Genomic DNA, 288,358 nt, shown 5'->3' with positions numbered 1-288,358 from the left:
GTAATCTGTAGTGGAATACATTTTAAAAGTAACCTACCCAACACTGCACATAAAGAAGAAGCACAGAACTCCACCTAAATGTACAGATCTTAGTAGCTGTCATTTCATTTGATGACTCTAGTGAATTCCATAAGTGGATGAGTGATAAAAAAAAATGAACATTGTGTTTTACTTTATATAGTGTATGTCACTGCAAAATGAAAATTGCTTGATTGCGTACCCAGTTTCTCAGTAGCTACTGATAGCGTCCCATTAGGTCAAACAGCTGTCAAGCAGTTATTCTTTAAACCAACTCACTTTAAATATAAATCAAACAATTTCATTTCTTGCTTAAATGTATGAAATTTGGGTCAGCTATGTGGTAGATTGAACTCAGAACTAAAGAGGTAGTTCATAGAATGAAAATATATGAAACAAAAAAAATATATATTTATGTACGTGTAGTACATATCAGGCAAATGGGGATTAAAAATACTCAAAAACTGCTCAATTAATGTCTCTACTTTTTTTGGTCTTAAGATAAAAGTGATGGAATGAAAACTAAATGTATACAACATTGATTAATGTGTTGGTCTTTACGTCTCAAGTTTTTCTTCTTTAGCTACTGTTCTGGGCCTGTGTAGGGCAGAATTCATGAGACATTCAACTCAGGATCACATTTTTGAGGAATGCAGAACATGTTATGTCACACTCTCCAAGGGTTTCAGCTTGGACCATGGTGGTAAACCAAAAACATCGTCTCACTTCCTTTTAACTTACCAAAAGAAACATTGTATTTACGATTTATGCATGAGTGACATTCATTTGTTTAAACTGAAACGCGCTGGGCATGCAAATCACGTCTGTGAAACAGTTCCAAAATAATCAAAAAAGGAAATTCAGAAACCCTTAAGATGGAATGACTAGAAAGTATAAAACCCTGATGGCAATATCCTAAATTTAGAGGGAATGATGAAGGCAATATGAGGCCATCTAACAGAGTTCCTTTACCTTCTTATTGATACATTTGGGTTATTTAAATAATCATCCAATAGTAATTATGTTAACAACTCCCCTCAAGTCCTGACTTTGAGCTTAACAAAGTTATTCATAGAGGTTTTAGTATGAAACATACATATACAAATGCATTTGTGCCATTGAGCTGTTTTCCAAGAAGAGCATCTGAGACATTCTGATGTTGAAAGGTGTTGCGTGGCCGAGTGTCTGCACTTGACACGCAGATGCACATATGGGAGCAACATTTCCTCTGCTAGCTGATAACCATCAGAACACTGAAGGTAGAAAATTCAAGCTGAAATTGGAATGCCCAAGCTTGTGTAAATGTAATCTACAAGACTTTCCCCACTGAATCCTTCCCCAACACTATGCTTGTCTTCTCTCCTCCTCCACCACCACCACCATCTTTTCACTCACTCCTCCTCATCCTCCACTGTCATGTTTTCTGGCACATACATTGTGTAGATTATCTGCCATTGCGTCTGTCAAGTTCTTTTTTTTATGGATACCTCCCTATCACAGTGAGGGGGGCCATCTGTGTAATCCTAGAACAAGTTTAGGTACTGGCAGTGTAACGCGGCTGATTAATAAATTGTACAAGATGCATGGCCACTTATTTGTTTGAAAACTTAATTGGCTACAGAAAAAACTATGTATATGTGTAATGCAATGTAATGTAAGTTGACCACTAAAAACAAGAATGTGTGGAATAAAAGTTCTATTACAATGACTATTTTTTCTGGTATTAATCATAAGTAGAGCTTGCTAAACTGAACAGATAGAGCGGTTGGTTATTTGACAATATTGATTATTACTAACAGCAGGCACTAGAAAATATTTTGCCAATTTTCTCTAAATTTCTCCTAAAGATCCATTGCTAAAGATCCATTGAGACTAAGTAGCAAGCTAATTTTGGGACTGAATAATAAAGTCAGTCCAGAAGTGCCGGAAAAAATTCAGTTCTTAGTTATGTTTATATCTTTACCCACCATTTTAGCAAGGGATCGAAAAGGAGCTTTTTGCCGTCGATACATGGTTGCAATACCCTCAGCATAGTGCGTGCATTCTCTGGATTAAGTAGCTTAGACCATTACTTTTTCAAATAAATAGCTATGGTGTTCTTGCGCACATTGTGAATGTTGACTCATTGGCTCATTCACAATGTTTCGATCTCCCTCTGACTCTTGTACCTTATATATCTTGTTAGCTAGAGAGAACTACGAGGAGCTTGCACTTGTAATTGTTTCTGCTACTGTCTCCAACAATGTTGTTGGATCTAACTTCAGTATTGGCACTGACATTGTCCTTAACACTGTAACTAGTTTAGTTAGGACAAGTTTGTCTTTGACTGAAGAAAATATAAGAGCATCCTTGAACATGTGCAGCATGGTGGAAAATCCAGACAGGAATTTTGCCACAAAGATTGGGATAAAATCTGCTGACAAGCTGAAGGAATGCTACAGACATGGTCACATGTTTGCCAACTCTCATCTCAAGATGAGGCCTGTGACATGAGAAAGATGGCTTTGGTTTTCCAGCCTCTGGCAGAATTGGTAGAACAGACTGACATTGAACATCATATTCCAAAGGCCCATCTTGAAAATCATGGACAAGTACAAAGTCAGCCTGGATACCTCTAAAAAGGGCCACGATGGAATATGTTATCAAAATGAGAGATTTAGTTCATCAGTAATTTATATATGTCATTATTTATTGATCAGGCATGGTCTGATGACCTGACTGTCTTCTTTGAAAACACTTTGTAAACAGGGTGTCTTTGGTTCATGAGGTAGAGCAGGTCATCTATTAATTGGAAGCCAGCGAAAAAGAAGTTGTTGATTTCTTCAGTCTACATGCCAAAGCCAAAGTATCCCTGGACAAGATGCTTTCATTGCATGTTAGACACGGCATCAACGCGTTAGCGCAGTTAGATCGTTAACGTGTTAGTGCCATCCAGCCCCACGGACGGGGCAATTCACTATTACTCGCTAACGGAGATTTGCCGCGTTAATACGGTTATGCCGTTAACGTAATTTTAACGAGATTAACGCTGACAGCACTAATAAAAATTAGTCAGCTACTAGATTACCAGCTCTCTGTTTGTGTCATTGAGCATGTTTAGGTCAGCTAGTGTGATGACAGAGAAGATGGCCTTGTGCAAGTATTTGCATATTTATTCTGTGTCTACAGGTGATAATGAAGTGTATGTCAGCAAGACTTTAGGGTCATAAATTCAAACTGATAGTAAACATGGTTTCTTTTAGCCATGGTCATTAACAACTCCAATCACATGTATAACTAAGCTCCTAAAGGTCATGTCGGAATGTAGAGGCAGCCTTTATCATTTTTAAAGTCAAGGACTTGCTGTCCTATTATTTACTATCCATCCATCCATCCATCTTCATCCGCTTTGTCCGGGTCCGGGTCGCGGGGGCAGCAGCCTAAGCAAAGAGGCCCAGACCTCCCTCTCCCCAGCCACCTCCTCCAGCTTATCCGGGGGAATACCAAGGCGTTCCCAGGCCAGCCGAGAGATATAATCTCTCCAGATTAATATCCTCACGTTATTTTTTCTCCTCCTTTGTTGAAAATCAGCCTCCTTCTGAAAATTATTTACTAATTACTAATATATGTTCTATCAGTATAAAAGTTTCTCCTGTGAAAACACATGGATATGTATGTTTAAATGTGACTTGTAGCATTTCTCAATATTTTTCCAAGCAGCCAGACTTTCTTTTAATTTTTATATTGGCTTCATCGGGTGAAGGCCTCCAGCTCGCACTGGAACAGTTCGCAGCCGAGTGTGAAGCAGCGAGAATGAGGATCAGCACCTCCAAATCTGAGGCCATGGTTCTCAGCCGGAAAAGGGTGGAGCGCCCACTCCGGGTCGGGGATGACTTCCTGCCCCAAGTGGAGGAGTTCAAGTATCTCGGGGTCTTGTTCACGAGTGATGGGAGAAGGGAGCCGGAGATCGACAGACGGATTGGTGCTGCGGCCGCAGTGATGCAGACGCTGCACCGGTCTGTTGTGGTGAAGAGGGAGCTGAGTGTAAAAGCGAAGCTCTCAATTTACCGTTCGATCTACGTCCCTACCCTCACCTATGGCCACGAGCTGTGGGTAGTGACCGAAAGAACGAGATCGCAGATACAAGCGGCAGAAATGAGCTTCCTCCGAAGGGTGACTGGTCTCTCCCTTAGAGATAGGGTGAGAAGTTCAGCCATCCGGGAGGGGCTCAGAGTAGAGCCGCTGCTCCTCCACATTGAAAGGAGCCAGCTGAGGTGGTTCGGGCATCTGACAAGGATGCCTCCTGGGGTTGGTGTTTCGGGCATGTCCCACCAGGAGGAGGCCCCGGGGCAGACCCAGGACACACTGGAGAGATTATATCTCTTGGCTGGCCTGGGAACGTCTTGGTGTTCCCCCGGATAAGCTGGAGGAGGTAGCTGGGGAGAGGGAGGTCTGGGCTTCTCTGCTTAGGCTGCTGCCCCCGCGACCAGGTCCCGGATAAAGCGGAAGAAGATGGATGGATGGCACTACACAAATGTAAATTTTTATTATTAGTACAGTTTTCGAGGCTTAATGAAGGCCATTCAAAGTTGTCTTTGGGACACAGGCTGCTTCTTCACTCATTTTCAGTCCCTGTACTTTTTTTTTAAACATTTTCAGGAGACAGTTTTTTTCTTTGTTATGCACCCTAACACCGAACTATTAATCGACGGATGAGCTACGGTTGTGCCCACAAATAATAACAACTTACCAAAGATTTTTAACACTTTGTTTCTAACAGCTGGTCACAAAAACACTAATGATTTGTTCTTATTTCTGTAGTTAGGTATAAAGTAGTATTTTTGCACCAATAAGGTGATTCCTAAAGCGCTATAAGCTCAAAACCAATCAGAATGGTGTGCAGTGTGTGGACAACTAGAGGACCAAAGAGGAAGTGACATCTCAGATAACCTGTATCTGACCTAAGAAATCATAAAAAACAAAATGAACAAAGACTTGACACGGGACCTGAGAGATGGATCTGGCTCTTCATTTGAGTGTTTACCGAAGCCTCATTAGAAACAAAAGCACTCAGAGAGTGCAACTCCCTGTCAAAAGGGCAAGGGCTGTACTAAAACTATGATATTCGATTCTGTATTCGGTATTTTTTTTTCTTTATTTTATCAGCATTGGTAATATGGAAACCTCAATAATGATATCTGCATTGTTTTTGTAGATCACTTGTGTTGATGTCAGCATTTTTAATATGAAAAGGTAGTGTAGCATATTAATGTTTTTGTTTCATTGTGAGGTCAATTATTTCTTGTATTGAAAAAAGAATATTTTAAAGGGATATATTGGATTAAAGTACGATTCAATGGAAACTAAATTGTTTCCTAAGTCATGTGAGCCTGACCTTTGACGTATGACCTTGAAGCATTACATACTAAGATGGTGAATTTTATCATCCGTATCCATATGATTGGAGCAGCACTGGATGAAATCTTTGGCGTCTATAAACTGTAAATGATATATTCATGCAGTGTATACTTGGTGGCCTCATTGTGATGTCATTGTGATGTCAAGTACAGCTCTCTCATTCCCCTTATGATACATTACTTTATTTTTTTTTTTTTTCAAAGTTAATTTTGAACTTGGGATCTAACAGTGAAGGTCAACATCAAATACTCATGTCCCCCAAGGCCTAGTATATTGTTGTGAAGTTTGAAGACAAGCCATACAAAACTGTGCAGAGTAGGATCATTTTAACAGACACCAAAATAAAAGGCAGTCAACACTGTAAAAAGAATGTTTTGCTTCTAGAAACCTGGACTACTCAAAGAAATTACAAGAACGGTTGTCTAAATTTGCGTACACACACATACACATTCGCTTGTCACACATTGCTATGAAGCTGCCAGCTGGTTGCTTGTAGACATTCCAGGCTCTGGTTGCTTGGTGGTCACTACATTGCTGCAAACTGTTTGCAGTGTGTACAGAGCTTACGACAGTTCAGGCGGTGTTGAAGAATAATGGTTTATGACAAAAGCAGTATTTAAAATCATGTATATTTACACGTTTTAATAAATTATTCCACTGTTCCTAGTAAAATATAAGGAAATGAGGGATATCTCACAGCTTTTGCACAATGCTCTTTTTGTGCAATAGTGCAAAGATTATTTAGTTATTTTCTCCCACATGTCATCATTTAATTTTGAGTTCTGCAATCGAATACTTGTGATACCAGCTGTGGGCAAATGAGCAATGAGCACGTTTGACTAATTATAATGTAATGTGTTTGTAATCTACAAAAACTGACGTTACTATGAAAACTGTGAAGTCAATTTTACTTGAAGATTTAAAAAATTTAGTTGAGGTTAATCATTTTTTTCTAGCTTCCACCTCCATAGATGCTGTAAAACCTTCAAAAAAAAAAGTTCAAGTTTCCATGAACTAGCACTGATATCTTTATTTTGTTAAGGAAATGTGTGGACTCAACCATACAGAAAACAATGGAAAATAAAATAGGTAGCTGACTATTACTGGTCAGAGTCTTCTGAGAGGCTAGCTAATGTTTGAAAGTGAAATTTAATGAATGGAGCCACCTGCAGAAGGCCCTGTTGCACAACCACCCCCACAATATACACACACAAACGCCCTAACAATGAGATCAACAGAAGGGAATATTTGAGGAGACTAGTGGGGGATTAATGAGAAGGGGATTAGAAGGTGGGTGGCTCTCTCTCTATGTATTTGTGTGTGTGTGTCTGTAGTGTTAGCCACTTGAGTGTCAGCATAGCTCTGGTTAGGGACAGGATTGTTTTGAGTTTGTCTTAGCGGGACAAGGCTAGCAAGCAGTCAGAGACAGGAGTAGGTTTAAAGAGAGCTGTTGGTGGCCAGACTGAACTAGAGACTGAGATGAGTGAGCAGACTGGTATGTGTGACAGCTCTGCACTGAGAAGCCTGGCCAGAGTAATGACAGGTCATACTCTCTGAGCATGCAAAGCAGAGAGTGAAGCGAAGGCAACTGGGATCTTGGTTTGGTAAACCTGTTTCTATTTTATTTTTTTCAACAGTAAGCCAGTTCTGTATTTCATGTAGTAGTAGATTGTAGCAGATAAGAGCTTTGATTTCAATGTGAATTTACTTTGACTCATGTAGACAAAAAGGAAGTGATAAAAAGTCTTGATGCATTCTCAATCATCCAGGAAAATAAATCTCCAAAAGTTGATTCTGTTCATCTGGACGTAGCATTTTCTGGGAGAAACGTTTCGTCACTCATCTAAGTGACTTCTTCAGTCTCAGCTGACTGCAGGTTTCCCCAACCTTATAAACAGTTTATAAACTGACTGCAGGTTTCAGTCAGCTGGAAACCTGCAGTCAGCTGAGACTGAAGAAGTCACTTAGATGAGTGACGAAACGTTTCTCCCAGAAAACGCTACGTCCAGATGAACAGAATCAACTTTTGGAGAAGTGATAAAAAGTATTTATCACTTCTTCACTTCCAGTATTTAACATTGGATTTTTGTTTGAAAATGAAAACATTGGGGAAAAAAACTTTTAAAGTACAAAAAAACAATACAACAAGAATTGGAAGAGTTAATTATCTCCTATGTGAAGGTCTGATGACACAGAATATATTTTAACTGAAGCAGAAGTGAGAATAAAGCTTAGTTATGGGAAATCATTTTTAAACTCGATACTTAAATCGAAACCTAAATCCACTAAATTCTAAACAAATGTGGATTCCAAGAAATTCAGCTGAATTAATTTTAATTGATTTTAATTCATTTCCAACAAAAGTCACAGAAGAAAATGCTCATTAATACTTAGTGGTAAGTAAACCACTGTTTTTCTCTAGCTGAGCACCCAAAGCACTTTCCCACACAGTGGATGTATGAATGGGTGAATGAGGTAAGTTGTCTAATGTCATACCAGCACAAACAGTCTGTCCAGCCAAACATTCGTCCACATTCATACTCTGATGGATGCATCGGGGAGCGACTTGGGTTTAGCATCTTGCCCAAGGATATTTGGCATGCAGACTGGAGCAGACAGGGATCAAACCACCAACCTTCCAATTAGTAGATGACCTGCTCTAGCTCCTGAGCTACAGCCGCCCCACAACACCCCACTGTTAAATGTCAAAATAAACAAGAGAAGGTAGAGATAATATCACTGAAATAATTTCAATCAGACTTCCATGCTTTGATGTGAGGAAGGTTACTTTGCTCAACACTTCACAAATCTAATTTTTTCATTGTCTTTTTAACATTTCTCTCTCTCCAGAGTGCAAGCTTCAGTGCATCACACATTTATCTTAGATCATTTAAGTGTATTTCCATTGGACGTGAGTAAAAAGCAAAAGAAAGAAACATACATTTTGCGTTTCAAACTTTTCATCAGGTTTCATTACTTCCAATTGGGAGCTTTTAAGTGCAAAGTGAAGAAGGGAACAGTGGGGTGATCAAAACTTCATAGTTTTATTTTTCTTAAACACTGGATTAAGAATATAGTGAGAACATTTAAAAGAAAACTGCAAGGCGCTCATGTTTTGCACTTTTGGGGCAGTCATTTTGTATTTAAGTTTGTACATTTCCAACTGAATAACAGGGTATCAGGGTACCACAAGCGTATCAGAGCTTCAAGTAAAAATAACAGCTGCACATCATCAGTGAAGCATTACTACTCACTGCGCAACAACTCTGATAAAAACTAATGGAAAGCAGAGGATGAACATCCTGTTTACATCCTAAGACGGTAACATATGAAGCTGTTTTTAATGTGCAGCAAAACTGTCTTACATGCACTTTATAAACTGTAAATACCATATGGATGTCATCTAATTCCTTTCACAGACCAGCTCACATAAGACATGCAGGTGCAAGTAGATCTAAAACTGAAGCTATGCTCATAAGAAGGGAACAAACAGAAAATGAAGTGCTGTTGGATTCATCTGAAATGTGAAGACCAAATAATGAAGCCAACACCAGCAGTGTTTGCTGCTCTTGGCTGGACAGGCTCTGTTTGTCTTAGTGTCGGGGGGCAAAGAGAGCTGGCAGCTGAATGGAATTCTTCGAAACACCAAATAAACCCATATTAAATTTCCTCTGCAATGCTTTAGGGAGAGGGCTGAATATGACAGGGAGGACGGACAGAAAGGAGGACAGCAGGAGCTCATTGTGTAGAGGCGAAGGTACACTGCAAAGTAGGTAGGTAAAGAGCTCAAAATATAGAGATGGGAAGGTGAGAAGAGACTGAGAAAGATGTTTGCAGGCTGTGAAGGGAGGATAGGGAAAAGGTCCAGAGGGAAATGGAGAGCGCAAGGTCGCAAAGGATGTAGAGGAGAAGCTGTGAAAAAGGTGAAAAAGAAAAGAATAAGAACGGTCATAGTAGAAAGACACGCCGAACAAATGAAAGTCACTATGTAGGCCCCAAACTGGATTCCTACCAGAAGAGAGGCACTCTGGGCATTTACCAGTCATAGTCATAGCCCTGCTTTTGTAATGGTTAACGTTACTGTGCACAGGTCTGAAATGAAGTTGAGTATCACACAGCTTTTTGTGGCCACTGCTGCAAAAAGTGAATATCTCATTCATGCAGAACAGATGGTGTGAAGTCTACGCACATCACAGTTTTGGCAAAGTGCAGTGCTGTGAAAAAACAATTGCCCTGTTTCTGGGTTATAGCTGTCACATGTGCATGTTTCAGATGATCGAACAAATGTTAGATTTAATATCAGACAAAGATCATCTGAGGTTATGATGATTACATTACATAGGGCCAATCTACTTGGCCCTATGTGAAAAAGTAATTGAATTAACTACAATTAACAACATTTGCTAGAAACCTTAGTTCAGTCTTACCGGCCACACCCAGTCCTAATTACTGCCAGACCCACTGAATCAAGATATAAAAGTAGACTAAAAAGCAACAAGTCACGTCACGATCTAAAGACACTCAAGAACAGATGAGAAACAATATAACAATAACACATCCAGGAGGTGAAGAACCCAAAACATCATCTAAAGTAGTTAAAGATACGTGTGGATGTCTGACAATCTGGAGCTGCTTTGCTACTTAAGGACCGGGACAACTTGCTGTAATTGATGAAACCATGAATTCAGCTCTATACTGGAAAATCCTGAGAGAGAATGTCTGGCCATCAGTTTGTTCCCTGGAGCTCAAGAAAACTAGGGTTGTGCAGCAGGATAATAATTGGAACACATCAGCAAATCCACCTCTGAACAGCTCAAAAAAAAGAAGGTTTTGGATGGACAGGCCACAGCTGAGGCTTAAGTCAGATTGGGATGCTTTGGCATGACCTTAAACATCTTGTTCATACTTAAAAAAACAAACAAACAAAAAACTTTAATGTAGTTAAATTAAAACAATTCTGCAAAGAAAAGTGGGACAAAATTTCTTCAGAGTACTGTGAAATTCGCATTGCCAGTTATCGCAGGTACTTCATAGTCCCCTCAAAGCATGCATGGGGTTAGGTTTGTTTGGTGATTCTAAACTGACTGTTGATGTGACTGGTTGTCTCTATGTGTTAACCCTGTCCCAGACTTGCTGACACGTCCATGGTGTATCGTGCCTGTGGCCTTTATTGGATAGACAGAAGAAAATTGATATCTGGATCTGAAACATGTAGCTGTGACTAACATGTAAAGAAATCAGAAAATACTTTTCACAGCATTATAAAAGTGAAACCTAATACATAGATGTTGGAAAAGACTTGTTACAGTTGAATTCTCCAGGTGTGATATTTAAAAATGAGAGCAGATTAACTCTCACAGTTAGTGAGTTGTAAAATAAGGTTTCCATGGAACAGTTCGTCCAGTGGACCCCGGGGGACTTTTGGATGCAGAGAGTGTGATAGAGTAGACTGAGGAACCTGGTCATTCAAGAGGGCCCAGAGTATAGCTGCCGCTCCTCTGCACTGAAAAGAGCCAGTTGAGGTGGTTCAGACGTCTAATTAGGATGTCTGCTGGATACCTCTTAGGTGAGGTGTTTCCAACATTGACTGGAGTCTCCAAAGCAGACCCAGGACACTCTGAAGGGATTTTTGGCTGACAGGCAATGCCTCAGTTTCACCACAGAAGAGCACGAGGAGGTGGTTGGGAAAAGTCTGAGCTTAGAATGTGTCGCCCACAACCCTGCCCCAGATAAGATATCAAATACAAGGATGGATGGAAAACTCAGAAACTTCTCCGAAAACTGCACTCATTAAAATTAGCAACCAGAACAAGAGTACCATATGAGTACTGTGTTAAATAACTGTCACAGTTCCACAACGCCCCCCCCACCCCCACCCCCTTAGCAACTATATACTTAGCTGTTTGTCTGCCGATGACATGGGAAGGAAACAAAGCTAAAGACAAAAAATGATATATGTAATCACTATTATTTTGAAATGAAACTCAACAGCACAAAGCCCCAGGTGCACCGGCAAGAATCCCCCAAACCAGAGCTATAGGCTGAGACAGCTAGAGGTCTGCTTTGAGGATTATAGCCTCCAATTCTCTCTCTGCCCCCCTCTCACTTCTCTCTCTCTGTCTCTCTTTCTTTCAGCTGAAGGGACATCTGGAGTGCATTAAAGCGTTGAGGACATTGGATCTCCCCAGAGCGCTCAACTGGATGGGTGGCCCACTGTAGCCCCTTTTCAGCAGCAGGACCCAACCCTTCCTGATTGATAGAGGGAGCCCCACATGCACACTTAACACTCACACACATCCTACATGGCTGACATACACCATAGACCACTGAAACACCGGTAGTGCTGCTAACGTGGATTAATTTGAACACATGTTTTTGCTCCTTTCAGTGTGTGCAATTTGGCCTATCAATCATCCATTGATACATTTTATGTGCTGTACATTCCTGCAGATTTAGGCCATATATTAGTGAAGTGACTTTGAAGCAAGCATGTCGACACTAAACACAAACCAGCTTGGTTTAATGGAAGCTCCTGACATGTGGAAGTAATATAGGAACACGGATACTCTGATCCTCACTGACAACATGCAGTGACTAAGGCTTTTTACAGCAATCCTCGACACCTCATTCACAGACATAATGAAGCAAATCAAAACCCAGAATTGTACTTTCTCATTAAAGTACAGGATGGACAATTCTATAAGAGTCTTTCCTACACACGATTAGAAAACACAAACTTTCTCAAAGAGGGAAAGTTCAAAGAAGCTCCTCATTTCCAGTAAATTGCTTTGCCTGATTTGCCATTTCAAATAAATTGCAGCGTTGGCCAAAATTTGCAATTCACTGGAAGTCGTCCCCTCAGCCACACAGAAGAGGTTAATCCATATTTCGCGTTTGAATATAAGACGGAAAAAGAGAAAAAGGGAAGATAGGTAACTCTTTGCCAGGAGATGGGGAGCTGAGGGGAGGGGAGTAGTGAGAGAAACTGTGGGAGTGGAGGAAAAGGCGAGAGAATGGGAAGAAACAGGCGTCATTTAGAGTAAATGGCATCCAAAAACCCTCTCCAATTATCTTTGCCTACCATGCCAGTGAGACTGACTTAATTAAAATGACTTGAGAGGGAGGGGAGAGAAGAAGAATCTGCCAGTGATTGAGGGGGCAGGCAGGCGACATATCTGCACTGAAACACAAAGCTCAGGCATCGTGCAGGCTGTCGACCACTCTCCCTTTTCAATTCTCGACTTCAAAAGTGAATAAAGAAATACTAATAAAAAGAGAGGGGCTCTCACCATTTGCAGCCATGTAATTGCGCTATTTAAATCCTACATTTTTTATCATTGTTGGAATATTGGTCGGGAGGGGGGTTGAGTGTATAAAAATGGATAGTGAAACAGCCCCATACCCTCACCACCTATAATCTCCGTGCCTTCTTTCTCAGAAAATCCTCTGACAGTGACCTTTTCGCATGAGGTCTGTTTCTATGGAAACAACGTCCAGCCCATCTACGTTTGGTGTTTTCCTGTCACCGGTCTGCCAGAACTGGCCCACTTGTGACTAAGAAGAAGAATGTGGCACATTTCAAGATCCGTCTCCTGTTTGTTGTTTCCACTGGTGTGCAGCCACAGGCCTGGGAAGCAGCATGGAGCATCTGCTATGGTAAACACACGTGTGTGATGTCTGAAGCCTAAAATATTGCAGTCCTGTGGATGTGAAATCATACAAATTTCATGTTTTATGATGATTTCATGTTTGTTTTTTGTGCATCACACTGCAGCAAAAATTTTGAGTTATTATAAAAGTATTTTCCAAAACAACAATTACCAAAAAATGGATACTAAAGATATCCAGGTTGACAAAGATATAGTGACATAGTTACTCTAGCAGTTTTACAAATAGATCCCTCAGTTTATTATTTCAACTCTACGTCTTCATCAAATAAGATTTACTGTGGGTTACCCACTTTTCCTTTCTTGTCTTTATTTTTGCAGCCAGCTGGGGATGTATATGTGATTTATTTGAAGTGGCAGTTCATCTTATCAGTGTAAATCTAAAATAAAGCCAACGTTTTGCAGTTGTTACCACAGATATAACATACAGAAGAACAAGACGTCATTGTAAGAAGCCATTTGAAATCTGATATAGGTATCACCAACAAGGTGCACTGCAGAAATACTACTTAGCTTATTCCAGTATTATTAAAACTATTATGACATTTACTAACTAAATGTCCGTTTTTACACACGTTCACACTTAGCATTAACATGTGCCATGGATAATTGGTAGATAAATCTATTGTGTCTGTTTAGGAAGTGCAGTCACGAGCATTTTCGATAGCTCTGTGTAAATGGGTCTCATCTTTCTCTTTTGGTTTGCAAAGACTAACTATTCTCTTTTCAACTGTCAGAAGGCAACAATTCAACTTCTGTTACCATTTTGTCAAAAGAAAACGAAGAAGCATACATCCATCTTCTTCCCTTTATCCGTGGCCGGGTCGCGAGGGCAGCAGCCTAAGCAGAGAAGCCCAGACCTCCCTCTTCCCAGCCACCTCCTCCAGCTTGTCCAGGGGAACACCAAAGCGTTCCCAGGCCAGCAGAGAGATATAATCTCTCCAGTGTGTCCTGGGTCTGCCCCGGGGCCTCCTCCTGATAGGACATGCCCGGAACACATTAGCCAGGAGGCGCCCAGAAAGCATCCTTGTCAGATGCCCGAACCACCTCAACTGGCTCCTTTCGCTGTGGAGGAGCAGCGAAAGGAGCTCTGAGCCCCTCCCAGATGTCTGAACTTCTCACCATATCTATAAGGGAGAGGCCAGCCACCCTTCGAAGGAAGCTAATTTCCGCCACTTGTATCCACGGTCTCATTCTTTCAGTCACTACCGACAGCTTGTGACAATAGGTGAAGGTAGGTCGACTGGTAAATTGAGAGCTCTGCTTTTACACTCAGCTCTCTAGAAGAAGAAGCAATCCATTGATTGATTTGAACACGCAATCAAAACAATATAATTCATTATAAAATTGTTGGCATATCACTGAGTACTTCAACTAATACACTGTACATCAAAGGGTTAGGCAGAACATTAACACAGCCCATGATACATTAATATACACTCTAAATAGCAACCTGCAGGCTTCAAAAATTAATAGCAAAACTGCACTTTCCATAATGGCCATTGCTTAAAAAATGCTAAGAGTACAGTGGGTGTTTTTTTCTCCTTATAGCCTGTGCACTGGAATGTTGGTGTCTGCTAGGCCTCAGCTCTCCATGTCAACGCGGTTTATTATAAGAGATTAATGAGCATATCAGCTTTGGGCATTGCCAAATAATAAAAGATTTGCTCTTTTAGATTTCATGAAGTATCTTTTGTCCATCCTATAGACATTCTAGACTTTGCATCTTTATCAAGAAAATACAGCTAGTGCGCTGTGGCAGCTGCTCTTTTGGAATTTAAGGCTCAGTTTGCTTGCCAGCAGATTCAGACACACTCTGGCTGATGAAAGAAGGTCGTTTTGTGGTGTAGTGTACACTGGGGACACGTAGCAATGTTAAAAACAATGTAAACGCTGATTTGAACAATATGTTCTCTTTAAGTGTTGTCTTGTTCAAATGACAAATGCTTTAAACACATTTGTCACAGCCACTGCAGAAATTTCCATTTAAACATGCGCATTGTGCCATTTCAGTCTAAAATGTGCTTCTCTTCATAAGTTGCTGGCTTAAAAAAAGGAAGCAAAGAAAGAAAAAGTGAAGTAAATTGAAATTCATTTTGCACCAAAGTACAGTATGTGCTGCCAGTGTCAATAAAAAAAGCACTTCTCTGTCGCAAATACACACACATTCACAGACACACACACACACACTCCTCTCACACCTTGATCAGCCAATACACAATACTGCTCATGTGTCACAGCTAACACCTGTTACTGTGCTTTTGCCTTGTGAGCTTATTGTAACGGACTGTACAGAATCTTCCACTGAACACAATACAAACTCGCACCTGTCTCAACAAATGTGTTTGCACAGAAGGTTGGTGGGCGCTATAATTTCAAGTTAAAGTGCCAGGATGCACTGTATAGGATAATTGCCAAGACTCAGCAACCACTGTATCAATATACATTGACTGGAGTGGGCACAGACAGCTTGGATATAAATCAAAGCTTAGAGGAAAAAGACACAAACACACACACACACACAGCAGTGACTAAAACTTTGAAATCACCTCTTGGAGCATTTGTGTAAAAGTTAGTGCATTTTCAAGTCAATGCAAAACATGACATTTTAGCAAACAGAAAAAGAAGAAAGAACTCTTGACAACAAACTAATCTAAGGCAATATACTTGTTTCCACTTATAGTAAAAGATTCATTCTTAAAGGTATAGTAAGTGATTAGACAATGTCTGAGAGCTCTGAGGCCCGGAGATGAAGGAGCACCTCAGTTTATGTGAAACAGAAAGGGAGGAAAGGGGGTGGAGTTAGCATGACAACTGCTATTTTGATGGGGCCAAAGCCAAGTACCATCATTGTCCATCCCCCTGCTTTTCCATCTCCAGAGCCCTCTCGTCTCCTCTCCTCTGCATCCCCTTGTTTTCTTTCTCATTCTCGTCAATATTCTCTCTTCATTCTTCTCTAAATTCACATCTTCCTCTTTCCACTGCTTTTCTCCTCCCCCATTTTCTCTATTCCTCCCGTTCTCAGTATCTTGGTCTTAGAGAGCTTCACATTCCCTTATGTTGAGAAACAGAGGGAGAGACCGAATATTAACCATCCCTGTGTGGTTTCAGCGGGCTTGTTTGTTGTTTTTTTAGGGAAGGAAATTTTACACTTCATGAACTCTGTTGACCTCATTCCATATCATCTTAGGGAAACATTTGATGATCGTTATATTGAAGGTGGTACTGAAAAAAGTAAGGAACAGCTCGGCACCTTTACCTCCCTAAAACTCACATGTACCGCATGCACAAACACACAGACACACACACGAGACCGCAGTCAGTCTCAGCTCTGGTTGCCAGGGAGACCGCCATACCAGGGCTCTGACCCAGGAGGTTTGGGACTGTTTTTCAGCCTCCCCACTGGCACCTCCCCCTCTGAAGCAGAAGAGATGGCAGCTGTAGGACAGCTGTTCCTACCAGGATCGAGCCTGAAACCACAACCACCATCCCACCATGAGCGCAGCCAGGACAACATATCAGGGGACAAAAAACACTGAAAAGGCCCAAACGATTACACACATCTGTTTGTTTCACGATAAGTCTGTGGAAAAGATTCACACTGAATTTATTCTATATTTCAGTATGACTCAGTATGACTTTTTTCTATCTGGAAAATGATCCTTTTAGCTTTTGTTTACATTGTTAGTCACTATATTATTATATAAATAATGTAACCTGGTAGCTCAGCTGACTGTGAAACTTTAGGACATAGTTATATTTCTGCAATTACTGCATTATCCTAAACTGGCATCAGTTCACATGTCGCTTTAGATTTGGTACCGGTAAGTACTTTAACCCTTACCATGGGCCTTTTGCTGGGCCCATTTTACAAGCTTTATTTAACTGGCTGTAACTCCATTAGTGTTTGTTGTAGAGACAAAATTCACATGGTTTTGCAAGAAGAAGATGAGTTTCATGGGGATATTTAATGCATCATAGTCACACAAGGCATTCACGAGGTACTGCTGTCTGAACACAGACAGAGTTTACCATCTGTGCTTCACATTACCTTACTCCTGAACCATTTTGACCTAGAGAGAAACTTCTACTTGCTACTGGAAGATGATAATTTTTTTATTTTAAAGCAAAAGTAAAAGTAAAGTAAGTCCATTAGCTTGTGTGAATCTTGGTTAATAAAGAGATAAGAATAAAAAGTATAACAGAATAGTATAATTTTCACCTTTGGCAGGTTCTGTTCTCAACTGTTTTCTTAGTATTATTATTGTTGTTAATTATTGTTTACCTTACAATATACAGAAAAGTGCCTTGAGACAGCTGTTAGGTAAAACTGAGTGAGAAAAGAAGAATTTAGGCAGTTTGACTGAGGCAGATCATGATTTTCCTTATATTGTGGCTGTTCAGACTAATACAGGATGGATTCCTACACTGTTCCAAAAAATACTAATGTCAAATTATTTTACTGTGTATTTTACAGTTGTGTACTGTTTTTCTAGAACATCATTACATTTACATAAGTAGACTGATCTGACACGTCAAATGTAAAATAACATAACATCACTGTAAATGTAATAAAACACAATTTACTTGTTTGTTAAATATATTTTGTTGTACATATGCATATTTAGATCGTAAAAATACATCCAGGAATGTCTCCCATCATGCCTTGGGACATGTGCTGCTGTTTAGATGTTCTTGTTTTATTGTTTATGGTTACGTTACTTTAAACTGTTATCTTGAATGTTGTGTTTACGCCGTGGTGCAGCGTCACTGATAGTTGTTGTTTTGTAGAGAGAGTGCTGTACCATGAGTGACTTCTGTTGTGCTGTTGTTGAACCTTGAGGCACATTGTAGCACCGCAAATGTTTTAATAAGGAGCTCCCCCTACCAGCTTGGGGTTAAATAACAAGCTCAATCTCTCTCTGTGAGCTTCTTTGTTAAGATTTCTCTGCATGCCACAATGTAAAACATTGCACGGACACGCTGTGCTAATTATATATTTTGAAAAAGAAATGTAGAGGTAGGAATTGCAATAATATAAATAACATGACGCTAAGCATCGGCCAATGAATGTGAACTAACAACAAGGTCGCGGGTATGGCTGCGACCGTAGGAAAAAAAACCCTAATATGAAGGTATTTTACTGTGCATTTTACAGTAATGTTCTGTTCTTCTAGAATATCATTAAAGTTACGTAAATAGACTTTGACTTCACATTTTGAATGTAAATTAACGTTAAATCACTGTAATGTAATACAATCAGAATCAGAATCAGAATCAGAATACTTTATTGATTCTGATTCTGATTCTGATTGTATTACATTACAGTAACATAACGTTAATTTACAACATAATTGTCATGATTATTAAATGTATCTGTCTGTGCATATGCATATTTAGATTGTTAAAATACATTCACAAATGTATCATGATTTCACAAATATCTGTCCGTTATTTGAAAGATTGAACTGTTGAATTCAAATGTAATGCTATGGAAAAGTATATAACATGATCCCTATAAGCGTGTGTTACATCACATAAGTATTATTATCGTTGCTAGTTAGGGCGATCGTGGCTCAAGAGTTGGCAGTTCGCCTTGTGATCAGAAGATTGCTGGTTCGCACCCCGGCTCGGACACTCTCCGTCGTTGTGTCCGTGGTCAAGACTCTTCACCTACCGCCTACTAGTGATGGCCAGAGGGGCCGATGGTGCAATATGGCAGCCTCGCCTCTGTCAGTCTGTCCCAGGGCATGCAATCAATTATTATTTAAACCAAATGTTAACTGTATATTTCTGTACATTTACGTATTATGATTCATATTTCCACATTCAGTGACCTTGTTTATAGGTAATTTCATTGTTTGATCGCATAAAAATGTTCCTAATTTAATGTCTAAAAGCACTTGGAAAAGGCAGAATCCCATGTAAAATTAGCGCAACAAACTGTATTTTCATTACTGAAAATGACCGTATTTTTATGGGACAGTTATTTTCTGTTATTTTGGTGATTTTTTTGTCCATGGCACAATAATAAAACCAACCAATTCAGTTTACTATGAGCAGACTTCTTTGCAGTGTATTAACACAGGTTTAGTTCATCATTACTTGATTATGCTTGCTCTGACTTAAAAACACCTTGGGTATATGTCACACCTGTATGTATATATAGGCAGTACACCTGTAGAACTTAAAAACGCATGATTCATTATTTAATATGTCAGTTTTAAACTAAACATTATGTTCTTAAAATGAAATAAAGTCAACATTGTATTGTTAAAAAATGAAATAAAAACTCAGTTTTACCTTTCTGGAATCCACAGCAGATCTAGCTTCTGGATAATTGGCCTTATTTCCACTGTGTCCACATACACTTTGCAATTCTTCACCACTATTTATATCACTGAATTTCCCTGGATAGCGGTTCTGGGATTCATATTTGCATGTTGTCGAAAGAACAGATACATTTGCATTGTCTCTGATCTAAAACAAGATGACTAAAATTAATTTAAAAAAAGAAACAGTCGACCAGTTGGCAGCAGATCTTTCAAGAATTGCTTGTATGTCTCAGTGCAGCACTCACAACCCCACTATAAAGTTTATGCTGCATAATGTTTGATTTGTTTTGTAATTGTCGTTTTTCAGAAATTCATAATAATTACCCCTGCCTGACCCACACACACAAACACACACACACAAAAGAACCTCAGAAAATAAAAATAAAAAATGTTTCTATTGTGTAAAACTAAGTAATCAATTGAACCAATAAATTAATCAGGATAATGTTTAACAAGGTTACAGATAACATTAGCTGAAGAGATGTTTTTATATGGATTTCCACACAACTGGACTTTTTTCCAACCAGAGGAGAGGTGAATTATTGGTTAATTCTCATAAACCTGGAATTTATCAACTAAAAATACATAGGAGGGGGGCACTGGTTTTTGAAAGCTGCCATGTTGCTCGACCATCTTGAATACAGTGACTCAGATGGATATTGCAATTCTACCTAATCAGGTTCTATGTAGGTGATGGTTCAAATATGTATTACGTTAAAGGCAGAGAAGAGAACTTGTAGGCGATCACGTGCCGTGGAGGCACATTTGAATTTGTTTCTGCACTTTCCAAGACAACATATCAAGGATCATATCTACGATTAGTCATTTGTAATTGAGGTCCTTTTTACCAAAGCAAACATGTGAAGGAAAGAAACAGCATGACCAGTATCATCTTCTTCCATACATAGGTGCATTCTTCAGGAGGAAGATGCAGGAGACACATCTATTCTGATATTTAGAAAGCGTATCTATGCACTTCTATATGTGAAAATGATAAAGAATGACTGAGAGCCTTACTGTATTTTATTATATGTTGAACTGTTACCTGTTTCCTTCTCCCAAATGTAGAGATTTTAACCACTACATTGATGCAGAAAAAGGAGTTGCAGTAAAAATCCTCAGAATGTAGGAAATAGTGTTTGATCTTTAACGTTTCTTGGAAAAGGACTTCTAAGACCAACTTAATGTACATTCCCCAATGATGAAGTGAAACCTGCACCCAAGTACATATGTTTACAACAATACATCATAAGATAATCACAATACCAGCTCTGAAATATTACGCGTGCCCTCTCTAGTTTCTGGTTTCGGGATTTAACTTGTATGCAGTTTTACAGTATTGCTTTGGTCTCATAACATGGTTTTGTGTGCATGCTATGCATTCGCATCTTTCTCTGTGAGAATAACGTGTGAAAAATGTGGGAGGACTTGACCTCGACGTTCTAGTCTATCCACAAATATATCATTTATATATACGATGTTACTTTGCCAATAAAGAAACAGTTGCCTTGAGACTGTTTCCAACAGCCTGAGATACATAAAATTGCTGCTTTTTATGATCAACTGGACAACCAGAGAAATGATGCGCACTTATCTCTTTAGCAGCGTCTGTTTTTTCATTGTAAGGCACTGTGCAGTTTTCAGTAGCACTGTATTTCTCTATAATTAGGTAGTATTCGTGTGCAAGAAGAGTAACCTGTTCTTTTTTGTCATCGGAGTGCCATGGAAAGGAGCAAGCTAAGTTAGTGTGGTGGTGATTTGGTTCTCCCCCTCCATCTGTTTTGTTTTCCTTCCATCTCCCTCTTTTTGATGAGCTGGGTCTTCAGTCCCCCTTATAAAATCCCATTAGATCTTAATGAAGTCAGGCTCCTAGCCTCTCGGCCTCACCTCATTTAGCACGATTGTCTGGCGGCCATTAGCATGGAGGCAATTACAGCCGCACGACAAGAGTAATTGGAAATGCCGACAGGGACCCTGAGAAATTGGAATAAATAAATATAAAAAAAAATATTCAAACTAATAAGCTTCCATTCAGATGGCAGGGAGGGAGCCGCATGTGTCTAAGTTAAATCAACGTAATTACAATTAGGGTTGGTAGGGTAAAGAGCCCGGGTGAGAGAGAAATGGATATGGATGGATTGGAGGATGTTGGTTAAGCACAGAGGTAGCAAATGTGATGGAGGGGAAAGCATAGTGAGGATATTAATGAAGAACTTAAGTGTCAAACACATTCAAGTCACAGAAGTTTGGAAGAAAATATCTATCTGAAGGTGAATTTTGTATTTTGTTGCCCAACTAGTACCTAAAATCATTTCATTACTTCTTAAAATATCAGCATTATTATTTGTAGTCTGTTGTGAAAGCTATAGTGCACATATACAGCTTCAGATCTGTCAAAAGCAACCAGCTAAACGACATGAGGTATACCTGTAATAGATACAGTGTTAACATTTTTGTCCTTTTTTTCCCCAGTTACAGTAACTGTAGTTATAAAGTAGATATGTATAATATGCACTGTCTATTAGCATCTCCATGCTAGTTTAACTAAACCAGCAACAATCTATAAGGACCTAATTCATAATAAATATGTTGGGCTACTGAGAATGACTTACACCAAGGGATAATTATTAATAGTATAATATTTTTTTGGAAAAGGATGGCCAAAAGAAAAACCCCATCTAGATTTGCTAGGCTGCAATAAAAAGCCTCTGGCCATCATAGCAAATACAACGTTGGCAATAACCAACATGGATTTTTCTTTGAGTCCACTGAACTGCACTGATTGTGTTCTTTCAATCATAGAGAAGATATGTACCTTATTGTGCAGGAACTTTAAGAAAAAAATAAACTGACCAAAAAGGACCGCTTGAGTCTGAGAGGCTCTGAGACTACTGAAACAGCAGTGGGCTGCAGGACCTGAGCCAGATTGCCATGGCATCTCTCCTGTGCTGCCACCCCCCAAGTCCATCCCCAACCCTCTCACTCCACACCACCCACTAGCAATCTTGCCCCCTTTCCTGCCTCCTAAACTGAATGACAGGTGGCAGAAATCCGATCAGCATGGGCCTTCATCAAGGAAGCACTCACATCTGAAACGGGCACATTGCCCACTCGCCCACCCGAGGGCCACAGCACACATGTGAGGCTGTTTGGTGTGTATGTGCATGTGCATAAATCAGACAGAGGATGGGGGAGCAGGGCTACAATGGACACAGAGGCTTCAGAGGGAGAAGATGGGGGAGTGTTAGGGGTATAATGGACTTCTTGGCCAGGGAGCCAAGCGGCGAAGCTGGCACTAGGTGTCCGGGACTCAAACGGGAAACAGGAGGTTGGCTCCCACTATAGTCATTGCAAGAGTCCCATTGGGTCATCCACAATAGCAGGGCAACCGGCTGCTGTCAACAATGACCTCCAAGGCCTCACTGCTTGAACTGAGAGAGTCCCACCCTTCAGCACTTCCCTTTTAGCACTCCAATGCAGCTAAGCAGGGATTATTATTAGGGACATGTATTTGGAACATGTGTGCATGGTTGTGATGACCTGTCACTTGGAGTTGCTTTAAAGCTTTGGCTACTGTGCTTCAAAATATGGCTGAAGAACAGCAGTACTGAAGTTAATACACATAAACTGCCACTTCTATTGTATTGCAGCTCATCTTTTCCTGCCCTTACAAACCCAATCAAATTTGAAAAACTCCCACTGTCCTGTTTCTCATAAAAAAAGTTTATTTGTCTAAAACGAGCACAATCTCCATGGGCAGCAGTGGTAGTAAGTGGAAGGGGGGTAATGTAAAGGGAGGTAGGGGGTCTCCTCCAACCAGGAGGAGATTTAATTAGTGAAATCTCATTAAGTCTAACAAAATTAAGCGTAAAACAATCCTTGGTGGGGAATCGTGGTGGAGGTTCTGGGTGTAGAGGGTAGGAGGTGGGGGACACTTAGGGGCTGAGAGGACATGAAGACTGGCTGTGCGATTAGTCTTGCCTGTGTGTACGAGGAGACAAATGGCTTAGTATAACCAGACACCGCTTGGCAAAAAACTAGATTGCCATGTGTGTACAGCTCCTCCATTGTTTTAGTTCTTAACTCTTAACTTCTTAACTAAGCTCTTCCTAGGGAAGGTACATTTATAGAAATTGATACATAGAGTAGCTACAATATAGAATCAGACATTTCAAACTGGAGGCTTGATGAACGATATCAAGAGTGACTCTGAAACCTTCCTTTGGTGGAATACAGGTGGCTGGAGAGGATATCATCTGGACAGCCTGCCAATCTGACATACAACTAACACTTAGAGACAGGCATTCATTCACATTCACATTCACAGCTGTAGCCAATTCCCAGTACATGTGACAGAGAATATGCCGACTCCATAGAGAAGGGCCCCTGGGTCAATCTCTTCTTGACTTGAGCATATAGTTCTACCCACCATAACAACATGCAACCCTCAGATACTACAATCCTATCCTTATATGGACTATGACTATATAGGACTATGACTTTCACCATTTGCTTCACAAACATTTTAGAGTTGATCCTGCGTGAAATAGCACTAAACTACTGCTGTACTGGGTAGCAGTAGTACAGCTGTAATGTAATGCTGTAGCATGCTGTGGTGCTATGTGATCATTTCCATTCTTCCAACGTACGAAACTGACAAACAAAAACACCAGTTAGTGTATTTTTTACATCAAAGAGAGAGATAGAATCTGAAATTATTCCAAGGGCAAAGTAACTTAAGCCACTGGTAAATGTAGCCTACTAGCCAAAGAAATAATGTTACAGCTTAAAGCGTTGTTACCCACTATGGCAACATTGTTGATTGTTGGCTTTTTTTTTCCCAAGAAGTACATGTCTGCTCTGTTTTAAAACCATGAAAGTTCGACTTCTTCGTTATAGGAAGTACCTTCACAGCACAAATAGGCAAAACATAGTCTTTACCTGCCTTAGAGTAAAAGCTGTCCAGTACAGAATGTACTATACTGGCTTTGGTGTTATGCTACTGAGTTTTTCCATTTTCCTCAAATAATTCTAAAATAGCTAATTAGAAAATAACCTAACCTGTTTTTTTCTCCCAACAACCCCTTTGATATCAATGTCCCCAGTGAAAAACTAGATAAATGAACTGTACACTAATGAGTGCCTATAATTTACTAAAAGTGGAACGCTACAATTTTACTTTGCTGTCTCAATGACTCGGCAGCAAACTAAGTGTTTTGTGGGAAGAAGTTCCAGTCATGAGGATCTAAAAAACAATTTGAGGGCATTAATGGGTTGTTTTGTCATGTAAATGTAATATAGAACCACTATCCAGCCCAAAGTAACATTCAAAAGCCAGACAATTGTTTCTTAGAAACCAATGAAGTGCCCTATTCTTGGTCTCCGGGAGGTCCAGGTATCATTAGAAAGTAATGGTCTTTTTAAAGATGGTGGTTTCCATCGCCACATAATTTCTGCTCAACATTATAAACAACATACAGAAAATATATGTTTTTCCCATCACCTGATTTTTCTAGTTTATCATTCATGACTAGGACACTTTAACACACTCTATATTTAACTAGTATAACTTTAAAGAAAATGAAGTCACATTTTTACATGAGATTGCTAATATAAGCCTGACCTCACCAGTAAAATAACAAGAGCAATAACTAATTGTGGTAAATGGCTACTCCTCAGGTGACCTCTTGCTGTCTTCTTAGTGCACATGCACCTAGGGTGGTATGTCTCAAAAGCCTGACAGAGGAGGCTCATAATGGGTAATTTAAGTAAAACTATCTGTTCCTAAACTTCCTAGTTTTGTTGACTAACACTAACTAAACAGTAGCTAAAGACAACAGTAATAAACAAAAAAGGAAAGAACATGGAATAAGTGAGTTACCTAAAACCCAGGTCTTCTTTTGTGTGGATGTGTCATTGGTAACTGACTCTATTGTTTACTTGTAACATGTGCACAAACAGTTCATTTACTAAAGGGTTAATCATAATAATCAACAACTTCAAAAAACAGAACCACAGACAAACTACAGCAAGAAGCGAGTAAACATAACAATTCAGGGGTTGAAGAAATAGGGATAAAGTTTGCTCAGGTGATTGAAATTCAACTGGTTAAACTGAACTTCAGCAGGGTAATCAGTCACAGTGTACCCAACAACAATATGCCACCATGTGTAAAGTATGAATTACATGTGACTCTGTGCTCCTAAATTATTACAAGAACTGATCTTGATGCCGCTTTCTCAACATTTCTCTACAAAACAAAACCGCACATAGATTTGCTTCTGATACTTATAATAATATCCAACATCACACAACAGGAAAATGGCACCTTACAATTAGCTTTCCCACAACAACGCAGCACCTTGTTGTATTATCTTCTGTCTGTCTGTCCTCCACTCCCAGCCTATTGAGACATTATAGAATTATTAAACATTTAGCAAAAGTTATTATTAATACTGAAACACTATTAAATAATAGGAGCAGGAATGCAACTGGTCAATCGTTTGTTTAAGAAGGATATAAAGTTGTCATTCAAACCAGATTTAACCTCTTAAAACCAGTCTGCATCATAAACTGTCACATTAAAATAATAAAGCCAGACTGTTCCAGATTCTAGATCGACTTCTACGAAAACTGGTCTAAAACAAGTTGTCCTTTTAAAAACTAGTGAAACTATATTGTATCCAAGATGGCCAACTTCTAAATGGCCACCATGGTCACCACCCATCTTGAGGAGTTTGCCCCCTCACATATACTAATGTGCCACAAACAGGACTTTAATATCACCAACCATTCCCATTTTATGACGGTGTATCCATATAAATGGCCCACCCTGTACAAATGTGATTATAATTTTGAAGAGGTGAAAACAGGGAGGTCAGTAAATGGCTGTGGTTAAAATTCCATTGAATAGTTGACTGGCTGGCTGTGACTGATCCACACGGAGCATTTTTGGTGCACATGTAAAAGATTTAAGTTCAATCAGGCATTCAGGCCTGGACACCTGATCTTTCACTTAAAGCTCCCCCAGAACAGTGGGAGTGTGGTTCGGCCTCACAGCAGGCCACCTACCTCCAGCAATCTGTGAACACAGAGCTTCTTAAGGGATGGTATTTATCCAGTTCTACACAGCTCAGTCGGGAGTACTCTGTGTGGTATGCAGGTACCACCCTATGAGTAGGGAGGACTGGTATGAAATCTGCTGATGTCTGAGCCCAGATACTTTTCTCACTTTAAAGTTTATCAGTCTCACTAAGAAAATGGAAAGAGATTTTTTATTTATTTATTTATTTATTTTGAGGATGCAAACAAAGTGGTTAATTTAATTTAACATTTAATTTTACTGGGCAAATTGCCATGTCATCCAAAACCCATTTCATTTCCATAATCCATCTAGTTTATCGCTACCTATGACAATTCAAAAAGGAAGAAAATCCTGATTATTATTGTTGTTGTTGTTTTAAATTGTATAGAACTTGTTATTTCTATTAGCTCTTTCTCAACTTGAAAATGTCAAGCCTGTTAATGTAAAAAGGACAATGTGGGGATGGGCTGTGATATAGATATAGGCATAGGGCCACTCCAGTGATAAAATACATCAAAATAAGTTGAACACATTTACTTTTTATACAGGAAAATGAAGCAGCAAGACTTTAATAATGCTGCGGCCTTCGTTTTTCAGCTGCTCCCATTGGGGGAACATGTGCCTCCATCTCACAATCTCTCTACTATCCTCTTCTTTCCCTGTCCTCCTTCACTGCATCCTTGAATATTTTCTGTGGTGTTTTTCTTTTCCTTCTGCTTGGCACCTCAAGCTACATAAAACCTTTGTCAGCCATGTCACTATCCCTCCTCTGCACGGCCATACCATTTTAGCCTTGCATCTCTCATTTTTTCTGATATACACTCAACCTTAGCGGCCCCTCTGTTAGACTCATTTCTAGTCTTGTCCAGTTTTGTCACTCCAAATGAAAACTTTAACATCTTCAACACTACCACTTCCAGCTCCGCCTCCTTTCTTTTGGTTAATGCTCCTGTAGGTCTCGCTGCCATCTTATAAACCTTTGCTTTTGCTCTTCCTGCTGTCCTTTTGTCACATAACACTCCTGATGCTTCACTGCATTTTCTTCTACACCTTTGACAATGTTACTGTTGTTACTGCGCCAAATGTTATTTTCAACAAAAGTCAACTTGGATCATTTATAAATTTCAAAACTGTGTGTAATTGAGTATCAAGTTTTTGGGGTTTTTTGCTTCTGAAAGGGGGCGTATCAGAAAACAGAGATAGTAAAGAAAAACTTAAATCTGGGGGGAAACAAATATGTTGAGGATGTACAGTGCCAAGAAAAAGTAATTTCCCCTCCCCCTGATTTCTTTGGTTTTTGCATATTTGTAACATTTAAATATGTCGTATCATCAAACAAATTTTATTATTTTGCAAAAATAACTTGTGTAAATACAAAATGTAGTTTTTCAATGACGCTCTCATTCATTAGGACAAAATATTTTAAAAAGTAATTGCTGCCATATTAAAACTGCATTTTATATTTACATGGTGGCAGATATTTTTCACTAATATTAAAATTTGTTTGCTGAAACATATAAATGTGACAAATACTGAAAATTTGAAGAACTCAAGGGAGGAGCAAATATTTATTCCCAGTACTATCGGTTGAGTTTCGCTGTCAAGCAGCCACTTCAGACCAGAGATTTGGGTAAGAGCATTTCTTAGATTTCCTTCAGCCACAAAGAAAACATTTTAGCCTTACGGTAATCCTTCCCAGAGCCCTCCCTAAGCTCAATGGCTCTTCCTCCCTAGGTGATCCCTCTGGCCCCTGTGTGTGATCCTAGAGGGGAATCTCTTTATACCAAAACCCACCGTGCACACCATTCCCCTCCTCTCGCTCCATGGCCCTTCTGAGACCCAGCTGATCTTCCTGTCGACGTCAAAGAAAAATCAGAGTGGAAGCTAGAGCAGTGAGGGTCTCCACCCAGGAGAGTGGAGGTCTAATCACCCTGTTCCTCACGAAATCCACAAGAGAAACATTAGCATTCCTTAATCTGCCCAGTATCAGGTACAATCGCTGGATCTGTACTTGCGCTTTTCTACTTCCATTTTCCTCTACGGAAAATAACATTTTACTTCAGTATAGATTTATATTTCCCAAGAAAATTATTTTTGCAACCAGACATTATAAAACAGAAAAGTTTGCTCTCAGTCTTGGAGTCTTGGCTGTCCAGGCATGTAAACCAAGCAGCAAAGTGAAAACGAAGCAACACCGAACAGCCAAAAATTGTTGTTCCTCTTCCTCTCAGGGCAATTTAAGCTTGGGTCCAAAGGCCAGTTAATCCCAACAGACTCCTATGTTAAAATTCCAAAATTTACACCAGTAAAAATCATTATATACAGCTGAAGCTTAAAGTTGGTTTGACATGTGGAGCAGCGGCAGCCAATAGCTAGGCCCCACCTCTGCTAATTCATGTTACTGAATTTCACCTGAATGTGTTTGCGCTGTATATACTTTTCGGAGCACTTTTAGTACTTTTAGTACCTTTAGTACTAATCAGCAGTTTTGTTTTGTTTTTGTTGTTGTCTCTTTTTTTGGGGGGGGGGGTCATTTGTTTCAAGGTGTTTTTTTTAGGATTAAGGATAGCTACTAATACTACTACTACTACTTAGCTACTCCATAATGTGTGTCTGTGGATTAGTCATTAATCATATAGTAGGGGACAAATTGTTAATGCTGAGGTTTTGTCCAGAAACCAGTTGGTTACATCATGTTGGCTATGTTCATTTTTTGATGTTTTTTTCAATGAGTGAGAAGTGATAGCTCTCATTTTAAGAATTTCCAACAGGCTTGTCGCAATTTTGCAAGGAAAGTGCAGCAACACATCCTATTTTTTAATAGGATGTGTTTTAAATGTATATTTAAAAGGAACGTATAAAATATTAAATATCCAAAGCACTAGAATTCTCACCATTCCCCTTTATCCATTATAACTGATATTCCCAATAACCAACTCAAAGCCAGAATGAAATTTAGATTGCACCTGTTTACAATTTCTGTTTGTAAGGGGCAACCAAAAAGAACTTAAAGGGCCCTTTTCGCAAATTTAATCAGATGAAATAAGGATTATTTTGAACTGGGAATCATGCAAAGCTAGTCTAGCAGAGTCCAAAAAGATAAATATGGAGTACAATTACTGTAAATATGTAAAGATTCTGCCTTGCTTTCAAAAGAGTCTATGTGCAAAAGCATTGTAATGCTGAACGAGTTACAAAAAGGTAGTATTCGATGTAGTGATAGGTTCACACCACCCCAGTCAGCTCTGCATTAAATCAAATAGTGGGAGGATGAGTCTTTGCTGTTGGTTCACGTTTCAGGGTTTATTATGACGGAAGGAGTGGGGCTCACAGAGTGCTACTCCCTGGACAAGTTGTGCTCCTTGTAAAATGATTGCTTTATTGTTGCACTGTGTACAACATTTGCTCATATCAATAATGGGATATGCTCCAATGCATCAGGCAAACCCTGGGAGAGAATGTAGCCTCATTTGGTTCATTCAATTTTCACTGTTCGCTTTCATGGCAAAGCAGGTTTTGGGTAGCCACAGGAATGAGTGAATATTCACAACTTCTTGACTAAACTTTATCTCTAATCATATGGAATCTCTGTACAGGGAGCAAAAAAATTCCAGATGGGCATCTTTAAGATATCTAAATCCCCCTCCGTTTGCTAGTAGGTTCTGGGGTCAAGGTGTGAAGGGAGGACCAAAAGACCTGTTTCCCACAATCCCTCCACAGCTATAGCCCCCCAGCTGTTCGAGGGCTTTCATAACAACAGCTGCGCAGAGGTTTAGTGGTTCATGTTGCTATGACAACAGCAGGATCAATTGGCATGCACAGACTCTCGGTGCTAATAGCAAAAGTGACATTATGGCATAATTTCATTTCAATAAAACACAGACAGCATTTTTGGTGCACAGAGATTCAGGGGCACATAAAAGGATAAAAGGAAATAATTAATTTTGCACGACAATTCTAGCAGCTCATATGTACAAAACTTACAAGAATCTCCCACACATATTGACAAGCCAGCAACATCTCATTTCAAAAACATTCCTCTGCGTTAAAGATAAGCTCAGTACAGAGCATGACTGTGTCCAAACTCATACAATAGAGGCTAAATATGTCTTCATGCCCGGCAGCTGTATTTGCCACAGATCGCTAACCGGCAGGATGTGCAACAATCAGAAATATTTCTGTTCTCCTGACAAACAGGATATCAGGTCACTTGGCCTCCTCAACAGTGAGGAATCTGATTGTATGGGGAGATTAAAGTATTGCGCAGAGTCAAGAACCAGCCCCAGTTCTACTTGAGGTTTACCAATGGAGGACATCTTTATTACTTAAATACACTCATTGTTCCTTCACATATATTCAACAGTTAGTTAGAGTTTAGTTTTATAGCTTTAATCTGGCCAGTGAATGACAATAGTAGGTATTCCCGAGGGAGTAACCGGAGCTGGCATGGCGTCACCACGGATTTAAGCCCAGCATTTAATGAGCATGCAGCAGATACAGGCAGCTGTGCCAGACAAAACACAGCACAGGCAGCCCATTCGCACACTGATGTGAGCATGTTATCCAGCTGCTACACTGTGAAACACAAGGTTTTTTAACTTTGTATGTACACCACTAATCGTCATTCGGCTGATATTTGACATTGATTATTCCTCTCTGTCTCAAAGAATATGATAGGCCTTGTGAACGGTGTGGGGAAAGCCAAACCGGAATTTACAGCTAAAAATACCCACAGTGATGAGTCAGGATGGACTGAGCAAACAAAAAGAGACCCGTCTAATTTCCTACAGTCTGGCCTTTCAGTGAAAAAACTTCCAGAGTCCTTTCTAGTTAATGAGAGCAGCATCGAGAAGAGAGAAAAGATAATCTATAGACTAGTGGAATAAAAAGAGATTGTCCAATTTCAGTTCAATTCAATGCAATTTGATTTATCGAGCACCAAATCGCAACAACTGTTGCCTCACAGCACTTTACACTGTAAGGTAAAGACCTTAAAATATTTGAGAGAAAACTCCAACAATGAAATAATCCCCTATGACCATGCAGTTGGCGACAGTGGAAAGGAAAATCTCATAACAAGAAAAAAAAAAAAGAAAAAAAAAAGCAGAGTTTAAGTCAAAGTTTAAAAATAATTACCCAGTTTGTTATCATATTGTATCTAGAATTTTCAGGTGAAAATGAATTTAATTAATTTTTGGAATAAAGCTGTAACATAGTAAAAATGTGGAACAATTTGACCTGTGAATACTTTCCAGAAGCACTGTAAAGCAGGGTATCATCTGCATAGCAATGAAAGGTGATCAGGTATAATGTAAATAGCAGTGGTCCCAGCACAGAACCTTGTGGAACTCTGTGACGAACTTCTGTGTGCGAAGAAGCCTTCACATTTACACGAACAAATCCGTTATTCTTTTACATAGATATGATTCAAACCATAATTCCTTTAATATGGTGTTCTGCTTTGTAATTAAATATTATGGTTAACAATATCAAATCACTGCACTTAGGTGAGGTTTAACATGAAATGCACAGAGATCCACTGTCAGAAACCATAAGACTGTCATTAGCAGCTGTCTGTTTTGATAATGAGCTCTGAAACTTGACTGAAATTATTCAAATAAGCTATTCCTCTGCAGATGGTCAGTTAGCTCTTTTACAACTAGTCTTTTAAGAATTTCTGAAATAACAGGAAGGTTGGAGATTAGTCTATAAATCGCTAAGACAGGAGGGTAAAGTAAAGGCTTTTTAAGTAATAGTTTAATACCACCATCTTAAAAGCATGTAATCTGTTGTGGCAGGGCATGGGCTGTGGCACCGCTGCGGGGGAGGCGGACTCACCTGAGAGGCATCAGCGATCACGTCTCACCGGCTTAGAATGATTAACTGGGTCCTGACTGGGTTGTTGTTGTGTTGTGTGTGGATGGCAGCTGAAAAAGAGCCAACAACCGGGAAATAAAAGTGTGTAAAGTGAACTATGTGGTTGGGTCCATCGCAATTTCCATTCCACCCGTTAACAGAGATAGATTGACTACTAATGGTATGACTTCTTTCAGCAGTCTAGAAGGAACTGAGTGTAATAGACACATTGATGGTTTGAAGGAAGTAATTACTGAACAGAACAATCAGAGAGAGTTTAAATAAATATCAGCTGTTTTAAAAGTTTTGGATTAGCTGTTGGATTAGCAGTTGGATTAACAACTTCATTTTAAAAATCCTGCGACTATTCAAATTAGCCACACTGTGGGCTGTAAGGAGCTCTCTGATTGGTTGGACAGACACAGGCTGTCTGTCTGGATTTTTCTAGCTCATAGCTTCGCCCTGCTAAGTAGCGTGTGTGCTTTTACAAAGGCCGTTCAGCCTCAGGATTTACACTCGACTTGACACGGATATGTGAAGACCCTGCAGCAAAACAAACAGCGCAACCTCTGACTGAGTGCCTGTTTATTCAGTCTGACCACCTGTTGAAGGTAACGTGCTAACATGGCTAACGATAGCATCACCGCACGTCGCCACGTTATTTTAAGGTCATCTTAGCTTATGAAAATTTTACGTCACATCTGTACGAGCTGGCTACATGTTTTGTAAACTGCTGTGCTCTTCACAAATAAAGCTGGAAGCAGCTCAGACTATTAGAACCAGCACTGAGCCCTGTTACATTTACACAGTGTTAGAGCAACGGCTGCAGCCTACAGCCTTTAAACTAGCGTGTGCAGTTCCTGCTTTAACCTCCTAGGACCTGGCGTCCACATATGTCGACATCACATTTTCACTCATTACATCCCACGGTGTGGCTAATTTGAATAGCCGCAGGATTTTTAAAATGAAGTTGTTAATCCAACAGCTAATCCAAAAGTTAATCCCTGAGCGAACAGGAAAGGGAAATGGATTTTGAAATGAGGAGTGGAATCGCCATTTTAAAAAGCATTGTGAAAATCACTTTATTAAAGTGCAATTCGAAAAAGGGTTTTGAAATGAAGTTTTTAAAAAGCATTTTAAAAATCAGTTTACTAAATTGGAATTCAAAAATGAATTTACAAATGCAGAATTTATTCTACAACTCATTATTTAAGCACAGAATTCTTTATTTCCATGCGCATGGCTCTTGTGGTCCTCCATATTTGTTAACCTGGCTACAGTACTGAAAAGAAACCTGGGATTATTCTTTTTTCTTCTATCAGTGATGAATTGGAAGATGTCCCAGCTTTACAGAAGGCTTTTTTTATAGAGCACAAAACTATTTTTGCAAGCCAGACAAAGGTTTTCTAAATTAGTGAAACACTATCTCCTCCTCTTCAGCTAAAGGTTATCTGCTTTAAGGTGTCCATTTGTGAGTTATACCAAGGACTTTGATCTGGAGCTTTCTTTTTTAGAAGACTCATAGTATATATGTGTGTAGCTCTGCTTTGTGTGCCCAACTCTGAATAATCACACTTTGGGGGCTCAATAATTTGATGAGATTACTAGAAAAGAGAGCTGCTCCATGTAAAGTGGAATTGATGCCATTTCTCCTAAAAAAGACCACATAAATTTTTTGAACATGACACAGCCAGTGGTTTAAGAAAAACATGCAGCTAAGCATGTCACTACTGTTCTGAATGGAGAGGATGAGTCTGGTATTTTTTAAATCAAAATTACATACTTTGTCAGTTTCAGTATTAATCAGTAATAATTTGAGTGACTTAAGTAATTTCAAAATTAATGCAAACAGGTGCTTTACTGCTAAAGTGAATTCCAGTCTTGCAAAATCTAATTTATTCTTAGTTGGCAGTTTTATATTTCCTTCAAGGGGGGCTACTATGACCCCAGGAACAGAATCAACTATGGCTGCTCAAGTCTCTAGTGTTATGTTTCACAGACTAGAGTTTTTAGCTTGGCAGGTGTCTCATGAGAGGGTAAATTCAATTTGAAACATGAACAGGTTAGTGGAGTAGCAGGGGTACAGCTAACTGGGGTTAGCTATCTGGGAGTCCAAAGCTACAAGTTTTATTAAAGTACCACTGATGCTAAAGGAAGCTGAGAAGTAATTAAACATTTGAAAAACTGCACAGCAGCACGAGGGTGTGCTGCTGGTGCTTCATTTAAAGGTGTTTCTATAAAAGGGGCATCATTTTTAATTCTTCTTATCACCAAACTATTCACTGAGCTGTCGTGCCCTATGGATTGGTGCCAGTCATCTCTGAAGAGACCAGACAACTTCAGAATAAAACTGCTTCATCACAAGATGAATATGATAAAAGTGACTGCCCTGAAAAACATAATATTAATTTCTGTATTGAATTTGAGAAACTTGCCTTTAAGAAACGATACTAGTAAAATGCCTCTTATCAACTGTCATTATAGGTATCAAAAGTTAATACCACTGTTCTCTCGACCTACGTCACACATCTGCTTGTCTAGTTGAGAATATAATGAAACTGACTATATCTTTACTCTTTGCTTATGTACGAGACGTCAAAAGGAAGGCAAAAATGTTTTTTTTTTTTAATACCATGATATTACTTGGCCTTGCCTCCATGTACTGGGATAAATATTTTTACTTGAGAATACATTTATGTCCGATTCAAAACTTGCCCAAAAAAGTTTATATCCCAAGGCACCAAAGTGCATCTGTTATGCAAAATGTATATCAAGATTTACATGCATTATCTTTTGAGGCAAACACACAGGTAAAAACACACTGAAAACATAAAGGATGTGTTTTCACTTCATTCCAGCTGTCAGACTGTCAGATCTAACACACAGAGAGGAGACACAAGAGGCATTTCCCAGGTGGAATCCTGCCTTGATTCTCACAAAAATGAATCAAACAATCCAGACAGACAGCAGGCCAGTTAAAAGAAGTTGTCTTGGCTCATATTATGCAATATCCTGCAGAGGTATCTCTATAATGTGACTGCACAAGTTTAGATATATTTTGAAAAATATATATTTTGAAAACTCCTAACTGATGTACATGTAAGTCAGTGAAATGAATCACATCTTTAAGATGTGGCCTCTGTGATAAATCAATGGAACTGCTGTGTTCTGTGGTAAGTACAAAGCACTGAATGGGAAGACTGAATGGATTAAACAGCCAGTGACCACAATTTACATTATTTTATATGGGTACATTCATTGTCAGATGAAGTGATGAACTGCAGTACGAACATCACTGATTTCTGATTATCTTTTTATGAAACTACAATCAGTGTTCTGCTTGAAAACCTTTGGCTGCTGTTACTCATATCCTTTCCCAAACATATAAAGGTAGGTTTTACTGCTTAAACCTATGTTAGGGACTAGAAAGGTGCTCGTGTAGTACCTTTCTAGTCAGTTGAGCATTCAAAGCACTTTCTTACTATAATCTCAACCAGTGACACACACATTCATACAACACTTATTTACGCGTAAGCACTTTCTAACATTCACACTCCATTGGATGCATCCGGGGCAACTTGGATACTGCCCAATGGCAGTTGCCCTTACACAGCATCAAAATGCATGTTATTGGGTGTATTGGACCAATACAAGTGCTCAATACTTTCACCCAGCTTCTCAACAAGCACATTTGATCAAGAGGTTTGCTGGAATATGCCCAATCCACAGCGCTCACAGGATCCACTGCCAGCATCACAGTTCCAGACACTACAGGGCACGCACAGAGGTCCCAGGCCCATGCCTTAGGGCTGTTTTGGTGGCACAAAATAGAACTAAAATATTAAAAGGTACTTTTAAATTTGTTGCTAATAATACATCATAAAATGACTTACAGATTACAGATTTTCACATCTTGAACATAAATGATATAAAGCATGAAGACATGATCTGTTATTTTAATGTCCATCTTGTATAAAATGTCAGAGTCATGTGGTAGAATGAAATTTATACACTACAGTACACGCTGATGACAAAGTCATAAATGTAGTGAAGAATGTTGATAATCTCCTCAGCCTGGTGCTGTATAGCAGTAGTAAATTTTGCACATAATCTTTCAATGTCTCTCAGACAGAAAAAAGTGCTTCCCATATGTACATTAAAGAAGATGGATGAAGGAAGCACAAAGAAAGCTTCGGTTACAGCAGACTCATTCTCTCTGAATTTAAACAGCCAGTGTCTGCCCATTATATAAATAATGAGGCCATAGTAGGAATAAAGGTAACACTTTTTTTTGCTGCAAATTTAAACACTCTTTCATTGTCTGAGCATGAAACAGCTCGGGAAGGCAGAAGCACAATGGACTTGGCAGAGGCGGCAAAGGCAGAACAGACAGAGAGGAATTCCCCATCAGTGTCTGAAGCAAACTAACCTTTCTTTTTTCTTTCTGACTCTTCCCTCCTGGTGAGAGTCCAAAGGAAGAAAGTTAACTCTTTCACTGGCACACTGAATGTCTGCTTCAGTTGTTTGTTCAGAGTGCACAGCTCCTAATAATAATTCATGACATTCCTGTGGACTGAGGCTGCAGAATTTACTGACACCCTGGTTCTCTCTTTAGCCTCCACAATGTTTTTCCACACATTAGAGATGCACCACTTAACCCCCCCCCCCCCCCTTCGCCACCACCACAATCCAGCTCCATATCCAGGTAGTTAAATACAAAGTACTTTCTGTCCTTTTCCCAGTACAGAAAATAGTGTCTTGAAGGTGCTTCTCTGTCTGTAAATGTCGGCTGGTGATGGTTTATAAATACCACTGACCACGGGGGAGAAGAAGAACAGTAGCATGCCATTCACTGAGATTGAGAGATTCACACAAAAGACTTATAAGAAAACCTCAAAACAGTAAACCGCTTTCTCAATTTCCCAGCCCTAGCTTGTACAAACACACTCTCATATCCTGGAAAGATAAGCAGGCCTGTTTTGAAGAGGGCATCAAGAAGGCAGGTGTAAGTCATCCCTCATCTCCTGTCATGGTGGGTCTCACCTTCACAGTCCAACTGACACTACGCTGCAGCCAATCCTTTCTGAGAAGCTTAACCACGCGTCTCTTTTTGAGAGTGGCCCATTGGTCAACTTTGCTCTGAACAAATGGGGAAAAAAAACAAGAACGAAAGCAACCACAGGTAAAATCACGTGTTCCACGTCCACATTTCCAGCAATAAGTCAGATTCATTCCCAGTAGATGCCGGACTTCACCAGGGCTGCCCTCTGTCACTGATTCTATTTACAATTTTTATTAATGCCAAGTGGTTTAAGGCTTCCACCTTGGTGGCTGCAGGATCACGTCTTTGCTTTTTGTGGATGATGTGGTTCTGCTGAATTTATTAGACTGTGGCCTCACACTGAAGTGGTTTACAGCTGAGAGTGAAGTAACAGAAATGAAAATTAGCACCTTCAAGTCTGAGTCCATGGTTCTCAGCAGAAAAAGGGTGGAGTGCCAAATATAGGTAAGGATGGATGGATGGACGTGTTACAAATGTTCTAACAGAAAAGTTTGATATTTTTCATATTCAAGCTAGATAAGAAGACTTATCTAGGTTACCACTAGATCTATAAGAGACTGGCAGCCAGGCACTGAACTTAGTTTGGCAAAATCTGTAAAAAGCAACTCACAACAAGTTTTTGTGTTGTTTGTGAACAAAGACTGCAGTCTTGTCGTCATCAGCTAGCAGGAGATCCAGGATCCAGGAGACCCACATGATTTTATTCTGTTTGTATGCAAGCCCAGTGTCCCAGGTGTCACATGCCAGTTTTGATGTCACATCATGTCACCTTGCCCAGTTGTGTAGCTCTTGATTTTTGTAACCTGGCGTGTTGCGCCACAAGACTTTGCAACAACAACAACAAAAAAACACTTGGCAAAGTCTTTGCTTACAGTTTTGAGTTTTTCTCTTCCTATAACATCACTTACATGGCAGTATTGTCTAAGTGGCGACACCTATCGTTCTGCAGAGGCTTCCTGTGCCTTAACAGTGGGCATAAATAGACTTCAAGATGATATTGCAAAGCAACCTTAGCTGTCAATTTCCAAATGGGAATGAGGAGTGAGTAAACCTGAAGATGAATTTTGCAGCATGAAAGAATTTTAAATATTCCAAATTCTATCCTTTGGTGAATATATCATTTCCAACATGAGTTCTCTGACGGAAAACCTTCAGTTGATCCAAATGCTTTAAGAGGGAGCATTTTTCTCTAATACTGGGTTCTCTTCCCTGTTCATTTCAGAATCAAATTTCAGCTCCTACTCCTCCCATACAAGGTATTGGATAATCAGCCACCGTCTTATCTTAAGGACCTTACAGTACCATATCACTCCAATAAAGCACTTCACGCTTAGACTGCTGGCTTGTCTACAGCTCCTAGGATATTTATTTACAAAGGTAGAATAGGAGGCAGAGCTTTCAGTTTTTAGGCCCCTATTCTGTCAAAACAGCTCCCAGTTTGGATTTGGGAGACAGACACCCTTGCTACTTTTAAGATTAGCCTTAAAACCTTTCTTGTTGAAAAAGCCTAGGGCTGGATCAGGTAACCCTAGGCTGCCAGAGGCTTCCCATGAGTGTTTCTTCTTCACTTGTTTGTTTTCACTGCGTTTTTATACTTTATTTAATCATTCATTATTAGTAATCTCTGTCTCTAGTATGTCTTTTGTCGTGTCCCCTGTCCTAATTCCCAACCAGTTGCAGCAGATGGCTGCCCCTCTCTGAGCCTGGTGCTGTTGAAGGTTTCTTCCTGTTTAAAAAAGGGAAGTTTTTTTTCCTTTCCACTGTCACTAAGTTCTTGCTCATAAGGGCTTGTCTAAATTTTGGTAGTTTTCTCTGTATCACTGTAGGGTCTGTCCCTTACAACATAAGGAACATCTTGGTAAGACTGTTTTTGTTGTTACTATATAACAGGTAATAACATGGAACAGAAATGATTGACCTATTGCAGAAAAACCTATCTAAAAGGCTTTTTCCTAACAAGAAGTTTTTTTCAGAGGAAACATTGCAATCTAGAAAAAAAGTCTTCCATAATGAGGCCAATTGGATTAGCAGTGGTGTGGTCTGAATCTGTGCAATTATTGTTTTAGACATAATGGCGAGTTGAAAGAGGCATACTGCAGGCTTCAGTTATTAGAGCTAAAGGCTCATTATTGGAGGCATTAACTCAGTTATTGCTACCAACCAGAATGGTTGGGTTTTCATACATCTTGGATAAACTACAGGACTTGCTCTGGCTACTTAATGCTTCCCCAACCAGGCCAGAGAGACATTTTTAAAAACTTCTGTGCCACCAAATCCAAATGATAAATCACTTAACAGGAGCCTTATGAGTCTATGAGACTGTTGTTGCTGAACTTGTTCTAAAAAGATAAAGACTGAGACACGGTCTCCATTTGAACCATTTGGAGAATCCCCTTACAGTCCTGGTACAAGACTAGTGTTAAAGTTCAGATGTGTGGTACTAATCACATTTAAAAACAATGTCACATACAGCAATCTTTAGGTGTGAGCACAGAGCACTAATGAAACACTGATGATTTCAGTGAGGCTGTCGAAATTACTTATCCCCTCTGAAAAGCTCTTTAAACTAAAAAAACAAATTTCATCCACAATCAGCACTATCAGATTTCAAATTCCCATTTACACCACACTAACATTACAGCAATGCCAAGGCAGTGCCAGCAGGGATCCAGGCATAGATACAGCAGAGCGGTATGGAGACCTTGACCAGATGAGAGCAGCCAGGGGGAGGGGGATCTGGATAGCTGTCTTTCTTCTCCCAGACTCGAGCCCAGACATACAGAAACACACTTGACTCTGTACCGTCTCCAGACGACGCCAGTTCCACAGCTGTTTATAACTCACTTTTAGCACAAAACCATCATCACTCTTTGGAGATGAACCTTTATGAAGTCACATAGTGCGTGGGAGAGCTGTGTGGGTGCGTGACTATGTGTCATTTTTCATTCTTTTACTCAATTTTTTTTTAGTCGCTGGTAATTAAAGTGCTCTTTCCTATGAACTCCTCTGAGGTGCTTTTTCACCTCTTAGGCTGAAAACTTCTCTGTCTGGATTGATCTCAGTGGAGTTTGTCAGATTCTAATGTTATTTTCATTTAGAAATATAATAATGTATAATAGTGTGGGTTTTATGAATGTCTACGTGGAAAATAGGTGGGAAATTTTTTCTCAGCTAGGTATTGGAAACATTGCATGTTGCACCACCCACACCCACAGCCCGACACATGCACACAAAACATTTTATTACAGAGTTAATTATATCTGATAGCAGAAGACACGCTGATTTTAATTGTACAAACTCTGAAACTTTCAGGATTTTGTTTGTTTGCCTTTCTTCTTTTTTTTGGGATTTTTGTTATCGGGGGAGGGGAGGGGTCAAATAAAGCCACTGGGCACAATATGGATATGGCTTTTTATTTTTGCTATGGCAAAATATAACTCCTTATTACGGTGTATTGCAGGTTTTAGGCACTTATCAGTGACAGGTGTTAGTGCCAAAAATATTGCAGGACAAAGTATGTACCTGAAAGTATCCACAATGTCACTTTCAGCCTTGAAATACTGATTTATGAGCACATACTGACACATTAAACTTTTTTAATTAATGTAGCTGCATGTTTCCTGCATTTAAATACATAAAACTATTTTAATACCGTAAACGAAACAGTCTAAATTTAGGCTCGATGATGGTTTCTCTGCAGAGTAGTGACATCACCTGTATTTTAAGTTCACGTTTTTTTCTCTGTTTATTTACATGACAGACACTGCATTTTAATAACACTTTTTGAAAATTGGACTTTAATTGAGTAGTAAAATTTGTAGCTATTGCATTTTCACAAATCCCAGTGTCTTTATAGGCAATTCAAACTGCCGTCCTGATTGGCTCCCCTTATTAAATAATAGCTGAACTGTTTCCAAGCAGGCAGCATTAAACTAGGATGCATCCAGCAGCAGGTTTACTTATTTCAATTGAAAGAGTTGCTGTTGTTCATGACTAACAGCTGTATCACAATGTTATTTTTTAGTTAGCCTTTAACTGACTTTCATTTATTTGTAAAAGGCAGGATAAGTAATGTTGTATTATAATGGAAGCTTGTTTGAAGACAACCTACAAATATTCTGAAAATGTCAAGAAGTTTAAGAAATATTAAATGCCTATTATATTAACAGCACACTATAACCTACTTACTGAAAGCTTGACTGAAGTGCTGCACATCTGTCCTTTGGACTGAACAAGATCTATACAGCAGACTGCTGCCAAAGTCAAGCATTTACAGTAGTCTCCATTTTCCTGCCATGTCTTTTTGCATCTTACGCATATTAACTACTCTGTGTGAAACCTGGAGTCCAAGATAACATTACTTCTTATGAGAAATGTACCCGAGATGTGAGTGCAAACACACACAGAGAAAATAAATAGACACTTTATAGAGTGATCATCCAATAGTTCAGTTCTTTCTGCATTTCTCACTTTTCAGGAATGTCTTGAACAATAGCCTCTTTGAGAGAGCGAACCTCTTATCGTGGCACATATCCTAACATGCTAATTACCCACACAGTTTGAGTTCATTTATTATGCATGAAATAATCTAATATGATGACTGTGATAATTATGCGCACATAGATAAGATAAAAGAGTAGTAACCAATTATGGCACGGGAGTTGGGAAAAGTAATTATTCTTTGTAGTGGAAAGAAGTCTCGGTAGAGAAAAAGGGGGTTCGGTCTGTTTTTCTTTTTTTCTACTTAGTACTGGATTTAACATGTGAAATCATGTCTACACTCCCAGATAATGTTTAAGGGATATTTTCGTGATTTAAAGTCTTATTTTTTAGCAGGCATTTCATTGACCAAAATGAAAAAGTAAAACTGCAGTAGACCAGAATTTGCTTCAGCTGCTGATATATCCACTTACAGTGATGTTTCTGTTATAATTGCACACGCTCACCCCCCCCAGCAAACTCCATGTTTACATTAAGACTTGAAAGGCAATGCAACTAAATGTCTTGGTTTTCATCGGCAGTAGCAAATCAGAAAGGACACCAAAAGGAAGGAGTGGTGCTCAGAGTCAAGTACTCACAAATCAGACGGGTGTTGTAGAGTCATTAAATATTACCACTTCTAAAATCAGAGCTGGCATGCGGTTAGCCCGCACCACTGTACAAACACACTTAACACAGCACAGCTTTCTTTGACAAATTATGTGCCTGCCACCACAAATCACAGGAAACAGAGACTCAGCAGTAATTTTGTTTCTCTGTGACTGTTTTGGCTCAAATCTTCTTATGAATTAAACTTTTATGTAACGGAATGTGGCAGCCTGGAAACGGTGCTGAATGTGGATTAATGTGTCGGCATGCTCACACAGAGAAAGAAATGTTTTACGGTTGCTCGTAATGTCTTTAAATGAGAACCAAACTTGACTGAGTCACTGCTGCAGGCCAAAATAATGAGATACGGGAACGATAATTAAATGGGGGAAAAAGAGAAATTTTAAAACAGGTGCTAATTGCAAAATTTGTGCTATGTAAAGGAGGACTATTGTCTCTGACCTCAAACTAAAACCCAACTGAAAGTGACTCAGAAGTGCACACGTCATGGTCACACTCATCAACCGTCAACCGTGTCCCGGACCAAGTCTCCTGTGGACTCCTGTAGCTGACTCATAATTATTTGCAGAGTCCAAGCTTCAGGCCAAACACGAGTCCAGAACCATCCAGAAGACAGCTTTTAAAAACAATACTGCATCAATTTCGACAGGTTTTTCAAATCAGCTCAATTTCCATTTCCATCAGTGTCGATCCCGCCCTGTTTCAACTACACACAGGTCTGAACAAAGGGACTGGCTCTCTGTGTGCTCTGTCACTTTAAACTGGAGGTTAATGTCAGTGGTGCTCATGTTTCCTTACACACTCAGCAAAGTCATAATGTTCTAAATGCAATGAAGTGAGGAAAGGAGAGAGCAAGGACGATGGATACGGCTAAGACGGAAGCTACTGCATATCATGCATTTCATATGAACAGCTGATGTTTGGAAAACATTTTCATGGATTTTTTGATGGATATTTTTTAGGGGCATTAATCCATGTTATTACAAGCTTGCAGTGAAAAAGAAGATTACTTCAGCTCTCTAAAAACAGGTCATTCTCTGGTCCAAATAAAACAAGAAAGACGTATGGACCATAAAGCCAGTTTTAACTGCTGCCTTAAGTTAAAGTTCAACAGGAGTATGAATAGACTGTTCTTGGTTGACTTCACTAAATCATTGATCATCTCTTAGACATCATTTTCAATATACTGCCAGGAATAAGTTCACCAACATGTTTTCAATATGTAATTTTAGAATAAGGCTGTTGTAAATGCTTGGGGTGTGTAAAGGACAATTTGACTCTAGATCTATCATATTGGTTCCCAAGTGTGGTGGGGTTTAGGTCCCAAAAGCTCTGGTTCAGATTAGGAAAGATGCAGGTTTCCACATTAATAAATAGACTTGTCCTTTCCAAGTTATTCTTGGACTCTTTGATAAGTTCGCAAAAACCCGATCTTTCTAATCTGCATGTTTTTCTCCAAAACATAACCACCAAAATGAATATTTTATCATGGAAAGGAGATTACTCTTATGAGCTGAAAACTCATGTTTTGTCATTGTCACTGGACAGTGGTAATCAAGGAAGTGCTTAATGCAGTAATGTGTGTTTAGCATTGTAAAACTATGTACTTTTATTCAAACTGTGGTTTTTCCTTCTATAACCGAAAAAGCTATTTTGGTGCCTAAACCCAACCAAACAGAAAAAGAAAGAATGTGGAGTTAAAAACAAAAGTGCAAAACCAGGAGAACAGAAGAGTTTCCCAGGAGAACTCCTGTCTGGCTGTTTTCTTCTCTTTAGAGGGTGTGTAATTATGTCATCCATCGCCCCACCTAACACAGATTTTTGTAGGTTTTTATTGTTTTCCATGTTGAAAGCTGAACGCTAAAGAGTTGTCCCAATGCATCAGAATTGAGGCTAAGTGAGGGTGAGTTAAAAAACAAATACTTGGTCTTTTTTTAAAGTGAGACAGGTTTTTACATCTACACATTTCCCCCATATCTAACACTCTGACTAATAAGACTCGGTTAATTATTTCCACACCCAACTTGTTTAGTCCCGACTTTGAGAATTTCCACGTTGATATCAACCAAAAATGAAGTGTGAGACCTCAGTGGACTGAGAAGTGGATCATGGTCAAATGTTGGTGGCTCCCAAATCAAACTCATCCATGATTTATTATTTTTCTTTTGATGTTTCAGCCTTTCACCAATTACAGGACGTTACAGCCGGCTATTGTTAGACTTGGAAAAAAGAAGCACAAGAGCAGAGGATGGAAACAAGTTTTATTTGAAATATGGTCTGATGCTGGTGGGGGGAAATGGTGAATTGACCGATGAGATGGACACTTGGTTTTGTGGGGTTTTTGTTTTTTTGTTTTTTGCTTGTTGAAGACGGATAACAGTTGGGCTGCAGCTTATTATTATCTTATTATTATTATTTTAACAACTGGATATTCTGTTGATTATTCCATAGATGAATCGAGTAATCGGATATGTTCTCAGTGGTTTCCATTTTAAAAATTTTAAGGTTTTTAATAGTTTATCTGCATACAACATCTGTCAAAAAACTAAAGCCTTTCATTGTCTTTATGTAAGCTGTTAACTTTCTTAAATGCAAAAATAAATAAATGATCGTAAGTGCGGTAATGTCAAAGAAAATAAGGTCTACATGAAATCTAAACTAAGGCATAAAATAAAACTGCCTTTGCTCTTTCTCCTTGGAGAGCTTTCTTACATTAGTACGAGGCAAACAGAGTTCTATGTTGCATCTTTTTGATGTTCGTTCGTGTGTGTGTGTGTGTGTGTGTGTGTGTGTGTGTGTGTGTGTGTGTGTGTGTGTGTGTTACTGAAAACAGAGGCTCTGATGATTAATCTTAATAACAATTCTGTGTCCACCCTAACAATAATAGGTCACAGGCTCAGAGTATTACTGGCACAGGTACATTTTTATCAGCCTGTGAAGAACCACTTTTAATTCTATATTTTAAGATATTTTTGTTTACTTTAAATATGAAAAAATGATGTAAAAGCCTTAAATATGGTTTAGTACACCCCTGCTTGCTGCTGGTATCACTACAATAGAAAGCATGACGCCTGTAGTCGGCCTTCAGCAAGCTCATTTAAATATCGTATAGATATTGGAGCTTGCTAAAGATGTGGTTTGATCACGGACTCCTGCTGACTGTTTCTAGTAAAGTTTTTAATAAGAAACAACTATTTCCGTGGTGACAACTAAATGCTACAGAGCCTTGGATTAAACAAAGCATGAAGCAAAGAATTTTCATAGAGGATTTTTTTTAATAGTCGAATTATTCAAGTTACTGGATGAATCACTGCAATCCTGGAATAGAAAAAAAAATATGAATGACAGAACACCTATATCAGACATGTCTGTCTACAAAACCAGTCAATATTAGCATGTATAGTGTTGATGACAGAATGCAGTATTTCACTCATATGTATATAGTTAATAGTTAATAATTTAACATAATGCATTTTATGAATGTAGTTGCTAGGGGACTGGCCATTTTGTTAGGTTACCGTGTAGTTATATATATAAAATGTTATTTCTACTTTACCATTAGCATCCCTTTGGATGAAAAAGCTGCTGAAATTTAGCAGCAGTTCGACATCCAAGATGGCTGATGTTTAGTGAAATATAATACAGGAATGAAAGAGTGTAGTGCTCCTTTCACATTTTAGGAGTGACAAGTCTTGTGAAACACTGTGACAGATATAGCCTTCCTGTGGAAAATGAAATGCGCCTCGACTCAAGCCTGTACTGTCATAAAATCATGGCACTTTTATAGCAGGGTACTGGACTATGTAAAGGAAGTCATTTGCAGCTAATAAGAACGATTACTAAAAAGCACTGGGACAAATCATTGTGTCCTTGCCACTGCATAATGTCTTTACTAGTCTTACTAGTCTGCTGATAAGTCACAGTTTTAACTAACGACTTGTGCATTAACAAGAATTTCCCCGGGTGCCTTCAAAGACCTCTTAGAGATTAACAGCAAAGTATACAAATGGATTTGAAGAGACGACTGCTTTTGTTCAACTCTAATGCCAAGAATAAAGGAACAGCTATAGACTGAGTGAAAATATTGTCCTTCAGATCAATGGTGTCCTAGAGTGCAGTAGGCTGAAACATTCAGATGAGTGGCAGAAAGAGCAACACACTTGAATAATATCTTTGGAGAGGACTGTGGAAAATGGAAGTGTACTCCAGTAAATAGCCATTTGGAGGTCACAGCTTTAGCGTTGGTGTATTTCTATTCACAGCGCAGCAGACTTCAATGAGCTGCTGTGCCAACAATCAAAGGAAGCTGATATCTAAAGATCATCAACCACCATTTCAAAAAGGCTAATTTCCTCATCTTCTTGCCTATTGCCTTGTATCTCAATGTGTTGGGTTTTTTTTCATCTGTATATTAATTTAGCTGTAAAACAAACAAACAAACAACAACAGTGATCTGAGATAGCTTAGTGCTCACAGAAACAGCCTGAATTCTTGTGTACCTGGTTGTAAAACTAATAAAAGCAGATCTGCATCACATAGAGGAGACAACGCTTTTCTTAATGGCAACTGCACTGCAGTGCCGAAAACCAGCTGGAGCTGTACCTGCAGTAAAAAGACGCTGGAGTTTCAATAAAAACAGCAATTTTTGAAGCGACATCAATATAGTTGCATTAGGCTAATTGAAGCTCCTGCCTCTGTATCAGTGCATGGTGTGAAGATGGCTTCATCAAAATAAGTAACAGTTCTGAGGAAACTTAAATATGTTTTATAGAATATTGCAGTGTGTGAAATTCCCAAAAGTGGCAACAGCATTTTGGCCAATGCATTTATTCATGTATTCATTCTCAATATGCAGCCACATAGTACTTGGTCGGATTTACTCTGCTGTGATCTACTGTTGAATTCAAATCAAATATTTTGAACCTCACCCAGCTCAGCTGTTACCAGGACTCTGAAATATAATAAATTCAGGATTTGCTGGCAGGATTCATATTTCTCTGTGAGAAGCTCTACTCATTTATTCGGATTATCTACATTCCACCAGAGATAAGAAGCAAAGGCACAATGAGGTTCAGAGTCTTGCTAAAGGTCTTCAAATGCAGAATATATAATGTGCTGTAGCTAATTTGATTGCACGCTTGATCTTTGAATAGTAAGCACCAATGTCTAAAAATATTATGTTTTAATTGTTTTCACTGCAAAAATAATGACATCAAAAGCAGCTGATATTAACACTACTGAATACTGACGACGTGAGAGAGAGGCCGCAGCCTGTTTCTGAAGAATCTTTGAAATACTTTTCACCCCCAGTAAACAATGCACATGCATCCTGCTGCTGGTGGAAAAACTAAGCTGTATTGGACTTTCCATTCTAAGCCACAACTTTGACTCATTTTAGGGAATGTGTCCCTGCTGGGCTTTCATTTCCTCTGTCTGAAAAAAGGAATGCAATCAGAGAACTGATGCTAAAATCATTATCTAATGACTAAAGCCCTTATTTGACTCCTTCCATGCCGTCGTGTTCACTGTTCAAGCACACATCTGTGATTGTTATGTGAAGAAGAGTATTTCTAAAAGTTTAAGAACGATCTGCAGGGTAAACTGAATGTGCTACACACTATCATTCAGTGAATAGCAGTCTGGAGGCAGACATGGATTTTTCTTACTTTTTTCCAGCTGGAGATGAGCAGTGCTATACTGAGAGAACATTGTAATAACATTTTGTGGAGTAAAACAACACAAGAAAAAAAAGAGTAGCCTGTGTCGTGTAGACAAGTATGTAATCCTCCACATGCTCATGTGCAATGGAATCACTTTTAGTTCATATTTTAAAAAAAATAAACGAAGCAAAACAATCTATGCATTTAAATAGTCATTAGGAATACTGTTTTACATCAAGACTTGTAAGTAATGTAATGACTGCCTTAAAAAAGTGACTATGAAGTGTAAATGGTATCAAATATATATTAATTCACATTTTCTCACTAACTTTATCTTAAAAATGCTTCCTTAATGTTTGCTTTTGCATTGCAGTTATTTGTAAATTCTACAAGACATACATCTGGAAACACTCATTGCTAAGGCACTAAGAGGATGTCTGTTGTTATACCGATCACCAACTGGCACTGGGGAGGAACCAGCTAAATGTACTGCTGTTTGCTATTTTAATAAAAATGAAAATAACTACAATTGTGCTCAGATGCAATTATGGGGCAAAAATGTTAAATTACATATAAATGTCAAAATGTTATTGATTACTATGGGGTTATATACCACTATTCAGACTACATCATTTATTTATTGTTATTAAAGTAAAATGTTTTAATCGCTTTTTCTGCCTCACACTCTTTTCATTGTTGAGCGTTTAGATTAAAATACATTTCAGCAGTACTGTATGCCGTTACTGCCTGATTCCCTTTTTAAATTAAATTACAGTTCTAATCAACATGCCTATTCATTATAGTTTGTTTATGTCTTTCCAGAAACAAAGTCTGTAATGTTGACACTATATGGAGAATCGCTAAATTTGCCTGCTGTTCCTCTTGAAGCATAAATCAAGCCAATCCATCTCTCTCCGAAGCCCACTCCCCGGTGGCTTACTTAGAGCCGTGCCAGCACAGCACTGGCTGCGGAATGAGCATGGGTAAGCATGCAAGGGCTGTCCTTAACCTGTGCTATCTGACGATATAAAAAGGTCTCTGCCTCCTCCTGAGAGCAATAGGGATCAAGCAGGCTTAGTGGGCATGACCTACGAGGGCCCAGACAGGACCAAAACATGCAGCGCAACACAATTGTCTAAAGAACTGCCGCGCTATCGAACATGAGAAAACTAGACTACATCACTTTGCTCATGGGCCAGAACAGGAGCTATATTCACTTCGCTGAGGATACCCAGCAGACTAAAACCCTATGAATAATTCAAAACAGCCGCTGTTTTTCCAGCCTGATTTTAAAAAGCCGGGCCCTCAAAAAAAACAACAAATTAGATATTTCACAATTTGATTGCTAGAAAAAAGACTCCTGCAAAGTAAGCCCTATTAGTCTTACAAGAAACCCTGTGAAAAAAAGAGAAAGAAAGGAAAAAGACTGTCTCCAAAAATGATTCCACTGGCACCATGCAGGGAGGAATTAGCAGCAAAGGCGAAGAAAATGACAAGACATTCGCTCATGGTTTAATTTCCTCAATTGCTTTATGGCCATACATAAATGCTTAAATTGGTTTGTAACATATGCTCTCCTCGCTCTGTTTACTTCCTTCATTTAGTGTGACTGACTCACTTTATTAGTGATTATCCCCCAAAAAGCTGTAGGAATGCACAGCATCACATCTCATCATGTAATTTACCCATATAGTAAGAATGGGAATATGCAAATGGTGCCGGAGTATTGTGCAGCCCTAAATGTGCCCCTGGGCTGCTTGTCCAATGACACAAATCATCAATTAAGATCTCAGCAGGGTTTGGTGGATAAACTAAATTGGCATTATCGCCTTTTGACAATATGTAGAGCTGCGTGGGGTACATAACAACAAAGAACAAACATCTCTGAGGGTGACTAGTGATGCGTATCAACTCGTGTGCTTGCGTATTTGTGTACGCCGTCTCGATCCATTCGCAGGTAAATCATCTACTGACAAAGGGTGATTTGAACGGTGTAAAAGGTAAAAGGGCTTCTCTTGCTCTTTTAACAGCAATTCACAGAACAACAGCAGTATCTTACAAAGTGTTTACTTTCACAGTGGGTGCAAATTTAGCCCCTCGTGGGATTTCATGCTCAGCATTTTGCACCTGGTGAATGTGTCTGACAAAGGGACCTAAAGTGGTCCAAATCGCCATCGTGATTTCTCAGGGAAGCAGATGATTAGTAAACAAATGGTTCAGGCATATTTAATTAAGCTAATGTACTCTTGATGTTCACACTATGGCCTTAGTTATTAGGCCCTCAGTTAGCTTTGTATAGCCAGAGCATTTTACCACTGAGAGAAAACAACTGTGTCAGTTGTCAGTTTAAATTTTATATCAAGAAAAGCGTTTCTGTTTTTAAGTCACATGTGTTTATCAAATCTGCGCCTGCCTATATGAAATACTGCCCAAAGGAACACAGGAGTTGGCTGAATTTGACTCAAAAAAACTACTAAGACAGAGCAAAAGACCAGCAAATCTGGGCCTCTCTAACTCAAGGATGTAAGTCAAATCATACAGGCTAGCAGTGCTGAAAACTAGCTGTCTCGCAGACAGTGTTTTGTGCCAGTCAAACAAGCTCTACGGTGAGCAAAACCGTCATTCAAGCAATTGTGGAATAAACAAGTCATCTGAAATAGAAAGTGGTGAGCGGCACACAAAGAGGGCCAGTGTTCAGACTAGGGAGGTTTGTGCAGGGCTGGGTAGGCTGAGTGTAAACTTTAGAGCTCACTTCAGTCAAACATTGATTGAGAAAATAAGAAGTCAAACATGCCCCTATATGAGGACAACTTAAATTACTACATGTAATATTTTAGCTTTATATATTGTTTGTTTTACTTTAAAATACTGCTGCTACACTAATTTCACTGAAAAGCTTGGGTACTTTTGTAAGTCATCAGCAAAAAAATGTAATTTTAAAGGTAACTATAGTTCACTTTTTTCAGTTTGAGATTGAAAAACATGCAACCATCTATTTTTCCTGCAAACCAAAATAATTACACACGCAAAACTCACAAGCATTAATAAAAATAATAATAAAATTCAGTGAATTACATCAAATTGCAAGTGTGCTACATGACACCCCCCATTTACACCTCACCTAACTCGGTCAGTCAAAATAAAAGCCTTTTTAACAGCGCAACAACGAAACTTCAACATCAAGAAAATTGCATTACATTACAACACAACACGCCTTTTGCACGTTACAGACACGCCGTAAAATGAAGTGTTAATTTGCGATTAATTAGAATGGGATGAGGCGTTCCGAAGCTTTTTGACAAAGAAATCAAAGCAAACAGAACGCCAGCTTCCTGCACGCTTTACTGCTTTTATTCTCTTTAAACTATTACATTTGCACTAAAACATCCGCTTTATACATTTAAAAAAAATCTGAGATAACCGCATCACAAACATTACCGCGACAATTTCAAAAATCCAAATGCCGCATCAAGCAAAGGAAAAAAAAATCCACTGGTCTTTGAGTCCAGCACAAAAATGCTTCTCCTCTCCTTTCCCTCTCTCTTTTTTCACCCCCTCCTCTAGGCCCCCTCCCTTCCCTCAGTCTCTCGCTCTCTCTTTTTTTTTCTTTCTCCCTCCCTCACTCTCTCTCTGTCTCTCTTTCCCTCCCTATCTCTCTCTCCCTCACTCTGGCCTGGCTGGCTGTCTGACTGTATGAATAATGTCCTGCCTTTTGTAATGAAGGGGGGGAAAGGGGGAAAAAGGACGCTGGAGTGCTGAAGCCCTGCTCCCATGCACTGACATTGAAAATGAATGACAGCTTACCTGCATGCCAATCTTCATCAGACTGACACTGGGCTGACAGCACAGCCTATACTCCTCCACACAGTCGCTGACGTCAGTCATGTCAGGCCCCTCCCACCTCCATCTTCATCTCCGCTCCCCGTTTTCCCAACACCGGGCTGCTGATGCCTTCCAGTGTCCATGGGAAATACCGCAATCAGGTGTAGGGCTCCAAACACACGAAACCTCCAAGAAGAGCGCATTGACATTTGCGGTCGAGTTACGGTGGTGCAACTCGTTTAGAACAATCACAGTAACCACAACAGCAAACAACAGTTCATTTCAATAAAAAAATCTAAAGAATTTAGTTGATTTTGAATCAAGAGAATCAGTCTGGACCAGCTTAAAACGCAAAAATGTGAACATTTAAATGACATTTTCAAATGATTTAATATATGACCACATTCATTGAGCTCGGGCGGACTCTGTTATAAACCTGAAAAGTAAAGTGACTTACATCTGTTCGGTCATCCTCTGTGCTTTCGGTCTTTATACAAACATAATATGACAGCCTTTGTCAGGAAAGTGTGTCCAGTTACAGGCAAGCTTGAACCTTTTTAGTATAAGAAACCTAATTCACTGCGTGTTGATTTCCTGCTGTTCTAATCCCTACAGGAATCCCCAGTTTTATATTCACTTCATTGGCTGCCCGTACATTTTAGGATCCATTTTAAGCTGCTTTTATTTGTCTTTAAGTGTTTGTCAAATGCTGCCCCTCTGTATCTCTCTGAGCGTCTTCATCCATACATAACTTCCCGGTCCCTCAGGTCGGCAGACCAGCTCCTCCTGAGCGTGCCCAGGACAAATCGTAAGCTCAGAGGGGATCGGGCGTTTGCTGTGGCAGCACCAAAATTGTGGAATGAGTTGCCTTTACATGTTAGACAGGCACCTTCATTATCTGTTTTTAAATCACGTCTTAAAACTTATCTATTTACCTCGGCTTTCAGCACAGCAGGACTTGTTGATGTCTCTTAATATGTTTCTAATTAATTATATTATTTTTAATTTTAAGATATTCTATATGTAATTTAAACTGTTTTCTCTTTGTTTTATATTTGTAGCACTTTGGCCAACATTGTTGGATGTAAAGTGCGTTATAAATAAAGATGCTATGCTATGCTACAGCTGTGGGTAGCTGCTTCAATGTTAAATGTCTCAGTTGTAGTCACCACAGCTCCACTTATCCTCGTTCTTTTTGTTATATCCTCACTTGTTCAGGTTTACCACTGATTACAGTTCTTCGTTCAAACAGAAAAGACCTGAGTTTAGACCTTCTTTATCGGGAATGTTCAAGCACCCCTGAATTTGGACATAGAACCCCTAAAAAATGTTCTGTTATCATTGTCTAATTTTGCATTTATATTCCCACCTGGTCTGCTGGAGACAGTGCAGGTTATAACAAGCACAGATTTAGATATCCAGTGTTCTTAATGTCATGATGTTACAGTGCACTCATACATGCTTCAACATCAACAGTGTGGATTTTTATTAATAGATTTGTGTTATTTTGACAGAAAGAAGATGAAGAGGTCATTCCACGACACCACTCACTTGTGAAGATTGAAAACACACATTACCTAAATATGTAAACATGCAAGGAAAAGTGTAAATTGTCCTGATAAAACAGGGTCATTACCATCAAAAATGTTAATGTAGGCTAGATTGTTAGAGTCTATTAGCTAATTTTAGCTTTCTGAGCCTTAGGTCTGCTGGTATATATGCATGTGCTTTATCAATTTCCTATTTCTGTTCTGGTGAAATCGGGGTGCAGTGTTTGTTTACAGCAAAGCAGACCTCTAGACAGAGAGAAAACAGCTAAGAGTGAATATGTAGTGAAAGCCAACAAAAGTTACAAAGCCATGGTAGCTTCTGCTTTGCTCACACTCATTAATAATGATTTCACATTCTAAATAGAACATATTAATTGATACGAACTGAATAGGGTTCCCATCGCTAAACATGGCTTGAACAGGATGGATGCCATTACAAATCTATTCTCCACTCTTGGATCAGGGGACCTGATATCATGTTTCCTGCAGAATAAATGAAGGGTTTGCATGAATTTGGAAACTTTAGTGTAAAATAAACTCTACCAACTCCAGGTGTATGGGGTGGCAGAGTGATGTTTTTTTTTTAAATGTTTTAATTTTAATTGCAATTTAATTGAAGTAAACTGAACTGCCTGTACGTGGTTAAGAGACTAAAAAAAGAGAGTGACAAAAGGCTGTGCATGTTTCTTCTCATATCTGCTTTGTATAGTTCTTTAATGTACCGTGGTCATTTCTGGTCAACAATTGAACACAATTGAGTCTTTGCCTTCAGTTTGCCCGCTATAAGACTGGTGTTTCATATGGAAAACTGTGATTATTCATTCCAACTAATTGGGTTGCTTTGAAGGTAATATTGTAATGTGCATTCCTTTGAACTGAGGGTTGTAAAGGGGAAAAGGACAGCAGCGCATGTTTACAAACAGAATATTCCGCTAATATTAATTGCAAGGAAGTCTGTGCATGTCATTATGATAGGGGGCTGAGCCCCCTTCAAGGTCTAATCCCAGAATCGCCCCTTCCTGGACACTTTGATACAATCAGGAGTTGCTTTAATCTGTTTGATTGCAGTGAAAGTGTAGAAAAGATCAAATCGCCCGATGGAAAGTCAGGCAGGCACAGGCAAAACACAAAGAGCGGTTTAAACTGCTCTAAAAAAAATGTAAATATCTAATAAGGCGACATATTCATAATTTCTCTCACACACGCGCGCTAGAATGCACATGCCTTTGAATTGCGGACCTGGCTAGCCCCCTGTTGGTCACCATGAATATTACCCATGATAAATCTTAGCTCGGAGTGCACGTGAGACATTCAGTCACTACTATTAATACACTTTGTAGATCAAGGAGCAGAATATTGTTACGAATAAAAACAGGAGTTTAAAATACGGCGGGATACTTTATGGACACGTGTGATAATCCCTTGAATTAAATGTGTTTTGTGCAAGACTGAATAATACTAATACTCCTTTGGGCTTACTCTGGGGATACCTTCAGATAAGTATTCATACAAGACTTTATGAGTGTTTCAAACACCGCCGGTTCATAAACTTTAAGGAAATCTACCTCAGTGAGCCGAACCTAACATAAGGCGCTGAAACGTGGCCTGGCTATAATGCAAGGACCTGGCTGTAAAATGGGACCCTTCCTCGGAATAAATGGGGTAAAGTTCGACATTCGCATAAGAAGGCTCTACTTCTTCTCTGGTGTTGTGTGGCAGCTTCACAGTGGGGCTTAACGCTTAAGTAACGACGCATTTGATTGGTTAGTCGTCTGGCTCATTTACCCAATTACCTTACAGTTTGTTGTTACCAGGAAGCAGATGAAGCCATAGAGAAGGCTTAACCGATGCTAAGAAAAAAAATAAAAGGCTTAACCGATGCTCGGCTCGTTTTTATGTGAGAAATGGCGAGTTAGCTGGCAACATTAGTTCGCAACTGTGTCGGCCTGATATTTTAAAGCCTTCTGTCTCAGCGCTAGTAGAGACAGCGAACTTACTTGTAAGGCAGTGTCTCGACTACCTTTAGCTGCTGCAGCTGTCGGTAGTTCGATACCGCACAGCGTTGTTAAGTGTACAATTAGCATTTTTCATAAATACAAAGGATTGGGCGTTCGGTGTGATGAGTTAGCTCCCTTAAAAACGTTGCTTTAAAATGGCAAATACTGTCCTTGAAGTCGGTACCGGCGTTTTCGTTATTGTGGCGGTCTGGATTGTTGCTCTTGTGTTTGGGATTTTGCTGCTGAGAGCGCCAGGGTCCGCAAAGTGAGTGGCATAACAGCACACACACAGGCTTAACTCTGATGGAATATAGGAATATTTATAACGAAAAGCCGGGATAACATTTATCTCAATGGGCGCCGCATTTCCTTGAAATGCGCGCCACTTGTCTCATAGCTGGGCTCCAGTGCACCTAGGAGATAACACGTTGTAACCACTAATGAGGCTTCCTTGTAAATTCGGCATACTTTTGCATCACACAGTAACCACAGTGTAATCCCAAAAAATGTCTTCTGCTTTCCGCTGCTCCCTTTAGGGACCTGCAGCGGGTTATCTGGCTCCATTTCAGCCTTTCCCTACCATCCTCCTCTGTCTTTCAGTCCTCTTTCACTACATGCATGAAGCCGAAGATCTTTTTTTTTGTCCTGCCTGACAGCTCCATCTGAAACATCCTTCGTCCAGTTTATCCACTGTCCCTCCACTGTACATGTCCCAACATTGTCAGGCGTGCCTTTCTAACTTTGTCCGTCCTGGTCACTCCTAAAAAAAAAACCCTCAGCATCTTCAACTCTTTCACCATCTGTTCTGCCTCCTGTCATTTTGTTAGCACTGGCGTCTCTACAGCCAGATGTATGTGATGTATAGCAGGTCTACACCTACACCCCTCCAGGCTCTTTTCCACCTGTTCTCTACTCTCACTTTAGATTACAATGTCTTCTGTAAACATCATAGTCCATAGAAACCCCTGCCTGACCTCGTCTGTCGGCTTGTCGTACACCAATGCAGACAAGAAGGGGCTCAGACCCATCTGTAATCCCTATAATACCTGTAATACATGTCCTGCACCACCCTCACATACCTCTCTGTCACTCTTGACGTCCTCATGCAGTACCACAGTTCCTCTCTTGGAACCCTATTATATCATTTCTATAGATCTAAAAAAAAAAAAAAAACACGGTGCAACTCCTGATTGTCTCTATACATTTACTCCCCCCCCCCCTTCAATGAAGCAGCTCATCCTTCATGACTACTCCTACTTCAATATACTCTCGGCCTTGCATTCCTTTCACCTGGTCTCTTGCACACACAATATATCTACCTTATGTCTCTCTATTCTGTTAGCCACTTTACCAGTCATTGTCCCCAAATTTATAGTTCGTAGAGTCATTTCCAGATTTCAGTCTTTCCTTTTTCTGCCTCCTAAGTGCCCTATTATACCTGCTTTTTGGTCCCTGGAGAAAAGCACCGTATGATAATGTTGACTTAATGCTTTAATGCCATTATTAGTTCACTGACTTGCGGCCACGTCCCACCCCCGTCAGCTGGGTTAAAATTACAAAAATTATAATGTCTCAAATATCATTAAGGGCTGGAGCTGGGTGTTTGAGAGGAGGCGAGGGACAGAGGAGGTGTTAAGTGCTCAAAAACAATCTAATTAACACCAAGGGAAGGGATTTTTGCACAGTCACCATGAGACATGCTGAGACATTGTTTTGCTTTATAGGCTACTCAGTGAGACCAGCAAAAATCAACTTTTCCATCAAAACACACGCTGCGTCACTGGTTGAGTGCTGCAGCGATACACCTTGCACTCCCTGCTGATTAACATTTGTGAAATTACTCAACATTGGACCATTATACCACTAAAGTCAGTAAAATTTGAACTCCTGTAACACCAAACACTGTGCAATTACAGTAAAGTTTAAATGTGTGAAACATGGTGCTATTTACTTGATTGGAAAGTTAACAACTTTTGAAAACCACAATAAAGGCTGCCATTGTTTAGATTGCTATTGGCTATGATGACATTAGCCCCAGGTAACCCTGCATGCCTTACAGATCATTAACTCAGTAGTGGAGACCTCATCCTCAATCCTCTGTCTTTGAATCCCATGTGTCTTCTCAGGTTAGGAGTTCTTCCTGTTTTCCTCTTGGCTCTCACGATCACTTTGGTGTTGGTGTTTTTCCCCCGCAGCCCAGAGACACCTCTGCCTTTCAAAGATATAGAGGTGAGCTTAATTCACTAATCACAGACACATTAACATAATATTAAAGAGTGTGTCAGTGTCTGTATCTTTGTTTATTGGGTAACTCAACTCGACTCCAAGTCTCATGTGCCACCTGGAATAATAATTAGTATGATTTTGCTCATCATTTTGTTCACTAGTTTTTACTGTAAATCTGCTGCAAAATCGATGTCAGGAAAACACAGAACACGATACCATTTATTGAAAATGTATTCATTAAAACAAAAACACATTTGCTATTATTATAAAACCTAGCTAGGGATGCATTGATTGATCAGTCACAGATCAGTACTGCAGTTATCCACCATACTGAACAATATTCATCTCAGTGGCTTCCGGTGACGTAAATATTGCTGATTTTCACTAATAATATTTCACCAGTAGCTGAATTTGAGGCTATGAGTTGAGGGCATCTTTAAAGAGTTTAAGCAGAATTGAATCCTGCAACATGACACTGACCTAAAACATACCAGTAAATCCACCAAGAACTGGTTGAAAACTAAGAAATTGAGAGTCCTGGGGTGGCATTGTAAAGACCTATTAATTGTTGAGATGACTATTGAGAGTCTGCCACCACTGATGGTATTCTGCTATATTGCAGACTGATGTCAGAGACTGCTGGATGACTACAAAAAGCGTCTCTGAAGTTATTTTAGCCCAAGTCAAAGGGGGAAAACTGGTTATTAAGTGGTGGGGTAACCCTTTCCTCAGTTAGAACATAAAACAAGGTTCATTTTTGTTGTTTAGCTGTGATTAAAGCACTTTTCCCCCAGAGATAAATAAAAACAAGATTAGATATTAACATGTAAACCTTTTTAAATAAAGCGCTGAATGTTCACTGAGGTATCCAAATGTTTTCACATTGATGTATTTCAGCTGGCCAGTGTAATGTCGTATAAAAACTTGCATGTCTTCTCACACAGAGATTGCAGTTTTTGAAAACACATGGTATGGAAAGAGTGACACACATGTAAGAATATTTTGCAGACAAGTAAACTGGTAACAAAGATGGTGAAGAGGTGAATCACATTGCCCTAGAGCAAATAAGAAAGAGCCAGTCATTGGTGGCCATGACAAATGGTTTAAATGAACAGCTTATGTTGTTATAACCCACACTTATGCACTATAAATTTATAGTTTGGCAATAAAGCCACTGACAGCACTCTTTACACTACACCATATATATTTGAGTGCTTATGATATTGTGGGCTAGGCTAGACATTCAATAGTTCTGTATTTTTTAAATTTATTTTAGTATCCCTCAACTGTAAAAGGCTGATACTGCTGTCACCCTGCTAGGTGGGCAGTGTGGACAAGCAAATTTGTAAATGTGATAACTTGAGAACAAAGTGACGTAGGATTTTCAAACTAATAACAGAGGTAGATCTACTAGGAGGCTGCTCAGTTTCAGTTAGCCTGCCAGAGTATGGTTTGCTTGTTTTTGTTTAGTTTTTGTTATTAAAAAATGTTTGCTTCTGGTTTGGTTTTAATAGTTCAGTACAATTCAGTTCAGAAAATCAGTACAGTTATTACAAAAAACTCTGTATAATGGCTTTTTTCGAGCAGTTGACTCACAGTCTTATAGACATCAGCAGTCGCAATAAACACATCCATCAATTCCTTTTTTAATTTTAAATTTTATTTTACTTCCTTTTCCAAGTTCACAGAATTTTTTGTTTTAATTTTTTTAAGAATCTAGTTTTTTATTTTAGTTATTTAAAATCCTTTGTTTCAACATCTAGTTTTAGTTTTATTTTAGTTTTAGTTAATCATAATAGAAAGTTGTGGCTCAGAGAGTCTGATTGCTGTAAGCATGGAAGTAGTGAGGTGACACTCATACGTAATACTGCATAATGCCTGCACTGTCACAGACAGAAGGCAACGTGACTAAAAGAGCCCCTGATCAGTAGGTTCATCCACACCTGGTTCAGTCGGAGTCAGATTTATTAAGAGAACAATGCATGCAGGTATGTGTACATGTGTTGTAGAAATCAGATGTACTTTTTTTTTTAAATAAATAAGGTCCCAGAACTTTACAGTTGGTGTGTCCCTACTTGTGTTTCCTGCTTAATGACAACATAATGTAGTTCATTTAGAAATGATGGGGGTCTGCGATGTCATCAGTCTTGATGTAAGGCCATGTGGCATTCATTTCCAGCCAATATATTGGGTGCAGAGGGAAAAATGAGGATTTAGAGCCCACAAATTAACAGCAAGCTTTAGCTGAATGTTTATCTCATGTTCAATACATTATGTTATTTATTCAGTTAATTATAGTGCCTGCAATCCTAATTCTCAAAGACAATTTTATCATAGACGGTGTTATTATGTAGAAAGGTGAGTTATATTTAGTTCTAAATGGCAAAACTCTGATCATGCAGGGTTGTAAAGTAAAGCATTCGCTACATTCATTTGTACTAATTAAAGATCTACGTTCTACTTAGCTTAAGATGCAGTGAGTGTATATAAACAGCCGATGCAGAATGAAAGCTTAATTTTACTGTAATGTAAGGCAGTATCTGCACAACACTGTATGCCTGTAAATAGTGTCAGTGTGTGCACTTCTGTGCATGTGCTTGTCGTAAAAGGCCTGGTCTGCTTTATCTTAGACCAGCAGCAACACAGAACAAACACTCCCCCATGCTGCCTCGGGGTCGTGCCAATAAGCCGGCTAGATCTGCCAAGCAAGCTGCCACCCCATAGAAATAGCAGAGCGGAGCAGCATTCTGGCCAGCTCATGTTTTATATCCTTTGTGCAAAGGCAGATACCAGACCAACAACAGAGAGAGGGGGAGGCAGCAAAATCAGACTTCCTGGATTTCTGTACAAGGTTTCCAAATAAAATGAACCTATGCTGACTAATTATCACACACAGGTTTTCTTACTTCTCAAGTCATTATTGAGACGCACATTATTTCCCATGATTTGAGATAAAGATTTTTAAAAAATCAAGTCCTAAAAAGGGTTCTCTCATCATCATTTTTACAAAAACCTCAAAACAGAAAGATGCCACCAGAATTCAAATATTATAATAGCAAGACGCAAATTGCTTAAAGAAAAGAAAAGAAGAAAAAGAGGCGTGAAGAACGTCTTCATCTCCGTTCTTTGGAGTATGTAGTAACACCTGTAGAAAACAGATCATCTACCCTCCCCCGTAGGATCCAAAACGGTATTTAAATGAAGGCAGATATGCATGTTAAGGTAATAAATTGATCTACTGGGCACAGTTAGTGACTTTTTGTGTTTGTATCATGTTGTGATGTACACTCATTTTTAGCTAATACACACAAAGACACACAAAACTTTGTAACCTATCTGCAAGCAGAAAGATAAGTGAGAGAAAAGAATGTCTAGCCTCCTGTTAAAGAAAAGTAAAATATCATAGTGCCAATTAGGCCAGTCTTAGAGCAGGAGTGGGGGTGGTTTGTACCACACCCCATAGTTCTCCCACCTCCCCCACCGCCTGCATGCTCACACTGTGCGTCCTGTGGCACATTAATAAAACATGGGCCGCTTTTTGGGCTCCTGCTTGCTGCGTAATTGGCAAATTAAAAAGTGAGATGTGTTAAATGCACCTATAAGAAACAGCATACATCAACCCCACCTCATGCACACCAGTGGGTTTACACGCGTGCACACACACACACGCACACACTTTCTCTCATTTCACAGCAGACTCTGTGAAATCCTGTTTAAGACTGCAGTAGAATTGCAGCTCTCCTCCCATTATTTAGCTTAAGGGCGTTTTCTCCGTTTGTCTTCTTGTATTCATGATCCAAATTATAACATGCAGCCATTAATGACGTGCTGATGAATCTTTTTGATGGCAAATTTTAAAAATCCAAACTTCCCCTTATCCACGAAACAGCATCATCAGTGTGGCAGATGTGTTGTTTTTCTGAGCCCTGCATCTTGCTCGCTTCACATCTCTTAATTGACATGTTGCTTGGGTGAGCTGCAGTGCTGTGTTGTTGGTGTCCCTGCTGATCATCTGTCTAGATAGGGAACAGCAGGATTCCAAAATAAAGAGAAGCCCGAATCAGCATTAAGTTGTGTGAGAGCGAAACAACAAACATGTTTTCAATCACAGCTTATTCCGTGAACAAACATAGCATCAGAGGTTTGATGACCAATTCTCGGCCAGTGGTTTAAAGTGACATGACCCTTCCAGCATGTTCAACCTATTCCACCTATTGAACTGATTTTCTTGTTATGCTATCTGGGATCATTTTTCTATGTGTAAGATAATAACGGGCTGTGTGGCTGGATAAGTTCTAAATGTGCACAGGACTTCTTTTAATGAGAGTCTCTAAGCTTATATAATGGCAGCTTTGTAACAGCAGGGACTCAGAGACAGCATTTAATATGAAAAAGTGCAGCTGGTTGTTGTGCAGTCTGTTAAAGGAGGTCAATTTACCACAGACACCCGTGCATTACATCAAATTAATTATTGCACTAAAAGTGTCAGATAGTGAACTATTAGTATGGGGGAAATGATCGTTTCCAAATGCAAAGAGAAACAAGAGTACAGCAGGGATTTTTTGTCTACTGTTTGAACCCAAAAGTGGCTGAACCCATAGAAGGTCACACTATATCACACTTTATACTGAATACTGTACTACCTGCTGCCTTTAATAGCCAGCCAGTGGTGAACACTGTGAACACACAAAGTGTTCACCACTGTGAGTGAGCGTAGGCCAGAGCCAGCAAGAAATAGATCTGTCTCTATGCCTGCGAGTCACAGCCTGCATCATGGTTTTCTCCCATCTGCCATATAACGAACTAAACTGAATGTTCACCAACACCAAATTAACTAGAAAGAGATCTTTGAATACTATATGTATTTATAGCATCACAGTTAACCAAATGTTTCAGGCTTGTCTGAGTTATGGAGTGATGTAGTTGTCAGAAAAGGCTTTACTGTTCAAGGATCTCATTGTTGTTTCCATGGATGCTTTTAACAAATAGGGCTTGACAGATACTAATAAACTTCAAGTCATTTTTTCAGCACTTCTTCATAAAGAGAGACTAAAAGCTATTGTGGAGCCATATTTGCTCTGTATATGAAGGGAAAATGTATAGCATATGGAGCAGTGGTTTGTGCTTAGTAAGACTAGAAAGCACCATACAAATGCTAGTCCATCCCACTCCTTTGATACAGGTGCTCTTGATTATTGCTCATCGTTCTTCATGTCACTGCTTACAACACTCATCAAACTTGTCTGAAGTAGGTGAAAGCACAGATTGTGCCAGAATATGCAATGCAATCTGAATTTGGGGGGAAAAATGTGAAAATTGCAAAAAATAAATAAATCCAGCACCGATTTGGGGAATTCAGCGATTTCCGGCCACCTGAAGCCAAATCAAACTGTGTTTCCTGTCAAATGCTCAATTTTGCTCTGCCTCCATAGTTGACAGCAGTCATGAGGTTGTTGGTAAAGAAAGCCAGGTTAAGCTTAACTCGACAAAAAGAAATCCAGATAATGTTTTACTATCCATAGAACAATTTAAGAAATGTTAAATGAGTGACCTTCTAAAGTTGATTTCTCACTGAGAAATTTGCACTTGAGCCTTTATGAAAGCCCTGCCATGACATCTAGTGGCTAATAGAGGAACTTTATGTATAACCCTGTGTTTTCCATACACTAGAAACTACAAACTTCTAATGGATTTACTTTATTTTGCTCTGTAGATAGTGGACACCTTGTTCATCGGCCGCTACGTGCTTCTGGCTGTGGTGAGCACCATCTTTCTGGTGGCATTCTTTGTGCTGCTTCCCTTTCATTTCCTGGAACCCGTGTATGCCAAGCCCTTAAAAACACACTAGAGTTGGCGCCTGAATCACAGGCTGATTTACCCAGTCTGACAAGTCCTGAAGACCCCAGCCTGCCTTCACAATAGATTGTGGAACACATGTGAATGGAAGATCCAGTTTTGTCTTAGCACTGCTGTTTGTGTCTTCATGATTTTGTATACAACAATATAAATTGATATATTTGGGTCAAGTTTTCATATTTTGTATCACTTAGCACAAGTAATGACCACATCCTTTAAATTTTGATGCATGTATGGAACAAGCCAGTAATTCTTTGTCATTCAACTTTTTCATCCAACAATAAATAAATAATTAAGTATGTGATTATGACTCTCAAGTTTTTGCTTCTGATTAATTTCTGCAGTACTCTCAAAGTACGGTAACTGATAATTGTGATGGTACATGATGCACATTTAGCCCAGAGTGAAAATTGCTCAATTTTCCACGATCTGCCATTTACAGCTGCCTGAAGCTGGAAGTTCTTCAAACAGACCGACTGTTGATATACCACATTATTTAGCTTGTTTTTACAGGATCTGATTCATGTGGTGCCAGTAAAAAAAAGTCTATAATTTGACTGATAACCAGAAAAGAAGTCATGGATTATATATTTGGCAATCAAAAAAGTACTGTGTGGATTATTTTTGCCTTTTGTTCTTTTGCTTTAAAGCTCAAATGTATGCTGGCGTAATATGACTTGTGTTTTCCAGAGAAGCGTTCCTAAATTGGACAGTTGAAAAAGCTTAAATAGGACAAGGCAAACTATAATTAGACTTCGCAATGCAAAACATAACCTTGTAACTATATTAGGCAGAGCTTTTTTTGCCTGTAAAACAGGCCAGTTGGGTTTACTTTAACCTAGCACCAGTTGCTGAACATAAGCATGCCCAGCTATCAGGGAACACCAAGAACTGATCGTGATGCAGGCTGGTTGTTGGAGGATTTTGCTGCTGCAGTGTCTAGTGACCACAGACGTGGACTGAGTGCTCTGATGTTGAACAGACATTAAAGAAAGTTGGGTTAGGAAAAAAAGACTCCAGACACGCTCTTGGAGATTAGCTGTTGAGGATAGCAATGATACTCTTCTAAACTAAGATTTTCTAAATACACATTTAAATGTAAGTGTTGGATAAGTCAATCATGTCATATCGTGTAAAGTGTTGTCAGTACATTGAAGAACAGGGGGATGCATTCACACAATTCCACAGGGTCGCAATAAGCGGATGATTCCATAGAGTAATGAGCTTTTGCAGTCCAGAGGCTCAATTATAAACACTTACCCCCCTCCCGCCTCCATTTTAAAAGTGTGAAGCCTGAGGAGACATGGAGTGGAATTCCAACCAGGCCGATGAAAGAGAATCTAATGAATCAAAACCAATCCTATTAGTTCCAGCCCACATCTCCATACTATGGTCCTTTTTCTGCATAACAATCCACTGCATGATTTCGCACAACCTGGGGAACTGGGGGGATTTCATCACGGTGGGGTAAGGGATCCGAAATCTTTTCAACCTGGAGGGACTTGTTGGCTGTAATTGACCGCATGAATACCGCAAAACATGATCTTAGCCCCAGTAGAAAGTGCCACCGAGTGTCTTTAAAAGCAGTGAAATTGAAGAAGAGGCTTAGCTGGCTGACTTTAACTTGATTGAAAACTTTTTGGATCTGTTCCTTTTACTTATCAACAGAATGGTCTTTTTGAGAATATTCCGCTGCAGTTTCTGTTTCAAGGTCATAATGCAAAAGGTATTTACACCAACTCCTCACTGCCTTTGCAGCCTCCACGCTCAAGGTTTTACATTCCCTGAAGTCTGGGCCTTGAAGAAGCCAGTATTCCCTGGCTCTCATTTTCACACACCCTCTCACTCTACCTCACCTTTTTAATCTTTCTCTATCCTCTATCCTTTCCTCATTTTAATTTTTGCTGTTAAACTCCATCTCTGGGGAGTGGGAAAATGAGCAGAACAAAGGATGTGGGGGTTTAAGGATCATTTGGAGCTGGGAGATGCAGTCTTTGTGGCGCAGCCAGCTGGACATATAAAGAGATGGGGGGTGGGAGAGATACAGAAAGAGAAAGCTATGCAAGGGCAAAGAGGTGTGAGCATGGTTTTGAAACTGCAGAGGGGCTGGTTGCTCTCCTTGGGGTAGATCCTGCATTTAGATGCACTCAAGCAGAACTTCTGGCTTGCCCTTCACATCCTTAGCCATCTTTGTTTGTGATATGGACACTGTCACCACCCCACCTAGCTCCCACAACATTCACAATCCATTAAAGATTTCAGGCAAAGTTGATGCACTTATCCCAAAAGAATGACATTCAGTTCGTGTTAAATCAAGCAGATGGCAATGTTTGCTATCCTTTCAGCAAGTTTGGTAAATAAAACCTGATGAGACTTTCGAAGGGAAACACAAGCAGGGTCATTTTAAGTCCTTATAAAGTCTTGAATTAGATAAGGACTGATTTGCCAACATGGGTGTCTGGCAGTGTCTGTTGAAGACACTAGAGTTCACTGTCTGCGGCTTTCACTGAGGTATGAGAGAGTTTGTGATAGAATGTGAAAATGAACCAAAGCCTTGTCGCCCAAGCAACAAACTATGCCGTTTTGGGGCCAAGAAGAGGGCTTTTTTTTCTCAGCACTGCCTGGTTGTGCTCTATTGTGCACTTTTGTATATCGCTAGGGGATGCTATAATTGCAATACACACTAGGGGGGCAAAATCCTCAAACTGAGATCCTAGTGTGGACTTAGCCTTTTACCTCTTGCTCAGGAATGAATTAATGCATAGCTCTTTCCTTTGGTAAGAGGATGGTGGCCCAAATTGGGGGTCAGGTTGCCCACGAACAGCCCTTTGCTGTTTGGACATGACATCTCCTTGAGGGCCAAAGCTTGGCCTATTTTCCATTCTGACAGTGCTGAAGACCTTATTGAATATTAGCTGGGTGTAGAAAGGCAATGGCTGCAGAGATCAAAGGCCACACGGGTGGCCTTGGTATTGCACAGAACATGCTTAGTTGTTACCAAAGTCACCTATGTTTGAATTTATCTAGATCTTTAGAAGCTATTCCAAAAAGTTGATTGTGTTCATCTGGACTTGGTGTTTTCAGTGGGAGAAATGTTTCATCACTCATCTGAGTGACTTCTTCAGTCTCCATTCTGTTGGCTATATATAGCCAGCTTTAAGTTTTTAACTGCCTTGTGGCACACATATTCTGATATTCCAGGGTTTGTGGGATTTTAAAAAATGTATTTTTGTAATATAGGAACAATTTTTAGTCACAAAACAACCTTTGATCCTTCATGTTGACTTTTTGGGATGTTTTTTAAAGCCAGAAATGAACACATTTGTCAGGATAGAGGTGGTGATTGATGTGAAGGCCAACAAAACGCACATCAGAAAGATGTTGCAATTCCCAGTAATTCTGGTGTTTCTATACAATGTATGATTGGTCGTAACAGAAAGTATAAAGATAACTTTTTTCTGTAGGAAACACAAGTGACAGGTGCACTTGTACAGTGCAGTCCGGGTCTGACGGAGAGCAGAGTTTCCAGTCAACTTGAAAATATTTATAACCAGCCTTCTGGCAAAGCTCTTTATTTTTATTCACGCAGTATTTTTAGACTTGTGCATAGGCAATGAAAGGCCCATCACAGGCATTAGATAAATGCACTGAATATGTCTGAGATTGGTCACAATTTGAGATTTGTTTGTCACAAATTACAGACATACTGAAAGGAACTGGTACAGAGCAGAAAAAAATGGCCCAAACTGCTACCTATCTGTGCTTCTCTGTTTGGAAGCCCATTTGTTTTTGTTGATAGGTTGATGTAATGCAAATCAAATCAGGAGTGTATTCTTTGTGCACTCTGGGAGGCCACTCAAAGCAGGCGAACTGACTGCGTTTGAATTGCAAGCAGAACATTCTGACAAGGTTGACTTGGTACTTTTGTTTGCCTCTTGTGGGCGAGCCAAGATGATGTATGAGACTCATACTGTGCAGACAGGCAACTACAAATTTGCTTGGCTACTTGGCTGGTGGGAGGTTGGGTAGGGAGTGTACGGTGGTGTTGATGGTGGTATGGGATGTGTGTGTGTGTGTGTGTTTGGGAGGGGGGGAGTGTCACTTTAAAGCAAAGCAGTGAGAGAAAAAGGAGCCTTTGTACCCATTTTGTCCTTTTTTAAGCTATTGTTTGTCAAGCGACGCAGCATTCCTCTGGTGTTATAATTCACAATTGAGCATGTGAACTTAAAATAATATTTCAGATGTGCCTTTGAGCAGTCCAAATAAAGGTTCCTCTGAAATCTGACGAAATGAAATAACTTTCTGTCTGTTCTTGTGCATTTTCTGAAAGTTATAAGCCTCAGCTTCAGAATGATCAAAATAGGTCCAGTTATTCTGTTTATGAGATGATCTCCATATTTAGACACTGTTACGCTGCATTTCATCAGTCAGTAGGTAGACATTTGATTGATGAAAGTGACCTGACTTAGTGAACACAGGCCTCACTCTCTTACCTCCCACTTATTTCATCTTTCTCTCCCCTCCTTCCTGCCCTACACTGAGCCCTGTTTTCTGTTCCCTCTTTATCCCAAGACAGTACCCCCTGGTCCCCTTCTCCTCACTATGTGCTCAGCATGAGGTCTGAAACTTGTTTTTTTTTTTTTTATCATTGTTTGCCCCCAACCCAACCCCACATCTCCCAATTTCTTACTACTCAGAGGGGGGGTGGAGACCAAAGAGGAGGGAGAGAGTGAGAGCAACCAGAGTAAGAAGGGAGGGAAGAGGAGCTGAGGAATATGGAGAAACATAAATCTCCAAATAAGAAGTGGGGCGTAAGATAGGTCACATGTTGAATGTCTGTGGAGTGCCACGGTAGAGAGTAGACTGAGGGGATGGTTGATACAGCCGAACCACAGTAAGGAGTTGGGGAATTGCATCCTGGACCCGTAGCATGAAGATGCGTGTCTGTGTGTGGCTCCTCTGGGTGTCCTGGTTCTGCACCTGTGCAGAGTACTCCAAGTGGTGCAAGTGTCATGGCATCGTGCCGGCAGAGCCAGGTTTAGACAAGAGGTCAAAGACCCTGTTCAAGGAGCGTGCTCATCACAGTGGGGGACACCAGCACACACCTCACAGGAACAGGGCACACCGGAGAAAAGGTGAGTGCTAAACTCACAGAGCTGACAGACAGCACTCTGCTGCAGAAGAGCTGAAACTTTTCGTGCAAGACCTTTAAGTGAGAAGGTAGATGACAGCACCTTATAGGCTGGCATGTAGCGCATCTGACAGGCTTAGAGCTGCAACTAAATTTGTGATTTTAAAACAGATAAATATCTTCTATGTTACTAACATTGCCTTTTGCATCCTTGTTACATAAAGTGTAAGTATTGAAAATCAAAAGCCATCATAACTTTTCTTCAAAATGTTTACTTTTTTTACTCTTTTTTACATTTCAAACTCTAGATCTATAAATGCATTAAGTTAATGACCAGATAAAGTAATGTAACTGTAAATGTAATCCAATGTTTATTTAAATCTAACTGTTTTACTAAACAAAACATATTTAAAATTTGTGATGTGTACTATATATGTCACAGCAAAAAAGTCAGTTCACAATTATGTTTCAAAGTAAGTCTCATCAAAGAGAAAACACATTGGCTGTATGTAATAAAGTCTCATCTATATTTTTTCTTCATAGTAGTTACATCAGCTCAGATTTATTAAGTGTATTAAGATCGGCATTTCGTTGTTGTCTTCAGTCTTTAATTATTATCTTAAGCCGCCAAAAAAGACAACCTATTTTGGGTTAAATTAAGTTAATTCAGCCTTTTGTGTTGACAGTGATTGTTAATTCCTTTACAAGCGAATTTACTCTGAAGTCACATTTTGTCACATTCCTCACTACAGCTGACACATTCTTTCTTTTTTCTAATGCCTTCCCACCCTCTTTTCCTCATTTCCAACACCTTTGCTGACCTTTTGGTCTACAGCCTGAAAGAGGTCCCTTCCCTCCGCACATCTTGGTCCCAGCACCATTCCCATGGGCTGTGTTTTTGCAGGGGCGACTCATCCTTCATCCTCTCTAAAGCCTTTGTTGTAGGCTGAAAGCTTGCCGATGCCGAGGCCATCCAGCCTAAGTTGTTGGATCAATATAAACATCCATCACTTAGCCCCGGGCCTTTCTGACCTTCACAATGCACAGTTCACTACACAATGCTTTATTTATGTGCGCCATTAGAAAGAATGAACTAGTGGTAGTCCATTTATTTGGGAGTTGTCCTCACTGTGGAAACTTGGAAGTAACTCAGCATCAGGACTGTTTTCTGTCTTTAGGAGATGTAGTAGAACTTATTCTTATATGGCATGGTTTTTTTTATAATCAAAAACTCAATTTATTGTATATTTGTACAAAATCTCTAACCTGTTTTTAGTTCAGTAATTTAAGATATCTACAAAAAGCTATAGTAAAACCTACTGTGACAAAGCCTTCAAGCTGAATTGCTGGACACAATGAATGAGGAGCAGATGTACAGTTTCCTTCTATTGTTAAATAAAAACATGGAGAGATTCAAAACTTCCTGCCACATAGGAGTGCTAGCACAAAAGCTGAAAATGGACAACAGCTCATGATTAAATGGAAAATGTAATACTTCCTCCTCCGTTCCTTTGATTAAACCTAAAATACAATATTTAAAGGCAAAACCAAACTCTACTGTTGAAATTGATATTAATATTAGTGTGAAGTTTTGCTTGTTTGTTTATAGCAGTGTTTACAGTGGTCATCAGAAATGTATTTTCTTTTATTCTATTTATTTTATAACTGACTCCACAGAATATATATTAGTGCTGTGAGAATCACTGGCAAATATATTTTAATTCGACAAGGTTTTCATTTATTCATTACTTTTCTTTGTTCAATAGCTGGTTATATTCTGTAATATTGTGGCATGTAAAAATCCAAAGAGCGTTGCTGGTCTCAGGTATTTCTGATAGTGTTATGCGATTTACATTTGGTTGTAAGGCAAGGCAAGTTTATTTGTATAGCACAATTCAACAACAAGGTGATTCAAAGTGCTTTACAGAGACATTAGAAACAAAAACAAATAAAAAGCATGATTTAAAATTGATTAAAACAAGCAAACAAACTAACTAATTAACAAACAAACAAAACAGTATATAAAATCAAAACAGATAAAATCAGAACAGTAGATAAAATCAGTAGTTAAAATGTAAGTTTTGAAATTTAAGCTTAAGTGCGGATTTGGTGCTTTATTCAAATGCAGCTGAGAACAGGTGAGTCTTCAGTAGTAATGTAGTAATTAAACGTTTCTTCCACGATGACATGTGACTTCTTTTTACCCTGAATTTCTTGCAAAGTATCTGCAATAGATACAACGAGAGAAAAGAACTTACTAAAACATAAACACAGGGGACACAGATTCATTAATCTAGATAGTAGTTTGCTTCATATAATGTAGCGGTTAACTTTCTGTGGTCAGAAAAGCGGAAACAAACCTTGCCATTTTGAATACAAATTAAAATCACATCAATTAAAATCACAGAATGCAGTTTTATGGACTAAAGCAAATAAATTTATTATTTATTTCCAAATAATAATAATAACAATAATAATATTTATTTCTACACTAATAATAATTTCTATACTAACATTGCGGGTTTTTTTCGTGGTCTTCCCAGGAAGTTGATTCTGTTCACCGAAAACGGAATGTCCCGGTGAACAGAATCAACTTTCAGGGACGATTGAGCCTTGTGCCTCGAGACCTTTCGTGGTTTTATTTTGAAAACCATTCCATCAGGAAGCTAAATTTCACTGCACCTCCCAGCTGTGTGGAGTTGGGACTGCGAGGGAGTAATCGTTATAGAGCAGTAATTAAGTTTAAGATATATATATATATATATAGTTGCGGTAACTTTAAAACAAACAACAAAAAAAACAAAAAAAACCCTCAAATGGCAATTTTGTGAAAATGAGGCGTAAATGCTACGTAACAGGTTAGCTTTAAATTTAATATCAGAGGAAAGTATCCTGGTTGTTGACTTGGCTGCTCAGAATGATGAGCAGAAGTTATTTGGAGAACATATTTCTACCCGTGTTTGGAGTTCTCCTCCTCGGTAAGTACTGTTGGAACTCTTCCTGTCAACTAAACAACCTGTGTTAGAAAAGATGAGCATGCCTTTTAACTGTAATGTGTTACTTTGAATCCTTGACATGAAATGAAAAATCTAAAAAGACCTAACGTAGAGTTTTGAGGGGGATGTTTGTAATACTGCTGCAGGGTCTGTGTTCAGGGTTCCACTTGCTTTAATTCTAGCAGCTTCACCAATGCACAGATAAACTGTAAAAAACTGTAAGACAATTAATGTGTCAAAGTCACTAACGAGACCTCACAGACCAGTTCCACAAAGAAGTGTAAAATGATCTTTCGGCCGATTTGTTGTGTGACCTCTCCTGATGAGTTTATGGTCTCAAGTTACTCACCAGTTTGAAGTGTACATATATGCATGGATGTTGTGTAATTTCCACATCCTGTCTGCATTGTGCTTCTGCTGCATGAGCTGAATGGATTTGTTTTTTTAAATATAGTTACAATTATAATGAATCTGTTGCCAGCTGATCTTTGGGTAAACCTCTAACAGTTTATGAATTCATAATTTGTTACCCAGCTTGTGCAGCTTGTTTGAATGGAAATGTTGGTGACGTTCAGGAGCGTCCTGATTACCACCTACCTCCCAAGAATAAAGCATTTTAGAAATGTCCTGAGAGTGTTTTGACCACGACATGCTGGTATTTTGACTGCATCCTGCCTTTGCTCTGAATGTGAAAGGACACAGTGACAATGAGGTTGGACAGCTTATTGTTAGCTGTAATGGGAAGGCATTTCCGCCTATAGTAAATGAAAGAGAACAGCTCAAGAGGGACAAGAGCTGTTTTGTTGATTGTCCTTTCCCATTTCAGACTCCCAAAATGTTGGGTCAGATTAAGATAATATTCAGTTTAGATGTGAATTCAGTTTCCTGTTTTCCTGATTATTTTCTTTAAACACAGCTGGTATAAATTACATTGAAAGCATGTGTTTTTCATAGTATAAATTAAATAAGAAGCAGCGTCTGTGCTGTAACTTGCCTTCCCAAACCTTGCTAACCTAAGATGATTTAATGATGTAATTTAACACACTTGTAGGACTTTGTTTCTTCCCACATTTTAAGTTTTCAAAAGTGAGTGTTAAGTGTCTCTTGAAGATGGTCTTTTGTTCTGTGGCGGATGTCCCGTTGATGAGGAAGTTCCCGTCAGCTTTTGTTGGCCTGGATGTTCCTGAGAACCTCTGACTTCCGCTCCTGTCAGGAAGCTGATCACCATCTGTGCACCGTCTTTGGGTATCCAGTCCCATGGGAAGCTCAAACAATGGCATTCCATTGCAACTGGCTGCAAATACACATTGTTTGTTGGTAGCAGAGCATACGTTTGTTTGTTGTGGGTTTTGCTAGTGGCTGGAACTCAGGGGTGGCGATGTGTAGGGCTGAGGTTTGCTTCTTACAGAGAAAAGTGCTGTAATTTACACCAAATCTCCTGTTGTGAAACACACAGAAACAAACTCAGGAAATCAAAGCTAACATGAGCAGCATTGCTTAACCAATTCTCTCTTTATCCTCCTCAGGTTCCAAGGTTCGAGCAGAAGAGAGACCTCCCCGCATTGTCCACCACCCCTCTGATGTGGTGGTGAAAGTTGGCAATCCTGCCACCCTCTCCTGTCGCGCTGACGGAAGCCCGAAGCCAACTATTGAGTGGCTACGCAACAATCAGCTGCTAGAGACTGCAAAGAGAGATGGCCAGCTGCAGCCGATGATCCTTTCAGACGGGAGCCTCTTCTTTCTGAGCGTGGAAGGGGGAAGACAGGGGCAGTCGCATGAGGGTGTCTATACCTGTGTGGCTAGGAACAGTGCGGGGAAGGACACCAGCCGTAATGCATCGCTGTTTATCGCAGGTGAGACTGGGACATGTGTGGCTACTCATAGGACCTGCTGTACCACAGAAAATATTTCCCTACAGGCATAAAAAGAACTGTCTGTCTAACTGACAACTAAAACACTTTGATTAGATTAGTCTTTTCATATACAAGGCTCCACAGAAACATGATGTGCACGAGGTAACCAATCAGAAGAAAGTTGGCTTAAAGGGTGGTTGGCCTTATAGATAAATGAGGGTCTGCAAGAACATCTGGTGTCTGCGTGTATGTATGAATCATGCAAAGATGTAGTCCTTAAATAATCATATCGTAGTGCAACTACACTGTAGTCATATTTCGTATTTATTTTATATTTTTACAACGTATCAATAGTTGTTTGCCTTAAACATGAGTAGTAACAACCTTAATAATTTATATAATACATTTAAAATACAAGACCTATGAAGTGCATTACAAGACACCACACAACATAGAAACACTGAATTAAAAGCAACATAAAGTTAAATGAAAACCAAAATGACACTGAATGTTCAAATATACAAATACTGCAAAAAAACTGAGAGTAATAATAAAAAATAACCACTCAAAGTATAAAAACTGGTGTCAAATTTTTTGCACACTCAGAAACAAACTTGTTCTTTATAAGCAGTCTGTTTTAAGGTCCAATCATGTTTTCTTCTGTGGGAACATCGGCCTCCCAGAGGCACAGAGTTCAAATGTTCATGACCAGTGTTGGTCAAGTTACTTGAAAAAAGTAAACTGATTACTTCTCCAAAAAAGTAATCCAGTTGATACTGATTACTAATTTTCAAAAGTAATTAGTTACTTAGTTACTTTTAAAAAACATGATACACAACTTCAATAGGTAATAAAACAATACACCTTTCATTTTCCATCATATAAAATGTAATCAAATGAAAAAGTCTGTTTTTAAAACTTGTGTTATTAGTTTTAATCCTTTAACTTTATGCACATTGCATCAAGCAAAAATGTAATTATATGCAACAGTCTTTGACTTGAAGAAATTCATTTAACATTTGAACCTATTTTCTGCACAGTCCAGCATATTAAAAAAAATGTTTTGTGTTTACACTCACTCTTTCAAATAGATGCAAGTAAAACACAGCAGAAAATAAATAAAATCAAAGACTTGGCACTGAGTCCTGTCGTTCATAAATCTATTTTCACCTGTTTAGCAGGAGTGGAGCAGGTGGAGGTTTGCCCAGTGCCGCAGCGGTCATGTCAGTGGGGGGATCCGGGGGTTTCTCTTCTATTTTCTATTTCACATTCCCGTGGCAGCGTGCTTGGTACTTGCTCAGAAGTTTAAGGGTTTTTTTGCTGTAAAAATAAGTTTTCTTCCCCCGCACTGTACAGCAGACGCTAATGTTTTTGTCACTTTTTTCAAAATCAAACTCAAAGTAAGGTCAGTACTTCCACGCTTTAAACGCTGTGTGCTGGTCATACTCTCCCCCACTCTATATATTATCCATTGTTGATCTGCAAATGTCTGTTACCATGAACGTCGCACGCGCCTACATCATTGCTATGAGACACTCTCACAAGCAAAATCACGGTTTAGTAACGCATTAACACAGCATGCTTACGGGAAAGTAACTGTAATCTAATTACTTTTTTTGCAATAGTAATCCCTTACTTTACTCGTAATTTCAGGATTTTACTACTGATAAGCACCTCGCACACAGTCATTCACATTAGAGTAATGAAGTAACAGATAAGCAATTAGTTCCTTTTGTTTCAGTCTCTACTTTATCAGTGTCTGTTTTTTACAATGTATCCAGTTAAAGACATAAATAAATAAATAAAATAGGAAATGTTCTTTGAATTAAGGAAATTAACTAAACTTCTCTAATGTTACGCATTTATTTCATACAATTCAAGCCCAACAGTCATGCTGACAGAGTTTACTTCATTACTTCATTTACTACAGCATCATTTCTTTATCACGTAGAAAAACGGCATAGTAAGAGACGCTGTTGAAATTGCACTTTTGTTTCCTTCTTATATTGAGATATGTCAGGGACTAAATGTGCAGACAAACTGCTTCACACTGCAAGAAATGAGATTTTCACAGGTCTGGCCCACTTTTGGGCAGTATGTGTAAAATTAATTTGATCTAGGGGGTTTATGTCTATATTTTTCACATAGTTTCATTACTGAACCAATCAAAACACATTTCCTGTCTCCTGTTCTGGTTTGTCTCTAGACTTATTTCCAACTCCAGTTTTAGCAAAAATAGTAATCAGTAATGAAGTGCTTTAGCAGCTGAGTCATTTTATATTCTCAGTTGCTAAAGCACTTAATTGACAGTAGAATTTCTTCCAAGCACATCAGCCTTATTTCCACAGGAGAATTCTGGGTCTTTGAACATCGGAATGCTTTTTAAGCATCCATTCTCAAGTCTCGCCCGAGTACAGACAAGTGTTTGGCTGGATGCATGCATCTTAAAAATAATTTCTAGATGCGCTTATAATTTGTTTTTCTCTAAAAAAGACAATAGATGAAACCCTAATCAGAAAACAGAGGTGGGGCAATAAAGACATCACACAGACACTCGTACAGAGAGGTGATGAAGACGTGCGTGGTTACAGTCACAGAGAGACAGTGTCAGTGTTTGCTGGAGTCAAACAGTGTCCCAGTGAGCTGTTGATTTAATTCAGTTCACTTCAGGTAAATTCAGCTCAGCTGGATTTATACAGCACTACTTCACAACAACAGTCCCTACAGTATGAGGACCAGAACTCCCAACATTTCAAACCACCTGGCTCAATATCACTCCCTAAGCCACCCTGTTACCTATTCATCTTACTCCAGTCTCACATGGTAGGTCTGACTCATCAGCCTTTATATCACAGTCAGATTGATGGTTGTTCATGAATGTTCATTAATGCATTATTTGTAGTTAAAATAATGTATTCCTTTTTGGAGTTTATTTTATAAAACCTTCTATGTTTGTATAGCTTTTCACTATGTTCATAGAATAGATATAATATATAATGATATGATTAATATAATAGATAATATCCTTCATATTCTGGCGTCTAAAATTGCAAAATGTCATGTGGGTCAACTGTCTGATTAAATAAACAGACTAATATGATTTCTGTTTAAATAAAAATTTATTCAAAATAAATTAAAAAATAAAATGTGTTAATGAGAAAATGTTAAAAATGTTGAGATCAAACAAATTTTCTTAAAAAGTAAAAAGCAATAAGAATGAAGAGGATATTTCCCCATTCAGAGGATGGCCATTTATGGTAGATGTCTGGTTATTTTACTTGGGAAAAAAGGTTCAGTAATGATGAGTAAAGCCCACAGAAAATATGAATTGGAGTTGATGGGAGCAGTGAGACACATGAATTTGTCTTGCTGGAAAAGTTGCAGTACAGAGAGGAATGCCTCTCATAAAGGTTTCCGACACATTCACAAGCTCAAACTGAGAGAAAATACACTGCATGCTTGTTGCATATCTTTCTTACATGCGAGTGAGTCAAGGCTGTTCTGTGGTTGAATATGAGGAAATGTCACTTGTCCAACCCTCTGGGCTGAGGGTTGGACAAGTGCAGAAATAGACATTTTATCTCATGCAGACAGTTTATCTCTCAGTGTATTCAAAGATATAGGTCTCAGGTAAGCTTAACCTGAACTCTCTGATTTTGCAGTGTTGAAGGAGGAGTTCAGTATGCAGCCTACTGATGTGGAAGTGGCAGAGGGGGAAATGGCTGTTTTAACCTGCAGCCCCCCAGTGGGACATCCGGAACCTAATGTTGTCTGGAAGAAGGATGGGCTGCCCATCAGCAGTGCTGATCATCATTACACTGTGAGCTGTCTGCCCCTAATAAATCTATTACAGCTATATAACCTGTGTAAAATAGATTCTTACAACTGTTTGAAATGGAACTTCTCAACTATTAACAAAGGGCACCGTCACATGATGTTTCCTCTTAAGAACTTGCACTCTGACCTTTAGCATCCACACCTTTGTGCATGTTCCAACCCTTTTAATGACCCTGCAGGACCTCTTTCAGGGCAGTTTCTATGGTAGGAAAAAGCTGGATCCAAATAGGTGAATGTCAAAACAATCCAGTATCAGTGTGAAATTTGTCATGTCGGCTAAACCAACAAACAGCAACACAGCAGCCAGCTCTTGGAGGAATTCTCATCAAATTGACAACAATATTACATTCGTTTGACAGTAACGCTCTAGAGGGTAGAAACGGATCAGATGAGGAATACTGGCACTGAAATCAGCCTTGTAGATGCAGGTGCAGACATCGCTGTCAGATTAACATAACAGCAGCAGCAGGAGGTAAATGCATAGTTCTTAAGGTAACACTGTTTGCATTGATAAGAGCATAGTACTGGATTGAATTCATTCACTAAAAATCACCATTGTATTAAAAAAACTGGAAAAAAGTCAGATTATAAATTCTCGATAAATGCATTTGCAGAGGTTTGCCTGTGAAAGAAGGTCAGTACAAATCAATTTAGCTTTGAGGTCTAAAAAGTGCATGCTTTTACATTTCCAGCAGGGAGTTACTTCTGGTTCCACAAAGAAGTCTGATGGAAAATCTTCTGGCTGTTTTGTTGTGTGACCTCTACTAATGAGTTTATGGTCTCAAGTCACCAGTTTGAAGTGTACATATATGTACAGATCCTGTGCGATTTCCACATCCTGTCTGCATTGTGCTTCCGCTGCAGAAGCTGAATGGGAAGCTTATCATCGGTCCTGCAGAGAAAAGTCACTCTGGTGCTTACGTGTGTGCGGCCATCAACACTGTGGGGGAGAGGGAGAGCAGGGCAGCTCGGCTCTCTGTGCTGGGTGAGACAGGAACTGAAAACAACTCATCACTGTGTTAGCATCGCTAGTTTCCAATGCAATGTCAGGATTCCAAAGCAATATTACCCTATGCAAGTTTTCCTTCTGCAAACAAAACACTTTGATACATGCAAAGCATAGTTTTGAGTTTCTCTTCTGTTGTACTGCAGCCAAGCCCGTACTGGTGCTGAAGCCAGAAAACGTATCAGTAAGAGCGGGAGAGTCTGCCCAGTTTTACTGCCAAGCTAAAGGTGACCCTCCACCTGCTGTGGTCTGGAGCAGAGAGCAGGGACCACTGCCCAATGGCAGGTAATATAGAACCCTTTCACATGGTCACTGGCTAATATTCATTTATGCTTTATGGGTGTGGAAATATTGCAGACTGTGGCGATTTTAAGTGTTAACATTTTATGTAAAACAGACACAAAACACCAAAAAGCACTGCGCTTCAGAGCAGTCTTTGTTTTTCAAATTCAAAAGTCCAAATTATTCTTAATCTTTGTCTACATCAAGCTTTTAAGTTATATGGAGGCTTGTAAATGAAATCAGTTGAATCTATGCTATGTCTAAATGTTGATTCTTTTAGACGAGATGAGGGGGATGTGAAATTTCAAATCCATGTGTGCACATGGATTTGGCAGGGATAGCTCAGTAGGTAGAGTGGTGGCCCCATGATCGGAAGGTCGGTGGTTCGACTCCACTGAACGGCTACCCTGAGGTACCCCTGAGCAAGGTACCGTTCCTACACACTGCTCCCCGGGCGCTGCATTGGTGGCTGCCCACTGCTTCACTGGGTGAATGGGTTAAATGCAGAGGAACTATTTCCCTACGGGGACTAACATGCACACTTTACACTTTACTTTACTTTACACAGGTACATCGTAAACCCAGACCAGACTCTCCAGATCCATTATGTGACAGCCCTGGATGCCGGGAAGTACACCTGCACTGCTCTCAATGATGTGGGTGTGGTCACTGCCAGTGCACAGCTACTAGTTGAAGGTGAGGTTACATGATAATGCTGTTAAAATATATCTGGTGTCATGTGTTTTACAATCACTCGATGAATGTTAAAAACACTCTGCTTCAGTGTGGGCCATCAGAATGTTTTCCTACGATTACTCTAAGTGTAGGAAATGAGTGCTTCCTTCACACAGTGACATTTCTGTTTTACAGCAGTCAGAGCCACAGTTTAGAAATGATTGTTATGATTTGATATGCTGAAACTAATTCATTTCATCATGTGGTGTCTACGACTTTAGTTGTAGTCTTCTGAATTCTGTAATTTAGACGCGATTGTAGTAAGTCCACACTTGGGAAGTAGGTTTGTGATTAGATTATTGTTCGTCTTTGTGCAAAGGTCTGCACATGAAGGAGAGAACAGTAATTTCCCAGAACGTGCTGTAGGTTTTTTATTAAAACAAAGTGACATTATATACAGGATGCAAAGGCAGAGGTGTTTTTCATAAATTAGCTGATTTGGTCAGTAAAAAGCTGAAGAATAGCAGAAATGTTAAGCACAGCTGCTCATTCTGGAGTAAGATCTTATAAGCTGTGGGCGTGCTTTGCTGCATGCATTTGCATTTGAATGAGTTGAAGCAGTTTTTGAAACTCGTGTTGGAGTTGTCCATGACAATCAACTGTGTTTTCTGTCATCGAGTATCTGTTGTCTAACTGAAAAATAACTTACCACAATTGTATATGCAAAAATATGATGCAAAAAATACCTTAGTTCAGCTTCAGACATTATAATATGCTCACTTGCAGATACTAAAGTGCTTATGCATGCCACAGTTGAAGATATTTATTCATCTCATACACCTTTCTTAAACACCTCTCCATAAAAAAATCCTTATCTTTGCACTGTCCAATGCACATGATGTTAAAATGTTTACTCATAGATTTGAGCAGTTAATGAAAAATAACAGAGAGGGAACCATGTGAATCATATGTTATGGTCTTCATAACTGCAAAATCTCCGTCCATCTGAACAGCTGTGAGGGTTTAGCAATCTCCCTACCATCATCATTGCACCAAATGAGGGTGAAGAATGATGTTTATCCTTTGGTTAGCAATTGAGGGATTTGAAGTATCAGTGGAAAGACTTTATGAATCTGTAATGTAAGTTTAGAGTCTTTAGGAACATGTTTGTGTTCAAAGAAACCTTGCAGTTCTATGTCAGCGGTAGATTCTTGCTGTGTGAATGAATTCATGAAACAAGTATGCTCTAGGTTAACGTTGGCTAGTGAATTTTCACTGCACAATCTGGCCAGCAACAGAGAGGTCCTCACACACTGCTGCAATCATCTGTGGTTAATGCAATGGGTTTGAATAAACCACTTGTGTTTCCAGAGGCTGCCAACACTGAGCAGAAAGACCTCCACAAAGAGCTGTCATCCCTGCGTGTGATTCTGGAGAACGTCACCGTCATGGCCCCTGATTCTAACATGTCCTTCTTACAGTGGAAGGTAAGGGAAAGCTGTTGCACCACGTGTCAGAAAGAATGCAGGAGTATGACACGTACACGATCCACATTGTATTTTCTCCCTGACCAGCTCCAGTCACTCCCAGCGCAGCCGCATTACCTTGATGGCTTTGAGGTTCTGTATCGCTCTCTGCTCACTGCCAGCTCAGACTGGGCAGCAGAGAAGGTGACATTCCCCAGCTTCCAGGCTCAGGTGGGCCCCCTAAAGAGAGGCTACAAGTATGATTTCAAAGTTCGGCCTTATGGCAGCGGCTTATATGGGAGGGAGAGCAACACCCGGCACCTGAGAGTTTCTGAGACAGGTGACAAAGGTTTTTACTTTATCTTTGTGATGTGAGAATATTCATTGTGTTTTGCTGGTAATAATAAGTGCTCTGTTTACAGTGCCCAGTGCCTCTCCTCGGGCTGTGTCAGTAACAGTCAATCATGAGCAGAATAACACCATCCATCTGAGCTGGGAGCCTCCTCCTCCTGTAACCCACAATGGGATCTTACAGGGATACCAGGTAATTACAGTAGGACTGCACGACACAGTTATCTGCTCAGCAGACTGTTGAAACCCTCAGGGAAACATAAATCCTTACAGATTGTAATGAATCATGCTGGAGTCATTTTAAGAGGGAAACATGGGATACAAACAGTCCTGCATACAAATATATGGAAGAATTAATCAGCAAGTGGAACAAGAAACAGATTAACCAATCACTGTGCACTAAGATTCTGAGGCAAACTTTGTGATGGAAGAAATGTGTTGTATTGTAGACATATTAAATATTTAATAAAGAAGAGCACATGGTTCTTAGTAGGAATGTTTTATTCTGTTATAACTGGAGTCTCAGTTACTGGTATGTCCATGTGGAGCAGCTGATGAATTGTTTAGTGATTAAAGCTTTATCCACACAAATGATTTTGATCATGTTTGGGGTGGATACAAGCTTCAATCTCACTCTTAAAGATGCAAACTTTCTTCAGGTGTGGTGTGTGGAGCCCGAAGAGCAGCAGTACCAAAACTGGACTGTGGATAGTAGCCAACTGAGCCTTCATATCTCTAGCCTCAAACAAGGGAAGCAGTACTGGGTCACCATAGCAGCAGTCAATGGGGCTGGAGTAGGAATGCTGAGTGACCCTCATGGATTTGTCATCAGTGAGCAATACAGCTGTCAACTTTTTATTTCTGTATCAGGACAGATAAAGACCAGCGTGTGTTCTCAGACTGGGTTGTATTCATTCATAATGTGCTTCCATTCTGCTGCTCAGACTCACAGTTAGGTGGACTACCCGAGGCAGATAGCCAGAGGCGGCGTTTGTCCCCGGTCCTGGCCTTTCTTCAGGACCCTGTGTTGCTCGGCAGCATCGGCGCCGTCTTGTGGTGTGTTCTGATGGGTGCAGCGATCTGTCTCTTCAGACACCACAGCAGGACCGGTCAGCTGATACCAAGACCTGGCAAGGCTAAAGGTATGAGTTTAAGGCTTTAATGTTCACCATAGTAAAAAGAAAAAGCTGAACCTCCAATACACCCACAAAGGCTTTGTGATAAACAATAATATGCATATTTTGTTGATACTATATCTTCCTTTATTTTTAGGTTTGCGAAGACTAGCCGGTGAAGATCTCATTATAAAACACAGGTAAAATGAAAAGAAGACGCATATTCGATTCTGTTGCGACAATAAAGTGACAGGAATACATTCAAACCACTAAAACCAAGTGTGGATGAATCAGCTTTACATTCATTCAAGTAGTGTCTTGAATGTATACAAACCACTTTGAATTATAGTCAGCAAGTCAGCTTTTAAAGTGTTGGTAAGACAGCTGGTTAAATGTATTACATTCATTCTCTTAGATGTTTGTTTACAGACAAAAAAACACCTGCTTTTAGTTGATGGCGCGTTGAAGAAGCACAGGAAGTAAGCAGTAGGCGGAACAGAAGCAAAATCTGTTTTCACCACCTAAAAGTATTCACCTGGAAAAGAAATGTTGGGGGGGGGGGTAGTGTAGGTACAAGGTAGAGCAGGTCTTCTGCCTATTGGAAGGTTGATGGTCAGATCCTTAACTTAATGACTAAGCATTTTTGGACAGGATACTGAACTCTCTGTAATGCGTTCATCTGTGAATGTTAGTGAAAAGCACTACGTAAGAACCAGTCCTCTTTGCTTTTCCTCCATCCAGTACTTTCCTAAATCTATCTGTGTGAGCTTTAAAGGGAACGACTCCTTTTACTGACTCAATACTTTACACAGGAATTACTGAGTGACCTAACCCTTCGAAACACGAGCATCACAAAATATTGAACAGAAACCACCAAATGGTGTTACAACTTTTAGTAGAAAATAAACTCACCAACCCCTCAATTCAATTCAATTCAATTTTATTTATATAGCGCCAAATCACAACAAAAGTCGCCTCAAGGCGCTTCGTAGATGGCTGCATTCACTCTAAAAAAAGTTCAAAATTGTTCCAAGTTACCTTCATTTTTTTCTCTTGCTTCCATCATTGCATGGTTTGCAGTACTGGTGCCTTCTTATTCAAACTCGGGATGTGCCAGCCTCTGACATGACTATGGTTAGGTAAATACTAGAGCACCACTGCTTCTTATATAACGCTTTTCTACTCTGAGCACTTACGGCGCTTTACATAACTCGCACAAGCACTTCTCCTACCAAACATTCACACGTATTCATATGAAGCAGCTCGGGGTTAGTAGCTTGCATGCAGACTGGAGCAGACGGGGATCGAACATGCTTCATCTTCCCCTCTACTGTCAGAGTGTTTTGTACTATTCAAAAGCAAAAAGCCATTTGTTAACAAGAATTCCACGGTATCCATGGTAGAGAACACAAAGTGAGATTCTTATAAATATTATATGGAGATAATGAATCTATGCTACAGCATAAAAACGTCTCTAATATTTGACGTTTGGTTCCAGCGAGTTCATTTTGGTTTGATTTGGTTTCTCTCCAGGATGGCAGCTCCAGATTCACCGTGGATCCCTGGAGGCTGGAGACCTTCTTTGAGTCAAAAGTACCATGACCTATGGGCCCAAGGTCAGCATCACCCAGGAATCCGAAGCACCAGTGAGTATGGACTGCAAAACAGTAGACTGATGATGACTTCTTTCTCCCAAACTGCTGTCCTACAGCAGACCTGACTAGATTTACTTGTTTGGGTTCGTGGTGACCTCTTAAAATCCACCAAAGATTTTTTGCTTACAGTTGAGGAAACGAAAAAAATCAACCAATGATTCTGATGATGCTACATAAGCTGTTTTCAGACGTCATGTAAAACAATCTGGAGAATTAGGTTAGGACATTGTCTGAAATTGTGCTGCTGGATTGAACTTACTGGACTACAACATGTGCTATTCTCACATAGACATTACACTGTGTGTAACATTGTATGTACACGAGAGGCGTGTGGTGACTGTGGTACAGAAAGGCAGTTTAGAATCAGAATACTTTATGAATCCCTGAGGAAATTATTTGGCTACATTTGCTTCAAGACAATAACAGTAACAGACTGAACTAATTAAATAATACAATATATATTACACAGTTTACAAAATATAAGAAATGGCTTTAATATATACAAATTGCTCAAACAAAAATGAAATATATATGATTGATATTCTATTTTCACTGTAAACACTCCATCGGTGTTAAAAGAATTACTATTAATCCTGGATATGTTTAATATTGAGCTCATTTTAAGTACTTTATATTCTGTTTAATGTTCAGCATCACCTTTTTTTAATGCATATGTTTGTATTATGGCTGTCCTTTGAGGACCAGATGTATTAATAACAACAGATCAGATGAATAAAAAAGGTTTGAGGCGTGTGTGACATGGTAAACTGTCAATATCTATGCGGGGAATCCAAATATTAATGAAAATGACTGTGGAGTGTTGGCACAGCAGGTGGGCAGACATTTAATTGGATGTTAATTTGAAACTGTTCTGATGCTGAATCACCAAAGCATGTTTACTGGCTAATGCAAACTGCGTTTTCATACAAAGTGGAGATCCTAGCTGATTCCAGAGCAGTGATAGCTGAGCCGGTATACTTTGTGCTCAGTTTCCAGTGAGCATAAGCACAGCTTTCAGTGACAATACCTAAATGTAGCCACAAGATGGCAGTAATGTAAAGACTGGATCCAAACATGGGAGGAGCTTTATGACAGCACTGTTTGAGATGAACAGACACATTTATGCAGAGCTTCTTTTATTGACCATCTTTAGCTTCCTCACATCCACAGTCATTTTAGAATATCCAGTTAACCCAGTATGCATGCCTTTTCACTATAGGAGGAAGCCAGGATACCTAGAGGCACAGGGAGACCATGCAAACTCCACAGAGTTGCAAACTCCAGTTGAGGTTCAAACCAGGAAGTGACACTGCTAACCACCTTATGGCTGTGCCACATGAAGCTGCAAGAAGGGAAAGCAGCAGCAAGACCCAGAGTAGAACAGAACAGGCCTTAATGGCCACAGCTACTACAGTGATTAGAAAGACAAAGCCTGAAAAGAAGTGATGGTTGTAGAACAGCTTGAAGGAGCTACATCTGTAAGATTCTTAGGCATCTGTGTGCAGGCTAAAGCCGCTCAGATAGTTCGTCGTATATAAGATTTGACAGCTGTGGTTGTTCAACTCATTTCTGGGATTACTGCCGAGCTTGACTTTGTGGCCCAATGCGTGAAACATAGAAACCTTTTAAACCCATGCAGTATTTTGCAATTTGGGATGCAGCCTTTTGTTCTACTTGTGTTCTTATAAATCTCTCTGTTTTCTTAGGCCTCCCAGTCTCATCCAAGAAGGACAGCAGCTGCCTGGAGTCGACCGTTCCCATTGTGACCGATAGCTGCGGTGTCTACGGCACCTTTTACGTGGACCTCATGGGCAGTGGTCTTAAGACCTTCAACAGTCCGGGACGTGTCACTAAAATGTCTCATGGTTTGCCCCACAAAGAAGGAGCCGAAACTATCCAGATATTTACTCATCCTGCCAGCAAGCCCTCACCCATCATCAGCAGGGAGGCTCTGCCATGGAAACAGGCCATACGACCCCAGCCCAAGATGGGTGTGCTAAGGGAATCATGGGAAAAGAACCACAGCAAGCAAGGTAGATATGGAGCAGTGGATATCTGGAAATGCAGTGTTAATTTCTTTCTTTCTTGAGTAACGTGAATTGGCCAATTGGTTTTCTCCACAGAGCTGCATGCAGTGAGCAGTGTCCCTATACTTTCAACAAGAACCCAGGGACATAGTCACATACCAGCTCTCCAGCACGGTACTTTCAATCTGTGTAATTAAATCATTATTGTCCACAAACCTCGTGGAAGTGTAAAAAACATTTTGTACACAGATCAAACTTTTTTGTAGTCCCGAAATTTAAAAATATGCTTATAGAATCTGGAATAAAAGGAATTATTGGATAATTATACTTTGCTATGGTTTGCTATGGTGTATCCAGGTGGACATCCAGACAGTGGTAAACCTGTGGGTTGTCCTCGTCTGCTGCATTACTCAGCATCACTACATCTTATGAACATGTTGCTGCCCCCTCCCCCAGTACCCACCGAGGACGCCACTGACACGCAAAGCCTCACCTCAGATGGAGGGTGAGATAAACACTCAGACTGGGTGTTAGAGGGTTGAATGGAGATGTTGTTCTGGGAAATGCAGGTGTTGTGTAGAAGGGGAATAATGAAAAAAAACAGATTTAGTTGTTTCTGACTCCTCATCAGCAACTGAAAAATTAGACTTGACAATGCAGGTTTTCAGATAACCCTATAAAAACCAGTGTATACGTCAGTCTTTAGGATAGTTTAGTTGGCATAAAGGTAGTACATTATCTATATAATACAGGATATTTCCTTCCTATAGTGCAGCTAGAATGCAGACTACCTTTAACTCTAAGGCTGTGAGTTTGTTTGTTCAGGTACTTTTGAAGAGTAACAGTAAACTCTTCAACAGTAAAACCTCTGTTTTTGTAACCTCTCCAATTCCACTGATAAAAACAGAATGTATTTACTAATCTGTAGCAGACACTAGCTGTCACTGTGACAGCGATGTGAGATTAACCTTAATATGACCCTCAAGTCAGTTTGGGACACACTGTTCAAACTCTGAAATTGTTAAATAGATGTGATTGTGGTTCACTCAGTTGGACAGTAGTATGCTTTAGTTTTGTCACAGTGGGAACTTTGAGCCCTCTGAAAATGTTAGCTAGCTAGTCCAGAATGAAAGACTGAAATTCAGTTCAGTTTTATTTACATAGCACCAGACGACAACAACAATGTCCTCAATTCACTTTATATTGTAAATATCCTACAACAGTACAAATCCTCCCACCTTCTCTCATACCTCCTGGATATGTCCTGCCCCTCTGGTTGCAAAGCATTACAGTAGTGTGTATTTTAATATTTCTTTCTATGCAATGTTTCAGTTGTTTTATGCAAATAACCAGAAGAAATGTTAAAAAATCTAGCAAAGTTTTCCTGCTTCCTGCCATGTATCTTCTATTTTTTTAGCCATCCATTAATGGCCAGCGATGACTTAGACTTCGGTGCTTTGAGTATGTTTCTGTCCCAGAAAGTGCCCACTTTAGTGGAAACACTTAAGGAGAACAATGATAAGGATCCTATTTGCAGATATGTGTAACACTGAGTTTAAAACACAGGACACAAGAAGACTGCTAGTTTGGAAGTGTAACCAGTAAAGTTGTCATTAATTTATGACACCTTGTATATTTATAATTGTGGTTGTTACTGATCCCAGTACTTCCAGTAATTAAGCTGCCTGATGCAGAACATTTTGATCAGTTCAACTACTTGTTTATTTTTGTAGTAGTCTATTCTGTATTAGTCTAGTATTGAAGGACCTCAGGGAGTTGTTTCAGATATTGGTTTGCATGGACATAAATGAGGATGAACTGATTTATTTTGTTAGTTAAAGGCTTCTTTGACATCGTGTCACATATTAAAGGATTAACTCAATATTTCATAATTAGGAAGAAATTCACTAAATTGTTGAATAGAGTCAAATATTTGTTTTGTTTTTTTAATTTGCAGAAGTCAAACGCACAGATCAATGTTCAGCTGCATGTTAAACAAATCTTTTATATTCTCTGTACTTGCTTACAAAGCATTACACTATATCACAGACATACCAGGTTGTTTTTGCCCTTGTACTAGGTACTCGCTTTGAAACATGGAATAGTTTAACGTGGTGGTCTTTTCTTGTCACTGACTTCTTGTGCTCTCTGTTTAGCACTCTGTTACAAGTCACTTCCTACAAGTCACTGTGTGAATGTGTGTGTGAATGTGTGTGTGAATGGGTGAATGACTGAATGTAGTGTAAAGCGCTTTGGGGTCCTTAGGGACTAAGTAGAGGGCTATACAAATACAGGCCATTTACCATTTACCATTCCTGTGTAGAACCTAATTACTATACAGAGCAGAAAAGTCAAAGCTCTGAAGTTTTTTTTCTTTTATCATATTTGAATGGTTATTCTTTTCTTTATGTAGTTGGTAGACTTTTATGTATAGAAAGGTACAAAGATAAAGACAGCTAAGAATAAGCTTATTGGCATGAATAGTGTTTGTGTCTGACCTCAGCAGGACAACTGAACTCTTATATACTGTAGTTCTGTTATGTAGCAAACCTCACTTTATATATATGTTTGCGAATTGATTAAATAAAGGAGATAAAGACAGCAACAACAATTTTTATGAACAAGTGGTGGTTCACTTTATTAACTTAGCTATCTAATTTCACATTTTCATAAATATATTTTATGTAAAAAAAAAACTTCCTGTGACAATGAATTGCAGCTACGAGCACTTCTAACCTCAATAAAATCATACATTAAGTCTTACATGATATATTTTGTTAAGCTTGTGTTACGTTATGTTTAACAAAATGTGAGAAGAAAGCATAAAAATCAGTGATACCATTTATACAGTGTGATGTATACAGTGGTTTCCTGTATTTCTAAAGGTTGTTTGACAGAAAAAAAAAAGACACAAGTCTTACAGTCTGTTTGCGTCTCCCTCAGCTCTAGTCGTTCCACAAAGCTAACAATGGACATGGGCTCTCTTCAGTCAGTGTGTCCTGCATCAGGCCCCCATGGACAACTGGGACCCAGCAACAAGAACATCTGCCCATCCTACAGCCACCTGTGCACTGCATTATCTTCTGTGTCACAGAGTGATGAACAGGGCAGCATGCTGACAGCACAGGAAGCTGCTGAGTACCTGGAGCTCACTCCTAAACCAGAGAGATGCAGGTAAAGCCATAATGAATCCATTTACAGTCAGCACTGAGCAAAGGTGAACACTATAATGACTATTCCATGATATTATTCTGCGTATCGGCTTAGTTTCTCCTGTATGTAGCCTACATACAGATGCATGCACAGTTACTGTAGCTGACCATTCTGCTCCTTTGTGTCAGCAGTGCCCTGCCAGAGCAGCGTCCTTCCCTGTCCCGTCATTTTGCCTCGACGCTGAATTACATCTGCGGGCCGACTCGCTCTGCTCAGGTGCACGACGCCTTCACTGAGCCCGAACCTCCATTAAATAGTCTCCGTCATGCCTGCCGTCAGAGCTCGCCTTCCTCCTGCTACAGCGAATGGGACAGCTCTCTGTGGAACACGATCAGCTCAGTCATGGACAGCAACCTGTCCAGTGCCCGAACCAGCCTCATCAGCTCCGTGGACAGCTGCTACACTAATGACAGTGCTAACTTTGCTCATCTCCTGGCCATGGCAGCGGAGAGCATGAGCGGAGCCTCTTTGTCAGGTAAACAGCAGAAATGTCACTTTTGAAATAGGAAAATCAGTTGTGGCAAAAAAAATATATAAAAACATCCGTTTTCATGAGATGATGGTGGAAATGAATGAGATTTAACTACGCACAGTTATGTGAGCTTTTTTGAATGACCAGCTAACCTAACCCCACGGCACTTAGTGGGTGGGGTTAAGTTATAAAATACTAGTAAAAATACTATTTAAAAAACTACAGAACTCCCACAAGTGATCCTGTGGAGTTGTTTTTTAATCTGCTACTTTCAACAACTTGTAGTCCTGAACCATCAGTGTGTTCAGTGTTGTCACCCATCTATATTTTGTCTGTGTTTTAAACTCATTTACTCACAAAAACATTTGTTTTTAAAAAGTTTATATTTTAAGAAAACAATTTGGAGGCTGCTTTCCGAAGGATTCGTTTAAGTTTTTATAGTATCAGGACAAAAGATACGTAAGAAGGAGAAATACCTAAGTCAGCATAAACTGTGGCTTATAGTTTTTACTAAAGGATAAACAGACTCATGTTTATGTCGTACTTTTTAGTTCATTCATTCATTTAGCACTTTAGTCTATGCCATAAACTTTTGCTAATTATTAGACGCACACACTCTAACAAGTGTGTGTCTCATTTTAGCATGTGGACTCGAGAAAACAGGGGATCAAACTACAGACCTTCAAAATAATAGAAGGTCAAGTGTACCTCCTGAGGCACAATGGAGCCCTGTAGCACACAGAACTTATACAGAGCAGTGTCTCAATACACTGACAAGTTGGTTTGGTTTAGTTCATTCCTACCAGTGGCTCCTCATGAACTGCTCTATCCTTTGGAGCATTATTATTTATTTATGAATGATAAATAAACAAAGATCAAATGATTCAGTTACTAAAAAAACAATTTGAACTTTGAAATGATAAAGTGTAGTTGCCAGCCGATGTGCTGTTGTCTCATAGCGCAAAAGTTCAGGTTCCATGTGCAGAATCACTGATTTTTCATGTGACATAAACAAAGCTGTGAGCTGCTGCTTTTAGTCTCTATTGGAATGGATGAAAACAAACAAGTGCAAAACCACTAACGCTGTTGTACTTACCACTTTCCCCCACTAGATGGGGCCTTTCATCTATGAAAGATGCTCAATGGTAAGGAAGAGCAGCCCTAAGTTGGTATGGAGGGTTACAATGTTGTGAAAATGCTTTGTGGAAGTAGCTTGGCCTCTCTGGCCTTCTTCGTATATTTCTGATGTCTCACTGTGTGCAGAAACGTGTCTGAGCAGACTTTCTGCTTTGGTCCACGGGCCCCCTGTGCAAAGACAAAAACTCATTCAGTCTAATATCTAGTGGCACCAGGCAATTACTTAGGGACCTTTCAACAGATTGAACCTCCAGATGAGTCATCTACTTCCCTCTTTGTCAACTCATCAGTCACCCTGCCCTCCCTCGGGGTCCGTGCAGCTTTATTCCACTCACTACACTCACTTTTGGCAACGTTCTGCCTTGCATGATTTTCACTCTATCACACAGTATGAAAACTCTTGAAGTGGCTTCTCTGCAGCTGATTATGTTCCCTCGCAGTTACTCTGAGTTACTTTGAGTACAAAGCTGTGGATCACATGCAGCCAAACCGTACCCGTTTTTAACATTTGTGCAATGATGGAATCAGGTCATGGGTTCATTTTATTGTATGTCAAGTGAAATTTTCTGGGTGTTCAGGACATCCTATCAGTTGTGTTTTCAGTAACATTTAAAATGTTTTGCTTTACAGTTACCAATAAAAAAAAAGTCTGTGCAGTTAAGTGCACACACAGGTTCAGTGTACTTATCTGAGACCTAGCTTGAAGGGTACAGTGTGGATTAATCCTAAGAAAACAGCAGGAAGAGGCTTGTCACAGATTGGTGCACTTTCACACTCTCACATTAATTGGCAGAGCCTGTATAGCTTCAAGGCTTCAGCGTCGTTTTTGTGTTTTGTTTCTGGACGTGAGCTCGGAGCTCTTTGAAATTTGTTGCTACCACTGGACTGCACAAAGCGGTTGGTGTGAATTGGCTCGGTTTGCTTCAGAGCCTCAAACAAATTAGAAAAGTTTTATTTTCAGGGACAAACTGCTGCTTCAAAGAAGCTTCGAAATGTTCATTTCACCCCTGAGAATCATCATGAAAGGTGCTCCTCAGAGGGCTCGAAATGTTTACTCTTGCTTCTCCAAAGGCAAATAAAGTTTCACACGCGCACACACAGACACATGCTTGATATTGAAATGTCAACATGTTGTCCTCTCCTGTGTTTAGATTTCTCTCCGCCTGCCTCCCCCCTCAGCGCCTTGTACCCATCTTTCCATGCAGAAGGCGACTCATTCGGCGAACTGGAGCCTGTTTCTGCTTGGGACTGGAGCATGGCCTGGATGGAGGAAATGGAGGCCCAGTACTCAGAACACTATCCTGACAGAAACACCAGACCCTTCAACAGTTAGGGACTCTGCTACAATGGTGACTGAACTACCACAGCTGAAGTTTAAGAGCTGCAGATACACCTCCCAAGACCAAGGGACAGACATTGATCCATTCACGTTCTCAGAAATGTTGGTAACAGTTACGCGGTTGCGTTTATTCAGGTTTTTATTTTTGTTTCTGTCTGATCTGGTTTCATATAGCTCATACTGTATATGTTTGGGACACCTTCGCAGGCAGATGCATGCCTCTCTTTTTTTAAATACTTCTCCCCACTTATCTCAGGGTAGCATCCTTGAAATGACTTCCACAGAGTCGAAGAAGTTCTCTTTTTTCCTTCTCTACATCCTTTCCGCTCATTAGAGAAACAATAATGAGATACTTCCCTCAGGATATTCTCACCCAGCAAAAGGCCAGAGAGATGCAAAGGCAGGATGCTAGATGGTCAGAAAACAGTCATTAGGCAGAGATCCTGTGCTGGAGGTTCCCTCTCAGCACATGTCTGTATTTTTTGCAGGACATTTTATTTGGTGCTGAAGTCGTATGACACAGAGGATTTCACTCACTGATCAAACATGTGTATATATATCTATATATATAAATGCAGCATATTAAGCAAATATTATTTAAAGAAATCCAAGACACTGCATGTCCTGAGTTTATTGTTGTTTTTATAAACCCTGTTTGCAATAAGCTGTAGGTACAGAACTAGGAAAAAAAGTTAAAGTAATTAATCGAGTTAACCTTTTATCACCAAATACCTGGAACTGTAGTAAGATTTGAAGTATTTGAAATGAAAATGCTGCGTGCATAGTTTATCCTTTTATATATGCAGGTATTTCACTAATTCTAGCAGAAATGTACTTGTATTTTGAATTTTATTTTGTTCACATTACATTGCAGATGGTTTTATAGTTTGGAATAAAGTAATTTTATTGATTGAAAGCCACAAGAATAAGTTGTGAAATAAAATCATTTTTCTACTCAACAATATTTCACTGAAGCTGCTTTTCCTTTGACACTAGTAGTAACAAATCAAGCTAAAATGATCTTCATATGCTCTTTAAATAGTATATTGATGAAATTGTATTAATACCAGTACCATTATTGATTCTGTTTATGGCTTCCCTCATTGATTCCTGTTCACAGACACATTACAAACACTAAAAGTCTTGCTGTGTGCATGTTCTCAGTCATATGACGACTCCGTGTATTGGTTCTTAGTCATCAGAAATTTGAGCAGCCTGAGTGTGAGTTGGCTAACTTCAGACTGCCCCTCTTTGGCCTGTGGGCTGGATTTTTAATTGACCTCCTGCTGTTCTTCATAGCTGTGCAGAGCAGGAAGGGTGATGTATAGAACTCATCTGTTTGGCTTGAGTAACCAATAATGCTGCTCTACCTGATATTGGCTTCTAATTACAAAGCCACTGGAGAGAATAATTAAAGCTTAATATGTCTGTGTTTAGACGGGAACAGGAAGAGTGTAATTTTTAACTCTCCCACACTCTTCCTGTGGTGTCTCCCTGGAGATTGTGGAGATTATGTTGCAGCATTTTGACTTGATGTTTCAGTCAAAGTTCAGCTTAGTTGACGAGGAATCGGATTTCCTCAACGACTTTTGAGTTCTGGATGAGCCAATAGAGCCACAAATCACAGCGTGCTCCTTTTATTTGCTTTTTCAAATGTAACCCGCGCCTGTATCTGTGTTGACCCGGTCAAATCAAACTGGGACCGCAGAACGCTAAGAGCCGTTTTGTTGTCTGTTCCATTTCTAAGCTGCACAGTAGCAAGTGCGTCGGGAACAGAATTAATGTGTGGAGTATGAAGAAAAACGTGTGGGGCATGAGGCACAGGGGTCATTTATAGTGTTTCCTTTATGCAAAGAATGGGGAAGGCTCTTTAGTTCCATCCTAAAATCTAAAAGGAAGAAGCTGGAGCTCTTCTCATGTCAGCCTGCTTGATTTACTGTCAGATAAAGTGCAGCAGAGCAGCAAGCTAAAGCAGGCTGAAAAAACAAGTAATTAAGACAAAAAGCAGACCTTCGAGGACCAAGCTTTAAACGGTGTTAAACTCACAAAGCACACATATGCAGGACTAGATTATATGTGTGTGTGTGTGTGTGTGTGTGTGTGTGTGTGTGTGTGTGTGTGTGTGTGTGTGTGCGTGTGTGTGTGTGTGTGTGTGTGTGTGTGCTAGACTGCCAAAGGGATTATCCTTCATCTGTCTCCCTCTCTAAAGACCATATGTTTTCTACATGAAGCCCCCAGCTCCACTGAGCGGTGCAGGCACACATTTCCTGGTAGAACAGACCACACAGTACTTACATAGTAATGAATCAAAGCCTACTGTATGTTTTCTTGTCTTATTAGCTCACATTCACACACACACAGGCACACCGCCTTTGGGATTTGTGCATCACAGATTTTGGCCCATGTCAAAATACCAGCTTTATATAGCATGTCAGCAAACCAATGACCCATATTACACATGGCCTGTAACCACACACACACACACACACACACACACACACACACACACACACACACACACACACACACATGTAGATTTACAGTATCCCTTCCCTGTAGTCTGTTATTTTATTTTAACAAATGGATAATTACCATTCTAAGACCAGACGTGTAGACACAGGCAGAGTATTATTTGCTGGATTTCTAATTGTTTTACTTCAGCTGCCTATCAAGCATCGTGGGATATGACACTACCATTTGTGTCACACGTATTTGTATTACCAGATTATGTCTAAATCCTCAGTTTGAATCCATAGCCACATTTGGATCCAGTTACAGGACCGAGAGCTTAAACAATACAGTGAAGCTTTATTGATTCATTTACAGTCATAAAAAACAGCACAGTAAAAGAGAATGTACACACAACACAAATGGAACCTAACGTAAGGAGAAAATAGGCATAGCGATAATACTAGCACAGTAATCCCCCAAAAGTACATTTTCGAATCATACAGCACACTCACCGCATATTGATTTGATAAGTTGCTTTCATAAGAAGCATGTGCCTGGGGCAACACACACCAGCTACAGCGTTTGCACGTGTGAGATGTAAACCTGCTCTCGCTGTTGCACAGACAGCAGCTCAGGTGGCAGCGACGCATTCGTGCTGATTGACAGCAGAGGTTGGCTGTGGTGGTGCATGCTAAAGTGGTAATCATTCAATTAACTGGAAATCAATGGCAGCCATATGGGTGGTGTGTTTCAAGATTGCTCTGTCAGTCACACCGCTACACTCGTGCACACACGCACACGTTTCTATCTTTGTGAGTACCCTCGCTGACACCTCATATGGAAAAGATATATATAAATCGTATAAAGTTTGTATCTGTCTTGTGTGAAACTTGTATGAAAAGCATACAAGAGTGAAAACAGATATAAGTAAACTTGTATGTTTTGGATACTTACTAAAACAATATATGAAAGTGGCCACTTTCATGAGTAAATCATATAAGCCTTATATGATTCACTATATGATGTAGGCCACATCTGATGCAAGTCTTTTATAAGTTTTTTCTATTTCTTTTCCATATAGGACATGTCCTCACTTTCAAAGCTGCTGTACAGTACAACAACAACACATGCATCCACGTTTTCATATTTACTTGCTGCGTCCTCTAAAACCCTCATATTTCCATAATGTCATGTGAAAAATAGCTCACAGCTTTCATTCTTTTTCTTTCTTTTGTGCCATTTCCCATTTCTTGGTGTTTTGTCTGTCGTTTGCTTTTGTCTGGTACAGTAGGACTGTGAATATTAGGCTTCTAAACAGTTATACAATTAAAAAATACATGGGGGTGAAATATTGATCATTTTGCAACTTCCCCTAAATGTTGAATATTCCCTCACATATACAAACAACACACATGTCCTACTTTCAGTGAACTAGCAGCCTCCTTAATAGCTTCATTTGAACTCTTCTATTGCTGCATCCCATCAACCAGCCAGTCACTAACATCCATCTCTGCTGTCACAAAGCAAATTAACATGGAAATTGGTGTGTTGTATTGTGGAAGATGGGAATGTGGCTTTTAACGACGCCATCCCCTTTCTTTTAATCCTTCCTCTTTCGGTCGGTGGTTCTGTGCTCTCGGGCAGCCGGCCCCTCTTCCTTCAGGCTCAGTGGGCGTTACAGCGCTGACACTGACCTAATGAATGAGTGAGGTGATTTATAGTAGAGGAGGAGAGAAAGAAGGGAAGGATGGGAGGATAGAGGGGAGTCTGGGGGTGTGGTAGAAGGTCAGTACATACTAGAAGGTCAGTAGCGTAAATCTTCTTCTTATCTGCGGCTGTCCTTTGCTCTCTGTTGTTTCTACAAGCTTGCTTGTGTAAGAACTAATGAAAGCTAACAAACTGCAAACAAAAGCATCCTGTGTGCTTGGAGGACAAATTTAGACAACCAAGTTTATAACTGAGGCAGCAAGTTTCCAATCATTTAAAAAATCCACTGTGTATGTGTATGTGTGTATACACTGTACTTTAGCAGGAACCACCATATAGATACTTTGATATACTTATTACTCATTTTGGAATTTATTCAGGTATTTATATGGGCATGAATCTGCCTCATAGAGTTAGCGGTGGATCAGGTGACGTTGAATCCTCCCTTAGTTATGCTGCAATCGGTGTAGGTTGCTGGGGAATTCCCATGATGCATTGAGTATTTCTCCTTCAGTCACCTTTCTCACTCACTATGTGTTGATCACCCCAACGGCAGATGGCCCCGCCCCTCCCTGAGCCAGAGGTTTCTTCCTGTTAAAAGGGAGTTTTTCCTTCCCACTGTTGCCAAAGTGCTGCTCATATGGGGTCATATGATTGTTGGGTTTTTCTCTGTATGTATTATTGTAGGGTCTTCCTTACAACATAAAGCACCTTGAGGTGACTGTTGTTGTGGTTTGGCGCTGTATAAATAAAAATTGAATTGAATTTTAATTTCATCAAGACTGCATGTATAAACTCAGTTCATTATGATACCACAAAATATCAAAAGTTTCAAGTTTTCACTTTTGTTAGCTCTGCCATGGCATGACCCAGCATGAACACATCTATGTTGCTGATGGTATTCAGCTAGCCATGAAAATGCTGTGTTTGATTAGAAGTCTCTACTTTTTTCTTTCTTTAGCACATCATTCTCAAACTAAACTAAAAAGTATATTCCAAAGATCCAGAAATAAAACATTACTCATTATTTTTGGAGTAATGCATCCTATTCATACTGCCGTTCATGGTTTATCAAGTATATTGTCTATGACCTTTGTTCACTTTCCTCAGTCTATACTTTTCACTGTCAACTTCCAACCTGATACTGCCCCATTCTGCCGGGGTCCTGGGTTTTTGGTTTGTGGACTTTGGATTCATTTATGTTATTATATAGATGTTCTATTTGATCTCAGCTATATACGTTTATACTTGTTGATCATGCCCCTTTATATCTTAGTTCACTGTTTCATTTGCTGTATTCTGCTAAGTCTCGTGTTATTTTCTTAGCCTTTTCCTTGTGGCTTTCTGTGTCAAGGTTGTGTATCACTCTGTCATCTCTGTTTATCTACCAGAGCTATTATAGTTTTATATTTTATTTTTGAAAAACAAATTATTTCATTTTGATTTTTTGGTTTCAGTTTAGTTTCAGTTAGTCTCCAGAGTGGATTTTCCATAATGACTGGTGGATGGGGGGCATGACAAAGGATACACTGTGCAGGAGAGCCAGAGATGAATAATAATTAATGATAATGATTAAATGCATAGTGTGAATAAACACATAATAATTGGAAAAGAAAGTGCATCATGGGAAGCCCCCAGCGGCCTATTGCCTATGTCACGGTACTGGGCCATGAGGCCCAGGGTTTAAGTTCTAATGCATATTTTTGTATCCACATGTGTAGTTTAACGCATCTAGTTGTTTTCTAGTTTGCAGTTTAGTCCTTGGTTTCTTAGTCCCTTTTGTCATCCCTCCCTGGTCCGTGTGTCTACCTGTCATGTTTCATGTCTCTGGTTAGGTTAAGTTCATGTTCTATCTCCATGTCTATGTCTCTGTGTTTCCTGTTTTATTTTGAAAGAGTATGGTGTTCTTTGTTCATTGTAGTTAGTTTACTCTCCCCTGTATTGTCATTATGTTTCCTTCTAGTCAGCTGTGTTCTCATGTGTCTCCACTTCCCCTGATCACCTCATGTGTGTATTTAAGTCCTCAGTCTTCCTTTGTTCGTTGCCACGTTGTCTGTTCAACTTCCCCCATGTTACGCCAGGTTTCAGGACTCTGTGCTGCTCATGTCCATGTTACTTACGTATATACGTTTCATAGTTCCTTGTTGTTCCAGCACAGTCCTGTTCACAGTTGCCTCCGTCATGTGCATCATTGTCACCCTGTCTTAGCCTTCCCTGCTGTCTGAGTTAAGTGTCAGTTCTTAGTTTTCCCAGTTCAGCTTCTAGTTTAGTTTTGCCTCAGTGCTTTCTGTTGTTTGCCACGTTAATCAGCCCAAATAAAGGCTCGCTTTTCGTTTCAAGTTCGGTAATGTCTCCTCGTCTGTGTCTGCACCTGGAACCTCACACTCCCACACTCGGCACCACCCACCGCAGACCGTGACAGCCTATAATCAAAAAGGAAAGTTTTAAACCTAATCTTAAAAGCAGAGAGGGTGTCCGTCTCCTGGATGTAAACTGGGAGCTGGTTCCACAGAAGAGGGACCTGAAAGCTGAAGGCCTCCCATTCTACTTTTACATACCCTGAGAAGCACAAGTCTGAGAGTGAAGTGCTCTCAGATGTGGTTGGTGACCTGATACACATGACTACTGAAGACTACTGTGAGTAGAAGGATTTAAATATTACTGAGAGTGTCTGTTTTCATTCCCCATGTGTTTCCCTGTGCTTTAGATTCATTTACGATTCTCTTTTGGACTTTGTCGTTTATGCTTCTTTTTGGAATTCATTTGGAACTCAACAGCAGCTCGCTTTTTTTTCTTTCTTTTTTTTTTCTTTTTTTTTAGAATGTCTCATACACCCGGTCTCACCGGACCTGATGCATTTCATCTGTAGTCGTTCTGTAAAGCTGCTCTGCTGCAAAATCAGGTCTAAATCTGATTTATGCAAGTCCTTCAGCACAATCAAAAACAGAAGCTTTAGCAGTCTATATTTTGGTGAATCAAATCTGTTTTTATGTAACTGAGACCATCATGAAATAAAGCCTGTTGAGAATCCCATCTTAATAAGCATGGAAAAATCAATTTAGCACCTAGAATATGTTCCCCTAAGGCTGTGTGCATTGCTCACAAGAATACACTGTAACTGTGTGTGGGTTATTGTAGTTTTTGCCAGTCAAACACCAACACATTCATCAAGTTTAAGCTCATCCTGCATCTATCAGAAGATTTCTTAATGTATTCACTTGGTTTCCACCTCCAGCATCTTTATCTGTGGAAGTCAACAAAGCTATGCTGCAGCATCTTATCGTGCTCCATTCAGGTAAGAGCTCTGAAAGAGGAAGTATACCCCTGGCTGTTCATGTGTGCCTGAGCCTGCAAGCCATGATGCCAAGACACAGCGAGCATCTGTAGAGCAGTGGAGGGTAATGCATGCCTTGTCTCTGGTGGACAGAGGGGAGAGTGTGTTGAACTCTCCGAGAAGTGAATTTGGCCAATTTCATGCGTGTACAGTACTCACCCAGGTGCAACGCACTGTGAAGCTGGAGAAAGAATTAGAGAATTAGGCATTAGGAGAATAAGAAGCAAACAGAACTTCAGCAATAAGCAAGAGCTTTTGTTTATTTATTCATGTAGTTCTAGCTGGAAGTGGTGGATGGGGAGTTAAAGACTGCATGCTTAGATGATGCATCTTTTTAGAAGTTTGCACCAGAGTAAATAATTTTCAGCCTTCGTTGTATTGATTACTTTCTGTATGTCAAGAAATCTACTTGAATGTGCTGCACATCCAGGAAAATCCCATAAGAATGGTAGTGAAATACCAGAGTATGGCTGGAAAACTAAGAAAATTACCTTTCCTATCTTTAGAAGGTCTTTTCAAGAATTCACACCATCAGATATGCCCCATCAGTATGACTTTTTAGCAGCCCCTGAAAGAAGTCCATTGTGGCCTTATTTTCTTTTTCTTTTTTTTTCTTTTTTTGCTGCAGTTGTCCCCTCAAAATCAGCTCCAACCCGTGTCTTATGGTATCAGACACCAACATTAGCAGCAGATATCAGGAAGTCTCAGAAGGTGTAAGAGTGATCTTCCATGGATGGCACTTGTATTTCGTGCACATCCCCAAGAGTAGAAATGAGATGTGGGGAAACAGGAAACATTGTCCCAAATTGTTTGTCATGTGAGCAGCATGGACACAGAGCTTCACCCTAACAGGGGTCAGTTTTTTGCTTTTATGGTAAATGGACTGGTTCTTATACACTTATGGTCAAAAGTTTTAGAACACTCCAATGTTTTATTGAAAATTATGCAGTTTAATGTCACATTGCGCTCTGAACTGAACTTACAAATAAGCAACTGGAGTGAAACCAGAAATCAGTGAATCAATTTTTAGACCAAAATGTTTTCTAAACTTTTGACTCATCAAAGTAGCCACCTTTGGTAGATATAACAGCTGAACACACCCGTGGCATTCTTTCAACAATAGAAATGCAATATTCTTCAGAAAGTTCTTCCCATATCTGTTTCAGAAGTTTCCATAAATGTGGCGCTTGTAGGTTACTTTGCTTTCACTCCTCTGTCCAATTCATCCCAAACCAGCTTGATGGGGTTTAAGTCTGGAGACGGTCTTGGGCACCCCATGTTTTCAAGCTTACCATCTTGTTCTTTTTTCCTGAGGTAGTTCTGGCATAGCTTAGACTTATGTTTTTTGGGTCATTATCTTGCTGTAGGATGAACCCCTGACCAACTACATGAGGGTATTGTGTGGCGCTGCAGAATGCTGTGGTAGCAGTTTTGGTTCAGCGTGCCTCTCACTCTGTAGAAGTCACCAACCCGAATCCAGCAAAACAGCCCTAAACAATCACACTTCCTCCTCCATGTTTGACAGTTGATGCCACCCACTGAGGAGCCATCGTTTTGCCTTCTTGATGGCGTACAAAGATCTTGAATGATGAACCGAAGATTTCAAATTTTGATTAATCCGTCCATAATACCTTCTTCCTGTCTTCAGTAGTCCAATGGCCGTGTTTCATGGCCCAGGCAAGCTTCTTTGTCTTATTCTGACGTCATAGCATTGTCCTGTCAAACCTGGAGCTCAAAGTCTTCTCTTCACAGTTGAAACTGAGATTTGCTTACTATGACCACTATTAAGCTGTGCTTTAAGCTGTTGTGAGCCGCCTATCACGCAAGCTGTTAACTCTCAGAAATGTCCTCTGATTCACCTGTGGCTTTGAGTCTGCCAGACCTCTTCCTTTCGTCAAAGTTTGGCCCAGTTTCTGAGTGCCTTTTGATGGTGAAGGAAACTGCACTCACTGACATCTTGACTTTCTTTGCAATTTCTCTGTTGGAAAGACCTACATTTTTAAGTGTTATGATGGTCTGTCTCTCTTCCATTTTTATTTTTATTTGCCTTTATCTCACCATTTTTGTCACACTACTTTCTGCAGTACAATACTGTTCAACTGATACTTCAGTTCTAAGGTCAAATGGTGTCGAGTCCCAGATTTAAACCTAGTGGGAGTATCCCACCTAGTGGGACCATTTACCTTAGAACTGAAGAAGCTTCTCGGATGAGAGGTGAAACGTCTTCAAGCAACTTAAAGAAGTCCAGACGCTTTTCTTTGCAAGCTCCGTTGTCAGTTTTGAGTAAACTTACCTTTTTAAAAAAAAGTCTCTGGCGGTTTAGCACTTACCCTTTTACAATTTTAAGCTGACTTGAACAACTTGAATTGCAATAAATTGAACTGCCTGTTTACATTCTGAGTCCATGATGATTCATAATTTAGCAGCCTATCCTGTTGTGCAAATACGATCACCTTAAAAAGTAAACTAAAAAACATGACAGTTCCCACAACACATATACTTACACTTCAAAATCTGTAGTCCATAAACCAACGGATAACATACATCCTATATACAGTTATGGGCAGGAGTTAGACTAACCAGGCATTTCATTAGGTACACTTGGCTAGTATCAGTTTGGATCCGTTTGCTTTCACAGCTGCGTTCAATATCCAAGACTCAACAAGGTGCTTCAAACCTTCCTCAGAGGTTTCATCATAATATGTTCATGATAACATTAGAACACATACTGCAGATTCATCATGATTTGAGTTGATGTGAACCTCCCATTCATTAACATCCCAGTAGTGCTAAATTGGATGGAAATCTAGTGACTGTGAAGCCCATTTGAGTAGTGAACTCATTATCACATTAAAGAAACCAGAAAATTGTGACTTTGGTACAGTGGTCGTAAAGGAAAGGCAACGTCAGCACCAGCACACAGGTATGTTGTGGCATTCAAATGAGGCTCAACTGGTACTAACAAGCCCAAAGTATAAACCTGATATTAAGGCCAGAAAAAAGATTTGCACAAGGATTGTTGTTACAGTGAGTGTCACAAGCTATTGTTATACGTTCATTCAGACCTGAGATTACAGGTTATGATGCAATGTAGTGATGTGGAAATACATAATATTTAAAAATGTTCTTTTAAAAGGTTTTTATCCACAGAGTTGAATGTTGTTGAACTGAGTGGGAGGATTTAATTTGATTTACGTAAAAAATATAGAGCTCTTATAATCCCTGTGAAAAGTTATGCCAGTTTGCATAAAATTGTTTTTCTACTAAATAACTGATTAGTGTTTGAGGTTAGTTATTCCGATGTAGATCAGTTATGAAGCACGGTCATTAAATAAGTAATAGTGAAAACCTTTCAGAAACTGACTCGGTGTGCGACAGAACTTACCTTCACCTAAGGTAACTTTGTCATTCACTGCAACACAACACAAAAAAATCCAACACACATGCATGCACACACACACACACACACACACACACACACACACACCGCTAAATGCAGACAAAAAGTCTTAATACCCTTGATATAGAGTTTTTAAAAAGCCACCACTGAGGCAACTAATGGCAACTGTGGCACAGTTAAAAAACAAACAAATGCATGCACTGTCTTATGCTTTCTGAAAAAAGAATGAGTACAGGCAGAGGTCATCAAATGTGTTTTACTGTACATTTACAAAACAACAAGAGTACAAAAAAGTCAGTCCACAGACATTTTTTGTTTGTTTGTTTGTTTGTTTGTTTTGGAGGGAGTATATTGACATTTCATCTGACAAATGCAGCAAACAGCCACTCAGACAGACAAGAGGGGAAGCAGAGGGATTACAATCAAACTTTCATAAAGTCTGTCTGTCAGTCTGTCTGCAGAGTGGAACACTTTGCAGCAGAGAAACCAGAGGAAACATAGAAAAATATGACATTCGTAGCGGACAACATGGCAGCAGGGATCCTGGTGGGGAAGCGCTGGGGGGCGGAGACGTCCATCTGGGAGCGAGACCCAGCTCGTTTTGGTTTTTCTGACCCCCCCCCCACCCCTCATTCTCGACCAGAAAACACACTTTGTGCTTCATATTTTCTGTTGTTTTGCCATCACAACAAGAGTGCAACAGTAGTTAATGCTTTTCCAAAAAGTATACATTTTGAGAAAAAAAGTTGGCACATTCAAGAAGACTTTTTTTTGTTTGTTTGTTTGTTTGTTTTTTTAAATATCAGACGTTTGTGGTTTTTTAATCCTCATAAATACAATATACATCTTTTACCCCTGTATCCAGAGCTCACAAAATACAGACACAGGTATTTACAAACCAAAGGTGAGGAGTGATCTGAGTGGCTCATAAATATTCGGAGCAATACCAAAAGCAGAATGTAAAGTCTGTTTACAGCAATAACATAGGTTTGACTCTAGGTTCCTGAAACCCTAAGCTCCATGTCTTGTTCAGCTTATTGTCTCCACAGTGGTTAGATGGGCGGGGAGCAGGAGGGTGATCAAATCATCAAAGGTACACTGATAGAATTTCTTTATCTTAATTCCTGAAAGAGAGAAATATAACATCAGTAGCTTAAACAATCAGTCTCACAGAACGAGTTATCAGGACACCGTAGTACACAACTTATTCTAGCAGCAACTTGGTATCAGGGGCCAATTTAATCCATCCATGGAGATTGAATCAGTTTTTATCAAGACTGTTTAGCTGTCAGGGTGAAGAACTTCAGACAATTTCCTCTCGATCTGAGCCACATTCCTGCAGTAATCATCTATCTTGTAAATTTTGGGTCAGCACCACTTAACAGGAAGTTAAGTGACTTGTTGACATTTCCACGATGTACCGGAGGATGCTGAAAACAGCTTCAAGATAAAATCTGTTTCTGGAAGCTCTGCAGTAACACAAAACACATGCAAGTGTTGCAAATAATATGATGCAATGTTTAATACTCATCTTTTAATGTGAAAATTAAGCTTTCAGCTCCATGCTGATCACAGTGAAGTTGCTACTACAAACAGGAATTCCTCTCCAAGTGGATCTAAAATGCATTTCCTTATTTTTTTAATCGCATCTACAGTATACTGCTACAGTTATGGATGTAAACCAAAAGCATGCGGGGCAGCCAATCAGAAGAAAATTAGCTCAAAGGGCAGAGGGAGGCAAAACAGCTTGTCTGAGGCAGTCTTTTATGCATGTAGTGCATTTTACTGACTGTCAATCAATTTATTTATAAGCACATTTAAAAACAGCACAGATTGACCAAAGTGCTGTACAAACAATCATGTGAACTATGCTTGAGCAGACTAGGTTCCCCATATTAAACACATATTAAAGCACTGCCAGTTGTTCCAGTTTCTGAAGATCGTGTCATGCACTGCATTTTGATTGTCATTATTCTGCATTCAGTCCAGAAAGATTGTTTCAAAAGAATCAAAAGTGATGCTACTTACTCTAATTACTCTAATTAACTTCATACAAAGGTCAGGATGGATGGATTTCACAAAACATGCTATGAAATTAAAAGGAGATATAAAAAGTATGAAAAAAACTTCAGTGTCTCAAACGTTCATACACACCTCTCTAATACCACTGTTACAGTGGCCTATTTAGTTCCTAGCCTCGGAGCATTTTTTAACAGGCTTGACGACATCTGCTGCCCTTCCGTCGCCCATCCTAGACTGGCCGTCTGCATCAAAGGCCACATGATAAGCAGGCAATAACACCACATGAGGAAGAGGTAACCTAATCCAGGCTTCCTGTAACTTTATTGCAAAGGAGGATTGTGCTTTCATGTGCCTGGGAAGGTGTGAAAAAGGTCAGCGTGGGTCAGTTAGGAGCATGTGGAGCAGGGGTGAGGTGTTCTTTAGTTCTCCACCGAGGGGGTGGAGGGGAATATAAGGAACCTTTGTGTGTGTGGCAAGAGAAAAGAGTGATTGTGCATGTGTGTCACTTTTACAAGTTGCTTTGCAACACTCATGTCTGATGTGCACTGAGAAGTGACCCGTGACAGAGCCATCCTTTCTCTGTTTCCTCACACATGCAGCTTTATAGTGATGCCTCGGGTTACAGCTGTAAGCTTAACAGCTACAGCATTAAAGGAATGCATCAAAGCTGCTGCACTAACCATGTCTCATAAACCACTGCGTATGTAGGTTAACACTGAATTTTGAAAGTAACCAGAGTCAAAGTTGTGGCTGAAAGCTATTTTATCCATTTAATTACATAGAAGAAAATATTTGTCCTGATCCTTTTCAGCATTGTGGCTGCATGAAATTAATTAACACAACCTTTTCAGTTTTTTCCGTGCAGTTAACCAATCCAAAACACAGATTACAAACTGAATTTACATACAATTTGAATTTAACTTTAAAGAGCTCCCATCACTTTGGATTAAGCTCCTGTTGGGTTACCCAGCTTGCTGCCTACCTACAGTAATGTCAAACTTTGTAAGCACAAATTCCCTTCAGAGCCTTCCATTCAGCTGGCACAGCGTGCTCCACCATAAAAGACACTAGCACGTCGCAAGGGAGCCTGCAGGGAGTGCATTTAAAAGAGTGCTCCCACAGTTAAGTGTGCCCTCAGAAGTGTACTCCAGAGAGAGCAGTGGTTGTGTAGGCTTAACATTGTTTCTTACTGTAAAGGTTTTGAAGCAAATGGTAGTGGCAGATCTGTATGAATGGGCCTGAGAGCATGACGGTGTGAGTGTGTGTGGGGGGGAGTGTAGAAGCCCTCTCTGAAGTGCCTTCACATATTAGTAATGATATGTAGATTAAACTGAATCCCATGAAGAGGCTTTGTTCTCATATTCATGAATATATAAAAGAATCAATTATTAAAACCATTAGAGGTGCACAAAACTCTATAACTGGTTTTTTTTGCAGAATTTTACCTCATTGTGTTTCCTGGCTGAGTTGAGCCCCCGGGAGCCTGTGGAGCCTCTCGATGAGGAACTTCCTGTAGTTGAACAGTTACTAGACATCTGACCTCTGGAGAGGTAACCGGCCTTGCTGCTGTACAGGATCATCTCCTCATCTGGAGAGACAGATGCAAATGGGAAAATAAAGGTGCATTTGGACATTTTGCAGCTGATCTGGACAACACTTTTTCAGATGTAGGCTACGTCTACACTAATCCGGATAAATTTGAAAACTGCGTTTTCGTCTAAGAACGCTCCACGTCCACACTATCGTTTCCAAACAGTTGTTCATCCACACTGAAACGCTTATGGTCCTCTATTGCGCATACGTGAAACGTAAGATGATTTGACCTGCGGTATTTCTGTCTGCTGTTTATTTACTTTCCGGCTCTTTAAAACGCCGTGGCAAAATGTCGAGGAAAAGTTTTTTAAATGGACTAACAATGAGGTGGAGGTGTTGCTGCGAGTAACGCAAAAGTACAAAGTTGCAAAAGTGAGTGAGAATTAAACAATTTGAAGAAAAGCTATCTGGAGCATGTACAGGCTGATGTCAATCTTTAATAGAGCAAACAAAACAACGCCCTCCGCAATCTTAGTTTAATTGGTCACATGACTGGATCATATGACTAAAATGCGTCATCGTTTCCGAAAGTCTGCGGTTACGCTGTCCACACTGACTAAATGACCTCCTCAGCAGGTCTTGAAGTTCTCCAGAGGCCTGGTAATGACATAGTCATTTGATTCAGGTGTGTTGACCCAGGGTAATATCTAAAACCTGCCTTCAAGGCCTGGAGTTGGACACCCCTGCCTTACAATATAAAGCACCTTGAGGCAACTTCTGTTGTGATTTGACGCTATATAGTTAAACTGAAATTGAATTGAATACATTTCCATCCAAATGAATTCAATAACCACACATTTACCCAGATTTATTTTTGGAGTTGGGTTTGGAAAAACAACACTGAGTTTTCACATGATATTCTGTGAGGGATACACGCTGGAGGGTTTTTAGATTCTCTGAGCCATGCCTTTTGTTTTTGAAAATGGCCAGGAGAGCTGGCTTCACGGTTATTTTGCAAAGTCATTTATAAAGAATGACATGTTGCAAACAGACCCGTTTCACTCTCCCGTGTAACACTGCAGTGCAGTAGTGGACCGTGGTGCATCATTATGTGGAAGAGGCTTCATCAGCCGAGTGCATAAGTGCTGCCTTTTCTTCCGCTTTCTTCTTCTGCAAGAAGCACAACATTTCCAAGAGAGCCCACACTCTCTGTCCTAAATTTGATTTGTCTAACCTTAAACTGCATTATGGCTGAAATTCAACACACTTACTGTCAGTGTGTCTCTGTCCCGAGCCTTTTCGCTGCTGGCTATTAATGCTATATTCAGTCCTCTCCAGGGAGGACAGCGTGCCGTTTGTCACACAGTTGGCCTCCATGCACCCCTGGGGGTCCTGTAACCGGCTCTCTTCTGGGGGTGGTTCTGGAGGAGGGGGCAGGTCTAAAAAAAATTAGATACAGGGAAAGAGCATTAAAACTTTAAGAAAGAACTTTTTGTTTCCATTTTCATTGTTAGGTTTCTGTTAAAAAACAGTTTTCTTAGTTTCCAAAAAATGACAGCTTTTTCTTATTTCTCTCTTTGTTTTCTTTGCTAAGTGAGAAAAGTGAAGAGACTTACAGTCTTGATTTCTTGATGGAAATTGAAATGATTATTCACTTATTAAGATGAAAGGTCTTGTTCTTGTTCCTGCCAAGGCTATGGATTCACAGTGGACTGCAATTTCAGATTTTTATTTCCGTTTCCAGTGATAATAATCATGCTTATCCAGTAAACATATTACAGTCTGTAAGCTGAGATTACAATTTCCATCCATAGTCAGGAATGCCAGCCTCTCATCTTGCCTTTCTAACAGCTGTGGACAGTCACAGTATCTGTGATTCACATATTTGAATCTGCCCACCTCCTTGTATGTCTCTTCTGTAAGCTGAAGTCTTAGACACTTTTTTTTTCACTCTTGATTTTTGGTTTGGTGGAGTACTTGTATCAGCGGGGGAGGAGCGACTGTGCACTGTGGGTGAAAAGGTATAAATAATCAATAGCAAGGAGACGATGCAGAAGGATTACTCACATGACAAACACTAAATCAACTTTAAATCAGCTTCCAGGGTGGGGGCTGCTACTCTGTATTCTGTATGCGTGTGCACGTCAGCCACTTTACCCGGCGTGGTCGTGCTGATGCTGTCTTCATTCAGAACTGGGCCCTGGCTCTGGAGGCAGCGATGGGCAGGACTCTGGCACTGCAGCATGCCAACTTCTGATGAGCTGTGATGCTGTTGGCCGGAGAGGCTGGGGTTGGACTGGGTGAGCAGCGGGCTCGGTGCCTGGGGAACTGGCATGGGACCGCAGGGTAACCTTCTGCTTTGGGAAGTGAGGGCAGCATGTTACTGGAGCAAAAAATAAACTGAAGCAGAAGCTAAATCTTGTAATGTTTAGGAGTGAGGTTTACTATACAGCTAAACACATGATTTTTGGCATGATTAATAATGTGATTTTATTGGTTTTGTCATTTTATTCTGTCTGTCACATCTGACAATAGCACTCGATTTAGCTAGGCTGCTTATCTGTAATTGTGAATTCTACTGAGAAGTGAATGAAGCACTAAACAGTAAGCAGTAAAATGACTGTGATTAGCAGAGAAATCCCCTTCCATCAGCACATTTGCTGAACTTAAACACATTGACACAGTGCAGTTAAATGGACACAACCTTTAGAAAATACAGTAAGCACGTACCGTGACAACTGCTGGCTGTTTGATTGGTTCTGACGGGGGAGGTCATGGTGGGCTTGGGGCTCCTCGTGCGGTGACGGAGTGAGCGTGGCGGTTGACTGGTGACTGTAGGAGGTGGCTGGAGAGGAAGCGTTGTTCCTCTGAGGGGGCGAAGGTCTGTCCTCGCAGCCTTCCATCAGGTATGTCCTCTCAGGGAGGGGTGGACACCATTCCTCATCCGATCTAGATACACAGTGAAGCAGATTACAGCTCAGCGAGGCCGTGTGCGGCTCTACACCTCGATGTGTTGCATAATTATTGTCGAAGTACAACCTGTTTACTCAGTGATACCTTCAAATCCAACTAGCTAAGAGGCTATTTAAAGATTAATGATGTTCTTTCAAGTTAGGAGGCTTCGCCAACGGCAAAACTGCAGGAGGCTAAGCTTCCCATTGAATGGTACTGCAGCTATGAGTTTTGCTATGAGGCTGCAGAGTGCAAGTGGTAAGGGTCAACATTGCTAATTGCGTTTCATGGGTGGGGAAAACAGCTAAATCAGTCAAGGAGTTGACCAAGGCTGAGATAATTGAGTTGTTAAGGGCAGGGCCTTAAGAGCAATGCTGGCTTTTATACTTAATGCAGCTGTTAGAGGTGACACTAAGTCTAAGTGATGATACAACAGTGTCATACTAATTCAGAGAGATGTGCATCTGAGGAGGCAGGACTGTGACTCACCCTAGGTCCATGTTCTCTGGAAGTTCGTCATCTTGCTCACACTGCTTCAGCTCTTCTATGGGCGGAGGCGGGGGCAAGGACTCCATCCAGGTCAGAGATGGGGTCTTTACAGCCTTACCCATCACCTTCTGCTTGGGCTTACCTAAAAAAATGACATACATAAATAAATGCAGCGATTCAATTGAAGGGGAGGTTCTGGCACAATAAGCTGATTCGTCATGACCGTATTTTGACACATACCCCAGCAGGCCTGTGGCTCACAAATAGCAACACGGAGGCAGCAAAGTAGGATTTGTAGCATGACTGAGTGCATGTTGGCCAAACTGCTTCCACGAAGGAGAGCACAAACCTCAGCTCACTCTCTAAGGGAGTAGTTTTGTATTTTGTACATTTTCATTTTGTTTTCTTATGAAGTTTGCAAGAAAGGCAGGTGTGAAATGTAAAAGTGACATCACTACATGCTTTTTGTCAATTTTCAACCAATATATCCAAATAAACAGATAAATAAAGTTGACCGTGATGGACCATTGGTGGACGTAAGGCAACTTTTCATGGATTGTTAGCACAAGCCCACTCTACCCCCCTACAAATTTTTATCAGCATTCACTGAAAACTTTTCGATCTGTCACCTTGGCAGATAGAACGATTGCTCTCTTTCAGTCTTGTTTTTGTGTTCCTTTGTCTTTCATTGTTACCCAAGTCCACTCCTGCTGTCTTGCCCAGAGTCACATTTGGATGTGTATTCCTGTTTTACGTTGGTAATGGTCGTTCTCCGTGTCTCAAGTTTTCTTCGTCATCTCGTTATGTCTGTTGTTGCATCCCACCTGTTATCTGTCCCCTTGTTATTCTGTGAGTGTGTGTTGTTTCTGTCTTCCTCTGTTTTTTGTTGCATTGTCCCTCATCCTTCACAGCTGTGTGTACCCTCGCTCTGTGCCTCCCTGCTTCGAGTTTCCCAGCTATTCTATTTCTCCTTGTGATTCTGTTAGCTTTTGATTCCCCTGCTCACCTTGGTTCTGTGTATTTTGGACTTTCAGAATTAAATGCTCATTTTCAATTTGCTCTGTATTCAAGTCCACAAACAAGCTTTTACATAGCCCACAAAGAACAAAAACACTATTTTCTGATTAGTATTTTTCATTAGAAAAGCAGAACAATCTAAAATCCGAAGCGATTCTGAAGGCAGATGCAGACTGTTTCAAATCTAATATCAATAATCCATCCATCTTCATCCACTTTATCCGTGGCCGGGTTTTGAGGGCAGCAGCCTAAGCAGAGAAGCCCAGACCTCCCTCTCCCCAGCCACCTCCCCCAGCTTATCTGGGGGAACACCAAGGCGTTCCTCCGGATAAGCTGGAGCTGATTTCATATCAATAAGTGATGACAAAATATCCATGTAAAAGGAAGGAAGGTAAGGAAGGAAAGTAAGGAAACACTGGAATCTAAAGCCATATTTTTGGCATATTTTGGGTTTACATTTCACCTTTTTTTTTCTTATTTCCTCGAAGTAATCAACGCAAAAGGAGACAGACGTATATTTCAAATTCACAGAACTGAAATCCTTCCTCACCACTGCAGCGGTCCAGCTGGGCGTACTGAGCTCCAGATGGACCGGGCTGGGTAATCCAGTGGCCGTCGTCTTGCTGCTCACCGCCGTGGGGTGGAACTTGTGTCTGGTTGGTGAAAGGCATGATGGAGGTGGAAGCGTAAGGAGTGGTGGAGTTGTGCTGGGCGTAGGTGAAACTGTGCAGGTCCTCGCTGGTGGCGTCAATCGTGCTGTAGATGGGACCTTCGGTGGAGCCTCCCATGCTGTACTTCTCAGTCTGATTCAGGTAGTTGGAGATGCCAGCTTCTACACAGGGATGGAGGTAGGATTTAGCAAAGCTCCTGTTGTTGTAAGCACAGCATCACAAAAACAGACACTCCTACCATTGTAGTATCTCTCAGCTGTGTCGGGATTGGCCGGGCAGCAGTTGACGGCCTCTTTGCCATTGTGAACCAAGTTAGTGGTGGGCCAAGAGTCTGCCAGCCATGGGTAGTTGCCCATGTTGCCCCCAAGCACTCCTTGCCTACAGAGACACTCTGGCATTAGCTGAAGTCGTAGTGGGGCAGTACAACATCAAGTATAACTGTCCAGATGGAATTAGAGAGTGGCAGAGAAAAAGCTGCATGCATGCAGTGAGAAATGTGGTGTGAATTTAAAAAGATTCACATAATAAAATATCACAAAGTTCAGAGATATAATTCTAGAAATGTCTGTATGTCTTTGCTTAGCAACCCTATCCTACTAGTTCACACAGAAACAGCACTAGTAGGATATAAACCAGTTACCTTCCATTTAGTCCCGGTCCTTCTCCATGAGGGAAACCGACTGCAAAAGCAAGAGAGAAAGAGAGTGATGAGCAGAGGAACAGGGATTCACAAACAAATTATTCTGTTATCCTTCTTACAGATCCTTCAGTCTATATCCTATTCTAATAATGTAGAGTCAGCTGTTCTCATGTCCACCAAAAGCACAAAAAAGTGCATCTATGTTTTTATTTTTTGATTATTATAATTATGTGAGTTCATACTTAAACTTCTAGTCATGTATTAAAGCTTATACTATTGCAGTACAGAGAACAGAACCTAAATAGTAGGTATATATAAAGATTATTAAGTATTCAAGCCCAAATTTAGCCTAGGAGGGAATTACACTGAAACTATTTGTAAGTTTTTCCTTTTATTTGGCTGTACATATGTCAATGGCAGCATTCTGGATTCGACTTCCTTCATAAGTATCATCCCAGCTTCAGGTCATCTTCATCATCCTTCATCCTTACCTGCTGGTGTGTAGGCGAAGGAGGCCGTGTAGTGGCTCAGCTCCTTCCTCTTCTTGCGGCGGCAGTAGATCCAGACGCTGAAACCCATCAGGATGACCCAGCAGGCTCCTCCGATGCCTGCGATGAACGCCGGCTGCTTGACCACATCTGTAATCTGTTCAGCTAGACTCACGCTGCTCTCCTCACCACCATTGGTCTTGTCACCACTGCCTCCGCTTCCACCTGCTAATGAGGGCTGTTCAGCTGGCAGCTCTACAGGAGAAAAACAAGACCAAAGATTACTGAACCATTTTATTTTTGGCTGGTTTGTTTAGTTTTCATACTCCAAAAAATAGCAATCAGTAAACCGTGTGTGTCTTTAATAAAGTGAAACTAAACTAAACTATTAACCGTGGACATAATTACCTCTTTCCTGAATAAACCTGAAGCAGGTGATGATGACATAACCTGAGATGTAACATTAATTAGCATCTTCTAATAACAAGCTTTTGGATGTTTTAGGTATGTGATTGCTGGAGCCGCACTATGGACTTCAATATTTTCCTGCGTCCTCTGGGATTAGTGTCTACTTAATTCATCTACTTTCGCACCTTGGCCCACTTTTTATTCTCATTATTTTTGTGGACTCACTGATGAGGACGGGCACCGGCTGACTGCGAGTGCCAATCCCGGCGCTAGTCACTGCTGCCACCTCCACTTGGTAAAGCACTCCGGGCATCAGGCCCTTCAGCAACGTGGACAACGTGTTTCCATCCACTGTCTTGTTACTGTAGTATCGGGTCTGGTTGTCATCACCAGTGCTCATGCACCAAACCTGTTTGCATACAGAAAAATTTGCCATTAACTTTTTTTTAAATACTTCACATTTTAATTCAAAGATAAACTAGTTAACTACTGTCCTTTTTTGCTTAAAACTACATCAGATGTAAAGTTTTCTTTTCCCATTTATCCTGACTGAAGAAAACATCATACTCACAATCCACCAATTACCCGCTATTTCCTTTTTATCTATATCTTATGGGATTAGCAGTGATTTCATAAGAGAACCGCCTTAACATTTGGGTCAGTGAGTACACATTTTGTGTGTAAGGCACTACTTACATGTCAGCTATGATGTTTTCTTGTGTGAAGTGTGAAGGCAGTGAACAGAGAGTGGTTACTACACATTGCAGAGGTTTTCCTGGGCAGTAACAGTGCTGCCCCCACTAAAGCTTTATTTAATTCAATTCAGTTCAATTTTATTTCTATAGCACTAAATCACAGCAGTCACTTCAAGGCACTTTGAGTGTGAGACTTGTGACTTGACTAGGCTGAGGTTTGTTTACCCTGTACTCCTGGATGATGCCATTTTGCGTGTCACTGCGTGGCGGCTCCCAGGAGACACTGATGCTGGAGCTGGAGCTGTTGCCGAGCTTCACTGTTGACACTGTAACAGCTCTGGGAGGGGCACTGGGTACTGTGAGAGGTGGGAGGAACATTTCTCTCATTTCATCAAGATGAGCAGAGTAGTTGAGCGCAGTAAATTATGAACATACACCCATATAGATACATATACATATTAGGACTGGGTATCGTCACTGATTTCTAGAATAGTTTCAATTCCGATTCACAAGGTCCCTAATCGATTCGATCCACGATTCGATTCAATTCGATTTGAGAGTCAGAAATATTATAATTCAGATCATGCATCAGTACATTTCCATATTTTTATATCTATAACAAGAAAGCTGACACTTGCGAGACTTTATCAAAGATGTGAGCATCACAGCAGATGCCTTTGTGTCAAAGTAGCTGAGGATAAAACACAGAAAAACATGAAGGCGACTTTCCTGGCCTGGGATTTTATAAAAATATTCTGCAGTAGATCAAAAACGAAAGAAAACCATTAATCAACATATGAACATTACCTGATGCTGCTGAAGTGAAGCAGAGCAAAGTTACAGAGGTTTGATTAGAGACACGGCTAAGCGTTATGAAATTTTGCATAATTTTAAAAAGTTTAAGTTTGTTCAGTAGCCTACTGAACAGTAGAAATGAGGTTTTCTTTTCGGAAGTAAAAGGAAAAAAAAACAGCGACCAACAGCGCTGTAAACAACGGTAGACTTGTGCGTAATAAGCAAGCGAATAATGCAGAAAACAGATTTTTAGACAGGAAACTGTTCTTGAAGTACAGAGAGAGAGAGAGAGCTCTGCATGAAGTGTGATTTTATCGTGGTGGAAGCAAAACAATTTACTCATTTACTGTTTTAGTTGTTTGGTGGTTGTGGAAATTTTGTGAGGTTTAACCTAATTTATATTTAAAAAAATCGATTCAGGATTTTAATGAATCGATATCATGTTATCCAAGCTAGAATCGATTTTAATCGATAAATCGATAATCAAAACCCACCCCTAATACATATGTATATGTATACAAAATAGAGCAGATATACAGGATGGAAATACAACCTGCGCTTGAAAAGGAGTGGGGAAAAAATAACACTTGTGTGCTCCTAACCCCTTCACATATTTATAGCTCAGTCATTATTAACAAATACATAAAGTAATAAAAGAGAAGACACATGTATATAAGTTAATGATGTTCCTTATTCAGGCAGGTCAATCCATAAGTGCTCATGGCACATATGCCTCCTTCCTTGTGTTTTACTCTGGAGTTTGGATCAACCAATATAAACCCCTGGCTGCCAAAACTGCAGCACACAAATTTAATGAAAACAGTGATCAGTATAGATGAACTCAAATTCCAGAGGATATAAAATTAACCTCAAAATTAGATAACATAACGGAGATTCATGTGGTGTCATACAGGCTAATGAAAATGCCGTACAGGCCCTGCAGTGTCAAAGAAAACCAAGCCCAGTTTATTAGAAACACTTTTCTTTGAAGATTTCTTGATTACAGACTCATTTCTTCATTTACCAGACTTATTACCTTCTTCTGGGGTCCGGACTAGCAACGTTCTGCTATCTTTGCCCTGGAATTCATCAAAGTAGGGACGGATCTTTATCTCGTACTCTGTTCCTTTGAGTAAGCCGGTGAGGACGGTGCTGCGCTCCGAGGGGGAATTGATGTCCTGGAGGAGCCACATTCCCCCGCTGGGCCGGTAGGACAGACGGTAGCCCTGGACGTACTGAGACTGACGGTCGACCTGGAAAAAATTGAGGTCCGCATTGGGGGAAGATGAGAGAAGATGACGGAACGGCGAGATGGAGAGGAAATGGAAGATTATTTTTCTCTCTTTGCTAACCCCAAATGAATACTTGTTCCCCAAAAAGCAGGGAAATATGTGCCACTCACGTTCCAGGATACTCTAATGGAAGCTGCTGTTAGCATCACGGGGTCCTGAAGCTGAACAGCCACCTCTCCCAGCTCCCTCTGCACTTGCTTGTGGTCCACTCCCTGACCTGTAGGGCTCACATCTGAGGGAAAACACACACATAGAGTGATGCTGTCAGCGCATTAACACACAGTCACTGTTTCTAACAACTCCAGGTGTGAGTCTTGCTGTATTTGGTGAAAGGGGGGTGCAGGCTGACCTTGTGTTCTGACGGGCTCAGAGATGGGGCTTGGGTCACTCAGGCCGTAGGTGTTGACAGCACGGACGATGAACAGGTAGACGGTGTTGGGAAGAAGGCCGGTGATGGTGTGTGTCTCCATTTTAACCATGTCAGCTACAGTCTGCCATGTGCTCCCTGCTGATTGGCTGTAAAAGTACAGAAGATGAAAAAAAGTCAGATAAGCAGTGCGATATTTAGTGGCAGTATATTATTATAATCAAGAAAATGTACTCAAACTACCTAGTAGAGATGTGCACGACTAGTTGACTAGATGACTAACTGTTGCTTCTGTTGATGGTTGGTACCAGATGTACTAGTCATTTATTCTTAACATTTTAAATGATGCCCAATGTCGATAAATTGTTGCGTCCCAAATGTTACGCAGCCATCTGCGACCAGCTGCCATGGAGCTACAGCCCTGGTATTGTTGTAGAAAACCTCCATAACTCAGTTAATCTAGGTCTGATCTTTTTGTTAAGCCTATTATTGTTAGTTATTTTGAAAGCAGAGGAATAAGATCAAGTAGCGGAAATGAGCTTTCTCCGAAGGGTGGATAGGCTCTCTGTTAGCGATAAGATGAGGAGCTGAGTCATTTGGGGGGGATGGATGATTTATTGTTTTGTTATTGTTTTAGATTTGGACTTTTATTGAGGTAAAACTTGTTACAAACTGTAGAACAATGTGTATCATTCATAATGCATGGTTTTTCTGCTTCTTCATTGTCTGCTTGGTGTATAACATGCAATGTTCATAATGCACAAGATGCCACAAAGTTAAGCAGCAAAGTGTGATTAATGATTGAGGAATGTGATTTATGGTTCAATATTTTCCTTATTTAGACACTTTTTGACATTGTCCATTAAACTTTTATCAAATCTAACTTGATATTTGTCTCTTAGTTTTGACTACACAGTTAATCTCATTTTTTTCCTCGTTAAGTTGACAAAATTAGTCACTAGGAACATCCCTAATAACTAGTAATTTAACCTCTTAAGCCCCAAGCCTACCTGATCTCCTGCCTTTTGCCCCTGTATCAGGGGGCGTTGGGGCTTAAGAGGTTAATTCAATTTTATTTAGACAGCTCCAAATCACAACAGTCGCCTCACGGTGCTTTATATTGTAAGGTAGACCCTACAATAATACATACAGAGAAAAACCCAACAATCATATGACCTCCTATGAGCATCGAATGCCCCAGCAGCCTACACCTATTGCAGCATAACTAAGGGAGGATTCAGGGTCACCTGATCCAGCCCTAACTATATGCTTTAGCAAAAATGAAAGTTTGAAGCTTAATCTTAAAAGTAGAGATAGTTTCTGTCTCCCGAATCCAAACAGAAGAGGGGCCTGAAAACTGAAGGCCTCCTATAGTATAATTAGCTTGCATGTGCCTACTGCTCTTTGTCTCTCAGCATGACTACTCCAAAACTTCCAAACTGAACTGAATGAAAGCTCCACCTGAAAAGTGGAGCAGAGAAAATGAAGAATCTCACGACGCTGATGTGAAGATTCTTGTGAACTTGTGAAATACGTCAGTGACCTTGGCAGATGATACACTCTCTTATTGCCCGTCCAGTTATTCATGCAATAATTTTTTTGAAGAGGCTGCAACTAAAGATTATTCTGCAACCTAATTCATCTGCTGATTATTTTCTGCTTTGTTGACAAATATCCAGGGAATAAAGACCACCAGAGTCTAACCAAAAGATTAAGAAAACAAAAGTAAATCATTAATAAAACCAATCATCAATTAAAAAGGGATTTTTTTACCCACTTGTTCCACTTACTTGCTCACTTACAAAGAAATGATCAGTCTCTAACTTTTACAGTAGTTTTTTTTTTCATTAATTGAGAAAATATCAACTAAAATTCAGGAAAAACACATTATTCCCATATTTCTCCTACAATATGAACTGAACTACAACAACAGGTAAAATAAACAACTGCTGTAAACTGATGACTAATATTCGATTGAATTATTGTATTGCATAGCATTTTCCACCATCTTAGACAGTGGCTAACAGTAGCTTAACCTTCATATTATTTTCACTATATGAACAATTTCTATATCTTCTATAACATGCTTTTTAATGTTACCGTGAGTAATTCATATTACTCAGTCATATTGTAAATCTCCTCATAATATGTTTGAAAACAAAACAGCAAATATGTAGGTCTTATCAACAAGAAGGCAGAGTGACAAGCAGCTTCAAGCTGCTTTGTAATACCGACTTGATGTGTAACCTCATAATTAACCAATGCATGGGAAGCTCTCTGGGCAAGAGCATGATCTATTTTTGGTTTCCTCTAATATTCAGTTCAGTTTTATTTATATAGCGCCAACTCACAACAACAGTCGCCTCGAGGTGCTGATATTATTTATGAAACAATAGCTGAAGTTTTGCAGCTCACACAACTTTGTGCTTGAAAGATCTTCTCCCAGTAATACTATTTGTTGTCCTGATGAATAATGTAATTGGGCTTGCAAGAAGGCACAGCTGCTGACATAAAATGAGGGCATGTTGTTGGCCTTGTGGCACTGCCCCAGACAGATGCATTATTCCACCACCGCCAACCACAATCCCTCCTCCTGCTGCCTTTCTCTGTTCCTCTGTGAATTTACCATCACCTTGGCAGAGAGGCAGTCACAAAGGCCTCCTCCACCATGAACTACCTTTATGCTGAATTCTAACAATTAGACCAACGGGGAAGTGGCTCTAAAATACTGTGTGTGTGTGTGTGTGTGTGTGTGTGTGTGTGTGTGTATTCATATCTTTGTGGGGACCAAACATTGGAAGTTTACTATACTTGTGGGCACCAACAGCCCTTACAGAGACCAAAATCCCAGTCCTCACAAGTTTGAAGGCATTTTTGAGACTCAAAATGTGGTTTTAGTCTCAGGGTTACAGTTTGGTTATGGTTAGGTTTAGGTTTAGGAATTCATTTTTTATGGTTAGGGTAAGCAGCTAGGGAAAGCATTATGTCAATGAGATGTCCCCACAAGGATATGAATACACACACATGTGTGTGTGTCTGGATGTGTGTGTGGCGTGTGTTTGTGTGCGTGTGCGTAAGTGAGCACAACACCCTGAGTACTGGCTTCAAGGCAACTTTATGGTGGAAGAGAGTTCACACAGGTGTACAGAAGACAAAATCGATACAGCATCAGCAGGAAAATGGAAAGTGTGCCTTTGTGCATTAAATAAACCCTTTTACATACCACATATGGCATAAGCAGACATAGTAGTGCTCCTACAAACAAGCCTTATACCTCAGGCAAGGAAATGTTATTGTAAACATCCCTGTGGTCCCCTCCAGCTGCTTTAGAGAAAATCCGTTTGCTTTATTCTGAAATGTTCAGGCGTTGCCATGGGACACAGTGGACGTCTGGATCTGATTAAGCGCTGCCGGTGTCCCCAACTTTATCAAATTGCCAGGACATATTTCATTTGCCTATCTTCATCTAGAGGCTTCCTTCCGAACCACCCGCCCTGTTTAGCTAAATCTATTCTGGGTCTAATTAATCCAAGGCTGACCTCTGCTCAGGTGAAGATACCTGTAGGGTTCTGTGGAGGCCCACTCAGATTTAGATAAGCCACAAGAGAAAAGACAATATTATTTTAGGTTGTTAAGGTGTCAAGGTGTTTTTTAGCGACTTATCAGCAACTTGTCATCAAATTAATAATATTATTATTGCCAGATTATTACTCAGTTTAAGTTGGAGTCACATTAAAGAAACTAGTATTTAGTATTTCTTGGTTCCAAAAGGAGCACGGCTTCTGCAGAAAAAAATCCTAAAACTGTTAAATAAAGAAGACAAATGTAACTGCACTTGTACTTATATAGGACTTTTCTACTGTAACTGAGCACTCAAAGCATTTTTTAATTTCAAACTTCATTCACACAAACACAATGATAAAAAACGTTCTTTTCTGAAATTCACACACTCACTGCATCGGGGCCTACTTGAGATTCAGTATCTTGCACAAGTATACTTCGCTATACAGAGCCAGGTATCAAACCACCAACCTTCTGATTGGTAGATAACCCACTCTACATCCAGACACACAACCACAGGTGAGAAGTGCAAAAAGTATAAGAGAAATGAAGAGCTCTGGATTAACATAGCAATGTCAACTTACCTGAAGGCCTCAATGATGTAGGAGGTGACAGCGGCTCCTCCCTCGTGGGCATTGGGTTGCCAGGTCAGAGAGACACTGTTCTTGGACACATCCGTGACTATGGGCTTATGTGGTGGGCCTGGCAGCTGGAAGGGTTCAGTGGCCTGAGCTACCAACACGTCTGCGCTCTCTGAATGGAAAGGGAAGCAAACAGGAAGAAGGAGGAGTAGCAGGAAAGGTGAAAGAGAATAGTGCACATTTAATTATAACAGCTGGCTCTAGTGCTACTGTTTCATTACGTCCTCTCTGTAGTCCCACTAATGTTGACTGAGCATTAGCATCCTCATCGCCGCAGGTGGAGCTCCTCACTTCTAACAGACTTTGTGATTTTGCTGTTACACCCGAGCCAACTGTTCTGACACTAATAGTCAAATAACAGACTTAGGTGTTATCAGAGTAGCTTGTTAAGTCGTTAAAGGCTTCATTTAATGTCATATAAACAAATCTTTTACTGCTTGAAATATTTTATGTGCTAATGCCTGCTCCACTGCAGAGAAAGTAAAAAAGGGCAGAGCCACACAAAGCACTTAAATAAATGGGGTGTTTTAAGACAGATGATATCTCACATTTGCACCCCAAATTTGGTCATCAGCATATTCTCACCTTTGCTTTACCTCTCTTGTCCTTTCTCTTCACCCCAGGATTCACATGCATACAATTACTGACATTTAGATTTGCAGTTGGCTCAGGAACAGCAGGGGCTAAGTGCTTTAATTAGACCCAGCTACTTGTTTCATTTAAGCAATTACACAGACATGAGGAACACTACCTACACTCTGGCTTTTTACAGTGAAGTCACACATCCTACACTCAGTCACAGCTGATGAATTTTAAGTTGCCCACATTTAATAAGGAGACATTTAACAAGTGACAATCAGCATTACTTTTTTTAAACAGCACTTCATATACATGGACATTTTCTTTCTCGTCACATGTAGCATCTCTGTGTTATATGTAGACACTTCATAGAGCTTCCATTTGCATGTATTTAAATCACACAGAGACAATTTACCTTTGACTGTGAGCACTCCACTCCAACTCGTCTCTCCGCTGGAGCTGCTAGCCAGGCAGGTGTAAACCCCAGAGTCTGTTTCCTGGCAACAGTAAAACGTGTATCATTAGTTTATTGTGCATGCGTGTGTGTGATACTGTGGTAATGCACTCATTACCAGTGATTGAGACTAAATGTCATATCTCTCCAAACAGATTGTTTGCAGAGAGAGTGCTGAGCAGTTGGAAGTTGGTGTGGATGCAAAGCTTTTGGAGCAGGGAGATTTTATTAATGCAAAGCCAACCAGGTAACTATACCTTCAATGCACTTTCACAGTACAGAAAAATGTGCTTATTACTGTCAACTTGTAGCATCATGCAGCTCCCATTTGTGGCTATATGTCTAAGAAAGATGAACCTTCTTTTAGCTTTGTGTATATTCATCCCTAAAGACCTTTTGAAAAGTAGAATATAGAAAACCATACAGGTGGCTTTCTCTCATTCAGACCTGGGCCACTTAGTGCCACTCTTGTTTTTATTCAGGAACCAAGAGGAACATTGGAAACCTTTCGCCCCATGTTGCTGACTCATTGTGCTTGGACAAGCTGTTGTGGTGTGCCAACATAAAAGGAGATATGAAATATACTTAAATAAACTTATCTGAAGGCACTGTTTTCAAATTCCCGGCTCTCAGCCTTTATATTACTATAAGGCTAAACTAGTTTAGTTCAACATTAGTTTATATTAGTGTTGCCACAGAACAATCTGTCATCAAAGACCTAAGAAATACTCAAATGTGATTCATCCACTATTAAGAACAACTATAAAAAGCATCTAAGTCTGTTTTCAGCTACAGTCTCATTCTGGCAGAGACAGCCTGGAGGCTAGCTTTACCCATGTGTTGTCTGTTACACTGGCTAATAATACCCAAGGCCAAGGCTGCCATTCTAGCAGACGTGCCACAGCACGTTTCCAAAGAAAGCCATACTAAACTACCCAGAGCAGATGAAGAGGGCAGCAAGTGAGACACAATAAAAGCGCAGAAAAATAAATGACGTTTCAAAATAAAACACAGCATGCCCATTAAACATGCCACTTAATTATGTTTTAGAGCAGCACCAGCACGTCCTCAAAAGTCTGCAGATGCCTCGAGTCTTTAGAGGAAGCTTCTGCCCTTTGACCAACATTCATACTAATGATGTGTTGAAAATCCAACACGATTGTTACTGTAAGTGAGACAGCCGTTACAACTTTTCCAAAATTAAGAGTACTGAGTGAGTCATAACACCAACACATTCATATGTCATGAGATTCTTGGAAGAACGCTCATGTCTGAATGCTGTGATTCTTTTAATGACATCTACTTCTGACAGCAGCACAGAGTCACTGGTGTGCTGATTGATGGAACAACTCACAGATGAAGTTTAAAGGCACATGGGCCACATGGTAATTCAGATGGAGTTCATTAGTATTGTTTAGACCTATAGTGACATCCTACAAGATTTATCATCTACAGTTCAATACCTTAAAAAAAAATCACATTTCTGTTAAGGCACTTGAAATAATATTTACAATGTGTTTATCTTGTTCTGCTTTTATTCGTCATAACAGTATATTAAAAATCTGTTTCTCCCAGGAATCACTTACACATGACAATCTCCATTCTGATTAGGCTACCTCAACATAACATCTGTTTTAATTAACTTCTACTCCAGGGATGTTGTCAAATGCAGTTATTTTATTTTCCTCCATAAATGATAGAATCTCAGTGGACCTATCTGAAGTCAAAGCTAAAGTCAAGCTGGTGGCTTTTATGTTTCTCATCTAAGGAGGAGAGTTAAAGCAAAGGATCAAAGGACAGAATTTTAATGACCAGCTAGAGGTCTAGAAATGTCTGAGGCACCAGTCTTTCTACTCAACAGCTACTTAGCATTCTGGACAGGCTATGAGCAGATGTAATTAAGAAGTGTGTGATAAATGTGCCTGTGTGTACGAGTGTGTGTTTAGCTGAATACTATTAAGTTTTTGGAAAAGCAAGCCAAAAGCTAGGTGGGCTGTGAAATTGCTTACAAGAAGAAGCTGCTAGGGGGTCTTTCACTGTGACACTAAAGGTAGCAGCAGTTTGCAAGAGCAGTGCCTCTAAACATGCTTTTTAATTACTTAAACTTTATCCCTTCAGGTTGACCACTTATTCATTTCATTCATTCTGTTAAAAATCATCTCATATTCAGTGTTAGTGTTAAACAGTGCTAAAACATCAAGAAAGGGGTGGGAATATTTACTGTGTGTGAGCCATAACATACTGAGATGTGTACTTAAGTAAACGGAGCACCCACCACTTGGCTAATCAAATAGCATACATGCTGGTAAATAACACAAAGTCCTTCTAGATCAGAGGAATCTACATCACCAGGTGTCTTAAATTTCCCGTTAGCTCTGACACCAGGATAGGTCTGTAGCACACTACTGATGTGAATTGATTGGTGTAAGTAATAATATACTTTTGCAGCACTAGCAACAATTAAACCTATATATAAAAAAAAGCATAAAAGCATGTTTCTCCGACTCTGTTTTCATCATAAAACCTACGACACAGAGCAAACACACAGCTCCAAAAAAAAAAAAAAGTCTTATTGATGTTGTTGTAGTTGTTACTGTGCCAAATTCCAGCTGGCTATTAGGTCATGTTAGCGCTCTATTGGTGAAGAAAGAGTGCTTATAATGTCAGGGCTTCTTGGGCTGCAACCTCAGAAGGCAACTACCCTCTGCTCCCTTGAACTCCTTGGCGATTGTTACTGTATTGATGGGAAAGAGGTAATACGTGCTTTTATGTGAGAAAATATGTCAAACAAACTATTTGCATTAACACACATTTAAAACTCCATGTGTCACAGCTCAGTTTGCAATAAATGATGAAGACAAAAGACTGTGGTTAATATAAGTTACGCCTACGAGGCCTCCTGGCTCTATACATAATTATTTCCAGCTCTGTGTGTGTGGTTGCAGTTAGTTTTTCAGCTGCTTGCTGTGAGATGTTTCAGTAGTTCATCAATTTACATGGCAATTGATAAATCCACTGCAAACACAATTAGCCTTCCCTTACTCACTTATTCTGCCACATCAGCTCATTTTACTTGCAATGAAAACCTTTCACATTATGCAGAAGATGTGGACAGCAGAACCTCTCACACCTAATGCCTCGCTGATCACTGTGCACACGCTCAGTCCCTCTCCCCTCCTGCTCAGGGTGACTCATCTCTCCTCTTTCTAGAGGCCCTGACCTTGAGTTGACCTGTAGGCCGGCTTGTGCGTCTGTCTGAGGGGAAAAAGGGGGCCCCCAGATGGTAGCATTTGATCGGTGGATAGGGACTCCGCACAGAGGGTGGGTGGGGTAAATAGCTGGGACACCTGACTATTAATCAAGGCTGGCAGCTTTGGGCAAGCGCGCAAAACACATTTCTAAAAAATGTATGAGGCAAGAGGAGAGCAGAAGGGAGGAGCGCCAATCCTAAAGAAGGCACATGTCAATGTTTATTTTTTATGCTTTAAATAGCACATATTTGATCTTTGAGATATTTTTTTATACAATCTGCAGAAATAATCTGGCAGTCCTACAGAGCAATGTGAACATCGGTGCCTTTTTCATTTACCCTCCACCTGCACCCCATCCCAAAAGCACCAGCATGAACATCCTGCACATCAGCAGCCAGAAGGGTGATAATGATGTCAGAGCCTATTTTTGGGTGTGTGCAGAAGGAAAATCTGATTATCAACTATAACGCGTGTATGCCGGGATTTAAAGTCAACATAGGAATTTGATTTCCTGCTTTAATCTGATTACTCCCAGAAATCTGTTTAGCTGTGTCCATGTAGTCCTTCTCACACTCCCCAGGCTTTGTTGGCCTTCACCTGTTTCGCTTCCTTATTTATCTAACATTAGTAGCCCCTATAACGTACCCCACGGCCTGCTACGATTTAGCAGCGCCATACACACACACATACACGTCCCGTCTGGCCTGGGAGTCTTGGCACCAAAGTGACGGACAACGATAGAGTGTGTCTGGCAGAGATCCCAGGATAATGGCATCTCCTCATTGCCAGGGTACAAGGAACAAACAGACCATCTGTCCTACTCCAGGGGCACAGCGGAAATTGACTTATTTATACTGAGTTAAATGTCTGATTTCATTGTTTGTCCATTTTAAAGGTTATGCTTATTTTGGTATTTAATATGTTTAGACTTTAGAGCTAATTCATAGAAGAGCTTTTTAAAATGAGCATTATGAATCTTTTAAACTACCCCAGGTTTAACAACTGTCAGTGTAGATGGCAACAAAAAAAAAATCAATCACTGAAAAAGCATTGTAAACATTTGCCTTTACCTATTTTAACATATATTATTAAGAAAAAGAAAATCTGTTTCTTAGCAACTTCTTTTCATTGCTTTGACACATTGTCCACAGCCAATCCTTGTATAATAAAAAATATCACCAACAACAAAGCAGTTTAGTCCCATTATCTAAAACATCTTGATGCATGCTCAATCATCCAGGTAAGTAAATCCCCAAAGTTTGATTCTCTTCATCTGGATGCAGCGTTTTCAGTGGGAGAAACGTTTTCTCACTCATCCAGGTGACTTCTATGGTCATGGGAATTTGCATATTAATGATAATAATATAATAATGATGAAGGAAATGACCTCCCAGCCCATTGTTCCTTCAGTGGGCTGGTTTCAGTCATTATGCAAATGTACTGTTTATAAGGTTGGGGAAACCTGCAGTCAGCTGAGACTGAAGAAGTCACTTGGATGAGTAACGAAACGTTTCTCCCACTGAAAACGCTGCGTCCAGATGAAGAGAATCAAACTTTGGGGATTATCTAAAAGACTTTATTTGAATTGAATCTCTTATAATCCTATGCCATGGGTCAAATGGATGTTTAACCACAGTGTGTGTCACTTGGTTAGCCTACATGAGAAGACTTATAGCTGAGTCCCCTGAGATATATAGTGGCAGGTGCTGCAGCACCCAGAGCTGATATGTCCCCTGTTCTGTTTTTCATCATCATCATCATCATCATCATCATCATCATCATCATCATCATCATCGTCATCAGTAACAGGTTCCTTTCAAAACGACTGCATTTCATTTATGGGACATTTGATGGAACTGGACTATGTTGATAAAATGTGTTGACATTTGTGGCAATGAATGAAATATCTTTATAGCTGATGGATTATCAATGTAGCAATGAAGCTATGATATAACAAATAGCATTACTTCCTGTCACAATGGCATCTTTTAAACACATTATTAGGCAGCATGTAAATAGAACAGAATGAAAAGTTATTGGGTTTTTCTGAGACACTGAGAGGGAGTATGGCTCAAAGCATGTCAAAAACTCTTGTCGGTGGTTCCAGTGTGGGTGTGGGTGGGCACCTACTGAATCCCATCTCACAACGTATGTGATCTGAATGATCTGCTACTAAAATTTTAGTGTCCAATACAAAATGTGTTTTTTTTTAAATCCAAACTTCAATGTCAAAATAATTATTTTGTCTTTGTATTTGTTGCCGAAATGTCAAGATATCTACTTTCATAAGCAAAAATCCTGGATTACTTAACCATTACTGGGTTAAACATTTACCCAGACCTTTAGTTCGTTACCAAAGACCTATAAAACATATTATATATCAGATCTACATCCTGTTTAGTGACAGCTGGGTTAAATATTCACATGCTGTCATGCTAACATAATCAAAATGAAACAACTTTCTTTTCAATGCACTTTATCGACTCTACAGGTAAATTCTCTACAAATTAATATTATAAGATGACGAGCCTGTGTACTAAATGAAAGGACGTTAGTTCACAGCAGGAGAGCTGCTTGGATGACTGTATTTTGGGATTTTTTCTACCGTCATTACAGCTCAAACCACTTGCCTGTACAGCAACACAGACGATGGATTTCGACTCTGGGTCTTGATTCCTTGTGTTAGTGATGGACTCCACAAAAAAATGTATGACATCACTGACAAGGCATCTTCTTAAGTTTATGGAACAACATTTCAAAATGAATAATTTTTATGTGTAATTCTGTGATCTTGTTCCTGCAGTCTTAGGCCATAAATACCATTGGTTTTGATGTTCCAGATCAAAATGAATTGAAGTCTGATGAGAACTTCAACATGCTGTCTGACAGCTTCAAATGAGTTCCAAAGGCTGAGCACTTCCAAGATGGTGCTCTCAGCTGTCAAGACATTTCCTTTTATTCCACCATGACACAAATGCATCTTAAAATGTACTTTAGGCCTCTGAGTCTCAGCTATTTCTGCTTCTATCCTCTCCCTCACCCCTGTTTCTCAGTTTCTAGCCCTCTCTTTTATTCATCCAGTCCTCACTTGTACTGATGCATTGAGGATTTAATTACAAGTCTCAGCGATCGTTAATCATTGAGAACCCACAATCAATTAATGCGCACGCCTCCTCGAGTCTCTTCGAGGCTGCGGTGACCTCAGGTGCTGCTTCGTACCCAGGAGGGAATTCTGGGCAGAATAGATTTCATTAGCATGGAGTAAGACGGCGCTAACGACCGCTAATGGCCTCGCACGCTCATTGTCATGTTGATCACACCTCAATGTTCCCCACCTCTCCTCCGCTCATAAAAACTCATCGTCTGAGTCAACCGTAAAATTGTCCTCTGTTTAAATGCTTCATACTTTCCTGGAATTAAAGCTGTTGTTTTATCTCTTGGATTAGGTTTATCTTCTGTAAACTACATCATGTTTGATGTGCTAATACTGATACATGCAGACAGTGGATACATTTTAATGAGTGTGGTGGGATTACAGGGACTATAAAATACACACTGCTGAATGTCATCATAGAAAAGCCGCGAGTTTAAAAAGCAAACGGCTTCGTTAACATGGGATTGGAAAAAAATGAAACGCACTATATTTGCATTGTTATTAAACAGCAAATGAATGTAAGAGTATGAGTCTTATTCCAGTACCTGGAGGTTGGTGATCTGAAAAGTTCCATTTTCCATCAAGCTGATTCGACCATCATTTCCCAGGATCCTTTGGCCATCTTTTTCCCATTGTATGCTGGGCATGGGGTTGCCCATGATGTGACAGTGTAACTGAGCCATGGATCCAGGAGCTAATGTGTGATTGGCTGGTCCTTGGCGGATGATGGGAGGGACCCGGTCTGAAGGTGCTGTAGGAACATAGAACATTCACATAAGGATGGGATTTGAACCAAAGGTGATTACTTCACTGTACTGAAGCGTTTGCACCACTACACTTTATCTAGCATAAATGCAAATGATCAAAAGCCTAGAAAGTATTCGAAAGGACGCAAACATCTAAATCATTTTATATGTAATGACACCTAAGATTTTGCTCCCTGGGTAAAATGCTCAATTTAACAGAAGAAAAAGTATTTTTATAGGTCTGTAAAAATAATTCCAGAGGGATTTTTTAAAAGTTAAACACTTGATTTCAAATTGCGGACACAGTTGCTTGACTGACAGGTGAAAGCTTATAAAGCCGGCTAGAACTTAACCTCTTGACCATGTTTGTGGTATTGGTGCCTTCAATTTCACAATTTCCCCTGGTTTTTCTGTGTGATACTTAATATAACCAATAATTAGCGGGTATTTCATCAGGCCAATAGTCTATCAATCCAGTTTATTAATTTATTAACCTAGCTTCACTTCTTGCACCAAAAACCACAATATTATAGCAGTTGAAACTTCAGAAAACAAACTTCATAAACTGTCCCACTGCCTACCATCACGAAAGTAGCAGAAAGTTTATTGTCATTATTCAAAGGATCTTTGTGATCTATCACTGTCTGTCTCTGTGTTCTGCAGAAAGTAGAAATCTACAGATAGTCATGTCTAAGACAATGAGACGGACATATAAGTTTGTTTCAGTGTTCAATAAAACTACTATAATTACTGGTGTTGCAAGCTCTTTATACTTTTACGTGTAGAGGATCTGTGAAAGAACAATCTTTTGACGGAGCCTTTCAAAAAGTAAAAATTACTATTCTCAGATGTCCAAATAATTTTGATGCGTTGCCAGACTCGTCCAACAACACACCAAATCAACAAACAACAAATATTACAGAGATTTCAAACAGTATTATTATTATTTACTTGTCAAGAGGTTACTATGACGACATTATTAGTAAATGTTGAGTTTTGGGTCTAGAGTCTTTGTTAGATTTGTGGCAATTCGACAAGAAAAAGTTTCCAGAACCACACACAGTACTGCAGTTTAGTAGTAAACTAAGGTGAATCCACACTTTTCACTGGCTTCATCATCATCACCATTGACACAAGAGACTGGTATAGATCTTCTAAGCAGCAAGACAAACAAACACAACTATTGAAATTTCCAAAGATGCCATTACATTAAAAATAAAAATTAGATCTAATTTTGCTTTAGATAGCTTAAATTTTTTGCTTAAATTTTTTCCAAGTAATCTGATGTGACATTATATGGGGTTTTTCATCAGAAAGAATCAGAAAGACTTTATTTATCCCCAAGAGGCAATTAAGGCACTGTGAGAATGGTGAAGCAGTTGTTTGCACTATCACCTGACAACATGAGAGTTCCTGGTTTTAGGCTGGCTGGCTCTATTCAGAGTCTGTGTGTTCCGATCCTGGGTCATTTGACCCAGCACTTTGAGTTTTATTCTATTTTGATGTTCATCAGCTTATCTAAGTTCATTTCTATTTTGCCCGATGTTGCCCTGCCATACTTTATTGCTTATTAGAGTCTCCTTGTGTCTTCACCCCTGTGTTTAAGTCTCCCTCGCCCTTCATGTGTTTAAGTCTCCCTCGCCCTTCATGTGTTTCATGTCTGCGTGTCCTATGTTGTCAAGCTCGTAATGGCATGTCTGCATCTCATTATGCTTCCCGTTTTATTCTGAAGAGGGCTGGTGTTCCATGTTCATTGTGTTTGGTTTCACTTCCCCTGTAGTGTCATTATATTTATTCTAATCAGCTGTTTCCCCATGTGTTTCCACTTCCCCTGATCACCTCCTGTGTGCATTTAATCTGTGTGTTTTCATTCATTCCTTGTCTGTTGGTCTGTTGAGTTCATGTCATGTTTCCATGCCTCCATGTTTCCAGGTTTTCATCATGTTCAGGGTTTTATGTTCTTGGTCTCTTGTGTTTAGCATTTAGTTTCTCACAGTTTAGCTCTAATTAGTTTTGCCTTAGTGTTAATCTGTCTTTTTTTTTGTACCTTTTTCCCAGCCACAAATAAACGGATCGCCCTTTGTTAAATTATAGATTCGCTCTAAATGTCTGCATTTAGGTCCTCCTCCTCTCTCCACACAGTCTGCCAGTGCAAACTGTGACACCCTATGCCAACATGATTTCTCTGATCTGATAACCTGATAAGCTTTTTGAAAACAGATAAAGTTTGGAATAGTGAATATGCAGGACATTGTCACAGGCTAACACAGAATTATGATTCTCAATAATGGACAATGCATGTTGTCTCTTATTTGATATGAATTCTTTCAAAATAAATGTAACATCAAATATTGTCATTTAAAGGTGACCTTCGACCAGGAGAAAATGCCTCATCAACAGGGTTTGTCTTCGTTTATATTACAGTGCCAGCTGTAGGTGATATTTCTCTCTGAGGTCTACTTTGGTTTCTGAAAGCAGTTATAATGAAACCAAAGTCACAGAGAAAAACACACTAAAGTCAAGCGTGTGTAATCTTGGGGTTACAGATGTTCATACTGACCCATGAAACCACATTTTCTCTCATGTGGAATGTAAAGTATCACTATAAGAGAACATTTACTGCCAAAGGCTCTCAGGTTACCTTTCTCTGCTGCTGCTCCACTTCAACATGCAAATCAATGGCACAGATTTGTCTCAGGCAGGAATGTGTGGCTAGAGTGACCTCCTGTCAGTCATGGACCGCTGCATCGCACCGAGTAGTGGCTGAATGAATTTTTATATTGGATTTTAAATGTCTTTAGGTAACCATGCAACGTAAGATATTTTCAATAACTTTAAACCAGTTAAAGTATAGATATTATTTAAGGAATATTTAATTGCATAATTTATCTGTTGAATATTTCATGAGTTGGTTTGTTAAAGACAAAATACTGACAAGCATGTACTTTATATCTCCATCTCATCCAGCAATGAAAGCTAAAGTCATTAGATTAGGTTAGATTAGATTATTAGACTCAAATCTCCCTCATCTACGAGGCCACTTTTGGGAATGTGGATGTGTGGCTATGCATGCAGGCAAATTGATTCTCACACCCTTTTGACTCTTTGAAATGAAGACGTGTGCTGAACAGCTTCACTGATTCATTGTCTCAAAATGAGAGATAACAGAAGGTTTTATTGTCAAAGGTGTGGTGAAGGGGAAGAAGCTTACAGGAAGAGGAGATAAAAATGAGCTCACATTTTTATAAATAGTTTGAGTTAAATTTTCCATTGATTTGAGGGTTTGTTTTGGACTGTGTTATTTTTAAGTCCTCCTTGCCTGTGTGGTTTGTAATGATTATCATCATAATTATATCAGGCTGAGCGTTTCCGTCTTTCACTTCCAGTTGAGTATTTATGGAATTTATTATTAACGTTTAGGTTCTTGTATCTCTTTAGAATTTTTGTTTATCATATTTGGATCTTAGTATTTGGAGCCTTTAGTTGTTGTTAAATTTTAGTTTGACAAGTGGACAGCTGTGCTTGCAGAATTTAATTTTCATTTCCGTTTGTGTTGCTTCCCCACTACTATTGTTATCCAGACTACACTCATGTTATGTTTTCCCCAGCTGCGTCCATTCCCCCTGACTGGCCTCAGTGTGCGTATAAATAGTCCTGTCTCATTTTGCATAATCTCTCTCATGCTTTCTCAGTTATTCTTGGGGCGTCTGGACTTGTTTGGTTTCCTTTGTGAATTTTGTCCTTGGCATCTGACCTTAACAAAAATATATATATATATAAATATTCAGTCAGCCTTGGGAGTTTGCATGTGGGTCTGTCACCTGCAAATTATCACACTGCCTCATTACATCTGTGTTGAAGCCATAGACGGTGATCTCAGAGAAAGTCATAGTCATATATGGGTGTGCTCCACAGCTGCACGGCTGTAGGCTCAAGCTCAAATGTAAACAGAATGGCACATGTGTTGCCAACTAGCAACTGAGTTATGATCAGTTTAGATAAGCCAAGTAAATTCCTGCACATTTATAAATAGAAGTGGAACAAGTTGAACACAAACCCACAACATGATACCCCAAAATAGAACCTTACTATTTACCACTGGCCCACAGTCACGTTGTATACCCTCATTTGTATTCTGAGCCGTCGAAAGCTCTGATATCATCAGCTAACTGAAGCTAAACTGGAAATGTGAACACACCCAACACAGGAGTTAGTCTAGATGGAGCTGAACAAAATCCCTGTTTACTGCCACACTGGAAAGGATGCAGCGAGGAGAGCATATGTTGCAGCAAGGTTATTTGCATAGAACTATCATCATATGTCCCTTTTGATTACATCAGATAGGGCTCCTGCTGTTTGTTTATTTGGGAAAAAAGGATGTTTAATTTAAGATGGATGACAACTTTTTCGTACTTCTACTGGTGCACATGTGGGGCATGGTCGTGAAGAATGATTAATCAAATCAGAATCTGAAAACAATGTAACAAGACAACGTCAAATATGACACATTGTTAACTTCAGCACTTTTTTTCCTCAGAGTTCTTAAAGTATTGGGTTAAACTGGATGCACAAGTGTCAGTGATATGTGCACAGTTACCATATGTCAATTTCTGCTGCTCTTTTGTTCAGTCGTGTCCTCTCACAGCTACATTTTCTTGGAAAGCATATAGGTTTTCTAATTATATTACTTTGTAGGACAGTGATTGTTATGATGTCAAGATGTCATTTTAACTAAACTTAGATCTTGAGTCTATGTATAAATACCCGAAGCCAAGAAAAACACTGATTTTGAACAGAAAATGGAGACTGAATCAATATGAAAGGATTGAGATAGTCTAGTTTTTCTCCATATATAATTTAGCTGTCGTTTTAATGTTAGCACCATTAAGTTTAATTTGTTTATACTGTGAGCTATGATCTCATATTTCTATACTCACCACTTTCTACCTCGAGCAGGGCTTTGGTCAGGATGCTTCCAGCCACGCTGATGGCCTGGCAGATGTAATAGCCAGAGTCTTCAACTTGGACATCATTGATGGTCAGCTCACCACTCAGTGACACTGTGAATCGTCCTGACTGTGATGGCTCCTGGACAGGGAACAGCAAGATCTGGAGGAGAAAATGACCACAGGAGTCGTTTCATTATTTTATGTGGGCTGAAACAGGGCCAACATTAAAATGGCAAGTTGTGAAACTATCAAGCAACCATTCAACAATTTTATGCGAAGTGTCTTAAAAACACAATTTAAATAGGATCTTTTCCAAGTTGCCTGTTTTGCATGGACACAAAACTGCTTCATCTCATGCATTATGTGCCATTTTTATGATTCATATGTCAGTGTTAACTGGCTTAACATATGAAGAGTTCTCTGAAAATACTCGAGTACAAGGACTGGACTGAAAATGAGTGAAGGACAAGCTGAGAAGTTTGAAAGGTATTTGGAGCCTTGTGCTGGAGCCTCAGGGCGAGAGGCAGGGTTTACCCTGGACAGGTCTAACACAGTCTGTTGCAGGGATAACAGATAGAAACAGACAACCATTTGCACTCACATTCATACCCTCATTTGCACCTATAGGCAATTTAGAGTTTCCAGTTAACCTTTCCCCACTAAATGCATGTCTTTGGACTGTGGGAGGAAGCCAGAGTGCCCGGAGAGAACCCATGCAAACACAGGGAGAATATGCAAACTCCACACAGAAAGACCTTGGCCTGCTGGTGAACTCAAGACTTGCTAGCTGTGAGACAACAGTGCTAACCACCATGCTGCTATTTCTGTTTTAATTTTAATTTTAATTGTAATTCTGCTTTTTTTCTGCTCAGGCAGGTGAAAAAGTCAAGCTCTGCACATTAGCCGATGACTCAAAAATATGATATAGGGCATAAAAAAATCAGAATTCATCTTCTTGTGCAGTAAGGTTGGATGCACATATTTTGAGCTGCCGCCGACAAACAGGGTGGGAAGGGGGAAAAGCTCCCATGCTCCCCATTTCTCATGAAAATGCGACAAAATGTCAAGAAAGGTCCGGAGGTCTCAGAACCAAGTCATACTACCAAATAATGAAGTATCAAATATCAAATACAGGGAGTGCAGAATTATTAGGCAAATGAGTATTTTGTCCACATCATCCTCTTCATGCATGTTGTCTTACTCCAAGCTGTATAGGCTCGAAAGCCTACTACCAATTAAGCACATTAGGTGATGTGCATCTCTGTAATGAGAAGGGGTGTGGTCTAATGACATCAACACCCTATATCAGGTGTGCATAATTATTAGGCAACGTCCTTTCCTTTGGCAAAATGGGTCAAAAGAAGGACTTGACAGGCTCAGAAAAGTCAAAAATAGTGAGATATCTTGCAGAGGGATGCAGCAGTCTCAAAATTGCAAAGCTTCTGAAGCGTGATCATCGAACAATCAAGCGTTTCATTCAAAATGGTCAACAGGGTCGCAAGAAGCGTGTGGAAAAACCAAGGCGCAAAATAACTGCCCATGAACTGAGAAAAGTCAAGCGTGCAGCTGCCAAGATGCCACTTGCCACCAGTTTGGCCATATTTCAGAGCTGCAACATCACTGGAGTGCCCAAAAGCACAAGGTGTGCAATACTCAGAGACATGGCCAAGGTAAGAAAGGCTGAAAGATGACCACCACTGAACAAGACACACAAGCTGAAACGTCAAGACTGGGCCAAGAAATATCTCAAGACTGATTTTTCTAAGGTTTTATGGACTGATGAAATGAGAGTGAGTCTTGATGGGCCAGATGGATGGGCCCGTGGCTGGATTGGTAAAGGGCAGAGAGCTCCAGTCCGACTCAGACGCCAGCAAGGTGGAGGTGGAGTACTGGTTTGGGCTGGTATCATCAAAGATCAGCTTGTGGGGCCTTTTCGGGTTGAGGATGGAGTCAAGCTCAACTTCCAGTCCTACTGCCAGTTTCTGGAAGACACCTTCTTCAAGCAGTGGTACAGGAAGAAGTCTGCATCCTTCAAGAAAAACATGATTTTCATGCAGGACAATGCTCCATCACACGCGTCCAAGTACTCCACAGCGTGGCTGGCAAGAAAGGGTATAAAAGAAGAAAAACTAATGACATGGCCTCCTTGTTCACCTGATCTGAACCCCATTGAGAACCTGTGGTCCATCATCAAATGTGAGATTTACAAGGAGGGAAAACAGTACACCTCTCTGAACAGTGTCTGGGAGGCTGTGGTTGCTGCTGCACGCAATGTTGATGGTGAACAGATCAAAACACTGACAGAATCCATGGATGGCAGGCTTTTGAGTGTCCTTGCAAAGAAAGGTGGCTATATTGGTCGCTGATTTGTTTTTGTTTTGTTTTTGAATGTCAGAAATGTATATTTGTGAATGTGGAGATGTTATATTGGTGTCACTGGTAAAAATAAATAATTGAAATGGGTATATATTTGTTTTTTGTTAAGTTGCCTAATAATTATGCACAGTAATAGTCACCTGCACACACAGATATCCCCCTAAAATAGCTAAAACTAAAAACTACTTCCAAAAACATTCAGCTTTGATATTAATGAGTTTTTTGGGTTCATTGAGAACATGGTTGTTGTTCAATAATAAAATTATTCCTCAAAAATACAACTTGCCTAATAATTCTGCACTCCTTGTATGAGATACAATATAATAAGTACTTTTGTTGTCATGTTTGATTAGATTTGGGGGCCAAAAGTACTTCATTAGGTTTAGAAAAAGATTATCCGTAGAGTTCAAATGCATTCTTTTACAAAAAGGACATCTTCCTGTGATCACATGGTATCTTTCTCAGGTGATCAGTTAAAAAAAGTATATATACGCATTGCAATACAAGGTAACCGGTGCTGTGATAGCATATAGAGTGAGAACAGGTTGATTCACAATGAGCCTTAGACACTTAGCCTGTGTTATTGTGCAATAATAAATGACAAACACGTCCCTTCATTTCTACTTTTCTTTGTCATATATCACTGTGTAAACCCAGTAAAAATCTCAGCATTTCACTGAAAGCGGGGCCAAAATTTCGAACAAGCTACCCACATTCTTCTTCTCTTCCTTCTCCTTGTCTTCCATGCTTTCTCTGCTTTATCTCTCTCCTCCACACTCGTTCTCCCTCTCCCACACATTCTCCATCCTACCCTGCCACCCCCTGTTTCCCTAATCTGTACCTGGAAGCCAAGCTACAGGCACCCACGCAGTCTCATCAGGCCTTTCAGTGCATTCCAACAGGCTGCAATGCTTATCACAGGGTGACTCTCTCCCACAAACACATACACGTCTCAATACATCTGAAAACGTGCAGGTCTTTGGTAAATAATACACTGTGTGGATGATGGGAAAGTGTAAGTGTGAGTGTGTGTGTGTGTGTGTGTGTGAGAGAGAGAGTCACTCTGGCAGTAAACTACAGCACACAGCGAAGGATGATAAAAGCAGAGACCATGACAAGGAAGGGAAATGTTGGCTCTCTTCAAAGCACATGTAGCAAAGTGGCATGCAAACAGAGTCGGTAATTAAAATCCTATAAAGGCTCATTTAAAGCACTTTTTTAATCTCGTCAGGTGTTCTTTTAAATTTAAAAAATGTAAAAGTTGTGTGAAGTTATATTGGGATTTACTTTAAATTGGGTAAAATAAATATAAGAAAAAGTAATGTATCTATAGCACATTACAATATGAGAGTTTACTGTTTCCCTCTTTACCAGAGCCCTGCTTGTGATGATGCAATTCACCTGTAGGTTTTTCTTTATTTTATGCTGATGTTATTGTGCAGCACATTTTCAGATAGCTTAAAATCAACTTTTTTGAAAGAAAAAGGTTTAAAAAATGCACATAGTACTGTTAGCACCAAATCCCTTGGAGTTAAAAGTAAAGGTCTGTATGTACTTGGTAATTAAAGGCTTTGTGATGTTTGGGGGCCAGTACTGAAATGTGGAAAACAGCTAATGTTTTGACTTTACATAAACTGTACATAAACAAGCCTATTAAATCTTTATAATAAAGACTCATTAGAGTATGTTTCATAACTACTGTAAACAAAATCATGGAACGTTTCCCACCTGGCTGCCTTCTTTTTGCCAGAAGACGGCTGGCGGAGGGTTTCCTTTGGTGCCACAGAGGAAGGTTACGGTACGACCTGGAGTTGTGATCTGGTCCCGCGGTCGAACCACAATCTGAGGAGGCACTGCAGCACATAATTCAGAAAAAAAAATATCTTGAAATCCAGTCATTATGTGCCATTATTTTATCAACATGTGACTGAAGTACAGACATTGAAAAAATGAATTCATAACATTAATTCACAAAAGTTATTCTAATTCAAGACATTTAACAAAAGTTTTGCATGAACTACTTAAGAATTACAACAACTTTTACACACAGCCCCCCATTTTCATAAACATAAATTTAAATGTAAATACACCTGAAGGCTATACCTGGAGCCTAGAACCCACTGACTTCACCAAATGTTGTGTTTCCTGTCTTGAGCGGCCTTTACTGTAGCCACCTGCTTGTTGCTTGTTTGTGGGTCTTTCTGCATTTGGTTTTGTATTTAATAATGCAAAAGCATGCTCTGTTGGGTTGAGATCAGGCGACTGATTTGGCCGTTGAAGAACATCCCATTTCTTTTGAGGAACTCAATTAGCACTATACACTTCAAAATTCATTACATGCATTTCTATCAACAGTCAAATCATCAATAAACACTAACGCCTGATTCCATGACAGCTTTCAAACAGTCAAGGCACAAGAGAATAAAATATTTTAGAGACAGTGACAGTAAACAAAGACAGTAGAGAAATGACATTAAACCCACAATGTCATTTCTCTCGGGGTCTGAGAATCAAAGCAATACTAAAAGATGCAGTTTGATGTCATCATGAAATGTGGTGGGCTCATGGGAAGCTTTACCACCACTGAAAATCTACCTGACGTGACTCAGGCAGAAATCATGGTTCTAACTGAGATAATGCATTAAAGTTTTTTGTTACATTAAAACATTTATTTTCAAATGAATTCATTTTAATCCAAAGAAACAGCTGGACACATTAGCCACATTAGCTCACGTAATATTAACTAAACCTTTGATGCATGAGCTAAACATAGCTACTGTAGCTAACATCATCTGGCAAACACGGTTAACTGGTAGGGCAGCCCTGCTCTGTGTGATTAAACAAATCATAACTTCATAACTTTATGCTTGTGTTGAGCATCAACTCAATGTTATAAGAATACCATACGCACTGCCTTAGTGGTTAGGACTTTATTTAATTGACAGGCGATTAAATGCAATGCATAGTAACACAGAATAAAATGCCGTATTTTTCTTGGATTATTCAGTGGCATTAGGTGACAAATTTAGCCAGATTGAAACGTGCCCTTTTTGTGCTGCCTCTTTTAATTCCTTTATATATGCTAACAGTACCGCCATACTTGTCAATGCTCTTATCACATCTCGTTTAGATTAACTCTCTTCTCTATGGTTTACCTCGTAAATCTCTCCATAAACTGCAGTTAGTTCAAAATACAGCTGCTCGTATTATATCCAGAATGAGATCTACTGAACATATAACACCATTGGCTTCTAATTCACCTCCGTGTCAATTTCAAGATCCTGTTTCTTACTTTCAAAGCGCTTCATAACCTCGCTCCTCCATATTTATCTGATGTTCTCCATATGTACTCACCCCCTCGTACCCTCCGCTCTTCTCCAGCTTCCCTTTTGTCTGCTCCACCTGCTCGCCTGACTACCATAAGACTCAGAGCCTTTAGTTGTTCTGCCCCGAGGCTTTGGATGCACTCCCACCAGATCTCCGGACTACAAACTCTCTCTCTACTTTTGAACTGTGTCTTAAAACCCATCTATTTAGAATTGCATACCCTTCATCATGACTCCACCTTACTCTATTTTACCTTATTTAGCTTTTATACTTTCATACTTGTTTTCATTTTTTGTTTACCTTGTGTTTTTATTTTATTGTACCTCGAGGGTCTTTAAAGGCACATATAAATAAAATGTATTATTTTTATTATTATTATTAAAGAATTATAAAATATTATTACTTCTGGAGTTAAATAAATATTTACTATTTTACTATATAGTTACTATAAGCTGACATGTGGTAGTTCCCCACCACTGTTATATGAATTAATATTACTGCTGCAGATGTTTAGGGCTAAGCCCATTTTAAATACTTTCTGTTGTTTAATCTCCAATAGTGGATGATATTCTATAAAATCATGCCTGTAGTGTGACTGTCCTGTGGTGACCACATGTTTTCTGGACTCAGAAAAACAGGACTAATAAAACTGATTTTTAAAAACTTATTAAATATACATAATAAATCAAATCAGAGCTCTAATAAAAATTTTGACCGTTATATTAAAAATATACATGAAAAATGAAGGTGGCTATTAGCAAAACCACTGCTTAAGCTTTGTAAATTCATTCAACCAGACATGTTAGCCACACATGCTAATCTGAACAATTGAAAAAGAGAACATTTGTCTTGTTTTTATACATTTTTATGTGAAAGCCCATATATTTATCGATTTAATGACATTCTGTCTTCATCTGCAGGGCTGATATATTGGCCAATATTAGTCATTTCCTGATATATCAATATCGGCACTTATAACAGACAATAAATGAAAACTATCCACCCACTCTCATTCTCCATTTCAATATATCTACTACATTTATCAGATACAAAAAGGAAAACAGAATGTGACTTTAATGAGAGAATCTGCAGGTTTTCAGTCGAGTACCTAGCTGTGTCTACCACGAGCGACCATAACAGTCCTTGATTTGTTTGGCTTTTTGTGTTTGATAAATTGATGGTTATTGCCTAATCTAGATGGCTTGACTGTTTATCCCACACTACAGCAAACAGCCCATCAAAAAGGTCAGCCCAGACCCCACAGGAGCCTGAATCCAGGTTTGTGGGTCACCATTCTGATTCTGAGCATCAGACATCTTTGAACACAGATGGAGGGCAAGGGGGATAAGGGACTGCAAATAAATGGTAAGCTGTCTCGCTTTCTCATTGCTGCACCATGCCACTGCGTGTGCACGCGTTCATCCACAAAGACACACGCATCTTTGATTTCTATTGATTCTGTAGCAAAATGACAGTCCTTCCTCCACAGAGGGGGGTGTGAATGCATAATGATGCACCGGGCCTAATTGATTTCTCATCTTCCCACCTGATCTCCTGCTTCACTTTAATTCTGACTCTCTATTAGCTTTGAGAGAAACACAAAGAAGGAGAAAGATGGGGAGGAGGAGAGCCTATGGAACGGAGAAGAAAGTAACAGTAAAAAACACTTAACAGTCACAGTGAAAGACAGAATAAATAACTAATGTCCTTCTACTGTTTCTCCATGAAAGGAAAAAATCCAGAATAAAGAAACTCCTAATCCACTACATATATCCTTCTTAGAATACTGAAGTAAACATAAAATAACGTCTTTTCCTCAAATTTTCTTCCACTGACTGATGTTCTGGGGGAGGAAAAAGCTTTGTTTGGTTACATTGCTGGGACTCACAAACGTTGCTTTTTTAAGTCAGCTCCTGTGTTCAAACACAGCCCAACATATACTTTGAGAAATGTTTCCAGACATTAACTATCTCAGATGAGGAGAAAGCAGCAGAAACAAAAATAAATAGTAGCAGAGTGTGAAGAGCTGAAACATTCCCAATCTCTCCCACTGACCCGCCTGCTCCCCCTAATCACTTGCCTCAGATGTGCATGTGCAAGCTTAATTTCATGCCTTGTATACAACTTATGCACTTTTAAAACTGCTTCCACCACGGGCCCCTCCGCACAGCAGGAGGACATCCGTGTGTCAACTGCGGGATAAATTACAGCTAATGGGGGGTCTTGGCTGAGCTAGTCAGGGTCATGTCCTGGGATCAAACTTCCAGCCCTTTGCTAACCCTAAAGGTTAATGCCCAAACATACACCCCTAGTTTTTGTCAGCAAGTGACATGGGAACATCTGCCTCCACTCTCCAGTTACCTCAAGGACAGGCCTCCTGTCGCAGCTGATGCAAGGCCTGAAATATTAAAGAAACACTGTGTAATGCTCACTTCTTATGTAATTCATATCCATGCTTGTGCACATACACGTAATGAAAACACATAGAAAAATATGCTTGTGCACTTCTCAGCAGGGTATTTAACAAAAACATGTCAACACCTGAACGTTTTCTCCTCACACCTGACACAACGCCGTAACTTTGACCCAAATACACTGACAACTAGGAATATTTGAGCTATTAAAATGCTGTTTTTGGCCCACTACACAGCCGTGTCTAGAGAATAACAGTGTTTGATTTGAGGAGGCAAGCCGGCACATTGCCTGAAGCTGTAATAAATAATTAGCAATAATGGGTGCACCCGGCATGACACTGAGCCTTAGATTTAGGGCAGGGAGATACATTAGCATCCTCAAATGGGATTGAAATGGGAGTATGGATTGTAACAGAGCAGCTGAAATATAGATGAAAAACAAGAGGGAACAATGCCTGCATGTCACTCTTATAATAATTTAACTTTCAGAGATGCAGGGGTTTTTTTTTTTTTGGTGAGTTAATTTTTGCTGTGCCTTAAACTGACTCGACTTCTAAAATACCACGGTATGTTCATTTACTAATTTTATGAAACACAGAGCCAGCACACATTAAGCACCGCATACTGCTAACTGTTGCTGTCGGTGTCTGGGAGGTACATTGGGAAATTTCTAAATACAGAATGCAACACTTAAGATAGGAACTCAAAGGATCTTGCAGACTTCTTTTGTATGCTGCGTATACTGCCAGAACTGTAGAACAGATAACAAAGCTAATATGCCAAGAGGGAAGTAAAAATAGACATCAGGCTGTAGCGTAGCTTTCCACAGCTTTTATGAAAAGAAATGCAACACTCAAGGAGGAAAGTCTAGTCTACATGTAAATTGCTTGGTGTCATTGAATGTTTGTGGATGGTTGTAAATGTTCTCTTACAGATCAGAAATAATGTTTAATTTTGAGGTATTTGACTTGTTTTAACTTTATTCTTTAAGTTGAGTTTAATTAACGTTGACATGGGAACCCTGGAGGTCTAGAAAATTTAGCAAATTTATATAAGTTTGCCAAATCTTCCTAAAACAATAAGATGATGCCATAAGATAAAGGGCATGTAATTGGATGGAGCGAACATTATAAAGGTTTCCTGCAAGTGATCAGCATATGTCCTCCAAACCCACAGAGCTCCTCCAATAGTCAAACGTGCTTGGATTTGTAGCTTTTTATTCAATTCAGTTTTACTTGTACAGCTCCAAATCACAGCAACAGTCACCTCAAGGCACTTTATATTGTAAGGTAGACCCTCAACAATACATACAGAGAAAAACTCAACAATCACATGACCCCCTGTAAGCAAGCACTTTGGTGACAGTGGGAAGGAAAAACTCCCTTTTAACAGGAAGAAACCTCCGGTAGAACCAGGCTCAGGGAGGGGCGGGGCCATCTGCCGTGACCAGAGTAAAAATATTAATGAAAAATTTCCAAAAGGTTTAGTCAATTCCTTGAATTTCATGATATGGGGGAACTATATATACAGATATTACTGGACTGATAATCTATTTGGATCTATTCCTTTAGTGGGAATATACAGAATTAGTCCTTCTGCTATCCCTGATAAAATAACTCTACAATCAGCAAGGATTTTCCACACAACTTGAATCTACTTGTGGTGTTGGTTGCACTGCTAAGATTTCAGATTTCAAGTACTGTGTGACAAACAATAGATTTGGGTGACTCTCCAATTCCACTGTATGGGACAGAAGCAGGTGATGGTAGTCCTTGTTCACTTCCCAGCCTGCAGCACAACAAGGAGTAAGTAAGTAAGTAAAATGTTATTTGTATAGCACCTTTCAAGTCAAAAATCCCAAAGTGCTTCACAGAAAAGCGTACCATCAACAAAGGGTCAAAAAAATTTAAAAAAACAACAACTTAAAATGCTTTTAAAAAGCAGGAAATGAAGATCATCTACACTGTGGATGAAGTGGTTCTATCTATTCATCAGTGATGGAAACTGTCGAACTTCATTCAGTCAGCACTGAATTAGAAAGATTTGAAAATGGTCAGTGTCTTTCATGCAGCTTTCTAATGTTTAGAAACAACAGCCCCGCCCCCCGGCCAGACAGTATTGAAAGTATCGAAACAGCAAGTTGGTGAAAGGGTGTGGAGATCAGTGTGGTGAATGAGCAGGTAGCAAGTGTGATTTTAATGCAGGAAAAAGCCTTTTTTCAGTGGAGGTAGTAAAAATCATCAGTGGAATATCCTCATAAACAAGATGAAGCAAACCAGCGTCAGCCTGAGCTGTTCCCCACACACTGCGCTCCCACTCACACCGTGTGTTCCACTGCTGTCACTCACGTAGCAAAGCTAAACAAAGTGCTTACAACGAAAACATCTCACCTCCCCTGCTCCACCCCACCCATGCTTGACATATGATTTTGAGCAACACGCTGAAGATATCCGCACTTGTATCAACACAATCATACACACACCCCTCGCTCCCTAGGGGCGTAGATGTGACATGCAGCTGTCAGAGTCCCGTGGTGATGCAGCTCTGCATCTGCTAGAGTAAACACACTCCAGTGCTGTTGCCGCTGCTGCTTCACCTTTTTACGAAACATCACACGCCCACTTATGTACACAGACTTCATTCCTGAGACTGTTTCCATTCTGAAATGATGGTTGAGGAGGTGATTATTTCCAGGGCATAATTTATTATAGCTGGACTATATCTCATTTGTGCTTATATTCAGTGTGAAGTTTGTGCCTAGAATTGTATCCCATTTGTCCAATATCAATATATAAATTGGAAGGCTGGTAAAGTTTTAAATAGGCCAAGAATAAGCAGGCAGTCCTTACACAGTGAATGGGACAAAAATGGAATTGCATAAAAATAATAGGTATGTAGAGAACCTCATAATTCAAAACATTTTGTGGTTCAATGTTTCTTCCACTGAACACTTTTTTAGGGGTTTTTTCATTCTTCATCCCTTTTTCTCTATTCCCCAACATTAGGCACATTTAGAGATGGGAGTACGCATTAAACCCCATTTGCTTAGTTCAAGCCAAACGCTGGCATTTTTACTTTTGGTAAGTAATCATCAGTGCATTTGTGGCAGAGTTCAAAGGTGAAACCACAGCTCACGAAAAAGAACACAATAACCCAATTCATGTACGCCAAAAACGTCTTGATGATCCCCACGACTACTGGAAAAATACTCTTTGGACTGATGAGAATTGAATTTCGTTACATCAGATGTAAAAACAGCACAGCATTTCATAAAAAGGCTGTCACACAAACAGTCCAATACGGCGGCGAAGTGTGATGGTCTGGGGCTGCTTTGCCTTATAACTCTTTTTTTTGTTGTTGTGTGGATTAATCAGCAATAACCATTTATTTTTCAAAAGGTGAGTGTTTGTGCTCTAAATCGGAGACTGCACGTTTTACAGTGGGGGTTTTTTTCTAGTAACTGAAGCTCCATCTATGAGTGTAACGAAAGGTCAAAACCCTTCTACCCTTCAATTTTTTTGTTTTTTGTTTTTAGCTTTAATACTTGGCTGTCCTAATTGGCAGAAAAAGCACCTGTGCTAGAGGGTAGAGGTTTGGGTCTCTAATGTAGCAAACAGCTTATACCTGTAGGACTGTATTAACTCTCATAAACAAACACACAAACAGACACACAAAACCATACACAGATGGGATGAAATGGAATACTTACAGGATGGGCCGACTGTGATGGAGTGATGCAGAAATGGGTGGAAGAAAGAAAAGAGAGAAAGAAAGTTGAATAACATGATGAGATGACGATGGATGGTGAAACTAGTTCAAACATTTGAAATTTTGGAACACCATACCTACTTAACCGTGTAACTAGCTGTGGTTTAATAGAATATATATTTTCCTTTGTATGTGTTTGTGTTGCATTCCTATGATCCCCACTGCAGCTACAGTGCTGCAAAATTTGCCTTCTCTTTGCTCTTTTGCACATTTGCAACACTTATGACAGTGATTCAGATCAAACAAAGATAATGTGAGTAAATACAAAATTAGGATTTTAAATGATGATTTCATCTATTGACGGAAAAAAAGTTATCCAAACATATTTGATTCTATCCTCCTGAGAACCGAGGAAAAAACAATCTTCCCATTGAACTTTTTTTGGTATTTCCTTCCTTCTTTGGAGCCAAAGGAAGCCACCCAAACACATGAAATATCATTGGAAAGCCCAGGATGTCCTCTATTCAGTACATCAGGACTTAGTAGGGTATCTCAAAAACCAACATGTCATGCCATGATATAAAGACACTCAAGAACAGATGAGAAACCAGTTAGTAAGACTGGTTTCTCATCTGAGAACTCCATGATTCACTGGAGTCTTAAGACTCCAGTGAATCATGGTGAAAGCCATTATCCACAAACGGAGGAAATCTGGAACAACTTTCCCAAAAGTGACTGGCCTACCAAAATGGCTCCAAGGAACCCAGAAAAACATCTAATGAACCGCAGGCCTTCCTTGCCTCAGTTAAGGTGCCACCCATGGGAGAGTCCTGTGGTGAAAACCGCTGCTGATGTCACGGCGAGGTACGCCGATGTGTTTGTTTGACAGATCCAAGAGCAAACACTGCACTCAACTTGAACCATTTTGTGCTGATGGCAGAAGCACAAGAACATGAAAACTAAGGCGAAAAAGGTACAATAACTAAACTAAGAAACTAGCGATAAAAACTATGAATCTATCTGTGATAACTATGGTGTGGTGTGGCATAACAGACAACCTGACAGTGAGTGAACAGAAACTTGCAGACTAAATACACACAAGGGATGATCAGGGGGAGTGGAAACACATGAGGAAACACATGACACAAATGAACCTAATGACGTCACAGGGGAAGTGAACCTAAATACAATGACAAAGACACACCAGACTCTCTCAAAATAAATCAGGAAACACAGAAAATACAATGATCAAAGACTAAAAACTAAAATACACAAAACACTGGGTCGCAGACGCAGTAGACAGCTGACTAAAACGAACACAAAGGCCAATTTCAAGTTTGCCAAAAGATATTCTGATCGTGCCAACAGTCAAACACAGTGGCAGCAGTGTTATGGTCTGGGGCTGCTTTGCTGCTTCAGAAGCTAGCCAGCCATAAATTCTGCTCTTTACCAGAAAACCCTGAAGGAAAATGTCTGGCCATCTGTTCATGCCCCAAAGATCCCTGATAGACACCACCAGCCTCTAAATGGCTCAGAAAGACACAAAATACACCTTCCTTTTTTGGCCTTAAAAGCTTTGGCATGACCTTAAACTGGCTGTTCATACTCGATGTGGAGGAATTTAAAAAATTCTGCAAAGAATAGTGGACTAGAACGCCTCGTCAGTGCAAGACTCATTGACAGCCAAGGGTGGCACAATCCTTGAGAGATGTTTAGCGGGCACTTCATTTTTCACACAGGGCCAGGTAGGTTTGGATAGCTGTTCTTCTTTAATACATGAAATCACCATTTCAAAAGTGCATTATGCACAGGTAGGTGCATGTTGTGTATTTCTGCATGTTATTTTTTTTAAATGTATCAGTCTGTCTGTTCACTGCTGAATTTTTATACATATACGAGCATAAGGTGTGTGCGAGTGTTCAGGAGTACCAGAGGGCCCACTCACTGCACCGAGTGTTACAGAATAAAACTCTAAAAATTCCCTTTTATCATCACAAATGACAGCTTTCTCATTTGAGCATCTCTCTTCAAGGGACTGACTTTATTCCCATGCAATTTCAGTTCTTTTTGATCTCAGATCTCTCTCCAGAGGAATGACGAGCTGAGGCTTGAAAGGAACTTAAAATCCATTTTTCACTTCATTTCTCTGTAATCTTCAGTTAACAGTGGATTACCAATGGCATGATATGGGGGAGTTATAACCAACTCATGTCTAGCAGCCTCTTTTTCTGATGTTTTAATAGGCGATGTCTCCACGTAGAAACAATGTTCTTAAAATCCTGGCCATCTGACATAAACAACCAGAATGAAAAGAACAAGAATGAAATGAGACAGCATTCCTGTAGGTGACAAGTGGGCAGATTGTGGTGCATCATAGCAAAGCTGCCCATCTGTGCAAACAGTTTACTCGTGCGATCATGGCTGTTCAAACCGTATTTCTAGAAAGATTCTTCAATAAGTCTGTGCAATTGTTGATTGTTTCTAATTTTCAAAAAACATCTTACATAAATATGTGAAATGTTTAAATAAAGCCTTTTACACTTTGAATCACTACGAATGCAGTAAAACTAAAACATCTTATATATAAGTGTGCCTGTGTACATCTGTACCGTGTACTTGCAGGGCAGCCGACGCCTCCGCTTTGCCGACGCTGTTCTCTGACACGCAGGTGTAGGTGCCCTCATCTTCAGCTCGCACCTGGGTCAGACGCAGACTATTCTCACTGCGGATTTCAAATCTGGGAAAAAAAACGTCAACGCAAGTGTTACATTCATGTTCTGAAATCTTCAAAAGATGGTTTGAATGAATATGACGTTGTCTGGTTCAGTAAATGTGTGAGCGTTGTCACTACTAGAACAATACATTTTGGTAGTTTTCATGTTTTAAAAAAAAAATATGGCTGTTTAAATGTTCCAATCAGATTTTTAAACATACAGCTTTGTGTTTACTGCACAGCTCTGTGGACACAGGCCTGAGTCGTGCTGTTGACAAGGGAACATTTTACCTTATTTCCCCTGACAGGTCATTAAAGTTTCATCCAATCATGCAGACAGGTGTGAGAGAGTAGGGCTCTCACAGTAACACAGTGATGGTGTCATGGTGCAAACACCACATGATACTCCTTTCTGAGCATGTCTCGTAGTACTAAACTCTACTGATTAACAAATAAGTAGCTTACGACAGGGATGGCTGTCCATCCGTTACTAACACAAGCTGCTGTGCCACAGGACTCACACATTTAGATTCTAGTAATAACTTTCTATTTGTATTGTAAGCAGCACAGCACTTAAAAAGCAATCATTACGAGCTCAGCGGGAGCTTTGATTTGTTTCCGTTTCTCGGTCGTTACATACAAAAAAGCGAATGATAGTGTTTTCTCTTTTCTTTAATATGTTTTTTTATACCGGTACATGTAATTTTTGGGGCAAATTCAAGTCAGCTGGACTTCCTCCACTCACAGAAAATCATCTGAATTACTTTCCTTCACACCTAACTATAAGAAAATCGGATGGACAAACAGTTGCTCTCTAATTGGAAGCTGTTATATTATTAGTGAAATGATAGTAACAAGTGCTATTTGGAGCAACAAATGATGTATCTAAGTAACAGTGAGGCAGTGGGGATTGAGTTTCAGTGCAGTGATTTGTGAGTGTGCAGCAACGGCACTGCGCTGCTGTTGTCGGACCTGCCCCGAGGCAGCTCGCCCTCCTCTCTGCGCCAGCGGACAGTCGGAGTCGGGTCTCCGTGTACCTCGCAGGAGAAGTCCACTGTATCGTCTGCCAACACCACCTGGTTCACCGGCTGTTTGGTGAACACTGGCCTCTCTGAAATTAGACAGATATGAGTGCAGAAAGAGGACAAGAATTCATACCTATTAATTACAGCTTGACTTTTCACATTTGTTAGCACTTTATAGGACTGCCCATGTAATGGATGAGTGGACACATATGGAATAGGCTGGCCGTATAAAGAGAATAATTTGATGTCCATTTGCTGCACCATAGCAGTTTACTCAGAATGATGTGGGGGGGAAAAACACTGAGGGATTGGAATTGTTAAACCTCGCACTAAAAATAATTTCAAAATGGGACACTCTCACCATGACTCTTAATACTTGATTTGAACACAATTAAACTTTTATTAAGACAAAACGAGGAACAAAATGACCCCACACCAAATCACACACAAGCTGGTAATAAATATTTACCAGCTGTTGTTAGCAGTATCTCAAAATTGACAGAGCCTGTCTAGCATTGGAAGTAGATTGCTGCAGTAGGTTAAATTCAATACCCAGCAAATAAAAGCTTTTAAATACCAAAGTCCAATCATCACAGTGAAACATGTTGGAGAATCAAGTAAGACTAAGTAGACTCAGAGCTGCAGGTACTTCCATGATCACAGTCAGTGTGAAAGCATTCCCCACAGCTGGAGGTATAAAAAGTCGCGGTGGTGAGAAATGTCTTGACAACTTTGTTCAGTCTGTGATTCGAGAGCAGAAAATGGATGGGCAGAAAAAACAGTGCAGATGTGCACTGGCTATTATCTTTCAATTTTGCAGATGGCAGTAATATTAAACATTAGGGAAAGCGCCAAGCCATGCATTTTAAGGAACTATAAATTTATAGATTATGCATTACATGCCAGGGTTTGAGTTTACTGCTGCACTACAATGTGCAGAAGGAGCTAAATTTTGTGGCAGTGTGGGTGGTGGTGAACAGGAGATCCAAGGGACTGAAAAGAAAATATCAATTCTCCATCCGTTTCCTGGGATCGATACACACTTTGATGCCTGTGGTACTGCTCCACTGAGAGCACAGCAGAGAATCAGAGACAGGAGGAGAAAAGTCAAGAGAGCAAAGCAAAGAGCAGCTGGGTGGGAAAGATGAATCTAATCCTCCAATATCAGCCAAGGAAAGAATGTCCAACCCCAGAAAAATACAGACAGGCACAAAATACAAGATACTTTCACTGTTTTTTGGAATCTTATAGTGAACATTTTAACACAGTTGAAGCAACTTAACTCAAAGAATTATTTCTAAAAGGATCAGAGGAATTATATTGATAATTTGTCTTAATATATGAGCCAATTGGCTAACAGCTGGAAGCAAATTAGCTCCAATTTATTCTGTTAACAATCTATCTTTTGCCATTACGTTTGTGTGAGCACTACAACAATCAAGCACGCTCCCAAAAGGTTATTTGATACTAATAAGGTTGACTGTATGACTTCATGTTTAGTTTCCCAGACGATATTTGCTAGCTGAGTGTCCTTTGATTAATTACAGTACAATCCCAGTAAAAACAACTCACCAAATACCACTAGTTCAGCAGGATCACTGTCTTTTTCTCCAACCATGTTGGTTCCAACGCACACATACATGCCAGCATCACTTTTCCTGGTGTTTGAAATCATCAACTTTCCTCCACGGATCTGAAATCGAGGGGTTAAAGACAGAATGAAGAGCAGAAAGATGAAACAGAAAGGAACAGATGAGTGGATAAGTGGACAAGGACGAAAGGAAACACGACGGTGGAGGAGGGGACAGAGAGAAGACATGGAAAGATGTTGGAAACAGGATATTGAGGCATGTTAGTGAGGAGAGAGAGAAGCCACTTTGTCATTTTCAGTGTGTGTTATGACAGATGGCTCTCTGGCTAGTTCTTAAAATTACTTGACAAGGGCTCTCGCTCCAAGCCAGTCGTCACACAAGCATCACTCACTGCTCTGTTTGTGGTAACTAACTTCAATAAGCCGCAATTCATCATTTGGTCATAGTGGGTAATGTGTGTGGAAGTCTGGTATTCTAAATGTGTCTTTTAACATCTATCAGCTCAGTGTCTTCTGTTAATAGTAATACAAATTAATGAGTGAAAATTACCTGAAATTTTATTTTAAAAAAGTATAAAAAGCTGACAAGTTAGTAACAACTTCCACCAGAAGTAAAATGCAATTGAACCTTAAACCAGACTTGTTTAGGTTATTTTTAACTTACAGTAATTCTTTCATCTCGATCATTGACCCGGATGTTGTTTCTCTTCCAAGAAATGGTGGGCTCCGGATGGCCCCTGGGAGGGATACACTCCATGACAGCCGGCTCCCCTGCTGCCACCACCACATCACTGGGCGTCTGACGGAAATCATCTCTCAGAACTGGGAAAAAAAGGTGAAGATGCGAAGGCAGATGGTAAATGGACTGTCATACAGTGCTTTTCTACTCTACTTGAGCACACAATGCGCTTTATGCAAAACATTTAATTCACCTATTCGCACAACACTGGTCACCAGTGCTTTCTGTATAACACTCACACTCCAGTGAATGCATTGGAGAACAACTTGGGCTTCAGTCTCTAACCAATAGATACTTGGCTTGCAGAAGCCAAATATCCTGCTCTCTGTAGCTGGCTCAGAATGAGTGTAAACTTTTTGCTGTTTAAATGGGTTTATAATTGTCATATGTGGTAAAAACGATATTTAGCCTTTAAAATCAACAAAAAAGGTGAAAAGAAAATCTTAGAGTCGTCTTTCACCGAGTTGAATAATAGGAAACATAGTAAGGCACTGCTGTTGATAATATTGATACTGTGTCCCTGAGGTCTCCATTGACTGGATGTCATTCATGCTTCATCATAGTACATCAATAAAAAAGGCTCTTGTAGGTGGTGCACACGAGTAGGTAAATAGCTCATTCTGAGATAAACACACACATTCCCTTGGCAAATATATATGCATAAATACACACAAGAAAAACATGAGCATTCAAACAAACACATCAAATAAATCAACTACATCGACTGCAGGAAGTCACTTTGAATTCAGAAATAACTCCCTTTCTTATGCCTTGCTGGAGTCTATTCATAAAACATGAGAGATTTTTCTTCGGGTCACAGTGCCTCCTTTCAAATTCATCCCTCTGTAGTCAACATCTTGTGGCTTTTACCTGAAGGCATCGGGCTATTTTTTTCTCAGTTCAGTCTCTAGAGCTTTGTGACCTCTCAGATTACAGATGTGGAAGATGGTTTTGTTGTCTGGGATGATGTACTGACAACAATGGTCCACGAGGAACAGGCCAACACCAATGCCGGCCTGCAGGCTGTAAGTCTGGCCTAAGCCACTCTAGGGATTTGCAAGCAACGAAAAGACTTCTGTGTCATTCTTATCTGCTCCAGACACCCTCCAAAAAGCCTCTCTAACTGATCTGAAAAGTAAATCAAGCCATATTTTCTTAAGTATTTATTAAGAAACTTCCAAAGTCATTCGGCAACTCTCTCAAAGTACAATTTTGAGTGGTTTTACAGTTCTGCCCTAAAATATTCCACAACGTTTTCTTTGAAGGCATGAGGAGACAAGAGATTTGAACATCAAGGAGCTGATAGATGATTAATTAATGTAAGAGGATGGTATGTCTGATTTTTATACATTATGGGGGTCTCGCTGATATCAGTGAGTCATATCAATATAATAACATTCCAATCATGTCTCTCAAGTCTCTCCTGAGTGTTCAAAGATCTGCATGGCTCTTATGGCTGTCAAACAGAGAGAAAGCTGTTACTTCATCTTAAAAGTGCAAGTCATGTCAAAAACTGGCATCCTAATTTACACTGGCAGTTCTTCACAGACTACTCAAAAAAGCTGTCGAGTATATCACCTCCCCATGAAAGCACAAATCTTCTTTAAAATGCCCTGCGCACAAAACTGACAGATATGTTTGTGACGTTCGGGGAAAATTTCAAAGGGTTGTCTTGCTGTTGCATAACATGTACAACAAATTAAATGCAATTCTATATTAATTTCTCACCTTGTGATTTCAAACAGACGAAACACATTTTACGTTTTTTCCCCAAATTTGAGGTATGAATAAGTTGGAGATTTTAGACCAGAGAAAGAAGTTGCATTATTGTGTGAGTGCTCTTTTTACTGCAGCGGTCCCCAACCCCCGGGCCACAGACCGGTACTGGTCTGTGAGTCGTTTGGTACCAGGCGCAGGTGTGAAACTTATGGTTTTCAGGATTTTTATTGGTTTTTATCATTATTGTTTATTTTTATTGTTTCTCTGGGTCTTTTCCCGTGTGTTATGAATGAATCTCCTTTCTTTTGCTACTGGTACTGGTTTTATTTTGTTGTATTCATCCACGAGCCCTTAAAGGCCAGACCGTGAAAATATTGTCGGACATAAACCAGTCCGTGTTGGAAAAGAGGTTGGGGACCACTGTTTTACTGCATTAGTACCAGTACATTTCTACTGGTCTCCCAAGTGTACATCACATGGCTTGTGCCACTACATGCAAAAGACAGCTACTGAATATAGAAAAGAATGTGTTTCCTGCTGCTTCCTATTTAACAAGGCCGTTTTCTATTAATTACCAGTTGCGCCATTATGCCAGACACAGACTGGCTGTAGTTTGTAATACCCACCTGCTGTGGTGGAAACTACAAAAATCGGTGTTGAACGTGTGTTACTCTTATGCTCAAAGATATCAGACCATCAATCAGATCAGATCATCAGGAACACATAGTTGTGGTGGCTGGTGTAATCCCTAGTGTTTAATTTTAAACTCAGCACCAGTGCAGAATTTATGAAAAAGCACTCCAATAAATACGAGATAATCTCTACATTTATGAAACAGGTGGTGGGCTTAATGGTCAAATGACATCTTTACTGACACTAAATTAAAAACTAAATGTTTAGATTTAATCAAAGTAAACTATCCTAAATTGTCAGCACAGTACTGTAAGCTAATAGCTTACTGTAAGGTATCAGATTTCAGGACTGAGCGAAGATGCTTAAATATATTTATAAGACATGAGTGTCTATGCACACAAGAATATGTGATGGACCTTTGGAGTGGAACAGCAGCAATGTCGCTGTAATGTCACAGGCCAACAGGGGAGGGTCACTGGCTCATCTGATTAATGACACATCTCCCCTCATGTCAACGCCCACAGGCCAAGAAAGCCCCCAGGATATTATGGTTATCATCACCATCCATATATCTATCGGCCCATCCATCTATCCATTCATATGAGAGCATTTCTTTATCTGAATCACCTGGCTTTGTGTGGTATCTCAGTGTCAGCCTGTACACCACAAAGGCTCATTCTTCTTCCTGTCAAGATAGCGTTGTGTCCTCTTTGAATGTGAGAGTGGGGATAACTCAGTCAGCTCTGTTTGTAATCAAGGTCATGGGAAACGGGTATATTGGTGTTTCAGCAGAGAATAGGATATTTTTCATTTTCTCATTAGCTAACACAGCTGGTACTTATGTTTGCCTTGAAAAAATACCCGTCTACTCAGTTCATTTGAACTACTACGTTACCGTTGTCTTTATCTGTGCCTCTTTCGGGGCTAAAACGACAGCTTATGACTGCATTCTGCCCCATATCCTGATGGCCAATTACTTTGCCACAGAGTATTTGGGGCTTGCTGAATCCCACTGGTCACTCCAATCCTTGTTTGATATGCCAAACTACACCCCTGACCTTATCTATGCCTGCTGCCAACATTTCTCTTACCACTATTCATAGCAGATTACAAAAACCTGACTAAATTGCTCAGGATCCCATCTTGTCACGCAAAGGGAGAAATGAAATAGGACAGCTGATTGGACCGAAGGTCTGAATTACCATGCTGTGGGGTTAAAGGACTGCAGCGATGACCTGTCACACACCACAGTGAAATCATGGCTCCAGGGGCCCCTGATCCTTCCCATTCTACCCCTCCACAAGCACCAAACCTGAGCAAAAAAAGGGTCTCTAGATGTTAATTAGGCACCGGCACTTACCTAGAGGCCCTTGGGGGCCCAAATTAAGAGGGTGCACTTTGACCCTTTCTTTAAACCCCTTCAACAAAGCCAGAGTAATCCCCACCACTGGGCTTGAATGCTGCACTTTAATCAAAGCACAGACATAGAAAATAAGGAGATACGAGACACAAGATTAAAGTGAAAATCCTGCAAATGGACAGTGAAAAGCTTCTCCCATTCAAATACATACAACTATGACAATACACATTTGTCCAAATTCAAACAGTTGTGGACAATGTTGTGGCAAAATGGGATTCATAAGATCAATCCATGAGGTTTCTTTATTTGTCAGCTATTTCATTCATTGTGGTATTTAAACCAAGCATTACTGATCATTTCATATTTGATAACAATTTTACATTTCAATTTTATTTTAGATATATATTTGTTCAGCTTATTATCCCAGCAGGGTACCTGACGACCGCCAAGGCGTAAGTTCTGAATGAAAGAAAGATCTTGAAGGAAATGAAATATGTTGTTCTTCCCATTCAGCTGACTCCTCAGGACTTGCCTTATTCTCTGCAGGTATTTGGTGTTTGCAGCTTTCCTAGTGGCCTCTTCACGGTTCCTATGAGACTCTCAGTTTTAAGGTTTTATATGTCAAAAAATTATTACAAAAACACATTCCTTCCTTCTTGAACCTTGCCAAATTTCAAATTATTAAATGGTAAATGGCCTGTATTTGTATAGCGCTTTACTAGTCCTTAAAGTACAAATATTAGATGAACAACAACACGACTTGTTACATTGTTACATAATATTTAACTGCATGATTTATTTATCAAAAATGAAGCCAAAACACCAAAAACACTGTGTGATCCCATATTTAATAGCTTGTAAAACCACCTTCACTCCAAGTAATTATGTTCTATATTTAGTCTCTTCCATCTAGAGCTGGGCGATAGAACGATAACGATATGTATCGCGATATAACTTTTACTCGATAGAGAAATTAAGCTATCGCGATAGACCTCGTCGCTCTTGTCCTCTTAAAAAAACAAAACAAAAAAAAAGGTCAGCCAATCCAAATTAAGTAGCGCAGAGCCGAACCAATCACAGCCGCAGCGTCACGTCACGTGACTTGTTACGTATAGCACAAGTGCCAAGCCGCACGTGTGTTTGTTTGGGAAGCAGCCAGCGGGTAATGGAGCCAGCGCGTAATGGAGGAAATGAGTGTGCCGACTAGAAAAATCAACCGAGCGTGACCGAAGAGAAAACAGATGATGGTTCCAACGCCGGAGAGATTGTCAAACGGAAGAGCCATAGAAGTTCCGTAGTGTGAAGGTATTTCGGCTATTTCAAGTCTGACAAAAAACAGAGTAGCGTGCACTGTAAATTGTGCCGAAAGCAAGTCTGGAAATACAATAAACTGGTGCATGCGTCACACTGTGCGCCACGTTATTGTTTCAGTGAAATGAATTTCTACAATACTGTTACTGTTAATTCTACTCTCTGCAGTGTTTAAATGCTTACATATACACACAGTTACTGTCCCTCCACACTTACGACTCGGTTCTGCTTCTATGCCCCAGCTTTGTTTACTTTTTCCCACCGAGGCTTCTAGACTTCTGATTGGCCAACATTTCTGCACGGTTAGGAATCTAGCGCCACCTGCTGCTTTGGCATGTTCATAGCAGCGTTTTCCTTCATTTCTACCTTTATGTGTGGACGGGATTATTTTTTAAAACGAAAACGGAAAATCTCCGTTTTCAAAAATACCCGTGTACGTGTGGACGTAGCCTCAGTCTCTGACTGGAAGCGCTAATTCGTCATTCGGCTTTTGTCAGACTAAAGTAACTGTTACAACTGTTTGAAAAGCTCAGCTATACAACAAGGAGAGATTGAGAATTTCCTTTTAGTTCTCAGTTTATTTGATATTGACAAAAGTTAGTCAGTTTTTTCTGTTCTTCTGTAAAACAAACTAAGATTTATTTTTAGAATTAATATTTTGTTTCTAAGTGGAATTGACAATTTAGTAGTCTGTTTCGTTTGTTCTATTTTGAAACTTAAACGCTTTAGCGGCTGCCTTTTGTGTAGTTTGCAATATTTGCCTTTATTTATCTGAAAAAGTCTCATGTTCCTTAAGTACATCTACCCTGTTGAACTTATTATGGGAAATAAATATTTAAATAAAAACAAGCTGCTGATTATTTCACATTTTACTTGTGAGCAACGGCACATTTAAATCTTACAAATATAGTTATTTGGCTTATATCGTGATAGATATCGTTATCGCCTGAAATGAAAAAAACATATCGTGATATGAAAAAATCTCATATCGCCCAGCTCTACTTCCATCTTTGTGAAAGGATTTCTTTATAAAGTTACTTTAGTTCCTTGAGATTTGCAGAAATTCCTTTATGCACATCCCTCTTAAGGTTCCGCCACAACATTTCAATGTGGTTGATGTTTGGACTTTGATTAGGCACCTTAATTCTTGTTTTGTTGATTCTGATACGCTGTGTTTGTTTTTTTGTCAAACATGGCACTGTGCATTATGGTCAAGAAACAAGAGGTAGTCACACTTGCTGATGATTTAATAATCTGATAAGAAGCATCTGGCAGCTTCTTTCTCTCTTAATTCCTACACACTTCACACACTGTTTCTGCATTTTGGCTTAATTTTTGCAACATAAATATTGAAATGGTACAATATGTCATGGTTTGTTGCTCTTTTTATCTCATTTTAAGACTTGTCAAAGAGCAGAGTGGTCAGCAGATATTTTGTGTTCATTTCTTAATAGAATGAGCTTTAAACATCTTAATTCATATACTTTTAAGCAATGCTCAATGGTCTCTATGGATTCATTCAGAACCCTAAAACCTAAACTTTTCACCATACTGATCTCAAACAAAGTTCCCAAATAGACCAGTTTGGGTATTTTTAACAAGAATTTTATCAACAAAAAGCCCAGACGAGAAAATAATCACCCACTTAAACAATAGTTAAAGAGATTTCTTTTTGCATCCACACTTTTAATCTCTTGAAAACAGATTTACACATCATCACCCTCTCTTACGTGCTACCATATCTGTTTGATTACTGTCAGCCTTTCCACAACAGCTTGTAGTGTACAAAATGATTGATTTGAAAATTATAGAGTACTCATCCTGAAAATGAAGCCATCATAGCTAATCTGTTTCATTAAAAAAAAAGTACAGAAGTAATACTTATTTGTGACCAAGAGACTAGTGTGATTTACCACGTGGGTAAAGTATAAGGACCCTTCTGTATATCAGTGCACCACTTAAGCATTTAATTGGACATAAAAAACACCTCTGGGTGTTAGCTCTGGCTCACTTTTGATTAAATGCCTTTATCACTGTCATTAATGTTCCAAGGAGTGAAACACACACACACACACACACACACACACACACACACACACACACACACACACACACACACACACACACACACACACACACACAAAAGAATAAATATTCATACGGTGGAAGGAGGGGGAACTGAAAAAAAGCTTCAGGTTCAAGCTCTGCTGTGGGGGATTGAGCTGGTCATGTGTCAATCCATCAGCTTACATCCTTTCCTGACATGAAGCAATCTGTTTTGGTGTAAACACATGCAAAGACATGCTGATGTTTTTTGTGCCTTTGCTCAAGTACAACATCCTTCTTATCCCTTTATCAGGCCTGCTTAGACACACACACACACAAAAACACATATATATACATCTTATCTGTTCCCTATAGGTGCTGCTTGTTCCTCAAGGCAATATCAGTCTAGGCCCTCAGGCCCATCAGGGGCCCTCATCAGAAGCCACCTTCTATCAGCCACTGTCATTACCCCGAGTGGACCCCCTCCGATCCCTATCAGCCATTACACCATGATGAAACGGCCCACGCAGGATATTGGTGTGTATGCGTGTTGCTTCCCTGGTGATGGAAGGCCTTTAGAGGACGTGGGGGAGGTGGGGGTCTCACAGTTGGAGACAGATGTCCTTGTAAGCACCATCCTCCTCCTCCTCCTCATCACCACACCCAATACAAATACTCACACTTGTGCAGATATGCTGCACAGCAGCTGTAGCAGCAAATACAGTAAAGCACCGTCTGCATCCAATATGACCAGCTCAGAGCAATCTACAGGCTGACTGGAGATTACAAATCCCCCGCAGTGCACACACACACACACACACACACACACACACACACACACACACACACACACACACACACACACACACACACACACACACACACACACACTGTGATGAAGCTCTTACCATTTCTTTATCTACATTCTCTGACCTGAAATGTGGAATGTCATGACTTGGTTTGAAGTGCAATTCCATTTTGTGTCCTGGTGCTGCCATTTAGTTTTTTGACCTGTGTATTTTATGGCCTTGACTAAACGACATAATGTGGTTTAGGTTCCTGGAAATGCTCGTGTGGCCAGTAGTAAAATTGAGCTGAAGTTAAATGAATGAGAATCACATCAAGAGGATATTTCAGTTATTCCTTTGAGAAGCCCACAAGGGTCACCTTCTCAGCCCAAGTAGTGCTGCTTGATGCCTCCCCCTTCAAGAACACACTTGGATAACGTGTTCACTGATGTCAGGTCCACTTCCACCAACAAATGTATTCCCTCCATCTTCTTTTGTTCCTTAATGTGCCATAGCACGAGTGCTACTGCTGAGTCCATTTAACAGCCACAGCAGCTGGCCCACCCCCACCCACCCAACCTTAACAAGACTCTCTCCATGCAACCACTAAACCTAATGGCTGCTCTCACTAGATATACTGATAAGAGCACGAAAAATTATTTCCTTGTTTAGATGAAAAAAATTAGGTCCTAAAGCCTGAGAACTAAGTCACTTTTTTCTCACTGTGATTAAAAGGGTCATGCATTGAAAAGAAAGCAACTCAAATAATAAATTTGATAGAGCACTGAAGTGGCTACCAATCCTGGACAGAAGCTGACAGAAAAATCTCTGCAGTCCAAATTGACATTAGACGAAAGCCCTAGCATGTCTCACAGCAAACCCCTGGAAAACCAATTATTAGCCACTGTGCTCAGACAACACTGAAATGACATCCACAAGTCCCCATGATGCATTACAAGCAGATTATAAGCCTGTTATTAACATAGATAAACCTCCTCTTACAACACAATCATGAAGCAAGCCCAAGAAAATTACATTGGATTCAATATTCATGTCATGCTCTGATTCTGTTTACGATGCTTTAATATATACTATCACAGTCACTTAATATAAATTACCACCCAAAATTGAAATAAGCGCTAAAATGTGAGAAACCAAGAGTGCCCCTCCCCTGTTTGGGGCAGGGGGAAAACAGATATAGTTATCTGTCAAATGGTAAATGGCCTGTATTTGTATAGCGCTTTACTTTGGGGGAAAAGGCTTTTAAATACGCTGCCCCTGCTTCCTGGAATAATCTGCAGAAGGAACTGAAATTATCAGAATTGGTTACCTTGGGAGAGTTTAAGTCTGTCTTAAAGGAACGAGAGAATAACTCTTTTACTCAGTGTGATTGTTTTTAATGTACTCTTAATTTGATCTGTTATTGTATATTTTACACATGTTGGTATGGGATATTGTATTTGTTTTAAATGTTATATACTTATGTGGTATGTGTATTTTGACTTTTGTTGCCATGATGCCAGGTCTCTCTTGAAAATGAGATTTTTAATCTCAATGAGATTTTTTACCTGGATAAATAAAGGACTAATAATTAGTCCCTATGGACCCCAAAGCGCTTTACATTTCAAGGTGCGATGTTTCATGGCTTTTATTGTAGCCTAAATGCCCAGCAATGTCAGTGGTCTCAGTGTCTTATCAAACCCAGACGTGTTTAAAAGGTGATAGTGTAAGGATGGATGAGGAGCAGCAAGTACTGGGTAGTAGTGGTTAAGAGGTAATGCTTGACAGCGGTGAAGTCTAGAGTCAATATGACTGTGAGGCCACATCGTCTCGCCCCACATGCATCAGCGAGACGACACAAAAGGCGCTCATTATCTCACACAGACTAGAGGGACGCTAGTGTGTGTGTGAGTGTGTGTGTGTGTTGTTGGAAGATCAGACCAACTTGGAAGCACAACGTTAGTTCGGAGTTGCATCGTGACATGTACCTTACTTGATGTGGTTCATGCTTTATATGTTTGTTTTTTCAAAAATGACCTCAGACAAGAAAGCCTCATTTCTGTTGTTTACTACCGAAGAAATGTAAACTTTTTAAAATTATGCCAATCTGACAATTATGCCAAACATTTGCTCAGCTTCACTTCAGCAGCATCAGGTAATATTCATATGTTGAGTCATGGTATATATATACACACACACACACACACACACACACACACACACACACACACACACACACACACATACATACATACATACACATATATATATATATATATATATATATATATATATATATATATATATATATATATATATATATATAATATAAATATATAAAACACCCAGCACACCCCTGCGGGCAGTTTATCCTTCAAGCTCGGGTCCTCTACCAGAGGCCTGGGAGCTTGAGGGTCCTGCGCAGTATCTTAGCTGTTCCCAGGACTGCGCTCTTCTGGACAGAGATCTCCGATGTTGTTCCCGGGATCTGCTGGAGCCACTCGCCTAGCTTGGGAGTCACCGCACCTAGTGCTCCGATTACCACGGGGACCACCGTTACCTTCACCCTCCACATCCTCTCGAGCTCTTCTCTGAGCCCTTGGTATTTCTCCAGCTTCTCGTGTTCCTTCTTCCTGATATTGCTGTCATTCGGAACCGCTACATCGATCACTACGGCCGTCTTCTTCTGTTTGTCTACCACCACTATGGTTAGCCACCACCATTTTGTCCGTCTGTATCTGGAAGTCCCACAGGATCTTAGCTCGGTCATTCTCCACCACCCTTGGGGGCATCTCCCATTTTGACCTCGGGACTTCCAGGTTATACTCGGCACAGATGTTCCTGTACACTATGCCGGCCACTTGGTTATGGTGTTCCATGTATGCCTTGCCTGCTAGCATCTTGCACCCTGCTGTTATGTGCTGGATTGTCTCAGGGGCATCTTTACACAGCCTGCACCTGGGGTGCCTGGTGTGATAGACCCCAGCCTCTATGGATCTTGTGCTCAGAGCTTGTTCTTGTGCTGCCATGATTAGTGCCTCTGTGCTGTCTTTCAGTCCAGCTTTGTCCAGCCACTGGTAGGATTTCTGGATATCAGCCACCTCCTCTATCTGCCGGTGGTACATACCGTGCAGGTGCCTGTCCTTCCATGATGGTTCCTTGTCTCCCTCCTCTTTCTTGGGTTTCTGCTGCCTGAGGTATTCACTGAGCAATGAGGTATTCACTGAGCAAGTAACCCCGGCGGAAGGGGCTACATGAATAGGATGAGGGACCTATGGATATAGATATATATATATACCCTTCTGTTTTTCTTTTCCTTCCTCTTTCTTTCTCCCTTTCCTATCCCTCACTCATGTCTGTCCCGTCTGTAACATCTGAAAATAAAATATAATAAATAATAAAAACAAAGGTCGATCAAATGGACCAATACGGCAATGCCACGATGATCCATTTGGCAAAGTAAATCCATTAGGTATCCTTGTTGGTCTTCAGACAACAATTCTGATGGCTAAAGAACCAAATGGGACAGGCAAAAAAAAGGAGTTCTTCTTTCCCACTGTCACCAACTTATTACTCATTCTTTTTCAGCTATTTACTAATAAGTGACTTTTATGTATATATATATGCCTGTATATATTGTGCTATTCTTAGTTAGTGTATTGTCTGTCTTTGTTAATGTTTGTTTATAATGGAGCACTGTAACAAAAAATAATTTCCCCTAGGGATTAATAAAGTATTCTGATTCTGATAAAGGATTCTCTCATTTTTGGGTTTCTTTCTCTAATGTGGTGTTTATTTTAGAATATAAAGAATCTCTTTCGTGAATATCATTAAGTGGCACTCTATAAATTCAACAAATTCAATTCAACTGAAAAAATAATCAAAATAATCTTTGTAATAAAAATAATAAAAATAAAATAATAAATAATCCTGGAGATGGTAGGACGTAAATATAATTTGTATAAACAAAGGCTGGATTTGCCAGGTGATAGTCAGATCTAGCCAATGTTAAGCAGATTAATGGTCATTTAAAAGAAAACCCCACAAACACTGTGGTGCACGTTATTCTGGAGCACCAAGACTCAATATATATCATGCTTATATGATATCAAAGGCCTTGGCAAACCCTGCATGTCTCTTGCTGGATCTTTGCTATCCCTCCCTTTCTTCCCCCTTACACTTGGACGCACACTCATGAACCCACTCAGAGCTGAACAAGCCTGAGGCAATGCTAGGTCCATTTGATTGAAATAGCCATATTAAAAGTCAAGTGGGGGGGCATATTAAAATACTACTTGGCAGGCAAAATCTTCTCACACTGAAGAAGCCCTACAGCTCTCCTGCCCAACCCTAGCCCGGCCCCTCCCACTAACAAAAGACTAATAAAAATCTCCCAAGTTTGTGCAAACACACACAAATGAAGCCAGTTTACTGTAAACTATGACACACAAACATATTCTCATTTAAGTGCAAATCCTTCCAACATCAGAGAATGGGGCGTGTTCACCTATGTGTGGTTCAGCAGAAGGTTCTCATCCCAATTCTGAGCATGCTGAATCTCTGGCTGTGCTCACCCACCCAGCAACCTTGAGGTTAATCCACTGCAAAACTCCACTGGCATGTCATGCCATGTGTGTCTGTGTATGTGTGAAAGAGAGCACACGAGTCTCTGTGCCTTTTTATTTCCATCTTCGTGTTTCAGAGCAATTCCTGGTGGGATGCACATGACTACCCAGACCTGGGCAGCGTGCAGACCAAACTATGTGCTGACACTTTAATGCTTTAGGAATTAAACTAACACCGGTGGCTCCCTGGCTCATGAAAGTAATAGGAAGCCATAGCACGGACCAACAGAGGTATTCTTTAAACAGAGAAGCCAGCTGTCCCTGACTTCTGACCTTTCATCTGCAGCTAGAAGTAAGAAAAAAACAATTTCCTGGTGTGGATCAATACAATCACATTATCAAAAAGCTTTAGTTAAGATTTATTTCTACACTGCCATATTGTCCTTACAGGAATTTATGATATACAGTGCTAGATTGTGCCCTCTAGACGGGGTATGGTCAAGGTGAATGGCTGTTCAATGTTCAGTCTATATCAGATCTATCAACTAAATGAAGTTGTGTACTGATTTAGTGGCTCATGGTTTCCAAAAGTGTATGTTTGATGATAAAAAAAAAGAAGGCAGTTGATTATCTTGGATTGATAGTAAAGGACTTTTTGTTAACTTGAAACTGGTATACATCGTCTGGGGAGCATATGAAGTTGAATCCTGAAGCCACACAATGGTTTGTTCCCCCCCAAAAAAGAATGCTCCTCTCATGGACATGATGATGAGATGTCTCCTCAAATTACCACAGCTATTTGTGAAATAGTCAAACTATTTGTCAATATTTAATTCAGCTTGAGTGGAATAAAATGGTCAGGCGATGTAGCTCACACGTGATCTGACAGGGTTGTGGGGGGAAAAAAAGCTTGCAAGAACAATCTCCCAGCACAAACATACACACACATCTTGGAGAGGGTTTAAAGGCCATTTTCTGCTTCAGTTGGAAATGTGCCATGCCTTTAGCAAGCAAGCAAAAGAGGAGATGAAACAGCATTTTGATGAGAGTTGTTTGGCAAAAACAAGATGGGAAAAACAATTCAAGGAAAAAACATTTGGACCACAAGTTACAAAAAGCAAGAGAAAGGAGAGGAGGATATGCAAATATGCACTTAATGTGATATGATGTGCAATTCAATGAATATGTCGACAAATATGAGACTTGGTAAGTAAATGTTTGTATACCACTTATAAGACGTATATGTGTCATGTTACAATTTAATGAATGAAATTATTCCGTTTAAAATGTTCCACATACCAAGGTATGGTGCAGGAATGTGTGTTCATTGATCGCCGAATCGTTTAATCTCCTCTACCCAAACACTTACATTCAGAAAGCATACAAAAGCTTAACCAAGGAGAATTGGCGCATTGGTAATGTATGCATATCATTGCTAAGGAGAACGGAAATGACAATCCTCCTCTCTCCATCTGCCCACCCGCCACCAATACCACCCGAAACGGTTCCCAGAGGGTCCCCCATGACAATACAGAGGTGGTTGTACCTCCTGTGTGTGGTCAGCTAATAAAACAATTGTCTGGCCTTGAAAAGAGGATTACTTTAATCTAGCATCCTGCTGCTCTAGGCACATAACGTTAACCTAGAGCAGCAGAATAAAAGGGTCCCTGAGAGCTATTGAGACGCCCATTGTAAAGCAACTGAAGCTCCCCCATCAACCCATAACCCAAGATGCCCTGAACTGACCCTCAGGTCCAATCAAGGCTACTGTAGTTCATCCATCTGGAAAACCATAAACACTCTTTAACTCGACCTTAAGTGAATTGGGGTGCACAGTCAACTATGAACAATGGATGCCCCTACACAACACTATTAATTATTGACTACTGCGTGGGATGGTGGCAATGAGCCTTATTGTTAGAGCTGAATTCAGCTCTAACAATAAGGCAATTCAAGTGAAACTTTATGAGAAGAATTTAGACTATGGTCAGACCAACAATAGCACCTAACCTTAACATAAAACTTGCATAAACCCTGCAGTCACTGAAAAGGGAAAACCACTCTTTTCTTTTCTTTTTTTTGTAAAGTTTTGGCATCTGCTTAAAAATCCCTTTAAATTATTCACTTAATGTTTACTTGGAAATACACTGACAAAAACCAAAGCAAAATCTAGAGAAGCCGAATCACAACAGTTGTCTCAGCAGTGTTGACTGGACACACAGGTACACACACAGCCCCGTCTCTTTTATGCGTTCATGTTCTTTCACTGTTAGGTCGCCTTTCCTGCCACACAGTCAAAAGCAGAGAGGTGCAAACCAGTCATTGACACATGCAACATAAGCATCTTTTTGTTGGAGACAAGCCGGTGTCTGTGTCAACTAACCCCTTGTCAGCTCTCTCTGTCCACTTAAACAACTTATGGCTGTTGCCCAACTGATGCAGCAGCTCTCCCTATTGAAAACACTCAAATGTGTTCACATAGCTGGAGCAGATGGTCCAAACTTGCATCCTGCCATGTGCCCAGCACACTTTTTAGCCTGTTTGTATGCCATGCCTGATCATAACCCTGCACTAACAGGGAAGGGGTGGCTGTGGTAGGACTGAGGGAGGGAAGAGCAACAGTTTTAATTTTCCGCCCTGTCAACAAACTCCAAAAACAGATGGATCTTGGAGCAGAAATCCCTTTAGCTCTGCTTGAATGACTAAAGCCCCTGTTCACTGACCTTTTCTAACACAAATGCATCCTAAGGAGAAATGAATCTTGTGCAAATACACACCAGTAGAAATCAATAAGCATTCTCCACAGCCGTTTGCCCTCATAGCTACCATTTGCACATAGGTCAAATATGCTTAAGTCCCCCTGAAATGCCTCTTTTACCACAAAGAACTGCTGATCTGTATTATTCTGGCATTGAATAATAAAAAAAGGAAAACTTTTGTGGCTAAATGAAGATGTAAACCAGTAAGGACTGTGACCATGCAGGATCAGAATAACACACCTCACATATCTCACAATGGCATATATCAAACTACGGAAACTTTCCAAAATGAACTAAATTGTGACAAATGGGTAGGAGTAAAGACCAAAGCCACTTTGACAACAGCCAAATACCTGAGTGCTCCTCGTCAGCACCATAGAGTATGTGTCAAGAGTATGGATGGGTACCGGTACCTGACATAAACGGTAGTAACCAGACCGAAAAGCAGCGCACATTTCGTTGCTTTATTTCGGTGCTTTATTTCGGTGCTTTTTTTTTTTTTTTCCTGAGATGTCATACACTTTGAATTCTAGCCAATCATTTTACCTTTCCAAGGATAGTAGGCGGGCCCAGGTACGTACGTTCTTTTAGAGCAGAGCTACAGATTAAAAATGCCCAAGGCAAAGCAGTCAAAGTCTGGCTGTACTTCACAGCAAAAGATGCAAACTCAGCAGCCTGCAACAAGTGCTTTAAGCTGATACTGTGCAGAGGAGGTAACACCTCGAATCTGATGAAACACCTGGCAACGGGTTTTTTTAAAGCCGAGAAATGCACCGTATTTGATAGCTTGCTGCAAGAGCTCACACCGAGCACACCTACTGCGGGTGTGGTGCCTGTTATCAGACGCAACATCACCCAAGAACCCGAAGAGGAGAGTCCTGGCCCCTAGCCCTGCCAGTGTAGCAGAAATGATGACGGATGATGATGGCAACAGCAGCCGTTCTTCTCTGGGTGAGTCGCTTAATGTTGTCCGTGTGTAATTTACGTTGAGTAGGCTAACCACGTTATTAAATTAATGCACGTAAGGTGAACTATTTATACAGTAAAACATGATTGAATTGCGAAAGAATTGAGAGATTGGTCTTAATAAGACCACAGCAGTCCTTAGGATACAAGTGAAGAACATAAACTCCTTATTTATATGGAGACAGGGAGCAATGATAATTTAACATTTAACAGTAGTGATTTGGGACAGAAAGATATTTTCTGCTAAGAAATCATTAGAATCATCATATATATACTTTACCATATTTAACCTAAATTTAGCTCGAGGGGAGCAGTAATGAGAAGCTGTCCAACTACTAGAGCGAGATGACTAATGATTGCTGAATTGACTGACAAATAACAAGGATGACTCTTAAGACTACTTAAGATGGACTATACACCAATTGAAATGAGATTCCCATCTACTGGGATCTATGATCTAATGATTTTAGGGTTTTCAGTCACCAGGATAGGATGGAACATACTGACTGGACTGCATTGTCCAGCGACTAAATAAAGTCAACCAAAACTAAATCTTCAGTTCTGACAGCCGTTTTCTGCTAATACTCTCCACTGACCTTTCCTTTAATTAAGATGTGCTCATAAACGACAACAATCTGTTGTTTAATAATATAATGACATTCCCAATAGCTCTTGGTTCAGTTACAGCAAAGAGTCCTGCAAACTGCTCTATTTTGAGGCTTAATGTCTACTTGGATACTTGTGCCTCTGTTGCTTTAACAAACGCTCTTTTTATCTGCTCTGTTATAATACTCTGATTGCATTTGATTGATTTCTTTCAAAGCAAGCATTGATTGCGTTTGCCTCTCGTGCTCACTGTATGTCATGAAAGATGCCTGGAACTCTCCAGGATGTGCACTGCGTCATGTTGTTTCTGATGAATTGATGGATTTATTTTACGCTATCCCCTCCGTAGCTCTTACCAAACTGCCACTTTCCATGATTCTTGTATTTGTCTTGTTTTTTGCCTTGCCGGGTATTCCATGGTTGCATCTGATTATTGCTGTCATTATAGTTGTTGTTCTGCTTTCTCTCTAGCTGTGTTTTATCATGATTCCCCCTACAGACACTCAGACCGACATTAGCAGCACATTAAAAAACACATAATCTTTATTAATTTCAATGAGGCTTCGCCATTGGTGCAGTAGGAGTGCTGCTGCAGGGGGCTCAGGCTCAAAAGAGCAGAGCAGTCTGGGTAGGTTTACCCTAGCTCTACTTCTGCCCTGTGCAGAGCAATATCAGGCAATGCAAAACAATGGCCTTTCAACTACATACAAACAATAATTACAGGAATACATTTAGCATGTAACCTAAAACCGAGTAAATGATTGGTGCTTTATCACCCTTTCAATCTTTGTGTCTACTAAGCTACCAACTTCCAGATTTGCTTTTCTTTCTATTCTGTGCCCTGGAGCAATACATTCACACCACACACCCCTTGTGTAATTCTGCCAGAGGGCTATTGTTGGCCTCAATGAGCTCAAACAGGAGGTCATTATGCATCCTGTAAGACTGCCAACAATGAATTATATTCTTAACCAAATCACATGACTAATACATATATGCAGACTAGGGGTGCAAAAGTACATGTGTTCATTCCAAATTGTTCACTGTGATGTTTGGTTTCCTCCCTGTTAGCCAAACTCCTAGAAGCCTATTTACTTTGGCAGCCCTACAACAAAGCAAAATTGTTGTCCATTGGCCCTAACATTTTTCACATTTTTCAGGCAAAAATGGCAAACATTATCTAGTTTCAGTTCCACATTGGTGATTTCTTCTTCTGGTTCTTTGTGTGACTGTTGATAACATAAAATAATGCACACATGCACTCTAGGCAGTAAATTTTCTTGGATATGTGTAACAGGCACAATCTGATGTTGTTCCTAGACCATCATAATAATGTTTATAAAAGGATCAACAGTGCAACTGAACAGTTACGTTGTCGGAGCATTCAGTTAGCATTAGCCAAGAAGTTAGCTAATGCATTTTTAAACTATCACTAGCAAACCAACATGACTAAAATTAATTTGGGTAACATCACTATGATGATGCAGGAACAACACCAACACATGGGTGCATGTAGTGAGTGGGTGCCATGTTTAGTCAGTTGAACCTTCAAAGCTAGGTCTTCACAGACAGAGAAAACAACCCTTCAGTTGTGCTGATGGCTCAAATGGTTAATTTTAGTTCATCTTGAATATCTTAAAGAACAAATGCAACATATTCATGCTACCAACTAGCACTGTGATTTAGCAGAGGACCTTGTGTATAAGGCAGTGCAGTGCCTACGATCAGTAGCGCAGAAACACAATGGGGCGTGATTGGACACAACAGTTGGAGCACGGGACCTTTATTGTTGTCTGCATCCCCCATGGCCTCTGTGTTACACTGTTGTTGAAGAGGGGGAGGAGGCTACATCACCTGTTGTCAATGCCCCCCAACCCCCAGTCTAACCCCTCACCCTTTGGCTTTTGTCTCTCGGAACACACACGCGCACACACACTCAATGGTCTAATTAATTCATGGTTATCCTCTAGAGAAGTGTTTGGCTAGTGGGTCTAGCTCAACGACCAGCAGACGGTGGGATCATACAGAGGGGGTTAAGCTGACGGCTTCACTCCGGCCATCTGATCCCCCCTTTCTAAGATCAGAATAACCACCAGCTCTGTGCTCCGCAAGGCCGAGACCTACAATCCCATTAGTGAAGCATGAATACACCTCTGAGGTCACACAAATACACACACACACGCAAACACAAAGAGGATGGGTCTGTTATCTCTGAGCAACTGAGAGTTCTGCTGCTGCAGAGTTTAGTAGGAGTGGTGATGGTAGTGTCACTCTGTTAGTGCGGTGAATAAAAACAAACACAAACCTTTCCATGGTAAGTATGTAGGTATAGTAAAGGATATTGACCCTGAAGTCCTCATGGAGACTCATCCACTGAAAATCATATTTTTCATATCAGGCAGCTGGTGGAGAACATTACCATGCTGCTGTGGATGCAAGCAAAAATGCTGGGAGGTCTGAATGTGAGACTCAGCAAGCAAATTCTTTGCTAATGAGAGGACTGCTTACTAATGCTATGAGCAACCAATTATGGAGAAGTTACAAGCATCACACTTATTTAACTGCTGAAGATTTCCAGCTCAATTTTAGATATCAGCACATGTCAATAACCTCTCTTTGAAAGACATCTAAGACATAATGATATGATAACATCAGCTGATTCAAATAGAGTAACAGCTTTAAAAGGCTAACTGAAAAATCTGAAAGGTTATTAACAGTGTAAAAGAAGCTTAAGTCTATTAGTAATGCAGCCTCCACACACAGGCATTTGAGTATTCTTTGGTCGATGTGGCAAGAAAATGACGAGCGCTGAATGGGGGATAAGATACAATTTCAGAAATCATTGACTATTATGTGACAAGAAAATGACTTTTTTGTCAGCATTTATAGTTGGACTGCAAACAGATGTCCAATGGAACAGGAGATCTTGGCCCAGACATCTGCTGATATACTGGAAGGCCTGAAACATTGGCTGTTACTCAAAGATACTGAGTCATCAGCTGATAGTCAGTAGGTTTCCAAATTATGCTAGCTTCCACCAGCCTTGTTTCATCTTTAATCACTTGAAGATTATGTTGTTATGTTATGTTTTTATACCTTCTTTAAGTGGAAAGCACACTAAAATGTGATTCAGCAACAACAGCAGCTTTATTTAAATGTCCATTTTCATTCTGGTGTTAACAGCACTGACCTCAGCCTCTGTTTACACTTGCCTGGCTGCGGTATGAGTGCGGGTCAATGGCCACTTAGCCATACATATACAGAGTGCATAAATCCACGGATCAGCACGGCTGTACTACACTGTTTGTGACACAGCCTCAACAGAACTCCTATCACGTCCCATATGGCTTCAAACCACCGGGGTTACCAGCAGAGATACAGATCAGTTCTAGGACGGCACAGGCAGCGTGGAGAGTGAATGCTCTTTTAAGAAAGCCACACCACTTTTCTGTCCTGCACTCCTAACTTCCCTAAACCCACCAAAACCCTTTCTCATTTCCAGATTCATAAACCTTGAAATCCATTTTTCTGCACAGGGGTCACAGTGATCAAAGCCAGTATGACAGGTGTGTGTACACACACACTGCGGTTTTTCTGTGTGCGTGTGTGTGTGAGAGAGAGAGAGAGAGAGAGAGAGAGAGAGAGAGAGAGAGAGAGAGAGAGAGAGAGAGAGCTGGAAAAGGAAAGCAGCATCCAGCTGGTAACAGTGCAGTTCAGCTGTTTCTCCCACACTGACACTACTGTAGAGGATTACACAGGGTGAGAAAGTTGGCCTGGACTATAGGTACAAAGACTTACACATGTTTACACACACACACACATGAAATTCACAAAAAAGAACGAGGAAGACAATTTTATCATGTCTCCACCTGTTCACTCCCTAAAATTCTCAAGACAGCTGCATCTGTGAAGGTTAACCTCAAAATGACCTTAGATCAAAGGGTGTGAGTTGGTTTGGGGGGCAATAAAAGTCTCAGAGTTTACTACAGTCAGCTTTATTTGAAGTTCCTTTGACTCCGCCCCAAGCACGTTGGAAAAAGCGCCATTTCCCCTTGCCGGTTGGTGTGAATATTCATGAGCAATAAAGCCAGGCAGAGTAGCAGGCATAATAAAAATGTCAGAGTTGTAAAGCACTCAAAGTAAAAAGCCGCCAAGAGCTCGGGCAAGTCACTCTGAATGTCAAATCTCCGCCCAGGGGTCTCTGGCCCGTTAGGACTATTGTGCTGACTAGCTTCCAACAGACGTGCCATACAAGTTTGTATGGCACATTTTCAGAATCGAAGGATCCTTTTTAGCTTGCAAAATCGGATAGGATTGGGGTGAAAAACACAATTTGGGCGGATATACTAGAGATGGAGGATGTGCTCTTAAAGCAGGGCAGTGCTACACACAGGCTGGGACTACTGCTAAATAACAGCTACACAAACAGCACAAAGTGAAAGAAATTGTGCAGTAATTCTGTTGGTATGACTACTCCCTTTTGTTCCAGCATTTTTTTAAAAGCTCTCAAATGTATTATGTAGCAACACATCATCTGATGCAAAATATTTTTTTAAATGTAGAATTACTTTCAGCTGCTAGCAACATCACCTGTGAGGTTTAGCTACATCTGCTGATACTTCAAAAGACTAACAGTTCTTGGATCCAGCATCCATTCATCAAATGTGTCATTAATAAATGCAAACTAAGTCGGCAACTAAGTAGAACCATCCTTAATGAGGTATTGAGTGTGTAATTAGCATGGAATAAATGCTTGCAAAAGAACAATGGTCTGTTTACTGCTGTGAAAAAATGATTAAACACAATTGTACCTGCAAAAAACTTGTGAAAAGAAAAGAAAGGAAGAAAGTTATTTAACTTCTTCTGAATAACTATGTTTATTAAGGGTTCATAAATTCAACTAAAACTTCCTAATTTTAGCTCTCATCATCATTTGTAAAATTCCATTCCAAAACCTTGGAGTGATGCTGACCCATAAAATTTTTTCTATGGCACACATAGATATCTTTTTATTTGGAATACTACTCTTTGTATTCACACAACTTCACTAATAAGACATATGTGGTGATTTTTTTTGCCTTGTACTTTATATTGTAATTGGGTTTATTTTAACCCAAAGGCTCCCCCCCCCCCCCTAAACCTAACCAAGCAGTTTTTTTAATAGTCAACAGGTAATCTGTGGGAAAAAAATAATCCTACATGGAAATGCCAAAAGCCATAGTCCTTGGCTCCAGACCGAATCAGCCTCCATGTAAAAATGCCCAAATTCACAGCATTAAAAAGATTTTTATGGATTGGTACAAAATGTTTTTTCTCTCTACAGACACCTCCACCTTTCATAACAACTACACAGTGGACGAACACATTTGAATACTCCTAAGGTTTAAAGTTTAAAGTGAGCTTTGGTCGTTAGCTGTCTAGAAGGATTAACTCACTTGTATGTACCTCTCTGGCATGCTTGTGGTGTCGGTGCTTTCTGGGGCTATTGTAATGGAATTACTTGAAAAATATTGTGGTTCATTATAACATTATAGATGTTCTCTGTCACTGAGGAACCGATAAACATTTTAGAGCCATCTTTTTAAGCCTGAACAGCTCTTTCATCTTCAAAAGAAGATTACTGGTGAAGTATCCATAACTTCCAAGCTACAGCTAAGCTGAGGGAGTGTTGCTTCAATTCTACATGAAAGAACGTCTGGTAGAAACATATCTACTTTTTGCTTCTGTCACTTTTGGTGTATACATAAAGAACATTAAGGGACTAACATGTGATATAAATCTTTTCAAAATAAAGCAGTTCCAGGCATGTTTGTCAGCGCTGGGAAATTCTGCCAGTTTATCCATACTGCAGCACACTGGCTGTCATCACCCTGCCTGCTTCTCAGCTTACAGCAGATGGTCCGTGAGGGGTTAAACCTCCTGAACCTTCCACCCTTCCCGCTGTGTTGGCTTTCACCTCAGTACCAAATATACACACCAATACACAATGCAGCTCTCTCTCAGTTTGCCCTCAGTGCTTCCAAGTCACCGGCTGGGGAGCAAAGTGACACCATGCCACCAAGTGCCATCTTGCGCCTTTTTGGTGCCATGCTGAGCCCCCCAGGCAGCTCCAGGCAGGCTTATGTGCCTCTGGCCTCATCTCAGGCCCCATTGGTGCTGTGCAGAGGGGCCTGGAAGGAGCTGGCACTGGCCTGGCTTTGGCTTTGGCAACTGTTTGTTCTATACAACCTCCGTCTCTGTCTCTCTCTGGGGGCGATACTCCAAAAGTGTGTCTGTGTGCTGGCATGAAGACACAAGTAAAAATACATCGGTTTTCCCTCTACCAACATGGATTAGGGATGCCAATCTGTGAAAGCAACCGCTGTGTGCCAAGTTATGTCCATGTACATGTGTGTGTCTGCAGGCAGCTGTGCACAATGTCACCTCATGACACCACAGTATTAATGGAGGAAGCTGGATATACAGAAACAGGACTGATCAGCTAGTGGCACTGCAGGCTGAAATCACACTGGTGTTATAGATAAACCCTTGTGACCCTCCACCACCTCACAGAGACTGAGTGTTAGATTTTGTTGATGTGGGCCTACAAAGAAGATTAAACTCTCTGGTAACCTTTAACAGCTGTCAGATATATGGTAAGGGTGCTGGAAAACATAAAAACATTTGGTTAAGCGCTATGCTAATGTGATGAATGAAGAAAAGCAGGAGGAGCATCTTTGCATGTCTTAAGAAGAGCTTAAAACTAGCACAGCACAAAGAAAGAGTTGAGGAAAACACTGGGGATTATTCATGTGGAGCGAGAAATGTAAGGCCTCTGTCGCTGATTCATTCCTTTCCACTTTTTGAAAAGTGAAAAGTGATTCACAACACCTCCACCTACTCTACCTGTCCAGGTTTCCACATACAGCTTACACTTCAAAAAACACCCCGCAGCTGATGTTGATACTGAAACAGAGCGAGACCAAAGTGAAAGGTAATTCTTCACGCTACTTGAGGAACGCTTTAGTCGGGGTGACGGACACACTCTGCAGATCCCAGCTGCTTATGGAGGATGTAGAATGATTCATGGGCCGTTCTTCTGTTGAGGTGAACGGGGGGAATTCAGTCTTATTATTAACTTTGTGGGGAGAGCATTTCAAGAAAATATGAGACCTGGCTGCAAAGTGTTGCACAAGAAGCTAGGGCTTTGCTAGTTTTTAGTGGGGATCAGGGTTTGTTTGACCATATTCAGCTGCTTTCCGTTAGTGCAACAAGAGATGGTTATAGTTTTAAAGGGAGGTCGATACTAGGAGAAGCCTGAGTGAGGGGGATTAGAGGAAATGTGAATCTGCAACAGCTGCTGGAGGCAGGTTTGTCTAAATGAGCAGATTAAGAAAGATATCAGAGTAGAGCCTATCACTGTCACAACAATGATTCTGCTCATTATAGATGTCATCTGACAAGTCATATTATATGTCTACACAGAGAGAGCAATTAACTAGTCCCCAACTATGTTTGTATTATAAACTGACAGGATTTCTTGAAATTACCTGCTGGCGCTGTCAAAATAAACTTTTACTTTATAATGATTTTCTAAAACTAAAGGAAATAAGAGACTCTAGCAGCAAAGATTTAATTGGCTCTGCCCAATCTCACTGCTAACAGGAAGCATGGTTATGGGGAAAAAAATCAAGAGGTGTTTGTTGGAAACCCATCTGACAGGAGAATGTTGTATTTTAAGGATCGAACATCTGCTAGTGAGAAGCTGCCAACTAACAGTGGCCTTTGGTCCCCTCCCTGCGAGACAGTTTTTCAGCTTTCCTGTCCAGTGGCGACAACTGTTATCTCTGTTGTCGGAGCTAGCTGTCATCTATCTACATTAACAGGCCTGGTCACAGAGGCCTGGGCAGTGGAGGCTGGAGAGAAGGGTGAGTGGGCCATTTGTGGCGGGGTGGGCTCCGGGTAAAGCTGCCAGGAGATCTGACACCAAGGTCAGGGGTGGTGTCTTAAGTTAACTCAGCCAAGTGAAAGCGATGATAAGAGAGCAGAGTGTTTTGAAGTTTACTCGGCACACCTCTGCTTTTAAAACGCAGCTAATATTATTTTTCGTTGAGTTTTATCTGTGATTTAGTTCATTACTGAAATTACATGATATTTGACACTTGTTATGTGGACTGCTTTTCTCAATATACACCATATTCTTTTGTTTCTTGTTGCCTCTGCTGCTTAGTATTTTGCCGAACCAGCAAAGCCCCTCTGCTGTGGAACCAGCTCCCAGTTTGGATTCAAGAGAGAGAGGGCATTCCCTACTTTTAAGTTAGACTTTAAAGGGCTGGAACCTGTGATGCTATAGGCTCAGGCAGCTGGGTGACTTCTCATGAGGCACTCTTTTTTTCTGTCTTCCCTCACCTCCCAGCCAACAGATCACAACAGATGGTTGCCCCTCCCTGAGCCTGGTTTTGTCTGTTAATGCCGAGTTTGTCCTCCCCACCATCGCCCAGTGCTGCTCATAAGGAACCATCCTTTTTCTCGTGCTATAGGCTTTTTAATTTATAATACAAGCATAAAACACTGAGATCACGGTTGCTGTGAACCCACGCTAAAACACACACACACTCACACAAGCTCCACAACTGAGCCTTATAGCAAAAACATCAAAGACACTTACTTGCCACTTCCAGCGATGCATTGCGACTGACTGCTTCACCCAAGTAGTTGCGTGCCACACACACATACACACCCTCATCAGGTTTGCTTCGCCTTCCATGTACAATTCGCAGAAAGAAGAGGGAGCCGCTGGGTAATAGCATCCTGTGGGACCGAGGGTCCTCTCGATCAGTCTCGACCCGCTCTCCGTCTTTGTACCATTCCACCATCGGGGTCGGACGCCCCTCAGCCTTACAGTTGAGGGTAGCTGGCTCCCCCTTGGACACAATTAAATCAGAGGGGTGCTCTACAATCCGAGGGGCGGCATCCTCTAATCTGGGTCGGGATCCTGGTGGGAAAAAGACACCACAGAGGAGGGACGAGTTAAAGACTACATTTGTGGTGCATGTTTTATTGTGATACAGCCAATGTCATTTGACATATCACGTCATGAGGAACACAGCATCTGCTTAGTCATTAATGCCAAATTATACAAAAACCTCATTTTAAGGCACTGAACTGAGTATAAGCCAAAGTTTGTACGATGGGAATACCGTAAAACTACATTGCTCACAGACTACGGATGTGAAGAACATGGTTACAAAAGCATACCAGTGGAAAGAATCGCACCTAACGAGCCTAAAAGTCCTCAGCCTTTTTTTTCCTTTTTATATATTGGCCACTACACACAAAAGGCAAGTGGGCGGCAAAACTTGTAAAAACACACTCAGCTCGCCTATTTCCAAACCTCTTGAGCTGGACTGCAGCTGAACTCGTCATTTTATCACCAACAACACGACTGTGTGAAATGAGCACATAATGTTACATTTCAAGTATAACTCGAGAGGACGTGTGAAATTACATGCTCTAAATTCAGCATCTATAAAACTAAAAGCAAATCCTCGAGCCGTGGATGAGAAGCATGAAGGCAGTAAATGCGCAGGAACCACTCTGATCTCAAGCCGATGAGAAAGTAGGCTGACTGAACTGTGCACATACTAAGATACTGAACACGTATAATCAGCTCTGTACTTTACTTTCAAAGAATGCTTTGCTGAATTGTCTCGACAGGTGTTTGGGGTTCAGGTTTGTGCTAATCTGTCCAAATGTATTGAATTCTTGTTCAGAGCTCTGCAAGTGTTCTCTTTCTCTTCTGAAAATTGGATTGAAAGACAGAAGCAGAGAGAGATTAAAGTAGGGTAACTCCCCCAGGTTCTTCTACCACCTCCAAATGTTGCTCTCCTTCGCCCAATAATCAACCTCGCTCCAGAAAAAGTTGGGACAACTAGTAAATCCATATTTTTTTCACAATGAAACATAGAAAACACGTCAAATATGTAAACCGAGACACTTTAAAAGCACAATAAATGCTGAAAGGTTTATGGAAGTTTAGGATCAACATATGCACCCATCTATACCGCATACTGTGTCTATTACAACACCATGGCATCGTGCTGAAATGCCCTGCCTGCAGTCCAGACCTCTCACCAGTTGAAAACATTTAGCACATCATGATGTGATCTGATAACAGACAAGAACAGGACAACATTCCAGCAGCTGGTCTTCTCAGTCCCCAGACTTTCACAGACTGTTGTTCAAGTGTGGATGCTGTTCCTATCAAATTCAAAGTCACACTGTTTTTCTCTGTTTAAACATTTGACGTGTTTTTGTGTTTGAATTGAATCCAAATCATTACATTCTGTGTTTTTTGTTTTTTACATTTTAGACGATGCCTGATTTTATTTTTTTTTTAGAATCAGAGTTGCAAATGATAGCATGAGGGTTGTGCTGTAACGTTAGAAAAGCAATAACATAAACTCAAAAACCACGAGGCACAAGTGAAACATCACCCTGGAGAGCAAACAAAAGCAAGAGAAGAGGAGGTGCATCATCGTCTGTGTTTTTCAGACGCTTGTGGGATTCATGAGTGTATTTCTGATTTGTCTTGCCTCACCACTATACTACCAAGCCATGCTGTTTTGTAAATTATAAGAGTGCTGCAATGCTTAGCAATATCCTAATGTTGAGCAGTGTTGTCTTTTTAGAACATTCACAGCAGGAGATTAGCCTGAGCGCTGTGCATTTAACAGGAAAACAGAAAACATGAATTGCTGTTTATTTTTTAGGAGCGCTGCAGCTGAGCTCCAGACTGTAGTTTTATTCCACACCACTGAAGCCATGATTGTTCAAATAAGACTTAAATAGGTTTTGTCTAAATTGCTTTCAATCATGAAAGCTTGTGTAAATTTGCATGTAAAGAAGACTGAAAACAAAAAGAAGACAGAGCTACAAGTGAGCAGATAGTGACACTGTTGCATTTGGACAAATCTTTAACCTAGGAGGTGATCAGCTCCCTGTGCTTATCCTCTAATATTGAGAGATAGCTTAAAACGTGCCTGCAGCATAGGAAAGTTGTAGACTGTATGCTGCAGGGTGACAGAAAAGAAAGACAGCTACAATAGTTCATCCCACAGGTGCATGGATAAAAGGAAGTTCAAAGGTTAAGACTTTCCTGATAACGTCTGATAAGAAAAGCAGTCAAAATTCTCGCCTTCAAAGCGACAAATCCTCAAGAAGGTTTTGGGGGATTAAAAACTCCACTTAAGTGCTTCCTGCCGATGGGATATAGAGTACCATATGACAGTCTTGCTCTCGATGAAATTACATTCAAAGAGATAGGAAGCTCAGGATAGGAGGAAAATGTGCTAAAGCTTTGAAGTTGCTTTTAGTTAGAATCAAATAGAAGCTGGAAAGCATGCACTGAAAGCACGACACAAGATAAGGATACACCTAAAATTACATTTAAAACATTGTTATTTGTTATCTTGCATCAAACATTACCACTTTCTTCACATTTCAGTTGACTAAAATGTTTTTACAGTTTTCGTTTTTTGATGACTTTGAACTGGGGCTGAAAGTGGTTGTAATTTAATTCAAGAATTCATGATAGTTTAATTTATACAAACTATTCCCCAAAAAAGCACCTTGTGATGGAAAATATAAGCCTGAACTTGCACTGATCAAATTTAGAATCAGCGCTGTCGTTTTCTTTGAAAACCCAAATGGAATTCTACGCTGCAGCACTACCAGAGAAAACTTTTGATGTGAAGGATTTCTAAAAATGAATCAAATAAAGTAATATTGTTAAAAGGTTGCTCTTCTGTCAAATGCTAACAGAAAACAGTTGTCATTTGGTTAAGTGCTCTCTGACCTCCCTCAAGGCCTCTGAGCTGTAGACTGTTCATCTAATAGCTTTAAGGTAGTAGCATCGTGGCTGAGCTGAGCCTGTCTGATCGGGGATATCTGGAAGAGAGGAAGGGGGGTGTCTGTTGTGAGAACTCAGCAGGGCACAGCCTTTAAGAGCTGACTCATAAATTTTACAGTAAAAGCTGGTTGGAATAAGTCATGTGGAAATGTAAAGCAAAGGCTTTTAAGGAGGACGAGACCATCATGTGCGACTGAGCTAAATATTATCAAGAGAACGTCCAAGTTGCAACCACTGAAGACCAACTCTTGACAGATAATATGCCTGCTATCCACAGCAAAGCAAGCTTGGAGAAATGAACTCTCTCCCACTGTAGGAATATGTGGCATGTCACACAGAAAACTACAGCTCCACTGAAAGGATGACAGCAAACTGTCACTGCACCTGAGAAATCTTCAACAAGTATTATGGGAAAATGTCATTTTCTCAGCGTATACAATACCCACATTGATTCTGACGTAGATATGATGTTACAGAAAGGCAAAATGGTTACAGATCAACATAACAGAAAATGACTATACTGCTATGCATACAAGGATATTTGAATTTCTAAGGCAAGCAGCACTGCTCAGCTACTGAGCTCAAAGTGAGCGTAGACGTACGGTATGTAACGGATAAGGGCAAGGCTGGAAAAGATGAACTCCAATCAGGTTAAATGGACAGTTTGGAGTCTCGACAGTCTGACTGCTTGTCTTGAGAAGACTTTCTAATAGGAACGTCTGGGCCCTCTAAGGACCTATTAGCTCCCGTCCATCGTGTAATACAGCAGGATGGCAGCAACTCTCAATGATACATGTGAGATAATAAAGCCACAGGGATGCTCTAGGAGTCTATCCTGTGAGAACTGCAGTCTGGTTAACAAAGAGTGAAGAAAAGATGCAATACTGTCTAAATTATCAAATCAAAAACAGATACTGTGTGAGAGTTCCTGTTTAGATCCTGTTGCGAAAATTGTTTTTATTTCCTAATTAAAAAACTGGACAAAGAAATACAAGAAATGCAATATGAAACTTTCTGCAGCTTTGCAGTCACCACATCCCATCTACAGGAGAAACTTCAAGACATTCTCATCACGGCTAAAGAACAGGACTATTGGCAATAATGAATTATGTAACGCTGTACAATGTAAGGATAAAGGCTGTGCAGTGTTGTTTTGTTACACTGCTGAATGAAGGGTAAATTTAGACAAAGGGTAAATTCTTGGGAGTAACCAAGGAAAAGTCAACAAATTAACATGTGGATATAATCTAAGTGCAAAATCTCAGGCTCCTTAATGTCATCCTCTCCAAAAACATGTATGGGCAACAGTTCATCAGTAGTAACATTTCTGGCAGACTGAGAATTGCAGATTGAGCCCAACCAATACATTAGTGGGGGCAATATATAAGATATCAGCTATTTGCTGATATACTAGCCTCAGCACATAAAGAAGAGACAAGAGAAACACCTTATAAGCACGTTAGAAGGGTTGATAATGCAGTCTGTTCCCCAGAGGGCAAAGCAACTAAGTACAGTAAGTTATTAATTCACTTGTTGTGACTTGTAAATAACTACACTTGACAAATGATTTGAGTGTCTAAAAGATTCAGATCAAGTTTTTAACTCACCAAACGTTCAGGTCAGTGTTGATCCTACATCTGTATCAGCTGACACTAATCTAGACCAACCAGACTTTCTAATATTTCCAATTATTGTTATCTTTACTTCACTTTCTGCAAATATCTCTCAAAACTATGTCTGAAAAATATCTTTAATTGAACTGTTTCTGATGCATGAACTGTAATCTCTCATCTATGAGGGGAACCCCCCACCAACACCCCACCCTCACTGCATCTACAAACTCATTAGCCTATAGTGATAATGCTGGCAGGGCTGTGATCAATCGCGGCTTCTGGTAAACCTAGTGGAGTTTTTCTTTTTCAGGTTTAATCAACTACAAATGTGCTACAGGTGTGCTGTCTATCTGCATTGTTACTACATCACAGTAATTCAAAGAGCAGATAGTTGGACATCTTTACCATAAAAATTAAAAGTAAAATAAATGGAAATAAATAAATCAGATCTAATTTTTTTTACATGTCAGTATGTTAACATATATGCGATTATGTATTTTGAAATTTTAGGAAACCTGTTGCATTTGAATTTGCCTGCCACTTAAAAATGTTACTCCCTTTACGTTCGCTTCTCTTCTGTAGCACTAGCTATACTGAAGCACCACAACCAGAACATCTCTGGATTGTTGATGAGTGGGTACAGTAAATGATATGCAAGTAAATGTACAGTAAATGATTTCTTAAACCTCCTACGTCTATAGGATTCTCTTTTATGTGTTATTGTTCCTTAAAAATTGGATTTGAATTGGACTGGAAGGTGGACAATGATGTAGAATATTAACTCTCCTCAAATGTGCTAAACACAAAGTAGCAAGTCTGTTTTGAAAATGTGAGCAGAAAATAAGGATAACTTTCTCAAAGTGTAGTAAGTAAAAATCAAATGAATTCAGTCGCCTCGAGGCGCTTAAATAAATCCTCAAGTGCAGGTACCAAAAAATAAAACACTTAAGTGCAGTATTTGTACTTCAGTAATTCCCACCCCTGCTTATATACTTACAGACAGTTAAGTCTGTAAGTATTTATGTCCTTCCATAACAGCCTTTCTTCAGCTGTAAAGTGGGATGATACAGTAACTTGATTCTTACTTGGTGTAACTACAAAGGTGCTTATTCCAGGAAATAATTCGTCCTATTCAGCATGAAATTTCACTTCTTACCTGATGAATCTGAAGCACCAGACTCAAAATCCAAGAGCTCAGCCCAGAAAGCACTCTGTGTTTAGAATATTTGGTAAATGGTAAATGGCCTGTATTTGTATAGCGCTTTACTAGTCCCTAAGGACCCCAAAGCGCTTTACACATCCAGTCATCCACCCATTCACGCACACATTCACACACTGGTGATGGCAGCTACATTGTAGCCACAGCCACCCTGGGGCGCACTGACAGAGGCGAGGCTGCCGGACACTGGCGCCACCGGGCCCTCTGACTACCACCAGTAGGCAACGGGTTTATATATATTTAAATATATATATCCTGAAACATCAGTAGAAATGCAGAAACTTTCAAACATCTTCAATGATTTTCACAAACAGGGGGAGTTAATTAAACCCGTGAGGGTGACGGAGAAATAGCGAGGACAGTGAGTTCACAAAACAAATGAAAAACTGGGAAGAAAACAGCCGAGGGGAGCACCAACCACCACTGCAATGTCCTTTCTGTAATGGAGCCAGAAAAAGTATCGAGCTAGAACTTTGTCTCATCTAGTACAAGAATAAATGTCTTGGTGTGTCCTGTGCTTTTAAAAGGAGTACAAAAGAAAAATCACAGATATCTACAGTTGATTCCGAGCCCCAGTCCTGCCTTATTGCACAACAAACACAAGAGACCTTTCATCATTTACTTCTTCTTAAATGATAAAAAAAATCAGAACACCCAGTAACCCGGGATCTGTCCAAATGGTACAAGACTGGGGCTGATGATTGATCTGCATTTGATCACCGCACCACTGGCGTCTTCCAAGACATAAAGTAGAAAGATATCTATTCTGTATCTTTCAAGAACACCTGGACAATTAATTGAAAATGAATCAAAGCTAATTCAGAACCTCTAATTGTGCTCTAAAGTGATTTTGATTTGAAGGCACATCACCCATTGCTGACAGCATTTTCCAAACACAGATGGCACAGTGATGGTCAGACTCATGCAGCAAATCCAAGAAGGGTCCTCATTTTGTCTGATATTTGTACAAGGCTCAATCTTGAGGTCAACACAAATCTTGCGCTGCAGCCATAAGTACAAGCTGTCTCCAGCATGCAGCCCACCCCTGAGCAAACCACAGCGACTCACAGAAGGTTTCAGCGCATTAGTGGAGCGTGAATCCAGTCCACTAGTCAAATTATAGGACACACAGAAAACAAATATTATATTATGGAAAACCATGTAAGGAGCTCTGAAACGCTCTTTACTTAGTTTGTCAAAGAAAATTCTCACTAAGAAGAATCTTCGCAATTAATAATTGATTTATTTCTGGTTTGCAAGTTAAAAGAATCTAAACTATGAATAAAAACTAGAGCAACAAGCTGAAATCATGAAATTTAGAACATTTCTATGTGCAAAAGTATAATAAATAACACAATAAATAAATTAAAAAAGGATCAAAATATGTGATAACTGAACTTCTACCAATGGCCCGATCACCTCACTTGTATCTGTAAATTTCATATTATAAAGTGCTGTGAAAATGCAGCAAGGAAGTTAGGTATAAAAGTTCTATTGAAATACATAACAACACTGTGTATGTATCAGAAACGTTTGGTTGACGATGGCCTTGGAGGGAAAAGGACATAAAACGTGGACGGCACTCCAGCCCAGCGAGTCTTCCAAACCAGACAGGCTGAGAAATGCCTTTCATTTCAATGTGAAGGACTTGAAAATAAATCAGAATACTGCAATACATCAAACACTGCATTCCTTATCGCTCTGTGGTGATTTGTGGTAAAGAAGACAGATTAACCCAGGCTCTTCCTTAGCAAGTCAAATTAAGCCTAAGATGAGCTAACCCTCACACTGCGCTCAAGATAACCGACCTTCCCTCCAGAGTCTGCTCCTTCTGGTTAGAAAAAGTCTCTTTCTGTTGAAATAAAAGTACTCTGACTGGCTAACAGGGGGAGTGTAATAATCTTTAAAGAGGGAACAGTGGAGTGAAGAAGATGCTGTAATTCCTTTTCCTCTCCTATTTTTCTTTGTAAAGATTTCTTGTTTTACAGTTCCTCCACCTTCTATTTACTGAAGCTGCAGGAAGTGATTTGGAAATGTGTATTCAAAGTTAAACTGGCAGCAGCGAACGAGGCAAGCTGCAGTTTTTTCCTCCAGCTTTGTACTCTTTAACCCTCTGGGGAACATAAAATGAAGTACTTGCATGACAATACAAAGTGGCTTTAACTGAGCCCGTGTTGATGCTAAGCATCTAAAGAGTGGGGTCAACTTTGGAAAAGGAACTTCTGTGTTTTTTATACTGTCTCTGCTGAGGTCGTGAACAGTTTGGTGGGAAAGGGGCCGAAGCTGCTTCGTCCTGCTCCTTTCTTTGAAAAGCAGGGATCATGGAAATGTGAGTGAGAATGGCCCTGTGAGTATAGCCTCTTCCTCTGGTGAAGAACCTGTATGAGCTGGATGTTCGTGCACGCTGACCAGGCAGAAGCTTGAGAGCAAAGTGCATTTTCTGCTCCAACAGGAAGAAAGCATTTTCCCACTAAAAATGTTCCTGGTGGTACAAGATTCCTGAGAGACTAGAAAGTTGATTAAGCTTTGATTTACTTCCACCTACAGAAACAAGACTGAAGGGCTGTGAAATGTCTTAAAAATTGACATTTCTACTGTTTACTTTGAAACATACTTCAACAAGACCCCACCTGACATTTTGGTATGAATGATCATAATAATGTGGGGGATGTTTCAGCTAAACTATTCTTTCCAGCCCAGCATCCTTCAAGTTATCACAGACCTTGTCAGTTGGAGCTCCAGCAGCCCGATGGTAACAAGCATCGATTTTGTTTTCTGCTCACTCCACCAAAGCGGTTTCAAGCTTTGAAAGAAGAAGAGAACAGCAACTGTATTTGGTGACTGAACTCCCACACTTCATCCCATTTCACTGTAAGTGCTCTTTGTGATGAGCGCAGAGCGGGGGTAGGTGGGTGGGAAATATAAGCATGGAGATAGTTAGTGGATGGTTTGGCTCCAGAAAGGCTGTATGATGATGGCACGATTGTTCATTATCTCTAATTATCTGTCCATTAGTGATCGCTGACGAAGGTGCAGTCTCTCAGTCGTGTCAAAGAGGAAATCCTCGAGGGGACTCCAAGACAGGAACAAGGCTGGTTGTGGGTGGCCAAACACATCAGTGAGGAAATGCCACTGGTTTCCTGTCCCACAACAGTATATTTCAAGATTAGCCCCTATTGGATGTGTGTCCCCTTATACAAACAGACACAAATGTGCAGGCTGGCTGCTATCTCTCTGAAAACACACATCACACCACATCGTATTTTGAGGGAGGAAAGGGTCGAGACAACGACTTCCTGAAGAGGATCCACGACATCACTAACATGACAAAAATAAACTACGGTGCGTGGTTTTATTTTGTTTTACTGACTCTTAGCTTGCTAGTCAAACATGAAATAATCTACATGGAGAGTGCCTGTATTATTAAAAAACAGCTCATGAGACCATGATAGCAATTAGCTCAATCATATATGATACACATTTCCAAGACCCTTTATTTAAGTGGTAAGATGCAGCCTTGACATACTGTTGAGGACATTTCAAGTAACACTGGTCCTGATGTATTGTTACATTATGTCAGACGATTTTGTTTTATTTCATTATATATTTTTTGTTTATCTGAACACATACGTGTGTGTGTGTATATCTACATATATATTCGTATCTGTAAATGAAAATATATGTAGTGTGTATATATTGTTTTTTGTTTTATATGTCTGAAACAAATAAAGATACAATACAATACAATACAATGTATCATTAAGTCATGAAGTGAAAAGCTGTAAAGAGCAAGAGCTGGATTAACATCCAGCTGCTGTCACTTCTATAAGTGCTACAAATTCAAAAGGTTTTTGAGGTGAAGGTAAGGTGCCTATTAAAGAAATCAGTCAATTAGTCATAGCTATCAATCACCCACCAGGGCAAACAAACAGCCATAGAGACACTCAAAGTCCTCCTATCCCCAACTCGATGTGTGTATCGACACCGTCGTCAGAAAAAAAAGTTGTCCCTGTCAGTTTTTTACCTTGCCATTAAATCATCAACAGTAGCTGTCAGTTTCTGGCTACTACGGCATCACCTTGACACATCCGTGTAGAAAATAATCCATTATCAGGTGGCTTTTTCTCATGCAGAGCTTTTGAGTGCCAGACTCACAAATATATCCACAGCACTGAGTTACTGCTCTGACAGCTGTGGCAGTACCCACGGGCTTTTTCTTTGACTCTCCAGCAGTCAGAGTTATGTCACTGCTTCAAACATCGGCAGATAACATAAACAGGATAAACATGAAATCTGACTGGCTGCTTCACCAGTCAGATTTCATGATGACCTCACCCTTTATTAGACAGATAGTCAGACACTGAAGCGATAAAAGGATGAGGAGTGTAAGTGTTTGTAAGAACAATGCAAACACTGCTTACCCATATGGAAAAGAAATAGTAAAAACTTATAAAAGACTTGCATAAGATGTGGCCTACTTCATATAGTGAATCATATAAGGCTTACAGTGGGGCAAAAAAGTATTTAGTCAGCCACCGATTGTGCAAGTTCCCCCACTTAAAATGATGACAGAGGTCAGTAATTTGCACCAGAGGTACACTTCAACTGTGAGAGACAGAATGTGAAAAAAAAAAATCCATGAATTCACATGGTAGGATTTGTAAAGAATTTATTCGTAAATTAGGGTGGAAAATAAGTATTTGGTCACCTCAAACAAGGAAAATCTCTGGCTCTCACAGACCTGTAACGTCTTCTGTAAGAAGCTTTTCTGTCCCCCACTCGTTACCTGTATGAATGGCACCTGTTTGAACTCATCATCTGTATAAAAGACACCTGTCCACAGCCTCAAACAGTCAGACTCCAAACTCCGCCATGGCCAAGACCAAAGAGCTTTCGAAGGACACCAGGAAAAGTATTGTAGACCTGCACCAGACTGGGAAGAGTGAATCTACAATAGGCAAGCAGCTTGGTGTGAAAAAATCAACTGTGGGAGCAATCATCAGAAAATGGAAGACATACAAGACCACTGATAATCTCCCTCGATCTGGGGCTCCACGCAAGATCTCATCCCGTGGGGTCAAAATGATCATGAGAACGGTGAGCAAAGATCCCAGAACCACACGGGGGGACCTGGTGAATGACCTGCAGAGAGCTGGGACCAAAGTAACAAAGGTCACCATCAGTAACACACTACAACGGCAGGGAATCAAATCCCGCAGTGCCAGACGTGTTCTGCTGCTGAAGCCAGTGCATGTCCAGGCCCGTCTGAAGTTTGCCAGAGAGCACATGGATGATACAGCAGAGGATTGGGAGAATGTCATGTGGTCAGATGAAACCAAAGTAGAACTTTTTGGTATAAACTCAACTCGTCGTGTTTGGAGGAAGAAGAATACTGAGTTGCATCCCAAGAACACCATACCTACTGTGAAGCATGGGGGTGGAAACATCATGCTATGGGGCTGTTTTTCTGCCAAGGGGACAGGACGACTGATCCGTGTTAAGGACAGAATGAATGGGGCCATGTATCGTGAGATTTTGAGCCAAAACCTCCTTCCATCAGTGAGAACTTTGAAGATGAAACGAGGCTGGGTCTTCCAACATGACAATGATCCAAAACACACCGCCCGGGCAACAAAGGAGTGGCTCCGTAAGAAGCATTTGAAAGTCCTGGAGTGGCCTAGCCAGTCTCCAGACCTCAACCCCATAGAAAATCTGTGGCGGGAGTTGAAAGTCCGTGTTGCTCGGCGACAGCCCCAAAACATCACTGCTCTCGAGAAGATCTGCATGGAGGAATGGGCCAAAATACCAGCTACTGTGTGTGCAAACCTGGTAAAGACCTATAGTAAACGTTTGACCTCTGTTATTGCCAACAAAGGTTATGTTACAAAGTATTGAGTTGTATTTTTGTTATTGACCAAATACTTATTTTCCACCCTGATTTACGAATAAATTCTTTACAAATCCTACCATGTGGATTCATGGATTTTTTTTTCACATTCTGTCTCTCACAGTTGAAGTGTACCTCTGGTGCAAATTACTGAACTCTGTCATCGTTTTAAGTGGGGGAACTTGCACAATCGATGGCTGACTAAATACTTTTTTGCCCCACTGTATATGATTTACTCATGAAAGTGGCCACTTTCATATATTGTTTTAGTAAGTATCCAAAACATACAAGTTTCATTTATATAATTTTTCTAGGGATCTTATATCTGTTTTCACTCTTGTATGCTTTTCATACAAGTTTCACACAAGACAGATACAAACTTTATAAGATTTATATATATCTTTTCCATATGGGTAATCATCCAGGTAAGCAAATCCCATTAAGTTGAATGTGTTCATATGGGAGAAATGTTTTGTCACTCATCCAAGTAACTGAAGGTCAGCACCACTGACTAGCAATGGGCTGTGCGCTCAGATTTGTGTCTCACTGCCAGCCTGAATGCAATTCGCACAAACAGTTATTATATTTAAGGGAGAATTATTTTTTCACAGAGGGCAGGTAGGTTTGGATAACATATTTCCCTTTTTAAGTGAAATGATTATTCAAAAACTGTACTTGAGATATCTTTGTCTGAAATCTAATGTTAGGGGTAATCCATCTGTCTGCAGCCCAAGGCTGGAAGCTTAGGTATACTGTGTTGGGCCCTAAAGGCAGTTGCACTTGAGACCTTCAAGGAGTAGGGAGTGCTACGGTAACTTGGCCTGCCAGCACCCGCTGCTAAATAGAGATGAGTTTAAGTCCTTTCCCTTGATGCCTGATGAAGAAGGAGCTCAGTGTTTGTTGATTTTGGCTCGCTGTGGTAGGAACATGCAGCATAGATAATAAGCAGTGCCATTAAGAGAGGGAGCGCAAGCCTTAGTTTGCAGATGAACGAGCAAAAACACCCCACTGACATGTTTACAAAGTGCTTTTATTTATTTACTACAGCCCAGTACACAAATAACTTGTTATTAATGCATCATGAGGTGCAGTCAATCTGATGTGTAATGGATATTTGTGACTGTGAAATTCTATTATCATGGGTACGCATAATAAGCGGCTGTTCAACGACTAGCATACGCAAATTCACCTCATGTTTTTTTTAGCATTACTTATTATTCATTTCTAGAACTGGTTGACCAGCAGCTTGAAAAAAAAGCAAAACTACTCAAATAAGATTCAGAAAGTGGATGGATGATTAACGCTGCTGATTCTGAGGTAACAGGAGGAGGAGTTTTAGTTCCTTGCCCCGATTTCGAGTGTTATTTTTCAACCGGCGCAAGTTATGATCTTCTTGTAGCTTGAATGCTACACTGTGCCTCATTTCAGTGCATCATGCTTGAATGTATTGACAGCCTAATTGATCTGTGCAGAACAGATGGGCAGGCAGGTGGGGGGAGGAGGAAGGTACGCTCACTGTGCGAGTGCATGTTTGTTCTCGGAAATGACTACAAAGCTTTTTGTGTCTTTTTTCTTTCTGCAGAAAAAGGAATGTTGTCAATATTCCAAAAGCAAAAACAAAATGAGCTACTGCATATTGGAGCGCTGTTAGGAGCCATTCCAGTCGGCAGTGATGACTGTAACATAAAAATAACAAAGTAAATCTAGGTTTACAATGTGGAGTGCAGCTGGTAAAAGTCTCGCGCTGGGCTTCCATCTGAATAGCCACCTAAATGGAACGGTGCTATCTCATTTTTGAAACACTGTACTGGTTACTGACTGCCAACAGAATTCACAAGAACTGTTTTGTATCAGTGTCCATTAGTACGTCCATGGGTTTGTGCAAAAAGCATTTTTCAAACAGCACATTCATCTCTGTGGGACACATCTTAGAAATTCGGAAAAATAAAAATACACATCTTTTTACTTTAGTCATTCACGTGGTTTTGGTTTTAGAGTGAACTGGTCTTTTTGCCACCAGGATCTAGTGGTTGTGCCCCAACTTTAAAGAGGACTACTCAGACATCTCAATACAATCTCGGCAGCAGTTATAACTCCTGTCAAACTGTCCTTGATCAATCCATTAAACCCCTCCAAACCTCCTCCACTGTAACTCACTGAGGCTGACAGCATGTCTGAAAAACCTTGTGCGCAAAATGCACAACTGCCAGAAACAGAAGAAAGGGTTTTAAACAATGGCCATCTCGGTAATTGTGCTATTTCAGCCACATTACACCCCACGGTACTTCCCTCCCTAAAGGAAATTGAGCTGTGTGCTCAGACTGTAATTACAGAGTGGTTATCTAGGTTTGGTGTCGGCTATTTCATCTGGCAACTAGTCTGGTGAGGACATCCACATTGCAACAAAGCAGCTGTTTTCAGCTCCTGCCTTGAAGTCACATCAATAAAGTACATTGTAAACACATGAGTCACTGACAGTCATTGGAGAAGAGTTTCCTGAGGTCATCGAGGTGACTGATAGTGACAGCGGTGATTGGCAGATTCCAGTGTCATATTACTGGAAAAACAGTCTGAGACCAGACTCTGTGACTCTGGCTCCGCATGAACGGCCCCTTCACACGAAGACGAGGGATGGAGAATCATTCCTAAACTCTTCTTAGGGGGGGGGGGGAGTCTGCTGCTAAAAACAGTACAGTTTTCTCTCTTTTTTAACTCACCATGTGTTTGCTAAAGTGAAAATAAGCAGCTTTAATCCAGCCTTTATAGTCCCAGAGGAGCATCTGGAGTCAGTGAAGGAGCACTTTCACAGATGCTGAGTTCATAGGCAATGTTTACAGGCTTGTAAAAGGGAGCCTCAGCAGTGGGGCTGGGCCCAAAGACACCACACTGACACAAACGATATCATCCCACTTGTGTCAAAAAACATTGCTTTAGTACGTCGCACATGGAGGTTCATCTGTGCTGAACACAGACATGAATGCATGTTGACAAAGAGCCTGTAGCCAACTGGCAGCAATTTCAGTTATACACGTGTGATTGATGGAGGATCTGAGGATCCAGCAGTCTCATTTAAACATATCTCTATCATCCCAGAGGTGTCTGATGTCTACAAGAAAGAGCCATACTATGACTCGTAGTGTGCGTATGTGGCAGATTTCGCTTCTGAAAGCTGAAATCAAAATCACCATATGCATACGTCTGAAGGCAGAGTCATGAAACAACAAAAGCCAATATTGTGCATCATACATTTATATCCAGGGATTCGGTGACACTTAAACCTACACTGTTTGGTACTCTCCACCACACAGACTGGGACATAGAGGAGCTGCTTAACATTTTACACGCAGCAGCAGCTGGTAAAGGCTTTTTCCACCAAACCTTGTACAGTAGCAAGAAAGCATGCATTTTTTAGCAATGCTGTCCACAGAGGGATTCAAACTTTCAACCCTGCCACACTCACTTACAGTAGTGGAGAAGAAACTGAAGGGTTTTTGTTTCACAATTGCATTGTGTCCATAATTCATCTAATGGGCCCAATGCTAGAGATAAATGAGCCAGCAAAGTCAGATTTCTGTGGGGAGCAGATGCTGGTGATAATCCAGTATCCCCTGGGCAGGTCACACAGTAAAGCTGCATATGGGCTACTCTGCTGTCTGTTGTTCCTAAGTGGCCTTTTAAGTGACATCATCTAGGAGGATTACTCACTTATGCACAAATGCTGACATAAAGGGGGCTTCCTACAAGATCAGCTGACTGATGTGAAATAGTAACTTTGTAAACTTTATAACGGACATTGTACAAGTGTTTTGTTTGTTTGATAACCATAACCACAAAATAAGCAATTTAAAACTTACCATATGCCAAACTTCCGAGTGCAAATACAACCAGTAAGGGAACCAGAGCCGGACTGTACTCCATTATACAAATGTGCACATAGGTAGATAAGGTTGGTGGCAGTCTTTAGGCTGTCAAACAGCAGCAGCAGCAGCACTTATAATTTCCACACAGACCCACAAATGAGCGCCAGCCTATGGTATGAAATGTCAGCAACTAGCAGCGGACTCCGCAGGCAGCATCTCAGCCGCTCTACAAATAAACCATAAGTTCAAACTTTAATCCCTCAACGCTTCTGCAAAATCTGCGTTTAGTGTCGTACAAAGCAAGCTGCAGGTGATGATCGGAGGGGCGGCTGAGAGTAAGGTGAAGGCGGCGCCCGGTCAATGAGTCCCGTTTTTTCCTCTTTTTGTTTGTTTTTAACAGAGGAGAAACATTCATCAGGGCTTAGTCCTGTAGAAAAACAGCCCCAAAGTAGCCGGAGTCATCGTACCAGGACGAAACGTCCACTTTGTTAAAAGCTCAGCTCCATGTGTGTCACTGCTCCGTCCCTCTCTGTCGCTCCGCCACCAGCACTGAGCCTCAGCAGCAAACAGTGCGCTCCCGGAGCCAAAGCGCACCACGGTAACAGTGGCCACAATGGCATTACCGGCTTCCGCTTGTGCTTTCAAAATAAAATTCTAATGAAGCAACCTGATGCAATGCCTACGGCTATATTATAAATTGATAAGTTAGAGAAGCATATCTTTAAGAGGGTAATCACTGGAAAATGAATATTAAAAAACAGCTGTGTTAATGCCAGTGGACCCTGCAGGTCCTGACTGACCTAACAAAATGTGAATGATTGGTTACAGAAATCATTCAACCTGTCAGGGTTGAATGGCACCTCATCTAATAGTTTCGACTCCGGAATATCTATCTATCTATCTATCTATCTATCTATCTATCTATCTATCTATCTATCTATCTATCTATCTATCTATCTATCTATCTATCTATCTATCTATCTATCTACACAGAGAGAGAGGGAGAATCTACACTATTAACAAAAGCACATCTCAGTTAAGCTGTGACAAAACCACCAGCCTGCTGTAACAGTATGCTGAAGGCAGACTCAGCATGCCTCCGGTTCATCCTTGTTTAATTCCGACTAACTTTACCACTCCAGTACCATTCTCTTAAAGGGCCAGTGCGCTCAATTTCAATGCGTATGTTGCGGGAGCCTCCGAGGGACCATTACAGTGAAACCTTGTCAGGCTATGTATGTAATGTTCGTATACCTTCTAACCAACAAAACACGATAGGACCATGACCAGTTAGTCATTTCTGTTAAATTCAGATTTAAATAAACTTCAGGGTCTTAGAGACACAACAGAGGCAACTACAGTTGAAGCAAAACGTTTGTGAACCTTCTCGTAACTCCCATAACATCTGCCTGGATTAATAATAAAATGGCAAAAGTTACTAATGGAAATATTTACTTGTTTGTTTGTTTTTTCAGCCATTACTGTGGGTGATTACTCAGTGTGCTTGATCTGGACATGAAAAGTAGATACGGTTAGTGTTTCGTCAGATTGTATTTTGGCTATAATTGTAACTTAGATGAAGATTAGAGACGAGTAACCAATACAGAATCCCACAAGTAATCCAAACAGTTTTGTACTTTGTCTCTGTTACTCCGTTTCTGTGTCCTCCATGCGCTGGTAAGATGTTTCCCACTTAAGCTGTGAATTTTCCTCAGCATTGAGAAGAAGTCACCATGCTGTTCAAAAAAGTCCAGATGTATAATATGCAATCAAAGACAGCTTGGACACTTTATCTTACATCTATATAGTTATATATATGAATATTTTGCATCCTTGAACACGCTATGAAGAGCATGAATGCTAATGTAGTGCTGCAAAGATTCATGATCTTTGCATTCATTCAGAAACCACCTTTTTTTTCTTAAACTGAACTCATAATACTCAATGAGGCGCAAATGTCAGCTTTTATCTCATGGCTGTTATCTAAACACACAGGCATAAATAATTTTGGCAATAGTTTGAATCCAAATGCAAATTTCTCTTACATGTGTACGACCTTTGATTGTGCCGACTGTGATGCTATGTATACAAATAAGGCGATAGAAATGACTCAGGCACTAAAAGATGCAAACAAGCCCCCCACACTGCTGCAAAATGTCACTATTTATCTGAGCACAGGCTCTGCCTGCAACTGATGGAAAGCGAAAAGCAATATTACATGTGCCAGGAGATACGGCAAACTGCAGCCAATGAAACTTGACTTAAGAGCCACAATTCTGCAATAAGGAATGATTGGCTAGAGTGCTGTTGAGCTGAATAAATATTAGGGGTCAGAAAGACCTGGTAAACACACAGCTCTTGACATTTATAGAAATGCATTGAATGGTGGTTTGCATCAAGCTGCGCATACTAAGTTGAGCTTTAACACATTCTGTCTCGCTGTGTTCTCAGCATTGCATGAAACAGAAATAATTCCACATCAGTAAGGTCACAGTGTCTGCTGCAGAGAGCTGAAAATAAATTCTCTCTTTTTGGGTTAACAGGAAAAATGAGAAGCAAGCGCCACTTAAACACCCCTGATATTTCTTTCATGTTTTATGCATGTACATATTTAATTTAATTGCAGAAACTGATTAATTGAGCATTGCTCTGTGATTGAATAAAACATGATGAGGCCCTCCACTTAAACGCATTTCCGTTTGTCTGTGACTGATGCCGCTACTTTGGTGCTTTCATCAAACATTTGGCATAGCTGTCAGTGGAATCAAGCACTCCATGAATTCAGACTAATTATCCACATTAGGAACTGAATTACAATGACAGCCCATCAGTGTGGATTGGTGCTGTGCAACACATTTGCAGCTGAGCCATAGACCACAGAGTTTTGCCCTTTCCACGCACAAAGATTTGCGTGTGGAAAGGGCATAATTTTTGCTATTCATTTGAAAGCATTGTAAAGGCCACGTAGAGTCAACTTTTGTGAAATGCCAGCATTAAAACATTTCCTGGAATTCCTGGCAGCATAGGAAAAGACGGCCTCTATAATATATAGAGGCTAATTGATGGTTTGGTTGGCAGGAGACTTTTCATTGCCCTACCTCTAGACCAGCCAGTGTTTGAACAGAGTCTCTGGAATCTACAAACAATAAATGTCAATCCAAATAAAAAAGAGTGTTTCCACAGTTGTTTAGAACAGATCCACTGAAAGAGTTGAATTCAGCACATGGCAAGCACGCTTCAAGACAAACGTATCGTCATATTAAGTAATGCACTGGGCAGCTGAGCCTACATTTATAAATAAACTAATGACTTTAAGTGAAAGGAGCCTATGATGTATGAAGGATCTTTTTTTCCCCTCTTTTGGCCGAGGCTGCACTGTTTCTGCAGGCTGTTTAACTGTTCCACTCTGAATGGCTTTCAAATGCCTTTCAGAAGAGTGAGAAATATCAAGCATCCCCCAAACATCAATTTATGGAAACCAAATCAGGCTTTCAGACCAACGTACCACACACATATCATTTACATATAAGCTCCAAAATAATCAAAAGGAAAGAGACTTGTTATTTAAAAGTCTATTCATTTATTTAAGATGAGACAGAGCTCATTTTGCATGCATGTGTGATGCAAACAACAAACTATCAGTGCTTTGTCATTTTAAGGAAAATTAATCTCTTGCACTTCTCACCATGAAGGGTTTTCTAAAGAGTGCTTTCAGTATATGAAGCTGTCCCAATGGCATTGAGTAGTTGTGGAGACAGATTAATTCTTAAAAAGTATACAATTTCTTTTGGCTTCATCCTTCTTCTTTAAGCAGCATTGTTGTAGGTCAAACCTGATGATTCATGAAGTGTCATGTAGAAATGTATTACTTCCTGTCCAAGGATGTCTATAGATGTGACTGACTCTGAGGACAGAACAATAAGTGACCTTGGAGATGTCCATTAAATGGAAAATGACATATTTTGTTCTTTCTTTGTGTCTTTTAAAATAGGGGGTCATTTTAAGGAGCCAGTACATGGCTAGTAGAGGACCATTGTAAGTACAATAGGTGGATTTATTGTTGTGTTTTTAAAGAATGCATTATATTCATCATATGCATTGTGTTCCAGTTTTCCACTTTTAGAGTTGAACAAATAAAGACACAGTAGACATTGAGACACTGATAGTCCACATGATATGATATTCCCAGGGTGTGGTTGTGTTTTTGAGATGAGCATTCTTATTATATTTTGAGTTGTGCTGCCAATTACAGTTTTTGTTGTACAGTTTTATTGTTTAACTTTGAAGGATAGTTTTGCTTTGCTTTGTTTTTTTTAACCTAGTTTTACTTCCTGCTTTTTAAATTAGCTGCATGTGTACTTTTAGTTCTTTGTCACATTATTTCACAGCCTTCCTCCATCTCTCTGTCTTGGGTCGTCTCATCTAATTTCATGACCTTTTGATGTAAAGATGGAGCGCTACACATGGCAAACCTTGGTATTTTCTTTTCTCGAATTTGCCAACATAATTTTCTCCTGTTCGTTACTGGAAGGCAAAAAAGATTTTCCTTATTTTCGCGCTTAAAAGACCATATGAACTGATGTATTGTTCTTCCCACAGAGAAATGGCCAACATCCTTTACCAGAACCACTTCCTTCCTGGCTATAAATCACCATTAATGTATAAAAACAGTGATGGCAGTCCTGATATTGCTGGGAGTGTTCAAGGAGCAGTTTTGCATGCCGACAATTACAAGAGCTGATAAAGCTGAGGAAGAGGGAAAGTAAAAGTCCCTCAGATATATACGCCCACAGCTGTTGATGTCAGAGATTAGCCTTCTGTGAATTCATTGTGCAAATGCTTAAAATAATTGCTATTTAGCTGCCCCAAACTTGAGCTCTGATTTAAAGCTAAAAATGTTTTTTCAACAATGCAAGTTCATCTTTTAAAGTACCTTTAAAATCCCTGAAAGGCTAACCTTGAGAGAACACTTTTAAGTTGGAAATAGCCAAAACTTGAAGCAGAAAATAACAGACTATTAAGATGGAATCAGTGGCACACTGCCTACGAGGCACTCTGTACATTCTGAATCACATGCATATGCCCCTATATCTGATGATGCAGCAGAGCGGGGAGAATAAGTCATTAAGACTATTGCTTATAATCTCGGTAGGCAGACCCACTCGTGGTGAAATCACTGTTACCTTGAAATGCCATTAAATGCTTATCATCTGCATCTATAACGAGACATTTGAACCTTTTCAAGGTTTCTTCTCCATTTCTAGTAATGAGACCCCCATATGTCTGCACCTTTTTTTAAACTCATAGCGGGTAATAAGAGGACAACCCCCTCAAGAGGATCCAATGAACGAATTCTAGTATAGATTAATTGATTAGGAGGGTGGCGCTCTAAGATGACAATATATCTCTTTATTGATCCACCTTTCAATGGGAATGGCTGTTATCCAACTTCCCTCAGGGATGAAAAGAAAAAAGAGGAAAAAAATACGAGGGGGAGGTGGTAAAGCAGTCCAGCTATTAGGTGGGCAACTAATTTCCTGTTTCTCTTGCTGGCTTTTCTCAACTTGGATTCAGTCCCACAGTGTGAATAAAAGGAAATATGGGCAAGAGATCCAGTGGATTGCCATTTAGACTAGAGCTCTATTGTCTCTCTACTGTCTCTGCTCCTATAAGAATCCATTTCTTTATCTCCACTTCTTCTCAGAGACCTCTTTCTTTGCCATCACTCTATATTGAGAGCACCCCCCCCCCCCCCCCACCCCTCGCCCCAACCATTAATTTTAGGGCTGTGAAGCGAGACGCACCTTCTGCTTTCTCCAACGCTCTCTGCATATATACGAACTGATAGGGGTATATGACAGGGCTGGGCGTCCCGTCTGTTTGCCACCACACATTATGATGAGAGGGGCAGATTGTGGTGTCAAAGCAAACATTAAGCTCTTGTTTATCTGCTGGGGTTAACCATCCAGTGGGTTTCATATACTGACTGTATTCTGTAATGAGTGGGGATGAGGTTTGGCACTTGTACTATAAGCTGTGTGGATGTCTCTCTGAAGACAGTAGCTGAATGGGTCACCAACAGCAGAAACTGGTTATGATGAAGGACCAAAATGGGTAATAAAAGCGGTTATTTTGAATGACGGACAACAATTTTGCATTTTATGACTTGGCTGTCCTTTCAATTTGTGAGATGACGAGGACATGGAGGAATCCTGAATGCGTTTGTATTGGCACTAAGCCGTAAGAGCTTCAGCAAACCTTGAAATATATTACAGCATTGGTGTCACTCTACTCTCCTCTTTACTTAATCTCTTCCACTGGGTTTTGGAACAGCCGTGGCTGTTTAAACCATGGTTTTCTTTTCTTGAGCGACTGATTCCTGAGAACACTGGAGAGGTGTTTTGAGGATTGATGTTGCCTCTGATGCATCACTTTCCTCACTGGAAACATATTTCCTTGTTTTCTAAAATGTCTGGAATAAAATTCAGCCTATTGTTACTAAAAGATGTCTTATCTTTGACACATCATGATATTCATTTTGTTGCTCTCTCCTACACAAAAACAAGCTCGCTGCTCCTCACTTTGTCAAAGATGTCTGGTGTCTATATTTCTGGTTTGTTGTCTCTATTGGCTGTGTAGCAGAGACCTCCTATGCCCCCACCTGTGGTTTAGCTGAGAGAGCTTATTGGTATAATGGCAAGTAATGAATGGCATTACCTGACCTGACAAGACTGGACTTACTGTGATGTGGTCAGTTTTAGAGCCAAAGCTTGTAGTAACAAGTGTTGTTCATGACTTTAAACTGTTGCTGTTCTTTTATTAATACATTTAGTAATATATTTGCAAATAAACCGTGAAAAAGTCATTTATGTTTCTATACTGAACAATGCAATTTTCACATGACTGCAGTATAGGATTGTATGAAGTTATGCAGGATGCAACTGTGCCCGACCTCTGCAGTTTCTTGCAGAAGATGCGCACCTTGTTCAAAATAGTCTTTTTCTCAGGCACCAAGTGGTGTCAGGACAGAGGGTCAGAGCCCACAGCCGGCTAGCGCACTGTGCTGCTCTGTAATTTAGCCTCCTCTGCTTCCCCACCCCACAGAGCTCCCATCCATTCCTTTCCTGTGAGATGAAATGACTCTTCCAATTCTCCCATTCTGCACTGGGGCTGCGAGGTGGCAGGGTAGCGGGGAGATGGGTTGGTGAAGTGGCAACTGCAATTATGGCCCTCCCCACAACACACATACCCTAGAGAGCCTGAACAAAATTGTCTCCCCTCCACATACAAGCTCTTCCGACTCCATTCCTTCTCTCACCTGCCGTTAACAGGCAGCCCCGGCCAGCTGTTACGGTGTGTGACAGAAGCCATTCATGCCTAGCAGCTAGCTGCCTTATTTTCAGTAGGACTACATGAAGGAAAGAAAAGGCAGTGATTCAGTAACATGCATAGTATTTCCAACTAGCAAAGTAATAATTTCACTAATTTCAATTGGATATTATTAATTTAAAAGTCTAAAAAGGATTAAAAAAAAAAAAGCTTATGAAACCAATTTTGCTGTAAAGAGAGCTGCAGAATACATCTTTCTGAGGATGCAACCAGGAAGCCAAAAACAAAATCTGTGTGACTGAAATTAGAGACTGCAACCTGAAATAATTTGCCATTTCATACTCCTGTTTCATCATATCCACTTCCAGGGAGCAGTAATCACACACATAGACAGATCAGACAATGCTAGATTTTACACAGTGATTACGAACAGACTGCCAGTCTCCTGCATTGAATTTGACCCCCCATCTCACTGGACTCCTGTGGAGAGGTAAGCTAATATTCTGTTATTACTTTAGCTATGTTTCATGCAAAGTAACCCATTATATTTCCAGGACAGAGCTGTGTTGTCTGGCAAATTGGAAAGGGAAAGTAATTACACCATGAATACACACAGCTAGCTCATTTGTTAGAACCGAAAATTGATCTAATAAAGCAAAATAACACTCACAGAAGACATTCTCATTTTAATGGGAGATGGCAAACTATAGCACAATGCTGAGTGCATACAATATCACAGTGGTCCACTAAAAGTGTAGCCTTTTACTGTTTGCCAGTCCTAGCCTCCAGTGACAGATCAAATAAGACTTGTAAGTATACCTTCATTGTGTCAAAGGTCACTGTGAATGAAAATGAAAGAGCATGACAGCACATGTGCAATCAGGAGGGAAGATCAATGCTATTCAGACCACTTTGGTTTCAGACTGCAGTGCTCACAGTTGATTGTGGTCTTAATGCTTTCTTTGATTACATTTCTTCAGGTTTCTTCATCAAAAATAAAGCTCTGGATACATTTTGGTTGTTTTTGTAACTCCTGTAGTGGTTTGCTGAGATTACTGACCCATGAGTTTGAGATTCTTTACTTTTTTGTAAATACATCATCTGATATTTCATTTAGAAACATTCCCATGAAAATTTAGCATACACGTGTAATTAATGCAAAATAATCTAATACTCTGTCTATGAAGATACTGTACGTGAGCTTTACCTACGGTCAGAGATGAGCAGAACTGTTCAAACTGTTTTAGAAGAAGACTGGAACAACTCATTCCAGACCACAGAACTATTCTGTACAACCAAGCATTTCTGGATTTACTGAGAACAGTCCCACCAGAAAAAGGACACATGGGTCAGAGTATTTTCTTGAGTTTATATACACCTATAATGTCACCACTCATTCTACCACTAGTTACTTGCCCTATTTTCTCTATTTGCCTTCTATATTGGGTGGAGTTCCAGCTTCCAGTTGATCAGACAACAGTCCAGGCTGTTTGTCAGGATTCATGGATGGCTGGGAGGTCATCTCCTAGAAAAAGAGGTCACTAGTACACATCAGTAGGAATGAGTCAACCAGATAAAGAGCAATGTTCTGTAGAAATAGTGCACAGAAAACTGTGGAACCAAGCGCTTTCAGTTGTACGTAGGGATGGGTAATGGCACCAGATACCGGTAGTTACCGGTAGTAACCAGACCGAAAAGCAGCGCACATTTCGGTGCTTTATTTTCTTGAAATGTCATACACTTTGAATTCTAGCCAATCATTTTACCTTTCCAAGGATAGTAGGCAGGCCCAGGTACGTACGTCCTTTTAGAGCAGAGCTACAGATTAAAAATGCCCAAGGTGAAGCGGTCAAAAGTCTGGCTGTACTTCACAGCAAAAGATGCAAACTCAGCAGCCTGCAACAAGTGCTTTAAGGTGATACTGTGCAAAGGAGGTAACACCTCAAATCTGATGAAACACCTGGCGACGTATAGCATTTTTTTAAAAGCCGAGAAATGCACCGTATTTGATAGCTTGCTGCAAGAGCTCACACCGAGCACATCTACTGCGGGTGTGGTGCCTGTTATCAGACCCGGAGTTAGCAACATCACCCAAGAACCCGAAGAGGAGAGTCCTGGCCCCTAGCCCTGCCAGTGTAGCAGAAATGATGACGGATGATGATGGCAGCAGCAGCCGTTCTTCTCTGGGTGAGTCGCTTAATGTTGTTCGCATGTAATTTACATTGAGTAGGCTAACCACGTTATTACATTAATGCATGTAAGGTGAACTAATAAACACCATCGTAGTGACATGCGGCTGTCTTCTAGTTTGATAGAGTGATGCCATATATGCCCTATAGCTGCAGAAAAGGCTAACATTGTTATCTTTTTACAAAAAAAACCCAGCTAAACATGAGAGGTTTTAGGACAAAGTTTGTGTTTTCCATTGTTTAAGCACCAATTCCAACCAAAGGAGGTATGTTGTATCAACAGAAAAGGCTAACTTGGTTATCATTTTGCAGAAAAAAAGGGACTGCTAAAAATAAAAACATAAGAGGTTTTTGGACAAAGTTTGTGTTTTCCATTCTTTAAGCACCAGTTCGAGCACCGTTTAAGCATCGGCACCGTTTCAAAAGTACCGGTTTGGCACCGGTATCGGATAAAACCTAAACGATACCCATCCCTAGTTGTACATATGTTATATATGTAGCTGGGTGGTAAAACTTAATTTCATAATGTAGTTTCCCACTTGGGTTAAATAAGTATTCCCTCAGGATGTTGGGGTTGGAGTAAATGTATTATGTGTCAACTTGTTGCTGTTTTGTTGTTGTAAGGTTTAAACGTGCTGCCAGAAGTTACATATAGTTTGTTCTGTCTCCATTTGTTTTTCTCTTTATTTACATAGCTTTTTTCTCTCTCTCTATGAAACTTATAGCGGGAGTCTACATTGTGATGAAGAGAGATAATTTTATTACCGGAACTGAAATCAGATCTATGAAACCCTGAGCTCCAAATAACCAACAAATACATGAATTTAAGAGGCACTCATGCTGCAATAATCTCTTATTATTCTCATCTCCAGTTTGAATAAGCCTTTAAGGTCCCTTTAGAAGCTTTCTTCAATTCCATACCGCTCTCCTTGTCTGATGAACAAATGTAAAAAGTCTGGGAAAAATGGCACCGACATTCCTCCTCAAACCCCCAAATAGAGTGTCAGGGTTAAGCGTTACTGTCTCAAGGGGGAAAACGTGAGATAACGAGTGAGAGCCTAGTCCAAACACTCGAAAGGGAAAACAGCTGGAAATGACTGGTTTACATTTTCATATCATGACAGCACTGTTAGTATGAATACTAACGGCGTTAGCATGTTGAAGAAGTTTGTTTTTGCATTAGCATTTATCATGTGGTGGAAAGTAGAATGTCAGTCATTTAATTTTTTTAATTCAAATACTATCCAAAAAATGGCATTATACAAATATTGCAATAATATACAAATGACATTTCCGTGAGTACCAGACGGACTGGATTATGAAAGCTCCAATAATGAAGACGTACCAGAGGTTTATGCTAACATATTTCCAATTAGCTCCCCAAGAGAACTTAATCTCATGAAGGAATTTATATACACATATAAACCAAAGCATTAAAACCATCGGACCAGTGTTGCTTGAATCCCCATCTTACTGTCAAAACAATTCTGACCCATCAGTGGTATCTGAAACCTGGATGCTAACAGCAGATCCCATAGGTCATCTACAGTCCTCAAATCCTTCCTGCAGATAACCAGTGAGATGGGGGTGAGTATGTTACACATTTTTTAATCACTTAATAAAGTTAGAGATACTACTTGAGCTACATAGGTTGTGCATATCTGAAGATCAGCAGATAAGGAAAAACAATTATCAAAGTACCTTTTTTCTTTACTTGCCTTACAGTCAGCTGACCTACACTTTAGAGGGCTGGAAAAATTGGCAGTAAGTGTAAATTCATTGGATAGAAGGAGACGAATGTGATGGTAAAATAAGCCCAGGCTAGTGATAGCTGCTGATAACACCACACTGACTTTTGTGCATCTGCAAAGACAGCATGCTAACGCAAAGTAGGGAAAAACCCAGAGTGATGTTAAAGCTGAATGTGTGCTCTCTCCAGGCAAACAGTCAGACTCTGATCTTTAATACAGCATTGTAGCTTCTACCTGTAACTTTTCAATCAGCGTGGCAGTTGAAGTGCTCTTTGAGCTCGTTTTCACATTTGCTGCAGGCTTTGGCTCAAAACTAAAACACTAAAGCTTCTGTCCTCATTAGGACCAGCATGGTGCGTAGTATTATAGCTTTATGTTGTTAAATGGTAATTATGGGACAGTACATGTTAGGTGTAATGCAGCAGTAATGTACTAAGCAGTGCAACAAATTACTTTCTAATGCAATGTACTACCTTTAAAAAACATAATGAGTAATGTGTGCTTCACTGTCAGTCACATTGTGTTGTCCCTCACTCCGCTCTGGTTGAGGCTTCCCCTTGTCCTCATGGGGGAGGCTGTTGCAATTAGAAGCGGCAGGACAATGATTGTGTGTATTTGGACTCCATTGATGTTTAGATGGATGGTAGATATCAAGCTCACATTTACATGAACGTCAGAACCCAAGACTTCCAAGCAAGTCACTGGACCGTAATGAGATGATCAGTGTTATTGTCTTCACCTCTCTTTAATGTTCTGCTGAAAATTGGCAGCTTCCTCAGCACACATGTAATTTCCCAGTCCAATTTGGGAAGTCAAAAGATTTCACCTTTTTTAAACCATGAACTATTCTGACCTTCAGCTTCTGTGGCCAAATAGTGGAATAATAAAAAAGACTGAGAGGGATGAGGCAGCCCAAAGCACATGGATGCATTAAAAGTCTTTTGTTTGTTCAGGTTCAGAACCACTTCATCATTAGTCATCATTAGTATGCTGACGAGTGTGAGGACGGAAGCTGTGTCTCTATGTGAAGTTTTTTAATAGGTTTTTCACAGTATTTCATAAAAGGAAAAAAAGAAATATATGTAAGAGGGTAGACTAAGACATACGAATTAGAAGTTACTGCAAAAACATACATAAGTGCTGTGCTAGAAAACCTCCACTGATTCAGAACTTAACCTTAAATATAAAGTATTAATTAAGGTCATTACATTTAAAAAATGTAGCTGTGTCAATGGAAACACAGCGACATAAAGACGCACACAAAGGTGCAACTATTCAGCTGTCGCACACACACACCTACACACACGAATTCAGCCTTATCCCTTTCATCACTGCTTCACTTCAGCCTCTTTCTTCTCCATCAGCAATTCTTTTTTCCCATCATTGTCAGAGACGGCTTTATCCCTGTGAAAGCAAGGACATTGCTTGGCTGTAGGATAGGCAGCGCTGCACTAGAAGAAAGCCCTTCACAGATGATTTCGGCTTTCTCTTTCCCTGACGGGGGGAGAAATCACAATCCCTTGTTCGCTGAAAATTATTGCTGGATTACCTGTGTCCCCGTGCAGCAGAGCTATCACAGCTAAACCAACCCAACCTGGATTTATGAATTTCATGATTGACGCAGAAAGTGCAAGAAGAATTACACACAAAATCTTATTTTCATTATTTACGTTTATATATATACCACTGCCAGACCCCATTTCTCTCATCCTGCCTTTGTTTCCTGTCTCTTTGTCTCTAATGATGACAACAATGACCAGGACAGGACACACCAGGCTTACAGAGATCCAGGTTTCCTCTCCTAGCCTTACTTACTTGTTCTTGGCTTCAGTTTCTCCCCACCATGCCCTCTGACATACAATGTGCCTGTGGCTGATAGGGAGAAGAGACAGTACTGGAAGCAAGGGAAGGTGGTGGAGGGGGTTGGGGGCTCATTGTTTTCTTTCACTCTCCTGGATCTCTCTTTATTTATGATACCTCCTGCACGACCAGGGACATGCAGCGACCCCAGGAACTACATTCAGCCATAATGTGCTGGTGATTGTGTCTTGCAAAAGCAGACTATCCTCTTGTGTGTTGACTTTCTGGCTGATCACAAAACAATAGCCCCCCTGCCCATCACTCTGAGGGAGACAGTTGGTTTGAAGTTTCAGTGAATGAGGGCCACTGGGGGATGGTATCCAAGGCTGGACCATGAGGGGGAATAATGTTTCAGAGGGAATAGGGGGAGGTTTAATTTTAACAGTTAGTGTTGCCTTCATCTTCTGACAAAGTCCCTCTGGGAAAATGATTGCAAACTATTCAGCTTTGTTTAAAATGTATTTGGTTATTTAGGAAAAAAACGTTAAACATTTGTGAGCAACTGTCCTCATGCCCACCATGCACAGCAGCACTGAGTCAGCAGCTTATGTTAAAACTGTATGCCTGTGAAAGAGCCCATGCAGGTAATGAGCTATTGGCAGTTGTTAAACAGACTGTGTGTAATGGGTCGTTGGAGCAGTGAGTGCCCTGCTCACCTGTTAGCCTGAGCTTTGGACCAGCTGGACAGGCCAAAGAGCAAAGGTGGGCAGTCTGTGGGAAGGAGTTCACATTTGAAGTTGCTTAGAACGGCCTCTTCAATAAATGCAACAGCTGATATGAATCAACCTTACAGCTGTTCATGCAACTGTTGTTGGACATTATTTCGACTCCATTACCTTTTCCTCAGTTCTGTGACTATGCTGTCATGACAGTACGCACCTATCCAGCCTGTGTTCAAGAGGGCAGATAGGGTTCATCGCACTCGCTGTATACATTTACACCATATGCTTCATGAATATTTCATGCTAGATTAAAGTTTTTCAATTTCCTTTGATTTCCTTTTAAAAACAAACAAACAAAACAATAGTTGGTCACTAGTTTAGGTATGACCTTCCTGAGAGTACAAAAAGATTCAGGGCAAAAGTTGGATTTGCAAACAGACAGAAATGTCACATGTATATAAAAGATTAAGATAAAAGTATTAGTATTGGTTTCTGTACTTAAAAGTTTTCTAGCATTTTGAAGACACAGTGTTAGCTGGTAGTGTGTGGACCAGTTCTGTTTACATTATACATGCTTCCTCTAGCCAGTATCATTAAAAGATGTAGCATACATTTTCACTGTTATGCAGATGGAGTCATTTTTGAGCAGGATGTCCTTCAATGCACGCATTAAACAAATATGTAGGACTGTGTTCTTCTATCCATGCAATATCTCTAAAATTAGAAATATCCTGTCTCAGAGTGACGCTGAAAAACTAGTTCATGCATTTATTACTTCTAGACTGGACTAGTAGAATGACAGGCAGAGCCTTCAGCTTCCAGGCCCTTCTTCTGTGGAACCAGCTCTAAGCTTGGATTTGGACAGACAGACAGACACCCTCTACATTTAAGATTAGGCTTAAAACGTCCCCTCTTTGACAAAGTTTATAGTAAACGCTGGGTCAGGTGACCCTGAATCCACCCTTAGTTATGCGGCAATAGACTTAAGGCTGTCGGGGGATTCCCATAATGCATTGAGCATTTCTCCTTCTCTCACCCCTGTTCACTCACCATGTGTTTATACACCACCCTGCATTTAATTATGACTTATTACTAATCTCTGGCTCTCTTCCACAGCATGCCTTTTGTCTTGTCTCCCTCCCTTCATCCCCAACTAGTTGTGGCAGATGGCCACCCCTCCCTGAAACTGGTTCTGCTGGAGATTTCTTCCTATGAAAAGGAAGTTTTTCCTTCCCATTGTTGCCAAAGTGCTTACTCAAAGGGGGTCATTTTCTGTATTATTGTAGGGTCTTCACCTTACAATATTAAGCACCTTGAGATGACTGTTGCTGTGATTTGGTGCAATTTAAATACAACTGAATTGAATGTAACTGAATTATGAGTGACTTTAATTCTTTATACCAACTGGATGTTATATCCCCACTACCTTTTCATACAAGTGGCACTGATTCCAAATAGTAGAAGTAGCCTTGTAAAGCAAATGTAAAAAAATAGTTCACATGTTAATACCTGTCCTAGACTAACTCTAAAAGTTGTTCACCTATTAAGAGTTGCAGACAAACTTTGATTATCACACTCATGAAGGAAAAAAAAGCCCAATCTGAACTCAGAAATGGATTCCTTAACCAAACAGAGCAATGAGAAACATTACAGATCAGTGTCACTGTGAAACATTGTGTCACATCTCAAGACTGAACAGTTTCTTTCATTGCAGCAACTCATTCATTGATGTCAGAGCCACGACTCATTTGAAAAAAAGATTAGTCACCTGCTTCGACTGACACAGTGAGAGTATGAAAATAACCACTAGACAGTTTATCTCATTCTTTGGGTTCATATTATTTGTAACTTTTAACAGCTGCCCTGGGGCGCACTGACAGAGGCGAGGCTGCCAGACACTGTGCCACCGGGCCCTCTGACCACCACCAGTAGGCAACGGGTGAAGTTTCTTGCCCAAGGACACAACTACCAAGACTGTCTGAGCTGGGGCTCGAACCGGCAACCTTCCGATTACAAGACGAACTGCCAACTCTTGAGCCACGATTGCCCCAACAACATTTTCCAAGTCATATTTTTTTAATTTTTTCAAACTATTTAATATTTTTGTTTATGTCGATTATGCGCAGTAGAAGGGTCAATAGGAGAAACTTATAACTGGTTGTTAGCCTTGAGCTCCAGTCTGCATGCCCCAGGGCAAGATACTAACCCCAGGTTTCTCTCCGATGCATCCAACAGAGTATGAATGTGTGTGAATGTCAGAATCAAAGCACCTATGTAGAAAATAACGTATAGAAAATGTGCTTGCATGAATGGGTGAAGTCCAAAGTCCATGTACCAAAAGCCCTATGCTTTGGTAGATGTGCTCAGAACAGCAAACGTCTGATTGGAAGATATATTATCCTTACAGAGCAAATTGTTGTTTGTTGCTGGATAAATAAAATGTTGCTTACAGAAGAATTGGGAGAGATGCAGTACAATGCTATCTTATCTAAAGCATTGCATGTATTTAAATGTAAATATATTTAACAGATATTATTCAGTCTAACTGCAATGCAATGCAATCAAAGCAGACTGCGTAGCTCATGTCGGAGCTCACTGTGACAATGAAAAGTTCTTCCTGCTAGTGGCAGGCATCATTAGCTTCCTGTAGTGTCATCACTTTCAGTTTTTTTGTTTTCATTTGAACTGACCCGTGACATTGTGACGGTCAGCTCGTTAATTCGCAGAAGCTTAAGCCAGAAAAAGCATCCCAGTTATGAAATTGGCCAATTATCTGGCAGTGTTTTCATTTTGGACGGGCAAAGCAGTGCCGGCCTGCCAGCAGCTCATTAGGAAATGACTGGCTGCATCTCCGGAGCTATTCTCCATTTTGATATCCAAAACAAGGCTGGGTGAGCAAACGCACCAGTCTGTTACATGTGGCATCTCATATTGCAAACAATGATTTCATTCCTCTGTTGAGTTACAAGTGATAAAGCTCCAGGAATACAATGGATGGGATTTAGTTTGGATTGAGGAATCCAACCTGGGGAGTGAGGGGTTTGCACACACCAAAGGGCCACAAGATAAATGCGAGAGGTCACAAAATGTTTATATATATAGTCAATCATTTAAAAACAAAGCAGAAAACATTCGTCTTTGTGTGTCTGAATAAGCAAAAGAAGAATCGAGGACAGTGGATGAGGGCGGCTTGCCAGCAGATGGATATAGTATGGATAGTATAGATAGTGGCTTTGCTTGGCTGTTAAGATGTTAAATGCTGTTTTCTTAACAATAATTCATAAATAAAAACACCCTCTAAGAATGCAATGCAAAAATCTGCAGTGTTTTAGAGCATGAGGTCTAAACCACAGAAGCTAGCTTTGATCTTTAGTGGGCCGGACGAGTGAAACTCCCCTTTCAGTCAAAGATGTTGTTACCAACGTTCATGAAGACATTCTCAGAAAACCTATTGGTGTTACGCCTTTTTTCTCTTCACAGAGTTGTGTGATGCTGTCCTTATATACAATTATATACAATTTCACTATTTCTGGAGTCTAAATACAAACATTTTTATTTTATTTTATCAAATATCACTTACAGAATAACAGAGCTGATCACAGGTTGTGGACACGGTGGAGAAAAACGTCAGAAGAACAGCATGTGATTACAGTTTTTTTACAGACGCTAGGACACATTTCTCAATATTTAGGTCACGTTTGCAAAACTCCTCACACAGTGAGCACAACAGAAGTCTATGTGGGCTAAACTGAGGATCAGTTATCATTGTTTTGGCACAAAATGCATTCAATGACTACATCTCTCAAATTTCATGAATTATCTTCTCACTCAGACACAACAACTGCCAAAAATCTTTGTACGGACAGGACATTTTGCATGTGCTTACATACTGTTTTCAAAACTGTTAAACTTATGGCCAAAACAATAACACAATGCAAAACTTGAAAAGACAGCAAAATTCAACAGCAATATTTTATTGAAACATATTTTAAATCTAAAAATGCAGTTTAACCAGCCACAGCTGATTCTCATTGTAGATGAACATCTACACAGGTGTTACTCCTTCAATTGTTCAACTCCTTCAATTCTGGCAGCCAGAAGATTCTTTCCTAGGTGTATTACCCTAGATGACATAAGATGTGATGTGGATGAGAACCTGTGGCCAAATGGAGGAGACCGAGTAGATTAGCATTACTATTGTATGTGTATCAGTGGATGGTGTGTATACAAATTCTTGTATTTTGGGATTACTTAGTGCAAAAAAATAAAAATACATAAACATAAATACATGATGTCTGATTCATTCCAGTAACATATATTGAAATTATAAACAGAGATGTGTCCTTGTTTTACACAAGGAAACACTGTAATGCTACATGTTGTTAGTGTGTTTCAGGTCATTGTTTTGTGGGTGACAAAGTGTGTTTGTCGGCTGTCAACCTTTGCTAGTGTTCTGGAAGAATGAGGTTATTTGAGACCTGAATGAAGTGTTTTGGTAGTTGTAGTGCATTTTGAATGTGAAATGAACTGCTTTGCCAAGCTGACGGTCAGTTAGGAGGATTGTGTGAAGAGTTTTGCAAAAGTGACCTAAGTATTGAGACATGTGTCCTAGCGGCTGTAAAAAACTGTAAATGTAATGCTAGATGAGCGATGCTGAAAATGACTACTAATGTAAAACCTTCATAGCTTGATGCTGTAGGACAACTTTAGTACATATACATCATTTTAAGCACAATATTTGTTTCTTTGGCTCCCACCAAAGTACCTAACTGAGTGAACTCAGCTCAACATATAGTCTCTAAATTGGTGTAAATTGGTGCTGAAAATACCTTCAGCACCAATTTACACCAGAGAGCAGAGTGAACCAGCACAAGAAAGCTGCAGCTTCCATGAATTAAGGTTTTTTACAATATAGATTATATGCTTTTCAAGCAGTGTTGTTCTAACAGGACAAACAAGACAAGCAGCACTTGCAAAAAAAAGGCCACAAGTTAAAACACACCAAAGTAAAGCCATCGTGCTTCTCTTTCATCTCAGACAGCGCTGTCATGAAGCATGTCGCCTGTTTACATCCATCCTTTAAATTACTGCTGTCTTGCAGTCGCTCTGAGATCAGTTATGATCTGGACTTTGTGTGGAAACACAGCTACAGGAGCATTAAGTAGTAAATGAGCTTTAGTGATTAAGCATCATAACGGATTACTTAATTAGTTGAAGGAATCGTTACTACTAACATTCATTATTTGAAGTACAGATCCATAACAGGATGCTTCACATCCTGATTTACCAAGGCCTGTGAAATTCTGTTTATTTGTTAGAACTATTTGCATTTTCCAAAAACAAAATTCTTTTAACAATCAGTTTAATACTTGGTTGGCCGTTATATTGCTAAGTGTGCATCGGGTGCAGGAGTCCCCACTATACTCAATGCAAACACAACAGAACATCTATGCAGGTGATTGTCTTTAGGAAGGAGTCCAATGAGAGATTCATCCATTTGCAGCTTTTAAATGTCGGGGTGCACAACCTACACAAATAGTTCAATTCAATAAAATTTTTTACAGTGCCAAATCACAACAACAGTCACCTCAAGGTGCTTTATATTGTAAGGTAGACCCTACAACAATACATACAGAGACGAACACAACAATCATATGACCTCCTATGAGCAAGCGCTTTGGTGACAGTGGGAAGGAAAAACTCCCTTTTAACAGGAAGAAACCTCCAGCAGAACCAGGCTCAGGGAGGGGCGGGGCCATCTGCTGCAACCGGTTGGGGTGAGAGAAGGAAGACAGGATAAAAGACATGTTGTGGAAGTTCTTGGTCCAGTTCTCAGATATTATTAATGAATTCAAATATCAAATATCAAATATCCGTTTTATCATCCATTGACGAGGTCATCTTGTCATTTAGTTACCTCACTAAGTGCAACAAAAATGATCAAAATGTGACCTCACTCCAACCTGCCTTTTCTTATATGTACATGCTATAGAGGTTAATTATTTACCAAGTTGAATCCTTAAAGAGACAGACAGAATGATAAAAATGATGAAATGATAGAAATTGCCTTCATTACATCACCTGTCAAAGGACTTGGCCATTTAGTGTCAGTATATTCATCTTATTATCCACACTAATATGACTTAAAATAGCGCAATAAATCTCTGACAGTTTCTGCAAAAGCTGCATTTACCAAAAAACAAAAAAACAAAAACATGATTCAGCGATGATTAATGTATGGTAGTCAATTAAATAATTAACTGACCACTTCTTACTCTGCAAGCATATGATTACTGAAAGTCATTTCCCTGAGAAAACAATTCATATGTTCTGACTTTCCATGCTGTATAACACTAATTTCCCCTGTGCCACAAGCCACGGTGAGAATGTGGAATGAGTCCATCGCTCTGATAAAAGGTCTAAATTAACTGAGATACTTGTATTTATTCATTCATTGCTATTGATTCAGGGCACGTATATGTAGCCAAGGTAAGGCCTTGCGCACGAGTCTCTCTTTAATAGAGATATCCACACATGGAATCATCAAGCAAGAGCGCGTAAATAACTTCCTGCAGTGTGCAGTGTCTGTGTAAAATGAGCTGCAAAGAAAGGAGGAAAGATGGCAGTCATCTAGTCCTTGTGAACTATTATTATCTAATCCACATGCAACACACACTGAAATAAATTCCATTAATTACAGCTTTGCTCATAGCCTGCAGAACAGACTGTGCTTAAACCAACAGGAGCACGCCTCTGACTGAGCCTCACTACTCTCAGCCCAATTAAATGAAGCTCGTAAATAACATAAACAATACTTCACACCCTTCAGGCACTGTAGTAATCAGCCTAAAGAAACCCGGGCATAGAGGTAACAGTACACACACACACACACACACACACACACACACACACACACACACACACACACACACACACACACACACACACACACACACACACACACCATGGTAACATATGCAGGTGTTTCAGGTGATGATGATAAAAGCACAAAAACATTCTCAATTATCCTTTCTATTATCATAATTGTGACTATCACTGTAATGCATGCTCAGCCAAAACTTGCTCATATTGGATAAGGTGATGTGAACCCATATCTGGAGTCAATCAAATGCAATTTATAAAAAAGCAGAAAAGCATGATATTCAAGAGTCTAGTTGTAAAATGTGATGCTAAATAACTAAATGTGTATTTCACCCTGCTCACTAATTGCACGGGCTAAATTTATTCTACTGCCGGAATAGTTAATGAGTCGTTTGGGACTGCAGATCTCTGGAGTCTGTGTACAGTGGCTACTTTTTTTCCCAGCTTTGTTCGACTTTCTCCCCAAATGCTATGCAAAGCTAATGCTTACCCACAGCCAAACCCAGACACAATGCATACTGAATCCTTGTACTTTCACAAAGTTCCCTGGATAAATTGGCTGAGGCTTATGCATACAGATTGCAGTTATTTTAATTGGCTGTTGTTTCCCAGTAAAATTATGAGGAATTTCTATGAACACAGACAAGAGTTGCACATAACTCACACACACACACACACACACACATAAGCATTCACTGAAAGCAGCAAAGGCAACGTGCCTGTGGCCACATGGCTGAGTGTAGCTGTCAAATTACGAGTCCCAGATGGCCCTCTGTGGCCCTGGGCCCTCTGCTCTCACATCAGTGGCACGTAAACACGTTCACATCATTCACTCCTGATGCATTAGATACAGCCTAGCTTTTATGATTTTCCTTAGCTGCTTAATTCCCCTCGCTGCTTGTTTTAAATCAGTGCATGAGTGCGATTAAATTTTAATATACTGCCTCTGCGGTGACCTTGAGGCTGATTCTGCCCTTGTCAGCTTTAAAAGGGGAAATTAGCAAAAATGTATTTCTAATTATTGATATAATGAGAGAGGCAGGCTTTGTTTTGGGACAGCGCAAACTGAAGCTACACAAGACTGAACCATATATGGACATACCTGAATAAAATGTCAAATTGATTTTCAGGATTCAGCTCCCAAGCTTCTGGACATAAATTCCTCTGAGCCAGGATAAGGTAGGAAGTTCAGTTCTGCTAGAACCAGTAGATGGATCATTAGGCTAAATGTCACCATGCTTTAGTTTCACAGCTGCATCATTATTGGGTAATTGTTCCTCTCTCAGGTGCTCTAATAAAGTTCAATAAGCAAAGGCTAAGATCAGAAAATGTTGAAGCCTCAGGACAAAATTTTACATACCCAGATTTAGGCATGCAACAAAAATACAGGTAGAATCAAAATAAATGTAGCCCATAGTGCTAAATATGGGATGTTGTAACAACTATCCATTTTCTAGGGCATGGTACATGTATATTCCCAAGCAATAAAAGGTTCATATTTCTGGATTATACCAGCCTTTCCTGACCCCATGCCTAGTAGATATAAGAAAGGCACAAGTCACAAGTTCACTAGCAGGGTCCACATCTGAATCCAAATCTGAATGGAAAAAAGTGTTCTTAATAATTTATTAACAACCTAGGTGTAGGTGTACTCGATGTATTTAATGTACTCAAATGAATGGGATACATACAAAAGTAGTAGTGCAGAAGGTACTGCCCCAGTGGCAAATAACTTTACTTCAAATATAACAATATTGAACTTAATTTTCTGAGAGGGTGTGGCAAAAATGCAAGATTTTAGTCATTAAATATGTGAGTGTGCATGCATATAATATCTGTTTGCCAAGAAAGAAGATGTGTAACCTTTAACACATCATTCTATGTGCATGTTTGCCCTCTGAGACACACACATGCTGTCATTCTGGGCTGTTGCCTTTTTTGCTCACATGGGAATAGTTTATTGATCAGAGAGGAATCTCCCTAATTAGGCCTGAACTGGCAAGGAAAGAGAAAGGGTAAAGCGAGGGGGAAGGGGAAACAGTGAGGAAAAGAGGAAGACAAGAAAAAACAAAGAAGAAGAGAATGCAAAGAGGCACTTTGACTTGTTGTTCTACAATGGATTGGGACATGAGACAGAGCAGAGGAGCAAACAACAAAGGGGACGTGCAGGGGATGGAAGCGACAGGAGGAGGGAGGAGGGAGAATGACAGCAGAGAACACAAGAGAAAAGAGGAAGAGCACGACGCAGAGGGCAAAGCAAGACAGAAATACGATGGGCTGCGAAGTGGGGCTCTGAATTTACTACACAGACTCTAACATGACCACATCCCAGAGTTCATTGCTCTAGTTTTAGGAACAGGGAGGAAACAAAGGCTCCACTCACCCTCTGAGCATTTCAGTACTCCCGGGATTTAATTAAAAGATGCATTTGGGTTTTTCATAACACCCCCAGCTCCTTTTTCTTTTACCCCTGCAACCAGTCATTTTACAAGAGTGAAATTAGCAGGTTTTTCGATGCGTGGTGCTAGCATGAACACAACGTAAGCTAACACCTCACCGTAAGTGCATGGGAGTCCTTTTCAGGCCTCAATGAAAAACAATGGTGACCCACAGAGAGCAGCACTGCTGCATCTCATCTTACTCCAACTGAATGTTCCACATAGTCATTTTAACTTTTAATTCAATCAGTTTTATGTATATAGCATCAGGTAAGTCAAAGACTCAACAATCAACATTTTGTAAAGACAAATCTTTTCCACTCTAAATGCTTTCACTTCACTCTGAATCTATTTTTTTTAAGAGTTCACAGTTAGATTAACTACAAATTGTCTTGTAGTGTTACACAGCAATGTAAACACAGAGTGTAGGGCTTCTTTATTTATGCTTGTGTTTGTTGATTTGCATTGCCAGATCCATGTTTATATTCTTAATTTATTCTTATAGGTTAGCTTTACATCATTTACATCTGAAAAACACTCTTTATTTGTCTTAAACTGGCACTCAGTTCATCCTCTCTCTGAATCCAGCGAGGAAACTTTCTTTCAGCAGTAGGTGTGCAGGGCTGCTGTGCTCATGGAGACAACTGTATACCAAATCGTTAAAGCATCCTGAGGGTTTACTTATTCATACTCTCATTATGTTGAACATTTTGTTATGTTTCATATGCATCTCCACCACTAGAATGAATATCAAAAGCATAATATGTCAAGCGGTGCATCTGTCTTTGGGACTTCCTTCCTTAAAAACCTTGTGGGCTCAAACTGAAACACCCAACAAAAATGGTTTCTATTCAAGATGTCTGTGTGTCCATGCCAACACACGTGAAATCCTGCCTAAGAAATTCTGTCTTGATCACATCAGGAAACTCAGTTCTGGCTGTCCTATTACAGTTTTTTCTGAATGCTTAAACCCTAACTGTGATTCCTGTAGCACAATCTCTAAAACTATTCAGACTTATAGCAAAACCACTCACTGAGTTTGCAAAACTAAAAGCACAAAAACTGCTTTGCACTCAGTTTGCAATTTTGTAACACACACTTTGCAAAACTGTAGGCACAATTCACTGCACAACACTCAATTACCAAATTTCCAACACACTCCTAGCAAAAGTATACACATGTATGGCTATCATTAACACTAACTTGCCAACTGTCTGGCACACTTTCACATGTGAAAACTTTTTTAGATAATTAGTTCACTTTGCAATCAGCCTAAGCACTATAATACAGGTAAGCTGTGTGTGCGGAGTACAATGGAGGGAGCAGAACGAGTGAGAAGTAGAGGAGGCCGAGGAAGAGGACGTGGAGGTGAAGAAGTAGGATGAAGAGGACGACAAGGACAAGGAGGAGCAAGAGGAAGACGAGGAGGGGGGAGAGGAAGATGAGGAGGGGGGAGAGGAAGGGTAGGAAGAGTAAGAAATAGAATTGCTGATGACATCAGAGCTACAATAGTGGACCATGTAATCAACCGTGGAATGACCCTGAGGGTAGCTGGCCAACGGGTCCAGCCTAACTCGAGCCGCTACACTGTAGCAAGCACCATAAGGACATCTTGAAATGAGAATCGGTTAGTACAGTCACTTCGCACAAAGATTTGTAGCACTGCCATATGCCAATGAGAAACACACCAATACCATTGATGTAAAAATACTGAAATTGTTACTTTACAGAATTGCTAGATGACCAGATGCTGGGGGCAGAGGCAGCATGTTCACTGCAGACCAAGTAACCCATATAGTCATTATGGCGATTGCAAATAATCCTATACTTGGAAATAAACACTTGTGTTTGTTTTGATGTGTTTGAATAAACACCAGTACTTGAAGTTTGGATCCCTCTATGCTTATGGATCTATGACAGAAGTATGAGCTCAAACTGACATAGCCTACCTTGTGCACAGAGAAAGCAAAAGCCAGATGTGTTTTGTATTCATACCATCAGTGTGCAGTTGGCGCATTGTGTGCTTAGTAGATGATGGCTTGTGTGTACTGTTTGATACGGAAACACTATTTTTACGAAGGTGTGAAGAGTTAATCTAGCTGTGTTTGCTTTTGCAAGAGAACTAAAATGTTTTGATAATTGGGTGACAGGTTTTCTTATTTGTGTGAAGAGTTTTGCAAAATTAGCCAATAGTTACAAAAAATGTGCTTAAGCAATCAGAAAAAACTGTATAAAAGCAGAGGACTGTGTTTCCTAATTTCAATTTTCTGCCACAGATCAAATTCACTTTCTCTCTGCTAATTGTTCAGAATGTTAGAAGAGGAAAAATCCAGATTACACAAGATCTAATGAAACAAATGTCAGACAAACAAAACAAGACAAAACAGGTAAAGTGCATTTGTGTCTATTTGTGTCTGAGCAGGTGATAGTTGAGACAGATTCAGAGTTCCAAAATGAGGCGTACGTCATGCTTGTTGAGGAAGGCGGCATCGGTGCCAAGCTCATCAAGCAGCCCATTTTCACACAGTCGGTACACTCCAACTAAATCTAATAAAGCTCCACAAAAACACTCTGCAGCAACATCAGAGAGCTGTGTCACAAAGCTCTTCTCCCCCCCACCACCCCCGCTCATGTCTCTCGAAAATTGCACGGGCATACTGCCTGAAATGGTTTGGAATGTTGAAGGCTGGTGCGTTAAAAATGTGTTAATTACGTGGGAGTCAAAGCAAGCTTTCGAGTGTCATTGGTCTGGAAATGTGGAAAACTGAAGAGCTTCGAGCCACCAAAGGCCACAGATGTGATTATAAACTTAAAAAAAAAATTTTTTTCCTACTGTTTGTCTTTAAATGGCTGAGCTGACCAAAATATAGCCAGTCTTCACTTAAATTGGGATGAGGTAGAAATGTGGACAGTAAATAGTGAGAAAATGAAAAGCATTGTTTTTTTTTCATGTTAGGCACCTCTCTTTCATCTTTTCATCTAAATGAAATTTTCAATCAGTAACAACTTTCAAAGTCTAAGCTTGTGAGTCATTAAAGATGATGGGTAAAAGCCCCCCCTCAGCCTCCTTTTGTAGGTCTGTTGCTTTTTTCCCAGATATTTAATCACTCTGAGATGAGGGCATCCTCATTTAAAGAGGCATGCTGGTGTTAAGACACGTTTTTCTAATCTGAAATGTTCGTCTGACTCCTCACATCAAACCCCTGCTGTTTACAGCCCAGTTTCGTGTTGGTGGATGTTATTATTGCCTCATGTCTACACCTCAGATCTAGCTCTGATGTGCATTTGAAAGCCTGCTTTACACTGAAGAGTCAAATAAAACAAATTCAGAATATTAAAATGAGAGGCTGCTGCTTTTTGTTGCTGGACTCTAATCAGTCTCTTTAATATACAACACACAGAAATTAATATTAAATTATTATTACTTTGTAACTGGAGAGCATAGTGCTATTGGAAAAGAAGCACAGCACACATCTCTATTGTTGTCACCCCTGCTGGCGTCATTATGATTTTGGTACCCGTCTATTTGATGGTCAGCGTGATACCTCAGAAATCAACAGATTTCAGTGAAATTAGGTGGAAAATGAAACGACAAGCATTACAAACAAGTGATTAGTATTTGGTATGGATTCAGAGCCAGGTGTAGATGGAGGGTTTGCTGCACCGGTGAAAGTGTTAGTACCAAAAAAAACCAAAAAAAAAACATAACAAAAAACAAACAAACAAACAAACAAACAAAAAAATTACATTAACATTGAAGTGACAGCTCGCGGGGTCAAGTCAAGTAGCATAAAAGAGCATGAAAGCTGACACAGGGTAGATCAGGGTCGATACACGAATAACAATATGGCAACAGTTTTTTGAACTGACCCAATTCTATTCAGTTCAGTTTTATTTATACAGCACCAAATCACAACAACGGTTGCTTCAAGGCGCTTTATATTGTAAGGTAGCCCAACCCAACAAACCCAACAATCATATGACCCCCTATGAGCAAGCGCTTTGGCAACAGTGGGAAGGAAAAACTCCCTTTTAACAGGAAGAATCCTCTGGCAGAACCAGGCTCAGGGAGGGGCGGGGCCATCCATGCTGTGGATTTCCTACCGACAGTCATGTTTTTTTCTTTTTAATGTCACAGTGACCCCTAACATTAGACTAATGGTCTGATCCCCGATCCTCAACTTGTTTGGTGAACTTCGACCAAAAGGAAACTGACACAAGGTGGCTGAGATCAAGAAACAGTGTATGTACAACAAAAGCACCTTTGTTGAGGGGGGAAAAATTGTGTATCCAAATAAATATGGTCCTCAAATAATAAATACCCTCAGTTGTCATTTAATATTCAGGGAGTGCAGAATTATTAGGCAAATGAGTATTTTGTCCACATCATCCTCTTCATGCATGTTGTCTTACTCCAAGCTGTATAGGCCCGAAAGCCTACTACCAATTATTAGGTGATGTGCATCTCTGTAATGAGAAGGGGTGTGGTCTAATGACATCAACACCCTATATCAGGTGTGCATAATTATTAGGCAACGTCCTTTCCTTTGGCAAAATGGGTCAAAAGAAGGACTTGACAGGCTCAGAAAAGTCAAAAATAGTGAGATATCTTGCAGAGGGATGCAGCAGTCTCAAAATTGCAAAGCTTCTGAAGCGTGATCATCGAACAATCAAGCATTTCATTCAAAATAGTCAACAGGGTCGCAAGAAGCGTGTGGAAAAACCAAGGCGCAAAATAACTGCCCATGAACTGAGAAAAGTCAAGCGTGCAGCTGCCAAGATGCCACTTGCCACCAGTTTGGCCATATTTCAGAGCTGCAACATCACTGGAGTGCCCAAAAGCACAAGGTGTGCAATACTCAGAGACATGGCCAAGGTAAGAAAGGCTGAAAGACGACCACCACTGAACAAGACACACAAGCTGAAACGTCAAGACTGGGCCAAGAAATATCTCAAGACTGGTTTTTCTAAGGTTTTATGGACTGATGAAATGAGAGTGAGTCTTGATGGGCCAGATGGATGGGCCCGTGGCTGGATTGGTAAAGGGCAGAGAGCTCCAGTCCGACTCAGACGCCAGCAAGGTGGAGGTGGAGTACTGGTTTGGGCTGGTATCATCAAAGATGAGCTTGTGGGGCCTTTTCAGGTTGAGGATGGAGTCAAGCTCAACTCCCAGTCCTACTGCCAGTTTCTGGAAGACACCTTCAAGCAGTGGTACAGGAAGAAGTCTGCATCCTTCAAGAAAAACATGATTTTCATGCAGGACAATGCTCCATCACACGCGTCCAAGTACTCCACAGCGTGGCTGGCAAGAAAGGGTATAAAAGAAGAAAAACTAATGACATGGCCTCCTTGTTCACCTGATCTGAACCCCATTGAGAACCTGTGGTCCATCATCAAATGTGAGATTTACAAGGAAGGAAAACAGTACACCTCTCTGAACAGTGTCTGGGAGGCTGTGGTTGCTGCTGCACGCAATGTTGATGGTGAACAGATCAAAACACTGACAGAATCCATGGATGGCAGGCTTTTGAGTGTCCTTGCAAAGAAAGGTGGCTATATTGGTCGCTGATTTGTTTTTGTTTTGTTTTTGAATGTCAGAAATGTATATTTGTGAATGTGGAGATGTTATATTGGTTTCACTGGTAAAAATAAATCATTGAAATGGGTATATATTTGTTTTTTGTTAAGTTGCCTAATAATTATGCACAGCAATAGTCACCTGCACACACAGATATCCCCCTAAAATAGCTAAAACTAAAAACAAACTAAAAACTACTTCCAAAAACATTCAGCTTTGATATTAATGAGTTTTTTGGGTTCATTGAGAACATGGTTGTTGTTCAATAATAAAATTATTCCTCAAAAATACAACTTGCCTAATAATTCTGCACTCCCTGTAGCTGTACAACAATTTCTATTAGACAGAGCGACACTGACACAAGGCGACAATCCAGAAATCCATCTGTGTGTTTGATGGAATTAGAAAAGCAGTTCATGAGATCTACTGCCACCTGTCCTCAAGGCTGCATGTGTGAGCCAGCTAAATGAAGCTGCACATAGCATAAACATTTGTATGTTGTAAAGTTTTATGTGACCTGCTAGTACAGATATAAAATAGCAATTTTGCTTTAATCTCTCAAGTTTCCATCTTAAACAATTATTACTGATGTTCATTAGGATTCACTGTCCCCTTCTAAATAAGTAAAATAAAGAAAACACAAATCTTCATTGAACTGAGATAAAGTTTATGCAAATATAAAATATTTATACAAAATGTTTAGAATTTTCTTTCTTTCTTTTTTTCTCCTAAATGACTGTACTGTATATTGTTTAGAAGATTTGAATAAAATGACAAAACCAACACATTTACTATTTTAATTATCAAAGCAGAATCAGCTCTTTAATGTATAAAAAAATTGGAGTTTTTAGTACTTTTTATACATCTTTAATGTTTTCATACAGAAATGGCAAACATGTTGTAAGCAGCACTGCAAGGTGGATTGTTTCTGGATCTTATGTTTGTCACTTCTTTTAGGATTAGGCTACATGATAAGTAATTCTTTCCTTGGCTTAGACGACAGGGAAAACATTGTCTCAAAGAAGAGCTGAGAGTTAGAGCAGGTTTTGTCCTCGTCCTCCAAACCAGCTCACTTCTCTCTTCCTCCTCAGCTCTTTTTTTGTTTAAAAACTCAGACCACTGGCGTTTATTCTGGACTGAATTGTCTATCACAAATTGTTTGGTGTAACTGCAAACTAAATGCAAGACAGAAAAGGGGTTTTATAAAACATATTGTTAGAAAAGGTTGTGCTGCATTTATCCAAGTGTGTCTAACAGTGCTACACTCTCTATGCTGCTTTGCATGCTTTAGTGAAAGTATACAGTGTACTCTGTTGCTGTGTCTGTTTTCATTGTACAGCAGACGGAACCAGGGAGACCTCAAGAACTGTCTTCTGTCCAGCCTTCATACATCATTGATTACTTATTGGTATTGATTCAGTCTGTCCTTCAACATGGGGGAGACCACTCACATAAAACACCCAAACACACACAGAATGCCTGCACATCACAACCTGTGCATGTCGGCCATGTTGCAGGCACACAGAAGCAAATAAAAAGAATTAAAGCTCTTTAATGTTTCCTTCTCCTTCTGTGTCCATCCCTTTCTCCTTTTCATTCCTGCAGGTAACAATGTGTACCAAAATCACGCAGCAAAGAGTCGTGGCTTCCTTGGTTTAATTTGTGTGAGGGCAAAGTGGAAATCTCTTCAGTTTCAATTGCCCCCAGTCAATGGGCTGTTTCCAACAATGAAACGCGAGCAGATGACCTTGTAGAGCCAGTGACCAAGACAGGAAGCATTAAAATTTCATTCTTATACGGCCTGTTCTTCACCTCTTCTGTCAGCCTCTCTTGAAGGGGGGTGGATTGTGATTGAGGCCTGCAGCAGACCTCAAGCTGCTGAAATCTTCCCAAGCTTACATCTTTCTTTCTGATTTGTTGTGTTCAGATGAATAACGACATTTATACGCTTCCTGTAATTGTGTTTATGCAGTGCATCTCTATGTTGACAAAATAAGTATGTGGAAAATGTGTGTCATAGTGATACTGCTTGCTAAGAAAAAACACATATATACTCTCTTTTCATGTAATGTATGTAAGCAAATGCAACAAAGCTATTACACAGACCCTGCTGCCATATGTGAGTCCACGCTGTGATATTCACAAAGCTGCTGTTTGTGTCATTCAATTACAAAAAACAGGTTGTAATTGTATTTAATTGAAATTTAGCCAATAAAAACCCATAGCTCTGCCAAATTACTTGCTGCAAATATATCCTTGGGGACTTGCTGGGGAAATGTACGGTAACATGCTACAGGCATGTCAAAGAAATGGCCTTTGGGAAAAAATTCGATTTAGCAGCAAACAGTTAGAAATTAGCATATCCAGATGTTGCCAGCTAAATTTGATTTCATTGCTTTAATTGGATTTAACCTGCTTTGCTGTAATAGCTATAAAACTAGAGTCTTGGATATGCACCACCTTGGATAATATTAAGACAATATGAGCTGGGAATATTGATATGAGCATCATGACAAGTGTGGGGAAGCAACACTGGAATTGCAATCTCTTTATTTAGAAATGAAGGACAGGTGGAAGATAGCAACAGCAAATTAAAATCTTCCTGTCATCTGACACATGTACCATGTATTACATGCTCAATAAGGGTGTAGCTCTGACACAGCAATCACAATCAAAATGTCAGAATACATTTGTAGGTCAAGCAGTGAGGATTGGCAAATAATGTCAGGTGCTTTGTACTGTGGTTGAGGTTAAATGGCTGCATGATCTGCAAGTCAGTCCATTTCCACAAAGCACAGAACAGAAAAATGACATAAGATTTCATTCTAAACCAAGTCTGTAAAAAGATCATGCTGATGCTGCCAACTATAACTAAACAGCAGGTATGGTTTAGTACATTGCATTTGTAGTCTCACTGACTATAATTTAAGCCCCTTTCACCCTTTCACAAGCTTTGTTCTTTGCACTATGTGAGCTTCATTTTTTTTATAAACATTAAAAAAATGCATCAGTTGCAGTATCTGATCGGTTTCATGTATATAGAGAAAAACTTACTGTCAGTTTTTTAAATTATTATTAGGCAACCACTGTCCAGAAAAGACAAGAAGGTCACATTCAGGAACACTAATAAATAGATTCAACAAAATGAGAAATACATGAGAAAGTGATATAGGCTTTATAAAGTGCATGTCGTTTCACCTTTGAGCATTTTTTCTGTGTTTCCGCCTTTGTGTAGAAAGACATAAGGAATCTGAAACAACCTTTTAACATGAAATGCTCCCCTAAACAAAAATATTAGCATTTTCATCAGCCTCTTCTTCCATGTACTCACACATGAACTCTAGGTCTCATCGTGGAGCCTGAACTACATCCTTCTTCACTCGAAGGCCCAGCAGGTAGCTTTCGCTTCCCTTCGACCATAACTAAAAACCAGTGGTCAGCCGCCTCAGTGGTCAGGTCCTCAGAAATCATTACTATGTTAATAACTGCAAAATACTCTTTGGTAGCAGGAACAGGGAATAGTCGGACAGCAGGACACAGGGTTAGAGGGAAATATAGCTCCTTCAAACCAAAAGGGAAAACAAAATGGGAGAAATATAATGGAGGTGGAAAAATAAACGTGCAGAGGGAGATGTGGGGTGGGCCCAGAGAGTGCTGCGGTTTTTAATTCCAGATGATTTCCTCCAAGTTTTACCCGAATCAGGCCCGAGAAGCACTGATGGAGATAGCAACCCCTACCCTCATTAGCCCTCTCCAGCTGCTTCACTGACATTTTGCACTTCATCCAAAGCCTCAGCGTCCCCCCAAACTACCGTCGCTACCAGAACACTTCAAACACACGAACAGTAATTTGGTCCAATCTTAGACCCTTCTAAAGCTATAATGGAGGCCTCCTTCCAACACAGACATCAATAAAATTGCTATGTGTGTCTCTGCGTGCAGACGTCACATTTGTTTTCTTTACTTTCATACCTCCCACATAGTCCCGCCACCATCACCTCCACCACAGCCGATATGGCTGCTGCGAACAAAGAGATGGTCTTCCATTAATGTAATTGGCCAATTTAGCTGCTGCTGCAGCAGCTGAGGGCGGCTTTATACAAGTGGCTTTTCATGAATAACAAATTAGCCGTTACCTGGTGACTGAAGGTCCAACAAGTGGGTCTGTCTTCAGTGGGAAAAAACACTTATCAATAACTTCATTTGAATAGAAATTTGCTGCTTAACTTTTCTAATGTGTAGATATTGTTGTAGTTAGGCGTGTGTAGTCAAATAACATTTATATTACACATTTTAGAGATAAAATAAGTGAAGGCTAAACACATTACTTCTGTTTTCTGTCCTTCTGGGGGTTTATTTTCTCTATGTATTACAGGTTTAGCCATTCAGCTACACAGGAAATTCCACTTATGATACTGCATGTGGTCAGTGGAATCTCTTTGTTCTTTTCTCTTTCTGTTTCACAATAGTTCATAATTTGGGGGTCACTAAAACACTTCCAGTACATTTGTGTTTATTTAAAATGACAAAATTTTAATAATATCTACACAGACTTACAAAGGCTTCACTCTTTCACTCTTTGTTCACTTTGTGCTACCTTTACATACATTTACAATATTAGAAAACCATTTTTCCAACTGTATCAACTGTTCCCACCCAGAACAGCAGAAACTGGATCAAACCAGAAGAAAAAGGACAGCGGCAGACCCCAGTGCACAACAGGAACGTCAGGGTGTGTAGTTTGATGAACAACTGCCAGTTTCATTAAATGGTAAAACTCTTCTCAGTGTCAGCAGAGCCGTAAAGAAAAGGCCATGTCTGAGCCTGTCCAATAAAAGGGAAAAATTATGAAGGACAAAAGACGAGAGACACTGGACAGAGGAACATTGTGATATCTGGAAGAACAGAAACAATGTTGGATTCATTTGTTAAGGATTTGGGAGAGGGAAAAAGATAATCCAGGACTTCTGGTGGTAAACTGGGAGTTTGTATGGGATCAAAGAGGACTTGAACACAAAAGGTTACCACAGCATTCTGCAACAGTCTGCAACATCAATTCATTTTCTACTTAACTGCTGGCAATTTCTTCCAACAACAGGATAATAATCCACAACACAGCTCCAGTCAGTGTAGTCGGCTGGCATCCTGTGCCACCAGATCTCAACTGTCCTGTTGTGCGAACAGCTTGACGGTTTAAATCAGAATAGTTATCAAACCAATCTTAACATGGGAGGTGGTTCGGGAGGGGTGAAGAGTGAAAATCCCCAATTGTCTACACATATTCACAGCTATGATTTATAGTTAATGCTAAAGTGGACTGGTACTCATACAGCAGTGTTCCTACATGCTTGATTCACCCAGTCACACACAAATTCATGCGCCTTTTCCTGTGGCATAACACGTCTAACACTTACACGCACACTCCAGCGGATGCACTGGAGCAAAGGCCTTCTAATTGGTAGATGACCTGGTCTGCCTCCTAACCCGCAGCTGCCCTGAAAACCTGTAAATCTGTGATTGGTGCAAATGCACAATCTCTTTTCCTTTTTCAATTTCGCAACTCGTTTAACAAACAAAAACTACGAACCATGAGAAATGTGAAATTTTTGCATTAACCCAAATGTTTCAGCCTGGGTAAAAATAAATAGTTATATTTATTTTTTATTTATATATATAACACAGTTCTAGAATTATATGAAAAGCCAATAAAAACCAACAGATCCAGCATATCTGATATACATCATCAGCTCCAATAAAGCCTAACAGTCAGTGAACAAAAGGTTACCATGTTTGAACACACGTTATTCTGCTTCTCTCTGATGTTTGTGTGTGTGTGTGACATACACACAAACTGCACGACTGCAGGGGCCAGCCATCAAAAGGAAATGACCTTTCCCACCTCCTCTTTGGCCGCCACGTGTAAAAGGCAGTAACCCTTCAGGTTTCTTCAAACAAGCCGCAATCAAAGCATGCAGGGAGCAGGGTGTCTGTCTGCATGGTTGTGGCACTGTGGTTTATTTCAATTCAATGCAGCTCTGATAAGCAACTTGTGATAGCCGTTTCCTGCCATTTTTCCCCAGGCAGCCAATCAGGCAGGCAGATAACAAGAATAACAGAATGTGACCTCTACCTGTCTTGATTCACACAAAAATAATTACAAGAAAATCGCTTCAATGTGCTGAATGATTGTGCTGTTAAAATGAATTTGTTCACAGTTAACTTCAGCACATCAATATTAAACAACTAATCCTCCACTTTCAAATCTGTTGACGTGCTATCATTTTCTGATTTAAAAAAAATGCCTTAACCTGAAGCATACTGGAGTGGAAGGAGCGTTCAACGCAAGCAAAATCTACCTAGGGTGCAACTATTCTTACTGGCTCTTGGTTTCAGTTTTGCGCACTTAAATTCTCAAAAGAAGATTGCTTCTGTTCTGTCTTTATGCTTTTATCTGTGAAAATGTGTTACTGTTCTGTTTCTCCTTCATTCCTGCTCTCACTTGCTCTCAAAATAATTTCATTCACAACTTTTGACGCCACCACACTCATCCATTGATCTTTCTGCACATGTTCTTTGACTCAGACACTCCCTATTCTTATAATATGGCTGTAAAGCAACTCAATGTTATATAGTCTCGGTAGCCTGTAGGCCATATGCAGAGCTGTGCAGACTATCGTGTGCACCTTGTAGCTGTCTACTGTCACCAAAGGGCAATACATAAAATGAGTGAAGCGACTTGTATTGTGGCATTCTCTTTCTTTTTTATCTTTGTGATATTATTAGTCCCTTGGCCTAACCCCTGCTGCACAGAGAGCTAGTGATAATATACAAACTGACTGTTAAAAGAAACGAACACTATTCACTGAAGCAATAGCCAGTGTTTCTAATCTTTGATGTGCTTTCCTCTCCATGGTAAACTGTGCTGTCTACAAATAGCATCACTACTGTAAAGCATCTTCTGTACATTTGTGTTGGAGTACTGGATACAAGTGCCTGTGCCTCAATAACCTCTGTATTGGTTAAATTCCCTGATTTCCTAAGCAAATGGAGAAATTAATTTTTTTCCTAAAATTGTATTTACTACCGTGCTGAATAAACTTTATTTATCTGTCCTGCTAGGTGGCAAAATTTCTAAAAATGACTGTATATCAGGTATCATTGAGAAAAAATATGAAAACGTGGAGCACGACTGTCTTCTGTAAAACCATCTAAAAGGAGTTTTTATGTAGTTGACAAATTATTATTATTATTATTGTTATTTTTATTAATTTGTGTATTTAAAAAAGCTTTTTATAATGCTATAATGCTAACCAGATGTTTAGCATAAATCTGGCATTTGAAACACCACATGCATTGCAATGTAAGATCATACATGTAATTACTGTTCAACACTGACAAAATGATAGATCCTGTTGTTTGTGCTTCATTCTTATTCGCATGTTCTCTCATTTTCCAGTGACTTGCTCCCAGTTAGTATCAGCTGTACAAATTCACAAAGCGTCTAAAGTCAGTCACATTTATATATGGTCTTGCATGGCAGTCACAGAAAGTGGGAGACTGTGAGTCTCTTAAAGTGGACGCAACGTCTGTGATCAGCTACTGGATAATCCATCAGCACTCTACAAACACAAACGGGTGTCAAAGCTCATGTGAGTGTGCACTTTTTCCTGTGTGTCAGTTCTAAACCTGATTTATTACTTCAATAAACATGGAGATGTAAGAGCTGAAGTCATCATATTGCAAGTCACCACTCTCAAGTCCTGTGATCACAGTCAAAACAGCCAAGTAGACAACATGTCAGCCTTAACGCAGTCACAGTTTAAGACATCCAGTCATTTTACACAGTTTCTTAAAAAAAATCTGGACAGTGTTGCACATCCCGAGCTTAAATGACATCTTAAATGATGAGCAAAACTGCCTAGCTTGCAGAAACAGATGCATAAGCCTGTGGACACCGGTTGGCATTGCTATTATTATGCAAATAGACTATTTTTCAAGTCCACTTGGAGTCAACCTGAAGGATGTACATGCAGTTAATGACTGTAATGTAGTGCACTGCAAATGATTCTGCACAGTCACAAAAAAATGCAGCCATCTGTTTAGACCCTTGTGTTCACCCTCTGACAACAAAATTGACATCACTTGGACCCAACTGGACCCATCCAAAATTGTGGTATTTTATATTGACTTAAGTCCAGTCACAAGTGTAGAACCAGTTAATTTAGAATGGGAGACACTTGCTCTGGTTGACATCCTGGTTAATGGTTGAAGTGCATGTGTGAGAAAGTGGTTGCAGAACTGAATTTACTTCTAGAATAAGAGGAGTAATAATAATTGACATACAATTATTTTCTGTGTTTAATTAAAGGCATCAGAGAAAAGAAATACTTAACTAAAGAAGAATATCTGACCCCAGCTACTGATAGGGTGACTGTCACTTTCTCAATGATAAGCTTTTATCATCTGCAACTCATACCATTTACAAGCTGATAACTTTGTAAAAGGCCAACATGCTAATAGACTCACATTAATGAGAGCACATTTAATGTGCAAATCACATTTGGTTGCACTGCTGTTTAAACTGCTGTGAGACGCAGCTCATTCAACTGTTAGCTTCTTATCTAATCTCCCCATATCTACAGAGCCCGATGACAGCTCCACTCCATGCACAAATGCTGTCTGGTTCATGTTTTTTTTTTATTTCCCATCATATTACCTAGATTTGTTTAGCATTGCCATAAATCAATGAGACCACTTAGAACTTGGACCACAAAATAAATTACCCCAAATCCCCATCCTCAGTGACACTGCCAAAACCACTAGAGAGCTGTTTACCCCCCGTTTCAGTCAAATTGTAATGAGATAATTTCATTTGTGCCCAAGACATGTTCAACAAACCAATACTTGATTTGTTAAATTAATATGTCAAACTGGTTTGCATAAGAAAAACTTATACAGACAAAGTCATAGGCATATATATATATATTATATAGTGAGATGGGGCCTATGGTTTATAAACATTTTGAGAAAGTCAGAGTGTCGTGCTGTATGGCTGTGGATCATGGCCAGATGGACCAACACATGGTGCAGGCATTGTCATTCAGATGTGGCGTGGGCTGCTTCATTTTTAATAAAGGACAAATAAATTAATTCAAACGCTTTAAAGGCCACTAAGGAAATGAGTATCATCTGTTACTGTGTGATCTGGGAGCTGAACATGTGTTTGCTCAGGTTTATATCAGGTCCAGTATTTTTATCATAGAGAAAATCCCTTATTTTCTCTACATTTACAAGCCTGCCTCAAGGAAATTGTATTTGTATCTTAGTTTGTATTACAAAGTACAAATGGGAAATGTAATCCTTGGATATTTTGAGAACTGGGGGGCTTGTATTTTTGTGTTTGGGTCAATTGTAGCTGTAGAAAGCAGAGAACTATGATACCAGAGAATAACAGGGTTTGTTTTAAGTCCCATGTGTGATCTGGTTTACACCAGGATCCATATGGCACTGTGTTTTTCCTCTCCTTTGGTCAGATTGTCAGATTAGCCGATTAGAGTTATAGTTTCTTGTCTTTAGAGTAAGAGAAGAGAGAGGAGGGATGTTGGGGACACAGGGGATATCATTTTTTTTCATCTTAACAAACTCAGAAGGCAAATATCTCGTTCTTTGGCTGCTTTCTGCTTCATATAGTTAGTCTAACTGGTTTCTAAGTGTGTAGGTGTGTTCTTTGCTGCTGAGCAGATGGTGTACAAGGAGGTTTTTTAGCTTTCCCTTAGAAAACAGCTGCTGCCAAAAACAATGTTGTGAGTGCAATGACACTGAAGAGCAAAATGTGAGCCGAACAGCTAAGTAATGTTAAATGGACTGTAGAGCTTAAAAACTAATTCTAGTGGTTTCAAAGTGCATTACAATGACAACATAGATGTCATTCAACAGGCTGATCTGCAGTTGGGAAAAACTCAAATTTGGCACATGGAAAAGCTGTGATGGAACTGCAAACCCTCCAATTAGAGGACAACTTGCTATGCCACTGCAGCTCAGTCAGCCAACAGGACGAGTAAGCCAAGGTGAGCTTCAGATTTATAGTTAAATCTTTTTAGATTCATTTAAATCTTACATCACATTGTTTTCCCTTTTAATTTGATTCATTAGCTTAAAAATGTGCATTGTGGTCGGCTTGACCTTTACTGAAATGTGTCTGTATCTGCATAAAATCTTTTCCTTTACAATGTTTTCTTTAGACATGAACATATTTTGAAACACACATATTCCTGTGTACCTGTGTATATTTCTTTGTGGCTTTATTTTGAGCATGTAATCCTTCCTGTCCGCTGAAGCCCTGTTTCTGTTGCAAACACTGCTGTAAGCCCAGTACACACTGTAGGTGAATGAAGGAGAAGAAGCCACGCTGCTGTTGGCAAACATTCTTCTATGCCATTCCTAGTTGAGAATGGAACCACGGCTCTGTGAAAGCATGACGAAAAACAGCAATATGCCTGACTATCATTTCCACTGAATCTGAATTAAATTGCCCACTAGCTCTATGCGCATGCATGCATACAGCTGCACACACACACACACACACACACACACACACACACACACACACACACACACACACACACACACACACACACAATGTTTGCTATAAGCAGCTGGTGGAACCGTTATCATCGTGCTCTCCCACTGAACTTGGTTTACTGTAGACTGTAAAACAAAACTGGCATAGCACACAGCAGTTAGTCCAAACCAAAAATCCATGTCCACAATACTGGAGAAATCATCCAACGTAAAGCTGAAGCTTTAAATGGACCTTTTTTTTCTAAAATTACTCTCATACGATCAGCTTTGGTACCTATATTAGCAAACTTTGCACATTTACAGCTAGTTTGCATTTATATACAGTGGCTTGCAAAAGTATTCGGCCCCCTTGAACTTTTCCACATTTTGTCACATTACAGCCACAAACATGAATCAATTTTATTGGAATTCCACGTGAAAGACCAACACAAAGTGGTGCACACGTGAGAAGTGGAACGAAAATCATACATGATTCCAAACATTTTTTTACAAATAAATAACTGAAAAGTGGGGCGTGCGTAGTTATTCAGCCCCCTGAGTCAATACTTTGTAGAACCACCTTTTGCTGCAATTACAGCTGCCAGTCTTTTAGGGTATGTCTCTACCAGCTTTGCACATCTAGAGACTGAAATCCATGCAAATTCTTCTTTGCAAAACAGCTCCAGTTCAGTCAGATTAGCTGGACAGTGTTTGTGAACAGCAGTTTTCAGATCTTGTCACAGGTTCTCGATTGGATTTAGATCTGGACTTTGACTGGGCCATTCTAACACATGGATATGTTTTGTTTTAAACCATCCCATTGTTGCCCTGGCTTTATGTTTAGGGTCGTTGTCCTGCTGGAAGGTGAACCTCCGCCCCAGTCTCAAGTCTTTTGCAGACTCCAAGAGGCTCCATCCATCTTCCCATCAACTTTGACCAGCTTCCCTGTCCCTGCTGAAGAGAAGCACCCCCAGAGCATGATGCTGCCATCACCATATTTGACAGTGGGGATGGTGTGTTCAGAGTGATGTGCAGTGTTAGTTTTCCGCCACACATAGCGTTTTGCATTTTGGCCAAAAAGTTCCATTTTGTTCTCATCTGACCAGAGCACCTTCTTCCACATGTTTGCTGTGTCCCCCACATGGCTTGTGTCAAACTGCAAACGGGACTCCTTATGGTTTTCTATTAAGAATGGCTTTGTTCTTGCCACTCTTCCATAAAGGCCAATTTTGTGAGATTCCCCCACCTGAGCTGTAGATCTCTGCAGCTCGTCCAGAGTCACCATGGGCCTCTTGGCTGCATTTCTGATCAGCGCTCTCCTTGTTCGGCCTGTGAGTTTAGGTGGACGGCCTCGTCTTGGTAGGTTCACAGTTGTTCAAGGTTCAAGGTTCAAGGTTCTTTATTTGTCACATGCATAGTTATACAAGTATAACACACAGTGAAATGTAGCCTGACACGCTCCTCGACATGTGCAAAAATTGGGGGGGGGGGGGGGGTTGTAGAGGAAGAACATTATATATATATAAAAAACACCCAGCACGCCCCTGCGGGCGGTTTATCCTTCAAGCTCGGTTCCTCTACCAGAGGCCTGGGAGCTTGAGGGTCCTGCGCAGTATCTTAGCTGTTCCCAGGACTGCGCTCTTCTGGACAGAGATCTCCGATGTTGTTCCCGGGATCTGCTGGAGCCACTCGCCTATCTTGGGAGTCACCGCACCTAGTGCTCCGATTACCACGGGGACCACCGTTACCTTCACCCTCCACATCCTCTCGAGCTCTTCTCTGAGCCCTTGGTATTTCTCCAGCTTCTCGTGTTCCTTCTTCCTGATATTGCTGTCATTCGGAACCGCTACATCGATCACTACGGCCGTCTTCTTCTGTTTGTCTACCACCACTATGTCCGGTTGGTTAGCCACCACCATTTTGTCCGTCTGTATCTGGAAGTCCCACAGGATCTTAGCTCGGTCATTCTCCACCACCCTTGGGGGCATCTCCCATTTTGACCTCGGGACTTCCAGGTTATACTCCGCACAGATGTTCCTGTACACTATGCCGGCCACTTGGTTATGGCGTTCCATGTATGCCTTGCCTGCTAGCATCTTGCACCCTGCTGTTATGTGCTGGATTGTCTCTGGGGCATCTTTACACAGCCTGCACCTGGGGTCTTGCCTGGTGTGATAGACCCCAGCCTCTATGGATCTTGTACTCAGAGCTTGTTCTTGTGCTGCCATGATTAGTGCCTCTGTGCTGTCTTTCAGTCCAGCTTTGTCCAGCCACTGGTAGGATTTCTGGATATCAGCCACCTCCTCTATCTGCCGGTGGTACATACCGTGCAGGGGCCTGTCCTTCCATGATGGTTCCTCGTCTCCCTCCTCTTTCTTGGGTTTCTGCTGCCTGAGGTATTCACTGAGCACTCGGTCAGTTGGGGCCATCTTCCCAATGTATTCTTGGATGTTCCTTGTCTCATCCTGGACTGTGGTGCTGACACTCACCAGTCCCCGGCCCCCTTCCTTCCGCTTAGCGTACAGCCTCAGGGTGCTGGACTTGGGGTGAAACCCTCCATGCATGGTCAGGAGCTTTCTTGTCTTTATGTCAGTGGCTTCTATCTCCTCCTTTGGCCAGCCTATTACCCCAGCAGGGTACCTGATCACGGGCAGGGCGTATGTGTTGATGGCCCGGATCTTGTTCTTACCATTCAGCTGACTCCTCAGGACTTGCCTGACCCTCTGCAGGTACTTGGTGGTTGCAGCCTTTCTAGCGGCCTCTTCATGGTTCCCATTTGCCTGCGGGATCCCCAGGTACTTGTAACTGTCCTCTATGTCTGCAATGTTGCCTTCTGGTAGTTCAATCCCCTCAGTTCTGACTACCTTCCCTCTCTTTGTTACCATCCGACTACACTTCTCCAGTCCGAACGACATTCCAATGTCATTGCTGTATAGCCTGGTAGTGTGGATCAGTGAATCGATGTCTCGTTCACTCTTGGCATACAGCTTGATGTCATCCATGTACAGGAGGTGGCTGACAACTGCTCCGTTCCATAGTCGGTATCCGTAGCCAGTCTTGTTAATGATCTCACTGAGGGGGTTCAGGCCTATGCAGAACAGCAGTGGGGACAGAGCATCTCCTTGGTAGATCCCGCACTTGATGGTAACTTGTGCTATGGGCTTGGAGTTGGCCTCTAGTGTTGTACGCCACATCCCCATTGAGTTCCTGATGAAGGCTCTTAGGGTCCCATTGATCTTGTACAATTCTAGGCATTCCAGTATCCAGCTGTGGGGCATTGAGTCATAGGCCTTCTTGTAATCAATCCAGGCAGTGCACAGGTTGGTCAGTCTGGTCTTGCAGTCTCGGCTGATTGTTCTGTCTACCAGTAGCTGGTGTTTTGCACCTCTGGTATTCTTGCCAATTCCTTTCTGTGTCCCGCTCATGTATTGACCCATGTGCCTGTTCATCTTAGCCGATATGATGCCTGACAGGAGCTTCCATGTAGTACTGAGGCAGGTTATTGGTCGGTAGTTGGAGGGGACCGGTCCCTTCTTGGGGTCCTTGGGGATCAGGACCGTCCGGCCTTCAGTTAGCCATTCCGGGTGTCTCTCGTTAACTAGCAGCTGGTTCATTTGTGCTGCCAGACGCTCGTGGAGTGCAGTCAGCTTCTTCAGCCAGTAGGCGTGAACCATGTCGGGCCCTGGTGCTGTCCAACTCTTCATACTGGAGACCCTTTCTTGGATATCTGCCACTGTGATGGTTACTGGACCCTGTTCAGGGAGGTCGCTGTGGTCTGCCCTCAGATCCACTAGCCACTGAGCATTGCCGTTATGGGTTGCATCCTTCTCCCATATGCTCTTCCAGTATTGCTCCGTCTTCTCTTATTGTTCCCTTGCCACTGAGAGTACACCTTTGCTGGTTCTGTGGAGAACAGCTGGTTTAATCTCCTGCCTTCTATCTCTCTGGTGTACCTCCTCAAGCGGCTGGCCAAGGCTGTGAGTCTTTGCTTGGCAGTTTCCAAGGCCTCAGGTATGGACAGCTTGCTGTATTTCTTAGGCACCTTATTTGTCGCACCTTTCTGCAACTCTGTTAGTTGGCTAACCTCCCTCCGTGCTACTTTGATCTTGCCCTCTAGCCTCCTTCTCCATGGAGGGTACTGCCCCTTGTGGCTGTTCAACTTGTAGCCAAGCATCTCACTGATCACTGCTGCCGTATTGTAGAGCAGCTTGTTAGTGTCCAACAACGCCCTGTTTTCGTCCCTTGCCCACCGATGCCTTCTTGTTCCAGTAGCCCACTTTTCGTCAGGGTGCCCTGGTTCCTCAACACCTGACGCGGACCTTGTTGATCCGGGCAACGTCCGAGCCGGCATGCCTTCATATTTATCTGTTTCGCTCATGTCTGCGGTAGGCTTGCTTAGCATAGGGGGTCTAGCCTTAGGACCCTTACTGGATACAGACGCCCCAGGCAGGAATCGAACTTGCGATCCTCTGTTCCAAAGGCGTGTAGTTTAACCACTACGCTATCCAGCTGCTATATATATATATATATACATACATACACTGGGTGAATGTGCAGTAGTAGCAGCAAGCAGGTGAATTCTGTACATTAATATGAATAGACATCTGACTATTTTACAGGATAGACAATATAAACATATTTAAAATTAAAGGAATTGAAATGTACATTGTGCCTTGGTTTAGTGTCTGGAAGAGAGTCCTGTCTCAGTCAATTATAGATGATGTGAGAGGGCGGGTGTGTGTGTTTAGGGCACGGATGGCTTGGGGATAGAAGCTCCTCTTGAGTCTCTCTGTCCTTGCCCGGAAGATGCGGAACCTTCTACCAGATTGCAGAAGTTGGAACAGTTTGTTGCCAGGATGGGACGGGTCCTTCAGTATCTGCGCTGCTCTAGTCCGGCATCTCCTGGTGTAGGTGTCCTGAAGCGGGGGGAGAGCAATCCTGCAGCAGCGTTTTGCTGTACGGATCACTCTCTGGAGAGCTTTTTGGTCCTTCACACAGCTGTTCCCGAACCACGATGTCATGTTCTGTGTGAGGATGCTCTCCACAGTGCCTGTATAGAAAGTGCCATCCCATATGGAAAGTTTGTATCTGTCTTGTGTGAAACTTGTATGAAAAGCATACCCAAAGTACTGTCATGGAACCGTTGAATAACACAAAGTACTCACTTCAGCATTTGCCCTTGTTACTTCTGGGGACAAGCTCTTGGCCTTCTGTTCACTTTTTTATATACTGTTTAACAATAACCACCGGATTCTGTTTTTTTCATTTTCACTGACTGAGCGCCTCTACCCACAGTATACTCTGTTACTTTACTTTTTAACTCTAGGTCCCATGGCAAATATTAAGTGAACAAATGTTTCAGGTTATTAATACTGTGTAGGAGGGACTGAGTGCTTTTGAACAGTGTCCCCTGACACCAAAGCGTTTGTAGTTTTAAAAACACTAATCAAAACCGAAATAGAAAACAATTATGTCACATCATTAGGCACAAACTGATTGACTTATAAAATGAGATGTGAAATGTACTGATGAGACATGACACCTGTAAGGTCTGACAAAACCGAACCTCCTGGATCTGCATGGAAACTGTTAATGAAGACTAAATGGGGCTTTAATTGTTCATTCATTATCTAACTGACATATGTTCTGTCTGCAGTTTGTACCTATATGCAAAGCAGCTTTAGATACTATACAAAAATCATTTTCTTAACAGGCCTCATCCGTTCAAACAAGGTCTACACAGACTGGTGGCATATAATATGTGTCTCAATATTGCAATTTTTCAAGACGAGACTTTTATGAAGAGTGATGATGCTTTTGTCAAGACCAGTAGAGGTTGAAACATCATCAAAGAATTCAGGATCAACTGAAATTTGCATGTGCTCACATGGACAAACCTTGTGGAGAAAGGTTTTATGGTCAGATGAGGCAATTAGGCCACAATGACCAGATGCGTGTTTGGAGTGAGGTTTTCTAACCTAAGAGCACTGCCAGCTGCCAAGAATGTTTGTGGTATCATTATGCTCCGGGGCTGGAATAATAATGAAGAAGGAGGACTGCCTCCATACTCTTCAATTTCACCTCAGGCTGGATGATTGAAACTTACACACAGTTGGGTTTTATTAAACGGCAATGATGCCAAATATGCATTAGGACTGGTTTTGGAATGGTCTGTGGCTATTTAATATCCATCCAGAATTATGCCACAATCTTGTTGACAGCTGCCAAAAACATGTCGTCAAGGTGCAACTTGCAATGGGACATTTAACCAAATATCAGGGGAGGTGAACGTATGTATCTGAGCCTGTATGATTTTGACCATGTGTGGATTGGGGAAAAATCACTAACCCTTTTTTGTAACAATAATGCTGTCTGTGGATGAAAAACTAACAAATGCATAATCGCATTGGTACATACTACAAGGAAAAACTGTAACAACATAGGGCTATATTAATAGTAATATGTTAAACCAAGGTCCATGCCCATGAGTAGACTCCGAAGGAGAAATTGGATTTCTGCAGTCACAAATCCTGCTGTATATTGTAGTTTGGGTGTAAATCCAGGGGATGAGTGTTCTCCCTGACCTCAGCAACAATGCTACCCTACAATCACTCTCCTTTTTCATTTCACTCTCCTTCACGACTTTACAAGGCCAAGTCTTGCATTTGAGTGCTCACAGAAAAGCTCTGTCAACACTACCTGTGGACGAGGATTTCCAGAGGTACTACTATCAAGGTGGGGAGAAGGGGGACGAAATAATGGAGACAAGAGAGGCAAAGATAATACATCTGGGAATAGAGGATGGATACAAGGTGGAAAGGTCCAGTATGAGCCTGTTCTAATTTCCTGGGCATCAATTACTGATGTTTTGTCAAAGCTGCTGGCATCTCAGTGATACACACAAGGTGTCCTTTGGCATCAGTGCCTTGATGAACTGGCCACAGTGAAAGCATTGTCGACTTGTCATGTATGGATGTTTGTTCAGGTGCTCACCTTGGAACATCGATGTTTTCCTTACACATTTGATTTAATGTTGGGAATGGGTGTAATTGGTCCTATCAGATCACATCAGATCCTGTTCTTCCTCCTGTTTTAGAAATGGGTCGTTCACTAAACTTCAATGTTTTCTGGATGTTCTTCTCTTTCTTTACACTAATAATGGAGTTGTTTGTTAATTAGTTAATTAGTCTACAAAGTGGTTTTACTGAGTGTGAGACCTGCCCCCCCCTCAACCTGACCTCTGACACAGTTTTGTAAATTACTTATGTTCATAAATCCTCCAATACAATACACCGTAAAAATAATACACCATGAAACTGTATGCAGTGAGACAGGAACAGAAAAAAAAGTAGACGGAAAAAAGTAAACAGCAACAGATGCAAGAGAATAGAGAAATATGAGGAGAATATGAGGAAATGTGTTTTCTATCCAATCTCTGAGGGGAACAGAAAAACAAAACTTTGGTGAATATTGTCGGTTTTCAAAGCCCGCTTTCTCCTCTCTCCACTGTTGCTGATCGATATCAATGGCTTCTCAATTTTGCCATGCAATGAGTTCTCAATAAAACCAGTGAACGGGCATCGCACCCCCTCCCTCCTGTTACTGAATCCAATTCCTCAGACAGCTTCAGCCTTGTCCATAATGGATTCTCTGTTTCATAGGCTTTGGCTTGTGTTCCTGTGGTGCTCGGTTAATATTTCAGCCCACTGTCTGTCTTTCCAGCACAGCCCACTTTGTTATATTGATTTATTTGTACTTCCCTCTACATACCACCTCTGTGGTGGGAAGACGATCTATTATGGAATTTAATACCTTTCATAGAGCTCATTTTCTTCTTTTTCTCTTTTCCTAGAAAATTATGTGTGTAGGGAGTAGTGGGTGTATGCACTCCAACTAAACAAGAGTAGTGAGGAAGTTGAAGTCGCTTATTCATCCTTTTAAATCTAATTTTAACTAACAAACAGGATGGGCCTTATAGGCTGAGGTTACTTGGGCAAACTGTCCTTTTTCTTATCATGTGTAGTTTAGGGCTGCACTAGTAGGACTTTGGACAAGGATGCACGGTGCACAGATGTGAAGAAGGAGGCCTGAACTCGGGACAAACAGCTGCTATCCTTCCTGCATCCTGCAAGTCAGATGTGGCACCGCTGTGTTTCTACATGCATCAGTAGATTTTAGGACACTTTTTTTTAGGATGGAAATTTAAAGGAAACCAATAGTGTGAAATAAACACTCTCATATCTCCCTCTGCAGCATGACATAGACAAGCCTAAATAAAAGCAAGACATGAATCTCTGGAGAAAAAGTGATGGTGGTAAAATAACATTTAAATGACTGAGCATGTTATGGGAAAGCACTTGTTATGGAGTTGCATCTTCAATTCAGCAATATATAAGCAGATGTATAGCTGACTTTACAAGGCTTTGACTGCATAAAGTTAGAATATGGTAAATGGCCTGTATTTATATAGCGCTTTACTAATCCCTAAGGACCCCAAAGCGCTTTACATATCCAGTCATCCACCCATTCACACACTGGTGATGGCAAGCTACATTGTAGCCACAGCCACCCTGGGGCGCACTGACAGAGGCGAGGCTGCCGGACACTGGCGCCACCGGGCCCTCTGACCACCACCAGTAGGCAACGGGTGAAGTGTCTTGCCCAAGGACACAACGACCGAGACTGTCCAAGCCGAGGCTCGAACCGGCAACCTTCCGATTACAAGGCGAACTCCCAACTCTTGAGCCACGATCGAATAAATGGTAGAATCTGGTGAGTGAATCTAATCAACAACATCACCTCAAATATAATACAAAAAAAAGATGCAATGATTGGATGGGGCCCATGGGATGCCATTATTTTCTTCTCAGTTATTTTCTAGTTTCATATCTCCATGCTGTTGTTGGAAGTAATGCCAAGCTACACCAAGCTGATTTGAAAGTCATCTGTTTATCAGATTTAATTGCTAACTATCTAAAGGTGTTTGAAAGCCATTATGAAAGACCTCTGTGTCAAAGTAATCTTTTATAATAAAGAATTGCCTACTGAGAAAAGTACCTTTCATAGTACTTTGTATCAAATAGATAGTCCCCTCTTTGCACTTAGCTTGTGCATGTTAGGTGTTTTAATCAGAGGGTGTAATAGACTATAGATGTTCTTTGAGTGTATAGATTTAACTCATTGTGTGGTGAGTTCATATTAGTAGAATTTACTCCACTGCACAACCAGCAACAAACTCTCTCAGAGAGACAGTTTGAGCTAAAAGCTAGCTGGTGCATAGGTGTGCTACAGGTGAAATGTGAAGTAGAGCTTCTTAGCAGACGATGATCACTTAATATAAAACATATAAAATCTTACATCCTGATAGAATCACGATTTACGTTTGCCTATGCATGCCACTGCAAATGTGCTAAAATTGTACCGCTGACAGTCTGTTAGAAAAAGTAAGTAACTGATTACTTGAATTGCAAAGCTAAAACTTTATGTACCAAGTCACCAACAACATTCTTCATGTAACTAATTCAGAAAGAGAGAGAGGAAAAAAAGAAGAACAATTCATACAGAAACACATTTCCACAATCGCACTTTTAGTAACAAAGCCGAAGCAAAAAAGATACAGCATAAACTCTGAGAACACTCAGACATTACAACGGGGAAACACTAAAAGGTGACCTAAAACCACAGTCTGATCCTGTCAGTCTGGATGGAAGCCATTACTGTCAGTCAGCTGTCTTTCCTGCTGCTTTCATGGTAAAATGAGGGCAGCACTAAGGCAGGCTATTAACACCCACATCATCACCTAAATGAATTATTGCATATTTTCACTGCTCATCTCAAAATGAGCTCAGATTGGGCCTTATTTTGGTAGATATATGAGCAAACTAGCCGCTGAGCACTAAAGCTGAGTGTGCAGATAGCTGCTGCAGTGTAAAGAAGGCATGAGTGACAGAGAATGGACGGCTTAATTCAAACACATTGGGAGTTTGTAGACAAAAAAGGATGGTGTCTGTGAAGTGTTTCTGTTGAGTGCACCTTTCCTGTCTCTTCATCTTGTCACACGCAATAACATCCTTAGTCATCGTAACTAAGATGGAGACAGCCATGGGGATGCAATATTTAGAAGACATTCAAAATATTGTGTGCCTACAGTAAAGAAAACCATCAATATGGTCATAAGAATAATCCAGTATGTTCCCATAACTGGGCTTTTCTCTGTGTGAAATATAGAGATGGATTCATTTTTATCAGAAATGATACATTGAATAAGTAAAAAAAATACAGATAAAAAAAATAGATGATAATTTAAATGACATTTAAAATAATAAAATTTGCACAAATAGCAAAAAAAAATTCTCAAAACAACTTAGGTTACTGGTAGTAACAGTATCTATGGCATGACACCAAAAGTCTTTTTTTTTTCCAACTGTTGTTCTTCTGCAGGCTGCAAATACAGCCTAAGTCATCAGGAGTCACTGAAATGTCTTGGTAATGTGTGAGAAGCTGAAGGCGTGCAGCCTGTCACCTTTATCTGCAGGATATCAAATTGATGTGCAGTGCAGAAAATGACTGTTGTTTTGAGGTAAGTGACATGCACATTGCAGAATTTTGGAATTTTGCAACACAGTTCATAATTCAGTAAATAAGAGGTATACTACTATACCCGTTGTATAGTGTATCAGTAGTATACTACTGTACCAGTAGTACAGTAGTACGGTTTGATTGGGTCTGAGTGCCATATTTCAGATGTTCACTTGCTCTTCTCAATCAGTCCTTTCAGAAACTACACCAAACTGCACACACTAAATATTCTTTTGGTGGATCCCAGTAACATTTGAAATTACTTTGATTAAAACAGCTACACATCTATGCTGTCTGCAAGTGTCCACAAGCTAGCATTAAAGAGCCTTTGCTCACAGCGACCAATAACAAATCAAAAGACTTTGATTTAAATTAACAGATTCAATGTTGCCAGTTTAAAGGTTTTTTTGATAAAGGTAATTTTTACTCAATACTATTGTCACTCAATAGTAAAACATCTCTAATAATGACAATGGGCAAAAAGAATCACAAAGAATTACTGGTTAGGGGAGTATTAAAAACATTATGAATGTTTTAATTATCACAAATTGGAGCAACAGGTTAATCACCTCGTTCCAAAGCAGCTAATCAGGGGACCTTTCCAGTGTGCAGCTCCGAAGATACTGACACTCTGACGCTGGAGATCCACTGTGGCCCATCACCTTACATTCACCTTTCATATGGACACTCTATTGAGTTCTGTACTATTAATTCTGAAAAGGCATCTACTGATGACAAAAGAAATTAGTGAAACTATAAGTCGCTGAGTAAAAACTTCTATGATCACTTCTAAGGAATAACAGCAGTCTCAGTTCATCAAGTAACAAGCCTGATGAAGTACCTGACCGGCTGGAATAATCCAATCACCCAAAAGGAAATTCCAGTTCCAGCAAATACATCAGTGTAGGAAGAGAGATGACTGGCTAGATGATAAAGAGATTCACAGTTTGTATGTTGAATCCCTTCAAATAATGGTTGATGCTTGGACATGATAACTGCAGTCTGTAAATTAGCTCACATTAGATTATTTCTCTGCTCGTTGTATCACTTACTTTGATTGGAAGTTATCAGATTGTGAGTATACTAATTCAGATAACAGGATTTCAGATTACAAATTAGCAAATAAATATTTGTTATCAAAAGGACAGTTATTACACAGAATAGGGGTCTTTCCATTTTGCACTATTTTAAGGTTAAAAATAGAAAAAGGAGGAAGAAAACCCAACATATATCTATATAAATTTCTCTGTCACACTTACACAGACACACATCAGAAAGGTTTGTGTTGCTCACTCAGACCTTGTTCTTGCTGCACAGCAACCCTCAGAAGAGAATGCTTGTTTCTTTTATGCTTAATTTAATGTTTTCAGTTCAGTTTCCTGCAGACGTTCTGATGCATGCTGTGCTGTGCTGTGATTTATGCACGCTTTATTGATTATGTGACATTTTAAATACATCCCTTGAAGTTTCAAAGCCAGCCTGAAATTAACAGCTGTCAGAGTTAACAAAGACACCATTATGTCCTGACACTGTTACCTCCTGCTCAGACACCAGGAGCTAATGATGGAACCATAACCACAGCGTCGTATTTCTATGGAAGCTTTGTTGTTCATTGAGAAAACAGAACGCTAGCAAGAGTTTTCTTCCCCAGACACAATAAATGAGAGCTGATATGCACACTGTGCTGAGCCGCCAGGTGAACTGAAGATGAAGGACGTATGAAATGTTAAACACCACCATGAGTGTGTCACAGAGATGTTTGAAGATGTTTTTAAAATGGGCTGGCACAGAAAGAGGGGGACTAGTGTCTGCATCAAATCATCAAGTTACTAAAGCACAATAAGAACTACTGAGTACAAAGTACAATATTTGCATTAGAAAATATAAGTATAAAGTATAACATATACACAGAAACCCAGAAATACTTTAATAAAGTACAGATGTACTCTAAAATTGAAAACATTTTAATTTGATTCCTCTAATGGCTTTACTCACTCGGGAGTAGCAGAAGTTGCACACAGCCCGTCCACGGGACAGCAAGCATACATCATGCCCCACTGGCAGCAGCATATATCAGAACTATAGTGCCTGGGCATCGATTGCCTCTCTGACAAAACTGTGATGGGAACTGTGTGAGGGGGAAAAATGAATTTCAGCTTGTGGCTGTGCGATACCCCCAAGTAGCCAAGCAGTGAGCAGGCAAATCCTTCCCCTTCTCCACCCATGTCTTTTTTAATCCATCAGTGGTGGCCTCCTTGCAAACGCACAGGGACAGGCTCTCTTTTTCTTTTCTTTTCTTTTCTTTTCTTTTTTGCACCACGCCACAATAAAACTGAAGTCTGGCTGGAGTGGGATTCACAGGTACTGTGAGCGCTTTGTGACTGTTTCATTACTTCAGCCTGACCTGGAGAAAGGGTTGCTGCAAAGGATGATGTAGCCACCTTCACACTGTCATTATTTAGCTCTGTAAGAACACTAGAGTGGAACAGTTTCATATCCTGGTGAACTGACTTGGATATAAATTCGGTCTGTGCTTCAAATGACAAATATTTTAATTAAAACAGGAGGAGAAACAGGATTTGACTGAGAGATAAAAGGCATTTTGGTTTCAGTTGCTCTTTTCATATGCTAAGCAAAGGAGCTATTGTGATTTGGGAGGTTCATGTGTAGAATGCACGCCCTGATTCAAAGCAGTGTCCTGCTCAAAGAAGAGCACAGCTGTCAAAGTCTAAAGACTCTGTCAGAGACATTTACATTTTAGAACTCGAGAGCAGAACTAAAGGGACACTAGGTCAAAAAAAAAGCCCAAAAAAAGGAAAAGGAAAAAAATCAATTCGCTAAATCTGGAGCACACATTCTCATAATGTTTGTGGATCTGCATACACACCTCCACGCAATTGGAGAGGCGCTCATGCTTAAACCCACACGGTCACACACAGATAGTGGATTTCAGATCAATGCTAGAAGAGAATCAATGCACAGTGGAGGTGGGAAGGCAAAATGCTCAGGGCAAAGATATATTTAGAAAGGTAAAAGACCTGCAAGTGGGACGGCTGCAGAGGAGAGCGAAAAGAGAGAAAATGAAAGCGGACGAGGAGAGGGGAGGGACACTCCTGGATCACATCCAATCTCCCCAAAGTGCTCACTGATACCAGATGCTGCTCACCTATAGCAAATTATGTTATGATGTGCATCTCGCACATTAGAAAAACAAGCCAAATGTGAAGAGCAATATTCTGCCATTCCTCTCATGTCTTCTATTTCCTGTTGCCCGAACTGTTAGTGAGAACGTGCTGAAGGGAGACGCACTATGAGCACATCTGCACAGAGACAGGACGTGTTTACAGGTGGAGAATCACAGCACTTGTTTTCTTCTCTGTTTCTCTACCTCTACTGGAAAAGATGCGTACTCACTGGAAGTCTAAATTAATTTGAGCTATAGAAGAGTCTGTACTGGCATGTGAACATATAGTATCTTTTTACCCTCCATCTTTGAGATTTAACTTTCAGGTGCAGCAGCGACTCTACATCCTATTGTTGAGAAGTTAGAACCTTCCAAAATGTAGACTGTATTTTCTTTGACTTTAACAAAGACCGGCAAGTAGACTGAACTCAAAACGTCATGGCATCCTTTTTAGGATACTGTGGCTAACTACATTTTAATTGCAGCCGCTCTCTCAGAATGAATAAAAAGCTTTAAAAGTCTGTTAGAGTGACTAAAGTGGAAGAGTCACTCAAGGCTAAAAGCGACTCGTTCCTCCATTCAAGCTGCAGCTATTATGTCTTGTCCTTCACTTAATTTAAACGTTGCATAAAACATTAATAGTGCTGGTGCAGAGAGTGCATACATATGAATGTATATTTTCCAATTTCCATAAGGAAAGAACAGTGGGCCCACCCACACAAATGCACATATCCACAATAGATGGAGAGGGGGCGTGTCAGCATGCCAGGGAGAGTGATGGATGTAGGTATGTCTGAGAGTGGAACGGGTTAAGAAGGGGGTATTTCAGATCAGTGACGCCCCCTCACCTGTCACAGCTATCCAACAAAACCCACCAAACATCAGACAAACTAAAGAAGAGATGATCCTTTAACATGCAGAAACAAATGCGAGGAAGGCAGAGGTTTATAGTCAAGCTACTATGACAGACAGTGCTCTTAAAATAGAAACCAAACCCCCCTCATTTTTCTATTAAACATACAGCGATAGGTTATAGTCTACAATTGAAGTTCTAGTTTCTAACACCACTAAAAGATCTCTGTCACCACCTAGTGGTCAAACGTGAGTTGGGCACACAGTGGGTTGTTTCCACTGTTTAGAAAGACAAATTCGGCCACATTAAAACATGCTGTCGTGCTGACTTTTACTCTTTTAAATATGCTCAGAGTCTACTGTAGCTCATTCCTGGCTGAAGAACTATGAGCAGACGATGAGGTTAACTGTTTTAGAAGCATTTATTCAACAAAGGAAGCCATTAACTACACATACAACTGTATTACTGGTAACCCTGGACTGGATCTTACTCAAAGCATTTTTTACAACCTGCTCCATTCACGCTTTCACACAAGCTCTTCTTTCTATGTCTAACTGAGTTCCATCTTCTTGTTTGGCTCTCAGCGAAGGGGGTCGCACTTTTCTCCTCTCCTCTCCCTTATCTTCCCTGCTTAGCTTCTTATGTCCTTGTCTTGTCTCGTGCTTTTTTTTCACTTCCCTGGCACACTGTCTCACAGTCTGTGTCTAAAAATCCTAAAAGAGAATTATGGATTTGATCAACTGGTCTCTGAATGCTACTGACACCCTTTTCTCAACGAGAAGTCTGAGAAAGGGGAGAGCCCGAGTGCCCTGGAGGGACTTTCCCTGCCGGATACACGATGGACGGGTGGCAGAAATGGAGGATCGTGTGCCTGGCGGGACTGTCGATCGAGGACACTGAAGATATCTACGTATTTGGAACCATGATAACAGGGTTCTTGTTGATCGGAGCTGGCTTGGCCCTGGCTTATCGGAGAATTAAGAACGCAGAACCGGCTGTTCAAATCCCCACAAAGCTGCCTGCTGGGATTGAAACGATGGGACGAGGTGCGGCTTCTCAGAAAGGGCTAACTAAATGCAGCATGGTTAAGAGCTTGGAGGTGCTTATGGCTGCAGTAAATACTCAGAATAATACCTCTGAGCGTATATTGGAGTACATTGGGGAAGAATCCACCCGGAACAACACTTCGGGGCGGAAGTTGGATTACATCGTGGATCAGTTGGCTGCGGTCGTGAGGTCTCAGAATGTGCTCTGTGAGCAAAAGACTGACAAGACCACGGAATTGAAAGTTAATAACATCATGGAGAAACTGGCAGCTATCCAACGGGAGATGGAGAGACCAGTGTCGGAGTGTTAAAAACAGCTTGAAATTCTCATGAGTTGTTTGTAAAAGAAAAACCACCATCATAATGCGGCTACCCCTTCGGCGCCAGCTGTGGGCTCAAGGCTGGAGCTGAAAATAAACTCCCTGATAACGACTGTGTTGAGTCTGTTCCTTCCCATTCCATGCAAGGCCACCTGGGTTGGCTGGAAGACTGTTTACTTAGCCTGGCAGGGCGAAGGACACTGTCTCAGCTGAACTATGGACACGCAGACACACACATACACTGATATGCAGACACTCATCCCCCCTCCCTTTCCAAACGCCTTCAATGCTTGCTCCCTCTTGGGATCTCCGACCTGTAACCCCATGTGATGTCTGTGTTGTGTATGTACGGTCGGGGGGGCGGTGTCCCATTTCACTACAGGGCAACCTGCATGTGGCGAATAAAGCCTTAATTGATTGATTGATTGATCTAGTGTCAAACACACGGTTACATTCAAATGAAAACATCAGAGAGCAACTTGGGGTTCACTATCTTTCCCGAGGATACTTAGGCATGCAGGAATCAAACCAACAACCTTCCTTCCAATTAGTAAATGACCTCCTCTACCTCCTGAGTTATATTCATCCCATTTTGCCGGCAAATTGTACATAAATTATCAAAATAAAAATACTTATTTTCTTCAGAAAAATGCTCCCCTTCGGTATGTGGACTATTATTTTTCATCAGCTTAAATACTAAATAATCCCTGCCATCTAACCTAACAGTGACCATCAAATAACAGGCCCTGAACCATTCCAACATAGTCCACTGACGTAAACTTCCATAATGCTAAACATCCCAGGTTAGTCTGTTTAGTTTCAACATGAAATAACCAGATCATTTTACATAAGTGAAGGACAGATCTAATGTCTGATCACAGAAAAGAAACAGAAAGAAACTAAAATGAGATCTGATGCAAACATCATTTGCTGATCCACTCACTTTCAAAATAACCTTACATCTTTCTCTCCTGGCGTTTGTCCATCTCTGCGTTAGCTTATTTCTTACTTATTACTTTCTGATGTACTGAGTTACTGAAATCTGCTGAGAAGAAGTGTGAAAAATAAATGCCATGTGCCTTTCCAATTGTGCTAAGAACTGAGGATACCATAAATGTAGAGGCCAGTTATCACAATCACTCAGGATACACTGTGCTAAATGATCCGATCCGGTCTTTTTACTTTTATTCTTCTTAAAGGCTCATTTTATAAAGGTATTTGTCATGGCTGTATATAAAAAACACTATAGCCATGGATTTGGACCCATTCAGATTTGGAAATACACATACAGGGATCTATCGCTGACATCTGGTGTTTAAAACTGGTATTACAGAGATAATGTAGCCCAGCACATTAAAAATTCCCGAGGGAATTCCCAAAGGACCCTTTCCTTCTCTGCTCCTTCTGCATTCATGGATGAGTCCAGCAGCTGCTGCAGATTGAAAGCTCTGCATCCAGTGTGTCTCAGATGTTTTCCTGCTGGTCTGATGAGACGGAACTTCACTTATCAAACCACTAGAGGGAACCACAGATGTACAGAATACCTCACAGTGACATGACTGTGTCACTGTGCTAGTGTTATATACAATTATTCCTTTTTTTAAGTTTATGCCATGACACTGGTTGGATACAGACCTATGTGAGATGAGACTTGGAAAATCAAGTTCTAGAGTCGGGTGACCAAAGGCTCCTGTGAGCCACTGGAGGACACACTTGTTCTTATAACCAGTGCTTTTGTACCATAGCTAAAGGACATAGTTCAGCATAGCATCAGCTCATATAAAGTGACTAAACACCAGCAATGTTCTGTTTTCACCACAGAACAAACTAATACCTGTTCTTTTGTTTTGTTCTGAGACTAAATAAATTGATGTAGAATGAAAAAAGAAGCCGTTTCCTACTTTCCTCTCTTCGCCCAGCAGCGGCTAGTGACTAAAAACAAAGCAAATGATTTCCACCTTTTGCTCTGAGTTTGACTTTAAACCACAAGTGTTTCACTCAAACTCAGAGCGGTCCTCTTCCTTTGATCGAGTTCTGTCAGAGGTGGACTTTGACCCTGACATGAAGGGGATTATATATTTATTTTACTGACTCAACTTTTTCAAATGCAAAGCATGAAGGAACTGAAAACAGAGGGAGGAAGAGAGCAGCACACAGAGCTTTATACTCAGTATGACTCTATGTGATCTTTTTCATGACAGAAGTTTATCCAAAAAAGCTGCTTTGTACTACAATGTGATAAAGTTACTGAAAGAAACTATCAGATTTGCTTATGAGAAAGTCAAAATAAAATTTTTTGCTGAAGTATCAGGAATCTGTGCATTTTATTATAATAATTGAAAAATCCGACTGACTGAGAAAATTCATGCGGATAAACATTTACACAGCCAGGATCTGGGTGGAGCAGCGCTGCATAACAAACATCAACACAACACAAACTGAGCATAATGAAACAGAACCTTACAGCACATCATCAATTCACACGTGACAAAATAATAAATAGTCAACAAAATAATCAAAAAATATGAAAATAAAATATGTATTAAAATAAAAGTTTTAAAAATGTCACACGAAGCCTGTACTCATCCCACATTCATGGATCAAAACACTTGTTTTCCTCTTTTGTGTTTTGCCCATTTTCCTATTCTGTTTCATCTAAATGTTGAATTCATTATCCAAACACGCTGGCAGCCACACATGAATATTATTTTGTGCACACTGATGTGGTTTTATCCCCTTCCCCCCTACTGGCTGCTTTTCTGCAGCTTCAGTTGTTTTCAGAGGGACGAATCATTTTAAATTTTTTGAAGGTAAACCCACCTTTATAATAACAGCACTGCTTGATATGCAGCGCAGTGGACAAGTCAAAGCAGATGTGGATTTATTTTCAGTAAATATTTACGTCTGGAACAATGGCCCATGTTGTCAGTCAGGTGGCATCATATATGACCCATATTACTACAGTCGTCTTCCTAAAACAGCTTGTTTTCTTTGTATGGAGGTGAACGTAACTGCAGCACCTCTGTCAAGCTTTCAGAATATTACATCCTCACAGTGATGAGGTCAGCCCAGCACAGCTGCTGGACATTTCTGCACTTCTCACCTGTTCATTTCAAGAGAAGATAATAAGGTCATGCTCTGTGCTGCCCAATGTGTCAGGAATTAGCATTGCTTGCATATTTTAAGCTTAGACAACAGTTTTATAAGCATACGTCTACTGCTTATGCTTTTTACTCTCTTTTCCTAACTCTCCAAAGAAAGAAAGAAACTAATTTTTGAATTTCACTGTTTTAGGCGCTGGCATTTTATATTTTCACAGTTAGCAGTAGTTTAGTGTTTTATTTTATTGATCTTCATATATATTTTGTTTTAAAGTATGTTTAAACATTTGAAATTCTGTTTATATATCAGCAGTGTGATGGACCAGCTGTGACCAGACTGGTAAATCAGTGACACACCTCGTACTATTAAGCCTCTAACTCAGAGTCAGCTGGGACAGGCCCTGCATGTAAGTGCAGTGAGGTCAGAAACAAGAACTGGAATCTGTCAGCCGGTGTAAATGAGTGTGACGTTGGATGGTAATAGACATTTTAAATATTCCAACTACTATTACAAAGTAAGATATATTCAAACCGAGGCAAAAAGGCCAGCAGCTTAACCAACACAGCTCACTTACAGTAACAAGAAGAACTCGCGGCATCGATTTGTATTAATAACTTATGAGCCTAACAGCACCGGTGGCAAGGAGAGTTATAAACAGAACGACCTGCCTATTAACTCTCTGTCTACACAGTGTGGGTGTGTGCGTGGGTGTATGTGAAAGCTTTCATCCTTCTGAGGTGCTGCAAGTTATGTTTTAGGTAAGTGTGTTAATTCCTCCTTTACTGCAAGTAAAACTGTGGACATTTTTTTACTAAAACATCCAAATGGGAAAAAAAGACTTGAATAATTCAATAGATTATTGAAAGAAAGAGCAGATCAAAGGTTAAAGAAAGTCTTTAGTAGCTTAATGTTTGAAGGACTGACCTCTAAAAGCATAAAATGATTCCTGTTCTTGTATTTAGGATTTATACTTAGTTTTTAATTTTAAACTATAAACTAGGGCTGGGCCATATCATACCGTTCACGGTAATACCGGTATAATGTTGGGCAACGATAAGAAAATGAAATATCGCGATAGAATATGGGCAAAACGCGCATGCTCAGTGCCTTTGTTTACATATGCACATAGCGGAAAAAGCATGGCGGAGAATGAGAAGGGCGAAAGTGGATCGTTAAATGAAACAGATGAACCAGAATTGGTTTGTAAAAATGCTGCAGCTTCAGTGGTGGAACTGGTTTAGCTTTCGTCCGTCAGATACACAACAAAGCACTATTTTTGGTAGAGCATGCTAGCGGGCCGTCGTTATTACCGTGTTTTTTGGAAAATACGTCACACTTAAAATCAGTCCTTTGATTTCTCTGAAAATCGACAGTGTCCCTTATAATCCCGTGTGCCTTATGTATGAACTCTGGTTGTGTTTACTGACCTGGAAACGATTTTATCTCGTACACGGCGCTCGAAAATCTGTCAAATGTTTCAGTACGACTTTGCTAAGCTACGAACCCACACCGCTTGATGGATTGTCGGCGCATTACGGCTATCGTAGGCAGGAGCCTCGCGGAGTGATACTTACTGTGCTTCAACATAATGTTACCGTATTGTGTGTGTATAACCTCTTTTTAAGTTTTGTGGATATTATACATGGTTATGCTGAGGATATGTCGGCCAGTTTCCACTGGAAATGCCTTTTGGTTTACATTACATTTTATATAACTTTATATAACTTTATATAACTTTAATGCACATAAAAAACAGCTGCTTGTTTAAGTGAAAATACATTGATGGGGGTTTTTTTTGCACTAATAATGTCTAGTGTCAATTATATCGTCAGTTATATCTTTATCGCAAATTTTCAAATGTATATCGTGTTAAATATTTTTGGTCATATCACCCTGCTCTACTATAAACTCTTAAATTTTCATGCACTTTTTGAGCAACTTGATACTCACCCATATGGAAAAGAAATAGTAAAAACTTATATGTGATTACTCATGAAAGTGGCCACTTTCTCATTACTTTCATACATTGTTTTAGTAAGTATCCAAAACATACAAGTTTCATTATATAATTTTTCAAGGGATCTTATATCCGTTTTCACTCTTATATGCTTTTCATACGAGTTTCACACAAGACAGATTCAAACTTTATAAGATTTATATATATCTTTTCCATATGGGCAGTTCAGTTCAATTCAAAAACCCTAAACTGCTATACAATAAGCAATCTGGCTAATACTGACACTAATATTTCCAGTATTTTGGATTAACGTGCATTGTGTTTTTACTATGACAGCCACACACACACACACACACACACGCACACACACACACACACACACAGGCAAAACCTGATCACTAAAAAATGTTTTAATGCTTTGATTGTTGAATAATTATGTCAGCCCCTATCAATCAGTTATAAGTAACGTTATAAGACAATAATTAGGACAATTTCTGGTTAGCTAACTATCCCTCTACACAGGATCTGTGCCAAAAATCAGCATATTAATGACTTAAAAAAAATGTTATTTTTTAGCTAACCACAGTTTATAGTTACAGTGTAAAATCTTACCAGTAGATGTAAGTTTATCGTGTTTATTTTCTTACCTCTCCCAGTTCAAGTGCGTAATCCTAGATACAGGGGCGACTTTAGTACAAACAGCTCTGGGCTCACCTGTAGTGAGTGCAGGCTCTTAGTCTGCTGTTTACCTCAGCTAATGTCCATGTTTATTTACTTTAATGGAGGCTGTAAAACCTTGTGAAAGTAGTCCAAGTCAGTGAGTCAGTGAAGCTGACGTCTGTCCAACGACAGTGATGCTGAGATGAGGTGTTGGAGATGTCCTTAACTTTACTGTCGGTAAGCGCTGATGGTTTTGCTGATGATGGCTGCTGTTAGCCGGTGTTAGTGACGCTTTCTTTGAAGCGGCTCTAACAGAAAAGTAACACTAGCTCGCGTAATGTTTAGTGCTCAATGTTAGCTAGTATGTTAACTATAAACCAGCTCTTGTTGTTTAGCCAGTTTGCTGTCTACGTGTGTAATCTGTTGACAGTGAGTGATGGTGACACTATCCAGAATAAATAAGCATCTTTATGCAAGTATTGGTTTGTTAGAGCCCTGACCTCAGTTCAGGATATAAGCTTGAGGTGAGGAGGCAGATGATGACATTTTATCCAGTTACATTGTCTCAACGTATTAATCATATGTGCAGTCCTTCATATCTTAAGCCTGAAGGTGCAGAAACATGTATAATTTACCTCCAGAGCACCCAAACATCTAGGAGTTTGATGATTTCTAAAAATAACATCTTGCTTCCAGCGCCGAGTTTTAATTTCTTAAAGAGAAAAACAATGCAGACACAATCAGTCATTTCTGTTTTACAGGATCAAAAGTAAGGCATTACCCTAACGAAATACAACCACTCCATCAACTTAAAACAATGCACTTTGCAGAATACATTAAGTAAACAAATTGCCAGCAATGCATCATCTGAATATGGCCACTCAAAGGTTGTGTATAAACAAAAGTGCAATTTATTACACACATTTATTAAAAACTGCTTTAAACTACAACTAAACATGCACTTTGCCTTTTCCTCCTTACTCCCCCTTCCTTAAAAACCATCAAACAAACATTTCTGTTTGCTCCTGCACTTCAATCAGCTGATTTGTGTGCAAGTGGGAGAAACTGGCAGATGAGACATGGACATAATTTTTTTTTTTTTGGTTCAAAAAGACAAGAGTGGAAACTGCATCCAGGACAGAAACAAAACTATATTGCTAACAGAACATCTCTTCTTTTCAAGCCACAGACAGAATTGCTAACGCTAAGCTGGCCAAACACCCTGAGTGGTTTTCAGGCTGAGGTCATGCCAGTCAGAACCTGATCTTCAAAAAGTAACAACGGCAGTAATGTCTGTCTCACTGGGCTCGCTATCATCTTTGCTTTGCGCTCTCAGCTTTGTGTTCATACTGAAAAAAATGAAGAATGATGGTACAAAATGTCCTCTTTAGGATGGGGATATTACATTACTTTTCTTGAGTACTGATACTAGCACTACTCATAAGCCAACTCTGAAGCAGCCAGTTCCTATGGATATACACATTTAGTGGACAATGACACCCATGCAAGCATGCAAGCCTGTGCATTGGCTAACTAAAGATTTTCCCAAATCTGGGGTAAAATAAAATAAATCTAGAAAGCTTGTGTGTAAAATTGCTCCAATGATGGTGTCTAATGGGCTGTTATTTATAGTAAAAAATAAAATTAAAAAAACTTATCTATAGTTATATCCTTAATAAATGAACAAATAAATATTTAAACTTTAACTGAAATAATTTTGTGGGAATTTAAGAAATAATAACAAACATAAGTGCAATTTGACACGAGTCACACATGGTCAGATTTTGTGATTTAAAATTAAATACTGATTGCTGTGAAATTTTACCTTCATTATCAGATACTTTTATAGAAAAATGTATACATGTACACACTTCACTTCCAGCAACTTTACAAATCCGAAGCCAGTGCCCTAAATTTTTGCTGAACATCAATTTGTACAATATATTATTGTATGGAACATTATGTGAACAGTAAGAGACAGCAGTGGAAGTGGTGTCAGTGTACCCCGCTGTGGCCAGCAGCAAGCGCCTGATTAGCACTAATGAAGACCTGCAGGAAGTGTTCATGCATGTGAGGGGGTGTACATAGATTAGAGTTGTGTGCACGGTAAGCTTCTATAATGAGGCTAATTGCATATGATTTTTTTGCACGAACACTGAACTGCTTAGCCACCTGTAAGAGTCGCAGCTTATTTAACTTTCATGGCACCTTGAACTGGCTGCCATTACGGAAACTCCCCATGGTGTGCACACAAGACCTGATACTTATCTCTGACCCTTCACCTCATGCTCTGCATCTCTCCACCTGCAACTGGGTGTCTAATATTTCCAATAACTCCCTGCTATCCTCCCAGTGTGTTTCCATGGCGACTTGCCCTTAACCTTCTGTCAGCCTTTCCCCGTGGTCTCGACCCCCTCCGCGCCTTTCCCTGGTCGTGGTTGCTCTCAGCCCGGGAAATCAGCCTAATAAATAGCTTTATGGTAATCAGGCTGGTGAACGGCAAGAAGAGCTCCCATCTTAATACATTTATTACAGTTCCTGAAAATATCAGTTTCCATTGTTGTCCTGTGGCTCTCAGCACACTCACGCTTTACAATTCACTTTGAACTGTACTGTGAGTCACTGTTTCTCTGTCCTTTCCCTCACAATATGCCATGCTGTTGTTCACCTCACTCCATGTCCTCTGCAATAATTCTTTAGCTTTGTCAGTGTGTAACACAATTTAAACACAGTCCTTATAGTTTGGTCTGTTTAACCATATACATTATAGACATATTCAGTTATGAGCAAATATTTTAGGCACCAAGGAAAAGTGGAGATCAAATATTTGTGTGAGCACCTTTAGCAGAACTTGTAGGGAACTCGTAGATTTATGTTGTTCCGGTGTCTTCTGTTTCTTATGTAATCTGTAACTGATGGACACCAGAGAGACTTTTTTTCTGTGGCTGGTTGTCATAGATATGCCAAAATATTTGAATTTGGGACCCACCTAGATGTCTCTGTGGTGGTACTGTGTGATGGATTTTTTTTCTTTTAGTTTTATAATAATTTTATAGAGGACATACAGCGTCTCAGATCGTCAGGTTACATACTGTCCTCACATAGGTTTCCTCTGTGGTTCGTCTTACCAGGGTTGCCCAGGTCTCTGTGGTTTGGACCTTTCAGCCACATCTCATAGCAATTAAAATATGACATTTGCAAAAAAAAAAATTAACTTGCATGTAGAACTTTGTTTCAAAAAGTGCTCCAAAAATAAAGCTGAATAATATTATCATTGCAAATGTATTCAGATTTGGCCTTTTGATGATATTCTCCAATCACTGAGGAATTGTTTTTATACTTATGATAATAATAATGATCTCATTGTTTATCTAAGATTTAAAGGATTGTAACCTTTAAAAAGTATTAACTTTAAGAAGTATTTACGTGATCATAATGGGATGTATGTTATGCTATGGTTACTGTACAGATGGTGTTTCACTCTTACCTCAGAGAAGTGTAGTCTCACTGTTTAAAACTGGAGTCATCATGGCTTCTGCTCCTTGAGAGAATTGGCCTCATGATATCAATCCACAATGTAACTGTGGAGAGCAGCTGCTTCCCTTCCAGTCTTACATGTACATTTGTTTTCATAGCATGTGTGCATTTACTGACCTTGTGTTTCAAACACAACCCAGCGTCACTGGTCAAGAAATTCCAATAGCTTTGTCATCTTCCGTAGCTCTTTTATCTTTTCTTCTGGAAGTGTCTGGCTTTTCACCTTTAACATAATCTCGCTTTCTGAGATATTTCTTCCACCCATCCATCATCCAAAATTGTCTTTGACATTTTTCTCATTACATCTTCTGACTGTCACTTTTTACTAGTTTTTCCCATATATATTGTTTCCATTTGGCACTTCAGAATTGGGTCAGTACGCTTTGGCTTTGAATACCAGATTGGATCCATTGGCAGGTTGGATTTGAAAAGGCTGGGCTGGTAACATCTCAGAAATGTTTAATATATGACTAACGTGTCCTAGTATTCTGCATTCTGCTTGAACAACATTTTAGAAAAACTGTGTGTACGTGCTGGGGGGCAATACAGAGCATTTCACTAATTGCTCTGGTGGGACCCAGAAGGACGCCCATGGTGACCCAGACGTGCCCCACATTTCACACCAGTACTGAGACCCACAGTTTGCTGTCTGGCTCCACTGTATTATACATGTTACATGGGCCACATGTGGGCACTGAAAACTGAAGCTCACTGAATTCCTTCTTAGGGGCAAAATTACTACATATAGTAATATAGGTTTTCTATGGCCCGAAGAGAAGTTTCTCCAAGAAAGCCCATATAGGGCCCCAACGGGCAAAACTGCTGTTGGTTTTATGTGGGCACATCCACTTGAGGATAAGTGTGGGTTTGCCCCCACAGTCTCACAATTCACCACTACTGTGGGCCCACACTGTTTGAAAGGGCACTGTCTAATTTGGATGTCAAAAATGTGGGCTTGTTATCCAGCATTCACATCATTTTTATCCTCAGACCAAACCATTCAGTTGTATTGATAGCCACTAGCATCCCAGAAGAGACCCATCAGGATAGAAATCATTAGAAAAACTGATTTGAACTGAGCGATGTTTCTTAGATCAACCTTTCACTTTATGAAGCTTACCCGACAGTAGTAACGTCACTAAAAAAGGTTCAGGATATCAGTTTACATCAGCATTAAGAGTGTGACTGGATGGCAGCAGTTTTGAGTCACCTGACTTGGGGCAGCAGAACAAGGAAAGTGGATGAATCAGACTGCCATCTGCTCCCAGCTTGGCCTACACATGGGAGACTGGTTATACTGGGCAGCTCAGGTGCAAATATGTTTAAACCCTTACATAATGAAAAATAACAACAGTTCATTAGCATAAGAGGATCTGATTCCAAACCAAAAATATACAAATTAATTATATTTTAGCTTTTTCTGTATTTACAAAGCAGGACATCAAATAGTCTTTAGTGGAGGAGAAGCCAAAGGATTTTATGAGTTTATGAGTCATTTTCTGTTTATTATTTCACACAGTTAAATCCAATAAACTGTAATCGGAATAGGATTTACTTCATATTTTTTTATTTTAATCCGTCCAAAGTCTGATTTCGACTTAAGGCACAAGCAAAAATGAAAATAAATGCCAAAATTTGATATAAATTTGATATATATGATATTAAGCACCTAGTTACATTTATATGACAGCAATTAAGAGTTAACTTTAGTCTTTATGTGTTAGCCATTTGGAGTTGGACATAGAGGAGAAGTGAACATTTCTGATCAAGTCAATTCAGTTTAGGCCTTTTGTTTGTCCTGCGTGTGTGTGACTGCATTTGTGTATATGTGCATGTACAGGGATGCCAAGCAGGTCACAGACTGACTGCTCTTATTAATTAGGGTTTACTCAGTAATTACCAAGTGATCGTTGCACCACCAGCTCGTATGATTTAAGCTCAGGCCTATATAATGAATCATTATTGGCATGTGACAATGCAGATATTCTGATCATGCATCAAATAACATTGAACAAATCAAACCATTGATGAGGTATTTTCAAGCATACTGACTGTTATTTTTGTATTTATCTCGGCCTGTTTTCTCTTTAAAGATTCAAAGATTCCTTTTTTTAACAGTGCAAGAACTCCTAAATGAGCAGCTGCTCTTCTGGTTTTAATTAATTCAGGCTTCGTTTTTACTCAGCCTAATCCCAGCGAAATCAAAGGTCTCATTTCCAAGGGAGATTTAGCTAAGACAAGAGTCTACAAGTGTTAGATGCAAAAAAGAAGAAAGTAAGAGGAACAAAGAGAGATCAAAATCTTTAATCAAAGCAGCTCTGTGATTGCAGTCGATTCCATTGTGTAACCATTTGTTGTAATCTTACAAACAGAAGCAGGAATCCTACAATTCAGAGGTATGATTTTATATTCCCCCGCTGCTTTAACTCACAGTTACATTAAAATGAATAGAAATGATTGAAAAAAGAAATCTCTCAGAAGATAACAAAACTAAACAATGGCAGAACAAATTCCTTCTATAGCCTTGTTTAACATTTTAATCCATCACATCTGTTCACATTCACCTAGAATTCATATACTGAAAACACAGAAAGGAGCAGAAGGAAAACTTATTATGGTATGTTACACAAACCCATCATGATCTGCACTCTTCACTTTGTTTTTATATCTTAGTATTCATAACCATGCATAACCAATTGTGTTGACACTACAGGGTTGTCATTGCAAGTTTCCTTCCCTCCAAAGGATTCAGAAGATAATTGGCAATGGGGCTGTGATTTGACATGGATTTTGGAGACGGCTATATGTATTAGATTGTATGTGTATGGTTGTGAGAGCAGAAGAGAGGGAGATTTGTTTTCTGCCTTTGCTAATAGCTTTTGTGTTTTTACCTGTCTGCATAGTGTTAGCAAATATAGAATATTGACATTTACTTCACTTTGTGTGTGCAGGAGACAGCCTAAGTCATTTTACTGCACCAGCATTCAATTTGCATTTAAAAACATGCACTTCATGCCTTCACTCTACTCACGCTGGGTTTCTGTTGTAACTCCATTTGTTAAACACAGGGAAAAAATGACTTTGATGAGAAGAATACCATGCATACTGGTTGTTCCATTAGTCCATAATGATGATGCAAGATCTGACTTCGGGAAAGCAATGTTTGCGTTATGATGTGTGTTTCATTTAAAGTACATGAATGGTTTCAGTTTAAGACACGTTTATGTTCCACTTTACTACATTCACTTAATTCAGTGATCAGCTTGGACAGGACATTGCTTACACCTTGTCATAACTAATCACACTGATTGGAATAACAATGGCGTAAGGCAGATGTGATAAACAAAAGAACTATGTCATCACACTTAATATCCCCAGGAAGCTCCCTCTGTTATTATGTTGTCAGGGTTAGAGGGTGTTTGTCGCTGGGTTAAGGGCCACAACCTCTCTTGCTGACCCCTGAGTCGTCAACACACTTAACCCCTCATTTTGATTGACCACCTCCTTGTCTGGGAGCTCCCAAATGAATCATGCAGCCAGTCTGTTTAAAGCAATGAAGTGGGAGTCATTGAGAATGGAAGTGTAGATAATTTATAAGGAGTCCTCATGAAGGCTAAACCTCTTTTTTTGTCTTCTAGTGATGAGGGATTTGATTGATTGTGCATCTGTGATGTTGTCAGCAAATTAAGATCTTAGTATAACTGGAGCATATAATTGAAGAATTTTAGGGATCCAAATGGCACTGATGGGCAGCAGTGATTCTGCAGAATACTGAAAATACTAAAATGTCTCAACTACATTTGGATGAACTGAACTACAATAACTCTGAGGGTCTTTGATGTTTATCAGGAGCCATCCATGGGTCAAATGCTGAGTCTGTCCACCTTTTCAGTTTTGAAGCTAATATCTAAGCCAAAGCAAACTATGAACAAAATTAAAAACATAATGAACCATATTTAAAACAGTGGTCAGTCTTCATTTTCCCATGTCACAGGTTATGAAACACGTTATTAGGAGGTTAGGGCCAGGTACGTTTGGGTAATTTTTTCCCTTAATCGATGAAATCATCATTTTGTATTTATTTAAATATTTTTCACAGAACTGTACGTCTTCATCAGTATCTGCTTGCGTTCACCACCTGGAGAAATCCTTGGTGTGATGGAGGAAGGTTTCCAAGTTGCTATTAGCATATGCAGAGCTCTCTTCTATTTGCAAAGTAGCATCTTTTGCCCTCTCTCTCTCTGTCTCTACTTAGTCCCCTCTCCTCCATGTTCATCATTGCCACAGATGCTCCCTAATTTCCATTCCAGCTCAGTTATGTACATAATTCTGCATATGATCTCAGACACAGGGGAAATAAGCATGAAAAGCATGACAAAAGGGTCTGTCTGGTGTAAAATCTCAGCATGAAAGGAGAGAAAGATTTGCAATCAGTCCGTTCAATCAGCCATTTATCCTTGTCGTAATGTCTAACAGAAAAATTTACCTTGATATATAAAGGTGTTTCAATTCTCAAATGGCAGATGTAAATATACCCATGCCAAAGAAACTTTTACAATCTTTCAAATCTGTGAAAATTGCGTATGGAAAGAAAAGCTCGATGGGACCAATCATGCGAGCAGTTACATGACAATTCTTCAAACAGTCGCCCCCCCTACTGCAGCGACAAATTGGGGCTTTAAAGTGAAATTGTGGATGATAAGCTTATCAGTGATGCAGCAGGTAATGGAAACTGCGATGAGCAGGCTCAAGCTGACAGCAGCTGAAAATACGTGAAGATGATCTGGCAGTAATGGGCTACCTGGTCGGACTGCCGAGCTGTTGTTGAGCCTCCTCTGCGGGAGGAAGCTGAGGAGGTTTCTTAATGGGAAATATGGGAGGGATGGATGAAGGGATAAGGTGAAGGAGCATGGAATGGATGGAGAGGAACAGGAGATGAATATGCAGTGACTTAGATCCTTGAGTAGCTAAACAAACACACACAGATATATTCACAAGGCAATCGCTGGCGTTTTTTAATTTCCCTTTAGTTATGTATTCACACAATGTGTAATACTGTTTATGCAGCAGACATGCCGATAAATCAAGGTGAGCTGACGTAAATTGAAGTGAGGCAGAGCAGCTCGTGGGAGTGAGCAAGATAAAGGGATAGATGGCCAGAGCAGAATGTGCAAGTGATGATGATGACAGTGTTGTTTTTACTGAAATTAACATCATCCACCTTCAATTTTGCACGCATCTTCATCTGCACCATCCTGGAGGTATCACTGTTTTATTTTGCCTAATAAGGTTGTGCAGATTTCTACAAAGAAACTACCAGAGACTCTAGTCTTGTATAAGTATGTTGGTCCTCTTATATCATATATTTCATAGCCTCCACTTGAAACCTAACTTTCTGTAGTCATTAATTACTCCTTGATATCACCGTTCCTATAAGTTGTGTACATGTGCCAGTTTGGCTTTGTGGATGCTGTTAGTCTTTTCATGTTTTCAGACATGAATTTCTGCTTTTAAAAACCATTATGCCAGCTTCACAGTTGCGGAAATCATAATCTGATTGAGGCTTAATTGTACTTAAAATACCATTTTGTTTAGATGTTTGTCATACTCCTGCATTCACCATCCCAACTAAAGCATCTCTATATGACAAGAGAAGCACTTTAAGTTACGTGTTGATCTTTTTGAGTATTGTGGACCATGTCATGCTGATAGCTTTTACTACAGTTGTGCACTGTAGCTGTCTTCATTTTGACAAGGTGTGATACAAACAGATCCTTTTTAAAAGGATTGTGTGCTCTGTTGAAGTACCTCATTCTTTTTAGAGACACAGTATTGAATCCTATTGTTTTTTTTAATAATGAGTGAGTTAAAAGAAAAGTTGGTCTATCTGACATTGCATTGCCAGGTTTATTGTGATAGTGTGCTTGCTTTGGATTGATGCCATCAGTATGTGGCGTCTAAATATCCGCACCTCCCACCCTCCACCATAGTGTGCCTGGCCAGCCACTACTGAGCTCTCACTGGTCATCAGGCATTCTCTTTCTAACCTGCTACAAAGTCCCAGCTGCGGTCGCACTGCCAGCATCAGCACAAGCTCAAAGAGAAAGGTCACATCTAATGATGCAGACTTTGTGCTGGAGCTGGAACCAGCTTTGACAGTAAGTAAGAGGTGAAATGGCATCTGTGTCTGCGTTTTCAGTGCCTTTAAATTAGCATGCATCTCAGTGTATTGGACCATCCATGTCTCGAGTCTATGAGATGTGAGACAGAGAAAGAGGCAGGGACAGTGACAGTAGCTGAGGTGAAACAACTAGTGGTTTCCAGACCTTTGTGCATACTATGAATAAAGATGTTTGGCTTCCTGAATGCTCCCTAGTCATTTATTAATAATACATCTATACTATCTAACCATTAAATGAGGAATGCAGGATGTAGAAGGTAAAACATTTTTTCAATATCCATTTTGTGTTATAGCTCCAAAGCCCTCTGCACATATGTACTCTCTACTAGATTGACAGCCCCATTAACAGCAAACAGCCATCATACTTAACATCCAGCACAGCAGGAGCAAGTTTAATGTTCCTCCCGGTGGGCATCAGGGCACCACATTTCTAGAGCTTCAATAGGCTGTTTTTGATTTCAGAGTGTTGAAATAGTGTGTAAAATGAACAGAAGTGATTGTATTAAATGCTGATTTCCCTTGATAAAGATTCTGCAGGCGACCCTGCTTCTGCACAAATAAAAGTAGTTTTGGATGTTGTGTGTGGGAGAGTACTTTTTTAGGGGATTTTGCATATTGATATATGCAAAATATACATATTTAGAAGTAACTGTACTGCACTGAACACACACACACACACACACACACGTTTATTCCAGAGTTGAAGTGAAAAAAGCAAAGAGGGACTAAGCTGACCTCCATAAAATGGTTAAATGGTTCCATTAGAGCACACACATACAACTTGACCACTGGTATCTCCACCCACAAGAGCCCAAATTCAGAGGTCTTTATGTCTATAAAATTCAATAACTACATAAAATATATATCAGAAGTACAGTGATTTTAAATGTGGCCGTTCAGTGACAATCTTAAAAGAGAAAATCTTATTAATTTTTCATTCAAATATTCTTTTTAAAGGCTTGATTACATTATGCTTTTACATCTTTGAAAAATTAAGTGATTTCGTTCACGGTACTTGTGCATCACAGCTCCTGAACACTCTTCATATTGATTCACAAGCTGAATATCTCAACTCTGATTCAAGCATCTGTTCCCCAAAGAGCACCTGTCTCACTTATTGAACCAAGTGGAGGTTCAGAAGGCTCCTATGGATTATGAATGTATCTCCATAGTCTGGTGCTGGAGCCAGAGTGCAGCAGCAGAGAAGAATTGTTTTAATCCTTCGATTCAGGGAAGAATTATTTAAAGTTCATCATTTATGACAAAAATCACTTTTTCGTTCTTTATTAAATGACTAAAAACATTCAAACAACATCTTTTGAATAAATTCTTCTGAAACCAAATTGAACAACAACATAAGGAAGCAAAGTTGTAAATATAATAAGAAACAAGCTTCCAACAATCAATTGCAAATGAATGAACCTCAATTAGTGACTGTCAGTTAAAGGAGTAAAAGAAACAGTCAACAGAAGAGGTGTGATAAAGAAAGAAACAGAGACAGAGTGAGAGGCAGAGAGTGAATGAACTGATAAATGTACCAGCAGTCCACTATAGTGCTGTGATGTCCATTATTTCCCAAATTGGTTATCGGGCTGCATTGATTTTCCCATTGAGCCTCCCTCTGAGCTCCAGGTTGACCCACACGAGCTGTCCGCCCACTGACTTGCTATTGAGCTTCTCGCCTGGATACCCACAGTTTGACCACCCATCCCCTCCCCAGTGATGAATCAGCACATGGGGGCCAGGAAAATACGTCTCTATTATGGTTTTTAAATATGTATGTGTCTTTGCGGGGTTGCAGTGCAAATCTGGACAATGATTACTTTTGCAGGATGTAATTTAGATATCAGAGGTTATCGTTTTCTTTCCTTTCATATAGTCAATCCACATCTCTGTGACATGTTCACAAAAGAAAAAAGCTTTTATACCTTCCCTCATTGATCATTGATTAGTCAAACTATTACATCTAACCCCACACGTCCTCAAGTGGCTGCCTGAATATATCTATATCACTTAAAGACTGAAGGGGGGGATTCAATTTCTGTGAGCTACAGAGAAAGATTCCCAAGAATATGAGGCTGAGATGCACAGCAGGCATGTCTGTCTATCAGCCTATCAGACTGTGTTTCTCTGCTCCAGCCTCAATAGATTCATTGCTGCCTCTCCTGCTTACTTTCTCTATAGATTTTAGGAGTGAACCCCACAAACACTCAATCTACACTCCATTAGAGTTTACAGATGGCAAGAGAGAGAGAGAAATAGAAGTGTGATGGCAATGAAAAAGAAGCTATAAACTCGGCATTATTGAGGCTGTTTGAAGCTGGCTATGGGGACAGGAGGGAGGAGGGAATGGGTGGCTCAGAAGCAAATGCACCTTTCACACCCATGTCCACTCATCAAAGGGAAGCATCACTCTCTTCTGTGACAGTATACACCCACGCAATCACAAAGAGTGTGTACCTTTGCTTTCCCTCTTTACCGTTAGTCAGTGGACTCGAGCTGGGAAGCAGCTGGATGTTTTACCAACTCGGGACTGAGCGATAAAAGAAAGATCACATTTGTTTTTAGGTAAATAACATATGCTGAATGTGATTGATGCATCTGACAATGATGTGTGTGTGTGTGTGTGTGTGTGTGTGTGTGTGTGTGTGTGTGTGTGTGTGTGTGTGTGTGTGTGTGTCTGAATGCAGCTTTCATTGGTATGCAATTACATGGAGACAAAGCTATGGTACTCATTGAATCAGACATCATGCCAATGTCTGGACATAACTACAGAACTCTACCCCTGTACACTTGCACTAACACTCTCATTCTCTCTCTATCTCACTCAATGTATATACTTATATATGTGTGTGTATATATATATGTGTGTGTGTATATATATATATATATATATATATATATATATACATATATATATATATATATATATATATATATATATATATATATATATGGTATGTAACGTGTAGTCACATGTTAACAACAAAACTCCTACCAGAACCATAAAAAAGCAGACATTAATAAATTCCGCCCAGAGCAAAAAGGAAAAAAACAAAGCCAACACAGCTCTGAGCTTCATCACTGGGTAAAGATGAGCTTGATGGCGAAAGTTAAAAAGATCTGACAGTTTGGGTGCATCGTGCCTGACAGCAGACAGCTTCATTTAGCAGAGTGAGCAGGCTGCCACTCACGGTCTGCAAAACAGGCGGTGTTATTGGGTAATACTGTGTCTCTGTCACATTTCACTCATAGCCCACAAAAACACCCTGACAAGTATGTGATGCCAGTTTGCTGACTCCCAACTCCCCTTTTTAATTTCCCTGCGAGAAGAAAGCATGAGGCAAGTGGGGATGCAGTATTGGTTCGGTGGTAACTGAAGGATGGACATGTGATTAGAAAGTTTAGATCATAAAGTTTACGCTTAAAGATCAACACCTTCTACTATAGTCTAGTAACAACACTTTATGTTTGCTGATCGTCATATACTCCTGGACACAAGAGTGTCCAGGAGTATATGAATGATATGAATCCTGACATTACATCTGTTTATCTCCAGTGACCTCACACGAGGTCACATTTTCCTTTTCAGTTTCAGATCCCCGTTGCAACAGAGACTCAGGTGTCTTGTTCAAGAATGCCATGTGTGTTTTGAGGAGGTTGAAGATGGGGGGTTAATGAGGGGAAGATACACTTACCGTTGAAGCCGGTGAAGTTTCCCCACTCGAACAGCGAGCTGTTGAAGGGCGGCAGGGAGCCGTTGAAGGATTGCAGGGAGCCGTTGAAGTAGACATCAGTTCCATTGGAAGGGTTTCGGATGGTGTCTGTGAACAGATTCATCTGCAACAAGGTCTTGATCAGGTAGCGCAGCATCGTGGTGCACAGAGGGACCTGCACTCCCTCTCTCTGTACTTCTCACTGTCTCTCTCACTCTGTTAATTTTAAAAGTGTGACTCTGCCTGCTGCTGAATATGCTTTTCCTCCTTACTCGGGGTTAAGAAGAGCTAAAGAGATGCTCTTTTCATCTCAAGTTGAATCAGACATTTCCAAACATTTTGAAGAAAAAAAGCAGAGAAATCTTGAATAAAAAATAAAAGTGAGTGAAAAGAAGTCAGACGATTAGGAGATTAATTGCTTGTAGATGTCAGACTGAGTCAGGGGCCCCTCGCTGTGAATCCCTCCCAGCATCGGATTGTTCCTTCCTCCTTGTTTCTTTTGTTCTGGGATCAAATAACTTCACATGCTGTCTGCCGCCATACAAAACAACAGCTTCTCGCTGGTGTAAAAGAATCCAGCAATGTGATGATGACCCTTTCGAATTGCTCTCCTCTCTCCAACCCCTCCCTCTGGCTCCTCCTGTGTCCCTCCCTCCCTCTCCAGCTCTCCTCCTCTCTCGCGCTCTCTCTCTGCGGTGGGGTCCTGAGGGTTTCAGAGGAGTGAGAGAGAGCAGGTGCTGTTGGCAATAAATGTTTAATTATTAGATTAATAATCATCCCAGGAGGCTGTGAATCAGGGCGGTGGAGAAAAGGAGGTGAAAAGACGCATCGTCACCATCTTAACCATACGTCCAAAAAAGGTCATCACATATGCATAAATGAACACATACGGTATGTGTTGGACAAACAAACCTGGGACTAACTAAACTCCTGCTGGCAGTGTTTGTTTCCTGCTGTTCCACATTTTCAAAGCACATTGCATGCAGACTTTTTCCAATGTCCACATCAACAAATACCAGAGTGGCTCTGTCTCTAAAATGACTTTCTCAGCAGTAAAGTGTAAGTTGGTTACAGCATCCTATCCTATAGCATCAGTGTTTGTTTTAAACTAAGCAGCAGAAAATCACTTTAATTCATTTAATTTTTAAAAAGTCAAAGAAACAAACTTACTCAGCAATTAACTCATTTTCAAACATGCATAGCAAACATAACAATAACACTGTATAGCAGCCATCTTTAATTAATGCTGAATTTCTAATTAAACTTTATTAGCACTTTTTACTGTGAACAAACAATGATATTATAATAATGTTTACCATTTAATTTAGTTTCATTTTAAACTGTCTAAATCACAAGATTGCAAACTTTAACTATCAGTTTACGATATACTATAAAATAACAGATCGAAGCAATGCTTACATTAACTATTGATTAGGTAAAGATGCAGTTAATTTTTGAGGGGTTTTTTGTTGAAAAAAAGCAGCATCTGCTTCATAATAGCGTGACTTTAGCCACTCTATGATGCAGTTTCTTTTAGCTTTGTTTGCCAACCACTATATATCCTGTTTCTATCCTGTGTCTATGTGGACGAATGAAATGTAATCACATGCCTTCATGCTCAAGCATGCTATAGCTCTTAAAGCATAGTCTGCATATCATCATGGATACACACATGCGATCATAGCAGCACGGTCACATGTGGCTCCTGGACACCCCACTGACAGCCTCAGTGTGACTCCCATTAATGATGCCCATACACCATCCGGGGCCTGTCCTCCTGCTCCATCACTGTGACAAAGGGAGGCAACAAACCAACAAAGATGCCGTGACGACCCCCGTCCCGCGCCCTCTTCTTCGTGTCTTTTCCAGTCCCTCTTTATTTTAGGCTGTTTTCTATTCATGGGACATGTGTGCCAGGTAAATCCACAAATACAGTGTTAATGGACATTCAATATGGGCATGCTATGGAAGAAGGCTGAGTTGCAATGGAGAATCGATAGCCACTGTCAGGCTACATTGTGTGTGAGAAACATGTTATCTTGTCAGGTTGTTCCAGGATTTTACATGGATGTACTTCAAAGAGTTTCAAAGATGAGTATGGAACACATTGTATATGTGTTCCATATATATATATATATGTCTAAAGTCCTGGCATATAACATGAAGAAATAATTCTTCTCTATTTCATGTTAGTGGCACTGACCATGTTAACTTTTATTGCCACTTTTTATTTCTAACATAAACTAATGAAGCGGCAGCAAAGTGCCAGTACAAATATACATCTATGATTGCATGCTCCCTGGGTGCTCTCCTTAGCCACTCGTAATTCTCAGTAATGACTCTCCTCGGCCATGGAAGCTGCCATTTTCATGATCATATCATTTCTGCTGTGTCCAGATGGTGCTTTTAAAAAATTTTGTTGTGTGAATAAATAAAAGTAGCATCTACTACTTGTTAACAGAATCCCCAGCAAACAGGACGGTGAAAACCCTGAAACATCTTGCTGTGAAAGATTACTGTTAACTCTCCACCACGATTCTGCTGATTTGCAAAAGTTAAAAGTGATCAGGAAAAACTGTAATTTTCTGCTCCATGTCAACCACCACTATATCTGACTGGTTGGGCAGCAGCTGCTTGTCTGTCTGGACCTCAGCTCTGTCGTTCTCAACCACCTTCGGCAGTGTGTCCCATTGGGAGTTGGTTACTTCTAATCCATATGTGGCACAGATGTTCCTGCTACTTTACGCTGGACTGTCTAAGCTGTTAAGCCTGCAACTTGGGTGAGTAAGCTGTGTTGAACTATAAACACTGACATTCAAGCTTGAGAGGGTTGTAGAAACTCAGTTTTTGTCTTTTATAGTGTATTTAAATTTATACATATTTCATAATTACCAAATTTTGAGTGCAATGAGAAAATGAGGACTTTTACACTGTACTGTATGAGAGAGACACCTAATGAAACTTGTCAGAGTGTATTCAATGTTTTTCATAAACAATAAAACATTCAAATCTAAGAGTATCATTATTGCCTCATGGTACAAGTAAGTACCTTTTACTGCTTGGAATGTTCTTTTTGCTCTTCAAAAAGTTACAAAGTTACAAATACATTGCATTTATGCATAAGTGCACTCACCGATCCAGATCTGATTTGCAACAATTTGCCCTCTGCCTCATCCGGCTGACACACAATTTCACTCAGTGCGGCAGACAGGCAGGTACATAACCCTATCTCCACTAGCTGCACAAGCAGAAGCACAACAGACTCGATAAAGGATTTTAAAGCATGACTATGGAATTTCACGAGATCAGAAAAGCCCCTGTTTTAGCAACAGCAAGTCATGTTGACCTCTCCTGCAACAACAGCTGCAACAGTTATTTCTTGAAAAAGCTCATTTTTTAATTTGCATGTAATTTTTTAAATTTTAAGTAAGACGGGAATTATTAGTTTGTTATTATTAGTTTTATCAGTGATTTAGATTATTTAATTACAGATCATAAAGTTAAAATGCACATTAGAATAACATAATAAACTAGTGGTACAAAAAATAACACAAAGGCTAACATAATCACACATCTGAACAACATAATTGAATTTTGGATAAACACTCTGAAGCAGGAAAAGTCATGAAATATGAGATGATGGTGTTTTAATTTAACAGTTACAGGATAACTGTGTTAAACAGTTACCATAACTGTAGCTGTTACCTATAAACATTATTATTTAATTATAGATACCTTACCGACTCTATGTGATCAGAACATATAGTGCCAGGTCTGTAACAGGGCCGTAAATGAACACATATGCAGGTGTGGGAGAGGCTCCCTGCCCTGGCTGATATTCTGATCTCTTTTTTTTTTTTTTAATTTTCCACCACTGAATCAAAAATGGTATCAAGAATTTGACATTCCTGTAGTATATTGTACCTGTAGGTTACCTGCGTAAGAGAACCTTCACAGACATAGTCATTAACATGACTGGAGCTTAAATAGCCATAGTGCTGTCAGAGTAAAAGCATTTGCGACAATTGTAGTAACATTTAGTAAAATAACACCTGTTTTTAGACAGGTTTCATTTCCGTTTAATCCATTTCATTTAATAGCTGGACATTTTCTAACCAAGTGTGACCGTGGTGCTGAATAGCAGGTATCTGCATGGTGACCTTTTGCTTTGTTATAAGGATCCCGGTTTGAGGCATGAAACCAAATTTCATGCAAATCCATCAAAAGGGGGATGAGTGGTGACACACTGGGTGTTTGGCCTTTCATACAAATGTTAATGCAGAGATGGATACAGATGGGTCATTAATGTCAGCGCCCTGTTGGACGGAATGCTCTGTCTCGCTTTGACACACTTTACAAGCCTTTTAGCATCCACACGCTGCTTTACAAAGAGAAAAACATGAAGTTATCTGTGCGATTCCTTTGATCGATACAATGCAGACTTTTTAGACTCACAGTTACATTGCCAGAGTCACGGGACGGTGGTTTCATCATGGTTACTATTCAGAATTTAACAATGGGAATTTTGGGCCATAGACTACATGCAAAATATGGACAAGTGTCTGGATTTGAAAAGTGGAGCTAGTGTGGAAGTGTCTTATATCTGCATTATATTTCAAATGACCAAACTGCTCCAGTCTTATTTAATATAATATGGCCCCATTTAGAGTGAAAAAAGAGGATTACCTTTTGACTGTCATCTCAGGTCACTGCTGCAAACCCTTAATCATGACTGCTGAACTGGAAGTAATAAATAAAAATGAATATAATGGTTTTCTCTTGAATTATCATATGAGTGTGCAGTCCTACAATTTCTCAGTCAGATCCACCCTCCTGGTGGTGGTGATACCCAACATTCTCATCTCAAAGGTTTAACTTTGATATATATAGTGTGATGCTGATTAAATAAAAGTTCTGATCACCAAACTGATTAGGACACATGAACTTCTGACCATGTCTATGCAGAATTGGATGACCAGCTATATAATCAGTGCAAAGATACTTTACTAGACATGTGGAAACATTTATTTTCTGTGACTAGCAGATATAAATTTGGCAAATCAACAAGGCAAGTTATTACAGTTAGTTAGTTAACAAACAACACATAGCAAATCCCTCACTGAGAAGCTGAGCTTAGCATAGGAAGTTACAGTGATGTGATTCTAAGAGGTGAGAAAACTATCCTGAGCTCATCCTTACAGCTGAAATCCTATTGCTCACTTGAAACTCACTATTGAAACAGAGCTCAGACTGCTGACAGTACCATGCAGGTACTAAACATCTCCCAGACAAACGTAAGAGCATCTTTTTGTGTTAGCCAGGTTAACATAAGCATTCTTACAGTTTCACTGAAACAATGAGAGATTGACAACTCAAAGCACTTTCTACTGAAAGTTTCATTACCCCAGTCACACACACTGTTATCTACACCTAGTACTTTTTACCAGTCGTACACACTCACACACCAGTAGATGCATATATTCTAAGTGTGCAGTGACTAAAACTCTAGAACTAGGACGACATTCATACATAACCAGGTGAAAAAGAAGTAGAAAATTTGCATCGTTTTCATTTTCATGGACTAGAAAATGAAAACATAAAGATTTTCATTTTGTTGTCTGGTTCTACTAACTTTGGACACAAGTGAAAATGTCTCAAACTTAAGTCCCTTGCTCAGAGACGTCCCAAAATAACCACATTTAACAGGAGACAAATTTTATGACAAAAGTAATGATCACACAGGGACATTATTATTATTCCAGAGTGCTGCTTAAATTTTCTGAAACTGCATATTTAATGAAGGAGCTGTATCATGTCGCGCTAATGCATTAGCCATTTTAGAGTCATTAAACTTGAATTACAACAAGCTTCCCAGCCCATGCATCTTTCATTAATCTTAGTTTTTTTAAAACACATTTTATCAAAAACATATTCTTTCAAAATACTGTAATTTTTTTACTCTAAGACTTAAAGTAGATTTAGTTTTGTGCACTTTGCACTGGGAGGATTTACCTTAAATGCTACATAGTAAATGGTCCTCGCAGAAACATGTAAAGTTTAAAGTAAAATCTGTCCTGATTGCAGGAACTCATAGTCATATCAGTGCTTTTCCTGTCAGTGCAAAGACAAGGCGTTATTCTAATTTCCCCAAACGAGTGTCAGCTGGGATGAAGTGCAGTAAATGTCTGAAGAGTCCTGAGCGCCGAGACGCGGTTTGCTGCCAGCACCTTTAGGCAGATGGGCAGAAAGGTGAAGCCTGTCTGGCTGCCACTAGACATCACACGCTACCAGGGTGTCACATCTGTGCCCAGGTCTGGTAGTCTTCATTTCTGGGGTCTGCTGCTGTAGTTGGCCCCTTGGGAACCTCTGAACTGGGGCAAAGACAGCTGGATCCCCAACCCCTCTCTCCTGGCTGGAGAGTGGTGAGCTAAAGCCAGGCAAGCAGCCAGATTCAGCATCCCAACCAGGCTGCAGGTGTACTGCCATCAGGGAAGGAGGTGGCAGTAATTGCAGTAATTTTTTTTCTTTCTTTTTTTTGGCAGTAAATACCATGTGCCTCTGACCTGGGCAGGCATGCAGTTGGCAGGGTCCATCATTAGAGCTCGGTATTCGCTTCTGGCCATATGCTGGAGTGCCATAATTGGTGCTTCTGTCCTTTACATTTAGCTGGCAGGCCAGAAGGAGAGGCCCACAGAGCAAAATGGCCGCTGTCTCCCTCTGGGGTGCTGTGTCCAATCACACCTCTCACAAACTGGCTCTCCAGGAAACCCTGCGGCTCATTACCTCATTTCCTCCAATTGCCTCATAACTTCAAAGCCAACTTCAAAGCCTTTGGATGGCCTGCTATCATTGGTGAAACCTAGACAACCAAGCCCCTTTAAAAGCAAGAGAAATCTTTGTGTGTCTTCTTCATCTATTTCTGCCCACCGACAGTTAGCAGGAAGCATAAGTGGGAGAGACAGAGCCAATATGCTTTAGTCGGGGGATTATCTGATCTCCAGGGGCCTAAGTTACATGCAGGGCTATGAATGGAGGAAGCTAAACAAAACACTAGCTGCACCCCACACCCCAGCTGCAAAAACCTTGAGCAAACTCTGGATAATTGCACAACAAAAGCACAATTAGACACAAGCTTATGGATATTAAGTAGGAAAAGATGGACCTGTCATTTATCCTATCACATATTTGCATCTCATGAATTCTCCTCCACACCCTTGCACATTTGTTTTCTATTCTTTCCTTCATACTATTTTATTTTCAGATGAATGCAGATAAATGCAAAGTACTCATTTAAATATGCATTAATATTAGAACTGGCCCCACCTAAACTGAAGGTGGTAATTTTGGTAAGCCCCCAACCATGTCTGCTCCCTCAGGTTATATTCCTCCAGTCCTGCAGTGGGCCACTGCCTTTTCAAGTGCTTCTTAGAGACTGACCCTTTGCACCATGCTGCAGTGAGACTTTGATGTGACTTGCCTGGAAAAAGACCTCGCGCCTTTCGATGAGATTAGTTCGCGTTCTCACAATCAGTGCCTGAGGACCTTCAAAACACAGGAGTTCATTCCAATCAGGGCTGGGGAGAGAAAATATTGAGGCGCCAGTGTGCAGAGGTCTGCGTTATATTGATTGGCGCTAAAAAAGATGACTTATTTGTCAGCCTCAGAATTTGAAGGAGGAGTAAACTTTTGAGCTAGATTGCTTTCCCACAGTGCTGTACGCAGCAGACAGCCAACTTCAAAGAGGCCATGCATTCCGAGGGAATAAAATCAATGGCGAGTATCAGTCCCCGCTTGATAAGTGCTTTAACTACGACTCACCTGGTGAGTCTTTGCAGACATTCTCCTTCTTATCTGATGAACCTGAAAATCTCATTTAACTGTTAAATGCCAGACAAATGGTACAAAATAATATATATATATGAAACAAACTATCAAATAAACGTGTCCTGCTGGGCCTTCTCTAGCCTCCATCTAGGTATATTCCCCAGGTGCTGAGGCCTCCTCCTAGCTCACTATACCATTTCTCCCAAGCTTGAAAGATGAGCATAATCTGACTAGGAGGTGGGCTGCTACTGACCAGTAACCATCACCCTTTATTTCTCTTTCTTTTTTCTTTTTGTTGTGGCAGTGAATTATGGATTTTAGCCATCTGGCCATCCAGGCGGGGTAGGGAGGAAAATGATATGCTTGACAGATGACTTTAACAAAGATGTGGCAAGAGAGAGGGGGCGTGTCTGAAATCACAAGCTGAATTATCGCAAGCACGACTGGGCTATTGTGTGCTTTGATGGGTTGGTTATTCACAGCTGGGGCAGTCCAAATTGTTCTTTTATATTCTTTTATTGTACTTTATTGAGGCCAGAGGGGCTCTGGAAATGATTAACAGACAGAACAACAAGACAGACCCATTGTTAGCCTTTCCCTCTTCATTTAGTCCCTATCCATTTATTTCCAACACCGTCTCAATGATGTAAATGCATAAGCTTTGCTTGGTTAACTGTGCCATCACTGGTCAGGTTCCGGAAAATTGGATAGGATAACACAGCAGGTGTAGTCAAACTGAAGAGGTCTATTTTTATTACTGTTTTACAGAAAGCTTCATAGTTTGGAAAATCTAGCCATCTCTACTGCAAAAGTGTAACTTTTTCTACCTTTCACAAGTGTTGGTAGAATCCGGGGAACATGGAGTGACATAATTTGGAGAGACATAACATGATATAAGTGACATAACCGTGAGGGATATGGTGGATTGACACTCTGTATAGTCCATCCGTTGTTTTTTTTTTGTTTTTGTTTTTGTTTTGGGGTTTTTTTGTTTGTTTGTTTTGTTAGTTTATTTCTGTCTTGTTCTTTGTTTTCAATTTTTTTTTCCTTGATAAATATTCTTTCATATTTCTGTATACAATTTATTTGATTTGTATTTTGTGTGCTCTAAAAACTCAATAAACATATTGTTGCAAAAAACCTTTTTCTGCCTGAAACTTTAGAAAACTATCTTGGTGACTTGATTCACTCATCGTCCTTTCTGCAAATGCCTAACACGGTACTTTGACATTAGAATAACAAGGATTGTGGAGCAAGCCAAGTCGCCCACTCTGTATGCAGCCCCCTCTTCCTCCTGCTCTGCCTTTCTGTTGTGCTTCTTCCATCTGATGTCCATTTTACAGCCCACCTCTTCTGAGCCTCAGGGGTGGTCGGGGGGTGAGAGCAGCCAAGGCCAGCTTAACAAAACCTCTCAAAGGGCACCAGTCCCTCCTGCCACTCAGGAAACCAAACTCGACAAAAATTTTTATGGCAATTAGGGTCGAGTGAGAGTGGCTCCTTTCCAGGCACCCACTGGCTTTCCTCTGCCAGTGGGTGCCTGTGTCAGCACACTGAAACCATTAGCACAGCTAGCACAGAAGGTCCACTGGCAACGACTAATTGTTGGCCTCTCAGGAAATGACAGAAGCTCTAATGGTGATGCAACCCTGTAGAGATCAGAGACAGTAACTTTAGAGTGACTGGTGGTGTGCCTAGACATTTGGCTCTTTCACTGAGTCAATTTCATTCTCATTCATTCACATCAAAGGATGTTTGCATCACTAAATTCATGTTGTACCATGGCCTTGCTTTAACAAGTAGGTAGGATGACTTTTATATGCACGTGTGTGTGTGTGTGTGTGTGTGTGTGTGTGTGTGTGTGTGTGTGTGTGTGTGTGTGTGTGTGTGTGTGTGTGTGTGTGTGTGTGTGTGCTTGAAGCCTGAATTCATAGGCGTGTGTATGTGTGTGTATGAGACTGCAATGTCTCACTGTTCATTCTAATGATTTTGGGTTGAGATGAATTAAATACCCATCAATTACTGCGTTTTCAGACATTTGTTTTTACATCACAAAATCTAAATTATAATACCTTCAGTATTTTAACATATTTCAAATTTTCCACAAAGAAAACATTTGCCACACTTATTAAATTCAAAGAAATCCAGAGATAGAACTGCTTATGGAGCGCCTATCTGAAAATCACCCTTCCATCCTCACCACCACAATTCCAAACCTCCCAGCTCCTTTGCGCACACCTCCCAGGCCCAACTCTCTGGGACAATGCACAGCATATCATCTAATTAAGGCACCAACCATTTCATTGAAATCATTAGGAGAGTCTTGCTAAGATCTGATGCTTGATCGGATTTCAGGCTTGATCCTAGCATTAAAGTATTATCACTCGTCCATCTCTCTTTCTCGATTTGCTTAAATCATACATTTAGCCTCAAGTCTAAATGTTGTGAAGAATTGTGACATGTTTAATTTGTTCACGGCCAAGCGCTATTTCTTTATCAGATCTTCAGTTGAATGCTGTTAGGATTTCTGCTCTTTTCTGTTCTTTTCATTCAAAGCTTATGAAGAGTAGCACATAAGCTCAAGCAGACAGAAATCTTTTTTTTTTTTAAATATTGACAGGTCCATGTTTTAGCAGCAGATAGCATGATATGATCTCTAAACAAGACAATAAAAGCTGTAAAAGTTCAGCGCTAATATTCATAATTAAAGTTTGTTTAAAAACATGCACTAAATGCATGAAAAAATACTTGTAGTGTAGATTTTTTCATGCATTTCAGTCTCAACTTTGTGTCTAATGTGAAATTGGGGTGAAATTACCCCTCCCCCGAGTTCAATGTAGCGTGGTGATTTTTAATATTTAAGGAGTAATGGAGGAAGTATCTTGTCAGCCTTACTGTGTTATCTCTTCTTAAGTTTTAACAATAGAGCCGGTATCCCCTGTTTGTTCATCCATTCAAAGCTCATGTCTTTGTCTACCAAAGCTGTGAGTGATTACCGTTCATTGGAAGGGGCAGCCCTTTAATTAGCCAGGGATCCCAGGGGTAGCATTACCACGGGGTAATCTTGCCCCTCTTTATTATCCCATTTTAATATTGACTAAGAAAGAGATACACGGGGTGGGGCAATTTGGTTTCCTCATACAGGACACGAGCTCCCTTGAATATTCATGTGGTTTTGGAGTAGGTGCGTGGGTATGGACGACATGTGACAGGGATGATGGACGACCTGGGTCAGGCATCATCTGGGGACCCTCACACTATAACAAAAGGGGATGTAAGTTCCACAGGACTTAATAAAGTGGATATGCCGCAAGATAAAAGATAAAATACTGGAAAACATTCCAGTCCATTATGTGAATATTAAGGAATATATGCACAAAAATTCCTGATTCCATCTTCGCCTGTGTTGCAAGCAAGATTCACATTGCTTTCCAAGGGCAATTAGGCAAAACCCATACCTGACAGCACAGGGATTTGAATCAAAGTCTGGGAGCTAAGGAGGAGTTATTCCTCACTGGCCTTTCCTCCCTGAAAATTACAAACAACTGATGGTATTAGGTTAAACTGTCAAAGAGAAGACAATTTCTTCAAAAAGTAAAGTCTTTCCTGTCAAAGTCACCTTTTTCTCTGGTAACAAAGTTAAAGAAAGCAGCATCCATCAAAGCACAGAAACTAATTCCTGCCAAGGACAGAGCTGATCTCTTCCATTTTCACCCCAAGAGCACTTCTCTGAAACCTACTTTAATTAAAAGTCTGAGTGGAAAAGGAACATATTTCATTCAGCAACTTCTCTTACCTTCCTTTTCTCTCTCTTCAAGTCAGTTTTCCTCCCATTGTTCCCTGACTCAGCTGCTCATTTCAAATGATGTCAAATGAAGAGGCACATCACAGGGCCCGAGTAATTACCAGCATCTATGAATGTATTTTAGCCATCGTGTTTAGGAATAGAAAGATTAAGGATGAAGAGACATATGTTGTCAAGCACTAACCTTGGAAGGACCTGACATGCATCTTTCACAAACATCTTTCACAAAGTGGCTTCAGCAGCCTCTCAGAAATCTTCCAAATGCAATTACAGCAGGGGATTATGTCCCTTATTCAAATTCAAATTGGCCACAGTGTGTGTTTAAGAGTATGTTTTTTGCATGTGGAAATGAAAAAGGGTTGTTATTGGCAGCTGATCCCCTCTCAGGGCTTCAGACATCCTGTTTGTGCTTGAACCACCTGGTGAACAGTGTGTACACTATAACACTGTTTCTAGATTATGAAAATCTGCTGCTGTCAAAAGCACTTTGTTGCTGTATTCCAAGTGATAAAAGTCAGGCCATTTCTGTGATGTGACTTGCAATCAGAGCACAAGTGTTTCAGTGCTTCAACACTGCACAACAACACACTTTATGCATCCATTAGTGCTGTCAGTATTTACAGGAAAGGAGGAGATATTTTATTAAAAACTATAACCCTTTTTCTATTTGTCCATCCATCTCTTCACGTTATCCTGAAGGCTGAATTCAGCCACTCTTTGGAGAACACTTGTATCCACCATCGCATTCTCAGTCTTTGACTTCCCAAAGATCATGACCGTATGTGATAGCAGCAACACCTGCTGACACCATGCCAACTCCCCTCTACGCTCACTCGTGAACAAGACCCTGAGATGTTTAAACTCCTTAACTTATTCCTAAATCATATTCTTATCAGGGTCGCGGTGGGCACTGGAGCCTATCCCAGCTGTCGTAGGGCGAGAGGCGGGGTACACCCTGGACAGGTCGCCAGGGACAGACAACCATTCGCACTCACATTCACTCCCGCATTCACATATGGGCAATTCAGATTTTTCAATTAACCTATCCCCACAAAGTGCATGTCTTTGGACTGTGTGAGGGTGCTGGAGTACCTGGGGAGAACCCATGCAAACACGGGGAGAACATGCAAACTCCACACAGAAAGAACTCAGGACCTTCTTGCTGTGAGGCAACAGTGCTAACCACCGTGCCACCGTACTATTCCTAAACCATTCGAGAAGATAATTCTCATCCCAGCTGCTTTGCCCCAATTCACCCCAACGTGAGCTGGAGATCATTGCTCAGTGAAGCACATCATCTGCAGAAGAAGAATCTGAAGAAAATGCCTGGATGGATGGAATGGACTGGTTCTTATATAGCGCTTTTCTACTCTATCTGAGCACTCACTGCGCTTTACAGTTACCCAATCTAAGTGCTTCCTATGTGACATTTACACAAATGCATACTCAAGTGGACGCATTGGGTTAGTATTTGCCCAAGGATATTTGGCATGCAGGCTGGAGTGGTGACCTGTTCTACCACCAGAGCTAAAGCCAGGATGGATGGATGGATTTTTTAAATTTACTTCTTGTGAATAAAGTTAGATTCTACGGAGCCCCGCGGGGGACATGGGAGAAAAAAATTAAGACGGACTTTTGCGAGATCTCGCAAAAGTTTTGCGAGATCTTGCAAAAGTTTTGCAAGATCTCGCAAAACTAACTCGGGAACTTGCAAAACTTGAATTCCAACAATGGCGGCAGCTACTCTTTCTGGGTCACAAAATACACTTTTAAGATATTTTGAGGCGTGACTGTAGTTGTGTAAACGTCAGATACCTGCTCGGTTTACAAGACATCACATATTTGCAAAAGTGCTCCGACGTTTTCGGAGATCTGACACCCACCATCTCGAAGCTAACGGGAGGTCGAGACCTACTACAGCCAGGAGGAACACCGCTTTCCCGGCACATCGTGCCTCGACCTCCCGGACGGCTTCGAGCTGGCAACCTCCGAAGAATGCGGCTAAAACTTTTGCGAGATCCCGAGTTTCTTTTGCGAGATCTCGCAAAAGTCCGTCTTAATTTTTTTTTTCTCCCATGTCCCCTGCGGGGCTCCGTAAGATTCCATGCTTGGTGCTATAGGTTGGGTAAAACCAATCTATAGAGTCAATGTGACATTAAAGATAGAAAGTTATGTAGAATCCCTGTCTGAGTGAAGATTTGTTCAGCCGGAGCTTTGCCAGACCAGTCCAAATAAAAATGATAGGCTTGTTCTTTTTGCTCCATACTGCAATATTTCAGTTTGCATTTTGCATGCAATTCACACAGTAACCTAAATGTACCTCACATAGCCCAGTGTTTGCTGTTTTGCACAGTGAATGTTCTTTTCTTGTCTTTAAGGCTTGGATTCAGTTTCCATCACCTTCAAGTGTTTTCTTGGGTCAAGTGCCGATGACACGCTCCGTTTCAAGTATTCACACTGGAATATAAGGTGAACACTTGAATAAGCAAGAATCAATGGGAAATGCGGCAGTCAGGGAGGACACATAAATATACTCTTGATGGACACAAACTTAGTAAAGTTGGCTTTGTGCATTTTGTTTAATGAGTCATTTCACTTGCCAAACATTTGAGTGAAACAGGACTTTCCACCCCTGAGGTTTCTCTATAAAAGAAAGAGAAAGAGTACTCTCTCTTCTTTCCTTAACCAGAGAGGGGTCACATGTGTGGTTGTGTTTGAGAGGCATTAGTGCTCCATGGTAATCAAAGACTCTGGATAGAGAGGGAGGGAAGAGGGGATATAAAGAGACTCGGTTGGGTGCCAGAACAGCCCCCTCTGCACCCGATGCCTTTTAATTAGGCTCACAGCAGGGACGCTACACCGGCACACACGCTGCTCATCGCTCACACACAGATGCATGATGGTCCTCATATAAGCTGACAGTCACATACCTCTTTCTGCTTCATTATTCCGGCATATGTGTCATCTCCATTTTTTTGTTAAATTGGGGGTTCAGATGTCAGCTGTCTAGGCATCAGAGAAGCAAAGAAGCACTGAGTGTTCTTAAGTCCGGTGACCCTTTTCTTTTAGGTAATCCTGCCATTGCATGGGCTTTCTGTCCAACAAGTATTATTTGTGATGTATCCTTTGCATCTAATTTCTGCATATTAATGAAAATATAGAAGACAAATGGGAGAAGTGATTGATTATTAACTCACTTTAAGGTTTACCATGCACCAAAGGATGTTAAAATTATGCCTGTAATGCATAAAGCTATGAAAGGGACATTGTTATCTACTATGTGCTACTTAATTTTCCTTCTTTTCCTTTGCCTCTACAGCTTCATAATTTCAACCATGAAGTTTTCTGCTCATTAAATTTACTGACATGATCAATATTCTTTGATACAGAGCTCACCATCTGCCTGCACTCTTCTGATTGTTGACGTTTGGTCAGTGACCCTTAACCTTGCAGGGACATGTCATGACACTAAAAGTCATCCTGATGCTTCCTAAAACAGTAAAGGTAAAATCCTTAACCAGCAGGAGAATTCAACTAGACAGTTCAACCAGACCTTCTTCTAGAAAAGTCTTCTCATGAATATGAGGCAGGCAGATAGATATTTTTTTCTGTTGGTTTCCAACTGGGATTGCCAGGAGTTAGCATAGTGGTGTGATTTTAAATTCAAGCTGCACACATTATCATCCACCAATTCATATCCATCAGGAGGCAAGGAAGGGAGTCTTTGACACATGAAGGTCATAATGATACACTCTTATCCTTGAGATTTAGTTCAATTATGGAGGGATGTAGTTTGGTATTTTAAGAATCTTTCATTTCCCTGTTCTGTCAAAAAACCCTGCATGGGGAATGTGGATTTTTTTAGACTACTGAAACTCATTCGCACATTTGTATAATTATGGTAAGGAAATCAGCATTATTCATGGTTTGTCTATTAGTCACTGACTGGACCTCTTTTCACTTGCAAGCACAGCTGGGATTGTTAGAGCTGAGGTGGTTAGTCTATTTATATATTTATATTACATACATTTTTTAGATGTTTCCTTCTGCATCCTCCATATTCTGTCCGTTTTAATCTAAGCTCCGTTAATGAAGCTCATTTAAAAGTTACAAGTCATACAGGCCAAAATCAAGGAAAAGCACTGACCACCATCAATGAGTAGGTGTTTCGTGTGGCGCTTCCTGCATCTCACCTGGACCTCGTCAGCAAGCAATCAGCAGGGGGGCTACTGAAACCAGTGCAACTCGCTACTTCTCGCCAGTTCATTATGTGCTCCATGGTGGTAAATTGTAAATCTCCTTTACCTGCTTTTTCCCTGTGTAACCTTGTGTTTAGAGGTTGTTGTTTCTCACGGTTTGGACTCACCTGGACATCTGTTTCGCCTCCTTGCCTGCTTGCTTGCTTGCCTACCCTCCGGCTGCCCATTACATTCAGACACTCTGGCATGAACCTCCCCTCCTCAGAGCTGCAAGTAAGGAAAATAAACTCACCACCAAACGTTTCTCAGTCACCTGCTCCTTACCCATACAATAACTCCTCCGTCTGTTACAGAATCCTCTTGTTCCTCTGTCTCTTGCCATGACCTCCTCAGTGTCCCAATTTCCTAGGGCCACCCTTTCCTGCTACAGTCATCTTTTCCCCGTTGCCATATCTAACTAGGATCACATGTTTCAAACATTCTCTGTTACAAAATAAACACTCTTGTACATAGTTATACTACGTATTTGGTGTCTGCATTAGCATCAACTCCTTGGGAAAACCTTCAGTTCATGACAGATACATTCATTTTCATTGCATTAAAGGATAAGAGTGTGATGGTAACAGTAAACTGCATCCAGGACAGAAACATTATGCCACCAACACAAGTTTGGCTCCTTAGTGTATTTCAATGGTTAAATATAACCCATTAATATCTCTATTAATGGGTTGCTTATAACAGCCCTTTGAGCTGGTAGTGATTAAACCATTACTTAAAAAGCCAACACTTTAACCAACTTTCTTAGTTAATCATGAGCCAATCTCCAATGCTCCTTTCATCTAAAATATTATTGAAAGAGAAGATAGATGTAAAACAGCTATCTGATCATCTGCAGAGGGATGATTCACAGTTATATTCGTACATACAGGAACACTGAAACATTTTTTTTAGCTGTTTACTGAAACATATTCCAATTTTAGTCATATATTGGACATAATGTTTAGACTCAGCTTTCATTTGAGGGTATCCACATTCAAACTGGATGAAGGGATTAGGAGTTTCAGCTCTTTAAAATGTGTCACCCTCTTCTTAAAGGGACTAAAAGTAATTGGACAATTGATTCAAAGACTACTTTATGAGTAGGTGTGGGCAGTTTCTTTATTATGTCATTATCAATTAAGATGAAAAAAGACATGGAGTTCATTTGAGGTGTGGTGCTTACATTTGGAAGATTTTGCTGTGAACCGACAACATGCAGTCAAAGGAGCTCTCCATGCATATAAAACAAGCCATCCTTAAGCTGCAAAAACAGAAAGAAATATCCAAGAAATTGCTACAATATCTACTGTTTGTTACATCATGAAAGAAAGGAAGCACTGGTGAACTCAGCAACACAAAAAGATCCGGACGTCCACAGAAGACAACAGTGATGAATGATCGCAGAATCATTTCCATGGTGAAGAGAAACCTCTTCACAACAGCCAACCAGTTGAACAACCTCCAGGAAGTTGGCTTATTATATCCAAGTTTAAAACCTCTGGAACAGTTCATGATCCAAAGCATACCACATCATATGTAAAACACAGCAGAGGCAGTGTGATGGCCTGGCCGTACATAGCTGCCCGTAGCACTGGGACACTAGTGTTTATTGATAATGTGACACAGGACAGAAGCAGCCGAATGAATCTAGAGGTGTTGAGACATGCTGTCGTCTCAAATCCAGCTAAATGCAGTCAAACTGATTGAGCAATGTTTCATAATATAGATGGACAATAACCCAAAACATACAGCCAAAGCAACCCAGGAGTTTATTAACGCAAAGAAGTGAAAGATCCTTGAACTGCAAACTCAGTCATCTGATCTTAAACCAACTGAGCATTCATTTCAGTTGTTGACTAAACGTTGCACTCAAAGGCCTTCACACTGAAAGCCGCTAGAGTAATGAACATTTTATTTTCAGTTATTTAATTTCTCTAATTACCTTCAAGCCCCTGACAAGCCCCATTATTGATTTAATTACAGGTAAAGTCAGCAGTGCACATCTTACAGCACACACTGCAAGTCATTTTAAAAATTCTCAATCCGCAGTAGTTCCCCCTGAAATTGTCACTGTTCTGACAGGCCCTTTTTTTTCTTTTCTTTCTTCACCCTCATTCTCTCTTTTCTTTCAGGTGGAGCTGGGCAGGGTACTGGTCTTATCCCACCTTTGGATGGGGTTGCTCCTACCTCCTGAGCCAGCTAGAACAGCTGTTTTAACCTCTTCTTCTGACTGTTGTCACCATTGTGATGTTCTAGTTCTGTTTTGTGTGTTGCAAGCAGTTTTGGGCAAGTTACTTTGAAAAAGTAATTAATTATAGTTACTACTTACTTCTTCAAAAAAGTAACTGAGTTAGTAACTGAGTTACGAGATTCTAACAGTAATTAATTACTTGAAAAGTAACTATTGCGTTACTTTAAAAAAAATGTCTGTGAAGGTTCTCAGTCACTCAGGTCATCGTAGTCAAAGGAGCTTGCAAAGAAAAGCGTCTGGACTTCTTTAAGTTGCTTGAAGACGTTTCAGCTCTCATCCCAGAAGCTTCTTCAGTTCTAAGGTGAAATGGTGGGGAGTCCCAGATTTAAACCTAGTGGGAGTCTCCCCCCACAGAGGGACAAAGGACCCCCTGATGATCCTCTAATCGCCTGAGCCAAGGTGTGAAACTGGGTGTGGGTCCCAATCAGCCAGGGTTTCGGGTGAGCTCATTGTGAACAATGTGGTGTATGCTGTACAGTGCAGCGAGGAATGCACAGACCTCTACATTGGAGAGACCAAACAGCCACTTCACAAGCGCATGGCACAACACAGAAGAGCCACCTCCACAGGACAAGACTCAGCAGTCCATCTGCATCTTAAGGATAAAGGTCACTCTTTCGAGGATGCCAATGTTCACATTTTGGACAGAGAGGACAGATGGTTTGAAAGAGGAGTGAAAGAAGCCATCTATGTCCACTGTGAGTGACCATCTTTGAACAGAGGCGGGGGTTTACGACACCAACTCTCTGCCATCTATAATCCAGTTCTGAGATCCCTCCCCAGACGCCTTAACGCCCACTCACATCCTGGGCCATCTGACCTCAGGAATTCGCATGATAAGGTGGGGCCAGGTTTCACAATGAACACACCCGAAACTCTGGCTGATTGGGACCCACACCCAGTTTCACACCTTGGCTCAGGCGATTAGAGGATCATCAGGGGTCCTTTTGTCCCCCTGTGGGGGGAAACTCCCACTAGGTTTAAATCTGGGACTCCCCACCATTTCACCTTAGAACTGAAGAAGCTTCTCGGATGAGAGCTGAAACATCTTCAAGCAACTTAAAGAAGTCCAGACGCTTTTCTTTGCAAGCTCCTTTGACTTGATGTTGACTAAATGTTTAACCCTCTGGGGTTCAGGGTATAACTGGCCATTTTAACCACTTCTGATTTGACCTCTACATTTCACCTTTAAAAACTATTTACTTTGTCTTGTTTGGTATCATTCTTTTCAGCACAACCTCACGTGTCCGAATTTACAGTTATGTTTTCATTTTGACATACTGTATTAACACAATTGATCTAAAATCAGACAAAAAACATAAAATCCAAGTAGAAAAAGTTATATTTTTTACTGCAACAACCACAAACATTATTGAATCATATTTCATAACTTTAAATGCAAATATAAATTGTCAATTTTAAAATCCTATGCACAAGTTTTGCAAACAACAAAGTTACTTGCAGCCGTTTACCTTTTACCTTTTAAAAAAAAAAAAAAACATTTCAAACTATTTACATAACAATCAGCTGTTCTTCAATAAGATGCCACACAAATTATTTGTGCCACTCCAAAAAAATAATTTCTGTCCACTATAAAGGAGAACATCACAGCCTGATACCTGCAGGTCTGACAGCAGCAGGTGTATCACTCCTGTTTCTACCTGGAGACAGCAGTCGCCTCATTGTTCTGACACACAACACAAAACTATCCACAACACCACTAGCTAACTACACAAGACAACACATTAACTACACACTCCAAACACGCCAAACGTCACAAATCTTTCACATCTCAAAACTCGCTCTCTCTCTCTTTTTCTGCTGTCTTTCTTCTCTCTCTCTCTCTCTCTCTCTCTCTCTCTCTCTCTGTCTCTCTCTCTCTCTCTCTCGTCGTCACTCCTGAAACTTCCCCCTCTTCCTAAACAACCAAATGCCATGTTGCCATATCATTTTTGATTGGTCAACATGGTGCATTTTTCCACCAACACGAAAGGGCTGAATTTTGTTTGCTCATAAGCAGAGAGTGCTTGTTAGCGCTGTCCTTACACAGTAAACGTGACGAAACTATTGAGGAAAAAACACCGTGTATATATTGTTTGTCGTGACTCTGGTTTTACGAGGTCTATCAACACAATTTAAAAACTGGTATATATCACCTTGTTGCTTTGTCATCTTAACGTGGTCATGTGATTGGCTTACCACAACTACTTTATTCTTCCTCAGTCAAACAGCAGCACTCATGCGATTGTTTTGCCCCTTAGCTCCAGGTGTTGTGCCAAAAAGTGATTATCTGCAAGAAAGTGATTGCCGTCCACGGGAGCGCGCAGCTGCTTAAAGCTGTAGCGCACAGATTACTTACAGCTACTTCCGTGCAACTGATATAAACTGTGGTAACCTGAACACAGCTTCAACCGTCTGTTTGTTGAAAAATAGTAACGCCACCGTGCCACTTGTTGTTAGTAACGGTAACGGCGTTGTAACGATAGGAATAGTAATTCGTTAGATTACTTGTTACTGAAAAAAGTACTTGTAACACCGTTATTCCCATCACTGGTTGCAAGTTCATTCAACTAAATTTGCAAACCAAGAAAGTTCTTCTTTCTGAGACCTAAGGACCTAAGCTAGGCTTCAATCGCCCCACTCCGCTAAGTGAATCCTTTGCCTGTCCACCCTTCACTGTCACTACCACCTGGTATCTTCATTGCTTACAAATTCACAAGTTCACAAAGAAATTTCAAACCTCTGGTGTCCCCCTACTTGGATTACTTTCTGCAATAGTTCACAAGAGAAAAGGTAACATTTGCCCTGATGTCATTCTTGGTTGTGTAATTAAAGAACTTAAACCTGCATTGAACATTTGGGTCTTGTGTTTGAGTACATCTGATCTTGCAGATATGACAGAAAAACATCGGTTATGAAGACTTTGTATCATTTGGTTTGCCACGAGTCAAATGA

The 288,358-nt window shown here is 40.2% G+C and overlaps 4 protein-coding genes across 11 annotated transcripts in view; 2 read left to right on the top strand and 2 right to left on the bottom strand.

Moving 5' to 3' along the window:
* Positions 1-52,107, bottom strand: part of pknox2 (pbx/knotted 1 homeobox 2) — a 122,124-nt gene extending 70,017 nt beyond the window's left edge. Inside the window, exon 1 of the mRNA XM_026181038.2 lies at positions 51,993-52,107. The gene's annotated coding sequence lies outside the window, so the exon portion shown is untranslated. The remainder of the gene's footprint in view (positions 1-51,992) is intronic.
* Positions 52,108-55,349: 3,242 nt separating this feature from the next.
* Positions 55,350-63,943, top strand: tmem218 (transmembrane protein 218). The gene is made up of 3 exons (XM_026183202.2): positions 55,350-55,822; positions 57,684-57,786; positions 63,497-63,943. The coding sequence occupies exons 1-3, from the start codon at positions 55,713-55,715 to the stop codon at positions 63,629-63,631; spliced, it is 348 nt and encodes a 115-aa protein (XP_026038987.1). The 5' UTR covers positions 55,350-55,712; the 3' UTR covers positions 63,632-63,943.
* A 4,479-nt stretch (positions 63,944-68,422) lies between these two features.
* robo4 (roundabout, axon guidance receptor, homolog 4 (Drosophila)) lies at positions 68,423-93,153 on the top strand. 3 transcript variants are annotated; one of them, XM_026182469.2, is made up of 19 exons: positions 68,423-68,774; positions 73,293-73,619; positions 77,282-77,439; positions 78,321-78,441; positions 78,609-78,747; positions 79,313-79,440; positions 80,791-80,906; positions 80,994-81,225; positions 81,308-81,429; positions 81,896-82,067; positions 82,181-82,378; positions 82,509-82,551; positions 83,885-83,997; positions 85,713-86,039; positions 86,130-86,207; positions 86,391-86,538; positions 88,977-89,207; positions 89,378-89,721; positions 92,061-93,153. In XM_026182469.2, exons 1-19 carry the CDS (start codon positions 68,570-68,572, stop codon positions 92,186-92,188), a joined length of 3,330 nt encoding a protein of 1,109 aa, XP_026038254.2. In that variant the 5' UTR covers positions 68,423-68,569; the 3' UTR covers positions 92,189-93,153. The 3 variants fall into 3 exon arrangements, with proteins under 3 accessions (XP_026038254.2, XP_026038253.2, XP_026038255.1); XM_026182468.2 differs by having other exon boundaries at positions 92,007-93,153; XM_026182470.2 differs by lacking the exon at positions 68,423-68,774 and adding an exon at positions 71,447-71,748 and having other exon boundaries at positions 92,007-93,153.
* A 10,175-nt stretch (positions 93,154-103,328) lies between these two features.
* robo3 (roundabout, axon guidance receptor, homolog 3 (Drosophila)) lies at positions 103,329-267,873 on the bottom strand. Of its 6 annotated transcripts, none has more exons than XM_080306988.1 (28): positions 267,271-267,873; positions 177,084-177,410; positions 151,609-151,766; positions 150,926-151,046; positions 149,301-149,439; positions 148,225-148,352; positions 137,895-138,019; positions 133,779-133,950; positions 128,641-128,846; positions 121,652-121,733; positions 120,601-120,769; positions 116,438-116,604; positions 116,199-116,320; positions 115,833-116,049; positions 114,227-114,357; positions 113,532-113,715; positions 112,902-113,153; positions 112,411-112,450; positions 112,009-112,148; positions 111,650-111,931; positions 110,083-110,224; positions 109,372-109,590; positions 108,799-108,998; positions 108,541-108,648; positions 107,913-108,080; positions 106,554-106,696; positions 105,241-105,350; positions 104,072-104,210 (listed from the first exon to the last, which is right to left on the bottom strand). In XM_080306988.1, exons 1-27 carry the CDS (start codon positions 267,443-267,445, stop codon positions 105,267-105,269), a joined length of 4,401 nt encoding a protein of 1,466 aa, XP_080163114.1. In that variant the 5' UTR covers positions 267,446-267,873; the 3' UTR covers positions 104,072-104,210; positions 105,241-105,266. The 6 variants fall into 6 exon arrangements, with proteins under 6 accessions (XP_080163115.1, XP_080163116.1, XP_080163114.1 ...); XM_026183142.2 differs by having other exon boundaries at positions 108,799-108,995; XM_080306991.1 differs by lacking the exon at positions 267,271-267,873 and adding an exon at positions 192,900-193,478.
* Positions 267,874-288,358: the final 20,485 nt, after the last annotated feature.

The sequence above is a fragment of the Astatotilapia calliptera genome, chromosome 10 (assembly GCF_964374335.1).
Source record: "Astatotilapia calliptera chromosome 10, fAstCal68.1, whole genome shotgun sequence".
Classification (NCBI taxonomy): Eukaryota; Metazoa; Chordata; class Actinopteri; order Cichliformes; family Cichlidae; genus Astatotilapia; species Astatotilapia calliptera.
The sequence above is the reverse complement of the archived record's forward strand: the minus strand, read 5'-3'. Positions and strand labels throughout refer to the sequence as shown.

What these genes read in the sequence shown, in the direction of transcription:
- robo4 (XM_026182468.2), top strand. Translation starts at nt 68,570, where the DNA reads ATGAAGATGCGTGTCTGTGTGTGGCTCCTCTGGGTGTCCTGGTTCTGC. An exon ending in TGCATCGCTGTTTATCGCAG is followed by an intron (nt 73,620 to 77,281) that starts GTGAGACTGGGA and finishes CTGATTTTGCAG; the next exon opens with TGTTGAAGGAGGAGTTCAGT. An exon ending in CATACCAGCTCTCCAGCACG is followed by an intron (nt 86,208 to 86,390) that starts GTACTTTCAATC and finishes TGGTGTATCCAG; the next exon opens with GTGGACATCCAGACAGTGGT.
- robo3 (XM_080306988.1), bottom strand. Translation starts at nt 267,445, where the DNA reads ATGCTGCGCTACCTGATCAAGACCTTGTTGCAGATGAATCTGTTCACA. An exon ending in AAACTTCACCGGCTTCAACG is followed by an intron (nt 177,411 to 267,270) that starts GTAAGTGTATCT and finishes TTTTCCCACCAG; the next exon opens with GATCCCGACCCAGATTAGAG. An exon ending in GGACCGGGACTAAATGGAAG is followed by an intron (nt 112,149 to 112,410) that starts GTAACTGGTTTA and finishes GTGTCTCTGTAG; the next exon opens with GCAAGGAGTGCTTGGGGGCA.
- tmem218 (XM_026183202.2), top strand. Translation starts at nt 55,713, where the DNA reads ATGGCAAATACTGTCCTTGAAGTCGGTACCGGCGTTTTCGTTATTGTG. An exon ending in AGAGCGCCAGGGTCCGCAAA is followed by an intron (nt 55,823 to 57,683) that starts GTGAGTGGCATA and finishes GTGTCTTCTCAG; the next exon opens with GTTAGGAGTTCTTCCTGTTT. An exon ending in TGCCTTTCAAAGATATAGAG is followed by an intron (nt 57,787 to 63,496) that starts GTGAGCTTAATT and finishes TTTGCTCTGTAG; the next exon opens with ATAGTGGACACCTTGTTCAT.